At 38.4% G+C, this 288,358-nt stretch overlaps 6 protein-coding genes across 14 annotated transcripts in view; 5 read left to right on the top strand and 1 right to left on the bottom strand.

Moving 5' to 3' along the window:
- The window catches only part of LOC307136650 (procathepsin L-like), a 1,021,532-nt gene extending 968,163 nt beyond the window's left edge, over window positions 1–53,369 (bottom strand). The window contains exons 1-11 of one of the 5 annotated variants that reach the window (XM_079833867.1): window positions 52,895–53,156; window positions 51,946–52,273; window positions 41,073–41,492; window positions 30,515–30,615; window positions 29,551–29,693; window positions 29,273–29,470; window positions 27,889–28,080; window positions 27,634–27,799; window positions 27,417–27,522; window positions 27,203–27,305; window positions 26,802–27,040 (exon numbers count right to left, since the gene is read on the bottom strand). In XM_079833867.1, coding sequence (XP_079689993.1) covers window positions 27,206–27,305; window positions 27,417–27,522; window positions 27,634–27,799; window positions 27,889–28,080; window positions 29,273–29,470; window positions 29,551–29,693; window positions 30,515–30,615; window positions 41,073–41,134 — 1,068 coding nt within the window. In that variant the 5' untranslated portion in view covers window positions 41,135–41,492; window positions 51,946–52,273; window positions 52,895–53,156 and the 3' untranslated portion in view covers window positions 26,802–27,040; window positions 27,203–27,205. Of the gene's footprint in view, window positions 1–26,008; window positions 27,041–27,202; window positions 27,306–27,416; window positions 27,523–27,633; window positions 27,800–27,888; window positions 28,081–29,272; window positions 29,471–29,550; window positions 29,694–30,514; window positions 30,616–30,780; window positions 31,161–38,034; window positions 39,254–40,373; window positions 41,493–51,945; window positions 52,274–52,894 lie in introns of those variants that run through there. The other 4 variants (XM_079833868.1, XM_079833869.1, XM_079833870.1 and 1 more) reach the window with 4 other exon arrangements.
- Window positions 53,370–77,436: 24,067 nt separating this feature from the next.
- On the top strand, window positions 77,437–102,090 carry ythdf2 (YTH N6-methyladenosine RNA binding protein F2). Its single transcript, XM_079833784.1, has 6 exons — window positions 77,437–77,674; window positions 77,839–77,863; window positions 79,488–79,567; window positions 81,839–83,461; window positions 89,409–89,471; window positions 98,389–102,090. Exons 1-6 carry the CDS (start codon window positions 77,648–77,650, stop codon window positions 98,410–98,412), a joined length of 1,842 nt encoding a protein of 613 aa, XP_079689910.1. The 5' UTR covers window positions 77,437–77,647; the 3' UTR covers window positions 98,413–102,090.
- A 13,933-nt stretch (window positions 102,091–116,023) lies between these two features.
- On the top strand, window positions 116,024–196,278 carry msrab (methionine sulfoxide reductase Ab; the record flags this gene model as incomplete). 2 transcript variants are annotated; one of them, XR_013817807.1, is made up of 10 exons in its annotated part: window positions 116,066–116,246; window positions 125,358–125,426; window positions 125,874–125,993; window positions 129,112–129,216; window positions 141,605–141,711; window positions 153,959–154,057; window positions 167,108–167,237; window positions 176,111–176,247; window positions 176,855–176,891; window positions 194,716–196,278. XR_013817807.1 is itself a non-coding variant. In XM_079833786.1 (6 exons), 6 exons carry the CDS (start codon window positions 116,024–116,026, stop codon window positions 154,130–154,132), a joined length of 798 nt encoding a protein of 265 aa, XP_079689912.1. In that variant the 3' UTR covers window positions 154,133–154,654. The 2 variants fall into 2 exon arrangements, 1 of the variants encoding a protein (XP_079689912.1); XM_079833786.1 differs by lacking the exons at window positions 167,108–167,237; window positions 176,111–176,247; window positions 176,855–176,891; window positions 194,716–196,278 and having other exon boundaries at window positions 116,024–116,246; window positions 153,959–154,654.
- A 7,109-nt stretch (window positions 196,279–203,387) lies between these two features.
- Window positions 203,388–205,339, top strand: id3 (inhibitor of DNA binding 3). The gene is made up of 3 exons (XM_079833787.1): window positions 203,388–203,844; window positions 203,949–204,025; window positions 204,641–205,339. The coding sequence occupies exons 1-2, from the start codon at window positions 203,554–203,556 to the stop codon at window positions 204,000–204,002; spliced, it is 345 nt and encodes a 114-aa protein (XP_079689913.1). The 5' UTR covers window positions 203,388–203,553; the 3' UTR covers window positions 204,003–204,025; window positions 204,641–205,339.
- A 4,190-nt stretch (window positions 205,340–209,529) lies between these two features.
- e2f2 (E2F transcription factor 2) lies at window positions 209,530–232,037 on the top strand. Its single transcript, XM_079833785.1, has 7 exons — window positions 209,530–210,253; window positions 222,668–222,770; window positions 223,029–223,248; window positions 226,178–226,339; window positions 226,612–226,726; window positions 229,437–229,620; window positions 229,867–232,037. Exons 1-7 carry the CDS (start codon window positions 209,987–209,989, stop codon window positions 230,127–230,129), a joined length of 1,314 nt encoding a protein of 437 aa, XP_079689911.1. The 5' UTR covers window positions 209,530–209,986; the 3' UTR covers window positions 230,130–232,037.
- A 6,998-nt stretch (window positions 232,038–239,035) lies between these two features.
- On the top strand, window positions 239,036–287,897 carry asap3 (ArfGAP with SH3 domain, ankyrin repeat and PH domain 3). Of its 4 annotated transcripts, none has more exons than XM_079833495.1 (26): window positions 239,036–239,434; window positions 249,546–249,618; window positions 258,205–258,350; window positions 262,990–263,064; window positions 263,673–263,722; window positions 263,853–263,976; window positions 266,607–266,692; window positions 267,001–267,076; window positions 268,784–268,870; window positions 269,039–269,148; window positions 270,037–270,106; window positions 270,738–270,825; window positions 274,946–274,994; window positions 275,230–275,396; window positions 275,927–276,060; window positions 276,921–277,012; window positions 277,835–278,015; window positions 278,559–278,644; window positions 278,757–278,872; window positions 278,980–279,047; window positions 279,332–279,436; window positions 279,613–279,817; window positions 279,993–280,251; window positions 280,567–280,777; window positions 286,148–286,276; window positions 286,425–287,897. In XM_079833495.1, the coding sequence occupies exons 1-26, from the start codon at window positions 239,309–239,311 to the stop codon at window positions 286,497–286,499; spliced, it is 2,988 nt and encodes a 995-aa protein (XP_079689621.1). In that variant the 5' UTR covers window positions 239,036–239,308; the 3' UTR covers window positions 286,500–287,897. The 4 variants fall into 4 exon arrangements, with proteins under 4 accessions (XP_079689621.1, XP_079689622.1, XP_079689623.1 ...); XM_079833496.1 differs by having other exon boundaries at window positions 280,029–280,251; window positions 286,425–287,788; XM_079833497.1 differs by lacking the exons at window positions 239,036–239,434; window positions 249,546–249,618; window positions 258,205–258,350 and adding an exon at window positions 260,919–262,329.
- The last annotated feature ends 461 nt before the right edge of the window (window positions 287,898–288,358 follow it).

Raw genomic sequence — 288,358 nt, 5'->3', positions numbered from 1 at the left:
AACGTTTAAAAGTTTGGGGACAGTAAAATATACAGTGCTCTTCACTAATATTGGCATCATTGGTAAATATGAGCAAAGGCGGTTATGAAAATAAATCTGCATTGTTTATCCTTTTGAGCTTTCATTAAAAAAAATCACAAAATTCTAACCTTTTAATTGAAGTAAAACAATTGAAAGGGGGGAGGAAATCTCATTATGAAATAAAAATTTCCTCTAGTTCACGTTCAATTATGGCAACGTCTTTCCCCCAGATAACAGCTCTGAGTGTTCTTCTATAATGCCTGATGAGTTTGGAGAACACCTGTCAAGAGATCAGAGACAATTCCTCCATACAGAATCTCTCCAGATCCTTCAGATTCCCAGATCCATGCTGGCGCTTCTTCTCTTTAGTTTACTCATAGTGTTCAGGTCAGGGGACTGGGACGCAGAGGTGTAAAGTACTTGAGTAATTTTACTTCATTACAGTACTTAAGTATTATTTTTGGAGATTTTTACTTTACTTGAGTACAGTTAAAAATCAATACTTTTACATTTACTTAATTATATTTTTTTATATTAACAAAAAAAGTACTTTTTACTCCTTACAATTTTATTTACAGTCAAAAAGTACTTATTTTTTTCAACATCACTTCATTCTATTTTCCCTTGCTATTACCAAACCAATTGAATTGTGCTGATGCCCTGTTTAATTTAAATGTTATTTATTCTGCCAATGAGATTCGTTTTCACATTCCATGAAATTGGTCGGACATTGGTCCTTTGGAAGTGACGTCATGTCGCATCAATCACCTCAATGCACAATGCAATGCAGCCCCAAAAGAGGCTTGACACAAAGCGGAAACCTCCCCCAGTTTCTCTTGAAGCCAATACGGAAGTGACTTAAACTGCAATTCATCGACTGGCCGCTAGGGACAGGCTCCAAAAGGGAGCAGAATCTCATGTTAAAATGCCCAACTTTACAGCAGAAAAAAAACATGTTTACAGCCTGGTACAAATTGTGGTACAAACTCATTCGTTTACATTATATAAAGCCTTAAAGTTCTGCATAATTAAGGGCGTGGCCACTTTGAGTGACAGGTGGATAGCCGTTTGTCTGCTGTCTGTTAATCATCGCATCACTTCAGCTCCACCCACGTCCCGCCTTTTTGCCCATTTTCTATTATCCGGGAGTGACGCGCGATGACGCACTGCCAAGATGGCAACGGCCAGCTCGACCCTACTTTACGCTTCAAAACTGCTCTTCAGAATCCTATGGGTGACGTCATGGACACTACATCGGCAGTGGCTCAGTGGTTCATGTAGGTTGTCTACAAACCGGAAGGTTGGTGGTTCGATCCCCGGTTCCACCTGACCAAGTGCCGAGGTGTCCATGAGCAAGAAACCTAACCCCCGCTGCTCCCGACGAGCTGGATGGCGCCTTGCATGGCTGACACCGCCGTCGGTGTATGAATGGGTGAATGTGAGGCAAAAAATGTAAAGCGCTTTGGATGGCCGTAGGTCTGTTAAAAGCGCTATATAAATGCAGTCCATTTACGTCCATATTTTTTTACAGTCTATGCTTGACACTCACAATTTTGAAAATCAGCTTCTGCTTACGTTAAATCCGAGGTTTTACAACTTTGAGTAGCATGTTTCATACTGGCATTAGGTAGTAGTCTTATGGTTTGATAATTAAGTAAAATTAAATACAAACAGTTCTAAAGCAGGATAAAACCTTGTATGTGTTCATTCGCTTCATGTTATTAGAGATTAAAAGTTTAAACAAGAATATCTAGTTTTCATTCTTGCTGTTACTTTTACTTTTTCAATATTCAAGTACAATTTTAATGTGGTACTTTTTTCTACTTTTACTCAAGTATGATTCTGGCCAGATACTTTTACTTTTAAATGAGGAAAAGTTTCACTCAGTACTTGTACTTTCACTTGAGTAACATTTTTGAGTACTTTTTAAGCTTCTGGGACGGCCATGGCAGAAGTTTCATTTTGTTCTCAGTGGCACATTTTTGTGTTGATTTTGATGTCTGTTTTGGATCATTGTCCTGATGGAAGATCCAACCATGGCCCATTATAAGATTTCTAGCAGAAGCGGTCAGGTATTGTAACTGTTGGTATTTGCTAGAATCCCTGATACCATGTATCTGAACAAGATGTCCAGGACCTCCAGCAAAAAAAACAGGCCCACAACATTAAAGATCCAGTGGTATATTTAACATTGGACATGGGGTACTTTTATCCCTGTTTGCAACAAACCCATCTGGTGGCTTTCTGCCAAAAAGCTCTTTTTAGTTTCATCAGACCACAGAACCAGATCCATTTTGAAGTTCCAGTCGTGTCTGACAACTGAATATGCTGGAGTTTGTTTTTGGAAGATTTTTCTTGAAACTCAACAACTTGTGTAGGTGTGTGATGTAGGTGCTGTTTGATACATTCTTTTAGGCTTTGCGACCCCAAGACTCAACCAATCTCTGCAATTTTCCATCTGTGATTCTTGGAGAGTCTTTGGGTGCTTCTCAATTCTTATTTGTGCATCCTCGTTTCCTTTCCTAGCTTCCTTTCCTCGCGTCTTATCTCCACCCCTTCAGGATGCGAGGGAAGGACGCAATGAAAAGACACGAGGACGGAGGAATTGAACAAGATGGCTGAGCTCGGTCGGTTTCCGGGTCATAGGATGGAGGACGGAGGAGCGAGGAAACGAGGAGGGATATTGAGAAGCACCCTTTGTCCACTTAAACTCTCCTCCTCACCGTGCATTATGATGATATAGACACACGTCCTCTTCCAAGCAGATTTGTTACATCTTTAGTTGATTGGAATTTCTTAATTATTGCCCTGAAGTTGGAAATAGGGATTTTCAACAATCTTTTGCTGCACATCAGAACTATTTTCTTTGGTTTTACTCATTGTGATGAAATGATTAAGGGAATTTGGCCTTTGTGTTTCCTCATATTTATACTCCTGTAGAACAGGAAGTCATAGCTGGACAATTTCATGCTCCTAGTCACCTTGATGTGCTAAATATGAATGGGAATATACTTATGAGATATTTTACTCATAAGAATTTCTAGGGGTGCCAATAATTGTGGCCCACATTCAATTGTTTTACTCCAATGAAAGGTATTAGTGGAGGGCACTGTATGACATTGTTGCAAAAAAATTCACATAAATGCTTTCTATTCAAAAAATTTTTAACAAAACATTAAGCAGCAAAACACTTTTCAAGATTGATAATCTTACCAAATCAGCATATAGAATAGAATGATTTCTGATTCTGAAGGAGCATGTGACACTGAAGACTGAAGTAATGGCTGCTGGAAATTCAGCTTTTCCATCACAGGAATAAATAGCATTCTAAATTGTAACATTTCATAATATTACTGTAATTTTGATCAAATAAATGCTACCTTTTACTGAAAACATTTCAAAATTCTCTAACGTTTTCACACAAACACAACATGAGGACTTTGCCTGATCAGCCTACCAGTAACTCATTGTCATTCATCTGCTGTCGAGATAGTGTAAAAGCATTGTAACACATCCACCCCTCTACACTCCTGTCTGTTGACACATCAGTTTATGATCTCATTACACAGTCCATTAATTAGCAGTGAATTAGTAAGAGAGAGCAGCCAACAGTGAACACCTGTCCACACATACTCATGGGTCCTCTCCTCCTCTCTCTAGCGTTCTATGTTTGCTCAGCTCATGTTTTACCTGTAGCGCCATTCTTTTCATTTAAACGTCTGCCTGATGCCATGCATGTTGAGGGCCCCGTGCCACTCCATATGTGATGCTGAGCAGCTTTTTGCTCAGGCACCCAAGAGGCCACCCAATCATACAGGCAATACAGCACAGCCTATCACTTAACTACCATGTCATTCATCACCATGGCGGTTAATTGACAGGTTCTGCTGTAACTGGAAGAGCTGTGTCAGCGCAGATAAATGCATGGCGGGCAGACAAATGAAAGACGTTGTATCAGTTCAGATGTTTATCAATGCGAGGCACACTAGAGGTCTACTTTACCGTAAATGGCTTTAGATAGAAAATTGCAACTGTAAATATATATATATATAGAGTGTGAGAAGGCCATGAGTAAGATGCAATATGGAGATCCAATAGCCAAATATGATGCTGGCTGTCATTACCATTTGCTCTCCCTGCATGTCAAAGACCAACTAAAAATGCTCTCATCATTCATTCACCCTCATGTCTTTAACCTGTATGACCTACTTTCTGCTGTGAAATACAAAAGGAGATATTTAAAGCAGAATTTCTAAACTGTTTTTTTTTTTTTTTTCAATGAAAGTGAATAGTAACATGGCATTTTAAAGGAACTCGCCGACTTTTTGGGACTTTAGCTTATTCACCATATCCCCCAGAGTTAGATAAGTCCATACATACCATTCTCATCTCCGTGCGTCCCATAACTCTCTGACGCACCCACTGCCAGCCTAGCTTAGCACAAAGACTGGAGGTAAACAGCTCCAGCTAGCCTACTGCTCAATAAGTGACAAAATAACGCCAACACTATATATGGAATATACTGCAAAAACCATATAGATAACTTTAATAATCACTTTTATTGAAAAGTGTTATGATCCTACAAAACAGCTCCTTTTGTGTTCTACATTAGAGTAGGCTACTTATTACTTTACATTTACATTTATGCATTTAGCAGACGCTTTTATCCAAAGCGACTTACAACTTGGGGGTACAATAAGCGATTGGTCGTGAAGAGTCGAGTGAGCGCAACAAGTGCCTGAAATACTTGGTCCGTGTACATTTCTCAGTGTAGCACAGGCTAGAGTAGGGCGGACTTAATACACTTAAAGGGATAGTTCACCCAAAAATGAAAATTCTGTCATCATTTACTCACCCTCAAGTTGTTCCAAACCTGTATGAGTTTCTTTCTTCTGTTGAACACAAAAGAAGATATTTTGAAGAATATCAGTAACCAGTTGATGGTAGCCATTGACTTTTATAGTATTTTTCCCCCTACTATTGGAAATCAATGGGGCCCATCAACAGTTTGATTACCAACATTCTTTAAAACATCTTATTTTGTGTTCAACAGAAGAAAGAAACTCATTCAGGTTCGGAACAACTTGAAGGTGAGTAAATGATGACAGAATTTTCATTTTTTGGGGCGAGCTGTCCCTTTAAATGTAAACTGAATGTAATGTTTTTGGACATGTAACTGCCCGGTAGTATATTCGAATGATCGTGCCCCCCCCACACTCCCCCTACAACCTGACTACAACCAGTAGCTTGTTTTGCATGTTTTGAACCTACCCATAGGGGTGGGATCTTACTCCCAGGATGTAAGCACGGCCGCACGGACATTGATAACGGAGAGGTGCGGGGCAAAGCAAGTGTTTTCAATTAATTCCTATGAAAGTTAAGCTTCCAGAGGCATGAACTGAAAACGCGCCAGACTGGACTGAACTGGACTGAATGAACGACAATGTGGCCTTGAATGAATACCGGTCAGCTGTGCTCATTTTAGTTTTGGTTTAAAATTAGCTGCAATTCGGGGCGGGTTGCTTGAATTGTGGGTTCATGAAAACACAACAACAAAACGGTACAATGACAAACTCACTTAAATAGGCACATTTAGCTTTGAAACCAAATCTTCCGCGATCATCTGGTCTGTCAGCTCCTCACTCTCTGATGAATAAAATCTAACTCCTGCTGCGTTTGTGCGGCGACTCTCGTTCGGCTCATGCTGTATTAGTCAGACACGTCAGTTTTTAACTGTAGTGTCTGTTCTCTAACTGAACTAAATTATTTTATTACTATAAAAATCAAAACGACGGTAGGGCGAGTGGGCAGGTGATGTAACCAGTGGGAGTGGCCTTGTAGGGCAGCAAAGAAAGTGCATTCTGGGAGTTGTTGTCTTTCATCCATATGAGCCAAAAATACATTTTCTGTTTTTTCTCAGTCTAGAAGGCACCAACTTCTAAAATAATTTCACATTTCTACAACATAAATGACCCAATTTAAATACACATTCATCTTTCCAGCGCTGAAGTACCCCTTTAAGTATACTGTTGAAAAATAATAGCATAAATACTGCCCGGTTTCTCGCAGAAACTGATCGTTTTGCTAGATAAGACCCTTATTCATCGTCTGGTATCGTTTAAAGCCCTTTGAAGCTGCACTGAAACTGTCATTTGGACCTTGAACCGTTTGGGTCCCACTGAAGTCCAGTATATGGAGAAAAACCCTGGACTGTTTTCATCCAAAACCTTAATTTCTTTTCGACTGCAGAAAGAAAGACTTGGACATCTTGGATGACATGGGGGTGAGTAAATTATCAGCAAAAGTTTATTTAAAAGTGAACTAATCCTTTAAGCACACAATTCATTCTTTTTCTCAAGGGTCCCAAAACTGTTTTGTTTTTCCTCTGAAAAACCTTTAACCTCATTTAAAAAAAAATGATAATAATTTAAGAAGAACTGTGTTACTATAAACCAGGAGCTGAACTTGGCAGTGTGGTCAGGTTTTAAATTATTGCTTTCCAAAGGTCACTGAATCCAAGATGTGACTCAGATAGATTAGTCCCAATGTCAGATCGATAAGTGGTCAATAGCCGTACCTGCTGGAACAAACCTGGCAGGCTTGTCTGAGGATGAGACAGGCAGAGGTGACGCTGAGACATCAGACACAGTGCTGGGCCAAGACCCTTCATTAGCAGCCAAAGGCCACAAGGGCAAGTCCTGCCTGAGGGAGTTCTGTGACACAAGCCTGAAGAAACGAGGGGAGGATTTAGTGAATCTCTCTGTCTGTTTGAAGCACAAAGGTCTGAATAAGAACAGGCACCGAGGGAAAAGACGGAAAGAAAAAGAGACGGGTCAGAGCGGGTTCATGGAAGAGGGAAAGAACAGTGTAGTCTGATTGTCTGGGTGAATTAGAAACAGTAGATATCTGCCTGCTTCTCTCACGTTGTCAGACACACTGAGAATACCAATAACATGATTTCAAAACACTTACAAACAATTATGGCTCGTGACAACAGCTAACAGACCGGATCACATTCACACGGCTCTCCTTGGACACTCCAAATGAAAATCAAAATATTATCATCAGTTTCTCACCCCTCATGTCCAGAAAATGTGGAATGTGTTGATTGCATCGTTCTTTTTTTCTTTCTTTCGATTCTTTCGTTTTCCACACCGTTAATAGCTTTCTTGTCCAATTCTGTTACATATGAGGCACAAATCATTTACTTATAATAACCGATTTCACTTCAGCCAGACTATGTGTAGCCTTTTCATTTCTGTGCTGAAGACCTCTTCCTCTCTAACTAAAAGTCTTCTCTTTGTGCTTTCAGTAGTTAATTTCATTTAAGTGCTTTAATTAAGTGCTGTTTTGAAGAGACTGGCATGGAGAGACATGCACCGAAGAAGGATCAAAGCGTATTAAGGAATCTCCTCGCTTCTCAGGAGGTTAATATTTCATTTTCAGCCTAATTTGCACCAAATCAAAAAGACATCGGAAAGCCGGGCGACAGCATGCAGCGGCTGTGAGCTTGGACCAGGCACGTCTCATTCCCTCTTATGTAGTAGAGGAAATTATATTTACCATCTATTTGAGGGGAAAATGACCATTGTCTGGCCTTGGCTACGTGAGCGGTGCACATTTGCTAGGTGTATTTCAAACACCTAGACTCAAACACCTAGTATTGTTATACAATGGGGAGAACAAGTATTTGATACACTGCCGATTTTGCAGGTTTGCCCACTTACAAAGCATGTAGAAGTCTGTCATTTTTATCATAGGTACTCTTCAACTGTGAGTGACGGAATCTAAAACAAAAATCCAGAAAATCACATTGTATGATTTTTAAGTAATTAATTAGCATTTATTGCATGACATAAGTATTTGATACATCAGAAAAGCATAACTTAATATTTGGTACTGAAACCTTTGTTTGTAATAACAGAGATCATATGTTTCCTGTAGTTCTTGACCAGGTTTGCACACACTGCAGCTGGGATTTTGGCCCACTCCTCCATACAGACCTCCAGATCCTTCAGGTTTCGGAGCTGTCGCTGGGCAATACGGACTTTCAGCTCCCTCCAAAGATTTTCTTTTGGGTTCAGGTCTGGAGACTGCTAGGCCACTCCAGGACCTTGAGATGCTTTACGGAGCCATTCCTTAGTTGCCCAGGCTGTGTGTTTCGGGTCATTGTCATGCTGGAAGACCCAGCCACGACCCATCTTCAATGCTCTTACTGAGGGAAGGAGGTTGTTGGCCAAGATCTCGCGATACATGGCCCCATCCATCCTCCCCTCAATACGGTGAAATCGTCATGTCCCCTTTGCAGAAAAGCATCCCCAAAGAATGATGTTTCCACCTCCGTGCTTCACGGTTGGGATGGTGTTCTTGGGATTGTACTCATCCTTCTTCTTCCTCCAAATACGGCGAGTGGAGTTTAGACCAAAAAGCTCTATTTTGTCTCATCAGACCACATGACCTTCTCCCATTCCTCCTCTGGATCATCCAGATGGTCATTGGCAAACTTCAGACGGGCCTGGACATGCGCTGGCTTGAGCAGAGGGACCTTGCGTGCGCTGCAGGATTTTAATCCATGACGGCGTAGTGTGTTACTAATGGTTTTCTTTGAGACTGGTCCCAGCTCTCTTCAGGTCATTGACCAGGTCCTGCCGTGTAGTTCTGGGCTGATCCCTCACCTTCCTCATGATCATTGATGCCCCACGAGGTGAGATCTTGCATGGTGCCCCAGACCGAGGGAGCCATATGATTCGATTCATGGTTTCTGTGGACTTAGAGGATTTTGCTGACAAAGAGAAGTGGCGTTTAGGGTTTTCTGCCAACAAACTGGTATTTCTGAATGGGCTGACGCTGGTATTTAACGCATTTGAAATGAAAGCATTTGATAAACGTATACAAGGTGCGGAGAGCATCCGCTCAGTATCATTATCTCATTTTTGACGGAGGTGGCGTTTAGTGGCTTTTGCATCTGAACTCTTCATATGTTTTGAAAGTCTGAATGTCTGTAGCTATCTTCTCTCATTCCTGGATTGTTTCAGATTTAGGCCCTGTTTACACCTGATAAGATGCATTTTGGTCGATCGGATCACAAGTAGATGAGGGAGACACATTCCCATGTGTAAACAGGGCCTTACAGTACAAAAATGCTTTAACTCCAGTCCACTCACATACTTGCTTCCAGTCTGCATTACTTGCCAACACATTTGATTATTTGGATTCTTTTGGAACAATTTTTTTTTTTGGGCAAAAAAGAAGATACACTTACTAACTGGCCAGATTTGATTAAAAACATAAGTTACTTGATATTAACTTCTGTTCACAAAGCAATGACAATACATCCAACATCCCTCCACCACCACTCACATTTAACATTTATGCATTTGGCAATTTGGCAAATGCTTTACAGTGACTTGCATTGATTTCAGGGTATTCATGCATTCCCTGGAAATAAAAACCCACAGTATTGGCATTGCTTGCTCCATGCTCTACTGTTTGAGCTATAGGAAATGCCTTCTCTTTTTCTATTCATTTCTATTACGTATTAATATTTTAGTCTTCATGAATTCTGTAGTCCATGGGGGTATTTAGCCATAGACCTTCATCTCACACACAAGTATTAAATAAAAATGTGAACTCATGAATAAGAGAAAAACGGCACTCGAAAGAATCCGCAATACCAAAAGACCAAGACCAGCCATTGAATTTAGCCTTTTGAGGCAAGTCAGTTAATTTTATACTGATTTGCTATTTCTATTCATGCAGGTACAGTTCTTATCCACTTAAAAGTGAAATACCAAAATCTCCAGTCATTTTTTACATTTTAAATCATAACATCTAGCAACAATGGCATCATAAATTGTGCTTCACAATTTCTAAACTGTAAACCGATATTGCTCTACAGTATTTAACAGCTGCCATATTTAGGATTATGATTTATCACACACACACACGCGCGCATACATTATCCTCCTCTTAAACTCTTAAAGCATCTCTAATCTTATCACAATGTACAATCATCCAAAGCATCTGGTTTGTAGCACCCCCTAGAGGAGTGTGTGTGTTTGCATGTGTATTTGAAAGAGGCAGATGATAGTGTTCAGATTAAAACTCTTACTTTATGTTGTGTAATCTGGATTAAATCCTGTAGGGACAGCATTAAACAACACTGGCTGAGAATCTATATGTGTGTGTGGGGGAATGAGTATTAGTTTTGATTGGATTGAGTCTGAGGATTTGTGTATTTAAACTGAGATTACCAATGCGATCCAGCCTTTGGGAGCTCTCTACTCACTGACAGTGACACAGGGAAGAGAGAGGTCGCTGTCTCTGACCCTGTTTATAACCTTCTTTCTGAAACATGCTTGCTAGGATAATCTGCCCTGTGTTTTATATGTGTTCTGAAACATGGCAGTTAAGAAGAGTGGCATTTCAACAACCTGACAGCAGGGATGTGAATATGTGTGTGTGTGTGTGTTCATATGTGTGAATTTAAGTGTGTAAAATCGTCTGTCTGGTTTAAATGCCTGAAGTGATAGTGTTTTAACAGTGCCCTCTGCTGTCTGTTGATAACATACCAACACACAACTCTCATTCACTCAGTCCATTAACACAATTGAATAGAAAAAAATACAGTTGTTTCTCGCTGATTAGATAAAGCTTTAGAATAATGGTCCGTCATTAATAGGTAAATAGGACTAATGAGTAGTACTACATTAACACTTCAGCTACTATTAACTAATATAGAAACAAGCTTAACTAATCAGTAAGTAATATCGAATTTAGGAGATAGTACCTTGTTAAGTAATCAATACTAGCCTCATTAATAACTATTAACTAACGTACAAATTATAAAGAACATTATTATGGGTCTGAGACATAGGCCTAATCAATCATCTTTTTTACTCTGAATAAAGTCATAAAATGCATCACTAGTTACTCAAGGGTTACCTAACTATGCAGGAACTACTAGTGATCTGGACCATTATTTAAAAGTGAAAAATATGTTTTTTTCACTTTAAAATAATGGTCCAGATCACTATAGACCTTGAAGAGTGACTAAGTAATTACTGATACATTTTATAAATTTTTTCAGAGTAAAGAAGGACGATCTTTAAGAACTACTAGTGATCTGGGCCATTATTTTAAAGTGAAAAACAGTGATGCATTTTATGACCACATTGAGAGTAAAAAAAAAACTATTTCTCACATCTCAGACACGTTAATGTTTTGATTAGTAATTCTTTATAATTAGTCATAGTTACCTATTAGTTCTTAGTGATGCCAATCCTATTCAGTAATTATTGATTACCTAATAAGGAACTATTTTAGTCCTAAATTCGATATTACTTACTGATTAGTTAAGCTTTTATATTAGTTAATCCTCTGGGGCTCTTCAGTCATTTCTGACCCAAATTTTTTAAAATAAAAAATGTAAAAAATCGTAGCTTCATCGGAATGGTCCGAAACTTGATGACTTTATTGATACTTGGTATATGAACACCCAAAAAATTGGTGACAGGATTTGAAAAGTCTAAGTGGTCGTTGAAAAAAATAGTCACACTCAGGACCTTCGGGTCAAAAATGATCCCCATAGGAAATGAATTGGAAATTGGCAAAAATATGAAAATACAGAGTTTTTTTGTGCATACAATCTACAAATCAGCCAGGATGCAGAAAAAAGGACTCAACAGTGAAGGGGTGAATCTCTAAAACATCAAGAGTGCAAAACAGACAAAAAAACTCACACACACAAAAACACAATTAGCTTTTGGAATGGCACGCGTTAGTTTGTGTGTGCGTGTGTTTTTGTGTGTATAAGTGTGTGTATGTGTGTGAGTTTTTTGTCTGTTTTGCACTCTTGATGTTTTAGAGATTCACCCCTTCACTGTTGAGTCCTTTTTTTCTGCATCCTGGCTGATTTGTAGATTGTATGCACAAAAAATAATAATTTCCCATTCATTTCCAGTGGGGTCGTTTTTGACCCGAAGGTCCTGAGTGTGACTATTTTTTTTTATGACCACTTAGACTTTTCAAATCCTGTCCCCAATTTTTTTTGGGTGTTCATATACCAAGTACCAATAAAGTCACCAAGTCTCGGACCATTCCGATGAAGCTACGATTTTTTACATTTTTTTATAAAACGCAAGATCCACTATAGTGGTAAAAATGTGCTATTGCGTGATACAAATGCTCAATGTGTCCACCGGACAAATATTAATTATAAATCATAAAATTATCTCAAAACACCAATAAAAAAATATTATTGAACAAAAATATATTTCATTGATTTTACTCAAATCTTTTTTTATCTTAATCCCGCCCTCCAGGTCATTTTTGACCCGAAGGTCCTGAGTGTGACCCATAAATGAAGAACCCCAGAGGGTTAATAGTAGTAGCTGAAGTGTTAATGTAGTACTACTCATCATTAGTCCTGCATTACTTACTGTAGTTACCTATTAATGACGGACCATTATTCTACAGTGTTATCGATAAAGCAACTAAAAAAATTAGCTTCTCACGTCCTTGAGAAATGTTGTGGTGTAGACCAGTAACTCCAGCACTCTGGTGAGTTCAGTATGCAGGATCAGTCAAGTGTGTGTGGTTATACTCATTGATTATATGTCAGTGTGATGTCCACTGAAGGCCTATTACAGCAGATAAAGCCAGATGAATGCACAAACACACTACCACAAAAGAACCAGTTACATTGGTTTTAATTCATATTGTTCTGCTAGTTTTCTGTGATGGTTAGTGTAAGGGAATAAAATATCCGTTTGTGCAATATAAAAACTATTACGCCCAGAGAGTCCCTGTAAACCACATCTGTGTGTTTCAGAATACTTTACCAACTGACGTTATTTAGCATGCTAAGAATCCTATGGTGTCATGACATGCTAAGGTTTTGTCACTCTCTCAATGATACATTCCTATTAGTGTTGGGGGGGTAGCTAAATAAATTAGCAAAACCGGGCATAAGTTCCAAAGTATACTTCGTTTTTTATGCATATATCATCTCATTAGAGTGCACTGAAGTAGCTTTGCACTTTAGAGTAGGCTATATAGTGTTTTCAAAATACAACAAGCTAGTATGCTAAAATACAATGACATGCACAGAAGTGAATATTTAGCTAAATGTGTAGTTCCTTATAGTTCTATAAATGATTTATTCTTGTTTGTTTCATTGGCTTATTTTATTTTAATAGCTTTATTAAGTAGTTTTAACTACTTTTTATTAGTAGCTTGTATTATTATCGTTTACTATTTTTTCAGAAAACGGTCTTGACTGTATATCTGCTGCTTCACACACACACAAAGGGGGCATCTGCTGTTTGGGTAAAAATATAATGAGGCTGACAGTAAAAAAAAAGAGAGAGCGAGAGAAATAAGATGACAAAATTCTACATGACAGTTTGCCTGAAGAATTAAAAGAGCAGAGAGGATGCATTTTATTGGCTCTTGTTTTAATCCTTTTTGTTTAATCTTTCATAATAGATGATCAAAACGAATCGTAACGGAGCCTGTCATCAACAACTGAATTAAAAGGCCCAAAAATGTTGACTTTGTGTGTGATGTGCTCAAAAGACTTTCAAGTCTAGCTAACAGCTTGAAGGGAACTCTTTAATTTAGCATTACACAATATTTAGAAATTCTTTCAAGTTTTAATTAAATTTTTGTTGATGGCCTTCTGAGTTTAGTATACAACCAAAAAAAGGAAACTGGACACAAATTGGAAATCAAATTAGCATGAAAAAGGAGAATATTCTTGAGTGCTTCATGTCATTGTATCACACCTTAAATTTGGCATGTAATGAAATTAAGTAGCTATACACTATATTGCCAAAGGTTTTGGGACGCCTGCCTTTACATGCATATGGACTTTAATGACATCCCATTCTTAATCCGTAGGGTTTAATATGGAGTTGGCCCACCCTTTGCAGCTATAACAGCTTAAACCCTTCTGGGAAGGCTCTCCACAGGTTTAGGAGTGTGTTTATGGGAATTTTTGACCATTCTTCTAGAAGCGCATTTGTGAGGTCAGGTACTGATGTTGGACGAGAGGGCCTGGCTCACAGTCTCCACTCAAAACTGATCTATCGGGTTGAGGTCAGGACTCTGAGCAGGCCAGTCAATTTTATCCACACTAAACTCACTCATCCATGTCTTTGTGGACCTTGCTTTGTGCACTGGTGTGCAGTCATGTTGGAACAGGAATGTGCCACCCCCAAACTGTTCCCTCAAAGTTGGGAGCATGAAATTGTCCAAAATGTCTTGGTATGCTGAGGCATTAAGAGTTCCTTTCACTGGAACTAAGGGGCCAAACCCAATCCCTGAAAAACAACCACACACCATAATCCCCCATCCACCAAACTTTACACTTGGCACAATGCAGTCAGGCAAGTACTGTTCTCCTGGCAACCGCCAAACCCAGACTTGTCAATCGAATTGACAGACAGAGAAGCGTGATTGGTCACTCCAGAGAACACGTCTCCACTGCTCTAGAGTCCAGTGGCGTTACATCACTGAATCCGCTTTGCATTGCACTTGGTGATGTAAGGCTTGGATGCAGCTCCTCGGCCATGGAAACCTATTCCATGAAGCTCTCTACGCACTGTTCTTGAGCTAATCTGAAGGCCACACAAAGTTTGGAGTTCTGTGGCTATTGACTCTGCAGAAAGTTGGAGACTTCTGCGCACAGTGCGCCTCAGCATGCGCTGACCCCACTCTGTGATTTTACATGGCCTACCACTTCGTGGCTGAGTTGCTGTTGTTCCCAATTGCTTCCACTTTGTTATAATACCACTAACAGTTGACCGTGGAATATTTAGTAGTGGAACACCTGAATTCAATGATTTGGAGGTGTGTCCCTTTTGGCAATATAGTGTATTTTCTAAGTGCATGTTATTGATCGTATTGTGAACAATTTGTCCATGCAAGTTTAATTTTCTACCTTATAAAATTTCATAACTCGGCCGTTTTCAGCTGAAATGACAGACTTCTCTCTGGTGACTTATACAGGACTTCTCAAGTCATTTAGTCTGCTTAAACCTCCATCCAATCAACAACTGATGGATTGAACCAAGCGACTTTAAGATGTGTCACTTTTCCACCTGAACGGATGCTGTGTATAAATTTCTGTTCTGACTTACACTCTTTTTGTTTTTTCAACTCAAGAAACATGCTGTGATGCTTTTGTTCTGATTGTCACATGCTCCATTGAAGTTCTTTCACTTCAGCTCTATTAGAGAACAATGCAAAGTCTTTGCTAATGCAAATATAACTCAGTCTTTAAGACATGTGGGCAGAGCTTCGCTCATGTGCCCAGTAATTAACCATGTGGGTCGTCAGGCAACTCTGGCAGTCTGTGGGCACAGCAGGGATGGGTCCTTTTCTGACTAACAGCTGGAGGCAGCTGTGTGTGTGTGTGTGTGTGTGTGTGTGTGTGTGTGTGTGTGTGTGTGTGTGTGTGTGTGTGTGTGTGTGTGTGTGTGTGTGTGTGTGTGTGTGTGTGTGTGTGTGTGTGTGTGTGTGTGTGTGTGTGTGTGTGTGTGTGTGTGTGTGTGTGTGTGTGTGTGTGTGTGTGTGTGTGTGTGTGTGTGTGTGTGTGTGTGTGTGTGTGTGTGTGTGTGTGTGTGTGTGTGTGTGTGTGTGTGTGTGTGTGTGTGTGTGTGTGTGTGTGTGTGTGTGTGTGTGTGTGTGTGTGTGTGTGTGTGTGTGTGTGTGTGTGTGTGTGTGTGTGTGTGTGTGTCTGTCTGTTTGGAAAGAGGTATAATTGGGATTACAAGCTGTAATCAGGAGTCGTGCTGACTGCCCTAGTTTTTGCTGTTTATCTGATTCACTTACTGAGTGAAAAAGCCTCATGGTTTTGGTCTCAGCCAAGATCTTCACTGCATTTTCTTCATTTATTTACATTTGATTTTTTTCACTTTAAATTCCTTTGTTGCAGGGACATTAGCCAATAAGTCACATGTTCTGTTTACATTCACATTTGTTAAATGTGATAATATTTCATTCTTCTTTCTAAAGACTTTCAAAATCACACACAGCTCTCAGGAATACAACATTCTGATAGGTTAATAATGTCATTCACTGTTGTTGAGTGGAAAAGTCAGGTTCCAGAATTAAAATCCCATTCATTGTCTCCAGGGGTTTTGATTTTGTGTGATAACTTCTAAACCTTTACAGACAGACCTACTGTGAGTTACGAGGTTGTTAATCAACGATATATGTTTTTGTTGAAGCTGTTACTCTGGTTTACCTAGGCTTTTTTAAAATGTGTTCAACAGTGTAATTCTTGGTGAAAAACTACATTATCCATAATTGACCTATCGGTAAGCCCCGCCCCCCTTAGTTACTGTTGCTAACTCGGACAAACAAACAGAGTTGCTAACTGTCTTAAGACAGCTGTCAGTGTGAAACCCTTATCCCAAGAAGTTTTTGGACACAAAATGTAGCGTACCCCGTCCAATTGATGGCCAAACTTTACTGATGGTTTATGAAGTTTATTACATCATTTTTCACAGCATAAGAATTGCGCATTAACGTCACATTTACAAACTCTCTCTCTCAGTTGCATTATCATTTACATACACAGTAAATTATACAAAAACACTCACAGTAAACAAACATATACAGACCGTATGCCTTTTCGGGGGTGCTAATAAACTGTAAACTTTGTATCTGCAAAACAACTCAGATAAACTACTAACATTAGCTCTCCCTTTCACTACCTGTAGACTATAATACCCATCAAAATAGGAGTCCCTCCATAGTAAGACAGATAATGCAGACCTTAAACATATCTAAACTAACAGAAATATAAAAAAATATATACAAAAACAAATGAACAAATATACAAAACCTTCGTTTATGTGTTTTTGACCAACACTGTTAACGTTAACTGGCGTGAGAACAGTTTGTTATTTCGGTTTGTATGCTAGCAGGGACTCACTAACTTTAATCGTAACTTAATGAGAGTATGACAACCAGAAAATCCTCTCAGGACACCTGGGGCCCTGTTTTAACGATCTGAAACGCAAGTGTCAAAACGCGAAGCGCAAGTAACTTTGTGGGCGGGTCTCGGCGCTGTTGCTATTTTCCCGGCGGGATAAATGGCTCTTGCGCCCGGCGCAAATCTAAAATGGGTTGGTCTGAAGTAGCTTCATTATTCATAGGTGTGGTTTGGGCGTAACGTGAATAAACCAATCAGAGCGTCATCCAACATTCCCTTTAAAAGCAGGTGCGCAAGTTCCATTATGGATTGCTATTATTATGGCGTATTTACCAGGCGCACGCCAGGAGCGGTTCACAGCCGAGGAGACTGATGTGCTTGTAAGAGCAGTGAAAGACAGAGAAGTTGTGTTGTATGGGGATAGGAGAAACCCACCCAAAAGTCGGTTAAACAGGCGTGGGAGGAAATAGCCACAATTGTTTCATCAGCTGGCATCCCCAGGACGTCGCACCAGTGCCGCAAGCGCTACAATGACATCAGAAGACGGGGAAAGTCCAAGCTTGCCAGCATCAATCGGGCACGCCGTGTAACGGGAGGTGGATCTGCCTCTACTCAGGACCTGACGCCAGCAGAGGACATCGCTGCGTCCACCCTCACCGATTTTTTTTCCTGGTTCTTGACGGACAAACCAATTTGTTAGATATCCTTATATACATATATGTCTTGCCAGAAGTTGCCACTATTGGGCAAACAGGTCTCCTTAATTATTAGACTACAATTAGCCTGAATCATTTGTAAACTAGATTTATGCCTATTTTTTCACATCTTCGTGGCACACCACAATGATTTCCGTCATCTCATGTGTTAATATTTTTTAGTGTAACAATTTATGATTTGCAAAAATAACTGTTGCATCTGTGTAGATTACATGAGCAAAGTGTATGCGCGTTGTGCACGCTTTACATTATGGTCAAGCATGCGCCCTTAAAATAGCATAATGAACAACGCGCAACGCGCCACTGACTTTAGACTAGTTTTTTTCTAGTCAGTGGCGCAATTGTTTAATGGAACAGCAAAATAGCACCAGGGATTGTTTGCGCCGGAACACGCCTCCTTTTTTGCGCTGAACCGCCCAGGTAGCGCAAGTTCATTCACTAGTTTAGCGACGTGCTTCTGTGGAGGGAAAAGCGCGCTTTGCGCGGGTGCAAAATAGGAATGACACATGCGTCGGTGTACAAAGTCAATTGCGCTGGGTGCAAGATTGGGCCCCTGGAATCAGTGTTACAGTAGCCCAGACACATAGTTTTGCCATTTTTGTAGCATAAACACCATCAAATCGATGAGAGCTTCAGATTTTCCAATGTTTCTCTGTGGCGCTGAAACCTAAAGATGTCCGAGTTCCGGTCGCCGTGCAACTGATATTCAACTGCCATTGGCTCATCTGCGTTCGAGGGGAGAGGCTTACCGATAGGTCAATTCTTTAGAGTAATCTCAACCATTCAGAGAATTGTGGCTAGAGAACATTTTAGTTTGCCTATTCCAAGCACAACAAATAGCGTAGTAGTCCCCATGTAGTCAATAATTTTATCGCTTAAAAGTAATCTTAAAACTCTTCATCTAGTGTACGTGGTGCCTGAATATTGCAAATTGTTCCCCGCCTCCACTCACTCACAAGCTCGGACTACCAACCAGAAACAAATTCAGAAGGAGAAGAGAAAGAGCAAATTATACAGGTTTGTTTAAAATTCAATGTATCAGAATGGTAACGCGTAACAACGTCAGACATTTAACGGTAACTGATATGATTAGCCTTTGGCTTGTCTGTCTCTGTTATCAAACAGCTAAAAATGTGTTGTTAATGTTACACAAACCATGTTCACCACCTCAGAGTCAGACAGCTGCCTTCTGAAACTAATAAATGTGTCTCATAAACTCATCATTTGATTGGCATCAAAAAGTTTGAAAACTCCTAAACTATAAACAACTTTCATAGACTCATGTCTGGGTGTAGCTACAAGCACAGAAAATACTTCCTGCCCACCAACATTAGTTTGGGTAATTAATCTTTTCTTCTTTCACTTGCCACAGCTATCGCTCAGTATTTTTGGAAGATCAGAAAAAATCATTTTCATCACAACAACCACTGAAAATGAGAACTGAGAGTCTCATTAACCAACAGCTGTGTGGTGATGATGAGATTCACAGAGAGCAAAAGAGGAAGGAAGGAAAGAGAAAATGATTGAGGATGAATAGAGTAAATCAACGCTGTGTAACTATATCTGCACGTGTTCATGATGCAGATTCTTCATCATTCAGATTTATTTAGCATTACAAAATGCTCACAACACTCCTAAACAACATGCTGTGATTTCAATATGTAGTTCAATATATTTGTTACTAAATGCCCAATAATTCTGCGCATGATGCAAATAAACTGTGAAATGACCATCCTGAGTAAATATTTTTTCTGCGTGCTGGTTGTTTATTCCATCCTTGATTTTTGGCAGTGTCATTATCATTAGCTCAATATATAAAACAAAAGAAGTCAATGGTGAGGCCCCAACATGACAGAAAAACAAATGTGTGTGTGTTTTTGATTCAAGAGTGAGTCAGTGAGTGTTAATCCCACATTAATCTTGACTAGGATGCTGCAGCTTTTCATTCCCGCCCAAATATTAAGACCACCAGTATGGGACTGAATGACTGAACTAGTAAATCAAGGAGAGCTGAATTACAGAAAGTTGTTTATTCTCTTCTATGTTCAATCCATCGCCGCCTCCTATGGTTATCAACAGGAGAGGGAGGATCATTATCATTATTATTGCATGTGACACTCTAAAGAAACACCATCATCAATCGTGTAACTGCTTCTCAGTCTTCCAATGTTGTTTGTCAAATGGATTAAACCAGATAGTCATGGCTAAAGTCAATGCAAAACAGATGTTTTACCTGGACAGAAATCCATCATTTCTTCCACTTGCAGAAAATAATGCGAAGGGACTTGTTTTCAAATCCTAAAAATGAAAACATGAGACTATACAGAAGCAAAAGCTCACCATACCCCACACAGTAGCGTAGAAGCTTTTTAGCAACAGCACATTATAAAGCTCCTGCAAGTTTAGGACTTTCACGCTATCTAGTGGTTAAAAGCATGAACTGCATTTCAGATTTCTATTGGTTGGAGCAATTTTCTTTTCATCTGAATAACATGAGATAAAATAAACAAAACAAGAAATGCAACATGACCAAAGAGAACAATCTCTTTTTATTGTTTATGATTTTGGGCCTTGTGTCGAGTGTACACTGATAAACCAAAACATTATGCCTAATACGCTGTTGGTCCTCCGACCCGCCGAGGCATAGACTCTGCAAGACCCCCGAAGATGTCCTGTGGTGTCTCTATCTGGCACGAAGACGCTAGCAGATCTTTAAAGTCCTGTAGGTTGCAAGGTGGAGCCATCGTGGATCGAACTTGTTGGTCCAGCACGTCCCACAGATGCTCAATTGGATTAAAGGGTTAGTTCACCCAAAAATGAAAATTCTGTCATTAATTACTTACCCTCATGTCGTTCGACACCCGTAAGACCTCTGTTCATCTTTGGAACACAAATTAAGATATTTTAGTTGAAATCTGATGGCTCTGAAAGGCCATTGGCACAATGCACGGTTCACTCTCAAGACCCTTAAAAGGTACTAAGACGTCGTTACAAAGTCCATCTCACTACAGTGGTTCTAAAATAACTTTATGAATCGGCGAGAATAGTTTTTGTGCACAAAAAAACCCTAAATAACGACTTATATAGTGATGACGATTTCAAAACACAGCATCATGAAGCTTCGAAGCGCTATGAATCAGTGATTCGAATCATGATTCGGATCGCGTGTCAAACCGCCAAACTGCTGAAATTTGGCGATCCAAACTGCTGATTCGACTCACTGATTCATAACGCTTCGAAGCTTCATGATGCCGTGTTTTGAAATCGCCATCACTATACAGTATAAGTCGTTATCTAGGGGTTTTTTGCGCACAAAAACTATTCCCGCCGATTCATAAAGTTATTTTAGAACCACTGTATTGAGATGGACTTTGTAACGACGTCTTTAGTACCTTTTAAGGGTCTTGAGAGTGAACCGTGCCATTGTGCCAATGGCCTTTCAGAGCCATCAGATTTCAACTAAAATATCTTAATTTGTGTTCCGAAGATGAACGGAGGTCTTACGGGTGTCGAACAACATGAGGGTAAGTAATTAATGACAGAATTTTCATTTTTGGGTGAACTAACCCTTTAAGATCTGGGGAATTGGAGGCCAGGGCAACACCTTCATCATGTTCCTCAAACCAATCCTGAACAATGTGTGCAGTGGGGCAGGGTGCATTATCCTGCTGAAAGAGGCCACTTCAACCAAGAAACGCCACTGTCATGAAGGGGTATCCTGATCTGGTTTAGGTAGATGGCATATGTCAAATTTGTGTCCACGTGAATGGCCAGTCGCAGAGATTCCCAGCAGCACATTACCCAGATTGCTTGTTGCCGTCTCACGGCTGCAACCTGATCTCACAGAATTCCATGAAATGAACACGGGCCCCTTAACTCAAAATCCGTGGCAGTTTCACGGAATCGCCGAAAATTCCGGGTCCACGGAAGTGATGCCTGTGTAAGTCAATGAGAGTATACAGACGCGTTGGGCATGGTTATCATCATGAAACTATGATTTTGCCATTATGACATGGAGTGTGATTCTCGATTTAATCAGCCAGCATAATTTAATTTACAATTATTTTTTTTATATTTTTTTTTTTACAGTATTCAGGCACGTTTTCAACACGTTACCCAAACCCTCCCCTAAACCCATTTGTGTATTATACAAAACAGGATATAACAGGCAGATACGACTGCAGGCACAATTTATTCAAAAAGTACAAATATTCCAAGTTTTCAGAGGCCAAACGATTGATTTGTGTGAAGAAAATCCCCAAAAGCGTTCAGCAGCATCGAGTCCTTCCGCCAAAGATTATAAACACATTTCAAATTTTACCGCCGGAAGAAACGTTACGTCAGCTTTGACAGCATTGGCTGTCGTATGTCTCGTGACCAATTGCGTCATTACGTCGGCTTTGATTGTAAAATGTCATTGGCTCTCGTGTGTCTCGTGACAGATTGAGTCATGCTAAAGAGTCGTGTGTATTATTTGAATGAGATATGAATGAGTGTGTTCACGGAGCGGCGGGATCATAATTTCAGCTATTAAAACATTAAGATCAACTCTGTGTGACTTCAGAAGACTTGGAATGCAACATGAGTTAATACTTTTATACTGTTTTTGGTCAGTTTTTGCAATAAATACCTGTGACTGTACTTGTATTTGCCTGTTATGTGTTTTATATTGATGAGAGTGGGTAGGTTTAGGGTAGGAGTGGAGTTAGTTGCTCCAAAATATAAAATTAGCCTATAAATATTCATAAAATCATGTCTACTTTTTACTATCATTGACTTACATGGGAATCACTTCCGTGGACCCATCACGGAATTTTCGGCGATTCTGTGAAACTGCCACGGATTTTGAGTTAAGGGGCCCGTGTTCATTTCACGGAATTCTGTGAGACCAGGTTGCACAGTTCATCTTGTTGCCATCACTTCCCCAATGGCAAACACGTACATGGCCATTCCCTTAATGTAAAAGAAAACGGGACTCATCGGACCAGGCGTCCTTCTTTCACTGCTCCCAGGTCCAGTTCCAACGCTCACGTGCCCGTTGTAGTTACTTTCGAAGGTGAACGGGGGTTACTGATTGGCATAGGCAGTAGAGTGTGATGCAATGTGTTGTGACACATTTCTCCCAAAACCATCATTACATTTTTATGCCACAGTAGACCTTCTGTTGGTTCGGACCAGACGGGCTAGCCTTCGTTTCCCTTGTGCATCGATGAGCCCTAGGCGCCCAACACCCTGTTACCGATTCATGGTTTGTCCCTCCTCTGACCACTGTTGGTAAATTCTCACCACTGCTGATCGGGAGCGGCTCAGTCTTGTCATTTCAGAGATACTCTGACCCAGTCGCCTTGCCATAACAATTTGGCCCTTGTCAAAGTTGCTCAGAACTCAGAACAGAATGTGTGGACTGGAGTGCAGCGATGTGACCAAGACAGCACACACCACAGGTGGGTGTTCAGAGTTTGGACACTTGGGGGGTCGTGAGATATCGCACATATTACGAGTATGACTGACCTGCACGGCGAGCCGGCGACAATCACACTTCTGCGCTAAACACAGAGACCCGAGCTTTCAATGTTGCTGCTATAGCTTTGGATAGAAAAAATAAAGAGAAATCATTTGTGTGCAAATTATTTGTTGAAAAGCAGAGAACAGCAGCCATTCCTTTCAACAGTAATTGAAAAACCACAGAGAGAGAGAGAGAGAGAGAGAGAGAGAGAGAGAGAGAGAGTCAGTGTATGCCTATGTGCCTGTGTGGCAGTGTATGTGCCGGCTGTAGGTTTGCAGTTACTGAGCTATAGCCTAATAATATTCATCGATCTAGCCTGACGTGGTTGTGTATGATATGGCAATAGGGGGCAGCATACACTCTAAAAAAAAAGGTTCTATATGGCACAAAAATTGGAACCTTTTTAAGTGCTGTATAGCACCAATTTTGGTGCTTCAGTGGTTCTTCAGCGGTTCTTCAGTGGTTCCTTTGCTAAGGTGCTATATAGCACCACTACCATATACAGAACATGTTAAGATATGGTGCTATATAGCACCAAAAGTGGGTCCTCTGTGATTACGATGAAGAACCACTTTTAGTGCCATATAGAACTATTTTGTTTTTAGAGTGTATACGCTGATTTAAAATCGGGCCCCAACTTTTTAAAACATATTTGAAAATTATCATGAGGTGCTCGTAATGTACTAGGCTCATAATTCCTCTCACATACTGTGAGGCGCGACCATACGAGCATCAACGATTTCCACATGATTTCTATCGAGTGAAAAACCAATCCCCTGCGATCTCGTACGACAGCAAATATCGCAGTGTATGCCCAACAGATTCCATTCACAAACAACCAGAGCCCCGACTGTGAACACGAGAAATCTCACAAAATCTCTCGTGGACAAATGTGACTTACAAACATGGGAATGAATAAATGGCGATATTAGTGTTTGGACTGCTTTTTACAGATAATTGCCGGAAAAAGGTATGGATGAAGTTGTGTTATGCTTCCACCAGCTCACTTTCTTATTTGGTATTGTTCTGTTCCACGTGACAATCTACAGAGTGTGTGCACGTTTGTCCTCTGGGTTCTGATTGTAAATATCATATGTTGGATATTTACACCTTGAGATTGGTGCATCCCTGATGTTCTTCTAAACAGATTCAATCACTCTTGAACACAAATCACACCACAGGAAAATCTGATCAGAAAATCGATAGAACCATCAAGATAATCGGGACTTTATGATTGTCGTAAGTGAAGAATTGGGCCCAAAATCGGCTCAATTGTCTTGTATATCTTGTGTGCCCATCTTTACCATCTAATCTACCCAGATTTCAAAGTCTCCATGCACCAGAAATTGCAACAGACTTTACTTAAAGGGTTAGTTCACCCAAAAATGAAAATTCTGTCATTAATTACTCACCCTCATATCTTTCCAAACCTGTAATGGGCCTTTCACACAGAACGCGGCAACGGCACCGCTGCGCTAAGAAATCCATTAATAAATCCAAATTCATTAACAAAATCGGTCAATGGTAAGCCGGCGTTCTGGCGTAGCTCTGACGTAGGGCGGAAGCGCTGCACTGTATTTACTACGTCAACAGCGTAAGAGTCTGACACAGATGTGAAGAAATTGTTGAATAAAGTCGTTATTTTTGTTTGCTTTTTGTGCACAAAAAGTTTTCTTGACACTTCATAAAATCAAGGTTGAACCGCTGGAGTCACATGGACTATTTTAACAATGTTTTTTCTACCTTTCTGGGCCTTTAAAGTGTTAATAAACTGCTGTCTATGGAGGGGTCAGAGAGCTCTCGGATTTCATCAAAAATACCTTTATTTGTGCTCTGAAGATGAACGAAGGTCTTACGGGTTAGGAATGACATGAGGGTGAGTAACTTATGACAGAATTTTCATTTTTGGGTGAATTCATTTTAGCTTAATCTTATGGATGTTTATTACTCACATACCACATATTAAAGCTTGATAAGGTAAGTTAACACAGTTATGTGTACATTTCATGACTTAATTTCACCTCAAATTGAAATTTTTGAAAGAAATTCTTACAGATAATTAAAGGAACACTCCACTTTTTTTGAAAACTCAACTATTTAACTCTAGGGGACTTGTAAAATGAGCCTATTTTCAAAAAAAGTGGAGTGTTCCTTTAAGCCTTTAAACCTTTTAGTAGCTACCATCAGGATTTTTTGTGACAATAAATTAAAATGAAGTTCTCCACTCCCCCATAATTATTACTATTATTATAATACAAAGAAAATCTAATTCTCTGTACTGTCATGTGAATTAAATAATAATCTATTAATTTAATTATAAAGTACTTGAATATCATGGTAATATTCCTTAAACGTTTTTTTTACTGTAATGAAAATCTAATGAGATTAAAGCAAAGTTATTTTTAGGTAAAATGTGACCAGGAAATTGCAAGTCAGTTTGCACATACTGCTGATAGATGTACACCTATAGAGCTGTGGCAATGCTTGGAATGCAAGAACATGTGTCACGTCATTTTCTGTAAAGTCATTTTGACAATATGTATGGAATCAGGAAATCAAATGCAAAAATTTCAAAACCTATGTAATTATTTTAACAGAACACAATCCATTGTTAATGCCGTCAAAATGAACATTAAAGTCCTATCCACAAAATGAAATATCCACAAAAAAGTCTCTAAATATCCTCTAATAAGTTCTCTTGAAAATTAGATTTACAATGTAAATACACACTTCATGTTTGAGGTTGCACAAAAGCCACTAATAATAACAATCAACTTTCAGTTCAGTCAGGTCAACTAAAGTCAAAAACACCATAGACAAACTTTTAGTCAGCTTTTGTATTGGCATATTTTGCTAAATTTACATTTGGCGATATGGCTCTGTTGTTCTAAATTCCCCATACTTTTCATGAGCTCTATGAAAAGCCAAGACAGGGAACAGCAGCAGCTTCTGGGGACAACCTCCCATTTTTTTTAAACTGGGAGAGCAGCGTAAATCCCCCCATTGAGAACAGAGCATGCATCAATGACAACAGAATGACAGTGATTAAGTTAAACACAGTTTAAGGAGGAGCTGGGGAGGAGGTGGGTTGCAAAGCAGCGTGTGGTGGAAGCAGCCAAGCAGGCAGACTGAACTGAAGCTACGCTTAAGTAAGAGAGTTGCCAATTGAGTGCATAAGTATCGGATCAGCTGATATGGGCAGAGTTGGAATTTGTAGGCCTGCGTGAACGTGGCCTGCCTGAACGCAGAATGCCTGATTCTTCATCATATTTTCATGAATTCTTTCAGTCACTGACAGATGGGAAAGAACAGAGGTCCATGTGACATTCTCGAAAGTAGAAGCATATGTGACCCAATTATCTCAAGATTTAGGTACAAGCTTCCAGCGGATTCCCAAACATCTCACAATTGAGACTTGGTTTAATGATTTTATAGTGAAAAAAAGCTTATGATTTGGATTTCTGATGATTTTAAAGAACTGTTTAATAAAAAGAAAAGCCAAACACTTCTTTATCTCATTAACATGTAGTGCTTTTTAAGACAGTGTACTGAGTGTACATTGTGCTGACTGTGAATTATGAAGAGGAAATAAAGGAAACTGAACCACAAGGATGAGAGTTTGAGTGCTTGATAATAAAATATACCCCCACACAGATGTGTTAATTTTTTTTATTCCCTATTTCATGTTAACATAGTGTTTCCCTGAGGGTTTGAAAATAAAAACAATAGATACAATCATTTTATTAATGAATGGAATTTTCATTGAAATAAAAGTATAATTATGAGGTAATTTTGTAGAATCGGTTCACATTTCCTTTTCTCCCATCTGCTCCAGGTTTATGTTGCTCTTTCCTGCAGACCATAAGAAAAAACAAATTTTATTCCTACTGTAACTGCAAAGTAAATATGGAATTTATCTAAAAATGTTAACCTCATGTTTATATAAGACTTAAATGAACTTTCCCCAGTTCTGTGACCTGACTAAAGCCATAAAATCATATTAGTTGAACTCACCCATTAGACCAGAGGGTAACTGGCTGCAGTAGCAATGCCACATTGGTTGCTCTTGTTCCTGGACATCATGATGTAGCCTTTGGTACCCCAATCCAGACCCCAGCTAAAATCACATCAGTTTGAGTGTTAGTTGTTTTGTTTTTTTCTTTTCAGTTGTGTACCCTCTCATTTTCTAATGAATGTTTGTTTCATTGTCTTGTGCTTTTTTCTTCACCTGTTCTTAACAAGCCAATAGTCCTCTCCATTATCAGTTCCGTAACCAATAGCCAGAACACCATGATCTAATTCAGAGCTGCTGCAATCGGGCTCATCGTAGACACCTAGAAACATTCAACATTAGCTTGTCAATTCATTAGCCAGCGAGTTTGGAATTAAAAGATGGATAAATCATGAAAAGAAAAGTTTTCAAAGTGTTAAGGGATGACAGTTACCAGACTCATAGAGCTGAAAGCTGCTGTGTCCAGCATCGATGGCAACAGATACAGGGCCGATCGTAGCAACGGCCTCCTGCAGTGCACTTTCATCTCCACTGGTGACATCGACATATCCTGTGCAAGTGGCACCTACATTGCTCGGATTAAAACGGCACTGACCATCCTGTGTGGAGAATATTGATAAGCAAAAATAATTTAAAAAATCTTTACAGTCAAGTTTTTTTTTTGGTCACAAACATTGTTTGGACTTACCTCAGCCTCATACGGGTAGGACTCCTCTGTATCCAGACCTTTATTGGCTTTAATGTACTGGAAGGCCTGGTCCATTAGTCCCCCATTACAGCCCATGTTCCCATAAGCACCAGAACAGTCCACCAGCTGCTGCTCACTCAAGGACACCAGTTTTCCTGTCTTCTTGAATGTCTGACCCTCCAAAGAACCAGTCTGAGAGACAAAAGAGGTATGAACAAAAGAAGAGGCAGAAACTGGTATGACAAGCCATTTTAGCTTCAAATGTTCCCAGCATTACTCGTCATCGTTTTTACGAGTAATAACTTTGTGAGAATGAATTAAGTCACAATTACATTTTTATTAGTAGGAATTCCAATTAGAGAGCTTTTTAATTCGAATACAGAGCTCTGCAATTAAACATCTTTAATGTGTTTTTTTACTAGTAAAAAATAGAGAGCTCTGTAATTGCATTTTTGTTAGTAAGAATTGCAACACAATCTCATGAAAGTGCGTATCTATAGCACAAATTGTATTTAATGTGCAATTATATGCAAAAGATGTGCATATGATAAATTGCACTCGTGTTATAGATACGCACTTTCATGAGATCAGGCTGAAGAATTGAATTAGAGAGCTCTGTAATTGAAATTCTTGCTAGTAAAAATGTAATGAAAAAGTTATCTAATTGGTATTCATTTAAAGAGCTCTGTAATTGTAATTGTTACTTGTAAGAATTGATTTGTTGAGCTCTCTAATGGGAATTCATACTAGTAAAAATTTGACTGTAGAGCTCTGTATTCAAAAATGAATGGAAGTGAATGGAGACACACTGTAAAAAAAATTGTTGGTTTAACTTCAATAAGTAAGTAACCTGGTTGCCTTCAAATTTTGAGTTCATTTAAATTGAAAATTTGAGTTAATACAATGAAGGAAATTGGTTTAATAAATAGAAACTCAAAATATTTTTATATCTGAACCACATAAGTTAAAAAAAATGTTGTAATAAATCATGAAAATAGCACAATTTGGCATGTTTCACTGCATTATTACAAATAAAACACAATTACACAACATGCTTACAAAATCTTTTAATAATATTTGAATAAAGTAAAACAATTTTTAATTTCAATGAACTCAAAATTTTAAGGTAACCAGGTACTTCCTTTTAAAATATTTTTTTACAGTGTAGTAAAATTTGTAGAGCTCTCTTATTGTAAATGTTACTAGTAAGAATTGAATTAGAGAGTTCTCTAATCATAATTGTTAGTAGTAAAAATGCAACTACGACGTGTAACGCTGGGAACATTAAAAGCGAAAACAGCTTGCCACTGAACTGGACTACATGGACTGTTTAAGCATTTGCCATACAATATCTGTTTGTAAAGGAAAAAAATGTTGGTCTTACTGTACTGAAGGCCCAGCATGATCCACACTGCTTCTGGTCTTTAATATCTGTCACGTAGCCCTTGTCCCTCCAGTCAACGCTATCGGGCAGCACAACGCCATCTCTCAGCCGGAAGAATGTAGAACCACCACGGGCCTTAGTGTTATTCATGGAGCCCAGGCATCCATGGGAAACCAGCTGTCTGTATTCCTCATTGCTCTGCGAGAGGATAGAGGGAAGAAATATTACGAATTCTAAACTTTTGAGTAAAACTTGTTTAATATATTTTCATTTCTTACCATGTCAGCAAAGTATGTCATGCCAAGCCTGTAGGATTTGATACCCTGATCTGTCATCATGTTGTGGACCAAAACCAGTTTGCGATTGGACAACCAGGTCATTTTACGGTGAGACTCTTCCTCAATTGAACGGTAGCTTTTACCTGAGGCACATGAGAAAAAACTGCGTTAGCTTGTATTTTCTGCAAAGGTTTTGCTAGTTTCAATGTTTTAGACATTTGTTAGTAAAAACATATTCATTTAGAAATAAATTAAAAGTGTATAATGTGTAAAGTAAATCCAATTTAAAACCTTTTGCAAGTACGCAATTGATTTTTGACAGACAATTTAGTTTGGATTTAAATGAATTAATATAGTATATAATATAAATATAATATAGCTTTCATTATGAAATTTCATATCTATCTGTAAACTCATTTAACAAACCATTTTTTTACATCAATGTTGCATTTACAAGCATCTCCTGACTTTTGACACATTCACATTCCATAAGAAACCTGTTTAACTATAACCATAACTTACTCTTTACTCTTACTCTTTTTTTGGTTAAAGAATCTTTAACATCCATTAAAACCTTTTTATAACACACAACGTTCTTTATTGGAAAAAGGTCTTTCAGACTATGAAAATGTTCTTCACACTAAGAAAAAATAATGGTTCATTTAAGAACCGTTCACTGAACGTTTTTTGGGGCAACCAAAAGGTGGTTCTAGGGCATCACTGCAAAACCCCCTTTTGGAACCTTTATTTTTAAGAGTGCAGGTTAAGGCATGTATCATGCATGTTTATGAGACATTGCAAGAAATGAGAAAGGACACAATGAACAACTGCGTGAGATTCAAAAAATACTCGGCTTCGGCTTCGGTGTTTGTCTGTTTCGTCCAGTTTGGTCATTCAGTCAATGAGGAGAACCATATGAATCTCTTTCCCAATTTAATACAACTAAAGAAGGAGACTCTCTTACCAAATTTCATTTTCCATGCGTGGAACTCCATGTCCTCCAGAGAAAGACTGGCAGCACTGGCAACAGCCAGAAAGGCAGCGGCAACGACTAAAAACCTCATCCTGCAGAGAGAAAGAGAGTGTGAGGTCTGAAACTGATGTGCACAAGTTAAAACAGAACTGAGCGGCTAATGTCACTGTTTCCTTTCTTCTATAACACTCCCACACATTTTTTCAGTATAGTTCCATAGGACTGAAATGTGGTTAAACCTGAGTTTGTGTACTTACTTGTGATGGCAGGTATAGATTTCCTTGATGTCAGTCACCTGTGTGTCAGTCTTTGTGAGAGTGAAGGTTGCTTTTATATGCGTCTTTAGTGTCTTTGATCAGGTGCCTCTCATAAACCCATAAAGGAGACAGTTATGCTGAGCGTAGAGAAAATGAGAGGGGAAATTACGTAACTTGTTTGGCGAATATGGGTGTAATGCTGGGGAAAACGCTGTGTTGAAGGAAGTTTCCTGTAAACACCAATCAGTGATTCTTTTATTCTTTCTTTTCTTTTCTTTTCTTTTCTTTTTTTAATTAGTATTTGTCTCAATGCAGCAGTATGCGAGTTAAGTTGTTTCCTGCATATCAAAAAAACTGTCAGCTGTCGTAACAGTGACAACACCCCATAAGATAAATCATGCATAATTTGTTGAAGTTGCAACTTTTACCCTTCCAGTAACAAACAGCATGTGACACATTCTTTCAGAGCCCATGTGTGTGTGTGTGTGTGTGTGTGTGTGTGTGTGTGTGTGTGTGTGTGTGTGTGTGTGTGTGTGTGTGTGTGTGTGTGTGTGTGTGTGTGTGTGTGTGTGTGTGTGTGTGTGTGTGTGTGTGTGTGTGTGTGTGTGTGTGTGTGTGTGTGTGTGTGTGTGTGTGTGTGTGTGTGTGTGTGTGTGTGTGTGTGTGTGTGTGTGTGTGTGTGTGTGTGTGTGTGTGTGCGTGCGTGTGTGTGTACTTGTTTAACCTACATTTTAACCTACATTGTGAGGACCAAATATCCCCATAAGGATAGTAAAACCTGAGATCACCTACATTGTGAGGATCAGCCAGTGGTCCCCACAAGGGAAATGGATTAATACAAATATACTATACTAAATTATGCTTATTTGAAAATGTAAAAATGCAGAAAGCATTCTGTGATGGGTAGGTTTCGGGTTAGGGTTAGGGGATAGAAAATACAGTTCGTACAGTATAAAAATTATTATGTCTACAGAAAGTCCTCATAAAACATGAAAACAAAAAATCATGGAGGAACCTTTTGGGGTTCTTCACTTTGCCACACCGGCAGAACGTCTGTAAAACCCCTAGGCACCCGATCTCCCTGAGGAACTCTTATATGAGGCATTGTGTGAAACAGCGTTGAGTGTTTCCAGGGACCAAATTTGAAATTGTATTAATTTATTTACATTTTTATTTTGGTACTATGGTTACCATTAACTTCTATTATGATTAACAAACTGAAAATCTGAACCAAATACAAAATAAGAATTGTTTATTGCATATTATAGATACATTTTAATAAATTCACTCGAATGCACTTGGGGAAAAAGCTACTAATTAACAACACAGAAAAAAAGAATCGTATAATACAAAAGCAACATGAATAATCAACCATTCATATACAGAAGGCACAGGAAAAGTCATCTCATCTCATTAACATATTGACTAATTAAAAGTGCATCAAATATGTTTTGTATACTGTCTCAATCCAGTTAAGTCTGATGTCATTGTTTCCAGGTCCAAAAGCAAACAACAAATATATTTTATTTCCTGTTCAAACTTGTATTTCAGCATACCCAAGCAAGTACAAAATTTACAGTAAATTAATAAAAAATAAAATCCTTTCCTCATCCCATAGGTTTTTGTAATAAAAAACACAAACAATTTAAGTTACTGTATAAGTCATTCATAATCTTAGCCTCTAACAGAGATGTCTTATATTCAAATGAAAATGATTAAGATATAAGAAAAAAGGCATCGAGCATCACGGCTTCTTGAACAAGAAAAACTTGCGGGACTTGATTTTGTACATCAGAAAATGATTCGATTGTTGGATGATTGTGGTTTTCTGTTGCTGTGATCTCATGAATGGCAGATTGTCCTGCCCTCATTCCAGTGAAGAGAAGAGTTTCATGGCGACTTTAAGGTTAGAAAAATACATTTTGGTTAATCTGTAATTTTAAGAATTATAACACAAATCTCTTGTCTGGCTATCACCAGACCAAGCTCAATTTAAGATTGAACATTGGTCTGGGGAGTCTGCTATGTATTTTCTACTCCACAAGAGGTGTGATAAACGAGCATAAATTAAATGACTCTGTACGCAATTGGATAGTCCTTCAACCAATCAGACCACAAGAGGCGTGATCAACGGGCAACGACCCATCGCTCTCTATCCGTCATCATGTTAAACCCGCCAATAGCGCGCCAGGTGGATAAGTCGGTCTGTGATTGGTTCCTGCAAAAGTGTAACAGAAGCAGTAGAAATTAATGTACAGGTTTCCAGACTGAGTTGAAGGGGAAATCAAATCGCCGGCAGATCAGGCTGGGTTTATCCAGTCTAACAAATCTCTGGAATACTTGATTCAAATTGGTCCATTGCGTTATTCAACACTCTGATCTTAAAGGGATAGTTCACCCAAAAATTAATACAGACGAATACAATGAGATATATTGAAAAAAAATTCCTGGCTCTTCCAAGCTTTATAATGGCAGTGAATGGCAGCCCAAAAAAGTGTATCCATCCATTATAAAAGTAATCCACATGGCTCTGGGGTGTTAATAAAGGCCTTCTGAAGTGAGGTTTTGTAAGAAAAACAACCATATTTCACATGTTATAAAGTAAAATATCTATAGCTCCCAGCGGACTATCTTCCATATTCAACTTACGGAAAAAGCATAACTTGCACAAAGTTGTCGTCGGATGTAGCGTAAATGTTCCGAACTGCATGAGGTGTTATGTAAGTTGAATACTTTGCTTCAGAAGGCCTTTATTAACGCCCCGGAGCCGTGTGGATTACTTTTATAAGGCCCCGTTCACACCGCAAGTCTTAATGCTCAATTCTGATTTGTTGCTCAGATCCGATTTTTTTGTTTGACTGTTCACATTACCTTTTAAAATGTGGCCTATATCTGATTCCAGTGTGAACTGTTTGAGGTTTCAAACTAACCCGCATGCGCAAAAGAACAATAACAATGACATCAGACGCAGCACGCTGTTGCACTAAAGTTCGGGAGGTTATGGAGGAAGCAAGCATTTTCGCTTTTATTTCAAAATGTTTGTGTAATGGAAGCCGTAACATTAATGAGCAGGTGCTGATGAGGACAAGAACGAAGAGAAAGAGAGCAAAATTGGTTATTTTGGCCTTTTGCAGGTTTAACGGCTGACAGCTGGGTTTATCGCCCATAACACGGCTAATCTCGTTATAAAATGGGCAGGTGATGCGACCACGACCGCTTCGGTTGTTAGAATCATTTGCTTCTTTAAATTAACCTTTAAGACTCTTTACCTTCCTTTGGCACTGAAGCCACGTTCTTCTGTGTCCCCGTTCTTTCATTTCGTGTGCTATTTTTAAAAAAAACGGAGCGATTACGGTAGGATCCTTCTAGTTTAGCTTGAATTGAAGTATCTCCCCATATACTAATTAGGGCTAACACCTCACTCTCCCTCCAGTGACTCGCTCCATCGCTGTTCTCCATATCTAGTCAAGTTTTTAATGTTACTGTCTGTGTCTGTTGTGTCTAGGGCTAACTCGCCGGCGCATAATTGTGACAAATGTCGACGTAGATTGACAAGTCGCATCAAATCCGCCTTGGTTGTTCACACTGCGGCCGCATTGAAAAAAATCAGATCTGGGTCTGATTCAGGACCACATATGTATGTGGTCTGAATCTGATTTGAAAAAATCAGATCTGGGCAAGATTTGAGTGTTCACACTACCTCTGAAGAAGTCTGACCTGGTCACTTGACCCCAAAAAAATCAGATTTGGGCCACTTTTGCCTGCAGTGTGAACGGGGCCTAACAGATGGATGCACTTTTTTGGTCTTCAAATTTTGGGCTGCCATTCACTGCCCTTTTAAAGCTTGGGAAAGCCAGGACGCTTTTTTAATATAACTCCGATTGTATTCGCCTGAAAGAAGAATGCCTGGGGGTGAGTACATTTTGAGATTTTTTTTCTTTTTTGGGTGAACTATCCCTTTAATGTTCGCCAATGCCCAAAGCATCGCTCAGCTGGGTAACTGACAGTGGCACTACTTTAATGCCGCTCATATCAACCGTTCATTGAAATGTAATGGTGACATCTTGCATCTCATTGGTCGACTGTAGTGAAAAGGACCTCAGAGAACGCTTAGCAGAAGCTTTAACACAATGTGCAGGTAAGATTAGCATCATTTATACATTTTTATCACCACACAAACCCAGTCCAACCCAAATTCACACACTCATGTTTACTAAATGGAGCCATAGACTTTTGTTGTCACTGGACAAAATACAGTGAGCCCATCAATATCACAAAACAACCTGCTTTAGAGTGATACACATCCTCTTCGTGACCTTATCCTGCTTATAACATGGTTGTCCATGTGGCAATAGAAGTCTATGGCTCCGTTTAGTAAACGTGTGAGTGTGTGGATTTGGGTGAGTTGCGACTCATTTAGCTTTTTTTTTTTTTAAGCTTTGATATAAATGTATAAGTCACGAAAAAAGCACAGTGGATTATCACTTACATATTTGAGTCCGGAAGGGAATGAATAAAGAAAAGGTTGAATGGTTGTCATTACAGCACACTGTAAGAGTTAATGAGAGTTTTAATGTAAAAAGTACATACAGTACATACAATGTTCATGTTGATTCAGGAACACAAAGTGAAAGCTAGAGACAAAGATCACCAGCTTCTTTGTCAACACATTCACATGTACATTTTATTACACATACTGTCACGATTTCGGGTTTCTCATTCTCTCTTCTCTTGTGATTAATGTACCATTTGATTTCCTGTTAAATGAGTGGGAAGATGCAAACTATTTTGAAATAGCTAGTCTCGATTTCTTTGAAAAGTTTTACTAAACCCCAGACATCCTGTTTACCTCAGTCAAGGTTTTGCCCCACTAACATATCCTCCCTGCTTCTCGTCACCTTTTCTCTCTCTCATTGTATCATAATAATTTTTTGGCACTCTCTCAGATGATCATGAATTCTGTGGACTCAAGGCCATGCCACCGATCATTCATGTCTCTCTCAGCTGTTTTTTGCATTGTCATGACAGAGGTTAAAGATAAAGTGACATGACAGCAGAGTTCCCTGGATTTGAAGAACATGTCACATGTGGTTTAGAGTAACGTGTTGCAGTTCCCATTAACTGGACAATGAGCTGTTTTGTACGGAAGTGGACAAAAGTACAGACCTCATCTTGTTTTCTGCGCGTGTTTTGTGGCGGTTTGAAATGTATATATGTGGGCATCTGTGTGTGCTCATGTGCTAGTTCGTAGTATACATATTATGTATGTGTGTATCTGTGTGGGCTTGTTTGTGCATACACATCTTCTTGCTCATTATTGTCTATTATAAATGCATATGCTTCCATTGTTGTTGTAGTGTACATACATAGTTATGATGGGTCACAAAAGAATAAATTACACTTTTAAATATATTCAAACAGGAAGCTGTTATATTAAATGAATAATATTTCACAATATTATTGTGAATATTATTATTTTACTGTATTTTTGTCAATAAATGCAGCCTTGGTGAGCATAAGAGACTTTCAAAAACATAAAAAATTTAAATTATTCCAAACTTTTGACCGGTATACAATTCTACTGACCATATGTAGTATAATTGTGCATATTGTTGGGTCTATGCAGTGAATGATAATAATATATACATAATTGCTTAATTTTAAAGACTTGATATTCACTTGATCTTCAACATAAAATCTGGGTTCTGAAGCAAAACCAGCTGCAAATGACGGAGCAAAAATACATTAGAAGTCATGAGAGAAGCCACCAGATGACACAAAACCACTTGCTTGCATTATTTCTGATCACATGTTTGAAGCATACAATCTTTACGACTTCAGTCAAGTGACTGACTGTATGTGCGTTCTAAAAACCTGGACAGACAGATGACCATTATCTGCCGACAAAAATATTTCATTGTATCATCTTACACATGATTGTCATATAACAATAATATAACTTTCAATATAACTTTCCTTTAACAGCATAAACTTCAGTCTCAGCCAATTCTTTGCAGCTGACCTGCAAATCAAGAATTGTGTTTGTTAACTTGACCCTTGATGCATTATAACAACTTTGTTATTATTTTCATCATTTTTTGTATTCACACCATTAATTAACAATACATGACCAGCAGAGGTCGTTTTTGTCTCTGTAGTGTGTGTGTGTGTGTGTGTGTGTGTGTGTGTGTGTGTGTGTGTGTGTGTGTGTGTGTGTGTGTGTGTGTGTGTGTGTGTGTGTGTGTGTGTGTGTGTGTGTGTGTGTGTGTGTGTGTGTGTGTGTGTGTGTGTGTGTGTGTGTGTGTGTCCTAGCAAACCCTATATTATAGGGAAAAAATGTCCCCACAAATATGGCAATCTCCAAAATCCTTGTCCTTGTGGGGACATTTTTGGTCCCCATGAGGAAAACAGCTTATAAAGCGTACTGTGTGTGTGTGTGTGTGTGTTAGTGTGTGTGTTAGTGTGTGTGTGTGTGTGTGTGTGTGTGTGTGTGTGTGTGTGTGTGTGTGTGTGTGTGTGTGTGTGTGTGTGTGTGTGTGTGTGTGTGTGTGTGTGTGTGTGTGTGTGTGTGTGTGTGTGTGTGTGTGTGTGTGTGTGTGTGTGTGTGTGTGTGTGTGTGTGTGTGTGTGTGTGTGTGTGTGTGTGTGTGTGTGTGGGCATGTTTTTGTGAAATATCAGGACACAAATGTGACATAGGTATTACAAAAAGAGGGTGAAATATGAGGACGTTCCCCATGTCCTCACTTTTCAAAATGCTTATAAATCACACAGAACAAGGTTTTTTTCACAGAAAGTGAACTGCACAGTCTCCTGTGATGGGTAGGTTTAGGGGTAGCGGCAGTGTTGTAAGGGGATAGAAAATACGGTTTGTACGGTATAAAAACCATTACGCCTATGGAATGTCCTCACATTTCACAAAAACAAACGTGTGTGTGTGTGTGTGTGTGTGTGTGTGTGTGTGTGTGTGTGTGTGTGTGTGTGTGTGTGTGTGTGTGTGTGTGTGTGTGTGTGTGTGTGTGTGTGTGTGTGTGTGTGTGTGTGTGTGTGTGTGTGTGTGTGTGTGGTTAGTGTAGAGGGATAGAATATACAGTTTGTTCAGTATAAAAAAATCATTATGTCTATGGAAAGTCCCCATAAAAGATGGAAAAATGTTTCAGCTTCTGTTTTAGCTTAAAACATGAATATAAATAGTCCCGTACCAGCTGGCTGTCATGTTTTATAGTTTTGGCAGAGAAGGCTTTAGAACCAACTATTCAGGAACCCATTTATAATTTCATGATCAGACAAGAGTGAGTTTGTGCCCTACAACATCAGTTATAAGCCTAGGACATCTTTTCTTCCAGAGGAACATAAACGGTCCGAACATAAACGGTCCGAACAGGATCAAATCATAGGCTGCAGGAGCTCATCGTTACCTGACATACAATAGTGAATGAAGGCTTTCCGTTCCTGTGACTTACATGTAAGCTTTCTTTGGTTCACAATTTGGATGCCATGAAGACAAATCAGATTTTTAATGTCCAACTCAAATCGGAAATATATAACAAACAATTTCAATATTTCACAACCATAGAAGTCTTTTTGAAATGAGTAGGCCATGACAAGTAGGCTTAGAACATATTTTAAATGCATATTAAACAAGGAAATACAAACACCTTCTTGAATTTAACAAGCAAGTCAATTTTAAATTCTGTAAAGTAGACCGAGACATAAAAATACACCTTAAACGACTTTCCCCTTATAACAACATCAATGGAACATTTTCAGTTCTATACAGTGGTTCATTAACTTGGGAAATCATTTTATTTCACTCTTTTGGTATGGTTTATTAATTCTTTGAGATCTCTCAAAGAGATTTTTTAATTTAACTGTTTCACACCATGTTACGTTTCCTAAGAAAAAGAAAAAAAATTGGCACTGGCCTTGAGTGTATTTTAATTGAAACACATAAATACTGTACTATTGTTTATATAAATAAAAATACTGTACATGAGAAGAAAAAAAACAATGCGAAGAAACAATACAAACATCCTTATTCAATCAATATAAACCAGATTTTTTAGGAAATGTATCATTCTATATATACTGCACCATGCGATGTTTCTTACGTCTCAACGTCCAAACAGAACCGTAGAGGGCAAGCTGGATTTTTACACCACAATAAATTAATTTGAAAAAGATCAAAAAGAGAAAAAACGGATCAAAAACAGAAAGACCATGTTGTCTAGTGCCCCTGCCTCCCCTAGGCGTTCTCTCATCACCCTATGTTCATATCTCCATGGTGCACACAAATAGTCCTGGAGCGTGTTCAGAGCGTGTGCAGAGCTGGTGGAGAGCCAGTGTGCGTGGGGGCTAAAGAAACAACAGTTCGGCTACAATGGGCCAAACTGCAGGCTTTAATTGGATGGTCGATGAAGGGCTTCTCATTAAAACCAGTAGAGCTCCTTCCCTTTCTTGTGGTGCTGGAGACCTGCTGTGCAAAGCAGACAGGAACACAATGGCTGAAAACAAGGAGGACCCATACACACACACAATCTCCATGGTGGCTGCAAACTCTTTATATAATAAGCACCAACAACTGAGGCCAAACAATCAATTTCCTGCCATTAACCTGTAGGGCATGTGGCTAAGTTTGCTTTTAAAATAATTCATGCACCTTTATAAATGGAACATTCTGGAAATTTGATTGGTAATTGCTGGTAAACTCTCAGTTAAGCCATATTCGAACGGTATTTGTTTCTCACGTGGAAGTCCGTAAAAATTAATTTGCATGCCACCTCAGTGATAAAACTTGTGCATTCGGATGGCGATTTATGCCGCGTTCCAGGCAACCGGTAACCCGTGTTTTTCCAACCTTCTACCCGTGAAAGTGGACTGGAACGGCAGCCAAACCCGTGACTTCCCACCCGTGAACTCGTACTAGATCGATGTACTCCCAGTTATGAGTTTTGACGTCACATAGCCTGCGAAGCAGCAATGGCAGCCCCCTACGAATGCAGTGTTTATGAAACAAATATACAAATAACATAAAATAAAAGGTATAACAGCTTTTCTTGCCGTCTGCGCTGTTTTTCTCCTCCGTTTCCCTCAAATAAGCAAGGAGTAAGCACCTTTGGCGATAGAAATGATTGTAAATGAGCATACACCCCGTACGGTCCGCCATGCTTTGTTTACATCTAACTACCACACAATTCCTTGGGCTCAGGCAATTTGGCGTGACTTTGCCTGGAACACTACAAAGTCGTGAGTCGTGGTTTGAAGTTGTAATTTACGGGCTCAAAAACCTGCCTGGAACGCAGCATTATTCTCGGTGGAGGAGCGAGTTTTGTGATTCTGCGCATCTGGGAACGCGCTGCTCATGTGGTCAATAACACGATTGTCTGCTGTAAATAAAATGTCATATGCTTGGTATAATAAGAATAAATGGATATTTAATTTAATAATAGGAAAATAATATCCTAATTATTATTTAATTATTTAAATCTGTTTAAAAATAGGAAGATATACACTCTATTTAAATGTTTTACTTTATAGCACTAAAAGTTAGCCTGACAAGCCGGACCCACATCAAGATGTTGGGTCTGGAAACTCACCATTGGCAGGGCTCAATCCGAGGGGCGGGATAAACGGTTGTCTTTCAAATTCAATAAAAAAATTATTAGTGTAGGAATTATGTTGAAAGGAAAATAGTTAAAATGCTAAAGCTAAAAAGGTAGAAGGTATATGTTTGTCAGCAGTTTAATGTATTATATTTATGTCTTAAATTAGACACGTCTTTATCATTTTATTAGGGATCTTTCTACAGATTTATACAGATTTGTGTCCCTTTTACACCTGTAAGAAATACATTTGATAATAAATAGCTGATGCTGAGTTTTACTATTTGTTCATTTTTTACATTGTGTCCCTATTGGCATCAACCTTGTTACCATATTTTCCCCTTTTTAAAGTGATGAACTATTTTATAAATCAACATAAATCACAAACATAATACTAATTTCAAGAGGTGCACTTAGTAGGGGATGATCTTAAGATGTCAACCCATGTTGCAGCATGATATTTTTTAATAAATGAATTTTGACATTTGATAATAATCATTGGAAATTTGTAGAAATATCCTTTAATTTTTTGAACACTTTAAATAACACATTTTTCATCTGATAGAATGTCTAAAATGTTTCAAATGTATTTTAAATATCACCTTCAATATCAAAGGCACTCATTTAATAAAATGATGAATTACAATAACCTCATGCATTTACATTTTATTTGCCTACATTGGATCACCTTACCTGATTCCATGTTGAGAGCCAGACTCTGTGCCACTTCCCCAGGCGGAAGCAGCCCTGGCCATGTTGCAGTGGGTTCCAGCTTTCCCACTTCATAATGCCCAGGCAGCGTCGGGAGATGAGGCGGCCGGACGGCAGGCATCAGCAGAGGTCCATAGTGGGCATCCAGCCCAGGAGGGGAGTACAGTTCGTGAAGGGGCCGCGGGGCGGGATAGGGCTGGCTTTGAGAGTAGCTCCAGGAGTCTGATGGGTGTGGGTGAGCGTGTGAGTGAGGCAGACCGGGGTGCAAGGCCTGGGCGTACGGGTCCATAGCGTAGGTGGGAGCACCTGCGGGATCACAGTGGGGTCGGCTGGGCGGAGAGGGGTAGTTACTGTCCCAGAAAGATGGAGGGAAACTGCGTCGACTGTTTGAGGATGAAGCTTCTGATGGGGAGAGAAAAGAAAGAGAGAATGACAAAGAGAAACAGAGAGCAAAGGGCATAATATTATGTTTGTATGGAAAGAAAATGTACATTTTTGCTACACTGTAAAAAAATATCACATGCTATCTGCTTAAAAAAATTATGGTAACAATATTACACGTATTATATTTGAGTAGATTTTAAGGTTGTTTTTTTTTAGTGAAATTTACCCAAATAAATTAAGTAAAAATTCCTAAATTATTTAGTCTATGGCACATGATGAATTTAATATTATTAATGGAAAGTGCTTTTTTAATTTAAGTTGACTTTAAAAAATAGGTCATAAATGATATTAAATGGAAATGACCTGTTTATACATAGACTGTTTACTGCTAGCGCAAGCAGAAACATTGCTAACTCAGAACACTTGCTATTGCACTAGCATTAGAAAAGTTATTTCTCATTGAACAAAGAAACATGCTTAATAATAATAATAATATTTGCAGGTATTTACATCACAACCTTACCATAAGCTCTACTCTTCTGCACAATGGTAACGGTCAAAACTTCAACATAACAGAAACTCTTTCAAATGTCAAATATAACCAAACATTAAATATTTACAGATGTTTCCCTTCACTCAAAAACACATAAAATAACACTTAATTTCAATATTAACTCTCTATTTCCAGCCATATGCAAAGCATGTTGGGAACTAACAATGGTGTCTCTAAATAAAACTGCACAATTGAGCTAATTCTCTTAAAATAAATAGGTAACCTTATTTTCCTTAATTTTATCAGCTTAATTGGTTCTTCGATTGAAGCCTCAAAATTGCTTACATTTCCTTAAAAAAATTAGGAAAATGTATCTCTTGGCTTTAATGGGGAAATGTTCTCAATATTTTCTATACAACACTGAACCACAGTTTTCTTAAGAAAATATACAGACTATTTTTAATTATCACCTTAATTTTTTTTGGTGAAAATTACAAGACACATGATTCATTTTTTACAGTGTAATTATTTAATGATTTTTGGGAAAGATCAACATCAAAGACAAGGGTTTTCCCATTAAATGTGGGAAGCTGTTGAGATAGCCTATGTCTTGCACTACAACATTTTAGAGAACAGTCAACAAAACAAAACTGATATGTAAATGCAGTACAGTACAGTAAATTACAATAGTACTACTGTTCAGGGTCAGAAACTAATGGGGACTAGGGGCAAACATGCTATAAAAATCCAAATATAGGTGCACAAAATAACCCTTATGAGTTTTTGTTTATTTATATTTATAACATATGATATAGTTAAGCAAACATATGAGCAAGAGTGCTATTTCCCCAGATATTAGTACAATCGCAAATGTGATTTTGAAATGAAAAAATTTTAATTCTGTCAGCATTTACACACCCTCAAGTTTTGCTGAAAGATGATATTTTGAAGAATATTGGGAACCAAACAGTCGGTGGACCCCGTTGACTTCCGTAGGGACAAAAAAAATACTATGGAAGTCAATGGGGTCCATCAACCTTTTGGTTACCGACATTCTTCAAAATGTCTTCTTTTGTGTTCAGCAGAACAAAGAAATGTATACAGGTTTAGAACAACTAAGGGTGGATAAATGATGAAATTTTCATTTTGGGTGAACTATTCCTTTAAGTGACTTACATTTTATGCATTATATATTGTCTATTTTTGCTGTATTTTGTCAACAGAAATAGTTCCAAACAAAGCCAGAAACAGAACAGTTGTGCATCTCTTTCGTTCCTGAATGGATCTGAGTTTTTGCATAAGTGAATGAGAATGATTCATGAATGTATCCGGTTGAGGGAATGATTCAAATACACAACCCAATTGCTGGGTTAGTCCATTTTCAACCCAACTTGGGTTATTTTTAACCCAGCATTTTTTAGAGTGTAGTATACCCACTTTTAAAGTACTCATAAAAGAGTAGGTAAAAGTATCCGGATGACCTACTTCTTCTAGCGAGATTCTGAAGTGTGCATACGATGGAGATTTTACTATCCCATGAGGCCACGGGAGAGGATTTGTGAATTGCAGTGATGTGACGTAACTGACGCTGGTAGGTCATATGATAATAACAACATGGCGAATGTACTACAGATTACATTCATACTACATAGAACATATACTCTTTTAGCGGTCACAAAGTAAGTAGGCCTACTTATTCAAAATAAGTACCTACTATTGAGAGTATGCGATTTCAGACACAGACCGTGTTTTTTCCTGAATGAATCAGCAGTTTTGAATGAATAGTTTGAATGAATAATTCAATGACTTGCCACCTACTAGCGATTTTAGTTTTATAAAAGTAGGCTATAATTTTGAGCCTAGGACGTGAACAGCTCCTGGTAGAACGTCACAGGTTGCCATCTCGTGATTGCGGTTACGACATGACATGAACCCAGCATAATCTTGATTTTTTTTGGTTCAAGAGGGTTTACGGCACTCTGTGACTGTCTGTCTATAACTCTGCATAGCCTTATGAAACATGTTAATGACGTGTGATGTCTGCACAAGCTGTCACGCAGCCAGCATGGAATAGATGGACCAAAGACGAAGAATATCCAAACAAGATATATTTAATTCAGGAAGACTAAGGCCCTGTCCCAAATGGCACCCTAAACCCTCACGGTCATCCTCTGAGTCTGCACTTTCACGACGTGATGCCGCTTTGACTGCCGAGAAGAAGTCGGCAGAAGTGCGCATCTAGGGCGCATATCGACCTCAAAGGGGCGCTCGTTAGCACCCTTCTGAGACCTAAAATGACAAATGGGACACCCTGCGGTCTCGTGGGCCACAAGACCGAAAGTGCACATGAAGTGTGCCATTTGGGACAGGGCCAAAGAGTCCACACACACACTCTGGGGAACACATCCAATCACCGACAGCGCACTGAACAGAACAGGGAGACTTTATAAGGAAAGTAATGAGGGAGAACAGAAACAGGTGCAAATGGTTAACTGATTAAGACACACAATGGGGGCAAATTAACTGAACAAGACAAGACAAACTAAGGCCCGTCCACACGGAGACACGCTTAGCTGTATATACGTAAAAATTTTGTACTGTATCAATGTTTTGTCCACATGGATCTGGCGTTTTGGGTGCATGAAACCGATATTTTTTGAAACCGGGTCCCAGAGTGGATAAATCTGAAAACGACACGTCTTGTTTTCGTGTGTACAGCCAATCCGTATATTTTGTGAAATGGTGATGTCATCACACCACGTCCCGCACGGGAAAGACTAGTGCTGCGTTCCAGTTCATTTTTATTATGCCCTTCACTCGTAAGCTTCCTTCCGTCTTGTTCACTCGGATGTGTGTCATTGCTTACGTTGCATGAGTGCCCACTACTGGAGGAACCTTTGCAATGGACTGAACTGGAACATCCCAAGCCCTTGATCACTTCGAATCCACTATGGAGTTGATTTATTTATTCATTTTTTCCTTACGAAATTGTTTAATGCAGCATTCTATATGTATATATGTGTATTTGTTTGTTTTTGTATGTTTTTAAAAATAATAGAAATATCATAGTGTTGTTTGTGGTGTGGTAAATTAAACGCGATATGCGGTGACGTCACAATCGTGTTGCATTGTGGTATATGAAGCTGCCTGAAGTGTACATGGGAAGTAGACTCGCTCCCTCGGTCAAAATCGAGGGAGCAAGGGTCTGTCCATATAAACTTCCCTTGTCCACTTCACGAAGTGGAACGCACTTCAAAATCGCGGCGGGGATTCCCCAGAGGGGAAGTGCTTAGGGAAGTTTGCAAGTGCGTGTCTAAAACTGGAGTGGAACGCAGCACAAAAAGGGATACAACTATGGGCACTGGGCATGCGCACATCAATATTGCGTTATTTAATTTCTGTATTTGCATTATTGTAAGGGTAGGATTATGGTTGGGGTAGGCGTTAATAAAACACATCTGGTGAGTAGCAAATGTATTTATTGTTATTTCATTGTGAGATTTTGCCTCACTTTCTACCATTGCTGTACCCGTTCTAGCCACAACTCTTCTTCTCCGGTTTTAGTTTGTTTCTGTGGCAAAATTACAGCGCCACATACTGGCCTGGCATGTATACTACAACGTTTTGAGTCGGTTTCAGTGCTCTCGTGTGTACGCAGATATTTCTTGAAACGAGAAGGGAAAAAAATTGGATAGGGAAAGCTCTGGCTTCGTGTGGACGGGGCCTAAATGAAGATCATAACTGTTACACAAGCAGGGTGCACGGAGGTATGAAAATACATATGTTGACAGGCAGTTAGGACATTGTATCATTTAGACCTAGGGTGACCAGATTTCTCATGGTGGAATACAGGACGGGTGCTGTCTGAGCGAGCGCTTCTGTGTGTGTCATTCAGCACGATACCACATTGAGTTTTTTTCACAACTTACCATGCATAATAACTTGATAAACTCTTTTTGATGACCCTCTTTAAATGTACACACTCCTCCACACTCTCTAATATCACTACTGAAAGTTAATCGATAAAGAATTGTGATTGGATGGTAATTCCCCAGCAAATATTTGGATGTTTAATGACCGTTGAAAAGACGCCATTGTTGAAAAATAGTTCCAAAATGAAAGTTGAACGGACCTATCTGAATGCATTTTTAGGAAATGTTCTGTGTTGCATATTTTTACAGATTTATGCCGTCCTATCGCTATCAACCAATAAAACAAAAAAGTGTTTATAAAAAATGTTAATGAAAAATTTGTTTTTATCACTGCTACTGTTGCTATGGTGACCTTTAGGCGAATATGTCCTCTGTTCCCTAGCATCTCTTCAGTGTGCTCTGACTAACTGTAATCTTACATGGATGATTACTGAAATGTTGTCTGAACGCCATCCTTTGGAGTGTTTAAGCTTTAAAATTGGGGTTAGACCCCCCCATAATTTGCACGTCGGTGTCGGAGAGTTATCATATTATTATAGGTTCAGCTGTGATAACATTTCTCTGTGTCTCATTGGTCTACATATAAGGCCGTTGCACCTTGGACTCTCAGGTCAGGCTTGTCACATGATTTCACATGATTTCCAGCCCCACGCCCTCAGATGTCTTTCTGATTGAATCATATGGTGTTCCATTTGCTTCTAAAGAGCTTAGCACACATCACAGAAATACACACAGCCACATGAGAGAGATGAGAGACGGAAAGAGAGAGAGAGGGGGAAAGAGAGAGCTAGAAAGGAGTAAGAAAGGAGTAAGAACTCCCATTAAAGATATACAAAGGAAGAAGTCAAGATATTGACAAACAACAAAAAAGAAAATTCACATTTTTTTTATGTGAACATGCTTTAGACAGACATGTTTGACTGTTGCGCTCTCGTCTCACATCTTTCGCAGTGTTTCTCACATAACATGGCGTTCCAAAAGCGTGGCGCTCAAGTTAAAAGAAGTCAAACTTTTAAGAAGACGCGCCTCCACTGACCTGCATTCTGTGTGAACAGTCTGTCTGTCCTAAAGGTCTATATAAGGCAGGATTTTAAACTTTGAGAACCGCATGTGGTCTTCTTCTACTCTCATGTCAACTCCCCAACACCTCCACAGACCTGCAGACCCCTGTCTCTGCTCGTGCCCCCACCTGTTGTTTTTACTAACCCTCTCGCCCCCCGTAACCCCTCGTAGAATGTGGAGGGAGGGGTGGAGTATGTTTTTAGCCGTTACTTTTATATTTAGAATTCTTCTGAAAAAAGACACCGGTGATGTAGTCGTGATCAGAGGAGGGGTGGACGAGCTCCTCATAAATCTGACGCTTGGTATTGTGAGCTGTTTGAACGCGATACGAGCTCGAGCCAGTGCGCTTACCACCGCGTATAAACATAGTATCTGTTGGGAGGCAGGGAGCGTCTGAGAGGCTAGATGAAGATGTCACGGGGAGGGAGGGAGAGAGGGAGGGAATAAACCAAAGGTTCAATAAGGTAAACACACACAATAATCACCACCTTGCATAGGAGACACTTGTGTGAGCTGGTATTCAACAGGAATCTCACTTGGCAGCACAAAAACAGGCAGAAAGCAGTAGACGTTTGTGATTATTTGTGCGTGTTCAACATTGTCACTTCGCTCCTGCCCACTCAAAAATGAAAATTCGATCATTTATTTACCCTCATGACCTTGTGAGCTCATATGATTGTCTATCTTCTGCAGAACACAGCTGTTTTTTGTCTTTCATGCCGTCCTTTTTGTAGCTTGAAACGCATAGACCTTCTTGACTTTAACGGGGTCATGAATTGAGAAATCTTTACATTTTCTAAAATCTAATTCTCCTTGATCTTTGGACGTGTAAGAGGTCATTCTACTATCAAAACATCCTGTACGTTTCAGAACTCAACATCAACAACTCAAACATCTTTTATTAAAAATTAAGCTCCAGAAACAACTTGTTTCAGATTTTGTCACATTATGATGTCATAGTGCAACAAAAGACAGCCTTTGCAGAATCAAATCAATGCCTATTTCTAAGTCATCACGTCTTTGGTCCTGCCCACTGGCGCGTTAGTGAGATGAGAAGGAGAGAAGAGAGATAGGCCCTTTTCCAAATGGCACACTTCATATGCACTTTCGGTCTTGTGGACTTACAATGGCAGCCGTTGTCCATGTGACCATAGGGTGTCCCATTTGTCATTTTAGGTTTCAGAAAGGTGCTCACGAGCTCGCCCCTTTGTGCCCTAGATGCGCACTTTTGCCGAGAAGCGGTACTTCACGAAAGTGTGGACTCAGAGAAAGACCGTGAGTGTTCAGGGCATTTGGGACGGGCCATACACTCTAAAAAATGCTGTGTTAAAAATAACCCAAGTTGTGTTGAAAATTGACTAAAATGGACTAATCCAGCAATTGGGTTGTTTTAACCCAGCGATTGGGTTGTTTTAAGCAAACATTTAACCCACAAAACAACCCAATCGCTGGGTTAAAACAACCCAATTGCAGGGTTAGTCCATTTTCAACCCAACTTGAGTTATTTTTAACCCAGCATTTTTTAGAGTGTACAGAATCACTAAAAATAACATTACCTTCCAAAGGATCCTAATGCTAGGATAGTTATTTATTTTCAACTATGTCTCAGTAGATCATTATTTGTTGTTTGGTACATTTCACTGTGGATTCTTTGGTAATCAATGTATGTTTACATGACAATGATGTATTTCCTTTGCATTTTTCCCATGCAGGCGACAACATTGTCAAAACAATCACTGTTCACACGGATTCACAAAAAAATTACGCTGTATTATGCATTCCAGGCCATTAGTTGGCGATGTCACTTTGTGAAGAAACACTACATGCCTATAGATTGAACGCGTAATGCATGCGCATGATGTCACAGTTTTCACAAATTCACATTTTTGTAGTTTACACAGAGACGATAACAGTATAGTTTTCAAAAAGCTTACATTTTCTGTTGACATGTAGTTTTACATTTTTATGTAAAAATGTAAAAGTTTTATGTTTATGTGTAAACGGCCCCAAGTCGTGATTTCAGTAATGCCATTAATTCTAATGCCTAAGATGATTTCTGATATGATTCATGTACAGTCAGACGTTCTCAAAATCGTTTATTGCTGTTTATGTATCAAGCAAGTGGCTAAACGGTCAACTTCACTTAGTTTCTCTTAGTAGCATGAAAATAATCTATTTAAATTGTGATTAAATTATATACAGAAAGCGATCAAAGAAACCTCCTTTTATAATGTTGTCAATCAAAAGACATGTTTGTCATTGGCTACAATGCTTACTGCTGCAACCTTTCATCCTTTAATAAACACTTTTCACAATTAGTTAATCTCGACAGCTGTAATAGTAAAAACAGTAAACGTTTCTGAGAGTTCCACATGTAATACATATTTCAAGTACAAGATGTCAGCCAATCACAGCAGTGGGCGTTTACACTGTATCACAGCAGTTACGCCCCTTCAAACATAGTGTTCAAATCAGAGGCTAAAATCAGGGTATAAAATGGCCTTATATTTCTAAATGATGACCATTTTTGGTGTAAAAATCACACTAAAATGATAAGTGCACGTCAGGAAAGCTTATAAAAATAAATGCAGTTCATGACCCCTTTAATTGATTTTATGGACACAAACAGCTGAAACATTCTTCAAAATATCTTCTTCTGCGTTCCTTAAAAATAAGGGTTCCAAAGGGGGTTTTAGTAGTGATGCAATAGAAAATACATATTGGGTTCCACAAAGAACTTCCTGTGAACAGTTCTTTCAGAACACATTTTTTTGTGTGTGTGTGTGAAGAATATTTTAATAATCTGAAGAACTTCTTTCCACTAAAAAGAACCTTTGTAGAGTTTCTTAATGGAACCATCAATGTAAATAAAAACCTTAATTTTTAAGAGTGCAGAGGAAAGAAAACCGCACAGGTTTGGAACAACGGATGAGTAAATATTCTCTCTAACTTTGTTCTAACAAGCAGCTTCATTCAGTTCCATTAAAGGGGTCATGAACTGCTTTGTTTTATTGTTTTATGTTTCCTGGGGTGCACTTATAATGTTAGAAAGATTTTTTCATCAAAAATTGTCATCATTTATAAATAAAAGGCATTTTTCCTACCCTGATTTTAGACTCTGCTCTGAACGCTCTGTTTTAAAGGGTGTGTCTGCTGTGAGACTTCAGTGTAAACACCCACTGCTGTGATTGGCTAACGTCTTTTCCATTTGGGATAGTAGCCTATTACTCTCTCTTTTAGCGCGTTTTTACTATTACAGCTCTCATGGTTAACTAACCGTGAAAAGTGTTGCATTACATTTAGATCTAGATCTATGGCATTATATTTAGATCTATAGCATTATATTAAGATCTATCGCATTATATTAAGATCTATGGCATTATATTTTGATTTATGGCATTATATTTAGATCTATGGCATTATATTAAGATGTATGGCATTATATTAAGATCTATGGCATTATATTTAGATCTATGGCATTATATTTAGATCTATGGCATTATATTAAGATCTATATTAAGATCTATCGCATTATATTTAGATTGATGGCATTATATTAAGATCTATGGCATTATATTAAGATCTATGGCATTATATTAAAGGGTTAGTTCACCCAAAAATGAAAATTCTGTCATTAATTACTTACCCTCATGTCGTTCGACACCCGTAAGACCTCCGTTCATCTTCGGAACAGAAATGAAGATATTTTAGTTGAAATCTGATGGCTCTGAAAGGCCTCCATTGGCTCAATGGCACTTTACACTCTCAAGACCCTTAAAAGGTACTAAAGACGTCATTACAAAGTCCATCTCACTACAGTGGTTCTAAAATAACTTTATGAATCGGCGACAATAGTTTTTGTGCGCAAAAAAACCCCTAAATAACAACTTATATAGTGATGACGATTTCAAAACACGGCCTCATGAAGCTTCGAAGCGTTATGAATCAGTGAGCCGAATGATGATTCGGATCGCGTGTCAAACCGCCAAACTGCTGAAATTTGGCGATTCAAACCGCTGATTCGACTCGCTGATTCATAATGCTTCGAAGCTTCATGAGGCTGTGTTTTGAAATCGTCATCACTATGTAAGTCGTTATTTAGGGTTTTTTGCGCACAAAAACTATTGTCGCCGATTCATAAAGTTATTTTAGAACCATTGTAGTGAGATGGACTTTGTAACGACGTCTTTAGTACCTTTTAAGGGTCTTGAGAGTGTACCGTGCATTGTGCCAATGGAGGCCTTTCAGAGCCATCAGATTTCAACTAAAATATCTTCATTTCTGTTCCGAAGATGAACGGAGGTCTGACGGGTGTCGAACGACATGAGGGTAAGTAATTAATGACAGAATTTTCATTTTTGGGTGAACTAACCCTTTAAGATCGTGGCATGAAAGGTTGCAGTGATGATCATTGTAGCCGATCACACATGCTGAGCGCATGAAAGCAGCGATCTCATTGTTGCAACTGGACCAACCTCACATCCCTCGGTCTTGGTCCTCAACGGCACGTTTATTGCTTGGTAGCTCGATCTGGTTTAACACTAGGCCTATGTTACATGCGAGAATCGGTGGGTGGGGCTAAACAAGCAGTGATGAAGTAGGCGTTGATCTTCTTCTGCAGAGGCGGTGTTTCACCACACTCAGACGTCACAGCCTGGCACATTCTGAGATCCAGCATTTGCTGGGCCTGGCGTCAATAAAAGCTTTTCTTTGACTAGCAAGGAAGTTTTCATCTCCATAACTTACAGGATATTCTTATATCACGATGAACTTTTATATCAAAGGCTGAATGAAAAGTTGATTTCTCAATTCATGACCCCTTTAAATTCAAATTGATTTGATTCAGTACAGTTCATTAGAATGCAGATGAGCTGAGATCATTTGTGCACACAAATTATTGTAGTGATTTTAAATTCATTTTCTTGTGCTTATATCTTGCATCCGTCTCAGATGAAACTGATGGACACTTTTGCCACACTCTCACCTGTGCTGGGATCGCTGTGCCTCTTTTTGCCCTCGGCCTCCATGTAGGTGCTGAGAGCTCTGGAGAAGTGTTCGTCCACCACGCTGCTAATGTCCCCTTGGTAGTAGGTGAAGAGGATGCATCGTGAGCTCAGGTATTCTGCCTCCCTGACCTCTTTGTCCTTCGTAGCCTCCTCTACCTGTCCGGCCGAAGGGTATGGGGATGGGGACGGACCCCCCGAGCTGGAGCTTCCGGCAGAAACCGGGACGCCTTCTGAGCAGCACGGGACCCCCACGCTGTCCATCAGATCCCTGCAGCGAGACGAGGGGCTTCTGAGACCAAGGGGCGCCTAGAAAAATGAAGTAGTTGAGAACCATTGCGACACATTTTGTAGTGTGTGTGTCTGACTGTGTCAGTGTTTGTGTGTCTGACCGTGTGATTATTGATCAATACGTAAGAGCGTATGCAAATGCGATCATATATAAAAGATATAGGTAAGAGCAGGGCTAGTTGTCACTCAGGGAAGTTATTCTGAGTAAATATACAGATGTGTGTCAAAAATCCAGTTATGCCAATGCTTGTGTTCTCGGTGTCTCTTAAATTATGAGTTTTTCTCCTTTTCTCAAAATTAAAATTGCATAAAAAAATTATACACACTCATATAGTGTGACAACATGCCCCGAGCAAGAGGTTAATGTGTTCAGTGAGCTGCATATTTTAGCTGTATTTCTGTGCAATAACGGAAATGTTTGACTGATTTTAATAGCCAAGACTTGAAGGTGACCACTGAGAAATGGTCACTGGAGTGTGACAACTTGCCCCGGTCTTGCCGACCTCACACACACAGCAAACACATTCGTCATATAAACACTAAAAAGTGAGGTTTGCACAAAACAGTTGAATGATTAATTTAATAGTAAGTTAGCATGCATTTCACATAGGCCTATGCATTGCGCGGAAACGTGCTTACCGGTAAAGTGCTGATGAATGCTGAAGCTTTGTGCGCGTACGGTGCGTAATGACCATAAGCCGGGTACATAACATCCAGACAACTCATGATAACCCGCTCGCTCCTCTTGGCTTGCAGGCAACGGAACAGTCGCTCTCTGTTTCACGTGCAGAAGCAGAGAAGCGAATAAGAAAAGTCAGGTAGGACAGTGCAACATCTCGATGTCGGTAAGCAGAGCGCGCGGAGACTGATCAGTGGTCCACGGTGACGCACACCTGACAGCTGCGCTCGCGGGACTGTGGTTTGGTTTATACCACAGAATGAACCCAAGACAGAGCTTCACATGACGACCCCTCCCCTCCCACCCCACACCAAGACCCCCGACCACCCTCTAAAATGTAACTGCGTGATCCACACAATGCAGAGCACGTCCGTGAGTTTGGGCTACTGCAACATTCATACCATGATTGATGGTCAAAGCATCAAAAGCTTTCGTAATGATTTTGTGATTTTTGGGGGGATAAATAGGGGAGCGCGGGGCACAACCTAACGCGGGGTTAGTTGTCACGCGCATGTTTAACCATAGCAAAAGTTAATTTCTTACTTAAGTTTGGTTTTCATCTCTTTTTTTTTGTGTTTATTTTAAATAAGACAAATCCGATATTATTTTATTAATCTTATATCTGTTATGTAACAGTTGAGATCGTTCTTTAATGCTGATCTAACCAGTAGAAGCACGAGCCAAGATTTAAATCCCAGTTGCGCAGATGGTGTGTGTTGTAACACTGCGTTACAATGAGCCCCTATTAGAAATTTGCCATTATATTCTATACTTTTATGAATTCTTTTGAGAAACCATGAGAAAAGGGTGAATAATGACTGAGAGTTAATGTTCAGAAATGATTAATTATTATTATGTTTTGAACTATGCTGTATAGCTGTATTTAGCGATGTTTTTGTTGTCAAACTCAAAAATGAGTATATTTTTAATGGTTAAAAATGCCATTATTTCATTTTAAAAAGTTAATAATTGTATTTTGTTGACAAAATATTTTAGTTTGTCTTGTATTTTTTTTTTATTATACAGGTAACATTTTAAGCTGTTATTTGGTCATGTTACAATGTACCCCACCTATGGGGCATGTTGTCACATTTCACTTCCATTCTTTCGGGGTAAATCAAGAAAAAAGTATACATTGTATTAATGAAACAAAACCACATAATTGTACTAGACATATGTGCAATTAATGTGGGAAACAATAAATACTCTGAACCCCAAGTGGATTTACACAAACTGAGAAAGTCAAAAAGCGTTAGGTTGTGCCCCGCTCTCCCTATGTGCAACATAAATCCAATGCACAAATTTAACAAGTATAAGCCAACAGGCACATTTTGTCTCAAACCTTGATATTCCCATATTTTTGTTTAGAAATGTTCTAGCATAGGCTAAATGTATGAGTGTGTGTTTAGTTAGTTTGTGGTGTTACAAAGTACATCAGTTTAGATTTTTTCCAAATGTATTTTACTTGTATTTTTTTAATATTGTGTAATCATATTTTTCACAAATACTTGTAATCAAAGTATAATAGAATAAATGAATACATGTAAATATAAAATAAATGAATATTAATAATAAACTAAAACTATAAAATACATTTTACATTTAAAAAAGTAAAAATAAAGTAATTCTGCATATTTTTATGCTCTTAGAGCAGTTCCAAAATGCTAAAAGAAGAAAAAAAAAGAATACCAGCTGCTTAATAAAACATAATGTAGTAAACCACAGTTAACTTGCTGTGCTGAAGAACATTGGAGGTATTTGGCTGATTCTCAGGTTGGCACATCGGTGCGAGGTACAGACTGGACACCCAATCCATACCAGCACTTGAGCAAAGAGATTCCTCTCAAATCTAGCTCACATTATCACCTTCACTTAAACAAACACAAGGTCAGTCAAACACGCACCTAAATGTTGTCTCTGTACCACTAGTTTAGATGAATATTCCAAATCAAAGCTGTTAACGTTTTATTCAAGAAGGAACCTCCTCTAGATACTGTGTCAGATGTTCTCTCAGATATTAATATGTGAACATTGGATCTTGAGTGCCAGGAGTTTTCTGACAGACATTCTAGAACGTTAAGAGAATCGTGTGGAATATTTGCAGAATTTCATCCAGCAGTGTTAAACAGAGAGGAATGTCTCTGAAGTGTTTGCTCAGGGTCGACAGTGGAGATGTGTGCCAGAACGCTATGTCAGCCTCAATTGACCAATAAACTCTGTCTAATATAATCGGTTTCAGACCAACTGTTCCCATAGCTGTCGTTTTTCCTTCGTTATATTCCTTCAAATATACCAATCACCTAATAAAATTAAAATATCATATAAAAATATTATAATAATTATAAAACTTAATAGGACAGTTAAGGGTCCTATTCTCACTGTTGTTGCTTATTAGCATGCGTATTATTAGGATATTGACTGTTTATTAGCACATATGAATGCCTTATTCTGCATGACCATATTCTACATCCCTTATTCCATACCCTGTAGTTTAACAACTACCTTACTACTAATAATAATTATTATCATTAACATAATTTTAAAAGTAAACATACATTATACAACAAGATATTATTCATTGTTTAAGCCTTTCCCGTCACATACTGTCTGATCAGTACTAAAAACTAAAGAAATCACTTGCAGAACTTCATGCGAATGCATTGTAATGATTTGTACTAACACAACCGTTAAAATATACTCGCACAATTATGGAGTACATTTACGGGAATGAGAGACACGGACACTTGAGACAAAGTTGGATCAAGCTCCACACTGCTGTCATGAGCACATGCTTAACTATTCCCTACTGGAGGTCAGGAGGCCTGAGACCATTAACCTCTCATTTTACACCATTTAAAAGACTTGTTATCTGAATGCATTCTGGAGTCATGGACATGCTGTTGCCTAACTAATGTCTGTCTGGGCTGAAGCGCACTGTGAAACTTTACTCGCATTGGTGTGTTTTTTTTGGGATACAGAGGGAATGATGCAATGCCACAGGGAAAGGGGTTGAGAGCTTCAGCGTGACGGACAGCTGCTCCTGACGACACACAGCACGGAGTTTAAAACAGACTGTGCACTATGACCACACGTAGGAGGAACCATTTATATTAATGGCCATGACCGATTGCTCTCTCCCTCTCTCTCTCTCTCAAAGTCTTCCCAGCAACACGTATCACTCTCTCCTTCCTTTCTGGAACAGTAAGTCATTTGTCATTACTAAGAAAACAGGTTGTATGACTATATGCGTATGCGTGTGTTGTCTAGCCCAGTCTGTATCACAATCTCTGAGCCACAGCGAATGACCCCTGATGTAGAGATCTGAGTGACCAAACTAGGGAACAGAGGAGAAGGAAAGATGCCCCTCCCTCCCTTCTCTCTCTCTCTCCCCATTTCACTTTATTCCTGTTTCATTCACTGTCCAGTACCATCTTCCTAAGACTGTGTGTATGTGTGTGTGTGTGTGTGTGTGTGTGTGTGTGTGTGTGTGTGTGTGTGTGTGTGTGTGTGTGTGTGTGTGTGTGTGTGTGTGTGTGTGTGTGTGTGTGTGTGTGTGTGTGTGTGTGTGTGTGTGTGTGTGTGTGTGTGTGTGTGTGTGTGTGTGTGTGTGTGTGTGTGTATTTGTGAACGAGCAGAAAATAAACACTGGTTGCATCAATGTTTGGTTTAGACCCTTGATGCTAGACCAAATCTCTCAGTCATAAAACTAAACTGACAACTCAGTCAGGTGATCATAGGGATTAAAATACCATGTAAAACATATTGCAGGATTGTATTAATATGTGCAATAAAAATCACTTATAGTTTTTCATGTTCTGCACTACTTGACTGGCTAAGGACCTAAACACATTCAGATTCTCTTACAGCTTGTTTTAGTTGCTATGAAGTTGACATCTCCTGCATTGTGACATGCTGTAATAAAGGGTGAAATAAAGTTGAGTGCAGCATCCAATCGCAAGCAGTTAAAAGGTTTATTTACAATAAACTTAAGAACTAAGAACATGAACAGCTCGAGCAATGTAAACGTGATGAGAACTGACAACGAACAGAAGGAAACACAGAGCTTAAATACACTGAACAAACCATCCATCAAATGAACATCAGGTGCAAAGGGAGGGAACCAGGACATGCAGGGCCAGGGCAGAAAAGAAGGGGGGCGAAGGCAGAGGCAAGGAGCCAGGGTGGAGCCAGCAAAAGGACCAGGATGCAGGCCCATGGTGGAGTCGAGGAAGGGAGGAGCCATGGGGGAACCTTGGCAGGTGAGACCAGGAGAACGCCAGGACGAGACGAAGCTGGCTGGAGTGGAGACCCAAGTGGAGCCGAGGGACTGTAGGGAGAGGGCGGCAACGAAAGTCCTGGAGGGCATGGCGGAGCTGGAGCCATGAGCAGCCGAGGAGGAGCCAGGGCGCCGGAGGACTGAGGTGGAGCAACCGATGATGACCAAGATAGAGCTGGAGGGAGGGAGAAGGCCAACGGAGCAAAAGGGGTGGAAGGACGAGGTGCAGGTAAAGGACCGGACGTCTGTGGCACAGGCAGAGCGACGACTGACCAAGGCAGAGCTGGTGGGACAAGGAAACCCGGTGAAGCAGAGAGGACGATGGTCCCACGTGGAGCCGAGGGAGGGAGGAGCCAAGGTGGAGCCAACTGCTCAACAGGCCAAGGAGCAGTGGTAGACACGGAGGTCTTAGGTGGAGCTACTGGGTCGACCACCCTAATAGTCAGATCGAGGTGAATTGACATGAGCTAAAGGCAGGGCTGGTGGGGGTGAACAGACAGGCTTAACAGAATTAGATGAAACAGACATACAAATCAGGAACGGCTCTCTAGGCTGACATGGAACAGACTTGAAACAAGCAGAGAAAGTGTGAGCGATTCAATGATGGATGCAGGAAGAACAGAAGAACAGAAATGGGCAGGATGCATTCACTCTCCTAGTCAATATGCAGCCTGATGCGCACCTCTCCAAAAATGTGTGTGTGTGTGTGTGTGTGTGTGTGTGTGTGTGTGTGTGTGTGTGTGTGTGTGTGTGTGTGTGTGTGTGTGTGTGTGTGTGTGTGTGTGTGTGTGTGTGTGTGTGTGTGTGTGTGTGTGTGTGTGTGTGTGTGTGTGTGTGTGTCCAGAAATGGGATGATAGTTCCTTACGTCTGCTATAACACAATATTTTGTAGTCAAGCGATTCTTTATGGTAGTAAATAAATACATAGATCCGCTGAGTATAGTTTATTTATTTTCTCATTAAAACCAAAGATGTTAATCAGTGATTGCATATCAAGAAAAGGGACACATTAGGGTACATTTCGTGAACAGCAAAATTACAACAGCAATCGATTGCTCGAGCCACCGCTACTGAAAACAGCAGCCACGAGCTCTGCATGATTTCACAAACGCATTCCAGCGCCAGATCGCCTTATTTAACTTTACTAATCAACTAGAGATGCTTAATTTGTTTTAGATACAACAACTCAAGCTGCAAGAAAAGCCGCTCTCTCACTGCTGCTGATAATCCGACATCAATGTACACATTCTACACAACAAGCTGCTTCTTCTTCGGCTGTTGTCTTGATTACACCAACATGCCCGAGGACACTGCCTACTAGCATCTGCATGTGTAATTGCACATTGACGCGGACAACAGCGCAGAAGTATAAATGCTCACGACGGCGTCGGCTACGCGCGTAGCCTACGGCGTACACTCGACGCAGAAGTATAAATTGGCCTTTACTCAACCATCCATCCATTTTCCAAAGAGCTGGTCCAATGTGACAACAGCGTAATATCATGCAGGTTTAAATTCCTTTTTAATTGATTATCGAATTGTTTAATTAAGGTTTATACATAGTGTCTATGACAGAGTTATACATTTTTTCAAAATTTTTTCATACATTTTAACTTTAAAATCTTTAAAACCACACCCAGGTTCCTAACTGACGACGAGGACTTGACAGAGCAGCCATCAAGTGTTAGAGAGTATTCTAGGTTACTACTTGCGGAGGTTTTTTGTTCAATAATTAGAAATTCCGTTTTTTCAGGATTAAGTTTCAGGAAATTACTAGTCGTCCAATTTTTTATATCAGCTATGCATACCGTTAATCTGGTGAATTGGTCAATTTCGTCAGGGCGTGAAGAAATATAAAGCTGAGTATTGTCAGCATAACAATGAAAGCTAACGCCATGCTTCCTAATGATATCTCACAGTGGTAGCATGTACAGGGTGAAGAGCAACGGTCCTAGCACTGAGTCCTGCGGTACTCCACACTGAACTTTTGATCGGTGTGACATCTCTTAATTTACTGCTACAAACTGATAACAGATAAGTATGATTTAAACCCTGCAAAATGCAATTCCACCAATGGCAACATAATTTGAAAGTCTATTCAAAAGAATGTTGTGGTCGATAGTATCAAATGCAGCGCTAAGATCGAGAAACACTAATAGAGAGACAGTGTCTGAGAGTTGCCATAGCGAGTGATAAAAATGTGTTCCAGTGCTGGAAAATAGAAAAGTAATCAAATGTAATCAGTTACATTACTTTAATAAAGTACCATAAATAGTTGAAATAGTACACTACTTATTACATTTTAAATAGGGTAACTTGTAATCTGTAACCTATTACATTTCCAAAGTAACTTTCCCAACACTGCTGACAACCACCAGCGTTATTTTATAAATAGATACCTTTTTATTACTATGTTGAATTCGTTTTTTTTTTTTTTTTTTTGTTAGTTTTAACAATTTTGTTGTGTTTTGTCATTTTTATTAGGTTTTTTTTATGTCTATTTTAGTTTTATGTTATATATATATTTAGTAATCAATATAGGCTATATTACATATTTTATATATCGCCTAGAATGTGCGTAGAGAGCGCTCTTTATATTCCCTAACAAGACAGTTCATCCCAGTCTCACAAAGATGCGTTATAATCAAAGAAGCAATGAATCTCTTATTTACATAATGTCTGCACTTTGTTATAATGAGAGGATTTGCAAGCATGCAGCACTCAGCACTGGACAAAATTTGAGAGTTTTGAATGGTGAGTGGATACTTAAACACCTGGTTGGCTATTGTGTTCACAGAGTCAACAGATATGCTTGTGATTGGCCACATCCCTTAACGTTGCAAAAAACATTAGTAAATTGAAACATATTGTAAAAATATTATATATAATATTATATAGAAAAATATTGTATATAGTAACATTTGACGCTGCAGACACAGATATGCACTGGATCGTTTGCCAAATCTGTTTTGTCAATGCTTTTATGACAGCAAAAACACCAACAGTTTCTGTATGGGCTGATTTTCCCTCTAAAAGTAATCAGCAGGCGGTGGTTTGAGCAAGAAAATTCCACGCTATAGTCTCGAGTCCATGGCCAGGGGAAGGCTAAGCCTTGCCCAGCCCCACACACACTCTGCCTATGCTTGAATTTAATTTAATTCTTAAAAATAAATACAAAACCCTCCCATATTGCTTACACACTCAACCACTTATATAGGGAGTCAGATCTTGTGGGGGCCCTGAAACAACAGCCTGAATTTAGGACCTGATATGGCTCATCACAAAGAGGGTCAAGGCTGGTGGAGGTTAGTGTTGTTTGTCTTTTCAGCTATAGCTCCATGTGTGGCATACATTTGCTGCATAAGCACACACACACACACACACACACACAGTGTGTGCTGTTTGTTACCACAACAAAAGCCACAAGCAGTCTGATTCTGCACTATAATCAGAGCTCTAGAATGTTTGTTTAACTTTAGCTCCAAAATGCTTAACTGTGTTATATAGGAGAGGAGGGACCGAAGATGCTTGATTGTCATGTAAGATTATCTCAAGCTTAACAAATCTGGTTTCATACTGAAAAAGATCATCTCTGATTTTCCCTTGGCGCATCTCATCATAATTATAAACTATTACAATTATGAATTTGGTCTTTAGTATAACGAGATCGTTCCTTGCTTTTGAAATTCTAGCATTATTTGTATCATTATTTATACATACAGTATATATATATATATATATATATATATATATATATATATATATATATATATATATATATATATATATATATATATATATATATAAAACAGTGTTTAATTTTTTTTTATAAATACACTGCTTAAAAAAAAAAAAAAAAAATATATATATATATATATATATATATATATATATATATATATATATATTAGGGCTGCACAATATATAGAAATTATCGGAATATCGCAAATGTACATATCGCAATACGCATATCGCAAGGGCACGCAATATCTGAATGATTTTAATAGGCTACTTCAACATTGTGAAAAGTGTACGTTTTAGGTTGACGCATATAGCAGAGAATAGACTGGGCACAGGACTGTTACTTATGTGACTTGCTTGATGTTAAAAAGAGTTATTAAACGCAATAACTTGTGAAAAACAACTCCTTGCAGTCTCGCGCTGTCTGACACACACCGAAACGTGTGCACAAGCCGTTCTTTTTTCCGTGTCTTGTTACACACTCAAAGTGTCAAATACACACACAGCTATGTCAAAATGGCTGTCTTGATGAGTATTCATGTAAACACAGTCGGTTATGCTTTAAGTGAACAATATCAGTTGGGGAAAGAAATAGATTTTACACACTTAAAGCAATATCGTATCGCATATCAAATATCACATTATTTAATAAGGATATCGCATATAGCATTTTTCTTCAATATCGCACACCCCTTATAAAAAAAAATTTTTCTTTTTTTTTCTTATTTAAGCAGTGGATGTAACGGCTGGGTGTTCACAGGAGCAGGCTGAAGACTCAGAAGTTCCAAAAATAAACTTTAATAATAGCATTTTCAGGAACAAACAGAAAAGGCAGGGAACCATTTCCAACATAGCAGGTTAACATAACAGTGACTAGACAAAGGCTGAAGGTGAGAGTGTAACTTTGAACAGAAACAAGATGATCAACAAGCTGGGACCAATGAACTAATGAGGGTAACCATAGGGACAAAATAGTGGCAAAACTAAGGCCCCGTCCACACGGAGATGCGTTTAGCTGTGTATACGTAAAAATGTTGTACCGTATCAGCGTTTTGTCCACATGGATCCGGCGTTTTGGGAGCCTGAAACCGATATTTTTTGAAACCGGGTCCCAGAGTGGATAAATCTGAAAACGACACCCTTGCGTTTGTGTGCGTATATACAGCCAATCCGTATATTTTGTGAAACGGTGATGTCATCACACCACGTCCCGCACGGGAAAGACTAGAAGGGATACAACTATGGGCACTGGGCATGCGCACATCAATATTGTGTTATTTAATTACTGTATTTGCATTATTGTAAGGGTAGGTTTAGGGTTTGGGTAGGTGTAGGCGTTAATAAAACACATCTGGTAAGTAGCAAATTTATTTATTGTTATTTTATTGTGATACTTTGCCTCACTTTCTACCATTGCTGTACCCGTTCTAGCCACAACTCTTCTTCTCCATTTTTAGTTTATTTCTGTGGCAGAATAACAGCGCCACATACTGGCCTGGCATGTATACTACATCGTTTTGAGTTGTTTTCATTGCTCTCGTGTGTACGCAGATATTTCTTGAAACAAGGAAAAAAAATGATTGGATTGAGAAAGTTCTGTCTTCATGTAGACGGGGCCTTAGACAAAGGAACACGTGACAGGATAAAAACACAACTGAAAGATCAAACAAACAGACAGACATGTGACAGTGGAACAGATGAATTAGTACCTTTAACACTTTTGACTTTTTATAGGATATTTACATTTTTTATTTAATTTAATAATTCATTCATTTTTAAGATAAATTATCACCTTTAACACAGTTCACAATCATATTTCATTTTATTTGACTATTTTTTTTTCATTATATTTTATTTTAAAGTGGGGTAAAAGTGAATTATCACTTTTAACACAGCTCACAATAAACCATTTTTGACTTTTAACCCATAGGATCATATTTTACTTATTATTCATTCATTCAATCATTTATTTATTTAAAGATAGATTATCGCCTTTAACACAGCTTTTATTGCCTTTTTAAATTAAATTATAATATTATATTATTAACCCAAGGTTTTTATAACTTTAACGTAATTTACGTTTAATTGTGCCCAAAACAAATGAACTGTCCTCCCCTCTCAGTAGCTCCATCAAACACTTTCTCCTTGGGCCTGTTTATTAAAAGCTAACCCACTCAGTATGGATAGTACGTGAACAAGCAACATGGCTGAAGTAACTGACGGGTGCTACATTCCCCCTTTGGCAGCCTGGAGTGTCCCAGCGATGTAGACAAGCAGCTGATGTCATCCTCGGTGTGTGTGTGCATGTGTGTGTTTGTAAAGGGCTAGCAGGAGATTGTCACCCTGCTGTTGAACATTCCTGTCCCACAAGCACAGGAGGGCACTACTGCCCCCAGAGAAAAAAAGAAATAGCGAGAGAGAGAAACTGAACTGATTGAAGAGAAGATGTGGTTACAAAGCTGTTGTGTCACATGCTCCAACTGCGATAATTTACTCCGCTGCAGTCAGATGGTGTTGGTGCCTCAGAATGCCAGGAACGCAGATGAGTTCATTTTGCACGCTATAAGACGATCACACTGAAACTCGATGTTAAAGGGCAGTTCCACCAAATGTTTCAGGTTTCCCAAATGCTTCATTGTGATTTTGTGGGGTTATTTGCTTCCTAGCAGGCACGATATTCCCTAGATTTACTCAGAACACTTTCAGTTTGTTTTGTTTTTTTAATCTTTTATTTCAAAATACATGAACTTGGATTTTAAAAAAAAGCATGTTGTTTAGTCTAAGTAGGGAATTCCGTATTACAGGATCTGAATGTGCTGCTGTGCTGTTATGAATTATGGGAATATTTATCTACATTTCAGATTCAGAGTGATTTATTCAGTGATGACATCATAGAGTTCACAGCTATTTTTATTGGCCAATAAACTAGTAGATCTGCCCTCAGTTACAACAGTTAGCCAATCAGAAATGGTCTAGGAGAAAGAGAGAGAGAACAAAAAAAAACACTTTCAACCAGACAGCCAAATCTATGTACAATTATGTAAGAATATACAAATTACTTGTGATGTAAAAATGTCTGTATATATTTTATTTTTTTGTCTCTATAATAACAAGGTCATTTCCATGCCAACCCCACAACTCATACCAAATATTTTATCCAATCATTTTCCATCTCTAATTTCTCACAGGACCCTAGAACATACAGGACACTAACGTCACCGCTGTGCAATGACACTACTCAGATCAGTGCCATCCATTTTAAATATAAAATTCACCTGTCATCGACCTGTCATATGCATCAATGATAGGCATAGCTGTTATGGCATCACAACCATGTGAGAAATGTTGGGCATTTTATGCCTTGGATAAATGACAGAATTTGTAATCTTGTCTTTGAAATGAAATAAATCTGGAACAAAATGTGGGGTTGTGTTTATTGCGAGAGTTTAAAAGCAAGACCCTGAGGATATCTCAGCTATATTTACAAAAGTCAGTGACATGATGCAGTTGAATAAAAACTATATCAGAACATTGAGCCAGGAATCCACATTGTGTGTGTCACTGTGAAACTAACAACTTCCTTTTTCCTCTTTTCAGGGTCATCCAGTCACAGTTGAGACACATTTGTTTCTATTAGCAAGCTATAGAAATGTGAGTTTTTCCTTGTTTGCACAATATATGTGACCTATTGTCTCACAACAAAACATAAAACAGGCATTTCCCATTTTCTACTGTTCTGAAAATAAATGTTAAAAGGGTTCAAGTATAACTAATTTGGGAACAACCTCCAACCGCAAAATTCAAAGTATACACATCAAATGCTATATTAAACCAGAGAGCTAATTACTTACTAGAATTCACAAGACCACAAGCCCTTTTCCCATCAGAATAATTTTAGAAGATCTGACCAAATAACAGGCCAAAGCTGAAGCTTGAAAGGTTTTTAGAGTACAGGTCTCACATCTCTTAATAAATTACAAGGTGAGATAGAGCTACTAATGAGTTGTTTTGACAGGGGAGGCTCACAAATTGGATCAATACACATTCAGTAAATGGCGAAGACACCATCTTAATTGGTCGTTCATGTCCTTCATGTCCCTCTTTGCAGGTTTTAACAGGTTCATTTGTGTGCGTGTGTGTGTGTGTGTTTGTGTGTGTGTGCGTGCGCACTGGTAATCCCTACATTATGGGGACAAAATGTCCCCACAAAGATGGCAATATCCGAAATCCTCGTCCTTGTGGGGACATTTTTTGGTCCCGATGAGGAAAAAATCTTATAAATCAGACTCAGTGATGTTTTTTGAAAATGTAAAAATGCAGAATGTCTCCTGTGATGGGTAGGTTTAGGGGTAGGGGCAGTGTAGGGGGATAGAATATACAGTATGTACGGTATAAAAACCATTACGCCTATGGAAAGTCCCCATAAAACATGAAAACCCAACAAGTGTGTGTTTGTGTGTGTGTGTGTGTGTGCGTGTGTGTGTGTGTGTGTGTGTGTGTGTGTGTGTGTGTGTCTATCCCGGTGGGGACTTCAACATGAATGCACACTGTCTCATTGGGACACGTGTCCCCGTGAAGAAACAAGCTTATTAATCATACATATTGAGTTTTTTGAAAATGTTAAAATGCAGAAAATTTTCTGTGATGCAATATCTAAAATCCTTGTCCTTGTGAGGACATATTTTGATCCCCATGAGGAAAACAGCTAGCCTAGAAATCTAGACGCATCCCTGGCGGCAGCAAATCTAATCTGCCGCGAGTGTAGTCTAGCAACTCTCCGTTGGCTTGCGAGCTGGAAAAACCAAACTCTGGTCAGGCCAATCACATCGTGTATAGAGTCGGTGGGCGGGCTTAACATAATGACGGCAGAGTTGCGGAGGTTCCGCGTGCTACTTGTAAACAAAGAAGCTGGCGAACATCTGTCTTTCGAATCGGCTTTGGCTGCAACTCTGGAAGACTTGGAGTTAAGCTTTTCTCTGAGAAAAGAACAAAGAACGGCACTGAAGTCATTCTTAAGAAAGGAAGATGTGTTCGGAGTTTTGTCGACTGGATACGGCGAAAGTTTCATCTATCAACTAGCTCGCTTCAGTTTCTGAGAGGAGTGCTACAGAATAGAATACATGTTCTTTTAACAGAAAAGCTCTGATTGGGGGATTTTAATTATTTAAATCAGGCAAGCACGAATGCTCCTCTCCTTTTTTATTTTAGTCTCATCTTTATTCATCGACGATATTGCATGTTTATATAGTCACAGTTGTCGTTTAAGGACGTTTGTGTCATCTCGTCTTAGTCATGGAAAAAAGGTTTGTCAACGAACATGTTTCATTATATTTTCATTAACGAAATTAAAGCAAACTAACAACTTTAAATGAAATTGGTGCGGAGTCCTGTAATAGATGAACATCAACCATGCCTGTTGACAGTTCTGTTCTGTGGGAAGGGTATGAAAAGAGCTCACATCCCCTACACAGGGACATAACATTTATATCCATGATCTGCCATTTTCACTGTTGTCCTTGCTAGCTTCTACACATAGCATACCTGCAGAATTTCTGATGATTTGGTAGTGCAGGTCAACGTTAATACTGCCTGGCCTTGAACATGGGCTGGTATTTGCAAATTTTGGGGGTGTAAATATTAATGTTACCTCGCAGTCGGTGTTATGTTCGGATTTGCCCGTTTTCAGTGGTCTTCTGCACGCACAAGATTTACATATGAAGGAAGAAAACAATGGTGTTTGAGGCTCATGGTGTGTCAGTTCCATGTACAGAACTCTTATTATTCAACTATGCCAAGATAAATACAGTTTTCCATTCTATGGCACCTTTATGTGAAAAGTACTGATTGATGAATGTTTATTTTTACTTATATTATTTAATTTGATATTATATGTTTTATATAATCCTATTGCTCAAAATAATTGTGAATTGTCAAATCGCCAGCACTAGTCAGTGTGGAAGATTAGTGGATGCAGATACATAATATGTAATGTGTTGACAAACAATATAAAAACAGACGTCACATAGGGCTAAATGCATAACGTGCATGCGTTCATTTAATTTGTGTTAGAGCTGCACAATTCTGAATAAAATGAGAATCACAATTTTAGTTTTAAATAGAGACAATGATTCTCCCACAATTCTGAACAGATAACTAAACAAAATAACATGTTATTATTTACTAGAGGACAAAAAAATGTAATTGCTGCATTATTTAAAATAATAATAATAATTCAATTATTTGTTGAATTAAATGTTTTTGAATGAATGATTCAATGACTCACTCCTAACTACTTCACTTTTTTAATTACTGGATGAATCAGTTTTTGAACAAATCTTTGAATGCAATGTCAAATAGCCTACATTTTTAACACTCACTTATCTAAACCTAGTGGGGAAACAATGTAATCGATACAACCGTTATTTGAAGCGCCAAGTTAGTTTTAAAAGGTGATTTGCTCACTAACGTACATCATGTCAGTGTTTATATCCAAACTATGAACCTTTATCTCAATACTCCCGTGGTAACACGGAAATAACAATATGTAGTTCACTTGCCTTCTTCTGCTCAGACACAGGAAAATCGATGTCACCCTTGTATGGTGTTCGCCGGGTCTGTTGGATCCGTTTTCATTTTTTATCAAAAGAAAAATGATACGATTCATTATTTTTTAAAACTGAGACTCATTGGCCTTGGCTCATTTTCTGTGAGGAAAATATATCAGAACACATTTTCAATGACCACACACTGTTCACTGTGAACGAATCATTGAATCGGTGAGTCGTTTATTCGAGAACAGCTGCCTGTGAACAGGGTAGCATTCACACTGCACACGGATGCGATCCGGCAATGGGGTCCGTTCCAGGAGCAGTGCGTCTGCAGCAGTGACCGTCTATGGGTGCGTCCCAATCCGCTCCCTAGTTCAGTAGTAAGGGCACTGATGATAACGGAGTCGGCCACATTCATGTAGGCTACACGATATGGGTACTGATTTACGGCCAAACTGACTGAAACTGACTGAAACGCTCACACTTGTCTTGGTGGAAAAACAAGTTCTTTATGACCCGCAGGTTTTCTTATTTAAAAGCAAAAGCAAAAGAAAAGGCTTGTAAGTCGACTGTTTTTGTCAACTGTAGCCTATAAGTTTTCATTTAAAATGTTTGTTTAAGATAAGAAAAGTAGGCCTACATGTCTAAATGTCTTGCCACTTTCTTGAGCAACTTCATATAAAAATGTATAGCAGCTGAGTTACAGAAAAACTACTAAGCACTGGGTAAAATATTAAAAATAACCTTAAAAAATAACCCAGCATTTTTAGAGTGTATAAGGTATGTATTTGTAGGCTACTCTATAAGGTAGGCCCAATATGCACCTTTTCGAAGTTAAACAAAGGTGCAAATGTGTCCTTTTATGGGTAGGCTACTGCCCCAGTGACAAGCTGTGGTACTGGTACCCCATACACTTTTTCTGTGTGTTCTTAGTTTGCACTGCTTTCGCGATACAAGTTGTAAAAAAAATTCAAGCCTAGGCTACCTCTGAATTTAACTGAGAAAGAGAGAAAGGTTAGACATTGTTTTCTGGCTTTGTGTATGGTAGGTGTGTTATTTAAATGCAGTGCATTGCTATAGATCACACAAGTGTAGGACACAAAGGTAGTAGCCTAATAGCATAGCCTATATCTCCCATGTTAATAGTAAAAAACAATGTATTTTTCGCATTAAAGTGTAATGAAATACCTCACACTTAAAAAGAAAACAGTAGCATGTAGGCCTAGTAATGTAGTCGCCTATTTGGCCCACTTCTGCATTGAATTGGCCAATGTACTGAATCAAATGAACGTGCTGCATAATAATAGGGACATCTAGTGGCCTACAGGTGACGATGCAGATATTATTATTGTGGCTTTCATTCATAGTGCTTGTGACTTCATAGTTTATCACAGAACACAACACACAAATACAATGTAAACTTCTTATATCAACACAAACATTAGCAGATGTTATTTATCTTTTTTTGTTAATTCCCTTCAACCGCCAAAAACACATGCAATTAGTTATTTCATAATTGTAAATGTATAAACTTAATGTTAATTGTGATATTTTTTCTTTAAAATGTTCATGATAATAATTCAAGTTCTGTAATTTCAGGATGAATGTTTTAAACTGAGACGAACAAACCAATATCTTCGTTGTACTTCGCGTGTATAACATGGAAGCCAAAATAAAAACGGACACGGGCAGCTGATGCGCTCACGCCGCACAGCCAGTGTGTAGCCGGCCTTATGGTACATTTTACAGGCCAACATTATAATTGTATACATTTATAAGGTGAACTACATCTACTCTAGAGCCTCTGTGAATAGTGAATATTCATGGAAGCAGGGCTGATCTTTTAACTTTTGAATAGTTTCTGTCTGTTAGCGCCACACGCCTGTTGATTCTGGTTCAGTTCCTTTCCGTTCAGCCCAACATTCCCCCGCTGGCTCAACAGCACGCCCATAGTGGTAAACTTGAGGAACGCCCATCAACATACAAATGAGGGGAAGTGTTGCAACACCACGCTTCAGGCTGGTTTCACACTGCACGCGTTAGCAGAGCGTAAGCAGCGCATACTTTTTCCGGTGCCCATGTTAAAGGTGTGGTAAACCACGATTTCACTTTTCTAACTTTAGCTAGTTTGTAATGTTGCTGTTTGAGCATAAACAAAATCTGCAAAGTTACAACGTTCAAAGTTTAAAGCAAAGGGAGATATTTGCTTTTAAAGAAATCAATTTCTAAGGACCACAGCAAACGGCCGATAGGGACTACAGACATTCCTCCAGGGTCTCTGACATCACCAGCCCCAATATTTACATAAACCCCTCCTCCGAGAATATTAAATAAGGGGGGGGGGGGTGAGGCCATTTTGTTTTGCCGCGGTATAGTTGCGGTATAGTTAGGCTGGAGTGTTGTTGCTGCAATGCCGACGAAACACTGTTATTTTCATCCGGATTGCAGGACCACTTTGTTCAGCCTTCCTAGGGACAGGGGTGTGTTGCAGTGCGTTTAACATACAACATGTTATATGCATATGTGTATGAGACAGCAGGGAACAGGTCGCATTTACAGCAGATATATGCTGCCCATCATAAATCAAAGCATGAGACAGACAAGGGTCGGAGGAGAAGACCGGAAAATGTGACATAATGGACAATATTCGTCTGTATTTGCAATACACGAGTCGCGGTTCAGTTGCGCAAGACAAACACTGCCAGTGTGAATCATGCACGACGGGCCCGTGGCTCCCGCTGCACATTTCACGGAGGAAAGCTTCCACAATCTTCGTGAGTTCAATGCAGGATCCGCACAACGGCTTGTCCTGAAAGATGGATTTAAAAACAGAAGCTGTTTACGGGCCACAACCTGTAAGTATGATTTATTTTTTGTCGATGTGTTTTCCTGTAATAGTTCGTATTGTTAATTGTACGTTGTAGCAAGGAAGTAAACATATGACAACGCTGTTTGGCTCTGCAAACCAGTTTGTTAAATGCTCATTCATACTTAACGTTATCCGACAAACACCTAACGTTACAAACATTTTTTTTTAAATCTCAACAGCGAACTTGGCATTAGTGTAAATTATTCTTTGATTAGAGCTTTTATGTATTGTTTATCTACAGGCATGCTAAACATGGTTCTGTGTTTGATTTGGCTACTAGTAAAGCCAATGTTTAGTGTTCGTTTTGGGTTAATAGTTCTTGCAACAGATATTTGGCTATAATCGTTTTAAAAATACAAAAGTAACAGTGCCATTCATTAGCGATCACTATAGATCCGCAGTCTTTACTCTTGAGGACTGAACAGGTTCTGCTCGATCATCTTCACTAAAATTGTCTGGGTCTGATTCGGGCTCAAATTGGTATGGTTTTATTGACGCCATTGTCTCTAATACTACCAAAGCACAGTCTACCAGTAAGGTAAAGGTTTCCGACAAACGTGCACTAGGCGGTTAGCGAATCACAACACACTGGGCCAGCTAACCAATCTGAGCCCATTGCGTATTTTTGAGGGACTGGCTTCATAGAACCCGGAAACCATCAGAGCGTTTTTACAAGGAGGGACAGAGCAGTGTAGAATAAAGGTAAAATATATGAAAAATAATGCATTTTTTTAAAAACGAAGCATGAACACATGTTACAGTGCACCCCACAAACACAATCAAGCTTTCGAAAGAATCTATGCCTATATACAGCATGTTTTATGCATATGTGTATTGGACAGAGTGGAACAGGGTCGCATTTGCAACAGATATGCTGTCCATCATAAATCAAAGCACAAGACAGACAGGGGTCGGGAGAGAACATCTTTATGCAAATTAATCAGTTGATCGCGACACGACTATCCAATAGAAGTAGAGCACATGGAGACTGGGGTAAGTCTCTCGCGGGTATAAAACACAACATTCCCCGCTGGCTCAAAAGCACGCCCATTGCGGTAAACTTGAGGAACGCCCATCAACATACAAATGAGGGGAAGCGTCGCAACACCACGCTTCAGTCGTGCTGCAAAAGTGGACGTGTACCGTGAAAGCGCACTGCTCCTGATCTCCATACACCGGAGTAAGTCGTTGCATCAACATGATTTATCCTGGACTAAGATGGAATGACGATGATACAAAATCGTCATGATAGACGGCTGAAATGTGTGCTAATCTTAATGCTTTTTACAAAGACTCATACAAGTTTGCCAAAAGCCTTTTCGTAAAAGGTGAAGACCGGTACCCTAAAAGTACCAGTGAGAGATCTAGAGGAGCATTTGAAAAACTCTTTTAATCAGAGGCATGTGCCTGCTACCATCCTGACCGACATGCCACCAATCCAACCACCAGTGTACCAGATGGATACAAGGCCCACTACATGGAGCAAAGTTGAAAGAACGGTAAAGCGGGCAAGGTCAGCATCAGCCCCCGGACCCAATGCCATTCCATATAGAGTGTATAAAAATACTCCTGGCCTTCTGAAATACCTCTGGCACCAAATTAAGTTGGCATGGAAAAAGGTCATCATACCAAAGGTATGGCAAAGGGCAGGAGGGATCCTCATACCTAAGGAGAAGAACTCTGTAAACATCAACTAGTTCTGCCAGATCAGCCTGCTAAATTTTGAAGGGAAAATTTTCATCAGCATTGTGGCTCAAAGGCTTTCAGCTTTCTTGCTGAAAAACAACTTTAGCTGCGTTTCCACCAAGGGAACTTTCCCCAGGAACTAGGGACTTGGGGGTGGTACTCGGTGTGTTTCGACCGCAGGAACCGGGGTCTAAATAAAGTTCTGGGTAAAGATTTCCCCCTCAAAACGGCCCTGCTCGCGAGGTAATACTTTTTCAAAGTTCAGGAACTTTCGGGGGTGGGACTTGGGCGCAGAATATGAGCTCACGTGGCATTTTATTTCAACCTAAAAGTCTGTTGCGGTGCGTGCAGTAAGAGTTTTTTACTATTCGAATCAACAAAGGAGTTTAAAAAATACGACAGATGGACCGACGACGAGGTTCAGGCTTTATTAAGTTTATTTGTGGAGGACAAAATCCAGTGGGCTCTGGAAAATCGTGCGCAGTCCTACGTCACCGGACTAATCTTCACGGTACTTTAGACCGCTATGGAAACGCAGACAGCAGCAGGTCTGAGGGAAAAAGAGTTCTTGGGAAAAAAGTTCCTGGGACAAACTGTTCCGGGTAATTGGTGGAAACGGGGCTTAAGTTGACATCTCAGTGCAGAAGGAGGGGATAAGTGGCTTTTCAGGGTGCTTGGAGCATGCAAGCATTATTTGGCACCAGGTACAAACCGCCAAAAAGGAAAAGAAGGACCTGCATGTGGTTTTCCTTGACCTTGCCAACGCCTTCAGGTCAGTGCCACATGAGGTAATCTGGACAGCATTCAATTACTTCCAGGTCCTAGAGAGCTTAACAAACCTAGTTAAGGCATACTTCCAGGACCTCCAGTTCTGCGTCACTACACAGAACAGCACCTCAGCCTAAAACCTTGACAAAACCATGCACCAAACGCCAGCTGGATAAGCTCCAGGATAACATCAACTGGGCACGTTTGAAGATCAAGCCCAGCAAGTCCCGTAGCATCTCCATTGCTAAAGGACAGCTCGTCAATAAGAGGTTCTGCATCAATGGGGAGCCAATACCAACCATCCTTGAGAAACCCATCAAAAGCCTAGGTCGATGTAGGGCTGGGCGTTATGGCCTAAAAAAAATTATTTTTTTTACGATTTAAATCGTTTTTTCCCCTCCTACTTAAAATCAATCTGCAGATGACAAAGAAATTGTTCAAGACAAGATGTATTTGTGTTGTATAACAAAAATATTTGCGGCTTGGTAGCACATACCTGGGGTCGAAAACTTTCAGCATTTGAATAAAAAAGTCAAAGGTTTATGAATTGATATGCAGATAAAATTTACTTTTATTAACAACAGTAATGTGCAAAAAATTATAGGGAAAATTTAAATATTCTACTTTTATTAAATATATGTTACCATTGTTCATTTATAGTATCACACTGAACAGACTGTCAGCTTCAGTGACTATTAAAGGAGCTCTTTACTTTCTGGGTAATGTAGTCACAATTTGAAGAAAAGTTTTGTTTTTCATTAGACTTTTTTTTTTTTTTTGACAAATGTGCCAAAGTACGTTTGGAGTTGACACTCACTGAGTCCCAGGATCCCTTGGTACGTGGCGCTGCTCCCACTTTGGCAACTGGGAGGAAATGGAAGCCGGGCGCAGTAGTAGCAGACGCAAAGGCTGCCCTCAGACATCGGGATATAGTAGGGAATGTCCAGCAGGGTAGGGGAGGATTTGGGTTAGGAACAACAACACCCACATGGGAAAAGACTACTCCAGCCGAGCAGCGGCAAATGGTGGTGATGGAGGTGCGACGCCAGGAGGAAGAAGCAAGACATACCAAAGCGGTTGCCCAAGTCCAGCAAGGCCAGTGGGTAAGGTGGGATGGAATAGAGAATAGGAAAATCACCTGGAGTGAGCTGTGGAATATGGAATCCAACAGGATAAGTTTTATCATCAGAGCCACATATCGTTAGCCTCATAGCATAATTGCCTAAGTCATTTTTTGGCCCAATTGAGATATCTGCCTAACTTTACTGTCCTACCACTGCTGCATCATCCTGCCTTTCTGCCTATGTCCTTAGCCAATCACAACACTTATTAGAATCCAAAAACATTATCTGCCTAAGTCATCTCTTTGACTTAGGCAGTTTTGATACAAACAAAATGGCAGAAAACATGGGAAGACAGATGTCCAGAAGTGATGTATTAGCTCTTCTGTTTGATTCGTTTTCATCTGGTAAGAGTTCATATTTCTTAAATTTTCCAGACACTAAATGTAATTTCAGTCAATCAAAGGGATTATAAACTGTGTATTTAAACTTGACTTTTTTTGCTACAAGATATGATGAAGTAGCTAGCCAACACTAGCAAAATATAACCTCATTTCTGGTCAGAACAAATCTTTACAGTTAAGAAACATCACCATAAAAAGACATTTAGGCAATTTTAGGCAAGTGAAGTAATTTTTCAAGCATTTACTTTTTATTTTAAGGCGAGACACGGCAGGTGAAAACATCGTTTTTTCATGCAGTGGTCAATTTTGAGATTTTGGGCCAGTTTGCTCCCTTAACATGTAAGCTTTCATGTCAAAATAAAAAAAATGTCAACATTACACATTAAGGTGGTTATTTCATTATATTTTGTCACCGTGCGCCTTTAGATTTCTACCCGAAATCATCAAAAGTTATTACTCCATGCATAGCCTCATTGAGCGGCGCATCGTCAAAGATATTCACACTCCACGTGATTACATTGTCATCTTTGAGACTGCACGAATACATCCATCCCCATACAAGGTGACCCAGCTATACCACAATGACTTCATGAAGTTATCTGGGGCCTACGTCACCAATATTCGACCAGGTAAAAAAGTTGGTGACCCCACAGTCCTTGGCCTCCGGGCTTTCCAGTACTTGGCTGATGGTCGAATCCGGTACAAGTTGGATTTTGAGTCTGAATGGGAGGACCTGTCTCAGCGAATCAACATCCCCAAAGAACCATTCCACTGGGTCCCACTCTTTCCTGCCCAACTGCCAATTACTCTCAGGAAATTCAATGACTTGCAGGCAATGAAACCAGTACTACCAAGAGTAGCCCACCAGTCCTATGACAACCTCCCTCATCAATAGACAGTGTGAAAATGAGTGTGCACAACACCTGAGTGGAACTTGGTGGGAAAGAAAAACAGTGGTTAAGGTTAAACATTAAGAAACAACTTGGTTAGGGTTGACAAGTTACACATCTTGGTTATATTTAGGAGAATAAAAAAAACTTTGGTTATGTTATGTTTGCACAGCACCTAAGTGGAACTTCGATTAAGGGTGGAAAAGGAAAACAGTGGTTAAGGTTAGACATTAATAAGAAACAACTTGGTTAGGGTTCACAAGTTACACATCTTGGTTATATTTAGGAGAGTAAAACAACTTTTGTTATGTTATGTTTGCATTTTTTATGTAAGAGAAAAAATGCCTAAGTCATGGCATATTCTGCCTAAGTCACTTTTATTGGTTAGGCAATTGATGATGGATCTTTTTCTTTTTGCATACTTGTTCACACATCTGGTTGAATTTACTGTTATAATATCAATAAAAAATTACAATGTGATTTCTAAAAAATTAGTTTTTTCTTGTTTACCAAAAACATTGAAATATGACTTAGGCAATTATGCTATGAGGCTAACGATATGATATTCTGCCCTCCCCAACAAATCTACACCTTTAGTTTGGAGAGGACCCAGTGAGTCCTCAGTGTGCAGCCACAGCAACCCTCAAACACATCATGGTGGGTTGTAAGATCTCTTTGACCCAAGGAAGATACACCTGGCGCCACAACCAAGTGTTGAGATGCCTAGCCTCGGCAACTGAGCATAAGAGAGTAACAACCAATGCCATCCCTAATACCCAGAGTATCCTGCAGAAACCAATAGCCTTCATCCAAGAAGGGGAAGTGAGGCAGGCTAACCCCGCACCCTGGCAAATGCAAGCCGACTTAGACCAGAGACTCACTTTCCCACAAGCGATCGCTGTCATTAACCTGCGCCCAGACCTAGTGCTGTGGTCCATCTCCTGCCGTCGTGTTTTCATTGCTGAGCTTACAGTCCCATGGGAAGATGCCATCCATGAAGCATACGAAAAGAAAAAGCTGCGCTATGCTACCTTGGCAGCTGAAGCAGAGGAAAGGGGCTGGAGCGTGAAGGTGTGTCCAGTGGAGGTAGGCTGCAGGGGCTATATTTCTAATTCTACTGCTAGGCTGCTAAAGGAAATTGGCATTAGAGGGCAAGCCCAGAGAAAGACAATCAAAGAACTCACCACAGTTGCTGAAAGGAGTAGTCACTGGCTGTGGTTGAGAAGAAAGGAGATAGCGTGGGGAGTCAAATGACCACTTGGTCCCCTTATGACATACACCCAGGTCTGATCAGCCTGTGTTGGGCCTGCCTCGGCGGAGGGTGTCTTGTGGTAATTGGCCAAAACACCCAAAGAAGCCAAGGTGCACAACTGAAGATGTGTCGTGTAGGAGGAAACAGCAAGAAGTGGTCACCAATGAAACCCTCTAACTTAGATGATGCCTCAAAACCCACTCATGGCAAGTATTGCACTGAATCAGTTGGGATTGTAACATCTAGTCCCATTATGTAATTTGATAGCTTGGGCCTGTGCAGTAAATTAAGTTAAATGCTAAAAGTGATAATTCAGTTTAAACAATTATTTTCTACAGTCTTGCTCAAAAGTTTACACACTTGCAGAATCTGTGAAAATGTGAATAATTTTAACAAAATAAGAGGGATCATACAAAATGCATGTTTTTTTTTTAGTTCTGTCCTGAATAAGATATTTTACATAAAATATGTTTACATACAGTCCACAAGACAAAAAAAATAGCTGAATTTATTCTTAATTCTTATTCTTAATACTGTGTCGATGATCCAGAAATGGATACTTTTAATTAGCAAAGGTGCATCAAATTAACCAAAAGTGGCAGTGAAGATACACGGCTGTTTTTTTGTGATGGTTGTTCAGTTCAGGAGTCCCTTGTTTGTCCTGAGCAGTTAAACGGCCCAAATTCTTAAGTTTTCCAGCATCTTTTGCATATTTGAACCCTTTCCAGCAATGACTGTATGATTTTGGACAACTGAGGGACTCAAACAGGGGTTTGTTTAGCCTAAATATCAATTATTTTCATTTAGTACTGCCCATTGGAAGCAACAGAATACTTACATGTTTCCCGGAATACAGATTAAGTAGGCTAAAATTGACCTTTACCTTCAAATTTAAAAAGTTTTCACCCCCTGGCTCGATTTCCCCATCAAGCATATGCACACATAACCTCCTCCTCCCAGCCGACCAGCGGCGCTGTACTGCCGTGGATAAATGCGCGGTGGCCGCTCGGCCATGTTGAAGTGTGGAGGAACTGCAGCCCGCCATTGTGTGTCTGATCTGAAGCTGTAGCGAGAGAGCGAGAGCGAGAGAGAGAGAGAGAGAGAGAGAGTGCGAAAGAGAGAGACGGGCGCAAAGACTCTAAAAACACACGCATTTCCCGTTGACTTTAACCCGCAAACAAACGCGCAGTATAACACACAGGCTCCGAGGAGAGAGAAATGTCAGCCAGCAGCCTTCTGGAGCAGGTAAACAGAGGCACTTTGTGAACATTGAGCAGAAGTGGCGTCGAGGCGGGTTTTTTTCTCTCTCGCAGCGCGAGTTCAGGCCTGAGCTTCATATAAACCTTCATTTATTCTCCCTCTTTCCTCTCAAAACTCACTCCTTCATGAATCACCTGGACCCAATCCAGAGACCGAAAGGCCAAGCAAACAAAGGTAGGTGAAGTGCTGGCATTCCGTTTTTGCGCTGTAACAAGAGTCTCGTGTTGGTGCTGCTGTTAGCAGGCCGTGTGTTCACACCAATTTCGCTATTAAATCAAGCGGCTAAACCTGCTTTAAACAATCTCACGTGGGATTAGAAGAGAAGCGGGTCTTCTAGTAGAGGGTTGGGTTGGGTTTAGTCTCACAAAACTGACAAGAGCTTGGGTTTGGAGCCCATGCTAGTTAGCCGCTTAGCACAGGCGAATAGTGAGGCCGAGTCCAGCTGAACGCGTGACACACACACTCAAGCACCTGAACACCCACATACAGTCTGCTTCAACACTGTTTTTAGGTGTTTACTTCAAATGTGCTGGTGTAAGTGTCCCACATACCCCTAGATCAGCATCCCTAGCATTGGGCAAGTGGCGGGGGCTTAAAGATGCTGCCGGGAAGAAACTGTTAAGGGGATTTTCAGCACCACACGAAGTGTTTCAACCTTTCACAATCCAGTTACGTGTTGAATCAGAACACAGGACCACGTGTATATGATGTGAGAGCTTTTAATACTTTTATTTTAGTCAGTTTTCAATTCAAAAGTATTGACTGTTTTGCACACAGTATTAGTACAATTTAAAGACTCTTCCTGTAAACACACAGTGACTAAATACTAAAACATAGCCAGTATGATCTTAATAAAATACTTACTATATAGTGTAAGATAAATGCAATACACTTTCAGCAAGATGTAAATGAAGACTACACTGGTACGCAGAACATTAATAGTCTAGCATTTCAGATCGCTGTCTGGTTTCTGATGTTCAAATATACATTATGCTGTTGTAAATGAACACCTGCATTTGATCTCTTTCTCTGACATTTTAGTAAAATAATAAAGTTTTTCTGATATTTGCATAATGATGAGGCTCTGTCTTTACTTTGTGCCTCCAACTGTAAAGAGATATTGCCAGATTGTCATTTTCATTTAAAATGAGGGGATGCTTTGTTTTATTCTAGCTATTTCTTTTGAGTTTGACAGTCAGTGTGATGAATCTACATGTTGAGTTCAGCAGCAGGTGCGTTGATCTGATGGTGCGTTCAACTTTTATACTTTTGTGTGGTAATAATCAGAGTTCAGAGAACATGATAGACAATGGATGTAGCATCTATAGCTGATGGTAAGGAAGCTGTTGTAATGTAGGATTCTTGTTTTGTGCATTTAAAATAACTAGCTAAGTTGCCTATACAAAATACAAAAGTATTGTACAATTACATTAGTGTGTGTGTATCTGAGCAATTCCGTTTACAGCACGTTCAAAAATGTAATATAAACTAAAATGCAGAACCACACTTGATGTGAACTCTATATTTACGATTGTGTGTGTGTAAATGGTACTTTGTCATCTCGCTCTGACCTGATTTGAACGCACCTGATTTTGTAATTGACTTTCCAACTCGTAAATCCAAACTTCCCAGGAGGACTTGAACGTACCATGGGGTTTGTTCCTTGGGAAGCACACCATAAGTTCCCAGATAAAATATCCAGCTTTGGCTTATGTTTATCACATCCTTTTTTCATTAGGCTGCTGTAAAAAAAGACAAATTGTGGATGCTCTCTGACTTTGTTTCTTTTGTTTTCCAGTGCAAAACGGAGCTGTTTCCCAAAAGGATACTTTGAATGATGATGAGTTTGAGCCTTACCTGAACGCTCAGCCCAGACAGGTAGGTCTTGTTTCAGAGCTGAACAAAAGAAAGCACCCATAGAGACAAAGAGCAGGGCTATTGTTTTTGCTGCCTATTCTCTTGAGGCTTCGTTATGGCCTATAATTGCACCCTGGTCTATGGGCTTTGTTTTCTTATTGGGGTGTCATTATGGCACTCTACACTATGGCCAAAGACTGTTTGAGAGTTGGTTAGAGGTGTGCGGACTTAGGCAAGTCATCCATCATATTATTTACATAAGCAGATATTTAGTTGCGGTCTAAATGTTTGTGCACATTAAGTCTTAGGAAATTGTGCAAAATGCTGTACAGTTGTACCAGGAAGTGATGAAAGGTGATTTAAGGAATGAAATAATTATCAAGAATTACATTTGTTCCTGTCCTGAGACTCCAGACATTCTATAATAGAATTTCATTCAAATGGATAATTTCCCAATTGATCAATCCTTGCAGTAATAAATGCTCAAATGGCGGGTTTTCTGGCAATGGATGTCTTCTCAGAAAAAATGGGACACAAATGAATAAAGGGTCTAGTATTCACTCTGTCAATGGAATGCTGGGATCCTTTGTAGGGAATCTGTGCCACTGTTGCTTTCACAAAGCTGATTGCTGGTTTTGAAAATATGAGCAGGCTGTGTGCCTGAGGGGGTCCCGGTCCTTGACCAGTCCTAAATGATCTTCTCAAAGCTCAACATTTCGGTGGAGATGTTTTAGTGCAGATGTTAGTACAGTCTTAAGTTGTGGTTAGCAGGGCTCAACAATAAAGATTGCCTGCAGGCACGTTTTTTTTTTTTTTTCTACTACTTTTTTTATTTTTTATTGTACACTGATTTTTATAGCAAAGCTGAACTTATGTTTTTTTTATTTTATTTTTCATCAGCTAAGTAATTTATGTAGCTGTGTACCAGATGAGTTTTTGTTGATATTGCAGAAATTACATTTTGGTTGTATCATTTGCTTATACACTACTGTTCATCAGTTTAGAGATGTGTGTGAGAGAGAAAAAATGTTTTTGATAGGGGTGGGAATATCTTGGCACTTTTTGATTCCGATTCAGAGGGCTGCGATGATGAATCGATTATCGATGCATTTTTTTTTTTTTTTTTTCTCACTTGGTACTTTTAAAGCAAAGTATTTGTAATGACCCATAATGAATTTACTTCTAATATCTTTTAATAAAACAAATGGAAGTGATTTTACAAGTCAACATGACAGGAAGGTTACATTTCCCAGAATTTGTCCCAACATTGCAAAGAACCAAAAGAAAGTGTCTGTAGTAGCATGCTTGTAGTAAATTTTTACAGACTTCAGCATATTCTGAATAATTAGTAACATAGAGCTATGCTTATATATATATATATATATAATATGATTTTTTTTTTTTACACCAATAAATGATAGTCTAAGACTTAAAACTAAATGCTGAGCACAGACTAATTTTTTGCTGTATACCATAATCAAAAACAGCTTTTGTGAACTGAACATCTGAACACTAAATTAACATCTGCAGAGAACCGACGCAAATTCTTGACCATCAAATTTGCAATTTTTCTGGTCCTCTGGTTGGCAGCAACTTACCGGTACAACCAAGCGTTGGAAACGTGTAATATGGTTTGTCGTGTTTCAAAAATATTTTAGTTTAGTTTGACAACTTGCTTATAGTGTGGCTCTTGTCCAGGTCATTTTCCGTTTTAACTTCATAGAAGCCAAACTGCTTCCATACGCTAGCTTTTAATGCAGAGGGTGCAGGTCGGATTTCTCGCTCAGCCATAATGCGTCTCTGTTATGTGCACGCCACAGACGGTCCGGGCGCTGCACTTCCCGCGCTTCAGAGTTGCGCCTTTAGCGCTTCGTCATTATTATGTTATCAACATTTCGAAAATCTTTTTTTTACATTTGTGAATCGATTCAGAATCGTCCGCATCGCGATGCATCTAAGACTCAAACTTTCAAACAAGACTCAAGTTCTTGTGCTTGCTAAGTTGGCATTTGGTTAAATCTGTACTACTGGCCTGACTGTACAAGCAGAATACATTCTTATTTAAGCACTTGTTAACCTCACTTCCTGCATTTATTGGAGTAACCTTTTACTTTCTTTCAAACTAGCAGTAATGTTTAGGCTAAGGGGAGAATATTTGGATAACTGAATGACTTTTATGGACAGTACATATAATTAACTCTCCACTGCTTTTATTTCGTACTTGTTTGCATTTTCAACCTGTACAGCTGACGTTGATCAATATGAAGCTCATATATTGTTCTTGTTTTGCAGAGCAATGCCTATACGGCCATGTCCGACTCCTACATGCCCAGTTACTACAGCCCCTCGATAGGCTTCACCTATTCTCTGAATGAAGCAGCATGGTCTACAGGCGGTGATCCCCCGATGCCTTACCTGGCCTCTTATGGACAGCTTAGCAATGGGGAGCACCACTTTCTCCCGGATGCCATGTTCGGCCAGTCTGGGGCACTGGGGAACAACCCTTTCCTGGGACAGCATGGCTTCAACTTCTTCCCCAGTGGGATTGACTTCCCTGCCTGGGGGAACAGCAGCTCTCAGGGACAGTCCACACAGAGCTCAGGTTACAGCAGCAGTTACGCCTACGCTCCTAGTACGCTAGGAGGCGCAATGATCGATGGACAGTCTCCCTTTGCAGCGAACGAGCCGCTCAACAAGGCCGTCGGAATGAATAGCTTGGATCAGGGCATGGCGGGGCTTAAGATTGGGGCTGGGGACATGGCACCAAAAGTTGTTGGTTCTGGACTTCCCGGGGGGCCACTGAGTCAGGTGTCCGCAGCTCCCACCATGCCTCCCGCCTCCATGGCTCCTGCAAAAACTGCATCTTGGGCGGACATTGCCAGCAAGCCGGCCAAGCCACAGCCTAAGCTGAAAACCAAGCAGGGACTTGGTGGGACAAATCTGCCACCACCCCCGATCAAACATAACATGGATATTGGGACTTGGGACAACAAGGGGACTATGCCTAAACCAGCAGCGCCACAGCAGACTTCCCTGCCCACTAACGGACAGCCGCCCAATCAGACGTCTCCTCAACCAGGTGCTACTGCCGGCGGGGTGCCTCAGCTGCCCCTCAGCAATGGACAGCTAGGACCTCCTACTGGTCAGCTTGGTCAGCACCCTCTTCCTCCAGGTGGCCAGCCAGGGGCTGTCCCACTTTCAATATCCCAGGGCCCTCCCGCTCCCCAACCCTCCCAGCCAACCCGCTGGGTGCCTCCGCGCAACCGTGCCAACGGCTTTGGGGATGCAGCAGGTGGACCTGGCCAATCCCCTCCCAATTCAGGAATGGGTGGTGTTGCTGTGCCAGCAGAGCCCCACCCAGTTCTGGAGAAACTGCGCATGGTGAACAACTACAATCCCAAGGACTTTGACTGGAACCCTAAGCATGGTCGCGTCTTTATAATCAAGAGCTACTCTGAGGACGACATCCATCGCTCAATTAAGTACAATATCTGGTGCAGCACAGAACACGGCAATAAGCGCCTGGACGCTGCGTACCGTTCCCTGGCCAACAAAGGGCCCCTCTACCTGCTCTTCAGCGTGAACGGCAGCGGGCACTTCTGTGGTGTGGCTGAGATGCGATCGCCCGTGGACTACAACACTTGTGCAGGCGTGTGGTCGCAGGACAAGTGGAAGGGCCGTTTTGATGTGCGTTGGATCTTTGTGAAGGACGTTCCCAACAGTCAACTGAGGCACATTCGTCTGGAAAACAATGAGAATAAGCCGGTGACCAACTCCCGTGATACACAGGAGGTTCCGCTGGACAAGGCGCGTCAGGTGTTGAAGATCATCGCAAGTTACAAGCACACCACCTCCATTTTTGACGACTTCTCACACTACGAGAAACGTCAGGAAGAGGAGGAAAGTGTGAAAAAGGTAACCTGCCATGGCCTTGCACCATCAGGAATATAAAGCTGATCTATTATCCAGTTCTTCAAAGTTCTTTTGCTGATGTCAATTTCAAAATGTTAAATGTCAAAATTTGTCCGTTTGTTTTTTTGCATCTGAAATCATACCTTTTTATGCTCTTAGAAATTGAGTTTTTTATCCACTAGAGAGAATCACGATTGTTTCCTGTCACATACCCTTTTACTTAAGAGAAACCCTTTTGATGTCTTAAATGCAACCTCAAATGTTGCATATTGTTTCTACAGGTAATGGAATTGCAGATTTTTGGTTTGATTTACAAACAGCTAGATAAGTATACATAAAATTTGTTTCCCTCTCATCATTTGCAGAGTCAGTGGGTTGTTCACCTGAAAATGAAATTGTCATTTTCTCTCATGTAGTTCTAGAGATGCACCGGTCGACCGGCCATAATCGTTTTTGCGTTTTATCTTGGTCGTTCTCTATTCCGGACTTGCGCACAAACTGTTTTGCAATAATTTCCAAAAATGTAATTTGCATGGTAATGATGAAGTCTGTAAACGGGATGTTAACACAGGCCAGAGACTGGAAACTGTGAAGGATGCAAAAAGGAGAAGAGACGCGCTAACAGCAAATACTATAACTGTCTGCTGTTTTTGTCTTGTGCTGACCATTCTGTTTTTGCTTTGACTAATATTAACATTTAATCTTATTAAATCAAAAAGCAACTGCTTATGCTACAGTGTGTGTAGCATCTTTGTTTGAATCATTAAATTCAGGCGATGCCTCAAAAAAGATCTGTAGCCATTTAAAATTAAAGATTATTTTGGCCTGTTAAAGAGCAAATAAACAACTTAAATTTCAAATTTACTTAACGAAAAAAAAAAACATCAGCAATCATAATCGGCCCATTTGCTTGTGGATTAAAAAAAAAAATAGGTGCATCACTTTCATTCCAAACCGGGATGAATTTTTGCTGAATAGTTTAGTCCATGCAATCAAAGTTTGAGGTTCAGTCGTTGTATGGACAAAAATAATTGAAATATTCTTTGTTTTGCTGAAGATGGTCATACAGGTTCGAAATAAGTACATTTTAAGTTTTTATCTGTGGAGTTCATACAGTTTAACTTTAGAATTAAATATTTGAATCAATTTCCCTCTCAGCTGAGTTTTTTATAAGTAGGCCAGTGTTCACCAGCTTGAATCTCTATAACCCCTGTTTGACCAGAATGTATGTCAGATGACGGTTAAACCCACCTTGAAAAAAAAAACCCAACCACAGGTAGCACACCTCTTGCAGTTACTCTGCATCAATGCAAGAGAACATCAAGTTACTTGACAAACATTTTCCTTTTCATTGCCACAATCAAAACCTGTTTTAAATGGCACACAAAGACTAACATAATATATGGGTGTGATCATGTGATTACTTTTATTCTGCATTTTCTTGAATTGATTGAATTCTGTTTTACTTTGCTGTGTCTTTGTTTGGTATAGTATGTCTTTGGCTTGGTGTTAATTTATTGTGGTGACCAGCACTAAGAGTTACCTGACCCAGCATGTAATTGTTGAAACCAATGAAAGCCCCCCCCAGATATCCACTGCTCTTTCTTAGTGTTTACACCAATGCTTTTTCTGCTGTGTGTGTGGTGCTGCTGCAGGAGTAATTTTTAGAGAATTAACTTCTCTACCGTGGTTATGGATGACATGAATTATGGCTGTAAAGCTCCAGAGTAGTGTTCTTATTACAATTCTTGTTGTATTGCTGGGCAGACATTACCAGTTTAGCTCACTGAATGTTGGTAGGAGGGCAGTTCTGTTTGAATAAGATGCAATTGCTTTATTGTGAAGTATTGCTTACTGAAATAATACATTTATAAAGAAAACGCCTTCAAGTGAAATGTTCAAATTACATCTTTTATTTTTGCCTGTTTTACCCAAGAAATGCTAGCATTGTGGTTCCCTCTCACCTCCTTACAATAGATACAGACTTGTTTGACATTGGCTCTGCAAAGTTTTTTAGTGCAGAATGACTCAGAATAAAGCCCAAAGGATACTTCGTTTTTTTTTCTTCTGTGTGCGCTAGGTTGTGTACAGTCGACCGTGTAGCCTTTCTAAGTATACTAAATGTAATAGTGTGAGGTGGATCCTTGACCAGTGTCTATTAGGGATGCAACAATAGTTAGTCCACGGTTCAATACATACCTCGGTTTTTAACCACTGTTTTCTGTTCGGTTCTGATGGCTTGTCACATCAGTTTTTTGCTCTTCTATTCTTAAGCGACAGGAACAGCAAGAGGTTAAGGAGAAAAAAGACTTTTTATTGCAATATTTCATTATTTTACTTAAAAGACTTAAAAAACCTAACTTAAACTTAAAACTTTACCTTAAAAAAAAAAAAACTTGTACATGTTCCTAGTGTATTGTATAATATAAAATAAATATATATATAAAGATTTACACTGGCAGCTTGGAGCAGTACAGCAGCATTTAAGTATGAAATTGAATGAATAAATGTAAAAATAAACCACTACATAGACTTCACTATAAAATATACATTGATTCTTAGCTACTGTTTAGTTTTTCTGTCAAGAGCAGTGAGTGATTTTCTTTGTCTTCTGTTGTTGTATTAACATTAAAGGGATAGTTCACTCAAATGAAAATTGTCATCGAGAAATTAATACAGGTTTAGAAACATATTAGAGTGAGTAAATAATAACATCATTTTAGAGGACCGCGTGTTCACTAGGCTGCGCTGTAGGCTTGCTACGATAGTCGGACTCAACACCGGTTACATCACTTGCCCACCGTGGCACCCCCCACCGTCTTTGATTTTTTTTATAGTAATAAAATAATTTAGTTCAGTTAGAGAACAGACAATACAAATAAAAACTGAACGTATCTGCTTAATAAAGCAGGATCCGACCGCGAGTCTCGGCAGCGGCAGCAGTCATTCATAAGATTTAAGAGTGAGGAGCTGACTGAGATGATCGCGGAAGATTTGGTTTCAAAGAGAAACGTAAAAAGCGCCTATTTAAGGGAGTTTGTCATTTGTTTTGTTGTTGTTTTTCATTAAAAATAATAGGCTAATGAACCCACAATTCAAGCAACCAGCAGCCGAATTGGCGCTAATTCAAAACCGAAAGTAAAGTGTGCACGGCCGCACAGAGCGCGCATTGTTTACTTTCGCCTGGCTCCGCAGTGTGAGCCTCCGCGCTACACTGACTGCGCACATTTAATTTTTAAAATTTTTTCGTGCGGGCGTGTCGAGTATAAACAAGACTTTACGGACGAACTGTTATTCATTCATGGCGTGCATCTCAATCATAGACTGATCAATGCTTGATCAGCGCCCTGACTACTGAACTAGGGAACTGATTGAGACGCACCCATGGCTTCACACAGAGCACGCATTTACAGACGAGCTGTCATTCACGGTGTGTGTGCACTGGCGCGTTTTCAGTTCAGAGCGGTCGTGTGCATGTTACTTTCGATTAGATAGAATTAGTGATTTAAAAGCCTCCGCCGGTGATACCGGTATTACCGGCGTTGTCACACATCAATTAACCGGTGGGAAAATTTCCTCACCGTCACATCCCTACTGCGCTGCTGTCAATTTAAGACCTCCGTGCATCTAATATACAGACACATGCTGATTCTACTTTCACTTTAGACATAACCGACTGTGTTTAATGTTAACCTTTTGTGTATTAGCGCAGTGAGACTACTTAGTCCCGTAATCGCGTGTTTGACAGGCGTTTAGTGTGCGCGCTCGGAACAGCGCTTGTTAAAACCGTGCATAAGCACGCATTTTAAATGTTTCACCGGCAAGGCTTAAACGCATGCAAATAATGAACTTTCGTGATTGTGAATATCTATAGTGTTCCGTGAGTATAACTCTACCACTAACGTGTGATGTGAATGTATGTCGCATTGTTCAGTATTGGGATGGAGGCAAATAATAGAATTTGTAGAAAAATAAGTAATTAAATGCAAAACTGCAATTCACAAGCCCATATTGAACTGTGAATGCCGCAACGAACGGTTCAATATTATATTGAGAATTGTGGCATCCCTAGTGTCTATGCTAATTTTCTCCAGAAATGACCAATAAAAATTTATTTTTTATTCTTTTAAACTAAAGTTGTGGCCATCTCATAACCTCCTCACACAAGCACTCGTCAATGCAGGCGCCTATTGTGTGTGTACAGCATTTTATTGTTCTGTTGTCCACCTTTTGGAACAACTGATTTAATGCAAAACAAATTCAATGCGCATGTGCGAACTGCGCGTACAATATACTCTTTTCCGGACCCTTGCGTTCTCGTAAAAACTGAAGTATGCTTTGGGCTTAAAAGAGCACCATTTCAGTTTGTTCTCTTGCACTCATCACTGTCCCGTAGAGCTGCACGATTAATCGCTAAAAGATCACAATAGACCCTTTTCACATTTCCGGGTTTCTCAGAGCGGAAGTCGTCATAGTTGGGTTAAATATTATAGTTGTGAATGATAGAATACATTAAAAAAAAGTGCCCATTTGCTCAAATCGCAAAAGAAAAATGCCCCACTAGGGATTTCACAACTTTTAAAAAGAGGGAAAATATTGTGAGATTGATAACGGCAGTGAAAAGAGAGAAATTTTATTTTTTACCATCTCTCCCATAGACGCTATTACTAAACTCCCTCACAGCAGCAGTAACTTTTTTTTTTTAATTATTATTGCAATTTGATGACTTGGTGAAAATACAAAAAACGTTGCAGGATTTACGCTCTTGATGACCGTTAAAACGTGTCATCACAGTCTGTGAAAAGGGTCTATCTCGATTCAAACACCCATGTGATCTTAAATCACAATGATTCACTTTCTATTAACTTCAATCTCAGCGGAACATTAAAATTTGCGTTTGTGCTGCAGCCGCTGACCCAAAGAGAGCAGTTGCCATGTATAGACCTGAAACTGCCTCACAAACAGTCCTTTCAACCACACCGTATCGTTATTTCTGGTGCAAAATTCATATCACGGAAGTACTTCATCAAAAGGTCACGTCATTTTAATAGATGTTCTGACAAAATGTTTATTGTTGTTGTCTATTTAAAAGTTTAATTTGAGACATTTTTAATTGGTTTGAATGTATGATTCAATGACTCTTATAAATCCTATCATTACTGGATGAATCGTTTTTGATCGACTCTCTTGAATGAATCGATGACCAATGCATTTTTAACCATCACCACCTGTTGTGTAACGGTGTTATTGATACAATGGTATTTTAAGTACCAAGTTGATTTCAAAAGGTCATGTGCCCTATTTTGATATGCTGATATCAGTGTTTACATGTGAACTAAACAATTTTTTATTTAATTTTTTTATAAATGTCTCAGTGCTTCTGTGTTATTTAATATGAATATTTGTAACCCATAATAATACTGTGGTTGAAAAGACTGTGAAGCTGTTTCATCCCTATACAACTGCTTTCTCTGGATCAGTGGCAGCGCAAATGCAGATTTGAGTTTTTCTGGTTGTCAAAGGTTTAATAGACACGGGCGAATCTTTGTAATTTTAGGAACGAGATTGCTTGGGTGTTTGAATCGAGATCGCAATCTTTCAACGATTAATCTCTCAACTCTATTTTGAAAGTAACATGGGGCATCAAATAATTATTGCGTTGATTTTTATATTGTTACACCAGGTGGTGATAAGTCACTGTTAAAATAATAAAAAAATAAATATCTCTTAAATTATTAAATTTAGTAAATTCTTGTCCAGTGATGAGTAACTGGACATTTTAAATTGTTTGGTCCAAAATGGTTGATGTATTAAGGGATGACAATTGTCATATTGCAAATCAATATTAGGCCTAGTAAACAAATATTGTTGTTCTCTTTTCTTTTGCATTTGAATTATTGCTGTTTGGCATTCCAAAAGGATTTGACTAAACTATTTCTCTCTTGGACAGGTGGAGGTTCAGGGGAGTGACCCGTACACCAGTAATTCCAGTCGGAGCCACTACAGAATGCAGGTGATTTTTTTCAGATTCGTCCCTTGTTCATACTGTCCTCTATCTGTCAGCATGCTTGTAAATGAGTTTATGTGAGCTTGTAAATAATAGATGTCGCCTCTGTTAGTTTTGGCGGCATGCCCTGCCATTAGACATGTTTGTAAATTAGTAAAAATACGTGTCCTGTGCTGGCAAAATGAGTTGCAATGAGCAAATTTAAAAACATTACAAAAATTAAATGTATTAATTAAAATATATTACAAAAACCTTTAAAAAGGATTTGTTAGAATAGTCCATAATCAAAGTCAATTTTGAGAAATCGAGTTTGTTTTCTGAAGGTTCCAAAAACAAAATACCAAACCTTAATCTCTGGTAATAACACCAAATTTGGCACACACCATGTCAAAACCAAATATCTATAGGAAAAATATATATTAAACTTTTTTCTATATGGGGAGGCTGCAGACCTGGAGCAGGCAGATGTACGGCCCAGGCAGTTTTACACCCCTGTTGTTCCTGACACAGCCAGTAGGGGGATATACGGTGTAATGACAACATTAAATCAAGGTTATATTGTCCATAGACATTGACTAAATGCGTGGTTTTTGTGAATTTAAATATAGACTACAGTGGACCTAACATATGAAATAAAATATTTTTGGAAAAATGTATATTTAATAAAAATTATTTTATATATATATATATATATATATAAATAAATAATATAATCTTATTTTTTTATTTTTAATCCATTTGTTTATGCTCTAAACAATGTAATGACATGCAACAAATACAAAAAGTTGGGTGTCAGGAGGATATATAATTACATTGTCCATCTGATCCAACTATGTGTATTATTCATTTCACAAAAACAATAAATACATGCAATTCAATTGGCTCTCGTATGGCTATATAGACCAACAGTGAATTAGCCTATCTGCAGATATTTTAATCCGTAATGCTGGCCATGACACTGTCTATCTGATATATTAATGCAACGTCTATATTTAAATTCACAAAAACCACGCAATTAGTCAACATCTATGGACATTAACTTATTGTTCGCCATGTATTCCCCCTACTGGCCGTGTCAGGAACAACAGGGGCGTAAAACTGCCTGGACCGTAAATGTGCCTGCTCCAGGTCTGCAGCCTCCCTCTTCTCACTTTTTTCAATTCCACAATTGTTTGATTAACATTGAGACAGATAGCCCATAATAACACCTACCAGGGTTCGTACGGTCATGAAAAATCTGGAAAAGTCATTGAATTTTAAAGTAGCAATTTCCAGGCCTGGAAAAGTTTAGGAAAAATAAATAAACTAGAAAGTTTTGGAAAAGTCATGGAAATTTGTTTAAAGGTCCCGTTTTTTCGTGGGTTTTTTTTTAAGCTTTGATTGTGTTTACAGTGTGCAATATAACATGTGTTCATGTTTCACGTGTAAAAAAACCCCCAGTATTTTTCACACAATTTACTTATCTGTATACTGCTGATTTCACTGTCCTCAAAACGGCTTGAAAGATTTCCCTGTTCTATGAAGTCCCTCCTTCAGAAACACGTAACGAGTTCTGATTGTGTCAGCGGTTCCCGTGTTGTGACAGCAGCTTAGCGCGCACGTTGCCCGGAAAGGTCACGCCTCTTACCATAACAGGGATGCATGCGCTCATTGATCTCTAAGTACAGCGTCCCTGGGAAAGCCAAACAAAGGTGATTTGACTCCGGGATGAAAATAACAGTGTCTTGACGACATGGCGACAAACACTATACAAACGCAACACTTCCTCTTCTCCACGCGGGAGCAACAAGACCACGCCCCCTTTTTTGCGTATTCTTGTGGGCTGAGGTTAGTCATCAAACTGTTCTACTGACGTCATTAAAGCAGGATGTACAGGGATGTAGTCCAAACCGGCCGTTCGCTGTAGTTAAATATATTATTCGTTTATATTTTTTATTTTCAAAATGTAGGCTATTTAATTGAGATTGAGGTGTATATATACCTCAATTAAATAGCCTACATTTTGAAAATAAAAGGCTCAAACATGCGTGTTTATTTTAGTAGGCCTACTTCCGTCAGTGAAACAACATACTACAGCCTGTAAAACATTTAAATAAATATCTGTAAATAATCAAAATATAAATATTAGTTAAAGAAAAAAATTGTTTATATTTCCCCACAGACGTGCGTCTTATGCCTTATCCCTTGCGCTGAAAGGGATGACACGAGCAGGAAAGAAGCATCGTTTTCTAATATCTTCATGTTTTCTCCTGATGTTCTTAAACTGATCGGCTACTTGTAGTAAAATGTGAAGAACGAAATTATCTTCCGCAGGGTCGAGAACTTAAGCTTTGTTTGATTATGCGCTGTGAGAGAAAGCGAAACTAAAAATCTCCGGTGTGTATGAAATACGCTATAGGCTACACAAAAACCTGACCAAGTCTAAAAGCTAGCACAAACTGTGTTAAATAAATTAAAGTTTGAAGTAAACTGTATCTGTCCTACTCCGTTTTCTACTTTACCACAGTAAATGTGAATATAGCTACTCCTAAATAAATCAAACAAGGAAGAAACGTTTAATCCCCTGTGAGAGACGTAAATGAGGATTTGGGTAAATAAATAAGAGATTCCATGTCCAGTAGAATAAAATGGAGTAAACCTATTGTTAAATTCGTGGAAAATCGTGTGACTAGATCGCAAAACGCAAGCAAACTTAAATTTGGCTCACCACACAAAGCTTCCTCTCTCGTTCCTTATGCTTCCATGGCTGTGATGTAACATTTAATTGCGAACCTATTATTTATTTTGTAAATGAAGCTTTGTGTTTCACTTGTATGACATACAGTATGACATACTTGTGTCATACTATTCACGTAAAACAGCTTCACATACAAAACAAAAAGAAAGTGTTTTGTCCGCCCACCGCCAGTGCTCCTGCTTAGTGGACCTGCAACTTTACATTCTCCTATGCGCTGATTTACCAGCCCAAGAGCCGATGGCCCCGTTTGACGTTAGCTAAATATTTCATAATTTAAGCAGGATTTGATGGCCGCATTCCTACACTTATAAAACGCAATTCAATGTGGAAGTAATCCAAGTATTCAGAATACGTTACTCAGATTGGCGCATGTAATAAACCGTTTTCCCTTATTCATCGTGTCAGGCTGTGTTGCGATGTGTTCATATCGCGATGACGATGAAAATTCGATGTATCGTTCAGCCCTAGTGCGCGCGCACTCTGACTGAATTCTTACTGAAACTCGTGATTTCTCCTGCCATCATTAACAACAAAGTGCAGATGTAAGAGATTTATTTTGGAGTGTCGTCAGCTTCCGTGATTTTAACGGGAGCGTTTGTGAAAGCGCTTAAATTCGCGCTTGACCCAAGTTATGGACAGTTTCATGATCGGTCACGTTCTCTGCTCCCTTTCTGTATTATTTATTCCCGGTTAATATAATTTATTCATCATGCTGGTAAGATCACACAAAGTCTTCATTTTTCTAATGCATAAAAATTTGTAAAAGTTTGTAAGATTGTTTTATCTGTGTAGTCAGAATATGACGTGCAGTTTCCCCAAACACAAAAACATTTTATGTATCTATTAATCGACTAATCATTATTCGCCTACAATATCAAGAGCATATCAATAACTGCCAATGACTCTGTAAAGAGTTCCTGTTCATTTTATAATGTGATTAACATTAAACAGTCTGTGTAAATAAACATTTTAAGCTATTTCAGATGCAGCTTCTGTTCCACCTTTGCAGTGTAAAGATGGCTTTTGTTAATGATACAATTTTATTGGTAACAGTCTAGTATTCTGATTGATTTAAGTAATTGGTTAAATTGAAGTATTTTACAAACGACAACAAAGGTAATCATTAAAAATGTTACTTATAAATAAATAAAAAGCTCTTGGAAATCAATTGCAAGGAGCCCCTTAATGAAAGTGAATTTCTGAACCTGGCATGGGGGAACGTCTGGCATTTGCAGTTTGTATAGGTGTAAATTGCAGAAATAAAAAAATAAAAATTCAAATAGGGACGTTATCTTGTTAAACGGGTGATGAACGGAGAAATCAACTTTACCTTGGGCCTTTGATATATAAAAGTTCATCGTGATATAAGAATATCCTGTAAGTTTCAGAGCTGGAAACGTCCTTGTTAGTCAAAGAAAAGCTTTTATTGACACCAGGCCCAGAAAACGAGAGCTCTCAGAATATGTCGACCACTGATGTCATAGGATGCAGAAACACCGCCTCAACAGATAAATATACACGCCTGCTTCTGTAGCCCCGCCCACCGACTCGTGGAGCTAAACGGATCACGCTACCAAGCTTTAAACATACCGAAGAGAGTAATGCATTGCGCTGTGCCTGGTTGTGAAAGAACACAGACCCTGCATAAGCTTCCTTTGGATTATAATAATAGGAATGAGTGGTTAAACGTTATTTTTAATGACGTTCCAGCTTACGTGGGAAAGACATTGCACGTAGGTTCATTTCACCGGATTCGTTTAGAAATAAGAGACTGGATTTGCAGACAGGATGAGATTACATGAATGCCAGAAGCTAATCACTAATGTGAGAGAAAATGTTTTATGTGATTTTATTTGATCTGTAACAATGCAATACTGTTACATTGTGTACATGTCTAACTAAACTTAACTTAACCACTGTCACATGTCAGCCCACCGTCCCGGGGCTATGTGTTTTCAAGACGGGCTACCAATACATATCATCATAAATAGTGAAATAACATTCCTTTCTTGATGTGCGTTCACTCTCTTGACTTGATGTTTGAAGGAAAAATACAATCGCGGAAGTTTTGATCATGCGTTGGTGCGCACATATATCCACCGATGGGGCGGGCCAAGTAATATATAATAACATTCATATTAATTGCGGGTGGATGAGAGAGAAATCGTTGTTTGTTCCGGTTGCCATTTGTCACACACTTTCAAAATAATGCCTCACGCGTACTCATGTGGGAGCCGAAGCTCATTAAATATGCAAAGCTTATCCTATCCTACCCATGGGCGTTTACTTCCAAGTCTTCAGCGAGGCACGCCCATCAAAACCGACCGTGCCTTGAGAGAGCCTCAAATCCATGGCAGAAAATAGCCTATTACTTATTCATTATGATGTTTTTGAATGTAAAAACCACGCAAATGTCACAAGTAGACCTCGGACAACAGTATAAAATCATTTAAAAAAGCCAGTTCACGACACCTTTTTAATGATTGATGGTTTTCCAATTAGATGAATGGTAAATACTAGGAGGCAAAGCTGTTTTAAAATCATCTTCGTTACCCAATTTTGTATTCCAAAAGTTTGTCTCTGGCACTGCCACCTTGTAAAGTTACTGTCAGTGTCACTGGACACTTTTATTTACTTATTTATAAGATGGTGCCTCCCATTGATGTGTGTTAATTAGGGATGCTCCGATCGATCGGCCAGAGATTGGTATCGGCCGATAATTATATTTTATGACTCGATCGGTACTCACTAACTTGGCCGATCTCACGAACCGATCACAATTTGATGACGTCATCAAGTGAGGGGTAGTAGCAAATGTTCAAACGATCGCTTTGAAGGCAGAAGTGGAAAACGGTTCCATGTGAACAGCAGTTGAACACGGGTCAGTCGGTCCTAAGGGATGGGCGAATGCCGTTCAGAAGAATAGCAGAGTACGCAGAGTGAGCTGATGCAGGGAAAGTGCATGATACAATTTGTCCTAAACATGACACATGCTTTATATTAAGGGCTTTAAAATAACTGGTAAGATATTGTTAACGCGTAACTTATAGTTTAAAGCAGCTTGTCCTGTCACTGTCAGACACTCTGAGAGATACTTGTGCTGACAGACAGATAAATACCTGCGGTGTTTAATCCGTTGGAAATGTGGTGCTTTCCTCAGTGTCTCCGCTCAAGGTTCAGGCTTATTTGTGAATTTATGATGTCATCAGCGACTAGTGGACTCGACTTTCATCACATAAATCACTTAAATGTTCAACCCCTACTGTATATCAGGATCACGCGCTGTCTGATGCGTCTTTTTGCGCACGCTTTGGATCTCTCAGTCAGCATGAGTAAGATCTTTTTATGTTTTATTTTTTTACATCAGCATGAGTTTGAAAATCACATTTCATTGGTTCAGACTCATGCCATCGAGAATTTGCTATGAATATTCATAAAGTTAGAATGCTGCGCTTTAAAACGATACTTGTGCTTAAGGGAAGCGCCAGTCGTCAAGAAGCAAGCAGTGGAGTAAAACGGCATTTCTCATGAACAAGGGAAAGGTACTCCTCAGAAAACGTACAAATAAAGATACTTTTAGATGTTTAATTGCTATGTGGAGCATTGGGATTGCTAGACGAGGGATTAAGGCTAATTTATACTTCTGCGTCAAGTGTACGCCGTAGTGTATGTGCGTAGCCGGAGCCGTCGTGAGCATTTATACTTCTGCGCTGTTGTCCGCGTCAATGTGCAATTACACATGCAGACGCTAGTAGGCAGTGTCCTCGGGCATGTTGGTGTAATCAAGAAAACAGCCGAAGAAGCAGCTTGTTGTGTAGAATCTGTACATTCATGTCGGAATATCAGCAGCAGTGAGAGAGCGGCTTTTCTTGCAGCTTGAGTTGTTGTATCTAATACAAATTGAGCATCTCAAGTTGATTAGTAAAGTGAAATAAGGCGATCTGGCGCTGGAATGTGTTTGTGAAATCATGCAGAGCTCGTGGCCGCTGTTTTGAGCAGCGGTGGCTCGAACAATCGATGGCTGTTGCGGAGACTTAATTCACGAAATGTACCCTAATGTATCCCTGTTCTTGATATACAATTACTGATTAACATCTTTGGTTTTAATGAGAAAATAAATAAACTATACTCAGCGGATCTATGTATTTATTTACTACCATAAAGAATCGCTGGACTACAAAATATTGTTATAGCAGATGTAAGGAACTTTCATCCAATTTCTGGACACACACACACACTCCTATCGCAGATTTATTATTTATTTATTGACCTGAGGGAAGGGTTCTGGCAGACCAATCACAGCGCTTGCGATCCGCGTAGAATTGACGCGTTGTTACATTTTTGGAGAGGTGCGCATCAGGGTACGGCGTATCCAACCCGTCTGTGCGTAGGGTACGCCGTACCACGCAGAAGTATAAATTGGCCTTTAATGAGGTCAGTGTGAACCTCAAATTTGACCAAATTGACGTTTATCCCGTGCTCTTTCCGACTCCTTTTTCCAGCACAGGATTACATATGTTCTGATAACATGGTTGGATGGATGGATGATGATTTTCAGCAAAGATGCTTTAATTTTACATTTACGTTACAAAAGATTTATATTTTAGATAAATGCTGTTCTTTTAAACTTTCTATTCAAAGAGTCCTAAAAAAAAAAAATATTTGCTGATTTCACAAAAAAATCTTAAGTTTCCCAACTGTTTTCAACATTGATATGGATTGTTTGACTGAAGTACAAGCTGCAAAAAAAAAAGGAATTACATTTATTAAATGGGTTTTTACAGTATTTTTTATTTAAATAAATGCAGCATTGATTAGCATCAAACAATTTTTTTTGTAAACCTAAAAATATTACGGACCCAAACTTTAAGTGTACTTTAAATCATAGATTTTATTTGCAAATCAAATGTCTATTTTAAAGGTGCGGTGTGTAGTATTTATTAAGATCTATTGACAGAAATGCAATGTAATATACATAACTATGTTTTCAGTGGTGTATAAATTCCTTACATAATGAACTGTTATGTTTTTATTATCTTTAGAATGAGGCATTTCTATCTCCATACACCGCGGGTCCCTTACAGTGAAATCGCCATTTTTGCACCGTCATGTTTCTACAGTAGCCCTAAAAGGACAAACTTCTATACCGAGCACTAGTCGCGCCCTCCGACATTTTTTTTTTTTTGTGTGTGTCCTGTGTCGGCCCCTGTAGCTTCTCTAAATGCTTCAAGGGATGGGTGAGCGTTGGATGATTGCAATTTACAACCTCACCACTAGATGCCCCTAATTCACTCACCGCACCTTTAATTTATCTATTTTTAGACTTTTGTTTTTCTTCTAATAAGATGGTAATTATTTCTTGATTTTGAAGAACCGATATTGATTTCTTAAATCCCAAGAAACAATATTTTGTAGTGTACTTCCCTTCCGACAATCGCCATGTTTTGTGCTTTGTTACTTCTAGTATGAAAGTCTCCACTTTCAAATTCTGTCAACTTTATTACAAAACTTTAAAAAGAATTACGATTTTAGTGCTCTCTAATGGGGTGCGACAGAGCGCTTTAGCGCCTCAGTTCAAGCAAAGCGCACATCTCTGCCACATTACTACTAGTTACAGCATGAAATAAACATAAATGAACATCAGAAGGTGTGTTAAAAGATACAGTACAACTTACCGTGATCTGTATCCTGTCTTATGTCTCAAGCAACTTATAAACGGTGACGCAATGTTCCTCTTGCCTAAGAAAAGCCATTCAATGTCTGTAAACTCGTTAGTCAGCTTAAAACATTTTGATAAATATGCACCATATTGTATTTTTACTTAACCTGTTTTTCAGAATTAAATGTTGTTTGAATAAATCGGGCATGTTTTTATAAATGTTTATTAGAATTATATTAACTTTACTATTATAAAAATGCAAGTATTCACATTTAATATTATAGTAATATACCAACTGGGGATCCCTGTATAGAATTTATTTATTTTTTTGTCTGAGGAAATTTACACTGTACCTGATAGGCCCCAATTTAGTCAATATCGAATTGAATCGTAAGCTTGTGACTCAAAATCAAATGGTGAAATTTGTCAATGCCCAATCCTATAATATTGAATCTTTACAGTAATTGCTGTCATAATGACCTCTCTGCATCCATTGTTTACAGTTGTTTGTTTATTCTCTCTTCCAGGATCGTCAAGGACGTGTGAAGTAACAGACACCGCTTTGGGCAAAAGACTGACAGGCCCTATTTTCTCTCCCCAATCTTACAACCAGATATTTTCAGAAATTATTTTGGGGAAGATTTAACCAAGGATTCAAAAAGAGGAAAAAAAAAAGAAACTCAATGAAGACTCTGATTTCTGTTGACCTAAAAGACTTACTTCGAACTTGTAGTAAAAGAAAATGACACAATTATTCATAGGACTACAACTTAATTCTATAGGATTCTAATAGTGAACCCAGTACTTCCCACTTTTTGGTCCCATTTTTGTTCTGCTGCCTCTTTTCTCCTGAATAATTTTTTTTTTTTTTTTTTTTTTTTAGAAACATTGGTTTTTACAGTCCCAAGCACAAGGCTTTGCTTCTCTATTACTATCTTGAGGATTTTTTTTTTCTTTTAAACAAACATTGAGTTCTAGTGTGCCTGGATCCTGTATAGGCAGTCCCCCCCTCATTTCTCTGTTAACCCCTCCTTCTCTTGGAGCTGAAACCATCCAGTCAGGACGTGCAATGATCGTCGCCTTTTCAGTGGATGTTCCATTGTTGGTTAATTGGCCACTAGTCAGTACAAGTCTCATTAAAAAAAAAAAGTTTACCAAGATTATAAAGTGGAAAATTGTAATTAAAAAAAATCTAATGAATGTTCAGTTTTTTCTTTTTCTTTTTTTTTTTCTTTTTTTTGTGTTTGGCAGGGGATGGTAAATGGACAAGCCAATTTGTTGAGTTAAGGCTTTTGCTCATTGGATCAGTTTTATAGTGTACAAAAGGGGGCTGTGTTTGAGAGTTGTCAGCTTATTTTCCATTTACTCCTTTTTCTTCTGCAAGTTAAAGAAAAATTGTTGCAATGGGCTGCTCTCCTCCCGTCTTTTTTGTTTGTTTTTTGTTCTCGTCTTTCTCTTCAGTTTCTTAAGTCTGCATTGAGCTGGGCCTTGCACCCTCTCTTTCTCATAATCAGTTCATTAAAAATAAATGTGGTATACTCGGCAGAACTTGTGTGTTGCATTTTCCCCTTGTTTGACTAAATACTACGTCATGCACTAACCTACGTCCCAAAACAGCCTGGTCCGCCCTCCACCCAGCACCCACACTCCTCTCCTACACTAGCTGCCTGCGCACTTCACCCCTCCTCCTTTGTTCATGTCAGTGCATTAAACAACTGCAAAACTGCTGGCATTTAGCAGTGTCGGAATAAAGATGCTGCCCAAAACTTAAAGTGTGTTTGCTTTCTGAAGAAGTGGATTGATAGTACAATTGAAATTTGGTGTAATGGTATCTTTTCTCATTGGCACGCTTGAGGGTTTGCTTTACCTGTATCCATGGCCATCTGCTTAATTGTCATGTCACACACAATGTGTTTATTGTCAGGAAGCAGTGTCAAACGTTTGAGTGTTTGCCTCCTTATTGAATCAATAGTTGGGTTAAGTAATGTGAACAACCTTTTTTTTACTTAACATTTAAATTACCCCTTAACTTAGTGGTTGAGTCAGGACTCAAAGAAAATGCCGCCTTTGCTATTAAAAAGCTCTGGAGCTGAGATTTCCAGGGCTGAAATGTGGTTTTTGGTTCAGATTTTCTCGTGATTTCCCATGAAACCATTTTGTTATTTTAAACATTGTAATAAGAAATACGGTGCTGCTTTTTTATCTGTACTAATTTTCTCTATATGACGAGTATGATCATGATTGTATGATTTTTATCTGCGCTATTGCTTTACCTGTTCACTAGATGGAAGCACTTTCTTAATTGGCCTTTCGATGGCGCTGTTTCCACAGCCAATCTGAACGTATTTTTTGTTTTTTACCAGTGTGTACACAAAGCTTGTATGTTTTAGAAAATCGCTAAATTCTTAGATAATCTTTTTCTGGGAAATTGAGTAGGGTGAATTCAGGGTGATTGGGACACTTTTTCCAAGTCATCTCAATGGCAAAAAGTGCATGTCGGTGTAAAGGGATGCAGTGGGTATGGGATTTGTAGTGCACCCACTGCATCCCGTTACACCCATAGACACATAAAATACATTTTATGTTTTTGGTTACATCAGTATCCTACAATCACAGTGGGCTGCGTTCGCCAGGCAGACGGGTTAATCCTAAAATGGCGGCTCCATGTAGAATTGAACACGCTTGTCCAACAGGGGGCGGTAAAGCTTCGTTTTCCATGCTCCTGCCTAAACTGGTGTGAACGACCCGTATGATTGAAGGAAAATGTCGCACTTATGACATTGATTGATAATTTTATGTTGAAAAAATGTATTGTATTCCGTTAATCTGTAACTAGAGCTAGGCCTACATCTTTCAACAAAATATCTAGTTATAACCTAGATCACTAATATCTCTTTAAAAGCATAGGCCTAGGTCATCCAAAAATCCATACAAATCTGTCATTTTCTTTCATGTTCCAAACCTGTTTGGCTTCTCTTTTTGTTTTATTTTGTTCTTCTGTGGAATATAAAAAACTTAATGAATATCAGCTTTTTGTCCATACAATGATGAAAGTCACTGGTAACCAAAACTGTTTTTATTATTATTATTAAATAGAAGAAAACAGGTTTGAAACTATATGAAGGTGATACAATTATGACAGATTTTTTGGGTGAACTGTCCCTTTAAAAATCGAAGAGTTTCTTAATTCACATTTTCAGAAAAGATACATTTATGCATGTGAAGAAAGACGCAAAATGTTTGTTTCTGTATAAGCATTTATTTCTGTCTGAGTTGACCTCACAATCATAAGTCAAAGAATATCACATTGGCCTACACACTCACAAATGTGTCAAATACAGCCCATATTTTGAAGGTTTTGTGACCATTGTTTTGTATTGCATTTCAGTCTCCACGACATCACCTTTATGAGGTAAAATTACCAGACATTTCACCCTGAGTATCGGACCATTTAAAATGCAACTATCCCAACGGTTTTGAGCTTGGGTAATTTGTCAAAAGGTCGCAGTGTCAGTTTGGTCACAGCCATCAATCAATTAAACCTTTTAATTGATGACAGCACAGTAAATGTTTACAGGAAGCCTTATGTGTATGAATCAGTTTGGGTAGCTATAATGTATATGTTTGAGTATCTAGTGCAATTAAAAATATAAGCCTGTCTGTGGGTACTTTTGAGTGTGTACAGGTTTGGCTTCACTTGTGAGGGCCAAATATCCTCACTTGGGCTATATAGTGAAATATTATGACATTTTACTGCTCGTCATTAGTTAAAAAGGTTTATAAATCGGCCAAAATGTGTTTTATTTATTGTTTTGTATATGATTCTGTGATGGGTAAGTTTAGAGGTTGGTCTAGGGGTTGGGTTATGTGATAAAAATGATAGTAATTAACCAAAATAAGTCCAATGTCCTCACTATAGTGAAACAAACGTGTGTGTACACGGGTGATTTTGGGGGTGTTTTACGTATGAGGGGGGAATAAGATGCAGCACATGGCTCAACCTCCCGTCTGTCTATATCATGCCGCCCGAGGGGCCCTTTTCTGACCTCGGCCTCTTTCTCCCCAGGGACCCCAAAACCTCTTGGGATCCCCAGACAACATAAAGGTGGGGAGGGGGGGCGGCACGTGTCTCTGAGACCGTTGATGCGGTGTGTGTTTAAGACAGATGCAGTCTAGTCTGTCCCTGTGTCTAATGTTCTCTGAAAATAAAGTCTGCTTAGCTTCACAGCAAATCTGACGGAGGCCTATACGTGTCTGCTGTTGTGTACATTATGATTTTGTGTAATAAAAACTGGGAGGTGCCTTAGGTTTTGAAGAAATTCGTAAATTCAAATTTATCTTTGGATGAAAAAGGCTAATATATAGGGTTATCTTGCGTCGTTTTGGATCAAACGCTATACCAGTGCAGGCCATGGACAGTCTGCAGCGATTTTTAGGCTTTAGATCATATCCGTGTAGCCGCTGATAACAGGCTGCACCTGAATAACAAAGAGAAGCAGGCCTGAACACAATCAGTCTCGGTTTTAAGAGCAATAGATTATGTGAATTTCCGATTTCGGTTCTTCTTGTAGCCTATCCCAGACAATATTATCGCTTTTTCTCCCGCTGCCGTCCGGATTGTGTGCGGGGTGAGGGGCGAGGAGCTCGCGCTGCGTTTATCAGTGTGTTGACAGTCGAGCAGCCGCATGCGTTCAGCGCATTATCAAGAGCGCGCGCGTGTATTTTTGCCATTAGTAACGCCTGGCCATGTCTGCAAAAGATGCAATTTACATAATAAAATAATTTCTGTACTACACTGAGTGGGCGATTTATTTCAAACGAATATGTATATATTGAGGTCGAACGAAAATACGAAAGGGGCAATTTACATGTCCTTTCAATTGCATAAAATGTATTTAACGCAAGTTTAAAAAAAAAAAAAACAATCAGATAAATAACACGATATTCGTTTAAAAAAGAAAAACAATCTGAATTTAGGATAATTTATTATGCAAAGCCTTGCACATTGACTGTTTTTCTAGATTTAAATGATCAATGAGCTTATAAGCATCAGGCATTTTCATATTTATTTAAATGACAAAAAAATAATCCAAATGAATTAATTCAATATATTCATGAATTGTAATTTTCTCTTAATTTATCGAAATTACGTTAAAATAATCTTACGTATATAAGCCTATGTCATACTATCAATAATTCTGAAAGACTAGGCCTAAATAATATATAGGCTATAGCTATATATTGCCTGAAAATTAATTTGTTCATCTTGGATGATATCTTTGTGAATAGGCTATTAGACACAGCCTACTGAAATGTATCTGACATTTTTTCGAAACTTTTTCATTCAAATGCTTCTTATTTCAGAATAAGGCTAAAATATTCTTTACTCCAAAATTTTATTATTTTATATTTATATTAATTTAATATATATTAATTGTTCGTTGTGGTCGTTAGGCTATTGGTTTGTGGAACTCGAAAGTGTGACACGTAGCCTATCATCAACGTGATGAAAGTGCAAGTTCTCTCAACCTTCATAACTGCAATTTTAAAATACTTTTATGATTTTAAACAAGACAATTCTATACTAATTTGAAAAAAACGTCAATTGGTAGTGGTCGCGCAATTGTTCCTTATTTGAAGTCGTCAAGAGGACAACATGAAGTGTGGAAAAAGGTTTGTAAGTTAAAAAAAAAAACCCCTCTGTAAATGCGTTAAATGCAGCACCAGCACCGTCACGTGCGGTCTGAAGGACTGTCAGAGTGATTAATATTTGCTTTTATTGTCTTCACAGTTGTGTGTTCTTTCGACAGAAATCTAGCCTGAGGGGCAGAGCCTCATCCCAGACCCTGTTTGCCTTTCTTTTGTGAGTAAAATTCATCATTAGTCTTAAATAAATACGTAAACTTTGACCCCTCGAAACATCTGCGCCACGTGCCAAGAACATATAGGTGATTTATTACTGGCATTTTGAAGGGACACATGATTTGAATGGCAGAAGCTTGATGGTGGGCCTGATATGTTGGTGTTTGTGCTGTTTTCCTGTTTAATATCTGCGGCTGCAGGTTGCAACAAACCCTAACGATACCTTACTAAGGGGTTTCTTAACTTAAAGGGTTTTTTTTCAACGGGCCTCTGATTGTACTCCAAATTCACTGCGTCACAGATGTGGACAATGCTGTCAGAAATGACAAAATTGTGAAATATTCTAGTATTTACAACGACAAAAAATTGCACAAAATGTATGGGTGATATTTAAAGCCCTTAATCCCTTGCTCACTACACTGCATTTGCATATTGCACTTCAGTGCTTGTAATGATTGCTTGTGTTGTGAAATGTAGGTCATAACGCAACCTTTGCAGTTTTTGCCTCCGAGCCTTTTTCAGAACATTGTCACTAAATATAATCTCATGGTTTGGGAGAGATACAGCCATGCCTTTCGTAAATCATTATATGCGTATTAGGCCCTGTGTTCATGTGTTTTTTTTTTTTTCTTTTCAGTGTGACGAATATTCGTTGGTGTTTGCGATGTATAAGGGGAGCTGCTTCCATGATATTGCCGTGAATCAGGTAGGGGATGGTGCAGTGTATTATTTTATTGTGTACACATGATGTCTATTATGAAACCACAGTTGTAGTGACCGTACTGGACGTGACTCGGTCATGTCAATCGGTCGCTCAGGTGAGTGCTGCTGTTGGCTTCTCTCTTGGCATTCACCGCGTGCCTTAATTGTATTGAAATTAAATCAAGGTCCACTGTGAACACAAAGAGCAAAAACCCAAGTTTCCGAAACGTCGTCCACTTTGTCTTTTCGTGCAAACTCTCTCTGTTCCTCTTCATCCCTGCAGTCTGGTCTGTACTCAACGGCTAACGGTGCACTTCAGCATCTCTTCGCTGTCTGTATCTGGTCCCTATGCGGTCTGCACATCCTGTTCTTGTCCTTCAGTGCAATACCACGTTTCTGTACTAATCTAAAATCTATTTCTTCTCACCTGTCCTCCTCCTCCTCCTGCATTTGGTGTGGGCTTTGCTGGTGTTAGTGCAGTCCAAACCAGAAGTCCTAATCTCACACAATCACATACACACACTCACACACTCACACACATTTACAAACGCACCATTGCACATCTTTCAGAGGATTCTCTCTGTGTGTGCGGTTTTAAATCGCATAATTCCCGTCTTCAATCGGCCTAGATGTGTGGTAAGAACAAAACATACATGACAGTGCAACACAATGTTTCTCATGGTCATATTTTACACACAAAACATTCCATTCAAATACATTCAGACCTCCGCTAGCTGTGCACTATACCGAATGCATGACCTGGGAAATTACGAGAGAGAGAGAGAGAGAGAGGAAGAGAGAAGAGACAGTGGAAGAGATAGAGGGGAGATAAAGAGGATCTACCTTTTGTTGTACCCATTCTGCATGAAGCCCTGGCACCTGCTTTCTGTTTCATTCCAGCAGACCTTTTTCTTCTCTCGGCCAAACAAAGAGGACCAGCAAATCTGTGCATGAGGGATGTGCGAAGATGCAAAGCTATGCACTGCTCTCCCTCTCGTCCATTCAGCACGTCCACCGCCATGATGAGATGGCTGCCAGCATCGCAATGTAAAGCTAGCGCTTCCCTATGACAGTCTGTTCTCCCCCCCCCCCATCTCTCTCTCTCTCTCTCTCTCTCTCTCTCTCTGTCTTTTTATTTCTCTCACTCTCTCTCTCAGCATACGCACACCTATACGGCAAGTAAAAACAAGTACGGTTAAAATCACATCACATAAATGAGTTGAAGTTGACGATGACAGTTGAAATAAATGCATACATAAACATACAGATAATAGAAGATGTACATGTATTTAGGAAAATAACAATATTCCAACACAAGCATCAGATCACATACAAGAATTACCCAGAAGCACCGTCTATTTATGCAAAACTACTGACATTTTAGCAGCAAATTATCTTTAGATTCGTTCTTTTTCCTCGCATTCTCGCTCTGGCGGAGAAAACAGAAGCGTATATCCTGGTTTTTCCCCGTTCTCTTAGTTCCGTCAGTTCTCACTATTCTCCATCCAAGGGTGAACAGGGGGTCCTGCCGAATCGCTCTGCCCCAGCTGAGGCTCCTTTTTCTGGGGGACTGGAGAGCAGGGTAGCAAGGGGAGATGTTCTGGGGGTGGGGTGGAGGGGGTTAGGGAAGAGGTAGGCAGGTAGGAAGGTTTCACGCATGCAGGAAGGGAAAATCAAGTGCTGGGATGCCGCAGCTGTTTAAAAACCAAAACCAAAAAAAAAAAAAGAGGAATATTCTCCCCCGTGCCATCAGCCTGAGAAAATCCAGCAGTGCGTGCCACCAAAAAAAAAAAAAAACCTTAAAAAAGAAAAAGAAAAGAAAAGTTGCAAATGCGCATATACATATATAAACACATATATGTATACATATCCAGAGGAAGAGGGAAGGAGCAGGTATGCAAGGGATGAGCGGTTCACACACATGGACACACACACACTGCGCTGCGCACACGCTCGGGCTACAATTTATGCTCTCCGTTTGACACCACCCCCACCTCCCTGGGCACATACATACGCGCGCACACACACACGCACACACACGTGCGTGTAACGTCCCAGCTGATCGTGGTAGAGAGATTAGATTGTGGGGACAGCTGGCAGGGATTACACACGCAGGGGGTTGACTGAGCAAGGGAGGGGAGACCCTCTCTGACCAAGATATATACACACACACACACACAATAAATTGCACATAAGTGCAGGAAGAAAGTGTGCAGCATCATGTTTACCTAGAAATATACTGATATCACATAAATGGCTGCTATATTTGGAAATAGGTGAGCACACACACACACACACACACACATAAAATTAATGCAAGGTGCACAAATAGCACGCATCTAGACGTTGAGGGTTAATGTATGGTAATACATACTGACTGCTAGGGGGTGGCGGGGTGACACAGTTGACCTTTGACCCTGGACCACTCCATCTTTTCAGGGTGATCAGCTGATTGCAAAAGGGGGGAGGCAACCCAATATGTTCCCCTGACACGCGCACACACACACACGCGCAGACGATACATCATGCATGATATAACACACGAGCCACTACTCCGCTAATGCGCAATATCACTGCAAATCAGCAGGACGAGAGCTTCAAATGCAAAATAAATTTTCACTTTAAATCGTTTTTTTCTCAGTTCGTCCGCATCACACTTGGTGTTAAATCTGGAAGCGGTTTAAAGCGTGAAACCCCAGTGAACGAGCTGTATAGAGGAGATCAATACTGTTTAGTCTTGGATTTTGAGCAGCGTTTGAACTATATCTGACATTTAAATCAATTCTATGCTTCAGCATTTTCTGTTGTGGAAAGCTGCAAAAACATTCTGTTCTTTGATAAAACATCATCTTAAAATTTGATGCAAAATATGCACGGCAATTTAATTTATTATAATTTGATTTATTGTAATTGTATTATAATTCATGTAATCCAATATTTAATTTGAATATATACATATAAACCTATACATTTAAAAATATATATATAATTAAACATCGTCATACAATGATAGACAGAATGCCTTTTTTTAATGGAGCTAAAACATAAAAGGGAATACTGTGGGCACGTTAACATCCACAACCGTCATTAAAACTGAAAATGTGTCCTTGCTCTATTTATGTCTTTGTCAATGCATGTATATTCCTGCAATCAGATCATTATTTTATATTTTTGCATTTTATGTGTGTATGCCCCAGGCAAATTAAGCAGAAATGAAGTGTATGTAAATAGAAGAGATTAGGACCAGCGTGTGTGTGTGTCCTGGTAAACCCTACATTATGAAGACAAAATGTCCCCACAAGGATAACAATATCCAAAATCCTTGTCCTAGTGGGGACGTTTTTTGGTCCCCATGAGGAAAACATCTTATAAATCATATTAAGTGATGTTTTTTGAAAATGTAAAAATTCTGAAAGTTTTCTGTGATGGGTAGGTTTAGGGTTAGGGGATAGAATATACAGTTTGTACAGGATAAACATCATTATGTCTATGGAATGTCCCCAAAAAACATGAATGTGTGTGTGAGCTCTAGCCTAGCCTGCATTCCTCCTAGCAATAGCGTCCTCTGAGTGCACTTTAATCTGTAATCTGACAGATTAGCAAATAGGAGCGTTTGAGCTGGATTATCGCCTCATTACAAATAACGAGCATCCCAGGACCTGCTCCTTCTGTGTGTGTGTTGGCATATTCTGTATCTTTGTGTTTTGTGTCTGTGTGTGAGTGCGTTTGTGCAGTAGATCTTATTTTAAATACACTTCCATGATAGTGTCGGTGTTTCTTTTAAAAGTGACTCCACGTTCATTGCATTATGTTCAAATCTGAATATTAAATGGTTCAAAATGCAATGGTTATTCTGATTCTGTTTGTAATATTAATATTTTTCTCTTAATAATTTTTTTTTTTTACTTTAATCCCAGAGTTCATATCTTATATGTCAGCATCAGATTAAGATTTCTATCAACAAAAAAATAAATAAAACAAAAACAAAGCAACCAGATGTTCTGTTGAAGCGGTCGGTCTTTGCGCTGCATCATTTTAAAGAGGTCACATAACAGATGGGTCGCTAAAACGTCCTCACCGATGAGCCGAAACGGGACATTTACAAGATTACAAAGACTAAAGCTAAATGAGTTTAAAACCTAAACCTGCAGTATTTAAGGGTGAAAGATCATAATTTTAAACTAATGCGAGCTACAGCGTGCAAGTGGGAAAAGGAGAGCGGTGCACGTTGAGTTGTGTTGCTTCGTTTTTGTGTGCCCCTGCTTCAAAGGTATATGGTTATAATGCTGAGTTGGCCATTAGATGTGTCTCAGGAGTGTGTGTGCCTATGGGCTATGCACAGATGTGTATGTGAGCGAGCACTGATGCATGTGTGTCTGTGCAGAATGCTTGGTAGGACGTTTGGTAAATCCGGCAGCATGCGCTATTGTGTTCACCCCTGCACTAAAATGCATGCGCACATATAAAAAGAAAGCATGAAATGCACAAGTAAAAAAGTACAATTTCTTGTTAAATCAACACAATAAAGGGAATTTTTTTCACTCTCATGTTGTTCCGAACCTGTATGGACTTTAGCTCTTCTGCAGTTCACAAAATAAGATATTTTGAAGAATGTTGCGAAAGGCCGTTTTCAAAATCTATTTTTAGAACAACATGATGGTCACAGAATTTTCATTTTATGGTGAACTGCGCCTTTAAAACAATAGCTATATCCCAGTCAGATGATGCTCAGTTATTTCCTCTAACTATATCTATAAAATATTATCCCACTAGACGCAAATGTAATTTGTTTAAGATGCAGCTTTAATTTGTCATGTAGTACATGAATGTAGCTCTAAAGGAAAACCGTCGGCATACAGTACAGGATGTGATGCTAGTTATGGCGGTGCGCAGTGCGGTCTCCAGTGTACAGCTGAAAGCATGAGCTCTCGGTCATGAGCACTTCATTGTGGATGGATCGATGCCCTGCTCTCCCCCTGGGTCACTAGTGTCCTCCAGTGCCCTTAATATTAGTGGCAATTTCATTAGCTCTGACCATATCACTCTGATAGAGAGGACGGCTGATTAAGTAGAAGTGCTGAATTGTTTTTTTTTTTTACCATTGAAATGACATCCAGTGGTGCTACATTTTGCATTTCTTCCATACCTCAGATCATTATTAGTTCTCTTTGTAGTCGAAGCTCTGGAATACTGCATTTGGAATGGGATCTAGCGTCTTCGAATGCTTCTTGAAATAATGATGCTCCTAGACCCTACAACATGACTAATTCCACACACAAAAAAAAAAGAAAAAAGAAAGAAAGGATGGGAACTTCTCTTTCTGTCTCTCTCTCCCTCCCTCTTTTCTCAATACGCCCCAATAGTCAGCCCAGCAACAGCACACAGAAGCTCCCAAAAGCAACCCCCCTCTCACCGCCTCTGCATCCAGTGACCCAGTTTCCACCCCCTCTCTAAAACAAATCACTCCATGACCCACTTCTTAATTTCGCACCACTTTAGCGTGCGCGTGTGCTTCGCAAAATTATGCATCTGTCTTCGCTCTGAGGTTCAGAGGCATTTCATCTGTGCGTTTGGTTACAGAAAAATACTGCTGGCAGTATAAAATCCCCAACATTAATAATAAACGCACTGAAGACAGAGATTTCTCTGCCTTCTGCATGTAGCATCGATACGTCTGATCAAGGTCAGCATTGCCTCCTGTCCTGACCATCTCCAACCAGGATTTTTGCAATCACAATTATTTTAATCTGCCGCTTTTTGTGGTTCGTCGTTGGATAAGTGCGTGATTTGTAATTAAAGTTTCCCATCAACGGCTGAATTCTTTTCTGATTAATGTATGTGATAATGCTCGTGCTGCTGATAATAAGAACATGTCAGTGAGACTGTCAGAGGCAGCAACAGGAAGGCAAATCAATTTTGCGGCCTATTTAAGCAGAGAGACGAATGGTAATTTTTAATAATCAGCTACGCTCAGACGATGGGCCACACATACAAACAAACTCAGTTTATAAGGATTAATTGGTAAACATTTGTAATATTTAATCATAGTGTTTTTTTCTCTAAAGACAGCTGCATGCTGTCAGACTCTTGAGTAGAATTGATTCAGGTTTATTTTTAATGAGCAGTGGGCCACGGTCATCCTTGACTCTGACTCTCTGACTCAAAGGTGCATCATTTAGAAAAAACAAAAATGTGCATTATTAATTAATGCAGCTGCATAAGTGTGTGTGTGCGCTGCAGTAAATGAAAGCAAGTGGATCAGATTGGCCCTGACTGACTGGTGACAGGATCCACATAACAGTTTCCGTAGTTAACTTCCTCCACCCCTCTCTCTTTTTCTTCTGATTTCTTTGGTACTTCAGGAAAAAATGTATCTATTTACTGTACATCTGTATATTTTATACACACATTTTGGTAACACTTTAGTACACATATTCATTGACTTCGACTTTTGCCTCAATAAACTAATTTACTGCTTATGAATAGTTAGTAAGGTAGTTAGCCTTTAAGTTTAGGTATTGGGTATGGGTTAAAGGGATGTAGAATAAGGTCATGCAGAATAAAGCATTAACATGTGATTTATAAGTACTAATAAACAGTCAATATCCTAGTAATATGCATGCTAATAAGCAACTAGTTAACAGTGAGAATTGAACCATGAAATAAAGCGTTATCCAAATTTAATAATAAAATATCCTGTACTGTACATCTGGCAACTAGTAGAGATGCAGGCATGCCAATATCAGTATTTAAACCTTTTTGTTTTATTAGTTAAATACAAGCTGTTATATATTAGAAGTTTATTAAATACATTTTACCAAAATTATAAATGATCAAAATAATGATTTTTATGCCATCCCATCACAGATTTTGCACTGGATTCGGCCTTTCCTGCTTTTTAGCATGAGCTGAAGCGTAAATCTCCTTTGACACAATCACATTACAGCATAGATGAGGCGAAAATACTGCTTCTATTGTTTTGGCCTGGTTTATAATCTCTTTCTGAGCTCAATGCATTCACTCAGCATTCTGGGATTGAAGAAGGGTGGATTATTATTTTTTTTAAATGTTATCAGTAAACTTTACATTATACAATTTGTGTTTAATATTTGTATTATATTTGATAGATGCATAAAATATAAAATACAGATATTTTGGTAACACTTTAGTATGGGGAACACATATTCACTATTAACTATGACTTTTGCCTCAATAAACTCCTAATTTACTGCTTATTAGTTAGTAAGGTATAGGTAGTTTTTGTAGCGTTTTTAGTTTAGGTATTGGGTAGGATTAAGGGATGTAGAATAAGGCATTAATATGTGCTTTATATACTAATAAACAGACAATATCCTAGTAATATGCATGCTAATGCATGCTAATAAGCAACTAGTTAATAGCGAGCATTGAACCCTAAAATAAAGTGTTACCCAAATTTTATAATATAAAAAATGTATCACGGTTTCCACAAAAGTATTAAGCAACACAACTGTTTTCAACATTGATAGTAATGTTCGGTAATGTTTCACCAAATCAGTATATTATAATGATTTCTGAAGGATCATGTCTGAATCACGGCTGCTGAATATTCAGCTTTGCCATCGCAGGAATAAATTACATTTTAAAAGATAATCTTAAATTGTAATATTGTTTCACAGTATTGCGGTTTATACTGTATTTTTAATTATACAAATGCAGCCTTTGTAAGCATAAGATTTTTTCTTTCTTTCAAAAAACATTATATGTAATATACAATACATGTTGTGTTCAATGTAATAGAGTAGATAATGACATGCTAGTGGCTGTATTTTTATAAATATTATTTATGCATTTCATAGTTTCCCCATAGCGCTTCCCCTTTTTTCATTGTGAATTTCGCTTGGAGTGAAAGGCATAAGTATAAGAGATATTAAAATCATGCAGCCACAGATTTTTGCACAAGAGCAGGGTAGAGAAGGATGTGAGGGGGAGGGAGGGAGGGAGGCCAGTGGCACGTGTCCAGATTAAACGTAATCCCAGCACAGGATGCCAAGCAAGGATTCAGGTGAGAGAGGAGCTCCAACGGGACAAGAGAGGGGTGGGAGGAGAGACAGGTGGCCAGGAAGACAAGAGTAGAGGAAGAGAGAGGGAGCTGCGTGCGTGGATTTTGCCCTACAATATAATAATGCCTACTAGAATTGTTATTACATGTGACTGAGAGAGTGTATATGTAATATGTATTTGCATTTTATGTCATTTTAAAGTGTGCAATATGGGAAAGAATGGGCATGAAAAAAAAACAAATGAATAAAAGATGGGATGAAAAACAGAACAATAAAAGAGGGGAAACAGAAGCTGCGTTCCGAAGGTCCCTAAGCAGTGTTCACTACTGAGCTGCGGACATCTATAGAACTTAATTTTATCAAGCACTTGATATATTTGTGTAAAGAAAATATTATAATATTAGCATTAATTATGATATAGTGGTGGCGGGGTCGGTAAGATTTTTTTATATTTTAAAGAAGTTTCTCATGCTCACATTTATTTGATCAAAAATACAGTAAAAACTAAAATGTCGTGATTTATTAATATACAATGTGAATTTTAATATATTAATATAAATGTAATTTATTCTTGTGATGTCAAAGCTGAATTTTCAGCATCATTACTCCAGTCTTCTGTGTCGCATCATCCTTCAGGAATCTTTCTAATATGATGATTTGTTGCTCAAGAAACATTTAATAATATTGTAACAGTTGAAATGGTTGTATTTTTGGTGGAAATAATATGATTGATATGTTCATGATTTTCTTCAATCTTTAATGTATCCTTGCTGAATAAAAGTATATTATACATTTAATATCATTATAGTGACACTCCAGACCCCTAAATTCAATGATGACCGTTGTAATATATACATTTAAATATAACAGTAAAATGAGGTAGTAATTTCATGTGTCTTTTAAACTGCTCTTGATTATGGCATTGTTACGTCGCATCTCATGCTCTTCATATCCATCTTTTATATCACGTCTATTTTAGCTAAACTTTGTGCAGAACTGAAGTAGTGCACAATGACTTAGGTAAGCTTCCCTGTCCACTTCAATTAGTGCACACTTGTTTCCAATGCCGTTCTGAATATTCGCACCATGCAAATTGAAATATCGCTTGACATGGCAGAAAACCCTCTTTCTACATGGGACACTTTTGAGCGATGCAAACGTATCCAGAGAGAGAAACAGAGAGAGGAAGAGATGCAGAGACTAACACATGTAGTCTGTGCATGCAGGATTATGGGGAAGCTGTAATCTGACCATCCCAAGTGGGGTAAGAGTGTCTTACTCAAGACTGCTCCGGGGTAAAAACAGCAAGGGTGGTGGGGGAGGGGAGGACGGTATCTGCTAACCAGTTAACGAGTTCACCAGCTAATCCTGAAGTGGGATTGGGTGGATGCGGCCCTGGATTGGACACAGTGGTTGCAGTGTGACCTTCACGGACACACTGATGACACATTTTGAGTGAGTGAGTGAGGGGGCAAAGAAAAAAAGGATTTTTTTTAGTGGTGACGCAGAAGCGTGATTTATTATTTTAATTAAGCATCTCACTCGAGTGAGACCAGCAAAGCCACAATTATGCTAAAACACCCAACAGTCGACTGCCTCTTTTCTTTTTCATGTTAATCGGAAATAGATGTGTGTGTATGCCGTGAGCAGTCAAAGCTTAACAACACTCTCAACTGTGGCGTAAATGCCTTCGTGAAACAAATCAATGTTTAAAACTAACCCATCAAACCTGCTGCCAAAAACACTATAGGCCAATCCTTTCAGAAAGGGCCTTAATTCATCTCTGATTAACTCATCCCGTGAATCCATTTATCACTTGCTCTCTCCTTTTCTCTCTTTGAATGTCTATTTCACCTTTTCTCTCCGTTTTCAACCTGTTATCTATCATAAACAAAATCCATATATTCAGCCCTCCTGCATCATCAGACCGCTTGGATCTGAACCTCCAGCTGGTACGAGAAGCATCTAAGCCAAGAGCATAAATGTTAACTAACAGTCGTTAATGGCCCTCTAACGGTAAGGAGAAGGCGAATAACTGCAAATCTACCCCCCTCACTCCTTTTGAGAGACCTCTTTTTTCTTTCTTTTTTTGCTCAATCCACGAGCCATCCACCCAACAGTTTTGTTGCCATTTACAGGAACACCAGTTCAGCATCCCACCACCCACTCAGAATTCACAGACCTCAGGATAAGAATCGCAAATAAATACCAAACCACAGAAAGAGATTTCTCAAAAAAATAAGGTTGTGAAGTTTATTACTATCTATCTGACAATATTTTGCACCAAAACTCGAAAAAAAAAACACATTTGTGGCATATATATTTGCTGAGAAAAGCCTAAACATTATATATATGCCTACATTACATAAGAAAAGAGAGCGGTAGACTTCATTGAATCTGTGTGGCTAATCTGATTGGAAGTTTTCAACATGCAGTGCAGGAATCGCCTTCATTTCATATCTTTCTAGGTATTTAACTACCAGTATCCGTTTCACGGCTTCCATGAACCAGTGGTTTCCTCCTCAGGTTTTATTTTAGCACTGCTGCTTTCGCCTGCCTGCATTGTGTAATTATATCTAATTTGCAAGGCGATTTCAAAGCCTCTCTTTCTAACCTTAACACCTCTACAGGTGACATCAAACCTACTATTTTGCTCCAATATAAGAGGCTGCAATTTTAAAAGCGAAAATAATAAGCAAAAATGCCCACTTTTTGTCTTTGATTCATCTCTCGTTTGAGCATATATGATGTAATGTTACTTCCAAAAACCTGAATAATTCCACATCTTTTACAAATGTTCCTAATGCAGTGTTTACACAATCCATGCATGTATCTATCCATCCATAGTTAAAGGTTGAAACGAGCATGTCGAGGAGTATCTGTAACTCAAACACAGAAAAGAAAGTAGTCCACACTCACACACAGCTACAGTTGAACTTATGGGATTGTGTGGATCACTGGTGGTCTATGTTTTAACCTTGTTTAATATATTAATACAGGGAATATATTTGGAGTGAAGGTTAAGCACAGCATCAGTACATACATACAGTGAATTTGAAGGTTGGACGACGAGCTAAATTGACAATTTCGTGTCGTACTGCTTTTTCACGGCACTATCTTGAATCAAACGAGGAATTCGATGTTTAAGGAAGGCAAACCATCCTTTTCTTTGACAGGGTTTAGATGCAGTGCCTTTATTTTGACACTTGTCGTTGAATAAAGCCGCCACTGCGATGGAAGGGAATAATGCAAGTATTTACATGCACAGAAATAGCAATAATCATGATGAATGGATTCCAGATGCTAATTTTAATGTATGCAGCCGCGCTCCTCTATGGCAGTACACAGATGCTCAGTTTTGCTATGCCGGCAGACGTAGTGACGGGGGTGCAGGAAGCTCATTTGCATGCCGAACTGCTTTCTTAATGTGGATATTTATTTTAATTCAATTTCTTACCCGCACATACCGCACGGGAGGCTTTTGTGGCAAAGTCACATTAACCTCTGGCTAGTTAATATTCATCTGGCGAAGTCCCCCATCACTTGATGAATATTCATGAGGTGGGCGAGGCTGTCCCCTCACTCCTCCTCCAGCTCCATGGCGCCCGAGCGGGCATGTTTATTTCTGCAAGCGGGAGCGCACGCGGCCATCATCATCCTCATCGTCCTGCAGCTCGATCTGCGCGTGACAGTCGCTCAGCTCAATATGGCATACAAGAGCGTTTTGCCCACCAAAGAGCGCTCGCTGAAGGGCAGGGAGGAGAAAATGGTCGTGGCAGGTAAATTCCGTCTCGTGAAATTCTGCTGCTACGCAGCGGGTCATGTGAAGGCGGGACACTGATGTAAAAGCAGGTGGATGTGACCATAGATGGATGTGACACTGGTGCGTTTCTCATAGAGTTTATTCTATGAGAAATAGAATAATGGTCCTCTGGTATATCACATCCGGGACATCAGGCCAGTTGTATACAACTTCCGCATTCAAACAAAAACCATAGTAACCGAAATGCCGAAAAATGCTTCTATTAATGTTATGTCACAGTCACAATAAAATATAAAATCTCCTTCATACAGTGTAACTTAGCTAAGAATGATAAAATGTTCGGTCATTTTCTGTAATATCTTTTTTTTCTTACAGTGTCTTTTGGGTTTTGAAACTTTAATCTTTTTTTATACTTCTTCTCATTACTTTCAATGTCTCCTTTGATACTACATTTTTTAAATATAACTGTTATTTAGTATAATATGTCAGTATATCTTTAAAAAGCCATACCATAAACCTGTAGACAAAACACCAAATTAACAGTAGGATAATATATGGTATTTAAAGGCATAGTTCACCCAAAAATAAAAATTCTGTCATCATTTACTCACCCTCAAGTTGTTCCAAACCTGTATGAATGTCGTTGTTCTGCTGAACAGATTTCGGCAGCCATTGATTACCATAGTACCAGCAGAGCACAGAAATGTATACAGCTTTGGAACAGCTTGAGCGTGACTAAATTATGACAGAATTTTCATTTTTGGGTGAACTATCCCTTTAAAGTTATTAGAGTAATATTTAAACAAATCTCACTTCGTTATACATGACTCTCATCACAATAATGCCATTTTCTTATAAGATATTGTTTGGAAGTTATCCAAGTAAATTCTAGTACCGAAATCTGTATTTATTTATTTATTTATTTGCTTGCATTTAGATTGACATAGAAAGATGGACAGTGACTCAAAACTACTTCACTATTAGTATTAATATTGCAAATAACAATTTTTTAAAAATATTTAAATGGATTAAAAAAAATTGTAACAATAGCCGACCTGTAGGTCCAAACTATGGTTACCATAGTAATGGTTTGTAAGGCAAAAAACAAATATGTTTTTTTTTGTTTGTTAGCAATAGCATAGTGACTAAAAACTGAATAATGAGAAAATTTATTTTTTGGGGGGATATGTGATGTCCACGTTTCTCTCATTAGGCTAGGATGCTCTGATGAGAAGCATCATTAAAACTTTTCAGAACTAAACATTTAGTGTGCTAGTAAAGCTCACATCCACTTCTTTTACATGTCTGATACTGTGCTGTGGTTAGATGAAAAGGGTCATAAAAAATGCATCAGTTCTTGGCTTACATGGCAGGTCTGAGTTCTTGTTATTTTAGAGTATAACTTGGCACAGTTGACTACTAGGCACTCTCTGCCCTTGTTGTGGGGTTCCCTACTATAAATCAATAAAGAAACTATGTAATCACCAACAAACAATAAATCGGGTGACTGTGCCTTCAGATATAACCATGAGAGTTTTGCTCGCCTGGTGCATCCTGGGAGTTCTGGTGCCCTAGCAGTGTCCAGGGGCCCATCTGTGCATTATGCGCATGAAAGCTCCGCCCCCGTCACGCGTTCCCGGCCCTTCTGTCGAAGCAGCTCGCTGTCACGGCATGGCGGAAGCTTCCGGGCCTCTGCATCCATGGGGGGTGGAACAGGGTTTTGGGGAGGATGATCAAACCTTACCTGCTGTTGCCATGCTGGCACAGTTTCGGCCCAGAACAGCCTGAGAAAATGTACTGATGTCATCGCCACAGTCACGCCTCTCTATTTACATGTCTTTATTAGCAGTGTATTTAAATGTGACGTCAAAATATGTATTTCATTTGATGTTATCATCAAATGAAATGGGGGGGGGGGATTATTTTACTTGTGATTCACATAGGTGGGATTCAAATATTCTTTTATTGTGTGTATATCCTCTGAAATAATGCATATTCTACATCAGTTCCATTAAAGAGCAATATCATGCGACCTTGGCGACGAAATTTCTGTAAAGAGTGTCTGGGTTACTGCTATTGGTTTTATGCCATGTTTATCCCCCCACACAGAAGTATTTAGCAGATGCTTTTTATCCAAAGCAACATAGAATACACAAATAGAAGGCTAAGTCTGCCGTTAACGGGCTGTAGTTAAGAGCTTTGCTCAAGGGCACAGTGGTGAAAGGAGTAAAACTGCAATCAAAGTAGCTCTCCAGATCCTGAGCTTCCCCTTCCTGGGATCGAGACCGTAACCTTTGTGTTAGTGGCCGAGATTCCAAACCCCTAGATTACAATATACTGGCTTTTCAATATAAATCATGAGCTTTTGTCATTTCTGTCACATCAATATTATTTGGGTCTTCATGCTGAGTAAAGCCATGTTCATCAGTGCATCTATGAACGGGCATTGTATAAAAACCCAATACTTTGATTTAGCATCATCGAGTCATCCAGAAAGTTGACATTTGTTTGTTTAGGTTCTGAAAATAAATTTTTCTACAACTGTATATATGTTAGCTTATGTTTTGTCTCGGGCATCAGAATGCTGGAGGTGTTCCACAGATTAAGTGCACTATCTTGCAAACTGTAGCTATGAGGGGGGCCATCCTTCACCATAGCAACCGGAAATGGTTGCTTGGATACAGGTTTGAATAGAAAGTATGGTATGAATGCATCAGCAGTCGCCTCCAGGGAACATACAGGCACTTGAACTTGTCGGTGACTCCAGTGTCTCAGCTGATTGAAGTTGACCCAGCATGTGGTGGTATTGCTGAGTTCCAACAGAAATGGTTAACAATATGCCATGTTTAACAAGAATGCGAAGGCCAGTTGGTTAAGACACTTTTAGACTTAGATTGTTTTGATTTTTCCTTCAAATTCAGAGTCATAAACTCAGAGTCATAAACTCAGAGTCAGCAGGTAGGCCTACACACAATTTAGACCTTTTCTCCACGGTAGATTTGTTTATATTGTCATACTTGAAGCAGGAGACATGTTTTACCATCAAGAAAATATGCTTCGACATGGAATCAGGCGAATCAATATTTCACCTTAACAGTTGCGCTTATAATAGGATTTCAGTGGGGTTTCCAACTGCATGAAAATCTTCTATTGATTCTTTTGTGACTTGGAGTTTTCTGAATTTTGCAAATAAAATCTGATAAAGTTTGCATCATGTCTTTTGAGCGAATGCAAAGACTAAGGTGCCACAAAGTAAACATGGAGTCCAACACCAGTGAAATGCATCCAACCAATCACAATTCATCCATATGCCGATGTTACAGAGGACAAGTATTCCTTTTAAAAGCGGCTGCACCGTTGACAACAGAAACGTCCTGTAATAGTCCAGATTGACATCAGGTCCTTGGGTCATGAGAAAGTTGTTGTGTTGAGGGGTTGTGAAGGGTCATTCCAATGCCATGATGATGGACGGGCAGACTTTGCAGGACAAATATGCAATACCCTGAGAAATATGGCTGTCATTCCACACGATGTCGGATATTTGAGAAGGCTATTGCTATTTCTTCTGTTTGCCGGAACACAATTCACCCCAAATTAGGTCCATTCTAGTAAAAGTTTCGGAGAAGAAAAGTCCTTTTTCCAATCTCGCCTCTCCAATAAAAAAGTCCTCTTCTGGTTCTTTTGTCAGGCTCACCCGCCTTCTTTTGCCTCACTTTCTTTTTTTCCCTTTTGTCTTCGCTGTCCTTTTTTCGGCGGAGCGGTTGGTAAGGTGTTGTGGTGTTGGCGAAGGCATTTTTTGGCACAGTCACAGGGCACTGTTATAGCAGGCAGACTGGCACCTCCTGGAGCCATGCCAGAGCTCCTCGGGAGAAATACCCACTGCTGTGGTTGGTGTGTGAGTGTGTGAAAGAGAGATAGATAGAACAGGAAGAGAGAGAGAAAGGCATTATGGGAAGGTGAAGGGAGGTGGTTGGAGAGTGGTAGAGAGAGAAAACACAAGGTTTGCGGTGCCAGAGCTTTTGTGGATGTTGGTTATGTTGGCGTGTTCTTGGCTTGGTTCACTGTATTCCAGTTTGTTTGTTATGGGGTTTTTTTCTACTCTTCACTGGATTTAGTGGCTGGGTGTTCATCTGCTGCCAAAAGGCACGAAGGAATGAAAGACAAAAAAAACGTGTAGCTCCATATTTCCGCTGCTCTAATCTGTTGCGCATCCCTCGCTTTTATTCCTCTGCCCATTCCTGTCTTCATCACTCACTCTGAAATTCATTTGTCCTCCAATTCTCACCTTCTTTATTTGGAAAATGTGTTTTTTTTCCCTTTTCTTTTCAGGTCCTCCCTCGCAGAAATTAGAAATGGCATAATTGTACACTTGGCTGGCAGGTCAGTGCCAGGTGGTTTGTTCGAACATAGTGAGATTTGGCAAATATGACTGCAGAGGTGTGTGATGCACAAGTCCTCACCTTGACAAGAAGAAAAGAAAGCTTTGCTTGTCAAGGTGACAAAACAAGCTGCTCTTTTTATCTTGATTTGGTAGCATGGCTATTGCATGGTTGTCTTTGTTTCTCAGTTGTTAGCTTGTCATCTCATCTCTTTGTGTGTCCTTTTAAACACCCATAACAACTTAGAGGTATGTAGTTGGACTATTAAACAACTTAAATAATATATAGATGTGCCGTAGGCCTATAAAGGAATTACTTTATATCCTAATTAAAGGATGTAAAAAAGAAATATAGGTAACACCTTAATTCTTGTTGCTACAAAATACAAAACAATATACATGCGTAAATACTAATACTTTTACTCCAAACAAGAGAAATTAAAAGGACATAATGAAATACACATAGGCAAGGCAAGTTGAAAACCTTATAAATTTGTTAAAACCCAAAACACACATAAACAAGTAGTCACACCAAAAATTAATCAGTCACCTTAAACGTTATACACTGCAACCAGCACACTACTGTGAGGCTTTATGGAAATTATTGCATTAGTGCCCAATGTTATTATACTAAAAAAACTGTTACAGTAAACAAACAAACAAAAAGTACAATTGAAAACTACTCAAAAGAAAAAAATACAATAGAAGACAAAAATAAAATACGAAACACAAACTATCTTCCCCCGCGTCTCACAATGTTCCCGCTGGGCACTTAGTCTAAATGTCTCTGGCATGATGACTCAGATCTTCAATCAGATGGAACTGGACAAATATTCAGAATATTCAGATTTGATATGACTTCTGACTTGTAATGTTGCCTGAATCATAATCATACACTGTTTGTTCGTTGGCCAGAGAAGAACTGGCCCCCCGACTGAGCCTGGTTTCTCCCAAGGTTTTTTTCTCCATTCTGTCACCTGATGGAGTTTTGGTTCCTTGCCACCGTTGCCTCAGACGCCTTTGGCTTTTGGCTTGCTTAGTTGGGGACACTAAATCTTAAACTATATTACTGATCTGCCCGCATTGACACTTTATGATAATTGAACTGAGCTGTATGACATCACTGTTTTCTCCAAAGTGGCTGTACAGCTGAATCAAATTCTGTTGCATTATCTTCTTATTATCTCTGTAAAGCTGCTTTGAAACAATCTGTATTGTAAAAAGCGTTAAATAAATAAAGGTGACTTGACTTGACTTTTACCAAATTTACTTTTTCCAAATGAACCAAACATAAACACTGGATCATTGAATTAATAGGAAGGCAAAAGAAAACAGTGGCTGACTACTTCTCCTGAACCATGGCAAAATTGTTGGCAAAATTGTGTCCTCACGCCACTTTACTGCATTGGGTTGTAGACGAGACCAGCTCATTCACAGTCGAGTCGAGACCAAGTTCAGAGAGGGTTGAGTCCGAGTCGAGACCGAGTTCAGAGAGGGTTGAGTCCGAGTCGAGACCGAGACCAGAAAAAATCCACAAACAACATTAGAACTCAATTTAATTAACTTTTTAGTTACGTAGGGCATGCACAAGAGTGACTGCAGAAAAATGGCTGTCTTTTTAATGCAAAAGTGTGAATGTGCTGGAGGGAGAGAGGGCAGGCGGCCTTTTGTTAGACATTTTTGGGGGAAGATGTTCAGTGTTGAGACTGTCAGCAGTCATCGTATCTGTATTCATTTTATTATTTAATTAAACAAGATTTGGTTTTCTCTGTGACACTTTTGTCCAACTTACAAAATATATTAAAATAACACAGTTGAGAAATAATGTAGCGTACGACCATGCTTTTGACCATAGTTGGAACTGTCATCCTCTCTATGCCCCCCCCCCCCCCAATTCTACAGTTATTATTTATTTACATATCTTTATTATTGTGACTTCAATTATTCTATCATCTGCTACTAATTGTATCTAATGTAGTTGTTGTTTTATGTTTTATTTATTTATTTTATTTTATTTTCATATTATGTTAAATACCAAAACCAATAAAAAGACAATAGAAGAGAAATAATGTAGCAATGTGACTTTCTCACTACAGGTTGATGGCAAGTGGACACAGTGTAAAATAGAATCGAGAGCGGCCGGGTCACGGGTGTGGGAGAGAACCTGGCAGGAGTCTTTGCACTAACGTTTCAAGCCATGCACAGTTGCGCACAAGAAAATCACCAATCATTGGACGTGTCAATCAAAAGTCAATTTAAAGAAATATTAACGTACAGTAATAATCATGATATATTTTGACGAGTCAATACAGAGTCCAAATGCACACGAGTCCATGACAAGACCAAGGCTATTAAAATATGGTCTCGATACCGAGTTCAAGACAGAGACCGAGTCCGAGTACTACAACACTGATCGATTCATTTAGAATCAAGTAGCCTATCCCAGAAAACATGTCTCAAGTACCGATGGCTTCAAACAATAGTGCTTTGCATTTTCATTCCCGTTCGCTGTTGAAACGCAGTGCTAACTTGCTCAATTGGCTAGTCGCCTTCTAAATTACGTCACAATATATAGACGGCTGAATATAGATAGCTGAATTCCTTTTCCATTTACCACACTTGTATGTTAAACAGTGTTCTTTCTTGTCAAATATGCTCAGTGTGCAAAACAGGTTAAAGATCCTCAAAAGAAACCAAACTCACTTTGTGCTTTAATTCTGGCCTGCATGTTCTTCACAGTGCCTGTGGACAATAGAGTTCAGTGTGTCAACTTGTCATCTAGCATATTTTCCCCCCTAAAACCAGTTTCCTGCCCTGCCTGCATCCAATTGTATTGGTTAAAGGGATAGTTCACCCAAAATCTAAAATTCTGTCATAATTTACTCACTCAAGTTGTTTCAAATCTGTATGAATTTCTTTCTTCTGTTGAACACAAAAGAAGATATTCTAAAGAATGTTGGTAACCATTGACTGCCACAGTATTTTTTTTGGGAGTTATATGGATGGAAGTCAATGGCTACCTTCAACCGTTTGGTTACCAACATCCTTCAAAATATCATCTTTTGTGTTCAGCAGAAGAAATTTGTTTCAGGTGGTTTGGAACAACATGAAGGTGAGTAAATGATGAGAATTTTCCTTTATGAGTGAACTTTGCATTTAAGGTTAGGGGTTAGTATGTGCTAGCATTGTGTCAGCACTGTGATTGACATGACCAATTCAATTTTTAGAATCAGCTGCAGAGTTTGGGAACTAGTTTGGGGAAAAAATCACACGGTTTAATTAGCATGCTGTGCTTAAGCTGGTAGGCTGTTAAGCTGTTAGCTCAGGGAGTGTTTTGCTACTTTAAAGTCCCATTAAAGCACTGGCGTAACAAACAGCAATATGTCGTTGGCCATTGCGTCACATCTTACAACTTCTTCTTTCTTTTTTTTTTACTTGAGCATCTTGTCAAAAGTGCTTTTAAGACACTGTGGCCCTGTTCCCACCTGGTATTAAGATGTGTTTACAGTGATCCACTTTCGTGGGGCTACTATAGACGGAATAGTAGTCCCTCGTTACTTGGATTACATATTACATATAGTAGTCCAATGTTACGTGGATTACGTGACATCAGGAAAGGAAGCAAATAAAAATGAAAAGGAAGCTGCGATTTTAACTGTGTTTTAGTACAAAACAGTGAAGTTTGAATGGAAATGCATAATACCAGTCATAAACAGGGCCTGTGTTAAAATGAAAAACGTTGCTAGCTGGTTGCTTACTGCCCTAAATCAAAGGTTCCCATCCCTAAGTCTCTTATTATGTTCTGGTTTATGGCCTTCTTGAATGCAAGTCTATAAGGGTTTGTTTCACACGTTTATGTCTGTCAGGAAAAAAAGCTGAAGTCTTAGAAAAGTAATAGCACAACTCTCCTTACCAAGCCACAAAATTTGAGGGATCATTCATGTCCGGCAGCCAAAGTTTAATACTTAGAGTTAGGACTTTAGAGCAACGCTACGCTAAGCTAACTTTCATACTGAGCTTTTGCTATCAGTAATGGACAGATTTGAAGTATCCAGGTCATTATCATATATAGTCTAAACTTAAGGAAGATTGAAGGGGGAATGGGGTGCATGTTGCCCTAAATGCACTATTGTGTGTGTTTGTTTGTGGGGCCATGACACATTTCTTCATCCATATGCTAATATTAGTGTGCTGTGTGTAAACCACTATCCTTCGCTGCCTGGAGATTTAGGTGGTAAATCACTTCAGTCTTCTTAGCTCTAATCCTCCCCACATCTGTGCCCCTTTTCTCTTCCTCTTTACTGCTCTAATTCCAGCAGGGCACAGTTGGCCTCATCCACCCAACTCAGGAAACATTTTTGTTTGTCCACCCTCTTTTTTTTCTCCCTGTGGCCTAATCAACAGCAGGTTGTTCTGTAGGGCTTTCAGAGAGCTGATGTTGTCCCCTTCCGATGCGTTCGCGTCACTCATGGTTTGTGACCTTCTCTGGATGGTTTAGAGGTGTGTGTTGTGTGTGTGTGTGTTGGGTGGGGGAGGTTCAGCAGTGTAATCTGCTAAGTGTCTCCCACTGCAGAAACAGTAGCACTGATTCAGCTTAGCCTGAGCAGACCAGGCAAATCTGCAGTAATCCTCGCCACAGAACCCAGTCTGACAGTCCCACCATCTGGAACAGCGCCACCTCGTGCACCCGTACACCCCATTGATAACAGAACATTTATATTTCTGTTTCTCTCGCCTATGTTTCTGCAGTAAAGCACACCGCCAATGGGAACCCCACAGTGGAGCCATTTCCTGACGGCATGGAGATGATCATGTTTGGTGAGTTTAGAGAAGATGATATTCCAGACATCCTTGGGTGCAATTAATACATTGCTTCTTAAAGTACCACTTGTGTCAAGAGTGGTTTCTCATGGGAGACCTGGGTTTAAGTCCAGGCTGGGTCATGTTCCCATCTAATTTCTCCCCCTCTCTCCTCTTGATTTCCTGTTTTCCTGTGCCAATAAATATGTGATGTGGCTAAGAGTCTTAATTAACAGAATCAGTTGATACAGAACAGTACTTCTTCCAAGAGAAAGCTGCCTATATAGACAGCATCCTAAACCTATACACTACAATTTAAAAGGGGATTCCTAAGTTATTACAATTTAAAATACAGTGTCTTACGTCAAACAGCTGTAGCTAGGAAGGGCTTCGTAGTGAAACCAAAAAGACAATTTTGTCTCTATTGAAGTCATTCCTATAATTATTACTGTTTAATGTATGTAGGTATGGGCTGTTTTTGGGGAGCAGAGAGGCGCTTCTGGAGGATTTCTGGTGTGTTCTCTACACAAGTGGGCTATGCTGGGGGCTTCACACCTAACCCCAACTACCATGAGGTGTGTTCAGGTGAGTCTAACCTAGTGGTGTGCCGGTTTCAGAATTGGTGATGACGGTTATGATGTGAGTCAAATGTGACGGTTCGTAACATAACCGTCGTCGGGGGGGGGGGTGATGATGATGTTCGTCTGTTATAGGACAACTTACTTTGAATAAACGAGCAGACACTGATTAGCTACTTGCTATAAGTTTATTTATATCCACACAGTAAACAAATCCTTAACAAATAAAAAAAACCTTTGCAATGAACATGCTTTGTTTTAAATAAATCACACACAGTAAACTAATCATTTAAAACAAGTAGGCTCCTTAAATTCTATAAGAGCTGCATAAAAATGAATGAGTAGCCTAGGCCTAAATTACAAATGATAAAATCTACATACCTTTATCAAAGAAAAAAGTCGAACAACAACTGTTGTGATAATACCTTAATTAAACTAACTAAATACAGGAAACAAAAAATGTGCAATGACATTTTAAATTCCTAATCTTTTTCGACTTCAAAGTCCCGTGACAGGAACACCAACATGTTCACTTTACTCGGTTTTAGTGACGATCTGACAGGGGTAGCTATGTTACCCGCAGTGCTAAAAACTCACTCTGATGCTGTGCTTGTAGCACAAATACACATGTATTTACGTGCCAATTTTGCTAAGAGCGGATAGCGTGTTTCATTATCTCTCCACCATGCTAGTGGATAAGCGGTTGTTCTTGGAGATAGCGGGTTAACTCCGTGTCAGCGCGCGCTCTGATCGGTAAAGGAGCAGAGATTTCAGACCTCCGTTTATTAAGGAGATCTCCAAGATTTCTCTTCTTGGTAGGGGGTGGTGCACAGACCTCTCCCGAATCATCTCCAGCAGTAGCAGCCTCCGAAGCACCCCTAACTCCGCCTCCGTTTCCCTCGTCAGCTGAGGGAACCTATCTAAAAAATTAGAAAAAAAAAAAAAAATTATGTTTGTAAAAAATATTACGGTTTTGGCGGTTATAGAGTTCTAATGACGGTGTTTAACTATAACCGTCGGTGTCACGGTTATATACTAACCGTCACACCCCTAGTCTAACCCTTTGTTTGCCTCCCATATCAACAAAGTCTCTGATGACACTTTTCCCAACCGTAAGCCACAAGCACTAGGCCAGCAGCAGCTTTACTAGCCGCGTTTCCACTGTCACTTCCCAAGGCCTCCTAAGGGCCAACGGCCAGGGTTTTTTGGCCCGCTAAATACCATGGTTCTAAGCGGGCCAGCTTTGGCTTGAAGAGTGGTTACGAACCGAGGCAGAGTTTATCCGAGTCTGGTCTGATTTCATATACCAGCTAACATTAGCATTAAAGACTTTTAAAATAATTTAGACTTAAATAAGACTGTAAGAATGTTCAATGTTCAATTTATTTATAAAGCACATACTAATACAACAGAAGTTGACCACAGTGCTGTACAAGGGCCAAATACTACATAATTATACAATCACATTCAAATTCAATTTCATTACACCACCATTAAAATATTAAAAAAAAAAAAAATTATTTTTGCGCGCTAACATTACTAAACTTTTTTGGTAGCTTCCTCTGTTTCTTAAAGCTCCTCAGGTCGTATTTTTGGTGGAAAATGTGTTGAAATGATAATTCTTTCTAAATGTGATGTAAACATACTGTCCTGTGACTACAAATAAACAGAAACCGACCTGACTGAATAAGTACATCTGTCCTTTCTTTTGTGAAATAATGGTAAATACCATTTTATTTCTGTTGTTCCAGAGAGGCGTGTTACAGGCGGGTTTTAGTGAAGCAGAGCTTCTAGCTCAACGGTGGAAACGCAGCGTGGTTTTGGGCTCGGTACGAGGCTATCGGCCCAGCCCGGCCCATTGAAAGCCCTGGCTCGCACTGGCCCGACAGTGGAAAAGCGGCTACTGTACCCAAATGAATGCTTTGCTGCAGCCTTCACCAAAACATTCCCTTCATCTGCAGTGAACTACCCAGAGTGCACTGCTCTCAGATCCGCAGCCCTTCCCCCTTCCTCTGTATGACCTACTTGTAGCCAGACAGTTCAGAAGAGATGAAATGGAGGGAGGGATGCAGCTGTGATGTTGCAGTTTCTGAACTGGTCCCAGTGAGAAGGATCTGACTGCAGGGTTGGCTTCACACACACATTCTCTTTTAAGTGTGTAGTTTGGAGAAAACCTGCTGCTGTCAGAACTGTGTTGGGTGTTAATATGTAGACAGGCTTTGATATTTGTAAGAGTAGCAAACGCATATGCAGATGCAGTTTTGCACAGTACATGGTCTTTGAGTACCAGTCAAAAGTTTGGACACATTTGACAAAATGGTTCTCATGATCCACTTATGATGATAAATTACATTTTAAAGGTTAATGTCTGAATGCTTGAAAGTATTATTTTGTATTTTTTTATGAAATTTTGAAATGATCATTGTAGATGTTTTGTGTGCTGAAAATTGTTCTTGAATTTGATTTACAAAACCATTTTAAATGATTAAGCCTTTGTGAGATGCTGCTTCAGTACAGTTTAACTGCATCCCAGGATGCACCTCATGAAGTTGGATGAAAGAAGTTCATCATTATCATAACCACAAGAAATACTATAAACTACACTTACACTACAATACCAAGTCAGTTAATTTTTTTAAAGAAGTCTCTTATGTTCACCAAAAATACAGTAAAAATGGTAGTATTCAAATCTGGATTCTATGATGAAGTTAAAAAAAAAACTTTTTTTAATAGAAATCTTTTTAGAAATGACTGTCACTTTTGCTCAGTTTAATGCATCACTGCTGTTTAACATGTCTTTGTGAGATGACTGGTATTGTTTTTGTGTATATTTGTTCATGGGGTGTGTAATTTAGCTAAATATATTTTTCAATGTTTTTTAGTCTTTTAATGATATTTGATATGTCATTATTTATATACTTTTTTTTAATCTGGTGAACTAAATGAACACAAGGAAGAATGATATTTAATCATTTCATTTAACAAAGTTAATGGACATTAAAATATTAATTAAAATCCTTAACGTCCTTTTCTATAGCCTTGATTTAATACACTGCAAAATCACTCAACATTTGCGCAGCTCTATTTGTGTGTTATCTTATTTGTTTTTTCTGCCATTTCTCCAGGTTTAACAGGGCACACTGAAGTAGTGCGAGTGGTCTTCTCTCCTAAAGCTGTCAGCTCAGAGAAACTTCTCAAAGTCTTCTGGGAGAGCCATGACCCCACTCAAGGTAAACAAACACACCTATTCCCTCACATCTACAAGCATTCACTCGCACAGATGTCCATAGAAAGACCCCTGGGTGCGAGATGCAGTGGTCCAAAAGCAAACGGCCTCATGAGGTTAAAACATGGCTGCATCTGTCTGTTCACACTGCCCTGTGCATGTCTGTGTGCTGGATGGTCAGGATGATCTTGCGGGAATTGGAACAGCCTCAGACTGGCTATGTTAATGTGTCTGAGACCAATTCAGCCATGAGAGGAAAAGAGACATCGTGCATGTGTGCATTAGTGCAAGCGTCACCTATTCCTCCAATCCACTGGAAACAGACCCACACAGCTGATATTTGCCGTCTGTGTTGTCCTTCAGGTCCTCGTTTGAGAATAAATCAGCCTTGCTGTCAGCCTGCAATCCAGCGCTAAAGATGCGACCCCAAAACCCCTCGAATTACATAAAAATGAATTCACTTCATTCAGTTGATTGGCTGAGCAGAGAGACTTGGCCTATCTATCTATCTATCTATCTATCTATCTATCTATCTATCTATCTATCTATCTATCTATCTATCTATCTCCGTCCGTCCATCCGTCCGATGTAACAGTGTGGCTGCAGCATGAAGCTGTTGTTTGGCTCTGTGTTCAGTCACCCTGAAACAGAGAGGAAGAGACACTCCTCTGAAACATTCATAAAGCCTGACCCTGAGGACCTGCAGCGCACACACACAACTCTTCGGCTCCCCTTCCTCGCTGGACTGTGGGACTACAGTCTCTGCTTGAATAGTTTATATGACGTCTGTGGTTCTTCAGTCAGACCCTGTAATAACTTTCTTGTTTGTATATTTTCTTCCTGGAAGGTGCAAATTCCATTTGGAGATCAGTAATGCATGTCTTTATATCTGCCAGTTGAAGACTGAGGACCATAGAGTGGTTTTCTACTTTCATGTCAAATCTTCAGGTTGAGCTGACATGATTACCCTGTGCCCGGTTCTGTGCCAGCTCTCTAATTCACATGTTCTTAAGGTGTATGATCTTTAAAAAGTCACCCAGAACACGTCACCCTGTCAGCCAGAACGCCCCAGAAAGAAGAGCGTAGAAAATGACTCATAGATGCCAGGGTTAGTTGTAAGAAATTGCCTTGAAATGTGATTAAACATCTACCTTGTTCTGTTTTCAAAATCGACTAGTCTGTGGGTTGTCCGAACAACTAAATGACTAGCTGGTCCACCAAAAATTGTAATCTTTCATCTTCCAAACCTGTATGACTTACGTATACAGAACACAAAATCATATATTTATAAGAACCCCAAACGACATTGAATTCCATTGACTTTCATTATGTGGGGTGGGCAAAAAAAAAAAAATCTTCTGAGTTTCACAGAATAAAGAACATCATACAGTCATACATCATGGGAGTGACTAGATGATGACACACTTTTCATTTTTGGATGAACTATCCCTATAAGGATGTCTTTCATAATTAGACGGGCTTAGGAAGATGTCTACCCAACCCAATCTGATGTGTTTCTTTGGGGGTGTTTGCATAAGATCCATTCTTGCATTAGAAAACAGGTAGACTGTGCAAGAGGATACAACACAGAGAAGCGGTTTGTTTCTTTTTTTTTTTTTTTTTTTTTTTTACTTGACACTTCGTCTTAAAAAGGTGGTGTATACATAGACCAGCATTTAAAAAATAGTGTAGACCGAAAACAAGAACTTGCAGCCTTTTATTGTGATAAATTACAGATGCTCAAACAGTATAGAGTATAAATAACTGTAACCTTTTATTGCACAAAACTATCATAGTCCTCCCAAAAAGCCAATGAAATGTTGTATATTATTAAGTGAAACATTGCACAAAACTGACCATTTGAAGTATGACTAATTGTGTTGTTGCTTCAGTGGGTGAAACGGTGGATCAGTTTAGAGATGCACCTTCGCTGAGAGGGTTTTAGCATGCTAACGCATACAGCTTGTCATGCTAAAACCCTCTCGAGAAGTGGAGTCTCTAAATGTATCACTTTTAAGGCACTGCTGCTAAAAAAATATTACAACTAAAAATATAAGCAGAACATGTAGATCAGTGGTTCTCAACCCTCAGCCCCACAAGATATTTCTGGTACTTGTGCTGTAATGACAAAGCTATTCATTTTCCAACTTTATTTACAGACGCTAGGAGTGGCAACAATTAAAACAATTAAAAAAATATTCTAATTCCATCTTTACTGGTGTACCAATTAATATACATGACTTTTATAGTCATTTGTGATTTCTTTTGTGAATTTTTTTCTTCTTCTCTTGAATAGCAATTTCTACCCAATATAAACTTTAGAGCTTTACATACAGTCCAACCAAAATTGATTCAGACACCAGATATGATTTTTACTTGTGGGTGCCGGACACTATAGTTTATACCGAAAAACTTCATACTACCAGTAAAATTAATCAGACACTTTGACCTGACCATGTTTTGCTGTAGTGTTTTTGTCTTTATTTGCTAATGCGACCTTTTACACCACAGACTGAACAAAATTAAGCATTGCTTGGTAATAGGTTGAGCTAAATTGGTATTATTTAATTGTGTACTTAAATTTGACAGCTGATTGGTTGATTGTAATCCATTACATACCTTTCTATCAAAGGTATGTGACATTATCAAGATGAATTTGTTCTGATACAGTTTAACTCTGATTTTTTTGTCATATTTTATAAACATTTTCTAAACTATAGCGAATAAACTGTGATAATGTGAGAAAGGTGTCTGAATAAATTTTGGTTTAACTGTAACTACAAAAATGTATATTCATCATAAACTGCACCATGTCTTTTTAGGGTTTTATCAATTTTCATGATTTTTTCAGTTACACTTTTGAAATTCCCTCATATATCCCAAGTGATCCCTGGCCCCCCATTGGTAATGAACGTACATATTCGCAATCATGTGAAACTGGCTCACCTGTATTGACAATTAAATGTGCACTTGGTACATTTCTAGAAGTATTTCAGCAAAGCAAAACTTGTGTCCTCGTGTCCCGTTTGGCATTTTTAGGCCGTATTTCATGACCCTGCAGGAGTTTGGGTAGGGAAGCAGGATGAAGAACATGTGCGTGACAGAAGCGTCAGATTGTGTTTTTTGGCGCAGGCCATCGCACTGCGATTGGCTGCCGAGAATCGGGAACGTCTCTGTAGGCTGTTCATCCATGCATGCTTAAAGCACACTCCATTTGTCCGTACCCGAACACTCACACCGAATCAACTATGAATCTGTGCACGTGTGTGTGTTTGTCATTACTGAATCATGGGTAGACATGCATGTAAGCTGTCTATGCATGCAAGCATGTGAAGTTTTATAGGCTGCATACATGCACAATTGTTTCTGTCGTGCACAGAGACCTGTGTATTCAGCTGCTGTCTCACAGTTCAAAGGGTTCTGCTTTCAGCAGCATGATTTGGAATCGTCCAATCACGGCTGGGATAGCAACATCCACAGCCAATCAAACGCTCCCAGCACGCTCCTCTTCGTACCCCCGTCTCATACCCAGCAACACTTGCTCTGGCAGAGTCTTTAGGTCATGGTATTGCAAATGTGTGGTAGTTTCCCTATACCCTACGCTCATTTTCTAAAAAAATAGGCAGGATTTCATGCCGTCATGCTACATCTCTGGCTGTGCTGACAAAGATAGTACAGGAAGCCGAGGGTGGGGAGAGTCGGGTCGGGAAAATTGGGTTCCTGGATGGATTTGACGAACAGGAAATGACTGAAGCCAGTGTAACGATTGTATCGCCTGTGGCAAACCGTAGAATGGAGAAGTGCAGTGCGGACACACACACAGACACACGAGAGAAACGCGCACACGCACGCATGATCGCCTCAGCAGTTTGTTACTTCCTTGTTTAAGAAAGAACCCCCTCCCTCCCTCCCCATTCCCAGTGGACCCCAGGGCTCTCAGTCTGTCTACAGGATAACAACATCTTATCTTCTCTCTTCTCCTCTCCTCTCCTCCCCCATCCCCAGCTCCTTCTCTCCTCCATCTTTCGCTCCCCCTCACCATCATCCCATCAGCATTTCCACAGTGACTCCTCATTCTTACCCTCCGCTTTTATCTCTTAGTCACTTTCTTCGTTCCGCCATCCCGTGTTCCCTCGTTCCGTTAACAGTGAAAGGCAAGAGGGCGGGTTTCTCTCCTCCTTTGTCCTCGTTTTTCTGTCTTACCGCTTTCATCTTTTATCGTGTCATGTTTTTTTCTTGATTTGCAGTATTTATGTGGCTGCTGCGTCAGAGAGATGCATTAATGCACGCTTCAAGGGGTAGAGACAAGATGGCTGACGCAAGAGCTCGGCATGTCTCTCAAATGTAAAGGCTGATCTACAGTCTTCCAGGCCTGTTAACGTTAAATCCTGTTTTCCACCTGCCTTCACTGTGTAACCTGTGACTGACACGTTTGCTATGTATATTGAACCTTGGAGAGCGAAACATCAATGCACAAGCTAATTATGTGCAGAAACTGTTTGGATCTCCATAATCCCTCGGCAACACTCTTGATTTGTCGTTGAAAACAAAGGTTATTGGGTTCACGAACACCATTTTGTGCACAAGCCACCAAATGGCACAAAATTAAGACCCCCCTCTTCTTTTTGGGGTTCAGTCTGCAATGGGCACGTGCCTCTCGGGGGGTGACCTCGACCCCTGCCCCTCCCCGACGAGGGGGGCTCATTACAGTTTGTCAATCAGCAACAGGGGGAGGGGCTGACAGAGGTCATTAATGGAGAGTAGATGAAAAACGGTTGAAGAAATGCTACTTCTGTTTGATGAAAAAAGGCTAGAATTAGCTGTTTTCTTGAAATAAAGAAACTGAGCTTTGTAGGCATATTGGATTTGGATATTTTCTCTGGTTGCTTTATTGAAGGTGCATGCAGTAAAAAATGAGTTACAAATAAATTCTTTAAACTTTCTATGCATCAAATATTGTATTATTTAAAAAAGTGTCATGTTTCCAGCACAATGGTTATGCATTGATAATAATAAGAAATGTTTCTTGAGCACCAAATCTGCATATTGTGATTTTGGAAGGATCATGTGACACTGAAGACTGGAGCAATGGCTGCTGAAAATCATTTAAAATATATTATTGGAAACAGTTATTATTTAATTATTTTAATCAAATAAAGGCAGCCTTGGTGGACTTCTTTGAAATGCATTAAATACATTTTTCTGAAATGCGGATCACCTCATGGGGGCTGACATATGAGGACAAAAACTGCTAATTTTTCTCTGTAAGCCACCTGCTTTTGGCCCACTTTTACTCATGAAATAAGGAATTTCTATCAAATTATCACTTTTGCAAGTATTTAATTGTTCTACATGGCTAGTCTGAAGATGGCGGCCAGCACAACCAGGGTTCCCGTGGATCCTTTCAAATTTAAGGCCATAAAAAGTCTTCTTTTTACTTACATTATAGATGACACTTTGACTTAGACATATCTAAATCATTTACCAAATAAAAACTAAAATCTAATTAGTGTACTAAATCATTTTTTATTATTCTTTCATATTACGTACTCCTGCACGGTGCATGCAAAGGAATAGGGAAGCAAAAGAAAATTGGTAAAGTTCAATTGATTCATTCTTTATGTGGTTAGGGGTGTGTGATATGTATCGTCTGTGATGATATCGTAATTAATTGTTTTAACGATGTACGAGCTGACATCAAGTTTGTCACCCACGCTTTCACTGCATGATGTATGCAGTTATATGCCCAATTTAAGGTGGCAAACATTGCCCCTTAAAAATGTTAATTTCTCTTACTGCTGTGAACTGACCAATATGAATGTCTTTGTGAGTCAACTGTCCACAACAGGCTCAAACCAGCCATGGTACCAGCAGAAAAACACCCAGCAAAATATCATCTAATTATTGATATCAACAAACATTTGAAACAACTTTGAAAATATTGAGATATCACTTTTTTGTCAATATTGCACACCCCTAATGTACAGTATTAATTTTTGTTTCTTCAGGTCTTAAAAAGCGTTAAAGGGTTAGTTCACCCAAAAATGAAAATGCTGTCATTAGTTACTCACCCTCATGTCGTTCCCAACCCGTAAGACCTTTGTTCATCTTCTGAACATAAATTAAGATATTTTGATGAAATTCGAGAGCTCTCTGACCCCTCCATAGACAGCAATTTAATTAACACTTTCAAGGCCCAGAAAGGTAGTAAAGACATCAATAAAATAGTCCATGTGACTCCAGTGGTTTAGCCTTAATGTTATGAAGTGTCAAGAATACTTTTTGTGTTCAAAAAAGAAACAAAAATAACAACTTATTTCAATAGTTTCTTCTCGTCCGTGTCAGTCTCATACACAGTTTATGTTGGCCAGCTCCTGCATCAACATCACACGCATGTGTCGTGGTGCTCACGTGAACAGCATCGGCCAATGGTAAGCCGGCGTTCTGGCGTAGCTCTGACGCAGGGCGGAAGCGCTGCACTGTATTTACTACGTCAACAGCGTAAGAGTCTGACACAGACGTGGAGAAATTGTTGAATAAAGATGTTATTTTTGTTTGTTTTTTTGCACACAAAAAAGTATTCTCAACGCTTCATAAAATCAAGGTTGAACCGCTGGAGTCACATGGACTATTTAAAGATATCTTTTCTACCTTTCTGGGCCTTGAAAGTGGTAATTAAATTGCTGTCTATGGAGGGGTCAGAGAGCTCTCGGATTTCATCAAAAATACCTTCATTTGTGTTCCAAAGATGAATGAAGGTCTTACGGGGTTGGGAACGACATGAGGGTGAGTAATTCATGACAGAATTGTCATTTTTGGGTGAACTAACCCTTTAAATTTGACTTGTGAAAAATGTGCAACAACCCTGACAACATAACATAAAAAAATTACTAAGTGCACCTTTAAAACCGTAGTATTGCTATTTTATTGTATTTGCCTTTAAAATGATAACACAATGGAGAAAGGAAAGTGTAGGGAGGGAGGACAGGATTGAGATCAGAATATGACAGCCTGGATTCAAACCTGCATCCCTGCGAGCACAATGGCTCTCACTGTCATGAGCATGTGCACTACCCACTGTGCCATGGCTTCCACACTTAAATTTTTCCCCATTAGGCCTCATTAGTGTATGTTTGCCACAGAGTATTTTGTGGATTATGGATCTAATGTTTAATTTATAGATTATAGGAGAGGGAGAGAGCGTTATTAATGGTGTATAATTGATAAATAGTTTTTTGTCATCAGTCAAATTCTAGCAGCTGCATGTTAAAAATAACAAACACGCATGTATTTGAAAACCATATTTACTACACATTTTTAACATGCATTTTTATTCGTAAAGAGAATTTGTGTGTGTGTGTGTGCATGCGTGTTACATAAGAGGAGTAAAAATAGACCCCGCTCTGCACCATTCCTCTTAGTTGGCTGCTCTCGCACGCACACTGCCTCACCGTACCCACAGGGCACACACAACAGTGCTCTGAACAACCCCTCACACACATATATGCCTGCATCATACACACTCAGATGCACAAACATACACTTACCAAAACCCTGCTAAAGCATCACACGTGCACCTTCACACACACATATGGACATACTCCATCAGCTTAGTAAACAAATTCACTGTTTGTGTGTCGTCTTGTTGGATGACATTCGAGCCTCCTCAATGGTTAGAATAAGTCGTTTTATGCACAGAGGCACTTTGGTTATGGAAACACGAAAAGAGTAAAGCAATAACCCATCAGACTGAGTTTCGGAGCCATCAGTATGACACATGATTGACATTCTGTATGACCGTGAAAATGTAGCTTTTGAAAGACGTGAAGAGATCGGGCTTCACAGTGTGTGATGTTCACCATTTTAATTTAAAGAGCTAGCTCACCTAAAACTTTTAATTGTGTGATTATTTACTCACCTTCTTGTTGTGTCAAACCTTTTTTCCTCTTAACAAGATTCACCATAAAAGTGATCCTTATGATTCTTGTCCTGTTGATTACTAATAAATGGCCCATTTCAAAATTCTATACCACTTTGAAAAATTGAGTGACTTTAGACATCACATCATTATAATGCATAATATGAAAAGGTTTTTTTTTTAGATTTGCTAAATAATAAATTTAACTGTATTATTAAATTATGCTGTTTTATAAAGTAATATGATTCAATATCATCAACCAATACTGAAATAAAAAAGTCTTTAAAACATAAAATTACAAAAAATAGAGGCTGATAATGGATTTATTTAAGGATTATATTTTGAGTACTTATAAACTCAAATGAACTGTCATTTTATGCAAATAATCATATTTTAAAATAATATTTTACGACACAAGTTGATGGGAAAAATATAATTATTTTCTGTTTATTTTGATAAATAAAATAATTCATTTTTGTTCAATAAATATATTGCCATTCAAATATGTCATCAATATTATCATCATTTTCTCACCCTTCTTTGGAACACAAAAGAAAATCATTTTATATATATTTAATATATTTGGTAACTATTGACATCTATTGTATGGACAAAAAACAGACACATTTTGTGTGGCGCAAAAAAAAGAAAGTCAAACAGGTTTGGAACAACATGAAGGTGAAATATTATTATTATTATTAATTTTTTTATTTATTTTTTTCACTGTCCCTTTAAGTAACATCTGTGTTTCTTACTTGTTTCCTGAGAACTAAAGTCCTCAAGCCCTTTTCCTTTTTATCCACCCTTCCAAATCTTTTTTTCCTCTGCATCTCACCAGGAGAAGCCACATAAGGGCTGATTTTTGAAATGTCTGGATTGATCAAAACAGCCTTAAAGGATTGGTATCTGTCAGGATGATGCTGTGTGTGTGTGTGTGCGTGCGCGTGCTTTCACATGTGTGTACAGCTTATTCACTCACAAGTAAACATAGTAAATATTTCCTTTCTTCCGTCCTTCTAAAGCAAAGGGTGACTCTTCTTGACCTCTGCATTAACAGAAACAGTTTTCTTGCGGGAGATCCATGTTATGGGGAGTGAGAGACTGCGTGTGACATTTATAGAGTCAGCTTCTGCCCAGCTCTCCGCTCTCACCCTGTTTGTGCGCTGACAACACATCTATGGCGTTCTCCACTCACGGTTCATGTGCGGTGTGTGTGTGTTAAGAGGAGAGATTCTGTATATTATTCAGCTTGAACAGGGAGGATCATCAATAATAACTAAGCGCTGTGATGGAGGCTGTAAAAAGAAGTGCTCCACTGTCTCGGGTAGAGTACATTGAGTGCTCGCTATATTTCCTTTTTGATTTTAACTCCATTTTTACTCATATGAGAAGAGAGAGTTTTTTAAAAATGGTTTTTATATACAGTGTCCCTAAAAGTATTTGGGCACTTAAACCACTCTTCAAAATGCCATTAAATAACCAAATTTCCAGTTTCCACAAAAATAGTAAACAACACAGCTGTTTTCAACATTGATAATAATGTTTCTTGAGCACCAAATCAGCTTATTAGAATGATTTCTGAAGTATTGCGTGACACTGAAGACTGGAGAAATTATGCTAAAATTCAACTTTGATCACAGGAATAAATGTAATTTTTAATCTATTCACATAGAAAACAGCTATTTCAAATTGTAATAATATTTTACGATATTAGTAGGGCTGGGTAAAAAATTTCTATTTCTCGATTTTAATCGATTCTCACTTTTACAAAACAATATCGATTCTTAAATCCCGAGAATCGATTAGTCATCCTGTTTTCAGTTATGAATTAAATAAACATTGTAGCACGCCTCTCATCCAATAAATCGCAATAATCTTTGTGCTTTATTACTATTGATATGAAACAAAGTCTAAGATTTCGTTTTGGCGCTGTGGCGCGAGATCGCTCTGCCGCAGCCTCAGCTCAAGAGAATCGGCAGCGTGGAGCAAACATGAACAGATCTTCTCTTCCGCCTTGTAACAGCGTGAAATAAACATGAATGAGCTTCTTAAAGTGTGTTAAAAGATACAGGACAACTTACCGAAATCCATATCATGTCACATAGAATAACTCAATCAGTGTTTCAACCGCAGAAAGATGTAAGTAAAACGGCTTGTAAACAATGTCATGTAACGTCACATTTTCCTCAGAAAAACCATATCCAGTGTCCATAAACTCGTTAGTCAGCTAGAAAAATTAACTCTAGAGAGGAGCATTTTGCTAATTATATGCACCACATTACATAGGATATTCATTGTCAATATTTAATGCAGGTATGCATGAATAAATCTGGCAAGTTTTTATGCAGCCACCATTTAAATGTTTATATTTCAAAAACCTAATTGGAGTAGAATTATGATTATGTAATTGTAAAGTTAATATTAGAACTTTATTATTATATATATAAAAAAAACTATTTAGTGTAATTTAAGTGTTTGTATACAAATCTGTTAATTTGTACCTTCAATATTAGTAGGCTAATGTAGTATCAATTGACTCCCATAGTTTACAACATTAGTTCTGAAATGTGTTTTCTTTGAGAACATTTTCCATGTATTATACCTGATACATATCCAAAATAATCGATATTGAATTTAATCGAAAATAATCGAAAATCGAATCGAAAGCTTGTGAATCGAAATCAAATCGAATTGTGAAATTGGTGTCAATACCCAGCCCTAAATATTAGGGTACAATGGGGCTAAAGGCGCCGTGGGGGGAAAAGTGCCTTTGATTTGATATTCCTCTAAACCACTAGCCTGGTCCTACCAGACTCTTGTACATTTCATTTGTACAGAGAGTCTGGCCACTCTCCATTGACAAGCGTTAACTTCCTTGAAGGCGGGTACTCTGTTGAAGTACTCTGTTGAAAAGCGGGTACTCCGCACATGGAAATTTGTATGATCTTTGACGCGATCACAGGCAGCAGCGCAAAGTTGATTCAGTGCTCATTTGATCTAATATTTGATGTTTTTTTAAATGTTGTAGATTTAAGTACAAAATAAAATTTTATCAAATTAATGCTTATATTTTGAGACAAAGGTCTTAATGATTTTCAGTTTAGTTCTTTTTTCAAGCTAATTAAAGCAACAGTTTTTCAATAATGGAAAAATATGTAATAGTATAGTATTTGGTATAAGAAGCGCACCTGCTATTGGGGCAAAAGGCACAATAATTAACATCATAATAAACAGCTGGATGACTTTTCCATGTGTTGGCATGGTTAGATTCAGAAAATATCATATATTAAGTTGGGTGTCCACCTTAGAGATAATCACCATATTTATAGTAAAACCATCATATTTATATAAAAAAAACTATATGATATTAATCATATAATAAAATATGATTTAATGTTACTACTGTAAATCTATATTAAAATATTATGGCTATATTTTAGCTAAAGTATTTGAATAAATACTGTGTGCCTTTTGCCCCATGCCCCCCTCACCACCTCATAAGTCACCTTTTTATAAGATTTTTAAACAAAATTAACCACTTTTATGATTTATTTTCACACAAAATCGGTTGCTCCATCAATGTTCAATACAAATATACTTTTTTTCTGCAATTATACACTTTGGGAGTAGTGAAAAGTATATATTTTTTTTCTTAAGGTGTGCCTTTAGCCTCTTTGTACCCTATTACTTACATTATAGTTATGAAAAAAACTAAATGCTGCCTCTGAGGATAAGAGACTTTTTTCAAAAACATTAAAACATCTTACCAGACTTTTGAACGGGATGGAATGCTATTCAAAATGCAGACTAGATGTATGTGTTCTCTGGTTGTCAAACGTTACTGGGTCTTGTCCATATTACATTCTGTGTACACCTGAACTTTGTAGATCCACTCGATGTTTAAAGGTCATTGCAAACATTTTGTGTATTTTTTTGCAGATGCTAAATGTTTGATTTGATATTGTGGTCTTTGCTGTGGCATTCAGACATTTGTAAGTGTTAATTAAGTGTCCAAATACAGCATTTTCTATATTTTGGCTGTATGATGTGTTTGGTGGCTGTAATGACACACAGGCCTCAAGGTCACAAGGAAGGTCAGTGACTGCCGCTTTGGCTTTGTAGGAACAGCCAATCAGAACGCAGTGTTTTGGCCTTTGAAGAAAGAGAGAGAGCTACAGAAGGCACCACACGGTAGAGAGTGCACAGGCAAGATGGCCGACATCCAGTTCTGCTGAAAGACAGATGAGAGAGAGACAGTAAATTCACTTTGGAGGTTAAATGACTGGAATATACTGAAACACAAATAGGTTTCTATATATTAACAAGGGACATCAGAACAAAATCGGATGTTGCTTGCTAATGTTAGAAACGTCATTGGAAAGATTATCATATTCAGTGTGTCTGCCATGACTGCAAATTCTTGCGTTTCAAAAGGAGTCTAATGCAGGTATATGTGTGTGTATTTTTTTTCTAGGAATGGCACAGGGGAATGACCATGGCACACAGTATCGGTCTGCCATCTATACCTACAGCCCAGAACAGCAAGAGCTGGCCATGATGAGCAAGCATATGTACCAGGAGGTGCAGTATCTCGAAACACACACAAACTTTACATTTAATTGAGTTAATTATATTTTATAACCCCTTACAGTAGCCCCTTCAAACTCTTCATTAAGATTTCATTACTATTCATTACTATTTACACTAAAATGTGGATATATCATAGACTTGTATTGTTTTTATATAAAGTTGATTATAGTTGCTGTACAAAAAGCCCTACAAGAGAACTTTTTGCTTTTTTAGAAATTATTTTAATTTAAAAAATATATTGATGAATCATTTTTACCTTTGAGAATGTCTCCAAAGGGAGATTTTATCAGATTTTGCTAACTTCAGGGGACAGTTTTGTACATACAGTGCTTATTTATTAGAGATGTTCCGATACCCTTTTTCCCTTCCCGATTCCGAGACCTGGGCTCAGGGTATTGGCCGATACAGAGTACTGATCCGAGACCTAGGTGTGTATCTGTATATACAGCTGTATACTACTAGCCCTGTATGAATTGCTAGAATTATTCAATTCTTCAGTTTTTGCTTCAGATTTATCCCTTAATAAAACATGAACAAAACATACAGTGAACAACTGTATTTATTACAGTATTTTTATTATCTGACATGCATTTGACAGTAATAATATTTATTTTTCTTAAGCGAAAAAGAACTTCAAATGCAGCCAAAAATCTAACACCGCAAATTGAAAAATATATTTTAGTTTTACAATATAGCTGTATAAAAAACTGTGCAACAAATAAATGTAGGAATATAAAAAATATATTAATCAGAAAATAATCTCTTTACAACAAAACAAGTGAAAAATAAGCAACCATCTAGGCATAATTATTATTATTAATAGAGACGTATTATTATTACATAGAGACGTAGCTCAATCTACTGTAGGCTACAACAGTAGCTTAATATATTGTCAATTTAATCTCGATAAACCATACTTTTATTTTGACGGGTTACTGTGAAGACCTTTTAGTGTGTCATGATATGACAGTTTTCTCAAATGAAACGGTAAATTCTCATGAAGTGACGGTTTATGCGTTCGTGTCCTCATATAGTGACACTCCAGAGACTACAAAGACAGCGAGCGCCCGCGCATCTGCGCCCGTCATCCACAGAGATGTAGAATTTGGAGGAGTAATATTTAAATAGTATTTTGCAGTTTAATATTCACTGACACTATATTACAGTCTGGAGCCCTCCACTTAGATTAACACGGAAGCGACTGAACGCAGCTGCGGGTACCGAATATAGCCTTCTCGGGGGTCGGTAATTACTACTGGTAAAATTTCAGCACCGACTTGGTACTGAAGTGCCTGTACTTGTGACATCCCTAGTCTCCGTTTTACTGTCTGGTTGGTCCAGTCTGAAATACTGCTAACTCATTTTCATTTCACAAAGAAAAACCGCGCAGTGGTTAGGCAAAGCTCACGGTCATAACTAGGTCTTGTTTAAGAAAATGGAATGGGATCGGTACATGGGTTCACGTACTCGCCGATACCGATGCCAGAATTTGTTGTGGTATCGGTGATATTTCCGATACTAGTATCGGAATCGAAACAACTCAATTATTTATGGTTTATGTCATTTTTTAAATGATGTGTTAGAGGATTTTTGATCAAATAAATGCAGCCTTGGTGAGACTTCTTACAAAAGTATGAAAAAAAATTTACCAACCCCAAATGGTAATGTACATGAATACATTATATTTAATTCAGAAAATATAACCACAGATTTATCCAATGGTTTGCTTTTCTTCCCCATCACATCTCCATAAGCGCTTCTGTCTTATTTCCAACCTCTCTTTTCTATTCTTTGCCACTCTCAAACTGTCAAACACTGACCGCCCACACCTGTCAGAAAGATTAGTTTGTGGATGCTCATGAATGCTGCTCATCTGATTGTCTGGACTGTTAGCCCTGTCGAACTAGCTTGATGATGCTTTGTTTTGTGAGATACAGGAGCTTGGGTAAACCATCACTGCGGTACCCTTTGCTCCTCGTGTCATCTGTCTTGCTTCTAGGGCTCAGATGTGATTTGGGTGAGAGGGGAAGGAGGCCGTGGCAGGGAGGTTGGGTGACCCCTCTTGGCCTTGGCCTTGTGCGCATCAGGGGTGAAAGGTCAGGCTTGCGGGAGGCAGCTGTGGTTAAAGGGACGCAATCAGATCAGGGGACCGAAACGGACGTGCTGTTGATGGCCCCAGTGACCCCACAAGCTAAAGGGAACACACACACAGATGTAGTGAGGACGAAGTGGTTGCACCCCACAAACTGCATGTCAGCAGGGGTTAAACTGGACCAGAACGCTGCAAAGGCAGCCTTATATTTATATATATATGCAGGGCTCGACATTAAGTTGATTTTTTGAAGGGGTTAGTGAAAGAGAATTTTTTCAGATTCAGCATTCATTTAGTGTAAGTTGCGATCGATAGTGGATAATACAAATAATGTATAATAAACTGACGGTAACAATGTTGTGAAGTTGACGCTCGTGCAGCTTCTCGAGGAGAAATTACAACAAATGAGCACCTCTCACACAAAGAAACTCAGTTAAAGGTGTCATGAACTGGCCTTTTAATTTTTTTATACTGTTGTCTGAGGTCAACTTATGACGTTTGCATGGTTTTTACATTCAGAAACATCATAATGAATAAGTAATAGGTAGGGGTGGTACGGTTCCCAAAACCCACGGTTCGGTTCGTATCACGGTTTTAGGGTCGCGGTTTCCGGTTCTGTACGGTTCTTGTTGTTTTTTTTTAATCTTTAACACTCCAGAAATGTACTTCAGCATATGATATATAGCTTAATCATCCACAATTTAGGATACAGTATTAAAAAATGTTCATATCATGTAGAAGTTGTTTCCTAACTGGCTGTCTACTGAGTCCGACACATTGGCGTAACATTTTTCATGTTAATCATGTCAATTTTGATCAGAACAATGCACTGTGGCTTTAATTCAGCTGACCTGATTAACAAATTTCACCATGAAGTGTTCTGTGTGTTTCACAATCACCATATGACATCCAGCGCTGTGAAAAGAAAAAAAAAATACACGAAAACACAACACTGCCAGAAGTTTTTTCCCAAACTTCAAAGGCATGTTTAAATTATTAAAATTAGAAGCATATCTTAACTTTTAAATGTTACATTTATCATGTGAACTACTTATATACAACATGTTATATGCATGTGTGTATGAGACAGAGGGGAACACGGCCGCATTTGCAGCAGATATATGCTGCCCATCATAAATCAAAGCATGAGACAGACACAGAAAATGTGACAGAATGGACAATATTTGTCTGTATTTGCAATACACGAGCCGCGGTTCAGCTGCGCGAGACAAACACTGCCAGTGTGTGAATGCCATCGGGCATGTGCGGCTCCCGCTCTCCGCACTGCATCTGCCCTGCCTGCTATAAATCGCTGGCGCATCCTCCAACTCCGGGCAGCCTTCCTTATCTTTCCCACTTGCATTTCTACACGTGACGTGACCTGCAGCACTCCACTTTTACTTTATTTTACTGTATGTCCACACACACACACACACACACCTCTTATTTTGTGCGAAAAGGACATCCACTGTCTGAGGTAACATACGGGCACGAGGATACATTGCGCATGCGTCGAAACCGTGCGACGCACACGCTCCGAACCGAGACAAGCGAACCGAACCGTTCGTTTTTTTTTCATGTACCGTGCCACCCCTAGTAATAGGCTATTTTCTGCCTTGGTTTTGAGGCTCTCTGAAGTTTTGATGGGCGTGCCACACTGAAGACTTGGAAGTAAACGCCCACAGCTAGGATTGGATAAGATTTGCATATTTAATGAGCTGCAGCTCCCTAAGTACATGTGGGGATTGTTTTGAAAGCGTCTGGGGAAACGCTCACATGACTCGCGAAATGCCTTTATCAAAAACCGCGTTTCCACCTAAATTACCCGGAACAATTTGTACCAGGAACTTTTTTTACAGGAACTTTTTTCCCCCCAGATCTGCTACTGTCTGCGCTTCCACTGCGGTCTAAAGTACCGGGAAGATTAGGCAAATTAGTCCGGTGATGTAGGACTGCACACGGCTGCTCCTCCCTGTCACCGACGGACAGTAATCATTTTTGCGCGATACTGTCTGCAACAATAATGAGGAGATGCAAGCAGCGCTGCTTTTGGTAGTTATGTATTGGTTTAATAAAGAGGTAATTAACAAAACGGCGGTAAAGAGATGAGCACTGATACTAAAGCGTATTCTGAAAGCTCGTAAAGCTAGATCTAAAATAAGACAACGTATGTTATTATCAGCTATTACGGACATGACCGTGCGATTGCTGAGACGAACGCGCGCCATCGGACAGAAAGAGCAAGACTGATATTTACTGAACGCAGAACGAACGAACCTCGCAAAAGACTTTTAAAGCTGCCGGTTGAAATAAAATGCGGCCTGAGTTCAACCAATCAGCATGTTCAGCGCCCAAATCCCACCCCCGAAAGTTCCCGAACTTTGAAAAAGTACTACCCCGGGAGCAGGGCCGTTTGGAGGGGGAAATATTTACCCGGAACTTAATTTAGACCCTGGTTCCTGCGGTCGAAACACACCGAGTACCACCCCAAAGTTCCTAGTTCCTGGGGAAAGTTCCTGCGGTGGAAATGCGGCTAAACAAACACAATGATTCATCTCTCATCCACCCGCGATTGATTGGAATGTTATCGCCCGATCAGTGAATATAACCGCGAACCATACACACACACACGCGCGCGCATAGGTAGGAATGTTATTTCACTATTTAAGATAGCCCGTCGGCAGGCTGAAAAACACATAGCCCATACTCGTTACAAGTCCGAGTATGATCACGAATGAAGCAATAGCACTTCAAATAGAGGATTCTCCAGCCTGTGACAGCGTGCTAAGGTATGTAATCAATAGATTTCAAACGATCTGTAACAATGCAATACTAACACATATAAAAAACATATTTTACTCACATAAGTGTGTGTTGCACCGTTCCTGTCGGATCCAATATAGAAGGCACAGCATTGTGTTTTAATCTCAGTACGTGGTGAAATGAAGTGAACAAACACGCAATGTCTTACGCACGTGAGCTGGGGTAGCGCGACCCGTTAAGCTCCACAAGTCGATGGGCGGGCTTGAGGCGGTGCTTCTGCATCCTATTACGTCAATGGTTGACATATTCTGAGATCTCTATAAAAGCTTTTCCTTGACTAACAAGGACTTTTTCAGCTCTGAAACTTACAGGATATTCTTATATCACAATGAACTTTTATATACCAAAGGCTCAAAGGAAAGTTGATTTCACCCCTTTAACATACACTGTTAAAATGACAAATTGTAGCGTTTTATATTTATAACATATGATAGCCTACAGTTAAGCAACATCACAAAACCAAGAGTGCTGTTTTCCTGAATACCATCATGGTTGAAAATGAGACACTGATTTCATATGACAGTTCCATAAACAATTAATTAACATCAAGTCACTTACATTTTAGATGCAATATTGACTGTTTTTGTTCTATTTCAGCTGCAAAAATTGTTCCAAACAAAGATCACAGCAGAACCATAATGCATCTCATAGCAACAGTGTGTTACTGAATGATTCAGCGTTTGAATGAATCGTTTGAATCAAAGATTCAATTACGTACGGCTTTCCGCCGGAAGTTAGCTACTTTAGTCTATAAAGTTTTAAATATGGGTATTTTTCTTACACAAGCGCGCCACTTCGCTTCAGAAGGCCTTTATTAACCCCCCGGAGCCGTGTGGAGCAGTTACATGATGGATGGATGCACTTTTATGGACTTCATAAACGAGGCAACAATTCACTGCCATTATAAAGCTTGGATTAGCCAGAACTTTTTTTTAATATAACTCTGATTTTATGACAAGAATGTCATATACACCTTGGATGACTTGAGGGTATCATGGGCTAATTTTCATTTTTGGGTGAACTACCCTTTAAAACACTGTTTACAACAATACATTTTTGTGCATTTTGTCAGAGCGCAGGGCACAACCTAACGCAGGGTTAGATGTAACACGCATGGTTTAACACTTTCCAAACATGCCAGGATGACGAAACTTACTGTATTTACTAGTTGCCATATCAACATTATTTAAAGAAACAATTGCGCCAATATTAAAAAATCTCGGGAAGATATTACTGAACATTTATTTAACCATAGCAAAAGTAAATTTCTTACCCAAGTTAATTTTTCATCTCTATTTTTTGTGTTTATTTAAAATAAGACAAATCTGATATTATTTTAATCTTACATCTGTCATTTAAAGTTGAGATCGTTCTTTAATGCTGATCTAACAGCAGAAGACACGAGCAGCGGTTTAAATACCAGTTGTGCAGCTGGTGTGTGTTGTAACACTGCGTTACACTGAGCCCCTATTAGAACTACGCTATTATATTCTATACTTTTATGAATTATTTTGAGAAACCATGAAAAAAGGGTGAATAATGACTGAAAGTTAATATTCAGAAATTATTCATTATTATTATGTTTTTAAATATGCTATTTAGCTGTATTTAGCAATGTGTTTGTTGTCAAACTTAAAAAAGGCCTTTATTTTAAAAAGTTTATAATTGTATTTTATTGACAAAATATTTTAGTTTGTCTTGGATATTTTTTTGATGATATCAGGTAACATTTTAAGCTGTCATTTGGTCATGTTACAATGTTTTCACATTTCACTTCCATTCTTTCGGGGTAAATCAGAAAAAATAAAAACTCTCAACCCCAAGTGGATTTACACAAACTGAGAAAGTCAAAAAGCGTTAGGTTGTGCCCCGCTCTCCCCTTCACATCTGAACCAGTCTGACTGGCCAATAGAAAAAATTAAGCCCTAATATATTGAAGGGCACAGGTAAATGTGACAATTATTACAATGGGTTTATGTGAAGATTGTTTTAAATTCACTTAAATTTCAAGTTGTTATATATTCCAAAGCCTAATAAATGTTACAATTAATAGCTTTTAATTATACTGTAATGCTGAAAGGCTATCTAAAATTGAGAAAGAAAATCAATTTCATAGAGACATCAGTATCAGTATTGGTATCGGTGATACTGGCCTTTTTGCATTAAAAGATCTAATGTTTAAAATATAGGCTTTGTTGTTTAAACATTAATTTGGTGATTAAACATGAAATTATTATTCTAAATTATTATTAGCTGTGATTAATCACGATTAATTACATAAAAATGTGTGATTAATTAGTTAGTTAGTAGATTTCGATTGACAGCACAGCACTAATATACTGTATATATACTTTTTTTTCAGGAATCTGAATGAAATGTTCAAAAGAACAGCATTTATTTGAAATCACTGTTTTGACACTTTTTATAAATTTAATGCATCCTTAATCAAAAAAAAAATTATATATGAGAGCTAGTGTTGTTTGTGTAAATAAAATTCTATGGCATGTGAACGTTGTACAGTAGCTGGTCTGACCTGAAACCTAAAGGCCTTTTGTATGGAACGAATGGCTCCAGATTGCATGAAATCCATTTTAAATATGTTTATTAAAAGGGCGACACATCTCTTAGACTTTATAGCTTTTCTCTGCAGTTGATGCTTCTCTCCTGATCCTTCTCTCTCTGAGGGCAGAGCCAATCTGAAGTGGTTTCGAAGAGCAGCTTGGTTACATAAGCAGCAGTGATGAGATTAGACATGTTAGCCCAGAGTCTTGTTAAAATATTGAGGTGTGTGTTTGCCTCCGTCGTACTATGGAAAAGCACAACTGATTGTCTCGCAGTGGAGAGTGTGAGTTTGAAGAGGGACACTGAAATGAAAGACAGACGTGATGAGTGTGAAGAGATTGATGAGGCCTTTTTGAGGACTCTTCTATCAGGTCAAATCCAGGTGATGAATCAGACACCGACATCACATGCAGACGGGAAATGAATTATTAGCACCCGTTGAGAGTTGCACTCCATCAGAGTCTCCCAAAACTCTGCCATCAGTGAGGGCAGTCGGGGAGAAGGAAAAGCAGGAGTGAGAGAGGAAGAAAACACTCTTTTAAGCGCTGTGGCTGAGGAGGGGAGGGGTGCTGTAATAAAATGTAGGAATTTGCAGAACATCAAAGAGTTTTTATTCAGTAGTGAAAGAGAGCGAGACGCAGGAAGATAGACTGGAGGTACAATTCTGCTGCAGTGAAGCACTTTCTCTGAGGAGTTATTTGGGGGATTTGAATGGAAGTTTATGAATTTGCTTTGTTTATCTGCTTGTGTTATGCTGCAGACATCAACATTTTATTTGTATGTTATGTTATGTTCTTTTCATTGCCCAAATTAAAGGATCAATTCACTTTAAAATGACCCACATCTCATGCAAGATGTCAGTCGAAAAAGAAATTACGTTTTTGAGGAAAACATTCCAGGATTTTTTAATTGCAACCAATGTGTTGAAGGTCCAAATCAATGCAGTTTCAAAGGGCTTCAGAGGCTCTGCACGATCCCAGCTGAGGAATAGGGTCTTATCTAGCGAAACGATTGGTCATTTTCAAGAAAAAATAAACATTTATATACTTTTTAACCTAAATTGCTCATCTTGCGCTGCTCTGCGATGTGCCAGGGATTGCGCAATCATGTCAGAAAGGTCACGCTAGACGTAGCTGAAGTATCACTTCAAAATCGGCCGTCATCGTTGTTTAACCTTTTTTTGCTGAAGGATGTTTGCATTAGTCTTCGCACGAGCACTTTGTAAACATGGGAGCGGGACTTCTGCCTACGTCTAGTGTGGCGTTTTTCGACGTGATCGCGCAATCACTGGAACGCGCAAGATGAGCAATTTAGGTAAAAAAGAAATGACCAATGAATGTTAGAAAATGACCAATGGTTTCGCTAGATAAGACCCTATTCCTCGGCTGGGATCACGCAGAGCCTCTGAATCCCTTCGAAGCGCTTTGAAACTGCATTGATTTGGACCTTCAACCCGTTGGTTTCTGTTGAAGTCCATTATATGGAGAAAAATCCGGAAATGTTTTCCTCAAAAAACGCAATTTCTTTTCAACTGAAGAAAGAATTGGATGAGATGGGGGTGAGTTAAATATCAGGACATTTTCATTTTGAAGTGAACTAATCCTTTAAAGAATGTGGAGAAATTACTTTTTTTAAAGAAAAAGTCAATGCACAAACGGGATGAAAAATTATTTTAAAGTCAAAATGTACATTATGTTTTATAATATTTATATTTTTCGTCTTTTGTGCAAATCAATGCTATTGTTATTCCCACTTTTAGTTAGATTTTACCAGAAAAGCTTTTAGAATTTGTATCACGCGTTAATGTTTAAAATCTTGTATAATATAAATTGCTCTGTTTTTATTTTTATTGTATATATGTAACCTTTGTATTTTTGTAATCCAGTTTTTGCCATGAAGATATACAAATGCTGAAATGGCATTAAATTAGATTAGATTAGATTAGATTCAACTTTATTGTCATTACACAAGTACAAGTACAAGGCAACGAAATGCAGTAAATAAAACTATACTGATACTGTTATTTCCACTTAAAAATGTTATCATAATCTTTTATCAAAATTAAATTTTTAATTTTAAGATTTGAATGTAAAAAGCATTTTGTTTTTAAATGAACAGACCATATTGATGTAGCACCCACATTCGCCTAAAAGTTTTCACAATCCAATCAATATCCGTTTTGTTTTGTTTTTTAGGGTGGAATATCCTGTTTTATTGTGAAATACTTCCGTTTATAGAAACAAAATGCATTTTGAACGGTTTTTGGCTGACTTTAAGAATGTTTATCATTTCGACAATGTTAGCAAATTCTGATAATGAAAAGGTCCATGTAACAATCATAAATGTAGTAGTAATTGGCCTAAATAGACAGTTTTTTCTTCCAGAATGCAAATCGCTAACTCAGATTTCAAAAAGCGCTGCATCTAAAAACAAAATCTCTCTCTCCTCTGTTCCATGTCATGTATTCTCAAACACATAGACGCTCATGCTCTCACACTTTGATCTGTCTCCTCTCACAGGTCACATGACCCTCTGCTGTCTTATTCCCTCTCACAAAATGCAGGAACACCCAAGTATGACAAAATGGATTCCTGACTATCTCATGCACACAGACACACACACACACACACACACACACACACTCATGCTTACATGCAAACTAAACCTGCGTGGAGATGTGCATAAATGCACAAGAACATGCGAAGAACAGCCTTGGCCTTTACACTGTGTTTTTTTACATTATGCTGTCCGTGTGTATGTTTAGCCTAAAGGGAATCACATATGTATATACACCTACACATGCTTTTCTGTTTGTGCAGGAGAACTATACAGCTTCTGATATATGGAAGATGCTGTGGCTTTTAGCAGAGACTCTAAACAAGAAACGATAAGCTAGATAGCTAAGCTAAAACGCTGTCGCGATTTCTATATTCAGGTATTTTGCAGCATAGCTTTTTAGTTCATAGAAAGAGCTGCATTAATATTTATTATTTATGTTGTCATTTTAAAAGTAGGACACGCTGTTGCAGTTAAAACGTACACGGGGACTGTGTGTGTTAGCGTGCGCATGTGCAGGTTTGTGTGTGTGTGTGTGTGTGTAAATAATCTTATAAGGTGAGTTTGTGTCCGAGACCCGCAGAGAAACCCAAATTAAATTCAATCTGAGGGGAAAATTAGGGAATTTTGGTTATGAAACATTGGTTTATGAAGACAGTATATACACCAGAAAATAGTTTGACTAATAATAACATGAGCATGAGTGTGTTTGAGGATGCAGAAACACTTAGTGACATTAGTTGAGTCATCACAGTCACATGAAGCATATTCAAATATGCAAATGCTTATGTAATATATTTCTCTTTTCTTTCCTTCTCTCTCTCTCTCTCTCTCTCTTTGCTTGACTGTCCACAGAAATGTTCTCCTCCACCGGAGAGACACAGACCACCGAGCTTTGACAGTGCCAACTTTCTGACACCATATCCACACACACACACACACACACACACACACACACACACACACACACACACACACACACACACACACACACACACAAACACACAATGTCCTCAAATGTACACTTCCTCTGCTTTTAATGTACACTATATCTTTAACAATTTGAAGGTTCATAAACAGGGCCCAACAATAAAGACCTTTTTTCTATTGGCCCATTCAACCCAGTAGTTTAGATTTGTACTAAACCTGCCAATATGGGCCTAGCCCAAAAAAATTAAGAATTATTATTTATTTTTTTGTATTTTTAGAAAAATATTTTATTTGTGTCAGTTGTATTGATTAATTAATTAATGAAGAATATGGAGAACCGATGTGCTCTATAGAACCACCAAAATTTTATTTATCATTTTTATTTTTTGTTTTATTTTATTAAAACATTTCTGGTAATTAAAAGGGCAGTGTAATAATCATAAATGTATTAATAACTGGCCTACATTAACTGAATTTATTTTATTTTTTATTTGTATTATTATTACCAAACAGCATTTTATTTATGATTAATTGTAATGACAATTATTATAATTATAAATAACATTGTCAATAAATAATAATTAAATCATACTTTTCTCACACATTGTTATTAATTATTCTCATCAAGTCTTTGGTCCTCTCTTTATGCACACCTGGCAAAATATTTACAAGTTTAACCATCTAATAATCCAGTATGATCATTCTCACCTTTTTTGCCTTCTAAAAATATACATTTCACAGAGAGATATTTTTTAACACAAAGTATTTGGGGAGTGTTGGCTTTATCTTGTTGTACAGGTATCTTTGTTTTTGTTTATGTCCAGGCTGTTGTCAGGATAGCGGGATGTTATGGTGCACATGCAGCCTCTTTTGTTAGAAGCGGAGTAAATGCCGCAGACTTCTGTCACCACCTGGTGACTGAGATTTGAAACTACATACAATTCAAAAAGGACAGTTGTGACGGCCGGCACAATAATTATTTTTCTCTCGTTCTTTCTGTAATAGAGCTTTAGAAATACTGTGATTGATGTTCAAGGCTGTTTTGTTCTCTGTGTTTTCTCCAGTACTGCCTAAAGCAGTTTTCTGCTGTTGGAGTTGTGATGTGACCACTAGAGGGAGACAGAACTCCATTCATGTCCCTTTTTTAAAGCGTTTTGGACATTCTGCCTGACTTTAACATCACACACACAAGAAAGTGTTGTTTTAGTTCAGATCGAGTTGCTATAAGGAATATGTCATCATTTACCGTCTCTTTCTCTGCTCTTCTTCTGCTAGGCCCTGACGGGGAAAGGCCTGGGTGAGATCACCACAGAGATTCGGGAGCACACGGATTTTTACTATGCTGAAGACTCTCACCAGCAATATCTGCACAAGGTGCCTAAAGGATACTGTGGGTTAAAGGGCACCGGTGTCACCTGTTCTTTTGGAGGAAAAAAAGATGAACTCTGACTCGGGGCACACAGACATAATTGTCTGCTGTTTTAAAGGGATGGTTCACCCAAAATTAGCATTTTGTCATCATTTTACTCAGCCTCATGTAGTTCCAAACTGTATGACTTTCTTTCTGAGAAAGTTATATTTAATGTTTAATATTCTTCTCTATCGTTATCTAAAACTAAAACCATAACAAAACATTTTTATCACTTGAAATAAAATAAACTTTAACTGAATTTTAATAAAACAAAATTTTTTCAGCAAGTTGCCAAGCAGTATTTCTGATTTTGGTAAAGATTCTTTTAGTTAACTTGGGCCTGGTTTCACAGACAGGGCTTAGATTAAGCCAGTATTAGGCCTTAGTTGAATTATTTTTAAACAAAATATTTAAGGAGCTTTTATAAACATGCCTTGGAAGAAAACATTACTGGTGTGCATCTTGAGACAAAACAATGGCACTGACATATGCAAGTTGCTTTTAATTAAAACAGCTCAAACATGCATTTTAGTCTGGGACTAGGCTTAAACCTTAGAACTAAATAAATAAAAAAAATGCTAAAACTAAAAATGTAACCTTAAAGACCCCCTGTGGTGAAAATCCACTTTTTGATATAGTTTATATGTCTATGTGGTGTTTTTAATCTGCTTTAAAAAAAACCTTAAGACAAACGGTCCAAGGTGAGCACAAGAACGCCTTAAAAATCGCCTTCATATAGCAATATAGTGGGTGAATTATGTATATAATGTATTTTAAAATGTTATGATGAACTATATGCCTTTCTCCTCTGACTTTCTATGATTTTCAGAGCGTTTTTAAGGATGCAGATTTTTATAAGGCAGCTGTCTGAGTTCGAGTTGGCGAATGGAAACATTAGCATTTGTGTAACATTAGCAACACATTATTAGCTGTTTGATAATGTAGTCAAGCCAAAACTAATTATATCAGTCCGACGTTGTAGAGCGCGATACATACAACGCATTACCTTTCTGATACATCGACTTGTAGACGAGCCTGTATAATTCACTGCTCCTCCATTTCCTGCTGAATTAGTTTCTGGTTTAAAAATATATGGCTGAATTAAACCAGTATTTCCACTTGCTATTTGTAGAGTTTACTACAGTTAAGCATGTTGATAAGGTATTTTGTAGTGATGTGTCGTTCATGAACGATTCGTTAATTTTGAACCAATCTTTAACATGACTCGAGAACAACAGGTTGTCTCAGAGAGCGATTCGTTCCTTTTGTGTTGACTGTGCATGCGCAACATCCCATATGTTCTGTACAGGAAACAGAATTGAATAGTTCATCTCTCGAGTCTTCGGGTTTGAGTCATTCATTCATCAAGTCCCGGCCCCATTATTAGGCAAGGCTATGCAGTCACCGGAAACAGAAAAGATTCGTTCATCTCTCGAGTCTTCAAGTCCCCATAGGCTGAATGCAGAAACAGTTCATCTCTCGAGTCTCGTTCTTTTGTCACTTGACGTGACAGCCGTGTTGGATACAGAAATTAGTTAATTCCTTTTGTGGCGGTCTATGGTTAATTCACAACCTTCCTTACAAACAAGTGAGTACTTTTTTTTATGTTTGTTTAGTTCAGTTTTTTAGCTAGTATAATAAATTATTTTCATATGAAGCCTAAACACATTGGGTTGTTCAGAACGGAAAGGCATAACAAATGTTTTTTGCACATATCTTCTGATGATTTTATAATAATAAATATATTACAACATGCAGTCAATAATACGACCGTAATGTATATGTTGCGAGACACTGAACAGGGAAGCGGTCACATGATAAAAGAAAACGACTTGAACGAGAAGACTCAAGAGATGATCTTTTCTGTTTCCGGTGACTGCATAGCCTTGCCAATGGGGCTGGGACTTGATGAACGAATGACTCGAACCCGAAGACTCGAGAGATGAACTAATCAATTCTGTTTCCAGACGCATGTATTGCATATGCGGCCCAGATCAGACATGATGACCGATTTAACGGCTCATACCCGAAGACACGAGAGAGGTGAACTAAACTTTCCAGGGAGCAGACGTGATTAAATGTGAAGTGACAAAGGAAAGAACGATTTGGATCGGGAGGTGAGATGAACTAACAGACTGCATACATAGCCTGAAGACCCAGCTTAAGCAAATAATTAATCTTTTCTTTTCTCAACTGTGTTGTTACATTCAAGTTATTTTAAGGCATGAAGAAATAATTTTCACAGGATTTTGTTTTTATGTAATTTTGGTGATCAAAGATGAGTTTTAAGGGATTTTAAGGGGGACTATAAGAACTATATAGACATTTAAAAAGAACAAAAACTCATAAAAATGCCAAAACTACTAAAACTTTGAGATTAATATGAAATATGACTGAGGCACCAACAGACTTTTTTTGAAGAACTTCGAGAGGAGATTGGAGCTTTAACTTGAATTTCTACATTTCCATAGCTGTTTATTTCACAAAAAGTTCAGGGGTGTGCTTGATTATAGGTGGTAGCAGTCTATGGGCAGGAGTGTGGGCGGGATCTTGGTATCGCGGCTCCACTTCATGCTCACTCGGGACTCAAAATGTCAGCGGCATATTTGGACACTGGCGGCTTCACTTACTACAATGGACGAGACCATTTCATATTTAAATTTATATTTATAGTTCGAAAAGTTCACTCAAAAAAAACTTGATATTACAGTCAGCAATGTGTAATAAATACATGGATGCGCAATGCTAGAGCCTTTATGTTAACAGGTCACATGCTGCGTTTATCCAGTCAGTAACACTGACACTGTAAATATGCAAATAAGGACTTTAACCCAGGGTTTAGGAATGTGCAGTGTGAAACTGCAGTTTATGAACACCATATTTAGAAGAATGTTTGTAACCAAGCAGATAGAGCAACCAATGACTACCATAGTAGGGGAAAACATACTATGGTAGTCAATGGTTGCTCTATCTGCTTGGTTACAAACATTCTTCTAAATATCTTCTTTTGTGTTCAGCAGAACAAAGCAACACATACAGGTTTGGAACAACTTGAGGGTGAATAAATGATGACAGAATTTTCATTTTTGGGAACATATTACCCCATGATTTACTCACCCTCAAGCCATCCTAGGTGTATATGACTTTCTTCTTTCAGACAAATATAATCAGAGTTATATTATAACATGTCCTGGCTAATCCAAGCAGTGAATGGCAGCCCAAAATTTAAAGCCCAAAAAAGTGCATCCACCCATTATAAAAGCAATCCATTCGGCTCCAGGAGGTTAATAAAGGCCTTTTGAAGTGAATCGATGGGTTTGTGTAAGAAAAATATCCATATTTAAAACTTTATAAAGTAAAATATCTAGCTTCCTGCAAGACCACCTTCCGTATTCAACTAAGGGAAAAAGTGTTAACGCCTCACGCAGTTCAAAACGTTTACGCTACGTCCAACGTCCTTGTCGTGCCAGTTACACTTTTTCCATAAGTTGGCAGAAGCTAGATATTTTACTTTATAACTTTATAAATATGGATATTTTCCTAACACAAACGCATCGATTTGCTTCAGAAGGCCTTTATTAACCCCCCGGAGCCGTGTGGAGTACTTTTAAAATGGATGGATGCACTTTTTTGGGGCTTAAAATAAATCTTGGTTTAGCCAGGACATTTTTAATATAACTCTGATTGTGTTTGTCTGAAAAAAGAAAGTCATATAAAGGCTTCAGGGTGAGTAAATCATGGGCTAATTTTCATTTTTGGGTGAACTATCCCTTTAAATCTGCTTTAGAACAATTTTAGGGAGAATTTAGGGAGACAACCTGCATGAATCATCATATTACTATTATTCAGGGAATATTCAACAATATTGTTTCTTCTTTATTGAGCCGTCAAGTTGCACATGTACTGTCTGTGTACCACTAGGAGGCAGCACATATAAATATAAAAAGCATACCTCTGAATAAATCTTCTATAGGCAAGTTGTAAAATGTGTAATTTCTGTGCATCACAGAACAGAACAGCAGAAATTAAAGTCTTGTTAAGGTCAGTTAGGCCTTGGATGAATATATGGGTCATTTGAAGAGACATTTGAAAGCTGGGAAATATGTGGTTGCTAGGGTGTTGGTAGGCAGTTGGTTTCTGGATGGTTGGTACGTTTTTTTGGGTGGTGGTTGTGGGGGCATTTAGGTCATGTAGCCTTGAAACTTTAGGAGGAGCTGGAGAAGAAACTTTGGTCTTGTTGACATTTTTCAAAATGTATTTTTCTGTTTCACAACAGAAACAAAATCATACAGGTTTGGTACAAGCACAGGGTGAGTAGATGATGACAGCATTTTCATTTCAGTGTGAACCATACAAACCTGCTTTAAGTGGGTTATTGTAAATATGTTGGTTTCACACCTCGGCTGTGTAAAGTGTTACACATGAGTCAGCTGCTCATTTTAGAAAATGAAAAAGAGCTTGACAATAAGTTGAATCTGCTGACTGGCCTGACTAGAGTCGGATAATTATATGTGGATCTGTCCGACTTAAGCAGAGGTAACTGCCCTTGTTTACGTCTACATAAAGTTGAATGTAAAGCACTAACGGACTGGGCCTGACTTTGAGTTAAGTTTGAGCGATATCTCCGACATAGACTCGAGAGTACATGCCAAGTTCTTCGGTTCTAAAACGAAGACCGTGTGCTGTAAAACTGGGTCAAGGGGTTGTAGAACCGTCAGAACGGAGGATTCTGGAAGCCTCGTGTGGTGTGTTGTCGTCTGCTCCTCAGCTGATGATGTCACTGTTATCTGTCATCTTTGGCTGTCTCTCTGGGATGAGACGCACACATGATTCACACAGCACCTGTATGAGCAGACAGATTTCTGGGAAATGATACATTCATCTTCACACTCCCACATGTGTGCTATATGCGCCTACCTGTTTTCACCACCAGACAGGCATAGGGGTTACATAAACACATTTCTGCTATGTATGGCTTAAACACAAACATTGGCGAAGGTCGGAATACCAAGATGTTTTACACAACTGCTTTCTTAGTTTTTTCCTGTGTAAATTGATCTTCATACAGTTGTCACATTAAGTAATGTGTACACTTAAGTCGCACTTAACGGTGTCTGAATCATGGTAGACCTTTTCTCAGAAATAACTTATTGACACGTTCGTTTTTGTTGTTTTATACTATACATTTTGTATATTTTATATTAAACTTATTATATACTGTATGGATATATGTATTTTTATATGTCCCTCTTTCTTAAAAAAAGCAAAAATTGTAGTAATGTGAGGTAATTCCAATGAAAGTGGATGAGGCCAATCCATAAATGTTTAAAAAATGCACAAAAGGACAGCACCGGTCAAACGTTTTTGGACGGTAAGATCTTCTAATGTTTTTAAAAGAAGTATCTTCTGCTTACCAAGACTTCATTTATCCAAAATACAGAAATGCAATTTATTTCTGTGTTAGCAAAGCTGACTCCAGTCTTTAGAGTCACATGATCCTTCAGAATTCATTGTAATATGATGATTTGCTGCTCAAGAAACATGTAGTATTATTATTATTATTATCAATGTTCCTTTTTTTCAGGAATATTTGATGAATTGAAAGTTCAAAAGAACAGCATTTATCTGCATTATAAAGCTTTTGTAACATTATAAATGTCTTTACTGTCATTTTGATGAATTTAATGCATCCTTGCTGAATAAATGTATTAATTTCTATAAGTTCTTTCCCCAAAACAAAAAAAAACACTTACGACCCAAACCTTTTCAACGATAGTACGATGTTGCAAAAGCTTTTTATTTCAGATAAATACTGTTCTTTTGAACTTTCTATTCATCAAAGAATCCATAAAAAAATTGTTTTCAACATTGATAATAATCATAAATATTTCTTGAGCAGCAAATCATCATATCAGAATGATTTCTGAAGGATCATGTGACACTGAAGACTGGAGTAATGATGCTGAAAATTCAGCTTGACATCACAGGAATAAATTACATTTTAAAATATATTCAAATAGAAAATGTTTATTTTCCATGTTAATAATATTTCACAATATTACTGTTGTTTTGTTTTTTTGTATTTTTAATCAAATAAATGCAGCCATGGTGAGCATAAGAGACTTAAAAAAAAACATTAAAAATCTTACCGATCAAAAACGTTTGAACAGTAGTGTATATCCACAAAAAGTAATTTGTGTGTAATGATTTTGGTGTGAAAAAATCGCTTACTGACCATTTCTGTAAAGTAGTGTCCAACGTTACAACATGATGCCTATAGCCCTATAATGACCATAAAAAATTATGTGAACAACTTTACAGCTCAAGTTTAACAGAATAATTAATTTATACAATTCTAAATTTCCAAAAATTGGAACTCCTATTCACTTAAATTTTTTCAGAAATCAAAGGATTTTTTTTTATTTATTTTTTTTATAATTTAATAATCAATATCATGCCACAAGTGTTGTCAATGAGCTTATTCCTTTAGGTGTCCAGCCTTTTTTGGCGCCGCCGTATATTGTCTTTAGTTGAATTACCATGTCCAGTACAGCCACAAACCTACCAACATACACACACAGGTGTGGTGGCATGTTCATTGAACCAGACACACATATGTACACACACACCCTGACACACTGACAAATCTAGAAAAAGCTTTTTTGTTGACCGCAGTCTGATTTCCTCTGCTCTATTTTCTCTTTTCTTTTCTTTTTTCTCTTTGTGTCTCTCTTCCTGACACCTGTGTGTAGGTGTGGACCGTGCTGCAGGTGCTCTCTCTCTCTCTTTTGCTTTCTCTGGCTCTCTGTCACTCTGTGCGTGTGTGTGTGTGTGTGTGTGTGTGTCTTCTTCCCCTTCCCCCCCTTTATAAGGTTATTTTGGTATGATGGTGATATTTTTTGCATGTATGCACATGTTTCTATCTGGCTTGTATGTGCCACATCGCTATAAAAATCAGCTTGACTTTGGGTATGTCCCCTTGTGGTTACTTCTGGCTTCCTATCTGATTGATCAGCGGCTGATTCTTAAAACTGAAAACGTGTTGCTGGGAAAAAAAACGGCCTCGCTTGCATCTCAGTTTAGCTCTTTAAGTGGCTGATAGTGTACAGACATAGTACAAAATGAAGAAAATTGACAAAAATTGACATGACATTATCCGTAATGTCTGTTATGTGATGTGTTGTGACTTTATTTTACAGTGTCCTTATTACACGTTACATGTAGTTAGCAATAACTATAAATTATGAAACTATCCCAAAACCAACCCCTATATATCCCTAACCCTACAGGAAGTACATGTAGTTAATTATTATTACTACTCAGTACTTAAATGTATAATTACACTGTAACACGAACACCGTAAAACAAAGTGTAACCTGTGATAATGTGTGTTAGGATACATGTTGTGTAATGTTCTGTTTTGTGTTATTGTGTTATGTTTGGTTATACGCTGCGACGTGTTATGTTATACAGTATGTTATATGTTATGTTATATGCTGTTATATTATTTGGGGGTATGCTAGGTTATGTGTTGCTATTTGTTGTGTTCTGTTTTATGTTGTGTTGTGTTATATATTGTGAAAGCGCGAGTAATGCGTGAGGGGAAAACATTTTCAGTGACATTACTACACTAAACGACTATATATATAATGTTGAATATGATGTATAATAATGCAATGGGGGGAATATTTGTGGGTCCTGATAATAATACAATGATAATAACATAGTAAAAAATAAAATAAAACCTCTCTGCTTTTTTTTTTTATTAAAATATCGCAATATCGTATCGTGAGTTCAGTATCGTGATTTGTATCGAATTGTGACACGGGTGTATCGTTACACCCCTAATATATATCCTAAAAAACATTCTGTATGGCTAGTAGTCATTGGCAGGTGAGGCCAACAGTTAATTTTGGACCTTGCTTACAAAAGATCAGCTACATTTCTCTTCTCTGTGTCTGTATTATTCCTCTGTCTCTGATCATATTGGTGACTTTGTGCAACAGTATGAAGGCAGTGAGTGTGACAGAGCCAAACTGTCCAGGTGCAAGTGTCTGACTCCTCCCTCTCACTTACACACACACACACACACACACACTTCAGCACAGGATGAAGACACTCGGCAGTTATTTCTGTGTTTCCTGTCTTGGGTCTCTCTCACACACACACAGGTGCAGTGGAGAGTCACTCAGTGATGAGGCCACCAGCCAGTCACATGCACGTGTGTTTTGCGACCGGACACGATGACACACTTTGATATTCCCCTCCCACCCACAGTGTGTGTGTTTGTGTGTGTGTGTGTGTGTGTTTGTGTTTGTGAGAGAGATAGAGAGGGGTGGGTAGTGCTGTTACTACAGGGGCAGAGGTCAGAAATCCCTATAAGGAAAGATGTGTAGAACAGAAGAAAAAAATAAAGGCGGAGAGAATGTGAGAGAGGGAGAGACACCGGTGCTCCACACCGCCCACATCTCGCAGATGTGCTGCCCGGAGAACAGTGAAGCTTACTGGGCAGCACAGAGACAGCAGTGTGCCCTCCACACACACACACACACATGCGCGCTCTCGCGACCAGGCGTGATTGCTCCATTAGAAGGTTTCTCAGCTGTGGCCGTTTCTCACACACTCGCACACAGCTGCGAACACACAATTATAGCCTACTTTGACCCTCACGCACAGACGCTCGCTCGCTTACGCACAGACGCACCTTTGAGTCTATAGTTCACATCCCCATCAGACCCGTGGGTGTTTTGAGGGAGGGCACAGGCACGTAGAAAGCTTTTTGTAGCTCATTTGGTTCAGAACACTCCATCATCCACTGCTATCACCCATCAACTGATGAGTAAACAGGAAGAAGAAATGTGAGTGTGATGGATATCAGTGTGTTCTGGTTCATGTCGATAAACGTAATCTCATTAGAACATCAGCAACTCTTCAGATCTTAGATAAAACTTCATTCTGGACTTTTCAGCTGACAGAAGTAGCATTTTCAGCCTTTCTTGATTTAGTTGCAATAACGCTCTCTTTGCAGAACTGCTGCTTAGAGTAGACCTGTGATTATTAACCAGAGGGCATTGAGATGACTTTAAATAATTTAAAGTAAAGAGAAAAAAGCTAAAATAACTAAAAATCAAGATATTTCTTTTTTAATTCACCCCCTCAATGTTTTTTCTTTAAAGGGGTCATGAACTGCGTTGTTTTATTGTTTTATAATGTTTCCTGGGGTGCACTTTTAATGTTAGTAGGATTTGTCCATCAAAAATGGTCATAATTTAGAAATAAAAAGCATTTTTTCTACCCTGATTTTATCCACTGATTTGAGCCTGCGCCAAAATTGCGACTGATTTACCAAAAAATCCACAGTGAAATGTACCGAATACAAATAAATAATGCTCAGCTGAGACATTCACATTGTTAATAATAACTAACCACATTCCTAGCATTAGGATTCTTTGGAAGGTAATGTTAGATGTAGTCCATCCTGTATTGCTCTTCTCTCCTCGTCATCTCACTAACACGCCAGTGGGCGTGGCCAAAGTTACAATGATGAAGTAGCCGTTGATTTTCTTCAGCAGAAGTTATTTATGTGATGTGTCATAGGCAGGGCCTGAAATTAACACCCGACCATGCGCCAAATCCGGGTGAATTTTACAACTGGCGGGTAACACTGTCAATCTACCTGCCACATTTTGGCAGGTAGCCAATGAGAATTGAGTGATTCATTGGGCAGTTTGAAAGGATGCGACTGCTGTTTCGGAACGTTCATGCGATCGGAAAGAAGATGAGGCCCTTCTCTGACTACGTTTGGATGTGCGAGTATTAAAGGGTTAGTTCACCCAAAAATGAAAATTCTGTCATAAATTACTTACCCTCATGTCGTTCGACACCTGTAAGACCTCCGTTCATCTTCAGAACACAAATGAAGATATTTTAGTTGAAATCCGATGGCTCAGAAAGGCCTCCATTGGCACAATGCACTATAACAATAACTTTATGAAGCGACGAGAACAGTTTTTGTGCGCAAAAAAACCCCTAAATAACGACTTCTATATTGATGATCGATTTCAAAACAATGCATCATGAAGCTTTGAAGCGTTATGAATCAGTGAGTCGATTCAGCGGTTTGGATCGCCAAAGTCACGTGATTTCAGCAGTTTGACGGTTTGATACGCGATCCGAATCATGATTCGACTCGCTGATTCATAACAATTTGAAGCTTCTTGTGTTCACATACGAGCTGCTGTAGTGCTATATAGAGCCCTAGAGTCAGTATGACTGTCTGTGACACGGGAAATCAATTAATAAAAAGATTTTCAAAAATGTATATTATAAGAGTTATTATATCTTATATTGATTTCGTTAATAACTTGACAGCACTGAAATGTGTATTCTTACAAGTTAAAGAACAATGTTTGTGGGACTTGTGGATTTTTTGAAGGGGCAAGTGAAAGAGAATTTTACTAGACAGACTAAAAGCGTGTTTAGTGAAAGTGGCGATCGAGTAGATAATAATATATAGCCTAATGTAATGTATAATAAACTGACGGTAACAATGTTGCGCTGTTGACGCTCGCGCAGCCTCTCGAGGAGAAATCAGTTAATTAACATTAAGTCACTTACATTTTAGATGCACTATTGAGTGCTTTTGTTCGATTTCAGCAGCGAAAATCGTTCCAAACAAAGATCACAGTAGAACCATAACGCATCTCACAGCAACAGTGTTACTGAATGATTCAGCGTTTGAATGAATCGTTTGTATCAAAGATTCAATGATATATCCATAAACGACTGCCTCATTCTTAAATGAATCAGCCGTTTGAACGAATCAACTCAATGACTCACTCATTAAGACCTGCCGCCGCATACTGGCGGTTAAGTTTCATGTTTAAACATTCTTTCCAACATTTCTTATTTGTATATATTCAAAATATTTAATCTCATAAAAAATGTTAATGCAGTTGTAATTTTTCAGTGCAAATTATTTAACTTGATTGGTAACAGCCCTACAGTGTCTTATTATTCTAATTTAATTTATAGATCAAATTTAAGAATGTAAACTGAATGCTGAAGCATAGCCTATATTTAATAAGATTATGGAAAAAATATCAAAGATATGCAGATTTAAATATGTAAAAGCTGATTGAACACTGTTGAGAATATTGCTTCAGAATAAATAATATTTACAACACACACACACACAAAAAAAAAAATTCAGGACCAGCACGTGAACAGGCTTAATGTCGAGCCCTGTGAGGCAAAAAAGAAAAATGGCTGGTAAAAGTCACTGTGGCAGGTGGTCAAAAAAGTTAATTTCAGGCCCTGGTCATAGGCATATTCCACAATGAGTCAATCTGCGCTTGGTTACAATAGAAGCTGTTGTTGGACAAACAAGGAAGTTTTCAGTTCTGAAACTTACAGGATATTCTTATAGTATGATGACCTCTTATATGTCAAAAGCTCAAGGAAAATTGTATTTCTCAGTTTAAAGATTTTTACAAGTGTGAGTTATAGACCTGGAAAAAACATGTAAATGAATAAAATCGAAATAATGTATCTCGTCATGTAAATAAATAGACTCCATGAATGTACATTTTTAGTTATGGCAAGTTCTAAAATATTTTATCAAGTAGAAATCGTGAGTAAAAAAAAAAATTATTGTCCAGGAAATAATGAACTACTGGAAAAGTATTGGGACCTTTAATATTTTTGTGGACAGTGGGGGTCCTCGGAGTCAAAAAGGTTGAGATCCACTGAAAGTTTTATTGCTCCAAAAAGTGAAAACAAGAATGAATTCAACATGTTTATTCAGCGATAGTGTAATATCCTTTGGCATAAACCCCATCCTCTGTTTTGGTGACTGATTTATGTAGCCTACATGTTTAAACTGTCAGATCCTTCCAGAGAAAGATGTTCAGTCAGATGCTAAAACGCTCATTCAGTTTCAGTATGAACTTTGACTTAGATGTTTCTCCAAAAACATCCCTTTAGTAGAATTTCATAAAAAATAAAACACAGGAAAACAGGTCTCATTGCATCCACTTGTCAGAGAAGGTGTTATCTATGGACTTTTAAAGAGTTAGTTCACCCAAAAATGAAAATTCTGTCATTAATTACTTACCCTCATGTCGTTCGACACCCGTAAGACCTCCGTTCATCTTCGGAACACAAATGAAGATATTTTAGTTGAAATCTGATGGCTCTGAAAGGCCTCCATTGGCACAATGCACGGTTCACTCTCAAGACCCTTAAAAGGTACTAAAGACGTCGTTACAAAGTCCATCTCACTACAGTGGTTCTACAATAACTTTATGGAGTGACGAGAATAATTTTTGTGCGCAAAAAAAAAACTAAATAACGACTTCTATAGTGATGACGATTTCAAAACACGGCATCATGAAGCTTCGAAGCATTATGAATCAGTGAGTCGAATCATGATTCGGATCGCGCGTCAAACTGCCAAACTGCTGAAATTTGGCGATCCAAACTGCTGAATCAACTCACTCATTCATAACGCTTCGAAGCTTCATGATGCCGTGTTTTGAAATCGTCATCACTATATAAGTCGTTATTTAGGGTTTTTTTGCGCACAAAAACTATTCTCGTCACTCCATAAAGTTATTTTAGAGCCACTGTAGTGAGATGGACTTTGTAACGACGTCTTTAGTACCTTTTAAGGGTCTTGAGAGTGAACCGTGCATTGTGCCAATGGAGGCCTTTCAGAGCCATCAGATTTCAACTAAAATATCTTCATTTGTGTTCCGAAGATGAACGGAGGTCTTACGGGTGTCGAACGACATGAGGGTAAGTAATTAATGACAGAATTTTCATTTTTGGATGAACTAACCCTTTAAGGAAAATGTTTAGATATCAATCTGCATATGTAAATGGACATTTATGCTCATCTTTGCTTGCACCTTTGAAGGTATCCTGACTAAAATGGCTCTTTATTTAACAAAGCACATACAAAAGACCTGAACCAGAAGCGATGTGACCTCCTTTTCTTTTCTTTTTTACAGAATGCTACACATAACCCCCATTTGAATTCAATTGGCTACACCCTACAGGAAATTGAACCGACAGGAAGAGGAAGTTGATTTATCAAAGATGGTGAAAGCCCTATAAACCTTCAAACTTCAAAGCTCTTAAGTAAGCCAGTATTCAAGGTTTGTCTTGTCACAAAGTCATTCTTGTTCTGAATAGCACCGCCCTGAAAGAAACATCTGTTGTTCGATACATCTATAACCTTATTTTAAATCTTTTAACTTTTAATCTTAGTATATTGGCAAATCTGAATTAAGTTCTGAGTTCCATAAGAAACAAATATGAGATTACTGATGTCTTCTTATCAGGAGAAAAAAAAACAAATAAGTAATCTCTATTTGCTCTCCCCAATCTTATTATTACTAAAAACACGTGCGATATAAAATTGATCTCATTTGTGTTTTGTCTTTCCTGTGGGTGGGGCTTATATGAGACTGCGAATCTTCAGGTGTGTGACTGTGATCTGTATAGGTTTCGTTTTGTATTGTGCTTGAGCTGAAAAGAAGATTGTTTTTCAGCAGATCTCAAACCTGGGCATCCTGTTGTTGTGCGATCCGCTCTAGCCCAGCAAAAGGTATCAAGATGTTAATATCGGTACAAAGAAGAGATGTTGTTTTTACTGCGGTTAAACGGGGCTCTTTCACTGCACACACACTCACTGCAGCAGGCCGCAGAGCGCAGTATGCAATACTGCGTGGGCGAACCTCACTGTAGCTTTTAACTGCGTGGGACAGACAAATGTGTTTGTATCTGTACGTGTGTATGTATATGTATATGTGTGTGTGTGTGTGTGTGTGTGTGTGTGTGTGTGTGTGTGTGTGTGTGTGTGTGTGTGTGTGTGTGTGTGTGTGTGTGTGTGTGTGTGTGTGTGTGTGTGTGTGTGTGTGTGTGTGTGTGTGTGTGTGTGTGTGTGTGTGTGTGTGTGTGTGTGTGTGTGTGTGTGTGTTTCTGTGCGAAGGACAGGTTGAGGACGGGTGCAGAAAGTGTATTTCTCCAAAACAGCATCTTACTTTGCCCCACAGTGACTCATTTCCATTTGCTTTTGCTCTGCACCTTGCCGCCTTTATGCACACACACACACACACACACACACACACACACACACACACACACACACACACACACACATATAGCTAATGAGCACATACAATAGACTTCTATTGTTTTACATAAACCTAACTATAATTAGCTACTTTAGACTAACCTATCCCTAAATGCTAATCTTTATCCATGAATCAATGTTTTTCAAAATATTAGTCCCCAAATGCTTTTGTCATATTTCAATAAACCCACAATCATGCAAAGGTGTCACACACTGACTTTTAATCTTTATATCTAGTTCTTACACAAACTTACCAAAATAGCTATTTCATGTCTGACACAATCACACTGTTCAGTCATTGCTAACACTTTTTAAGGTTCAATTTGTTTACATTATGCCTTTATGTAACTAACGACAGACTACATTTTTAACAGTATAGTATAGGCTAATGTTAGTTTACCATAAGACTTATTCATGGTCTTCAACTATTGTTAATTTATACAACTCATATGCCTGGTGAAGGTCATGGGACCGAAACGTTGCGCATAAAGCAATTTTTAAGTAAGTAAGTAGATAGTGTGCATGAGTTTCTCTTGTTTTTTAATTTATACAACTTGAAACATTAACTTATAGAGGCTTATTGTAGAGTGTCTCCCATTCATTTTGTATGTGCTCATGTGGGGGGTATTTATTTGTATTTATTTAAATAAATAAATACATGCTAGAAATGTATTTATTTATTAAAATATGTTAAACATAGTTACCACTACTATACTCTTATACATTAGGTCAGAAGGCATGCTTAAAGTATTATCAAATTAGCTGGGGATGTGTAGAACTTTGTGAATGACGAGTATTTAGAAATGTGTGAGCTTGCTACTGAGGGACCTTCCTTACTGTGTCATCCAATGCTTGCAGGGAAAACCCAGCCATGACCTTTACCCTTACACAACCGTTGCAACTTCTATCAATTTACAAAAGGGGTCACCTAGGGTTTCAATGAACGATATAAATATCTCTGAACTGAAAATTATAATGTTAATTATATATCACATGAAATAATGTCAAGATCAGCTTGGGGAATGCTTTGAAAACTAATGCATTACAATATTGCGTTATTCCTTATAAATGTAACTAATTACTAATTTAGGTTACTAAGTTACTTTTTAAGAAAAGTAATGTGTTGCATTACTTTTCATACAGAATTGAGAGATATAAAGCCAGAATTGTGAGATATAAAGTCATAATTGTGAGATATAAAATCCAGAATTGTGAGATATAAAGTCAGAATTGAGAGATATAAAGTCAGAATTGAGAGATATAAAGTCGGAATTGTGAGATATAAAGTCGGAATTGAGAGATATAAAGTCAGAATTGAGAGATATTAAGTCAGAGTTGTGTGATATAAAGTCAGAATTGTGAAATATAAAGTCAGAATTGTGTGATATAAAGTCAGAATTGAGAGATATGAAGTCAGAATTGTGAAATATAAAGTCAGAATTCTGTGATATAAAGTCAGAATTGACAGATATAAAATCAGAATTGTGATATATAAAGTCAGAATGGTGATATATAAAGTCAGAATTGAGTGATATAAAGTCAGAATTGTGTGATATAAAGTCAGAATTGACAGATATAAAATCAGAATTGTGATATATAAAGTCAGAATTGTGATATATAAAGTCAGAATTGAGTGATATAAAGTCAGAATTGAGAGATATAAAATCAGAATTGAGTGATATAAAGTCAGAATTCTGTGATATAAAGTCAGAATTGACAGATATAAAATCAGAATTGTGATATATAAAGTCAGAATGGTGAAATATAAAGTCAGAATTGTGAGATATATAGTCAGAATTGTGAAATATAAAGTCAGAATTCTGTGATATAAAGTCAGAATTGACAGATATAAAATCAGAATTGTGATATATAAAGTCAGAATGGTGATATATAAAGTCAGAATTGAGTGATATAAAGTCAGAATTGTGTGATATAAAGTCAGAATTGACAGATATAAAATCAGAATTGTGATATATAAAGTCAGAATTGTGATATATAAAGTCAGAATTGAGTGATATAAAGTCAGAATTGAGAGATATAAAATCAGAATTGAGTGATATAAAGTCAGAATTCTGTGATATAAAGTCAGAATTGACAGATATAAAATCAGAATTGTGATATATAAAGTCAGAATGGTGAAATATAAAGTCAGAATTGAGTGATATAAAGTCAGAATTGTGTGATATAAAGTCAGAATTGAGTGATATAAAGTCGGAATTCTGAGATAAAGTCAGAATTGAGATATATAAAGTCAGAATTGAGAGATATAAAGTCAGAATTGAGAGATATAAAGTCAGAATTGTGTGATATAAAGTCAGATTTGAGAGATATAAAGTCAGAATTGAGTGATATAAAGTCAGAATTGTGAGATATAGAGTCAAAATTGAGTGATATAAAGTCAGAATTGAGAGATATAAAGTAAAAATTGTGAGATATAAAGTCAGAATTGAGAGATATAAAGTCAGAATTGTGAGACATAAGTCAGAATTGTGAGATATAAAGTCAGAATTTAGAGATATTTAAATTCCGAATTGAGAGATATAAAGTCAGAATTGTGTGATATAAAGTCAGAATTGAGAGATATAAAGTCAGAATTGAGTGATATAAAGTCAGAATTGTGAGATATAAAGTCAAAATTGAGTGATATAAAGTCAGAATTGAGAGATATTAAGTCAGAATTGTGAGATATAAAGTCAGAATTGAGAGATATAAAGTCGGAATTGTGTGATATAAAGTCCGAATTGAGAGATATAAAGTCAGATTTGTGAGATATAAAGTCAGAATTGTGAGATATAAAGTCAGAATTGAGAGATAGAAAGTCAGAATTGTGATATATAAAGTCAGAATTGAGTGATATAAAGTCAGAATTGAGAGATATATAAAGTCAGAATTGTGAAATATTAAGTCAGAATTGTGTGATATAAAGTCAGAATTGAGAGATATAAAGTCAGAATTGAGAGATATAAAGTCAGAATGGTGATATATAAAGTCAGAAATGAGAGATATAAAGTCAGAATTGTGAGATATAAAGTCAGAATTGAATGATATAATGTCAGAATTGTGAGATATAAAGTCAAAATTGAGTGATATAAAGTCAAAATTGTGAGATATAAAGTCAAAATTGTGAGATATAAAGTCAGAATTGAGAGATATAAAGTCAGAATTGTGAGATGTAAAGTCAGAATTGTGAGATATAAGTCAGAATTGTGAGATATAAAGTCAGAATTGAGAGATATAAAGTCGGAATTGTGTGATATAAAGTCAGAATTGAGAGAAATAAAGTCAGAATGGTGAGATATAAAGTCAAAATTGTTAGATATAAAGTCAAAATTGTGAGATATAAAGTCAGAATTGAGAGATATAAAGCCGGAATTGTGAGATATAAAGTCGGAATTGTGAGATATAAATTCAGAATTGAGAGATATAAAGTCAGAATTGTGAGATATAAAGTCAGAATTGAGTGATATAAAGTCAGAATTGAGAGAGAGATATATAAAGTCAGAATTGAGAGATATAAAGTCAGAATTGTGAGATATAAAGTCAGAATTGAGAGATATAAAGTCAGAATTGAGAGATATAAAGTCAGAATTGTGAGATATAAAGTCAGAATTGAGAGATATAAAGTCAGAATTGTGAGATATAAAGTCAGAATTGAGAGATATAAAGTCAGAATTGAGAGATATAAAGTCAGAATTGAGAGATATAAAGTCAGAATTGTGAGATATAAAGTCAGAATTGTGATATATAAAGTCAGAATTGAGAGATATAAAGTCAAAATTGTGAGATATAAAGTCAGAATTGAGTGATATAAAGTCAGAATTGAGAGAGATATATAAAGTCAGAATTGAGAGATATAAAGTCAGAATTGTGAGATATAAAGTCAGAATTGAGAGATATAAAGTCAGAATTGGGAGATATAAAGTCAGAATTGTGTGATATAAAGTCAGAATTGAGAGATATAAAGTCAGAATTGAGTGATATAAAGTCAGAATTGAGAGATATAAAGTCAGAATTGAGAGATATAAAGTCAGAATTGTGAGATATAAAGTCAGAATGGAGTGATATAAAGTCAGAATTGAGAGAGATATATAAAGTCAGAATTGAGAGAGATATTTAAAGTCAGAATTGTGAGATATAAAGTCAGAATTGAGAGATATAAAGTCAGAATTGGGAGATATAAAGTCAGAATTGTGTGATATAAAGTCAGAATTGAGAGATATAAAGTCAGAATTGAGAGATATAAAGTCAGAATTGTGAGATATAAAGTCAGAATTGAGAGATATAAAGTAAAAATTGTGAGATATAAAGTCAGAATTGAGAGATATAAAGTCAGAATTGTGAGACATAAGTCAGAATTGTGAGATATAAAGTCAGAATTTAGAGATATTTAAATTCCGAATTGAGAGATATAAAGTCAGAATTGTGTGATATAAAGTCAGAATTGAGAGATATAAAGTCAGAATTGAGTGATATAAAGTCAGAATTGTGAGATATAAAGTCAAAATTGAGTGATATAAAGTCAGAATTGAGAGATATTAAGTCCGAATTGTGAGATATAAAGTCAGAATTGAGAGATATAAAGTCGGAATTGTGTGATATAAAGTCCGAATTGAGAGATATAAAGTCAGATTTGTGAGATAGAAAGTCGGAATTGTGAGATATAAAGTCAGAATTGTGAGATATAAAGTCAGAATTGAGAGATAGAAAGTCAGAATTGTGATATATAAAGTCAGAATTGAGTGATATAAAGTCAGAATTGAGAGATATATAAAGTCAGAATTGTGAAATATTAAGTCAGAATTGTGTGATATAAAGTCAGAATTGAGAGATATAAAGTCAGAATTGAGAGATATAAAGTCAGAATGGTGATATATAAAGTCAGAAATGAGAGATATAAAGTCAGAATTGTGAGATATAAAGTCAAAATTGAGTGATATAAAGTCAAAATTGTGAGATATAAAGTCAAAATTGTGAGATATAAAGTCAGAATTGTGAGATATAAGTCAGAATTGTGAGATATAAAGTCAGAATTGTGAGATATAAGTCAGAATTGTGAGATATAAAGTCAGAATTGAGAGATATAAAGTCGGAATTGTGAGATATAAAGTCAGAATTGAGAGAAATAAAGTCAGAATGGTGAGATATAAAGTCAAAATTGTGAGATATAAAGTCAAAATTGTGAGATATAAAGTCAGAATTGAGAGATATAAAGCCGGAATTGTGAGATATAAAGTCGGAATTGTGAGATATAAATTCAGAATTGAGAGATATAAAGTCAGAATTGTGAGATATAAAGTCAGAATTGAGTGATATAAAGTCAGAATTGAGAGAGATATATAAAGTCAGAATTGAGAGATATAAAGTCAGAATTGTGAGATATAAAGTCAGAATTGAGAGATATAAAGTCAGAATTGAGAGATATAAAGTCAGAATTGTGAGATATAAAGTCAGAATTGAGAGATATAAAGTCAGAATTGTGAGATATAAAGTCAGAATTGAGAGATATAAAGTCAGAATTGAGAGATATAAAGTCAGAATTGAGAGATATAAAGTCAGAATTGTGAGATATAAAGTCAGAATTGTGAGATATAAAGTCAGAATTGAGAGATATAAAGTCAAAATTGTGAGATATAAAGTCAGAATTGAGTGATATAAAGTCAGAATTGAGAGAGATATATAAAGTCAGAATTGTGAATTAAAATCAGAATTGTGTGATATAAAGTCAGAATTGAGAGATATAAAGTCAGAATTGTGAGATATAAAGTCAGAATTGAGAGATATAAAGTCAGAATTGGGAGATATAAAGTCAGAATTGTGTGATATAAAGTCAGAATTGAGAGATATAAAGTCAGAATTGAGTGATATAAAGTCAGAATTGAGAGATATAAAGTCAGAATTGTGAGATATAAAGTCAGAATGGAGTGATATAAAGTCAGAATTGAGAGATATAAAGTCAGAATTGAGAGATATAAAGTCAGAATTGAGAGATATAAAGTCAGAATTGAGAGATATAAAGTCAGAATTGAGAGATATAAAGTCAGAATTGTGAGATATAAAGTCAGAATTGAGAGATATAAAGTCAGAATTGAGAGATATAAAGTCAGAATTGTTAGATATAAAGTCAGAATTGTGAGATATAAAGTCAGAATTGAGAGATATAAAGTCAAAATTGTGAGATATAATGTCAGAATTGAGTGATATAAAGTCAGAATTGAGAGATATAAAGTCAGAATTGTGAGATATAAAGTCAGAATTGAGAGATATAAAGTCAGAATTGAGAGATATTAAGTCAGAATTGTGAGATATAAAGTCGGAATAGAGTGACATAAAGTCAGAATTGTGTGATATAAAGTCAGAATTGAGAGATATAAAGTCAGAATTGTGAGATATAAAGTCAGAATTGAGAGATATAAAGTCAGAATTGTGAGATATAAGTCAGAATTGAGAGATATAAAGTCAGAATTGGGAGATATAAGTCAGAATTGAGAGATATAAAGTCAGAATTGAGAGATATAAAGTCGGAATAGAGTGATATAAAGTCAGAATTGTGTGATATAAAGTCAGAATTGAGAGATATAAAGTCGGAATAGAGTGATATAAAGTCAGAATTGTGTGATATAAAGTCAGAATTGAGAGATATAAAGTCAGAATTGAGTGATATAAAGTCAGAATTGAGAGATATAAAGTCAGAATTGAGAGATATAAAGTCAGAATTGTGAGATATAAAGTCGGAATAGAGTGATATAAAGTCAGAATTGTGTAATATAAAGTCAGAATTGAGAGATATAAAGTCAGAATTGTGAGATATAAAGTCAGAATTGAGAGATATAAATTCAGAATTGAGAGATATTAAGTCAGAATTGTGAGATATAAAGTCGGAATAGAGTGATATAATGTCAGAATTGTGTGATATAAAGTCAGAATTGAGAGATATTAAGTCAGAATTGTGAGATATTAAGTCAGAATTGTGAGATATAAAGTCAGAATTGTGTGATATAAAGTCAGAATTGAGAGATATAAAGTCAGAATTGAGAGATATAAAGTCAGAATTGTGAGATATAAAGTCGGAATAGAGTGATATAATGTCAGAATTGAGAGATATAAAGTCAGAATTGAGAGATATTAAGTCAGAATTGTGAGATATAAAGTCGGAATAGAGTGATATAATGTCAGAATTGAGAGATATAAAGTCAGAATTGAGAGATATTACATCAGAATTGTGAGATATTAAGTCAGAATTGTGAGATATAAAGTCAGAATTGTGTGATATAAAGTCAGAATTGAGAGATATAAAGTCAGAATTGAGAGATATAAAGTCAGAATTGTGAGATATAAAGTCAGAATTGAGAGATATAAAGTCAGAATTGAGTGATTTTCCCATTTTTGACTTTATAAGTCACAATTCTGACTTTATTTTAACAGGTGACAGAAAAGGAGAAAAAAACGTGGGGCGAAACCAGTTTTAGTCGGGGACCAGTTCTCTTCTGGCCAGATGAACTAACATGTTGTATAATTCCAGACTGCATCACAAGTCAGATTGTGCATGGACCATTCAGAATATTTCATCCAGTTCTTTCTACTTGAAGATCGGATACATCACTCCGGCATTTGGAGGGAGGAGTTGATGCTAGACATATAGGGTCTGTGCAGAGGATTTCTCTGGTTCTTGTGTTTTTTGCTGATATATAATATAATGTTATATATATATTGATGAAGAATTCTTCTTCTAAAACTCTCTCTCTCTCTCTCTCTCTCTCTCTCTCTCTCTCTCTCTCTCTCTCTCTGTTTCTTACTAGGAGCTCTCCTATGGAAGCTCAGCTGTGTTAATTTCTCAGACAGAGATCTCACTGATGAATGTTACCTTTTACTTTTACAGAATGATCACCTCTCTGTTTGACTGATAAGACACAGGGAGGATAGGTTCACTGGGAGGAAACCGCATTCGACATCTCTCCCATGCAGCTGCTCCCAGACACCCACTCTTCCTGCAGGAGTGCATGTGTTCAACAAAGAGTAAGTAAGTCTACATTTTTAAATTTAGACATTTAAGAAAAAGTCTAAATGTTGGTCCCTTAAAGCCCATTTCACAAAAAAAAAAAATTCATGTTATCAGGACAATTTTCTTGCAGTATAGAAATTTAAAGGTGCACTCAGTAAATATTTTCTTATTACAATTTTACAAAGAATAATAATAATATTGAGAAATTTATTTTACGAAATATGTTGTACGATTTCAAAACACGGCCTCATGAAGCTTCGAAGCGTTATGAATCAGTGAGCCGAATGATGATTCGGATCGCGTGTCAAACCGCCAAACTGCTGAAATTTGGCGATTCAAACCGCTGAATCGACTCGCTGATTCATAACGCTTCGAAGATTCATGATGCCTTGTTTTGAAATCGTCATCACTATGTAAGTCGTTATTTAGGGATTTTTTGCACACAAAAACTATTGTCGCCGATTCATAAAGTTATTGTAGAGCCATTGTAGTGAGATGGACTTTGTAACGACGTCTTTAGTACCTTTTAAGGGTCTTGAGAGTGAACCGTGCCAGTGTGTCAATGGAGGCTTTTGAGAGCCATCAGATTTCAACTAAAATATCTTCATTTCTGTTCCGAAGATGAACGGAGGTCTGACGGGTGTCGAACGACATGAAGGTAAGTAATTAATGACAGAATTTTCATTTTTGGGTGAACTAACCCTTTAATGAAAGCTGTTTTATTTTACATTGATTGTGTCATCTCATGAAGGCCACAATGTTGAGATCACATGACCAAAGACTCCTAGTTCATATTTAATTCAATTTGCTTGTTACTGGACACTTCTGCTCACCAAATAAATGAGTCATAGCTGACTTTAAATAGCATATTGCAATGGCGCTGTGTAAGGAGTTACACTGATCAGGCATAACATTATGACAGGTGAAGTGAATAACACTGATTATCTCTTCATCACGGCACCTGTTAGTGTGTGGGATATATTAGGCAGCAAGTGAACATTTTGTCCTCAAAGTTGATGTGTCATGCTGCCTTCACATGCTCTAGGAATTATCGTAAATACGAGTTTCCGAGGTAAAAATTGCACTTGAAGGCCCTCTGATGTTGTGTTTACCACTGGGAAGTTCGGAAATAATTTTGATACCCAAATTCCCGAGATGGGCGTGCTTTAAACATTGTGGCGGGGAGACTGCTGTGACAGGTATATGATTTATTAGTTTTTACCCCAAAATCAGAATCAGAAATCACAAAGAGCTTTATTGCCAAGTGTCCTTGCATGCACACACAAGGAATTTGTCTTGGTGCTGAAGCTTCCAGTGCACATATACAATACAAACACAACAAGTACATAGTCATACAAATTCTAAGAATAAAAATATGAATATAGCATGGGGGGGGGGTGTATTTTAACTGTTCAAGAGGGAAATGGCCTGTGGGAAGAAGCTGTTCCTGTGCCTGTGATGTTCTAGTGGCTAGATCGTTTAGTCTTGTCGTTAATGTAGTGCATATTTACATATACAAGTAATCATTTGAAGTGTAGGCTATTGTATGTTTTATACACAGCGAAAGTTGTCTGCATTTGACCGAAATTACAGAATCTGACATCGTAAATGTTTATGGCTGTCAGTGCATGTGATGCGACACTATAATTTTGGTTTTAATATGATTTTCACTATAAATATGCAAGAATAAGCATGGTGTCCTCCATTATTCCTGTTCATTCCGACAACAAAGTACTTGAATGGAACAAGCTCGTAATCACGACTTCTGAAGTGGGAAGTAGGACATTTCCGATAGCACGTGAAGGCAGCATCAAAAGCAGGAAATATGGGCAAGCGTAAGGATCTGAGCGAGTTTGACAAGGGCCAAATTGTGATGGATAGATGACTGGGTCAGAGCATCTCCAAAACTGCAGCTCTTGTGGGGTGTTCCCGGTCTGCAGTGGTCAGTATCTTTCAAAAGTGGTCTAAGGAAGTAACAATGGTGAAGCGGCGACAGGGTCATGGGCTCGTTGATGCAAGGCTGGCCCGTGTGTACCGATCAAACAGACGAGCTGTAGCGCAAATTCCTCAAGAAGTTAATGCTGGTTCTGATAGAAAGGTGTCAGAATACACTGTGCATCACAGTTTGTTGTGTATGGGGCTGCATAGCCGCAGACCAGTCAGAGTGCCCATGCTGACCCCTGCCCTGTCCACCACCGAAAGCGCCAAAAGTGAGCATGTGAGTATCAGAACTGGACCACGGAGCAATGGAAGAAGGTGGCCTGGTCTGATGAATCACGTTTTCTTTTACATCACGTGGATAGCCGGGTGCGTGGTCGTCACTTACCTAAGAAACACATGGCACCAGGATGCACTATGGGAAGAAGGCAAGCCGACGGAGTCAGTGTGATTCTTTGGGCAATGTTCTGCTGGGAAGCCTTGGGTCCTGCCATCCATGTGGATGTTCCTTTGACACGTACCACCTACCTAAGCATTGTTGCAGACCATACACCCTTTAATGGAAACAGAATTCCCTGGTGGCTGTGCCTCTTTCAGCAGGATAATGCGCCCTGCTATAAAGCAAACATGGTTCAGGAATTGTTTGAGGATCACGAGTTTGAGGTGTTGACTTGGCCTCCAAATTCCCCAAATCTCAATCCAAACAAGCATCTGTGGGATGTGAAGAACAAACAAGTCCAATCCATGGATGCCCCACCTCACAATTTACAGGAATAAAGGATCTGCTGCTAACATCTTGGTGCCAGATACCACAGCACACCTTCAGGGGTCTAGTGGAGTCCATGCCTCGACAGGTCAGGGCTGTTTTGGCAGCAAAAGGTGGACGAACACAATATTAGGAATATCATGATGTTATGCCTGATCGGTGTACATATACATCCATACCACTAGGTGTCACTAGAAACAGTAAGAGTAGTATGCTACTTCAGATTCAGCCTGGTGCTCCGGTCAACATGGCAGTCTTAAAACCCTGATTCTGAGTTCACCTTTAAGCATTATCTCATACATTTTAAATGAGATTAATAAACTATTCTTTAAATGTAGAAACTATATCAATCACAATACCAGATCATTATGAATGTAGCCTCTTAATACATTAATTTACTATATTCAAACCCTAAAGCTGACTAAAAACCACCGTTGCAAATAGCAGTACCCAGAAGGCCACACGACTCTGCTGGACTGGCTCCCCGGGTCTGCAGGTGTACAGCGAGATCTGATTAGAGGCAGAGAATCTATTTTTTTAACCCTGACCTTGAAAAACATCCGGTGACAAAATACTGGTCTGACATCTTGTGGATGGAAAACTTAGAGGTGAGTGTGTGACCGCGCTCAGTGCGAGGTTTTGAGAAGGCATCGTGCTGTTTACACACATTCACAGAGTGTCTCTGTTGTGGTGGGCCGCACTAAAGTTTCCATTCCGATGAAGCATCATATCCTGGGCAACGACTCTTCCGACCACGTGATCCATCACGTCCGATTGACTAAAGGGTTGATTTTCTGTGTTGAACACCTGTAACCTTTGCTTGAAAAGTTTTGAAGAGATATGATAACAGCATAGCCTACATCAGCAAAGTTTTTTGCTTGCAGTTCAGTTATGAACATCGAACCTTTCCTAAATGCGTATGTGTACAGTATGTGCTGGTGTGTGTTTGTGCATGCTTATGTTTGCCTTCTTAACTCCTACGTGATGACTGAGTAAGTACGAGCGGTACAGCGTCAATAGTGTGGTAAGCCACAGACAGAAATAGCTGATGTACTTTTTTGGTGTACTCTAGCCTGGGTCTCACCTGTGGGAGAGAAAACAGGAGATAGAGGGGCTTTTAAAGATCAAGGAGGGTGACACTTTACATCAAAAGTACCTATTTCACATCAGGGTTATTATAGTTAACTAAAACTAAAACCATTAATAAAAGAATATGGTCACACTTTAGATTAGGGTCCAATTCTCACTATTAGCTACACCTTTTGCCTCAGTAAACTCCTAATTGCTGCTTATTAATAGTTTGTAAGGTAGTTGTTAATTTAGGTATTGGGTAGGATTAAGGGATGTAGAATATGGTCATGCAGAATATGAATATGTGCTTTATAAGTACTAATAAACAGCCAATATCATAGTAATGGATGCATGCTAATAAGCAACTTAACAGTGAGAATTTGACCCTAAAGTGTTACCAAAAATATTTTAGCTAGTTGCCAAGGCAAAATTTCTCATTTTCATTTAGCTTAGCTTGATACATTACAAATTTAACTATAGAAAAATATATATAGACATTAAAAAACGACTCAAAATGATAAAAACACAAAATTACTGGAAATAATAAACACTAATTCAAAATAATAATTAAATGAATAGTATCTCAATTATATTAAAATAACACAGTTGCACTTACTTTATCACAAAATAACCCCATCATATTTAGAGAAAATTGTCCTATTGTGGTGAAAGTTGCAAACTTTAGCCATATGATATTAATAGGTAAAGGCCATTTTTTTGTAAGGATATAGACCCTGACATGTAACCAACTGTGATATATGTGGGTAAACTGACAAATTCGACATTGATTTGTTTAAATGTGTAGTTTATGTTCAAATCTGGCATGTGCAAGTGACAAAGGACAACGCACATGGGAAAGTTCCCGGTTAAACTGCTAAGAACTAATTTATTCACACAATATCCTCTCTAACAATTTTAATGTTGTAAATGTGAACATCATCATACATGTCTTTAGTATGTCAGGTAAAAGATGAGCTCATTCATCTAATCCAAATGCTCTGCCAGAAACTATTATGAGATTTAACACCCTAGAGAAATGAAAAGTTAAAAAAAAAAAACAACAACAACAGAGATGAAAAGTAAATATAGCTGAACATTAGGGCCACAACCAACATAGACGATCTGTGGTTGATCAATATGGGTTTTCCGGTGTCAGATCCTTCAATCTTCACCCCCACTTTTGTATTGCATTTTTACCCCCAAGTCGAAATGATATCTCTTGTGTTCAAGATGTTCATATCAGACTTCCCGCTGAAGGTCTCCAGACGCTGATACCCACAAGGGAACGCGAGTGAGTGCAGCACCCTCTCCTGCTGGCATAGTGGCATCATTCTAAAACTGGTATTAGGCATTTCCTGCTGGGTTCGTTGGCGGGTGGAAGTGTGTGAGTGTGTGTGTGTGTGAGTGTGTCAGAGTAGATAGCACCTGGCTTGCGCAGCTGTGGGTCTCCTACTAAGGGGGAGCAGGAGGAGGGGAATGAGGTCCTGCACTGTCACAAACTGTGTGTGTGTTTCATATGTGCATCTGCTCAATTCTATATCAGTTGCCAAGGTCTGAGTTAATCGTAAAATAAACCTGAAGAATCTATTTCAACATTTTGAACATGAAAAAATAGTTTTTTGTGTCCATAAAACTTGTTTTGTTGACCTTGGTAAACATAATAAAGCTGCAAACTTGTAATTTAGTTAGTTGTTTCTTCCAAGGGGTCAAAGTTTAGCTGGTTAGCATGATCCAGTTTGCCCCTGCTGGTAGATGCAGTAACTACACGCTCTACAAGCAAAAAGCATCTCTTTCGGTTGATGGCTATTCAAATACTGGCATGTATTTTGACACTTATTTTCTTTTTCTTAAACATATATTTATTGAAAAACATGGACCATAACAAGAAAATATCCACACACACAGAAAAAGAAGGGAAAAAAAACATTTTATATATATTTTAACTACCTTCCCACCCTCTCCCTACCCTCAACATCCAAAAAAATCAATTACACAGGTAAATAAGTTATTATACAAAGGCTAAGACAGACATGTCCACACACTTTCAAATACATAAGCACATCATATATACACATATCAGTCAGTGGAGTGAGAGGTATCTAATATTGCCTGTGTCGATATTTGGTTATTTTCCAGAAAATGTATAAAAAGATTTTATTAGTTTGCCCTTTATACAATGTGAAAGATCTTTTAACCAATGATCAATGGATGAACCTTGTATGTTCTTCCAGTAAAATGCTACCAAACGTCTTGCAAGAACTAGACCCTTCTCAAAGTGTGGTACGAGTACCATTAGTGGTAGTCAGGCTCCCTTAAGTGGTACGCAGAGGAATCACTAAATTAAATATAAATTAATGTTAAAACATAATACATTTTAATTAAAAACATTTTTTTTGACGTTTAAGTATAGTACAGTTTTTTATTTAACTTTTAGGTACAACACATTTTGATTTAATCATTATTTATTAAATTCATCATTTACCTGTATGTAAGCACAGTGCAGTGTTAATGTTCAATGTTAAAGTGGCTGACAGCAATAAATATTCGTATTAGGAATAAACTGCCTCGTTTTTGAACTGTGCAGAGCTGTAGCTGAATAGTTAGGCCTACTACGCTACTGTATTTTAATGTTGGTCATTATGGTAGTACTTGGAGAGCCAAATATTTTCTGAGGTGGTACTTGGTATAAAAAGTTTGAGAACCACTGAGACGAATGTCAATCATTTTAGTGTGATAACCTGATAATGATAAACTTTATCATTGAATTAAACCCAAAGCACATATTTCAGAGGACATTGGAATTGGTTTTGAAATAATTGAAGAAATTAGTGCCGTCACGTTTTGCCAGAATGTCTTGATCACCAGATACAATGGAAGAATGTTCCCTTATGTTTTTGGCATTTAAAACAGAACCTGTTTTACTTTTCAAGGGTGATGTACGTACGCATTACCCAGTTGTATTGGATCAGCTTAAAGGAACACACCGACTTTTTGGGACTTTAGCTTATTCACCGTATCCCCCAGAGTTAGATAAGTCCATACTTACCATTCTCATCTCCGTGCGTCCCATAACTCTCTGACGCACACCCACCGCTAGCCTAGCTTAGCACAAAGACTGGAAGTAAACAGCTCCAGCTAGCCTACTGCTCAATCAGTGACAAAACAACACCAACATTTTCCTATTTACATGTTGTGATGTCTATAGTTAGCCTACATCGTGTACTAAGACCGACGGAAAATGAAAAGTTGCGATTTTTTTAGGTGGATATGCCTAGGAACTATTCTCTCATTCCTGCGTAATAATCAAGGAACTTTGCTGCTGTACCATGAGTGCAGCGGCGCAAGGATATTACGCAGCGTTAACTTCCGTCGACATCACCAACGTGACAACCTGCTTGCAAAGAGAGCGTGCTGGGGACTATTTTCAGGCGCTGCGTAATATCATTGCGCCGCTGCACCCAAGTCGGCGTGTTAATTTGACAAATTCTGGGCTCTAACACATATCTGATTCTTTAGAACTGTTAACAAATTTGCAATAAAACAATGATATTTGGTTTGTATAAGATCCTCTTAAAACATAACCTTTACTAGTTCTGTTGGTAGAGGTCTAGGTAGTGAATAATTTCGCTTGACATTGATATAACTGCAAATTTGCAAGTGTTTAAAAGGTTTTTAAAAAGTATTTGTTTCATTGGGATTCCACATTTTAGATCTTTTAAGGGCCTTAATGTATCTCCTTCAAACAAATCCCCAATCTTACGAATACCCTTTAAAGGAACACTCCACTTTTTTTGAAAATAGGCTCATTTTACAAGTCCCCTAGAGTTAAATAGTTGAGTTTTGCCGTTTTTGAATCCATTCAGCCGATCTTTGTATCTGGCGGTAGCACTTTTAGCATAGCTTAGCATACATCATTGATTCTGATCAGTCCATTAGCAGCTCATTCAAAAAATGACCAAAGACACTTTCAATATTTTTCCTATTTAAAACTTCTACAGTAACATCGTGTGCTAAGACAAACTGAAAATGAAAAGTTGCGATGTTCTACACCTATATGGCTAGGAACTACTTTCTCATTCCTGCATAATAGTCGCGGATCTTCGCGGCCGTACCATGGCTGCAGCGGCGCAATGATTCGTTGGTATTCTGTGAAACATGGTGGTAGTATACACCTTCGACTTACTATCACAGCACTTTACAACACACAGAACCATGGCTAATCACACAGGTAAATCCACAACACAATTTGTCGGCTGCAAGCCTGAAACTTTCTCTGCAACTACACAAACTTAGTGCCGGTCATATTGAAAGTTACCTAGCTGGGGGCTACTTTCAGGCGCTGTAATATCATTGCACCGCTGCAGCCATGGTACGGCCGCGAAGATCTGCGACTATTACACAAGAATGAGAAAGTAGTTCCTAGCCATATAGGTATAGAAAATCACAACTTTTAATTTTCTGTTGGTCTTAGCACACGATGTAACTGTAGAAGAGTCAAGTATTAAATAGGAAAAATATTGAAAGTGTCTTTGGTCATTTTTTGAATGAGATGCTAATGGACTGATCAGAATCAATGATGTATGCTAAGCTATGCTAAAAGTGCTACCGCCAGATACAAAGATCGGCTGAATGGATTCAAAAATGGTAAAACTCAACTATTTAACTCTAGGGGACTTGTAAAATGAGCCTATTTTCAAAAAAAGTGGAGTGTTCCTTTAATGCCCACTGTTTAAAGCCAGAGTAATTTTCCCCTGGTCTGAAGTCCCCGAATAGGAGAAAAGTAAGAAAGAGTTGGGATTTCTCCCAATGCGTGCTGTACATCATTCCATACTATTAAAGTATTTTTAACAATTCTTATTTTCTATAATTAATTTTTGGAGGTTTTAAAATCATTAAATGGTCTCATTTTTTTTTTTCCTGTTGCTGCTTCATGTCACAGACTGTGCATCTATATTTAGATGGCTGGGAATGCTAACTGATAGCTTTCTCCAGGTGTTATACAGGTGGTTTCAAAGATAGACAAAACGAGATTATGATGGTATTATTTAGTGTTCCCTCAGTGTAGGCTACATCCCCCTTTGGTTCCTCTTTAGGACAGAAAAGACGTTATTTCATCACCAGAGAATTTGTTGAGCTGTGCACATCTCTACAGGCATTTCCCAAGTGTGCTAGGTGGGTATTTAAACAGTTTCTTGCGCATTGATCCATGTGGAGCTACAGACAGGGCGAGTGATTTGTTGTTGGCATGAAGTCACAAGAGAAGCTGTATTTGTTCCCTCTCTGTATGAGTCTGTAGGAGTGCAACAACCTTGACTGGGACGCTCAGCATCTGTTCAGTGTCCTTGACTCGGTGCCTTGAGCTTTTAAAGATAATCTGATTCTCTTTCACGTTTTTTTTTTAGGTTTGCTTTTTGTGGGTAATTATTATTTATGAACTGCCTTTAATCATGTATCGTCAAACATAATGTGTATGACATGTATGTGTTTCACTTGAGTTCTGAATATAGCCTGGGAAATGCCTGAAAGAATGTTCAAAAAACGCCCTGAAACTTTTGTTGGTACATCTGTTTACATGAATGATGTGCAATCTGTGTATGTTTGACAGCTTGACATCAGTGCATGTGTGGGACTGCAAATAAAATCCACTACTATCCTGTAGGGGGCACTTTGGATCTTGGAAAAGTGTTTTGGAATGCTGCGGAGAGCAGAGAACATGATTTCTTGTGTGGTATGTGAACCAATCAGTATTAAGATATTCGGGATTTGTTGGTTGGTTAGTTCGAAAACCAAAGGCTGGATGCTTTGTAGAAAGCGAGAACCCCATTTTATTAATATATCTTGCAAATGGACAATCAATTAAATAAGAAAACCCAAGTGATGACTAATTAGTCGAAAGTCGTTTGCAAACACACCAATCACAAGGAGTGTTTCCAAGTGGAAGTGACTTTTAGAGTTATAGCATATCAAATAGCTCTTACAGACCGCGCGCGGTGTCAGGATGGTGTTGTCCTGTCGCCTCTCTTCTGTTTAGTTTATATTTCACAGCTCAGAGGAGCAGCTACAAAATCCATCAGGAGCAGGTCACATGGCAGGTTAAAGGTGAGAGGTGGGATTTGACCAGTAAGGGTATAAAGGTCACGCATACATCACGACTGTGGCCTCAGGATATTCGGAAACCTGTGACGGACCTAGCATGTAAAATGAGCTTACACAAAAACAGAGCCACCAGTTAAAGATTAAGAGCACTGTGTAAACTATGGGGAACATTAGCTCGCAATGTCTCTCAAGTGGTAAACAGTGATTTAGCTAACCCGGGTTTTGTGCCTCTTTATCACTCTCTGCAATTGTATTCATTACATTGTTATTGAAATATATTTTAGGAATGCATTTTAGAATTGTGTAAAAGTCATTTTTTTATCTTTTCAACGACAAAAAAAGTTACCCAGGAAAAAGATTCAGTTCATTAAACACATTATCCAGTATTTGAAATAATGTTGTCATAATGGGAAGCTGCCATTATAGGCTATCTAAACAGTAAATGAATTATATAACAGCAAAACTATGTAAAATGTTGCATGGAAAGATAGCATTATATATAATTGCCTGAATTTAGGCGGTTTTATTACGTTCCGTTGATGGACTATGATCCAGCTAACAAAAAATGTGTTGTTTGTTATATGTTTTATGTAGAAAATGTTGTTTATCAATGTTTTCTGAATGTTCAAAAAAAAAAATTAAAAATGTTTTGTCTTGGTTATGCGAACATTAAAGAAAACATTAAAGGAGTCATGAATTGAGAAATCAAATTTTCCTTGATCTTTTGATGTGTAAGAGGTCATGAACTGTAAAAAACATAATAACTCAAAACGTTCCTATCGTTTTCATTATTTGCTTATAGGGGTAAAACGAAGTTTGAAATACGTGAGCAGCGATATACCGTTATTAAACATCCAACACCACCCACTCTGCTGAGAGTGACGGTTAGATGAATATGTAAATATGTGCTGCGCGCTTTCCTTTCAATAACAAAATAAACACACAACAAAACTGAGAAAACAGCAAGCATTTTTTAATAAAGCATAAGAAAAGCATCTGATCATAGCAACGTGGATATGTTTGCATGAGCTCTGCAATTCGGCACTCTAGTAAAGTCACTAGCGTAGCTACGGGTGGGCCTGTCAGATCCAGGGAAAAAAAAATTTTTTAATAATACTATTTTATAACGTTTAACAATTCTTCAATAATTATTTTAAATGTGATTTTATTTTGTCATGCATTAGAACTCTATTCTAATATTAATAAAAAATATGCTAATTCGTCTCTTCAGTAACGTCACGCCAGTAGTAATGTTATGTTCTTCTTCGCCGCAACATCCGGATTCGAATCCAACTAGCAGCGCCTTTTTTGTTATTAAAAAAATGGCTAAACTGTCAGTTATGACACATTTAAGAAAGAAACACGTCTTGACAAAGATGACAGGACACCATAACACTTTTGTCGTTTGAAAGTGAACTAACTGATAAGTGATATTATCAACATCTTCAATTCAAAACCCAGCCAACTCTGACTTGTTTAGAAAAGACATCAGCCGTACAAGGTAAGCTTTTTTACCTGAAATATATCCCGGCTTCAGCCACTGATAGCAGACTATTGCAGTTATTAGAGAGAGAGAGAGAGAGAGAGAGCGAGAGAGATTAAGCGAATGTGAATTACCAGAGTCTCTCAACTGTGTTCAGCAGCACTGTAAGTTTATCTGCTCCAAGAACAGTGTTTTTATTACCTTGCTAGTAAGAAATGTCATGTTTCTAAGTTGTTAAACTATTTTACTGATAATATCATAAGCAGCGCTGACAACACGTTTCTGTGCTAGTGTATCCGTACAGTGTTTGAGTGCGGAAAAAGACAGTATGTGCTGTCCGTACATTATAAAATGTCATTTTTCCGCAAAAAAAAAGTACATATGAAGTGTGCCATTTGGAACAGGGCCTTATAACGTTCATCAACCAATCAGATTTAAGCATTCAACAGCCCTGTAGTATAAACAAATATAATCCATATAGATATTAGCCTGGGACTATGTGTGAAATAATTCATTTATGTTGTCCAAAATATGTCAGTGGAGTGTTTTTATTTCTAGCCAGTGACTCGTGAGTTACTGACTACCAGATTTGTGAGCTTTACCTGCTGTTTGCTCTTTCAGTAGATTTACCAATTTTGTAGTCTAAAAAAAGTAGTGTAGCATGTCAGACAAACAAGATTAGGTCTCATCTTGACCTAATGAACGACCTGACGGGAGGAGAGACAGAGGGAGAGTTCCCGGACACAACGACTGTTTAAGATATATTGACATTTCACAAGAACATTATAGTTGAATTTCGAGCTTAGTTCACTTCAGGACAACTTCAGGACAAGGGATTTTGTTTGTTTTGTTTTGTTTTTTCAGAAGCTATTCACCACAGTCTGCACAGTCCTGAAGCCTATTATTTATCTATCGTTCTATCATTCTATCGTTTTATCTATTGTTCAATCATCTGACTGTCCAAACTTTTAAACTTAAAGGCGTTCTGCTCGTTTCTGCTGCAACATCCTCAAACATTCAGTGAAGACTTTCAAGAATTCAAGCCAACATTCAGAATTTGTCTCCACAAACTTTCGTTTGTTACATGTTAAAAGTGTTCCTTAAGTGATAGGGAAAAACTTAAATGGACTGTCTAAAAAATTATATGGTAAACGGTAAAAGACTGTGAAAATGCAATAGATAATAATAATAAATGAATAACTGTAATAGATCTAACCATATACATTTAATGAAATTGTACAGTAAAATATTAAATATACAGTTTTTAAAAGTGAAAAGGAACACGTCATTGTATAATTTACAGTGAAAAACTGTAAATGGATCCCCAAAATTCCTGTGACAGAATAATGTTTCTTTTTAGTTTCTTCTAATCCATTTTGTATCTAATATAGGGTAAATCAGGGTTGTTTCTAAGGTTGTTAAATGAATGTTTATTGCATTACTTTAGTGTGATTGTGTTAGCATGATGGTTTTAGTATTTGTGTGAATGACACTGAGCGCCTTTTATATGTTAGTATTTTCCTTCTCAGATTGTGGAAAAGCTGCTTGTGATGATCTTTGATTCGTCATGTGATTTTCTCAGCACCACCTGTTTTTGGCAGTTGTCAGTGTATTACAAAGGTACAAAATATATATTAATATAGGTTGATATAAAATTAATTAAATTTAAGTTAAATCTGTAAAACCTAAAATGTTGCTACTGCATTTTTTACTGTAAAATTTACTTGAGTTCGTTCTCATGGCTGGGTCCGGTTTCCCCTCCCACTGCTTCCTTATCAGTAAGAAACGCAGAAATCCAACACCTCACAGCTCACCAACTGCCGTTTGTGACTTACGTCCGATCATCCATGCCCAAGGGCCAATTTCACGGCAGGCGATCACAACTACTAAATGTCTCCAGTCATCATCTGATCTCTTCAGTGGGAGCAGATGAAGTGAGACATGGAGGAAGGAAGGACTGTGGGATTACAATAATGGCTGTGGTATTTAGAAGTTAGTGTATGCCTGACGCAACAAATTCTGACCTTTTGTTGAGTCATTGCCAAATGAACAATATACCGTATACATGTCTGTGTATATAGCTTATAGCATGTAAACTTAGCATCTCTTTTGACCTCCTAGTCTCACTTCTAGTTTCTAGTTTAGACCTCAAGTCTAAACATTGTCTTGTATAAAAAGCACACACATGTGCCCGCACATGTTTTGAGAAACAGATAGATAACAGTGGAAAAGGAGACATAGACAACTGGGGGCATAACTCTACTGTTACATCTGGATGTCCCATCAGGATCAGAGTGAGTCGTTCAGTCAAACAAACACTATGAGTCTCATTTTTCTCTCTCACTCCCACAGCTTGTGAAGTACTACAACAAATTCTGTTTATTTCACTGCTCTAGAGTCCAGTGGCGGCGCGCTTTACACCACTGCATCCGGCACTTTGCATTGCACTTGGTGATGTAAGGCTTGGGTGCAGCTGCTCGGCCATGGAAACCCTTTCTATGAAGCTCTCTACGCACTGTTCTTGAGCTCATCTGAAGGCCACACGAAGTTTGGAGGTCTGTAGCTATTGGCTCTGCAGAAAGTTGGCGACTTCTGCGAAATGTGCGCCTCAGCATGCGCTGACCCCGCTCTGTGATTTTACGTGGCCGACCACTTCACGTCTGAGTTGCTGTTGTTCCCAATTGCTTCCACTTTGTTATAATACCAAATTTCACAATTGAACACCTACATTGAATGATTTTGAGGGGGTTCCCCATATATATATGGACACCTCTAAAATATTGGGAAACGACAGACTCTGTGAAAACGACAGACTTCTCTCTGGTGACATATGCCTTCATTTTTGGGTGCAACACCCAAATCTCAAAATGTAATCAAAAACGAATGCATAGAAACAAGTCCCCGCCCTAAAAAAAAAATGTATCCGTTTCACTCAAATGTTTGTCACAATACGAAAGAAAAGTTCTGTCACTACTTCTGTTTTATTGCTACTTTAAAAAGAAGGGCATGCAATTTTTCAAATGCTTGTATTTTTCTTTTTACATATAAGCCTATATAGCCTATATATATTTCAAGATTGTTTTTATTTTTATTGTGTATTATACATATTATAGCTAAAAAGTGAAGTGAAAAAGTTAAATCCATTGACAAAACCATTTAATAAGTCACGTGTCGAATGGGCATTTCTTTGGTCTCAGCTTTACATTTTATGTACATTAGTTACACTTTATGAGTTGTTTCTGCTCTTTTTGTTCAGCTTGTTGCGCTCAACCCGAAGAAAAAGTGCAGGAAAATCTCAAAGAACTTAATACTAAGCCTGTATAGGAACATATATGCCTGCATGCGTGCAAGTGTGCGTGTGTGTGGTGTGACTTTTGGGTAATGCAGTCGCCTGTAAAGCAAAGATGGAAAATCTTAGAGAGACAGAACTTGCAGCTGAGGTTAAAAGAAGTGTGTGTGAGTGCGGATGAGTGTGTTATTAATGCCCTGGGTGCTGCAGTGTGAGCAGATACTGGTTAGCTGCTGTGGTTTGCGCTCTTGCAGTGGCAGGAAACAACCCAACCTGTGATCTTTGCAGACTCTAATGGAAAATTCACTCAAACAGAAAAAAAAAAAAAAGTGTGTACGTTTGTCGTGTGTGACGAAGAGTGAGAACATATGCTGCTGTCACCTAAAAATAAAGGTGCTATTTATTTGTTTGATTGTAATGACATGCTAAGCCATTCAAGCCTGCATTAACGCTAGCAGTTTCGCTTTTTTCTTGGGTCTTGTGATGTATATATCTGCGGCTCCTAGAATTACGCATTTCGTAATCATAGCAATTAACAGGCTGATAGAGATCATATATTAATGATAATGCATTTACTTACTACATCATCTGGAACTACGCAAAAATGATATGCGCACACCTGTATTGTGTGCTAGTCTTTTGTACTTATTTATTTAAGTGATCATGTTGGACTGTTTTTGAGTGTTGTCTTGCCAGGGAGAAGGGTGCGTGTGTGTGTATGTGTGTGAAGTGTTGACTTTAATATGACATCTCCAACAGCTGTGTATAATCTCCCAACACACTCACTCACACTCTTCCCATTCCATCTCCTGTACAATGGAACAAAAGAGCAGGAACTGCCACTCTCTCCCCACTGTCCAATCAAAGCCGTTATTATTTCTCGGCGGAACACTCCCTCAGGAAGTGCCATCTCCAAAACACGCCAGCTGTGCTTCTGTGCTTATTATGGGCCATTATGAGAGACAGAGACACAATAACACCACAACATACAAAATACCATATCTGGGCCATTGTGCGTACATGCCGCATTAAGGTCCCCGCTGTGCGGGAGCGCTGCTCTATGGTTCCATCGAGAGCGATGCACCCGACTCTGAGACAACATCTTGCACCGCTCATGACTTCGGCTCAAATTGCGGCACAAAGCCTGGGCCAGGTGACGGATAACCTCTTCCAGATGTTAGTTAGATGTCATTTAGAGGTTATGGTAATACAGAAGCTGCGGCGAGGCATAAGAATCACAAATCATATGGGGATGCTTTATGGGGTGAAAGTGGGTGTCTTATTCTCTGTCTTTAACCTAAAACAATCTTTCGTCTACCACCCACCTTTCCAAAGACCACAGCTGAGATTACGGCAACCCTCACCAAAAACTCCTGAGGCTGGGCAGGTGCTGCTGGGGTATGGAGTGTGCAGTCAAATGCCATTTATGCAGGTTCAAAACTCCATAAATGTCTGCAATAAACAACTGTTCTCATATGTAGTATTTTGAATAGCCCTTTGTTAGCTGTATTCAACTGTTCAGTCACGTCTCTACAACATCAACCATTTTGGGGTAATGTACCTGTGGGGACCTTTTTGCAAAATGATATTACTTTGCTTCTTGAATGTTTCTTGTCGGTGAAATGTCCCGTGAGTGGCACTAAAAGTAGGTTCCGTTGTATCATGGCAGTTCATAAATGTAATGTCTGATGAATAGCGCTATGCTCTATTGTGTTTGAAAAGAACGTACTAACACGAATCCCTATAAACCTAACCAGTTGTGTTATAAAGTCTGAGAGCAATGCATTTGCTGAAGCAGCAATTTTAGCTTGCTTCTACAAGTCGATGAACTCTCTTAAAAGTGTTCCAAGCGCTCCACTTTGCAAGTGCAATGATATACCAGGTGAGCTGCTGAGAAAGTTTACTATGTCAGAAAAGCCTATGGAGCTGGTAATGTGATGCCAAGGACAACATTTATTAGTTTATAAATCATGCACTATGGTTAAAGTGTTTTGAAGAACCATGCAAAAATAAGTATTAATCCATAATCTGAACCTATAATCATAATTTGTGTGGAAATGTGGGCCACTAATGGTCATTTTAGCTGGGAATTGTATGCCAAGGTAGTCTTGTAAAGATGTAGGTATAGGCACGTTTTTCCAATGAGCCTAGGACATTTATACACATTTAATGTATCTATCCTTTTATTTCGGGTCTGGTCACCACCTTTAAGATTTCAGAATGCTTACAGGCCCCTGAATTCAATTAAACATTCTGTTCCAAATATACTGTGCACCCTACAGAGGCAACATTTTAAGGCATCAGGTGTTTCACGAGATTACACTTACAATTAACCAGATAGAGTAAAAGAAGTATGCATATTTTTTATTGAGAAAGTGTGAGGTGAGATTACATAACAGAGAGCAAAACAAACAAAAAAATAAATCGAAAAACATCTATCAAAAGTGGTTCAAGGAAGGAACAGTGGTGAACCAGCGGCAGGGTCATGGGCAGCCAAGGCTCAATGATGCGCGTGGGGAGTGAAAGCTATTTTTTTTTTTTTTTTAAATCATCAAAATAATCATATTAATGATAATAATAATAATGTGATGTTAATATGCGCTTATAGATAGATAGATATATAGATATTAATCTATGCTACTTTCAGTAGATTCAATTAGAGAGTATAAAGAAGGCGGTAGAAAAAATAAATAAGTTGTTTAAATGTATATGTTCTATTAATAAAGTTCCATTACATGCTCTATTTATAAGAGTATGCGTATTTGGCTTGCTGTCCGAGAAGAAGGTTCTGAGGTCAATATTTTGCCCCAAACCCAGAGTACTCCCCACACATACCTGACTGTGATAGGAACCAGCCAAGAGTGAGGATTTGGTGTGGCAAAGGGATGCTAAAAACTGTTGAGGAACATACAGTAGGTCAGTCGTCTATATATATTTAGGCCTCTTCTTAATAAACATAATTTAAAGTCTCATGACACAAAGGCTGTTCATAACTATGCTGCCTAATATACCTTGTTATGACTAAAATGCAATCCCAGAATGGGGAGATACCAGCCATGCAGTGTAACGGTTAACATGGATTATGTGTGCCTTGACAACACTGCTGTCATAGTTGTAAGATATAGTTTGCAGATACCATAGAAATGAATGAGAAGTGCCATAAACTGAATCCTAACTGTCGCAAATTTCTGCATCACTTCTCTTATAAAACAGCTTTTTTTTGGTCTACACAGCGTTACAACTAGTGTTTTTGCACTAAAATTGGATGCTCACCTTAAAGCAAGACAAATATTAATAATGATCTTACAGATAAACATTAAGTACGGAAGAGTATATATCAAAATAGTCTGATACAGTGTGATTAAAATTAATCATTTTAACCAATATCTGTGCACTGTAAAAAATGTATGACAACTTATGTTTTTACATTGCTTTAACTCATCAAAATAAGTTAGGTAATTTTTTTAATAATTTTTTTTAATAAGTTGTACAACATTCAGCTTGTTTTTTAAGTCAGTTTAATGTAATTTAAGTTGAAATGTCTTAAACATCAAGTTGATTGTACTTAAAAATGTAAGGCAGCTACTTTTCTACAGTGTGTGTATTATATATTTATATTCTTATTATCTGTTCGCTTAGCAACATCAATTGAAATCAATTGTGCTAGTTTTTGTTGAGTTGAGTTGATGACAGATAGAATGCCTCACAACGCAGAAAGCAACAGAACTAATTCACAAATATTTCTAAAATAACAAAAATTCTGCATGATTCCAGTGTTTGCCTGCTTATCGCTCTCTGTCTCTCTCTCTCTCTCTCTCTCCACCGCTGATGATGGTCAGACCTTGGTAGACGTCTGAAAGCTGATAATTAACTCAATCCGTTGACACAGGTGAGCATCTCTGTGCTTATTTAACACCCATTACAGAACAAACAACACACACACAATCCTGCAATTAAACATGCCTCTTTATCACACAAACTAAATCCACATACCCAAACACATAATCGCATTTACATATTCTCACATCCCAAAACAGTCATAATCGGCCGATCTAAAACTCATAATGCAAATGATTGTTTATTTATTTGAAGGGTTTCACACTGAGACTTTGCGGGAGAGTTTGTTTACTGGAGTCGTTTCTCACTGTGAATCTTATCTTAATTGCTCTGTGCTTCTCTCTATATGGCCTCTTCGCGAGTCAAAGGTCATCAGCTCTCTATCTCAAGCACCCCCACTTCAGACAGGGAATGCTGAATCGACGCAAGCTTAGCTTTACCGCAACCCCCGTAATCTCGTTCATTCACCCTGACATTAGCTGGAACACAGCCCCACGTCAAGTGCTGATGACCTCTTGAGCTTTACTGTTGTTTCTGTGCTGGCTGCTCTATTGTCTTACAATTATTAACTAATTAATGCAATGACCTTGAATAATTATATCATTTATCTTCCGTTCTTTTATCTAAAGACGTTAATCATACTGCATCAGTGGTTTGAAGGTTAAAACTGACCTCATCAAAAGAAGATGTTGATAGCCAGGCATTTGATAGTAGCCATTCACTGGGAAAAATGACTCTGTGGGGTTGTAATTGTAACAACAACAAAAAAACGACATTTTCAACATATAAATCTATATTCGGTACTTACCTTAATATTGACTGAATTTCTGCTGTCAACCCTACGACACTAAAAAAGGTAAGAATGTCAATAAATATGAACCGTTTAATGGTTTAAGCTAATGGTTTGTATTGTTGATAAATACTTAAATTTGCCTTGAATTACATGGCTTGGCTAAAACGAAATTGTTGAATAAAGTCGTTATTTTTGTCTGTTTTTGCACATAAAGTGTGTTCTCATCGCTTCATAAAATTAATGTTGAACCACTGGAGTCACATGCACTATTTTAACAATGTCTTTCCTACGTTTAGGGCCTTGAAAGTGTTCATTAAACTGCTGTCTATGCTCTTGGATTTCATCTGAAATATCTCCATTTGTGTCTGAAGATGAACAAAGGTTTGGAATGACATGAGGGCAAGGAATTAATAGCCGAAATTTCATTTTTGGGTAAACTAACCTTTTAAATTCGTGTTCCCTTTTCTCAGCGATTCATTCTTATCAGCTGATGTAATAATTATTTGAATTTGATGTTTTAACATTGTTCAAAACGCATTTTTAACTAGATGAGTGAATTACTGTTCTCAGTGATCAATGGTCATTGAAAAAACTGTTATACGAGTATGAAAAAGTCAGCTTTATGTAAAGGTAAAAAAATAAAGTACTGTGTTTTGCACTGTTGCATTGTAATTTTAAATTGAAATAATGTTTTGTATTGAGATGCTGGTTTACTGTTTCATGGAAATTGTTTAAAATTCAGAAAATAATTTAATTTATAGAAAATACTTTTAAAAAAGAAAAATAGCTTGGAAAAAAAGTAACTTAAAGGAACACCTAAATTCTTTCCTACATTTAGATTATGTGGGCAAATGCATTTTTGTCTCAGTGCATGCATTGTTTTAGTTTGGCAGGGTCGCCGCTAGCTTAGCTTAGCATAATGAATGGAATCCTATGTTGCCAGCTAGCATGTCCCGAGTAAAAGTGTTCCAAAAAAAAAAAACACCTAATTACTTCTTGTGGCCTGCGTATTCATAACGAGTACAAATAGCGATGCAGATTAAGACTAGGCGATTTCCTAGGCAGAAATTGACTTGGGACTATATTATGGGGAAGCACAGGCGAAGCACTGCTACTTGGGCGCAGAGATATCACGCAACACATGAAATCCCACAACTTCCGTCAACATACCGGCGTGAATAGTAGCTGGCTATTTTTCATACAGTGCATGAATGGTGATGAACATGGCTGAGAGACGAAGAGGGTTACTTCTTAGACAGTCAAGATCCAGAACCATACCTCTATGAACCAGTTTTCAGAAGAGGAGCTACGCCTGCGTGCTTTGGAAATAGAACGACAGGAGGAGGTTGCGATCGCTCAACAGTCGGAGGACGTGAGGATGAGAGCCAACAGGAACTTCACGCCGGTATGTTGACGGAAGTTGTGGGATTTCATGTGTTGTGTGATATCTCTGCGCCCAAGTAGCAGTGCTTCGCCTGTGCTTCCCCATAATATAGTCCAAAGTCAATATCTGCCCAGGAAATCGCCTAGTCTTAATCTCCATCGCTATTTGTACTCGTTGTGAATACGCAGGCCACAAGAAGTAATTAGGTGGGGTTTTTTTTTTTTTGATCACTTTTACTCGGGACATGCTAGCTGGCAACATAGGATTCCATTCATTATGCTAAGCTAAGCTAGCGGCGACCCTGTCAAACTAAAACAATGCATGCTCTGAGACAAAAATGCATTTGCCCACATATCTAAATGTAGGAAAGAAGTTGAATAAGCCCTATTTCTAAAAACGGTGGAGTGTTCCTTTAAGGTGTGGCTTACAAGGAGACATTTGTAAACATTACTTAAAAGATTATGTTGGATAAACATAAAACTATAATTTTCTAAATTGATCAAATTGAGTTGCCATTACTTAAGAGACCAAGTTGAAAACATGCAAAGTCTAATAGGATAAACACGAATAAAATGAGTTTAAAATACTCGAAAAGCTGATGCAAATAGTTGCCTCGATTTTATTGAGTAAAATTGGCACAGTATTTTTTACAGTGTTGACTTCCAAGTTTTTTTTTTCCCTAGTATGAAAGTCAATGGCTACTGTCAACTGTATGGTTACTGACATTCTTCAAAATATCTTCTTTTGTGTTCAGCAGAAGAAAGAAACAGGTTTGGAACAACTTGAGGGTGAGTAAATGATGACAGAATTTTCCTTTTTGGGTGAACTAAGCCTTTAAGTCATTAATTAATACACTGTAAAAAAATTTTTAAAAATGTAAGTACTCCATTTTAAGTAATTTTTAAGTAAACTGACTTGAATAAGTAAAAATGAGTTTAATCTTGTATAATTTATTTAAAAAAACATATTTATATTCATACTATAACTTCTTTTGTGTTACAACAATGTAAAAACATATGTTGTCATGACTTATTGATCTTGTCATTTTTCAACTAAATATTCAAGTAAATGTTCAACTATATTACTGATCTGCCCGCATTGTCACTGTATGATAATTGAGATGAGCTGATGACATCACCGTTTTCTCCAGAGTGGCTATACAGTCGAATCAAATTCTGTTGTATTATTTTCCTGTCTAAGCTGCTTTGAAACAATCTGCATTGTAAAAAGTGCTACATAAATAAAGGTGACTTGACTTGACTTGACTAACTTCTAATAGTTTGGGGTTTATAATATGAAAAAATGTTTCTTGAGTACCAAATCAGCATGATTTCTGAAGGATCATGTGACGCTGAAGACTGGAGTAATGATGCTGAAAATTCAGCTTTGACATCAAAGCTGAATTTTGAATTGTAATAATATTCCACAATATTACTAGCCTGGATGCCAGCCGAACTTAGCCCCGCCCACAACATTTGAGGTCGGGAAGTTTGGTCTGGACTGGAGCAACTATGCTCGAACCAGAGCTGTTCGGACCAATCAAATTGTCAGGGCGGGCTTTATATGATGATGGACAGATGATCAACAGTAACGTAACCATCCACGTCACCAAGGAGCGCTTGGGTTGAATTCGTTTTAATCCTAAACTGAGAACTTGTTCGTATATGTATTCACCTTTACTATTTCTCTCAAAAATGATGATCGTGTTGTAGTACTCCGTGTATCCTTAAATTATTTTTACAGCACCAGTAAAGATCGTTTACACTCATCTTCTTCTTCTACTTCTTCCAGCGTGCGCACAGTTGAGTTCTTACTCCATTGCTCGGATTGGTTGTAGGTCTATCCAATTGAGTGCAGAGGCATTTTCTTTCCTGGTTCGGTTGAAACACGCCCCAATAATCACAGCCGAGCAATGAAGCAGTATCAGACTCATATTCTGACTAGAATCTGAGTATGACGACGTCAGGCTACAATATGACATAAATATAAATGAAAATAAATGCATCCTTGGTGAGCACAAGACTAAAAACATTTAAAAGTCACCCCCTCCGCTATATCTATTAAAGCAATACGGATTAGTGCATATTCATGTTGACATTCTGAAAAATAAATTAATTTACATTCCATTGAAAAAATAAAAGCATGAGTTTGGAATGACATGATGGTGAATCAGTTTATTGAGATGATCCTATTACTGTATGCACCTTTTTCACAAATCAAAGCCCCCTAGCAATGCTTTCTTGACATCTCCGAGGATGAGAGGTTATGTCTGATTAGTTGACTGTCTATCCATGATGGGTCTTGAAATCAGGTCAGTTATTGTGTGTGTGTGTGTGTGTGTGTGTGTGTGTGTGTGTGTGTGTGTGTGTGGCATCTTGAGGAAGGAGAGGCAGTGACCTGGATTGGAACAGCAAAAGGAGGGAGACCGTGTGTCAAGAAATCAGCTGTTGGTTTCTCAATGACTTTCACATCATCTGTTCACGGATCGCAAATGAACGTGTGAATGTGTACATATATGTGCGCGCATACACATATGAGGTCGATAGACCAAAAACCTCTCCATGATGTCAAAGCATCATTGACCCAGAAAGAAGTGTGTGCACATTGGATCTAATTTACATGCAGATACTCACGGCAAAAACTGTCTGCAAAGGACAAGAGGGCTTTTGGCCTCGGTTTATCTCCCAGAGTTCTGTCTCGCTGTCTTGCCCTCTTTTATCCTTCTTTCATCCCTTCTCTTTTTCCCTTGTTCCTGTCATCTACATCCAACTCCTGTCTCTATCTGTTTTTGTAGTCGGTGCATATGCTGTGTGATACTCATGCGTTTGACCCCAGGATAAGTGCCTACTGTGTAGCCCTACTTAACCTTGGAATTACAAACATAACTACTTGTGTATTTTTAAGCACTCTGGTAGGCCTACTCTTTCACTATGATGCCCTTCTTCCTCCCTTCAAGAGATGTTCAGATAGATAGATAGATAGATAGATAGATAGACAGACAGACAGACAGACAGACAGACAGACAGACAGACAGACAGACAGACAGACAGACAGACAGACAGACAGATAGATAGATAGATAGATAGATAGATAGATAGATAGATAGATAGATAGATAGATAGATAGATAGATAGATAGATAGATAGATAGATAGATATAGTTTATTATTTTAATTCGGCCTATTCATTAATGAGAGAATGCTGTGAAATTGCTCAAATAAAAACTATAAAAAAATTGAGCCGGTGAACTTTTCAGTCATACAGTCTTTTTTTTTCGTGTTGTCACTATAATGACTGAGTTCTATCTGTCATTCCTTCAGCAGTTTTATACACTTTTATATCACTCAAAAGAAGTCGCCACCACTTTTCTCTGTGGATTCTCGCGGTTTTCGTCTTCCCTGCGATCCCTTATTGCCATTGGACAAATAGAGAGGCTTTGTCGACGAAGAGGGAAAAAACGCCTTGAAAGATTTTCTTTGGGAGTGATGAGGGTGGGAGGGAGTGGAGGGCCGCGCTAATTATGCACGGCGATTGTTGATGGCTTGATTGTGTGCGTCCAGCTGCACAGAGGCGCGGGGGCGAGCAGAGGGCGGGGACGCGGAGCAGGGCAGACTCACTGACGCCAGTCGCCACATTCTCCCATGCGCTGAAAAACAGACCCGATTGTACCGGGCCTGATCCACAGACACCGCGGTCACACATAACTAAACAGAATGAGAATGAAATACGTCCTCACGTGTCCTGTTGAACCATTCAGTTCAAGTACTTAATGTAGTTTTCATTTTGATCAAAACGCTGCTGTGATAAGTGAGCAGACAGTGGACGAGGTATGTGGTGCGTCACGTGATTAGGGCATAATAAGAGGCATATTCATTCCAGTTTAATGTGCTTTATTGGCATGACATAACTGCATATATTTGTATTGCCAAAGCTGTGCAAATAAGTCAAATGGAACAAAAAAGGAGTAAAAATTAGGCCTGTTATCAACAAATAAGATAAAATGGTGTGAAATGAAATAAAATGTATATTTACTTTGTACATTATTTATTTTGGTTCATATTAGGAGGAGCCAATGGAAATGGTTCCAAAAGAAGCCAAAGTATGCAGAAAAAACTGTGTATGTGAGTGAAGCAGAGACATAAAGTAACAGTAATAAAAAAGTTATTATATTAGTTATAGCACAATATTAGACTATAATAAGCACAAGGAGGACAGATATGGGCCACCCAGGGCAGTTCACTCAGTTTGTCCTTCATATTGTGATAGGCAGGGACACTGTACATATTATCGCACTAGTCATAATGTTCAAGACAAAACAGTGGCTTCTCCCAATCAAACATTTAGGGAGTTGCTCGGTATCAGCAGAGATGATATATGTTTTCAGACATGTTTCATTTTTTTATGGTCATTCCTCCACTTGCTCTCACACCCACGTCTCTTTTTTTCTCATTCTTTATTTGTCGAACCCAAATGGGTACCTGTAGGCCTTCTTGCGCTGTCAGACTGCTAGAAAGGAAAGGGCTGAATTTGTTACGGCCGTGCAACAAGGCCAACATCAAATATAAGGGCCGTTTCTGTGCACCAGCTCAACCTGCAAAGAAGCGCATCCATCCGGTCGCACGGCTACATACAATAAAAGGTGTGAATAGGCCAGTCACCAAAACATTTGATAGATCGGTTTGACACTATTGTCTATTTTGTTAGCTTTGCGGTCAATCATTCAAGTGGTGCAACCTAATAGTGGACCTTACTTACAGTACAACCTGACTGACCGAAGTTCCTCAAAGCCTTGTTTTCATTTATGAAAACATAAATATGGTGTCTCACTTGACTAAGATCTATAAACTGGTTTGAACATGACAAAATATGTACCCTACCATTCAAGCAAAACAATGTTTTATTTAAAAACTTTTATACCATTTCAGTCAGAGAAAACAGAGCTGTTCTTTGTATTAGTTTAACTAATCTAGCTTTACACAAGGAAAAACTCTTCACTGAATGTAAGTCCAGGTGTGCGCAAATAAATTGTGCAGGCAAGTCTGAATGTCTTGTGCGAGCGGTTGGGGCGGGGTTTTGTAGCTTGATTGACAGCTGGACTGACCAATGAGAGCGGCTCCACGGCCAAGACTAGTCTTTTGCAGATGGGGTGCGCGCTGGTGCGCGTGAATGGATGACGTCGGGAGCCCGGCGCCAGGCTGTCTGGGACTCGCGCGTTAGATCAACACAGCTGGAGCGGCACAGGACACACAGCTGGCCCGCCAGCGCATTCCTTCACAAAAACAGCACTGTGAGAAAAGAGGGGACACATCTTGATGTAAACTAAAAATGTGCTGGGTTAAAACTGGAACGAGAGTCAGGCTATAGTTTGATTGTAGCTTGCGAAGCTTCCTTTTCACATAAAAAAGAGAGTAATGGGAGACAGCTATAGTTATGATCTATTTATAGATAACGAGCAACGCTTTTAGAATGCACGAAAACCGCGTGCGCGTTGGTTTGTTTCAGAGTTTCCTGAGTTGGTTATTAATATTCTATGATCGTGAGAATATTAAGAGATGTTGAGCAAGATCTAGGCTATATTTACCACTCCTGGCATGATAATAGTGAGGGGTATCAAAGTTTTAAACTCGATTCATTACTTGGAAAGACAGTGCAATGAACTCTTTTCTGCATGTTTTGACTTTGGCACCACTTTGACTTTACTTAGGCTATATTTAAAGTTTTTATGAAGATTTCAATTGTAGAGGGCTGTTTTTTTGTGTGTGCGTGGGCCTTGAAATGTGTCTTGTATCGATATTTAATCTCATTGCATGTCTCCTATGGGAATTAATTCCCGACGCCAGTTTGTCTGCAGGTCACGGGAGTAGCAGATTTATGGGTTTTCTCCATATCACGTCTGAGCTGAGACAGAATGGTCATAACCAGATGATATTTTGTCCTCCCATTTCTACTCTATGTTAAAGATGAAGTGAAGAGTGTCCACTATAGCTGATAGATATTCACATGCTTATAGACTACTTTGCATAATATAACGAATTTTAATTCTGAATGTAATTTCAATGTACTATGATTGTTTGCATAACCTACAAAGAATCAGTGCATAAGCATAATAGCCTAATAATAATAAAGTAGGCCTATAGGTTATGGTAAAAAAAAAATATATATGTGAACTTTAAGCTAAGTTTGTATTTAATCTACTGTACAAGATGTCCCAGCTCCGTTTAGGTTCACTGACCTGAAATCTTAACTCAAATCCATCTCTGAAAAAAAAAATATATATATATATATATATATATATCTCGCTGATATTCTGACAGCTCTTCCTCATTCCACCATTTTGTCTGACTGACACGTCAACGCTCCAATTAGGAGCTAGCTATTTAAATAGGGCGGAGTCTGTACGCTCATACGCCTTTCCTATTGGCTGAGCGGCACATGAGGGTTTGTTTATTTCTGGAGGGGGCGGTGCTATAAGAAGCAGCGCTTAAAAAGCGACCGCCTGCCTGCTCGTGCTGCCATCGTTCAATGAGCGCGAGACGCGAAAAGAGTCAAACATTTGGATATCTATCTAGCCAGCCGGAGAGCCAATTCATCTCACTGTCGAGACGAAGGACTTCACACATCTCTACAGTTGGATTCTACTAGCAAGTCAGACTTCAGATCCAGAATGAAGGCGATCAGTCCCGTTCGCTCTGTCAGAAGCTGTTATGAAGCGGTTTGCTGTATCTCGGAGCAGAGTCTCGCCATCGGCCGCTGCAAGAGTCCCTCGGAGGAACTGTCCGACATGAATGACTGTTACTCGAAACTCAAAGAGCTGGTGCCCAGCATCCCTCAGAACAAGTCCGTGAGCCAAGTGGAGATTCTTCAGCATGTAATAGATTACATCTTCGACTTACAGATAGCACTGGAAAACGAGACGGACACACAAAACACGCCTGACATGTTCATGTCAATGAAGGTGCGCGCAACATCTTTTATTGTTGTCTCTCTATTATTATTATACCTTATGTTAACAAGTGCATTTGAATAAATGTAACCTTTGCTTGTCTTTCCCCCCTGTAGAACTCAGAGATGACCCGTAATTTCTCCAAAGAGGATGGAGCTATGTGCCATTAGGACAGAGGAATGACCAGTCAATGGTGAGCTTCTGCTTCTTTATTCTAAACCGTTTTACTTCATAAATGAGTCAGATGTTGTTCGGTTGAAATCCACACTCCAAAAAATAGGCCTACAATAAAAATTCTTGATCTGAAGAAGCTAGAATGAAACCTTTTGACAACAAAATGATTTTTTGGAGATTGAACAAGATGTTTCATTATAGGTTCTTCAGACCAGCGTTGTAGTTCTGAGTTCTTCAAAGCTCCAGTTCATTGATGGTTTTTACAAAAAAAAAAAAAAAACAAGAATAAAAAGTTATTTGTGGAACCTAAACAGCATCTCCTATGGTATTGGACTGGTTTTAAATGGAACCTTTAAGTAAATCGTTAAAGTCTGTTAATTGATTAGTCGTTACGCATGAGTTAAATGTTATGTATTTTGTCAGACAGCTATCAGTGTCCAGTGTCCTAATATCTTTTGGCCATCGTGCCAATCAGCAAACAAGCTTGGATTCCCCCTATCAGCTCTAGCAAACGAAAGTTTTCCCTTTGGCGCCAGACTGTCTGCAGTCCGCCTGAATCCACAGTGTGTGTATGTGTGTGTGCGCGTGTGTGTGTGCTCTGAGTTAACTTTTCTCCCTCTCATCTATGCTGCAGGTGCGGGATAGAAACTTTCCTCCTCCACTTATGGAAGAAAAGAGAGTGAAGGGGTGAGCCGGGTGAAGGAGTGAGCCTCTATTCAGAGTGTGGGAAAGCAATCTGCGCCCCTCTCAAGCTGTCTATTCTTTGGTCACTGGACACTTGAACAAACCAAAGCCGAGGAGTTTTTAAGATCACAAAAAAAGAAAAGCCCTCCAATTTTTTTCCTTAATCATTCCTGTTTTTTTTTTTGTGGCAACAATCAAGCATTGTATATTTTGTACTGGCTACATTCCTGACTATTTGGACTAACTAATATCTCTTCACACACCCTTCCTTCCCAGCCATTCTTGGGCCATTCTTGGATGCACCCAGACCCCCCCCCCCCCCCCCCCCCCTTTTTTTTTTTGAAAACATTTCAGCATGGTCGCAGCTTGGCCTCAAAGAGCTTCTCGATCACTGGGATGATGTACATATTATGCTTGACGGGAGTTTTTGTTCTATAGGGTGGGAAGGGCCCGGGGTGGTGGGAATACTGACGTGGATTAGAATTTGAACTCTATAATATAGAGTGGATTGTATATGTTTGTGGGGATTGTCTATTTCTACAGACTGTCAGATCAACGAGTTTCATAAACTCATTTAAAAGTTGTTGTTTTTTTGCTTTGTACTCACTCTTTTTACACAATAAAAATAAATCATATATGAAAGTGAGCAAATATGTTGTTCTGTATCTTTTCTTAAATAACTCTGCATCACCTTATATAGATATGTACTGAAGATGTATGTTTTCTCTTAAAAAACAAGAGTTAAAGTGATTCCCTCCTCTCCATCTCCCCTTATAGCTTAATATATTATTGATATGGAACATCATGACCGTCGCTTCCAAGACATTTGATTAAAAAAAAGCTAAAGAGAAGGTGTTTATAAATCTGTACATACAGGTAAACGCAAGACAGAGTGAATAATAGTGGTTAAAGAAAGTAAAAGTACAGTCCATCTGCCAAAAATCTTTCCAGATAGAGTCATCGTGGACTTTTTTTGTGTTTAGCATATGATCTGTTACAGGCCAACACAACAATGTCTAAATGTGAGTCACTTGTATTTAAATATAGCACAGATGTCCTCTGACTGTCTGTTGTCTCTTTCAAAAAGACCTTTGCCCACAGATCTAGAGTTCAGTACAAAAAGTGGCCTGTAGTCAAACTTTGGTAAACACTAGCATTCATTTCAATCAACTCGTCTGGACTCCAAAAGAGGCATTATGGTCCTAAGAGGCTGACCGTCTCCACACTTAAAGGGAAAGTTCACCCAAATATGAAAATTCTGTCATTGTCCCAAACCTGCATACATTTCTTTGTTCTGCTGAACGCAAAGGGAGGTATTTTGAAGAACCATTGACTACCCTAGTAGGCCTAAAAAACAATAATGTGGTAGTCAATGTGGCCTGAGATCTGCTTGGTTACAAACATTCTTCCAAATATCTTCCTTTGTGTACAGCAGAACAAAGACGTTTGGTTTGGAACAATTTGAGAGTAAATGGTGACAGAATTGTTATTCTTTTGGGTGAACTATCTCTTTAAGGTTTGAGCTTTGGGTGTTGAGTAATGTGAGGTGTTCTGTAAGGCGCTTTCAACCATAATAGGTCATATAGCGACACCCAGTGTTCAAAGTAATCATCACATATCCGTTTGCACTGCAAACAATGAACTGGCGCCATCGTTTGGCTTGTATGTAAAGTTCTGCTAGTGAATTAAATATTTTTTTGGGGAGATAGTTGTTGCATTTTTTATTTTATACAATAAGATACTACATTTCACCCAATCACAGAGGATTTTCACACTATTTGGGGTAAACTGCAACATTAAATCGAAATTTTACTGTCATTAATTTACCCTTCTGTGGATGTATGTTTCAGTGTTCACTTGTACCTAACATATATAGTAGAAATAGGATAAAAGTTTAAACTTTGAACAGTAAAAACTATACAAAGCCCTGATAAACATAGGCTATGTGTGGCTTTTAACTGCAAACAAGTTACTGAGATATGGGTAGGGTAGGCTATATATATATATATATATATATATATATATATATATATATATATATATATATATATATATATATATATATATATATATATATATATATATATATATATATATATATATATATATATATATATATATATATTATAACTTCTCTGTGTGTACGGTATGTATATATTTAGTCAAATGGAGTATTCAGTGACGTTTTCCTTCATTCCTGTCAGGAAAGCTGCTGGCCTGCTAATGAAGGCATAAATGAAACATTACAAAGCTAAACCATTCTTACTGTATTTCTGTAATGCTGTGTTCTCTCATTCAATTGTATGTTTTCCTTTGTTCAAATAAGTAGGCTATAATCTGACTGTAATCCTCTCTTTTCAGAAGGTTAAGGTTCTGATTATTTGGTGGAGTGCTGCGGTGATGAAGTATTTTTGTAGGCCAACAGGGAAGTTAGCATGATAATATTCACAAATGAACACAACATATTCACTAATGAATTGTTTTAATGAAACATGGAGGTAATAAACGAAGGACCACCATTACGCTATGTTTAATATACCCCTTGTAGACCCATTTAGCAATTTGTTAGCGATCGACTTTTTCAAGACAAGTAATGGGTTATGGGTTATTACAGATATATTGACTGATATCTAAAAATATCTTGAGCTTGTGTTGACCACATACCTTATTTCAGGCATTTAACAACTAAAACAGAAAAAAAAATGCCATGCATGGCATGCCCATGTGTCTCCAGAAGAGGGGGCACTAGAGCAAAGGTCATGAACCTTCTCAGCATTTTTGTGATCATTGATTGCTGTAGTAGGCCTCTATGCTCAATGCGAACATATACACGGATATATAAATAATCCTTTACTTCGACTGACAAGAACTCACATTATATACTTATCTTACAGTTTATCAGTTTGAAACATTAGTTCTGTAAATAATCCACTCATCTGATAACCTTTTTTACTTGGCTTGTATATAAAGAATATGTGCACTCCCTTTTAAGTTAGTTTGGTAATATAGCATCCGCATAAAAATAAAAAAAATTGCCCCTTGAATTTGATTATGTGATTATAAATTTGATTTTAAAGCATGTTCTTCTGAATCACAAAATAATTTGACCCATGAAATTAATTTATGTCAAATAATACAAATGAATGAATTAACTTAAATAAATTCTCAGTCTGAACAATTCTGACTGTTACCTATAAAACCAGTTACAAAGGTAGCAATAAATAGGCTAATGCAGAGATATTATACCACAATAAATGCTCTGCGAAAAAAAAAAAACTCTGCTCCATCTGTTAGATTAAGATCAAAACTGCCTTTTTTGAATTGATTACATTTTAATGCAGTGCTCAGAGATTTTATTTATTTATTAATTCATTTAAAGCCTGTGAGATCTGGACCTTTCTGACATTTCTAAATGTTTTCCTTCACAAGTTAAAAAAAATCTAAATAATAATGAGTCAATACAGGCAAAAAAACTTCAATTTTGAAACTTTAAAGTATTTCATATATGTTGGTTGGTATAGGCGATTACTGACCTTTTAATGTGTGATATAGAACTCTTTCATCGTAAACATTTTTCAAATAACATTTTAAATTTCTTATGTGAATATTAAGCTGCTTAAATGTACTGGTGCATTTTTGCTAAAACGTATGTGTCGAATCAAGAGGTGGCGTTGAGGCGCTCTTAGGGACCCCCTCCAGCTGGTGGCGCCCTAAGCAACCGTCTTATGCTTGAAACCCTGTCTGAGATATCTGACAAATATACAGGTTGCCAACACTGTAGAGGCACTAAACCCATAGCTATAGAAATTACTATAATACAGTACATCAAAATAGAGTAATTCACGAGAAGGGCATTTTTCTGCCTCCGCATTTTAAATATGTGGAGCATTTTGCCCCATCCCTGGTTAATTTTAAACAACTGCATTTCTAGAGCCCATTTGTGGTAAGAGCAACTGGAGAATTATAGTGATTTTACTGTGTGATAAGATGTTTCTAATCAAACCGTTGGCGTAGCATATACAATCTCAATCTGCATTTATCTCTTGTGTGTTTTATGCAGGTTCAGTCATATTTATTTGTACTTGTTTTAAAAGCTGGGAATGATTGTTCCACTGCCGTAGTACATGGAAGGAAGAACTATGCCTCTCCTAAACACTATAAGGCCTTCATTGGGCAAATGGGTGGGAGAGTCTCAACAATCATCTGAGGGGGTTACCCTGTGTCCTTTCAAGTGTAAAGGTTCTTTTCTGTGGCGTTGTTTAGGGCTTTAAAGCTCCTGTTTTCCCCTTAAGTCTCCTTTCACAGAGTCAGGCCACGCCAGAGTCAACTATATTCCATTTTGCTGTTGTAAAACATTGACATTTAAGATTAATCAATGACAAAGATTAATTTAGAAAACATGGAAACACAATGGGCATGCATGCATCTTTCAACTTTATGATGCTTGTATGGTGATTGTTTATGTGCTATTTTGATAGAACAAATGTGTATTTCAAGTGCTATGAGTTAGTGTGTGAGTAAACCGTCAGTTTGATGTATATTATGAAATATATTTGCATGAAATATATCTATATGCTAAATCTAAATATGACTAGGATACGTTTGATGACGCTGTTGTTGTAATGTCCCCTTGTTTCCCTTGTTCACAAAAGAGATTAAAAAGGCGCTGTCTCTTTAAGGGGGAGACCGTCAGGCACCAACTGTTACATGTAAATATATTCAGAATCCGAACGAGCGAGGCGTGCCAGCAGCCAATCGCTGAGCGTCTCCAACCGCGGGAGATCCAAATTTCGCGGGACGTAATTTGGCGCTAAAATAGCACTCCTCCGTTGAGCTGATGTCAAAGCAAAGCTTCTCTGCCGGAGAGGGATTACAGACACACAGGAGCGTTTCCCACCATCGCCGGCTTTACGCGAGAACTACGAAAGGAACATCTTTAAAGCTGTGTTTACCTTTTAAAGGCAGATTTATAAAGCTGAACGACCCTGGTACGTTTAATATAAGTTATTTGCAGTATATTAAGACATAATAGCTCTCGTGCCACCACAACAAAGGACCCTGTGGAGTTTTGGAGTGTATGTCGGATGTTTTATTTATTTTTTCCTTTTTTACGTTTTTCACGCATCATTTATCTGAAACTTTAACCGGAGTTATTATACTAAATTTCATATCGTCTGTAGCATTAAGATATACTCATTCGTTTTGACGTTTGAAACCTTCTGCGGTAAACTATAGGCGTGATTTGCGTAATAAAAGAGTTTATTTTGCGTCACTTTCGCGGGTTTTCGTGCGCAAAATGATGCGGATACCCAGAGGGATTTCTCCTGCTTCTGGGAGAGGTGCAGTGTCTGGACTCTCGTGCCCACAGAAGAAAATGTTCTCCGCGGTGAGGACGGATTTTTTCAACACGGGACTTGCAAGCCCACCGATGAATTTGGTACCGGCTGGATACTTCACTCAGATCGGGAACACAACAGCTGCTGAGCAGAGACCCAACTGTTTGTACGCGACCCCCCACGGGCCCGAACCCAAGCCGGCGAGGACCTCTTCCGGGCGGCTGCCGGTAAGCCTCTTTTCCACCGCCACTCCAATTCTTGCTATTACGTTATGAATGCGCATGCTTCCTGTTTCATGTCTTAATACAATGTCATTCACTAAAACACTGCTATAGTCGCAATATGAAATCCACGAGCCGTTTCTGGCTTCGTTTTATCTGTGCCATCATCTCTGGTGTACTGAAAATCTGTCAGTTCCTCATGAATGAATGAATGAATAAAACAGGCCAGTAATTGGAGAGCGTGACCACAACACCGCATGTATATTTCAGTCATGACATTAGGATGGGACCTTTAGAGAAGAGAGAATGGCAAGCAATTTCCTTCTTAGAACAAACTACTCCTTCTAGTTTACATTAAAATACAGTACTCGTTGTTTTTAGTCTCAATATTAACCTTAGTTAGCGAAATATTTAGTCTTTGAAAGGAATGAAAACAAGGAATTGAAGTAGTTACAGCGAGTTGTTATTGTACTGTTAGTAGTTAACAGCATGCCAGTTGTTTAGCTGACATTTTCACACAAAAAGTGAGTAACGTTAGAGTTTTGAAAATGCCATATGATATAGGACTTTTATACAGTGAATGTCATTGTAAAGACAAACTTTTCACAACCCCATTTTCAAATGTGTAGCCTATAATTCAATATGACGTCCACCCTGACTTAAGGCTAATTCCATGGTTACTGTTAAAATGTATGCTAATTTATGTAATTAAATTCGGTAGGGATATGTGGTTCAGATATCAACATTATGAATACACTACTGTTTAATAAATCGGTAGTGGTTCAGATATCAACATTATGAATACACTACTGTTTAATAAATCGGTAGTGGTTCAAATATCAACATTATGAATACACTACTGTTTAATAAATCGGTAGTGGTTCAAATATCAACATTATGAATACACTACTGTTTAATAAATCGGTAGTGGTTCAAATATCAACATTATGAATACACTACTGTTTAATAAATCGGTAGTGGTTCAAATATCAACATTATGAATACACTACTGTTTAATAAATCGGTAGTGGTTCAAATATCAACATTATGAATACACTACTGTTTAATAAATCGGTAGTGGTTCAAATATCAACATTATGAATACTCTACTGTTTAATAAATCGGTAGTGGTTCAAATATCAACATTATGAATACACTACTGTTTAATAAATCGGTAGTGGTTCAAATATCAACATTATGAATACACTACTGTTTAATAAATCGGTAGTGGTTCAAATATCAACATTATGAATACTCTACTGTTTAATAAATCGGTAGTGGTTCAAATATCAACATTATGAATACACTACTGTTTAATAAATCGGTAGTGGTTCAAATATCAACATTATGAATACTCTACTGTTTAATAAATCGGTAGTGGTTCAAATATCAACATTATGAATACTCTACTGTTTAATAAATCGGTAGTGGTTCAAATATCAACATTATGAATACACTACTGTTTAATAAATCGGTAGTGGTTCAAATATCAACATTATGAATACACTACTGTTTAATAAATCGGTAGTGGTTCAAATATCAACATTATGAATACACTACTGTTTAATAAATCGGTAGTGGTTCAAATATCAACATTATGAATACTCTACTGTTTAATAAATCGGTAGTGGTTCAAATATCAACATTATGAATACACTACTGTTTAATAAATCGGTAGTGGTTCAAATATCAACACTATGAATACACTACTGTTTAATAAATCGGTAGTGGTTCAAATATCAACATTATGAATACACTACTGTTTAATAAATCGGTAGTGTCTGTACATTGTGTACAATTCAACTATGAACTGGAACAAATGCTAGGATAGCTAGCAACTAAGGAATCAGCACTTGTACCTAATTCATCTGTAGTGAAACTGAGATATAAACCTACAACAAGCAGAATATATACGTTTATATCTGAAACACTGATCACCAATGACAACAATGTGCAATTTGTCGGCAGTGGGATTTGCAGTTACCTTGACATTACTGGAAAAATGGCTAGTAGTAGGAAAATGCTATTACCAGCATCTAATGAATAACTACTAGTAAAATTGAGGGGGAAAACGTCCCTATTGCATTACTTACTAGTAAAAAAAAGTACTAGTAACATCAAAATAGACAGTTTAACTAATTAGTTTTAAGGAGTGAATATTGAGTTGGCTTGCCATAAGAGGGTTATTTCAGGGGGGAAGGTGACAGAAGCTGATAGATGGGGGAAGGGTGCTTTACAGCTTCTGAACTGGACATTATATTATATGGTTCATGCCTAATAGTAAAGCGGGGGGGTAGGGTCTTCAAAGGTAAACTCCTCACTACAGAACCGTTTATGTTTAGCAAACTATAGAACATAATGAATAAACTTGAATGCTCCCATAAAGCCACACGTTCCAGTGACCCAGGTTCACTAGACTGATCCTCAAACTGGTTATTCCCGTATTTGTATGTTTAAACTCTTGATTTCTACTGCTTTTAGATTATGTAACTGCTTTTGTAATTATCGCTCCCTTTTTTTTTCCCTGTGCCGTTGTACACCTGTCTCACCATTCGTCCTCACAGAAGCTCAACCTGTTGAAAAGGTCAAAGGGGTCAGAGTATTTGCTCCAGGAACTGCATGTGTCGAACTTCTCTCTGTGTGGCTAGCTGCTTCCAGCTGATAAACAAAAGGAATGATCACAGACTCATGCTGCAAAAATATGGGGCAGCTCTGATAACAGACTGGGCGTCTGCATTGGAGGACTGATGCACATGCCTCATAAACTCTGACGTAGATTATAATAGGCCTGTTTCAAGCCCTGTTCACACCGGGACGAATATCGACGAATCGTCCCGGTGTGAACAGGCCTTCAGACTGCTTATTTGTCTGTCAACTTAAAATGGTTTATCAGCCATAACATCATCTTATGTTAACAAATCAGGCCTTGTCCTAGCGCTTTCCCTGACTGCGTACCCTGATTTTTTTTAATCATTCCGACCTTTTTAATGTCTTTTCTGGAAACAAAAAGTGTCTAGTGAAGCTCCACATGGCATCGTTAACAACTTCCAGTTTCTCTTGTTCAGTTTTTCACACTAATGTGCTACAGTTATATCTCCTGCTGTAAAGAGCTTCACTCTTGTTTTCTGTCCCTTTTTCAGTTTGACACGAATGACACACCTGAAGCTCACATTTACCCTTAGACCTTTTGAACCTTAACTCTAAAAACTCAAATGTTAAAGGCTGCACTTTGTGCAAATAGTGATGGAGTCTATTTACACCATGTAAATAGCGACCAGATTATATTCACACTAAGTGAATAAGCATATTTTCTTAGTGATAGATGCTATTTACACCAAGTGCAAGTAGCAGTAGATTCTATTTACACTAAGAGAAAATAGCAGCATTTTTAAGCGATCTGCTATTTACACTAGTTAAATATTTATACTTATAAATAGTGGCAGATGCTGTTTGCACCTTAATGTTGTTGTACATTAAACAGTATGCAATAATAACAGAGTGTAAATGATTATATTTGTGAAAATTATTAAATGAATGCTGCCTTAATGAGACAATAAAGCCCTCCAAACCTACCCCTAACCGATAGACACTTTATTTCCAATATTTTTAACATTTTTATTAAAAAATAAATACCTTTCCGATCTGATATGTAATGTGAAAAGGGATTAGAGCAAATTTGGCAAATGGGCGGATTCAAACCTTGGGTGGGTTTGCATCAACTTCCTGCCACACATTTTACCCTTATACTACTGCTGATGTACACAAACTAGTGTCTTGCGTTCATTTGTCCTAACCAGACGTCAGTGGGCGGAGTTAGTGCAAATAGCATTTGCCAACAAGGCGGGCTATTTGCACTTAGTGTAAATAGACACTCCGGATGTTAAATTACATTTAATGAATTCTGCAGAAACTTGTTGTACCCCTGAGCCTCATTTCTTTAAAATGACTCTAAATTATAATTGACCTATCCAAATATAATTGACCTATCCTCTCCAAATACACATTTCTGGTCTTATTGTAAATGATTTATCAATGTTGCATTAAGTTCCAAAGAACAACAAAAATTAGTTTGTCTTCATAATCATTTATAATGAGGACGTTTCTTTTCTGCTGATGTTGTTCAACTTTATCCACCTTATTTTTTTAATGTGGAAGTAAGCCAGTTCCTTTGTAAAACACGATTCATTGGCCACTATAGACATTTGTCAGGTTAGACGCCGTATTGAATTTAACGCAGATGAAAACGAGGCTGTGAGGAATACAATGGCATGCACTGTTTAAAGATCCTAGATCACATAATTTTCACAGTTTTTATGTCTACTGAACATACTTTTATATTCAGTAGTGGTTGAACGGATCACTAAACTCATGGTTCGGATCATATTACTGTTTGAGTCATGGATGGGATCATTTTTTGGATCAGCAAAACTGGAAAACGTTTGCGTGACAAACCAATGTGTTTAAGATTGTGTTTGAGACTGAGATTAAGATCTGCCCCAGTTGAATATCCTTGAATATCTTACCTAAATGGTTTGCAAATGGGTTAGTAAAATTCTAAAGCCTCCAGCTAATAATTACAGTTAGTCAGTTATTGTGTGGTCAGTAACTTGGCTGGTCAAATGATCTTAAACAAGTTATGATCTTGGTTTATGATGAATCATTTGCGAATAAATCAGTCGACAAAGCTAGATTTTGCCCATTACCCCCGTTTCACTCGGCATGTAACCCTGGCAAGAAAAGGCGTTCTATTAGCTTATATTTAATGTGACCGGACAGTGTCCTTACTGCAGATTTAAGGGCATCCAACCAGAGTGAATGTTTTTGCATTTTGGAATACTCGGGGGGGTTTCACAATTCACATAATATATAGAATACATAGATGCTCACGTTTTGATGTCATCATCAGGAAATAACCTGAATTTTTTTCTGTGAAGTCTTGTACAAGCAATTATCTGTTTCCCCCACACTATCGCATTGCCAGATCATTGGTTTGCATGTAAAGAGGTAAAACAGGATATTTCAGTGATTATCAGCATATGTTTGCTTGTAAACATCAGTAATGACTGACAGTTCAGGATATTTAATAGATTTACGTTTTCCCATATCATATTTTGTTATCATAGGTTAGGTAAATGTGTTTATCAGGTCGACATTTATTTATCGACTGCACAAGCACAACAATAGTTGCAGACTACATGCTGCAGTTAATAATATCAGGGTTATTTCGGCAAGCTCCAGAGAAGGACATTAAAGACTTGAGAACTATACAATAGAGCCCAACTTCGAGGATTGAAAAGGTCATGGAGGTCGCTAGGTCTCTGGTTCATTCCAAATCTCACGTGTCCTAGATCAAGTGATCAACCACTGGTCTGGGATCACCATGCAGAAGAACACATGATTTGGTTTTGTTTCCTGACATCCTATTGACGCCCTACCAACCCCCCACCCCGTCCCCGAGTCCCTCGGGTCATTTTACCTCATTTCATTCTCTTAATTTACCTATCCCCCCTCCTGCTGGTCCTCGAGTAACCAGGTGTTGCATCAACAAGGTGGGTGATGGGCCTCAAGCTGTTTAACGTGAGTAATTCAGATCACACTGCATAGACCCATCTGGTCAAGTTTTGCATTTCAAAGTGTCATCCCCTTATGCCCTTTTCATCTGGACTTCCCCTTTAGCCTTTACCTGTGTTTCCCTTTCGTTTTGACACCTCAAAATGGGTCACAGATGCAGAATGACTTTTCTCACTCTTACACTTTGTTCGGGAGTGGCACACACGGTGTGCAGGTCATTCTCCACTCACGTGTGTCTGTAGGCGTACAGAAACCTGTTCTTTACAGACAAGATTGTGTTTGTTAAAAAGCCCTCAGATTAGTTGGAAAGTTACTCAATAACACTGTTCAGGATTTTTCATTCCCCACCTCCAGCCACAATTAGGCCATTTAGCGCAGGAGAGGGGGGGGTGTGACATGATGTGCAGTAGGCTTCAGAGAAAGAGCTTGTAAATGTCTCACAAGAAATGAAGCGGATATTAGAAATGCCAAAACAGTTTGGTAGCACTTTATTTTACAGTGTCATTGTTACATATGTAGGGCTGGGTATCGAGTTCAATACTTTTTAGGTACCGACCGAATTGCCTTGATACTATCGATTATCGTAAAAGGTTACCAAGAGAGTATTTTTTTGTGGTGCCCCCCTGAGCACTTGGTGCCCTACGCGCAGCATGTGATGCGCATAATGGGAGTGCCGGCACTGCACGGAATAAACTAAAGAGCAGAAAGTTCCTCCATATTCAACTGCAAGAAGAACTGCAGCGCGTCACATAAATGAAGCAAAACTCTGCATATATTAAGGCCTATAGAAAGCTTGAAATATCTGTTTAAAAAAACCAATTCAAAACATCGAAAACAAATACTTTGATTATGTAATCCAATTAATTGGATTACATAAATGTATTAATAAACAATTAAAATTAATGTCTCCTTGCTATTTTTACATTTATAAACATTAGGCTACTTTAGCCAGTGCTTTGCGCCAAGCTTAATGTGTGCGCTTTAGCGCAAGGCATATTCCACCCCCCCAGTACCCTATATATGACTCTTTGAGTCTGTAAAAAAAAAAAGTCAACAAACTGAAAAAAATAAAACCTAAGGTTTTTTTTAGTTAATGTAATCTTGTTACAACAGAAAAATGTATTTGGTATCGACTTCAATACAGTTCCTGAACGATACTTTTTTCAAGGTATCGGTATCGATATTGAAAGTTTTTGAACGATACCCAGCCCTATACATTTATTACATGTAGATACTGTAGTAATAGCTATAAATTATTCATAATTACATGCAACTAAGCCTCAACCAAACCCTAATCCTACCCTAACTCTATAGTAAGGACATTTATTTACTTAATATTACTCAGTACTTACTCAGGACTACTCAGTACACCTTAAAATAAAGTGTAACCAACATTTTAATAGAGCGTAAATTTGGTTACACTTTATTTTCTAACACTTTATTTTACAGTGTCATTGTTACATATGTTACATGTTAACACATGTTATAGTTTTTACCATTTTTACCATTGTAATAACAGTAAATGTATAATTACACGCAACTAACCCTAAACCAACCCTAACCATAAAGGAAGTACATGTAGTTAATTCATATTACTCAGTACTTAAATATATAATTACACTGTAACAATGACACCTTAAAATAAAGTGTATCCCTTTATTTTAAGGTGTCTTTGGTACACTGTAATTATACATTTAAGTACTGAGTAAGTACTATTATTAAACATTAAGTAACTACATGTACTTACTTAATATAGGTTTGGTTTGATTTAGGATTAGTTGCTTGTAATTATGCATAATTTATAGTTGTTAATTTAGTAACTATATGTCACACATGTAACAATGACATTGCAAAATAAAGTATTATCATGAATTGTCAAACACTATGAGACACTTGTTGCTCATTGCAGATTGCTAGATCAATATTATTCATGGTAAAACATACTCGCGGTAAATCATGAAAACGAGATTTAAACAATAAGACTAACTGTGTTGAGCTATATAACAATAATTTGTTTTCTGTAGATGAATGTATCCAAACAGTTACTCACCTGTCTAATAAAACACAATATATTAAAGCGTCTTTGGTGTTTTCAAGGTTTCTACAAAATCAAGCCTATATTTGGGATAATGTAAGTACACAAGTCAACAAAATATATAACATTGTTCTAGTGGGTTTTGGATATTCTAATTTAAAAAATTGTACATATTGTGCCTTTAAAGGCCTGTTCACACCGGGACGATTTCCGGCCGATGTTTATCGCCTCGTGACTAAACAAAGGGCGCCAATGTGAGTGTACACATTGACGCTCAAAACGGCAGACGTAAAAGCGTTATTTAACAAAAAAAAATGCCTCCGGTTTGTTTTTTTATTTTGACGCGGCACGTTAAAAACTGGCCGACCAATGAGATCAGCGCTTTTGTTCACGTGCCTGGAGCTGCTGAAGTGACAGTAAAACACGGCTTGGTGGCGCTCAAGCACAAAACGGTCTTGCCGAGCACACATTGATACGACAAAGAAGTAGTAAGTAGACAAAGAAGAAGATGAGCTGCTAATGCTGCTTGCCAGTTAGCAAAAAGTGTGTGAATGGTTTTGGCCATAGACATAATATGTCTATGCTTTGGTAAGCACGTAAATACTGTCTCTCTTCTTCTTCTGTGTGACAAGCGAGTGCCGCAGCACCACCTTGTGTACCGGGAGCGCTATCTACTGAATTGTGCACGTTCACTCGGCGCATCGCCAGTGAAAATTGCTTGGGTGTGAACACTCGCCGAAAAACGCTGGCGATAAGCACGCACGATATTCGTCCCGGTGTGTACAGGCCTTAAGAGTATTAGAATATTTTTGAAGGATCATGTGACTGAAGACTGGAGTAATGGCTGCTGAAAATTCAGCTTTGCCATCACAGGAATAAATTACATTGTATAATATATATTATAACATAAAACAGTTATTATTATAAATAATATTTCACTATTACTGTTTTTAATGTATTTTCTATCAAATAAATATAGCCTTGGAGAGCATAAGAGACCCCAAACCTTTGAACAGTCATTTTAATATGTTGTCTATAAATAAAGGACAATAAGTGGGGTTTTTTTTAAATTAATGATGAAACACCCTCTAAAAAATATTGGAAAGGATCAGGTTTTGTGTAACTTTTGTTGAAATAGCTCTTAGTAAAACATTGCAGACTATACAGGCATTGTGCCATAGCAATGTTGAGTATTTCGTTGGGTTTCATCATGATCTCTGTGAATATCTCTTTTTATTCTAGAGTGAGAAGAGAAATGGTGCAGATATGTCTTAAGTTATTTAAGTCTGTTTGCAATAATGATTATGGAATAAGAGAGATCAACCAATATTGTTTTTATGACTTGATACCGATAACTGATAATATTTTTAGATTTAAGTGTCTGATAGCAATAGCTGATATAATGAACAATGTTTGTGTTTGGATTTTTTAAAATGATGATAGCTAAATATAAGTATTATTAATATTTTAATTATATTAATAAAAGTTATTTATCTGAACCCATTCAGTTGCAAAGATCACATGCAGACCACAATTGTTGCTGTTTACAGCCACTGCATGCTGTTGTCATTTAAATTCTTATTTTATTTTGACATGCACTATATTTCCATTGTGCATTTGCCAGATACTTGTATCCAAAGCATTCAAGCAGGACATGCAGGAATATATTGATTATATTGATTATTCAATTCATGCCATACACATACGCAGTCATTTGTGCAATCCTGTTCATCCAATGCTGTGTGTGATGTTTGCTTACTCGGTGGATTTGCATATCTTTAGGAAACTCCTGAGCCTGGAGCGGTCCCACCAGTTTCTGATATAAATCTGTTATTAGTTAGTAGTGGTTAATGTTTGGAGTTCAGTAGGTACATTAAGGCTGCTCCCAGATCAGTGCTTTAGACTTGAATGATTTGGCTTCCACCCCATCCGCTCTGAGCCAGCATTTCTCACTTCTCATTTCCCACTGACACAGGAAATAGGCAGAACTAACCACAAACTCTTACGAACATGAGATGCTGCTGTTTTCGAGAAACAGAACCGCACAAAGGTCCCCCTTTCACACCCAGGTGGGGTGTGTTCATCATGAGCCAGTCTGCTGTGCTAAAGCATGGTAACAGCTGACGTTAACACAGATTTGATGAAGACGTGCTCCTGAAAGTCTTACCCAAATGCCTCTACCTTAAACTTCTAGTGGTGACTCCAGAACAACTCTTAGTTGAGACATGTAATGGTTTTTGAAACCTTGTTGCCAGGGACCCACAAATGATGATTTGAACATTCTTAAAATATAAATGCAGCTACATATGTTCAAAGATTCACCTATACTAAATAAAAATAGTAATAAAAAAATTGTGAATTTAAGTTGTTGATTTTTATATTTTCATTGCACTGATTAGGGCTGTCAAAATGGCTGAAAAACCAAATTAGAATTTTATATATTACTAATATTGAAATTTAAAAGGCTCAATTTCAGTTAAGTTTTCTCCTGAGGCTACAAGAGGGCGCAATGAGCAAAATGTAATATTTTGATTATTACATTTTCATTAAATGATTATAAATCAAATATGATTTAGTAAATTGCATAAATACATGATGCTGTTCAATAAATGCATAGTTTATGCATGGTTTAAAGCTGAAGCGCAGATCAGGACTTTTTTGCGTTTAAAAACATGAGATGCAATGGAACGGGGAAAAAACCCCACAAAGTCTAGAGACAATAGTCAAATATATCCGTCTAGAGCTTGTGTAAAGAGAAAATAATGGAAAAGTAGAACTGAAAATGCATTCTGTGTTTATTTTAAATTCAATGAATATTTGAATGTTAATTTGTCAGCCCTAGCACTAACGTGTGTGTGTGTGTGTGTGTGTGTGTGTGTGTGTGTGTGTGTGTGTGTGTGTGTGTGTGTGTGTGTGTGTGTGTGTGTGTGTGTGTGTGTGTGTGTGTGTGTGTGTGTGTGTGTGTGTGTGTGTGTGTGTGTGTGTGTGTGTGTGTGTGTGTGTGTGTGTGTGTGTGTGTGTGTGTGTGTGTGTGTGTGTGTGTGTGTGTGTGTGTGTGTGTGTGTGTGTGTGTGTGTGTGGGGAGCCATTAGAAAAAGGAAAAAAGCAAAAAGAAAGGAAGGGGAAACCAAAGAAAACGGAAAGATTGCACTCCTCCTCTCCCCCTACCACCTGCTCAGCAGCTCCAGATGTCAGTGACAGGTGTAGATGTTTAGGTCAGGGCAGTGCAAACATTTTTACAGACGCTCACGCACACAGGATAAGTGTACTGTTCTCCGCACATGCTCAGTGTCAATAGACCCTTTTCACAGACTGTGATGACGCGTTTTAACGGTTATCAATATAGCAAATCCTGCTAAAATTTTTGTATTTTCGTAAAAATAAACAAAAAAATACATTTATAACACTAATACTTTGCATTTTATTACTTTTGCATCAAATTACAAAAAACAAGTTACCGCTGCTGTGAGGGTGTTTCTAATACAGCGTCTATGGGAGTGATGGTAAAAATTAACATATTTCTCTCTTTTGACTGCCGTCATTAATCTCACTCTATTTTTTTCCCTCCTTTTGAAAGTTGTGAAATCACTACTGTGTCGTTTTTCTTTTGCTATTTGAGCAAATGGGCACACAAAAAAATATTTAATGTATTCTCTCATTCACAGCTATAATATTTAACCTATGACGACTTCTGCTCTGAGAAACCCGGAAATGTGAAAAGGGTCTTTTACAGAAGTATTTTGTCTCGAGTGAACTGCAGTCCTGAATGGCATTGGAAATCAAACAGGAATGTGTTGGTGTAGGTTTCCATGTCCGTTGGCTTCTTTAAATGAGTTCTTTGTGAAGCTGGGTTCCTGAAACAAACCCATCTGCCCGGTGTGGAATGCTAAAGATTTCAGAAATGTGTTAACGTTCAGGTCATGCCCTTCTTAAAGGTTTTAATGGTAAAAGATTTGAATTAATACAGATGATCAGGCTCAAAGATCATTCAAAACCCATCTCACAATATCAGGTTCTCAGTAAAGGTAGTTCTGTTTGTTAGATAAATACAGGTGCTAAATGCAGGTGATAGTGAAAGACACTTTGCAACCTGATCAATGAAGCCACGTTCAAATAGTGGTTCCTATTTTTAGTGTAAACACTAATGCATTCTGACCAGTTTCAGACAAAGGGCTTCCTACTCGCCTGTCAATCGTCCATTATGGTAAAGTAAGTGTATGCCACGTTATGAAAAAAAAAAAAAAAAGAATAAACGCAGGCATGGATGAATCATTCATGTTTTTTTGACCTTATCAAAATGTCAAACTTGATCTTCTGGTGAAACGACAGACTTCTCTTGCTGAAGTATGACTCTCATTCCTCAAGTCCTCACCCTACATAAATCAGTTTTACTCGGATCTACGGCACAATACGGGAGAAAAGATCTGTCTCTACTTACATTACATTGAAACTTTGCCAGTTGCATGTGTTTTGATATGTTCAAAAACATACTTTGTGTAAATCGCATTAGTGGTCAGTCAGGTGACCCTCTCAAGGAAGAGCGGACAAGAACTTGGTTTTTTTTAGGATGGGGTCAGATGTAAGGTGGCAGTGTATATTTGGGCACTTGAGAAAAGAGATGAAATTGTTCTTGAGTTCTTTTCAACCCTCCTTGAAAACTGAACAATGTTTAGTTTAGAAAATGTAATGCCACCTCCACTGAAAGCAAGGACACAATGCTAAACTAGGAGCTATGTTCATTCAGATGATTTGGTGAATCGGCATCTTCTAAAGGCAGATATAATGAGCATTCTTTTGTTGTCTGTCTTTCCCAGGCCAAGAGGAGACTAGATCTGGAAGAGCCACTTTATCTCCCAGAATTCCGCACACCAAAAGGGAAGGGAAACTCTGCATGTGCGAGGGCACCAAGCCCTAAAAGTGAGTGCAACAGAATGATCTGCAACTAATGTAAACACAATCACTGTTGGGACAAATAGACCTTTGTTGATTCCAAGACTACAGTTTCCATATTTTGACTGAGGTGCCGGAAGTTTCTACCTGTTTTAGGGCCTCAAATCATAATGGTTTGAAAAGTAAACACACCTGTTTAAGCCTCTCTTGCTCTTCTTGTAGGAACTGCAGCTGGTAATACTCAAACTATAATTGAAAGAATGGCTCTTTTGTATCTCTGTCTAGCTCCCAAGTCTCCAGGGGAACGCACCCGTTATGACACTTCCCTCGGCCTGCTGACTAAGAAATTTGTGGGCTTGCTGAGCGAATCGGCTGACGGGGTTCTGGATCTGAACTGGGCCACAGAGGTTCTGGAGGTTCAGAAGAGACGCATTTACGACATTACCAATGTTCTGGAGGGAGTGCAGCTCATCCGGAAGAAATCCAAAAACAACATCCAGTGGCTGTGAGTGTGTTCGATTGTCAACCAGAGTGATAAATGCTCATATTTGATTTGACTGATTAGATGCATGACATGAACTCTTAAGATGGTCCCCTTTTCCTGTTTGACAACTTCCTGTAGGTCTTAACAAATGTTTTTTCAGGCAGGATCACGATCCATGATCTTATCACAATTCTTTTTCATGTTGATTTTTAAGACTATATTGCATGTCATTGAGCAATACAGCCAAACTAGTTTCCCTATTTTAAAGGAGCACTCTAGTTTATTTCACAAAATAGGCTAATTTTCCAACTCCCCTAGAGTTAAACAGTCAGACTGATCTGAAATAGCGTGTGTATGACACACCAATTCGCTATGCCTTTTTGGCATGTTATCGAGACGCATAATCGCTTTTTACTGTGTTTATCAACGCCGTTTCATTCTATCCCCCTACACTGCTCCTACCCCTAAACCTACCCATCACACACACACGCACACATATACACACACACGCACACATATACACACACACACACACACACACACTGCCACTGCCCCTGCCCCTAAACCTACCCATCACACACACACGCACACATACACACACACTGCCCCTGCCCCTAAACCTACCCATCACAAGAAACATTCTGCATTTTTACATTTTCAAAAAAGCATCATTTAGTATGTTTATAAATCCATTCACGCGGAATCACACGGCGTACACATACACGCGGAATCACACGCCATACACATACACGCGGAATCACATGGCGTAGACATACACGCGGAATCACACGCCGTACACATACACGCGGAATCACATGGCGTAGACATACACGTGGAATCACATGGCGTAGACATACACGCGGAATCACACGCCGTACACATACACGCGGAATCACATGGCGTACACATACACGCGGAATCACACGCCGTACACATACACGCGGAATCACACGCCGTACACATACACGCGGAATCACACGCCGTACACATACACGCGGAATCACATGGCGTAGACATACACGTGGAATCACACGGCGTACACATACACGTGGAATCACACGGCGTAGACATACACGTGGAATCACACGGCGTACACATACACGCGGAAGCACACGGCGTACACATACACGCGGAATCACACGGCGTACACATACACGCGGAATCACATGGCGTAGACATACACGTGGAATCACATGGCGTACACATACACGCGGAATCACATGGCGTAGACATACACGTGGAATCACACGGCGTACACATACACGCGGAATCACATGGCGTAGACATACACGCGGAATCACATGGCGTACACATACACGCGGAATCACATGGCGTAGACATACACGTGGAATCACATGGCGTACACATACACGCGGAATCACATGGCGTAGACATACACGTGGAATCACACGGCGTACACATACACGCGGAATCACATGGCGTAGACATACACGTGGAATCACACGGCGTACACATACACGCGGAATCACACGCCGTACACATACACGCGGAATCACATGGCGTACACATACACGCGGAATCACACGCCGTACACATACACGCGGAATCACATGGCGTAGACATACACGTGGAATCACACGGCGTAGACATACACGCGGAATCACACGGCGTACACATACACGCGGAATCACATGGCGCAGACATACACGTGGAATCACACGGCGTAGACATACACGCGGAATCACATGGCGCAGACATACACGTGGAATCACACGGCGTAGACATACACACGGAATCACACGGTGTACACATACACGCGGAATCACATGGCGTAGACATACACGCGGAATCACACGGCGTAGACATACACGTGGAATCACACGGCGTAGACATACACGTGGAATCACACGGCGTAGACATACACGTGGAATCACACGGCGTAGACATACACGCGGAATCACACGGCGTACACATACACGCGGAATCACATGGCGTACACATACACGCGGAATCACATGGCATACACATACACGCGGAATCACATGGCGTAGACATACACGCGGAATCACATGGCGTAGACATACACAAGGAATCACATGGCGTAGACATACACGCGGAATCACATGGCGTAGACATACACGCGGAGATGATGGTTCGTTTCGGCGAACACATACACGCGGAATCACACAGCGTAGACATACACGCGGAGATGATGGTTCGTTTCGGCGAACACATACACGCGGAATCACACAGCGTAGACATACACGCGGAGATGATGGTTCGTTTCGGCGAACACATACACGCGGAATCACACGGCGTAGACATACACGCGGAGATGATGTTAGTTTCGGCGTAACCATACACGCGGAATCACACTGCGTAGGCATACACGCGGATAGCTCAAAATGCGTACAGATAACACGCCATTTGGCTTTAGAAAGTGGTGTGTATGTTTACGCAAAGTCATGATGTCATGTTGAAACAGTTGAGTTTTACCATTTTCGAATCCATTCAGCCGATCTCTGGGTCTGGCGGTAGCACATTTACCATAGCTTAGCATAGATCATTGAATCTGATTAGACCGATAGCATCTCGCTCAAAAAAATGACCAAAGATTTTCGATATTTTTCCTATTTAAAACTTGACTCTTCTGTAGTTACATTGTGTACTAAGACTAAAATAACGCCAACATTTTCCTATTTACATGTTGTGATGTGTATAGTTAGCCTACATCGTGTACTAAGACCGACAGAAAATAAAAAGTTGCGATTTTCTAGACCGATATGGCTAGGAACTATACTCTCATTCCTGCGTAATAATCAAGTAACTTTGCTGCCGTACCATGGGTGCAGAGGCGCAACTTTAGGCACCAACTTTAATTTCTAGAGGATCGAGTGACGCTGAACATACAATCCATGCGTATGTTATTAATTATCATGGTTTCATCATAGTTTCAAACAGTATGTTCTCTCTATGTTGTGTGCTTTAGGGTCAGTGGTGTGTATGAGGGGTCATCCTGCAATTCAGAGAAGACCAGCGCTCTCAAGAAAGAGCTTTCTGAGCTGGACAGGCAGGAGAAAGCTCTGGACGACCTCATTCAGTCCAGCTCAACACGTCTACGAGAACTGACAGAGAACAAGGACAACCAAAGATATCCTTTCATTGTGTGTGGAGTGTTTGTACTCTGAAGAACTGAGGACTGGTTTGTCTCCTTCACGTCTGTGTGCTTGCTCATACATGCTGTTCAAACAGCATGCATCTCTGCAGCCAAACACTTACGTGGCTTAGATACCCATGATCAATATTTTTGCATTTCTCTTAATTGTGAGTCTTTATAGTTCAGTTCATTTGAAATGCAATGACGTTTTCATGACTGAACTGTCAGTCATTTTTAAAAGCTGTTTGTCCTTAACTCAAGCTCACATTAGGATATGTGACCTATCAGGACATTCGTACCATAACCAGCTTGAAAGATCAAACTGTGATAGCTGTGAAAGCACCAACTGAAACCAAACTGGAAGTTCCAGAAGCATCCGAGGTCAGTATTCATCTTGTTAGAGTACTCTTCCCAAAGGGCGCGTAAGCATTTGAAATTAAAGCAGCCTTCTGTCAGTGAGTTTCATATTTTTATTAATATATATAATCCTGCTGCATTCCAAACAACACAAATAATGGCGAGACCACACACTGCAAGTATAACATCAAGCAAAGTGCGTGTTTCTCACAGCGCATCATGTGCAATGAAGCCTGTAAATGTCCCTGTAATTCGCTTCAACCTTTCCAAACATTTTGAAAGATTATTTTGTGGAAGGTTCGAGTGGTGTGTGTGTGTGTGCGAGGAATTGGAAGCCAGCAGAATAATTTCTAAAGAACATTGCACATATGCAGTTAAAAACTAAGCTCTCGGTCTAGGATCGTTGGAGAGAGAATCACGATGCATCGTTTTTTGTTTTGTTTTTTTCCATCCTCCCACCCCTAATATACAGCATGTTATATGCATATGTGTGTGTGGGTCAGTAGAAGGGAAACACTGTCACATCAACGGAGTACGATGCCCATCATAAATCAAAGCACGTGACAGTGGTCGGAGGAGATCCTGAAAAACATGACAGAATGGACGATGCTCGTCTGTAATTGCGGTACACAAGCGGCGGTTCAGTGTGAAAGCACAATGGGTCCATGCTGCCCTTGCTCTGCATACCCACAGCTTCTGCGCTGCCTCTGCTGTGCTTGAGCATCAGTGTGAAACTGCCGTTAATCCAAACCTAACGTAGTTTCAAAGGCCAGCTTGAGTTCCTGCCCTGAGCTTGTTTATACTGGTTGCTGTTGGTCAAACTAGTTAAGAATCCTGAATTTTTTATTCTACCAACTTTGTAACACATGCAATGTACCATTACAGCTGTCGATATGAACGAGTTACGAGTAAGTGTTGATTATAGCATTATTTTTAGATATTTTCCTATCATATGAAAAGCGTCAGTGACGCGCATTGAGTACACAGCGCAAACAAAGACACAACAGCAGTAATCGAATGTAATCCAGTTTATTGTGGGGCTAGGCTGGCTAGCCCGGATATGCTCACGCTTACCCCCCTTCTGCTTAATCTCGCACCGCGTATGGCGCCTCCGCTGTGGGCCAGATGCAGTACTGGGGGTCGGGGATGTTGAAGGCCGACCGGCCAGTGCAGCCCTAGCTTCGGCGTGTGTGAGGTTTATCTCTAAAGAGATGTGAGTCTGCCGATGTTGAGCAGAAACTCACGACTATATGCACATTTTAGAACAGATAGACGCGATGAGGACGTACAAAAACACTGACACAAACAAACAAATATGGCGCTTGCATGGGCGTGCCAAATTCTCTGGGCGGAGGAAAGGGAGGTAACCATTCCTGTTATGACCTCTCATCGCTGCTTGAAGCTTTAATTTGGTGTATTTTTCATTTATCTGCCTGTGATTTTTAGTTGTTACCCAAACGGAATAATTTAATATTGTATTAAAGTCTTGCAGTTAGATTTAAAATGTTTTGTTTTGATCAGGGCTTAAAAATGGGAAAAAATATCAATCGGTTCACTCCGAGCAGAATCGATATTATAGCGTTTCCGTTTTTTCGTTCCTCAATAAACATTACTGTTCCGAAAACGGTTTGATTTGAAAAAATACCGGTTAATAACGTTATTTTAATTTAGCTTATACTTTAAACAAATATGTATAAATAGTCTTATTTTTCACTCAATAATTGGTATAACGCATGGTAATTAAACTTAAATGGTAATTAAAACCACAACAGAAATACATGCATTAATTACAAAGCATAAACAGCGGACCTGTTTTAATGGAGCGTTAGACAATCGAAAGTGGCCTCTTATGTCTAATTCTTTTCAGAAGAGTGATAACATTCTTTGTTCATAACTTTTTTTCAACACGACTTGTTTTAAAAATTGCATGAATAAAGGATAAATAAACTGGATAACCATTGCTCTTTTAATGCACCGTCAACTGCTAATTTCAAAGCAAACACTGCGCAACACGTCCTTGCATCACATAATCAAATTCAGTCAGCTAATAAAGCTTGATCATTTAATGCAATATAACATACCATTTAATACGAAGCATCAACCGTTTATATAGAAAACATTGACCTGTCCTGTATTGGCAATCTGAAAGACTATAGGAAAAATGTTTGATAGATGCTAGTAGCCTACTTGGATAGGCTTAAACGGAATCCAAAAAACTAGCCTAAATCAGTCTATTTGAGCTTAAAGTCCATACTGCTTATTTAAACGTTCGAAAAGAATGTCCTCCAATACCTGCACATTCATTGTAGACCTCAGCGGGGAAAGAAATGTACTTGAGGCATGAAAATGCCCGCTCTACACTGACTTGCGTACCGGTAGATTCATAGTTGACTGGTGCGCGGGCATTTCACTCACGCTTGATCCGTCAACGTCACATGCTGTACTACTCTATTCATTATTGGTCACTGCCAAATTAAAATATTAAAAGAACGATAAAATGACGTTATTAACCGGTTAATGGTCATTTCAAATTAACGTTTCTGTTCAGAACGATTCAAATTGATTTTGATTTCGTTTTCGTTCCTCTTAAAATTTCGTTAGTTTCCGGTTTTCGTTTTCGTTCCTTGAACCGGTTCAGAGCTCTGGTTTTGATATTACATTATGATAAATGATGTTGATTTTGATGATAATTATGATGATAATTGTTAATGCTGCCTACTTTTCCTTCACTTAGGGCTCGCTGCAGATTTACCTAAAGAGCAAGAACGGCCCAATTGAAGTGTACTTGTGTCCTGAAGAATGTTTGGAGGATGCTAGTCCCGTCAAGAACGCCACACCCAGAAAAGATTACCCACAATCCCCCAGTGCCACCACACCCTCTGCTGTCTTCCCACCTGCCAAACCCCAGCCAGTCGAAGGTGAGACAATTACCAGGAACTTGCTAAGCTAATAGTGTTGAAAAGTATTTTGGAGCCAGTAACAAAAGTTTACATTTTAAATGTTTCAGTTGAATAAGTTCTAGTGGGGACTTTCTATGAATAAAGAGCCGTGTATCGCAATCCATCTACAAAACTTTGCTACAAGCTTTATCTTAGTGAATAGGTTGTTTTTGATAATCCTAGCTATCGAATTGCTTGCTGAATGGAGTCTATTTCTTCGTACAGGTTTGCCGTCAAAGCCTCAGCCATCAATGACAGACACTAGCGGTAATACCTCCCTGCTCGACGTGGAGGGGATTCTGGATCTTCCTCCCAGCCTTCTGCAAATCACCGAAGACCAGCTGCCAGGGATGGCCTTCACATCCGACACCTCTGGGCCTTTTGTTAACTTCTCTCCTCAACTCGACTACCTCTGGGGTCTGGAGGACGGAGAAGGCGTATCTGACTTCTTTGACACTTATGATCTGGGAGATCTCCTCAAAACATGAGGCATCCAGCGTAACGAAACGCATTCAGTTGTAGTTAGTTTAATTCAAACACAGATCCTATGAAGTTTTGAAACACTCCTTCACATTATGACATTCGTATAAAATGCACTACTGAATTGGCTTAATTGTTTCCGTTTCTGAGACGGTAAATTTGGGATGAGGCTGTGTCTTAATATTTTAACTTCTTTAGTAATTAGAATCAGACAATATTGTCAACAAGCACCCTCTAGAGGAGATTCGTGTTAGGTTTAGTACACTATGAAGCCATATTTTTATTTCTGTCAGCCATATTACCTACAGTTATGGTATTTATGCTTGTATAGTTTAGTTTTTGAGAAAACAACTATTGATTTGTCATGTGATTAATTATTTCAATTTTATTTTAAGTTAAATGTTCGCCTATTAGCATTGTTTTTGGTCATTATTACTTAAGGATTGACCAAAAAAAATCAGGCCTATGTATTTGCCTTGTCTAGGTATGAGCTTGAACTGTTTATTAGTAATTCTTGAATGAGATGTGTGGAACTCAGGTCATTTTAAAGCTTTTCTAGAGCTTGAATTATTGTAGTAATGTCAAACATTGCCAGTAGAGGGCTGTGTGACCATATTTTTCAGTTGTCGGTGCTTCTGCAGATATGTAGGCTAGTGATTTGAGTTGTTATAGACTGAAGATTTGAGAGCATGTATGGAGGGCATCTGCTTCATATTCAGATCCTTTCAGTCAAGAAACAGTGCTCAGATATTAAGAAATGGGTGCTTGTCTGTTCATTCTACCTCCATCTTTTAGTTTTAGACATCTTGTCACAGTGGGATTTCCTACAGCACTGAAGAATAATTATGTAGTACTACATAATGCCTCGAGAAACAAGGTTGTACCGCTGACACGTCTGTTTATTAAAACCTCAGGGAATGTGCAGATTTGGCAGCTGATTTTTTTTACATTTCCAAATGATTAACTGGTGCTTTTTCTAGTCTGTTTGATGCCTGTAGAATCAGTTTTTCCTGAAATTATGGTAATGGCGTTCTCAGGGTTCACTTCTCCACTCTCTGAGTAGGTTAGGGACCTTTAATGGGATCTGGCAGAGACCTTTGATACTGTTTGAACACTGAACTGCTGGGAATACAAAGTGAACTTTGTTTCCAGGGTTTTTTTTCTCTCCCCCTTTTAGAGTTGGGATTCTTGCCACACCTGAATGGTAGGTTTTATAGCTGCAGAGACGAAGCAGAACTTAACCGTTTCAATCTGGTGTGTGTAGAAATACACTTATTGAAAACACCCATCTTAAATGCAGAGCACATTTGATTTGGGAAAACGTTACAACTAGATAACCACACCCAGTTCTGCAGTGAAATAATTCTTCTGCAGCAAACATTTCTCAGTGAGACTGAACAAATATGAACACAAATTCTAGAAAACTGATTGGTTGAGTCAGCATTTGTCAAGGGGTTGGGGTGGGTTTAAGAGCAGTTGTTAATCAGATTTGATATTTGATTAACTTGAACATGCCTTTTGAAATGTGTACAAAAGTTTTATCTGCTTCATGCAACGGTCCCAAATGCGGACAACTGTCCTGTCCTAACAAACTTGAAAAGTGTGTGTCTGTATATGCATGAGCGTGTTGAAGTGTGTACTAAAAGTTGGCAGTTTTGTGCATTTGTTTGTAGTTTGTAGTTTTGAGGGGGAGGGGGGGTTCTCATTGTTTGGGATGTTTTTAAATAAGCATTATGTTTTTAAATTGTACAGTATAATAATTTTGTATTTATAGGTTTTGTATTTGAAGGAAAATGGTAATTGTCTCAGGATGTGTCATTTTTATAAAGACCGTCTGTTTAACAGGCAGCACTTAATATTTGATATTGTGGTGTTTAAATGAATAAAGCCCTGGTGTAAAACTCAAAGTAGTATTTTACGTACAAGCATTTTCTTTCAAAGTTACAGTTGCTCTTGTGTTATGTGCAAACACACTTCCACGTGGATGTATGCAGGTGCAGTAACAATATTTTAGTTGAACTGCATTTTTCACAAGTCGATGACCTGCAGGGTTCACCTGCACAGACAGGAAATACCAAAAAAGATAAGTTGGTGAAAAGGACACAGACATCAAGACTGACACAAATCAGACAGATAAATCTGATGGATAAATGGCTGCAATTCCAAGTTGTCTGACAATGTTACAGTTACACAATTTTACATGCTTAGTCACTGGCAACTAATGCCATCAGAAAAACATGGTTATTTTTTTAAATCATTGGTTCTGGTAGTAAATTTTAAAAAATGTTTTTTTTTAGAATATATATACTACTGTTCAAAAATTTAGGGTCAGTTAATTTAAAAAAAAACTATGCAGCAAAAAGAGATTTTTCAAAAGATATTTGTTTGAACTTTATATACAGTATGTTAAAGAATCCTGAATAATCTGCATATTAGAATTATTACTGAAGGATCATATGACAATGAAGTCTAAATAATTAAGCTTTACCATCACAGGAATATATTGCATTTTTAAAATTTGAATTGTAATAATATTTAATATTTAACCCAAAATGAAAATTAGCCCATGATTTACTCACCCTCAAGCCATCCTAGGTGTATATGACTTTCTTCTTTCAGGCGAATACAATCAGAGTTATATTAAATGTCCTGGCTCTTCCATTATAATGGCAGCCCAAAAAAGTGCATCCATCCATTATAAAAGTACTCCACACGGCTCCAATGGGGTTAATAAAGGCCTTCTGGAGTGAATCGATGGGTTTTGTAGGAAAAATATCCATATTTAACACGTTATAAAGTAAAATATCTAACTTCTGGCAGACTGCCTTCCGTATTCAACTAACGAAGAAAGCGTAACTGGTGCGAAAACGACGTTGAACGTAGCGTAAGCGTTTTGAACTGCGTGAGGCGCTACACTTTCCATTTTCTGCGCAAGTTCAATATAGAACTCCGATTGATATATAACTGATTGTATTCGTCTGAAAGAAGAATGTCATACACACCTAGGATGACTTGAGGGAGAGTAAATCATTGGATCATTTTAATTTTTGGGTGATATTTTATTTGATCAAATAATGCAGCCTTGGTGAGCATAAGAGACTTCTTACATCTTAGTGACTTCAAACTTTTGAATGTTAGAGTACATGTAAATAAAATCATTTTACTGTCACATTTGGAAGTAGGCTATTCATGTGTCACAGCCTGTCGCTTTTAGCACAGATTAGTTAAAGCCATGTAATGTTGTGACGAGATGACAATCAAATCTCTTGTCTGTTTCCGTCAGGCACGTTATGACCTGCTTTTCTAATTCACTTTAACTGCATCATGGGAGACCACACACAGAGCTTTTTTTTATGTTAACACAATTGATTTTGGTGCTCACTTTTTTACTTGGATGTTGACCTCTTTTCATTTGGCCTAAAAAAAACAAAGTGTAATCTCTTAATATTTTAGCTTGTCCAAAATAAGTGACCATCTAATCGCAATTGATTATATCACTGAAATCAAATCGAATTTACAGTTAGGCCTACAATATTACCAGAATACCTCATCTCATAGATATTGTAATACTGTGGTTCAAGACATGAGTAAGGAAATTTCCTTTAATTATTCAGTGAAAGCTTTTTCAAAACAATCTGTGAGGTGAATATTTGTTTATAGGGCAGACCCATGTATAATTATAATAATAAAATGCATGTGAAGTCTGTACACCCTTAATTCAAATGGAAACATCACACAGGAAGGTTTCCAGAGGAGGATTTTGAATTTCCCCAGACAGACTGTCACACCCTCGCAGAAAACACATTTATAACCTTGAAGTAAAACAGTAACTGTTTACACCAGTCTGTCATTAAATACAAGAGTTGCTACTAAACTGGTTCATAAACACACTGTGATGAAATAAGACTTTAAGGGAGGATCCTATGACTAGTTTGGGTGGTAATTCTGCGTAGGGAGTGTTATAGTTGTTTTCATGTCTTCATCCCAATTCAACTGGTTCTATTCCTCCTATCTTCCCTCTAAGATATATTTGCTATCTTCTCTCTCTTGTAGTGTTTTACTGTAAACGTGGCCTCCCTGGGCTGACAAGACAGGATAAATGATCCTTCTCCAGTTCTCCTGTTCTAGAGTCAACAGATCTTGGCCGTGTGGATGGGAGGGGCTGCCCTCTGCTGGGAATCCTTCTGGTCTGAGCTGTAACCTTTCCTGGAACACGCCTCAGTTTTCGTTCTGCAGCCACAGATTCCGCCCCATTCTTGATCCAGCCCTCAGACGCATGTGAACAATGGTGGACAGACAAAGGCCAGTAAACATGCAGCACATTGTGGCCACGGCAATTTTTAAATATTGTTGTGAGGTGGAGAAGATGAGGGAAAAAGGGGATAGATAAAAAGGGTGGTCCAGAGGACAGACTAGACCTCGCCTGATGAACCTATTGTGAACGTTTTCAAAAAATGGCTTTGTCAAACTCATACTTCCTTTCTCTCTTTCACCCACTTTCCTTCTTCTCCCCCAGAGTGACGTCCACCCAGTTAAACGCAACATCTCTTGCTCAGACACTTTCACAAAGCAGCCACACAAAAAGGGGCCATGGCCAGGGGGAGAAAGAGAGTATTGTTTGGCCACAAAACCACCATTACATCAACAATAACTCATGAAGCTACACAGAATATAAAGAAAACACTGTGTGAGTGAGGGAACGCATTGCGTTTGGGAGGATGGGGTGTACTTTTTTAAATTAAGGTCACTAAACCAACTTAATTTATTTGGGTTTAATCTTTTGAATGATTAATGTTATGTTTATTTTCTTGCATGCCTGAACGAAGTTTGACCTGAGGTCATTTTACCTGATCCTCACAGGATAAACAATTCTGCATTGCACTGTAAACCTGAATAAGTTGGCAAACCTCAGAAATGTTGAGGTAATCAGTTACATCCAAATTTTTAAGTTAAGAAATTCAAAGATTAAGGACAGAACTACTCATACATTTTAAATATTTAAGTGCTAATGCATACATTTATCCTAAAATTTAAATGCACTTTAAATATTTTTAGTAGTGGAAACTTGGCTAGCTTTAACTAGCTAATTCAGTAAATACTAATTTGCTAATTGGTAACAAGATACTTTGATAGCATTAGCATAGCATAGCAATTGCAGAACGAGTACAGCAATAAAAAAACATTTAACATACAATGCATTTGGAAAGTATTCACAGCGCTTCACTTTTCCACATTTTGCTATGTTACAGCCTTATTCCAAAATGGATTAAATTCATTATTTTGCTCCAAATTCTACAAACAATACCCATAATGACAACGTGAAAGAAGTTTGTTTGAAATCTTTGCAAATTTAATACAAATAAAACATTTTTAAAAATCACATGTACATAAGTATTCACAGCCGTTGCCATGGCATTCGAAATTGAGCTCAGGTGCATCCTGTTTCCACTGATCATCCTTGAGATGGTTCTACAACTTAATTGGAGGCCACCTGTGGTAAATTCAGTTGATTGGACATGATTTGGAAAGGCACACACATGTCTATATAAGGCCCCACAGTTAACAGTGCATGTCAGAGCACAAACCAAGCCATGAAGTCCAAGGAATTGTCTGTAGACTTCCGAGACAGGATTGTATTGAGGCACAGATCTGGGAAAGGGTACAGAAAAATGTCTGCAGCATTGAAGGTCCCAATGAGCACAGTGGCCTCCATCATCCGTAAATGGAAGAAGTTTGGAACCACCAGGACTCTTCCTAGAGCTGGCCGCCCGGCCAAACTGAGCGATCGGGGGAGAAGGGCCTTAGTCAAGGAGGTGACCAAGAACCCGATGGTCACTCTGACAGAGCTCCAGCGTTTCTCTGTGGAAAGAGGAGAACCTTCCAGAAGAACAACCATCTCTGCAGCACTCCACCAATCAGGCCTGTGTGGTAGAGTGGCCAGACGGAAGACACTCCTCAGTAAAAGCCACATGAGAGCCCACCTGGAGTTTGCCAAAAGGCACCTGAAGGACTCTCAGACCATGAGAAACAAAATTCTCTGGTCTGAGGAAACACAGATTGAACTCTTTGGCCTGAATGGTAAGTGTCATGTCTGGAGGAAACCAGGCACCGCTCATCACCTGGCCAAAACCATTCCTACAGTGAAGCATGGTGGTGGCAGCATCATGCTGTGGGGATGTTTTTCAGCGTCAGGAACTGGAGACTTGTCAGGATCGAGGGAAAGATGAATGCAGCAATGTACAGAGACATCCTTGATGAAAACCTGCTCCAGAACGTTCTGGACCTTTATTTTTAATACATTTGCCAAGATTTCAAACAGCCGTTTTTCACGTTGTCATTATGGGGTATTGTTTGTAGAATTTTGAGGAAAATAATTAATTTAATCCATTTTGGAATAAGGCTGTAACATAAGAAAATGTGGAAAAAGTGCTGTGAATACTTTTACGGCTGCACTGTATATCTGTTCTCAAACCAGGCTCATGCCCCCACTCGTCGCCTGATGGTAACCCCCAGAAAAACAACATAGCAGAAACTCTTCTAACTTAGCATAACTAAACATTAAACACAAATATATATAAAATATATACATTATATAACACTTTATGTTAGCATTTACTCACCCTTTCAAGTGTCATGGCAAAGCATGCTGGGAAATGGAAATCCCAGCCCAGTTTCAGTTAAAATTATGTCTAGATAAAAGAAACAATTAAACAATTCAGATTACTTAAAATGTGTCAGTTTTGTGAACTCAAAAGACAAAGAAAGTTTTAAATAGTCATAAAAGTTCATTTGATTAACTATCATTTGTATAAGTTTATCATACTCAAACCAATGAATTATTTTGAGCATTAGGGTTTACATTGTGCATAAATCACTTCATTTTAGATAGATAGCGACATGAATTTAATCAGTTTTTCTTTAAATTCAATCCTTAAAAAATAAGACAGAAAACAGGAAACAAACACAGTTCAGGAATGCTGTTTTCATGCAGACAGAGCCTTATGACTCTGTAAACGGTCTTTTCATGCTTTGATTTGCAATGATGAACAAAATGCTGTCCAGAAGAGTCTAACTTATTTCTTCAAGCTAATAATAAAATTATACACTATGAAATTCTTGTACATATAGGGGGATAAAGTAAGAGCTGATACCTGTGCAGCACATTACATAAAAAGTAATAGTATACTGTATTGTTAGAGGCTGGTGAGGTGCAGCTTTTCAAAGGCTAAAGGAAGAACCAGCATGCCTGAAGTAAAGGTGGATGAAACAATTCTTAATATGTGTCTTATAAAAAAGCTTATTCAGGACACCATGGAACATAAGTACAAAGCACTGCTGCCCTGAAGCATAGAAGCACTATTCAATATGTCTTTTCAAATATTAAGGCTGCAAATGATTGGAAAGGATGCCAATTGTGTTAGTGAAGCAATCTTTTGATTTCTTTTCTCAGGGGTGGGTTTCGTTTAAACTTTAGACTGAAACAGACGAAGCGTGTTCATTCAGGCACACGTAGTGTGTATAAGGAAATGGCTTATCTGCATTGTCACCTGAATAAGAGGGAAAGTGCACAACCCTTTTCAATGGCGCCACACCATTTAAGGTCTGCTGGATGAAGTACACAATGCACTAAACAACTGTCTATACAACCAAATTACAAAAAGAAACAAAAGACAAAAACCTACAGGAAAGCAATTTAAAAACATGTTCAGTTTTATGTCATTTACAAAAAAACCTGTCACCTGAAAATTAGGACTTTTATTAGTGCACTTATAAAAGTAGCCTACATAAAAAAAACTAGCAAAAAATAAAATAATAAGTACACTAACCATATTTCAAAGGTAATATAAGTCATTATTACATATAAATATACTTATTTACCTCCTTAAGTGGGTCAATCATTTTTCAGATATTCAGAGATGGACAGTAGGCCTACTTAAGTATTTTTACTTTCCAAGTAATTTTATTTTTCAAGTAGATGTACTTTATCAGTGTTCTTCTTTGGAAAACTTTTACTTCACAACCTTCCAAAACAAAATATTTTACTTTTTACTGCACTATGTTTCATATTGAATATCATTTAATACGTAATTACATTAAAAATGTTGTATTGTATACTTTTACTCAAGTAAAAGTAATTAAAATTTTACTTGAGTACAAGTAAGAAAGTACTATATTTTTAATTTAATTAAGTAGGCTATTCAAGGTATAAAAAAAACCTACAACTTTTATTTATGAAATTTAGTGCAGTAAAAGGTATGACATTATAAATTATGCTTTGGAATGTAATGAATTAAAAGTTTTCCAAAGAAAAACACTGATAAAATATATAGCCTACTTTAAAAATGTACTGGAGTAAAAAGTAAAAATACTTAAGTACTGTCCGCCTCTGCAGATATTTTACTTTATAACGTGTTATGGATATTTTTTCTTACACAAATCCATCTATTCACTTCAGAAGAAGGCCTTTGTTAACCTCCTGAAGCCTTATGGATTACGTTTATAATGGGTGGGTGCACTTTTTTGGGCTTCAAATTTTGCCATTCGCTGCCCTTATAATGCTTGGATTAACTAGGAAATGTTTTATAACTCATATTTTATTCGTCTGAAAGAAGAATGTCATATACACCTTGGATGGCGTGTGAGGGTGAGTAAATCATGGGGTTCATTTTTGGGTGAAATATCCCTTAAAGTTCAAGTAATTGCATTTAATATAAGTTTAAACTATGATTCATTTTCATTTAATTAATTAACATACAATTAAGTTACATTCATGGGTTAACGTTTCATTCCAACATCCACAAAATGAATATAAAACCCATTCTTTCTCCGCGCGCTTTATTCATTTCGTCAGTGAATACAAACATTCCCACGTGATGATGGAATGACTCCCTCCCCTCTCTCTCCCTCACAGCCTGGACGCGGCACGCGCTATTGAACGCTGGCGCGGCACAAGAGAAAGAAAGTTGACCGAGGGCGCAGTGAAACTTTACCGACTCTCTCGCAAGGCGGAACACAGAGAAGACCGACGTTTTCACACTTGGTTGCAGATATGAAACAACGTTTATTTCCCCTGCTTTGGCAATCACGCGTGGTTGTGGATTTAAAGAACTTTATGGAGATGCACTTTGCTTGATCTTGAGGTGTACTGCGTTTGCTGGGATTTTAAGCGATTGGTACAGTTAAAAACATGCCGGAGAAGATAAGTATATCGGATTTCGTTTCTTTGGCTAAAGAGGACATATCGTCCCCGGGAACTTCTGGATTTCAGTCTAAAATGAGCGACTGTCGGAGCACCGTGGCCGCGCTCGAAGAGGTAAGGGTGTTTACCTGTGTGCAGGTGGACAACACCTGAGCGAATCCCTGTCTTTCAATCTATGTGTGTCTAAACATGTTACGTGCACAGATTTCAAAATCTTCTAACATGAGACACATAGTATTATTTTGAGTTTTGCCGAACTAAATAACATTTTGGTTACATAGTTGTCTGGAGTTAGCCTACTTCGTAGGGCAATACAATGGACGATCTTTTAATTATTAAATTGTTTTCAGTCAGTGCGACCTTTGAATCTATAACAGTAATTTATCTGGGACTGAGGATAATCTGTGGAAAGAAATGTATTTATGCACTTTCTGGTTGCTAAGGTTAGTGGTCCACGTCCAGAAGCCTAGGTAATGTGACCTACTTGTTGTTACTATTCTAGGACACCTGTGTGAACAACAGAACTACCTTTTTCCTTTTAGTAACCTGTTGCTACTGAATCTTTTTTAAAACACTAGTGGTTTGAATGCATCATTGCACATGTTATGGGCTCGTGTTGTGGTTAGGAGTCAGGTAAGGCACAGGACAGACTGTTTTTAAGTGTCCAACTTGCTCAGGGATTTTTATAATGAGGAGTTGCAGTGAGATTGAAATGACAGGGGTACAAACACAGAGTAACCACACAGTTCTTCACAGCTGCATCATATTTCATTGAGGAATAGAGTTAATGTAGATAATTAAAGAGAAGTAAAACTGATAACAGACTCAGTACAGGACTTATAAACCTAACTTTAGCTGCCAGCTCCTCTATAGGCATTTGTGTGGATATTAATGGAGAATAGAGAAACTCTGCCAGCAAGTGAAAACGCTGGGCATGTCGGGACAGTGGAAGCCTTTCATTTATTTTCGGCTTTTTCATGGGAAATGGTTTCAGCAGTTCTTTAGAGTAGTGGTTCCGGCCGCAGAAAACTTCCAGTGGTCCACATGATGACAACTAACTAACTAACTAACTAACTAACTAACTAACTAACTAACTAACTAACTAACTATTAATTCATTCAGGGATAATACACATTAATAATACACAACAATATTGTAAAAATGTAAAATGCGCCAGATTTAGCCAACACTGTAGGCTAATTTTCATCCGTAGTCTCTTGGCAGGTTGATGTTAAAGTTCACCCCAAAATGAAAATTTCCTGATAATTTACGTTTTTAAAAAGGTTTTCTTCAAAATACTTAATTTCTTTTCGACTGAAGAAAGAAAGACATGAACATCTTGGATGAGATTGGGGTGAGTAAATTATCAGGAAATTTTCATTTTGGCGTTAACTAATGCTTTAAGGACAGGAAGGAAGGGGAAAAAAAACATATTTTAAAACCCAAAAATACAAACTACCATAGCAGAATGTCTATAAATGTTCACAATATTGATTTATTTAAATTAGTTCATTATTTAAATTAACTATTTAAATTAATACATTATTTTAATATATTAAAATAATCTAACTCTAATCTAAATTAAAATGCTAAGAAATCACACAATCCCCACCCTCAACTTTTATTGATTTATATTTTATTTTATTTGTCGAGAGAGATCACTTTGGCCTTGTTCAAACTGTCAGTCCAAATCCGATTTTTGTGCTTGTCCGATTGATATTCAATCAGATTTAGCAAGTGTGAATGGCAAAAAAATCACATGAAATATGTGGTATGAAATCCATTTTTGGAAATCCGTTTCAGTCTGACTGCCCTTGTTTAAATCTTGTATGGCTTTCTTTATATGAACCACAAAAGGAGATATTTAGCAGTTGCTTTTTTCATTCAGTGAAAGTAGATGGAGACCAGGGACAATCATGATCACCATGGAGAAAAAAGCAGCTTGGACATCCTTTTAGAGGAAACCAATTGTGTCAAACAAGTTTGGTATGACAGGATGATGAGTAAACTATAGTTTGGTAAATGATGAGCATTTGGAGTGAACTATGCCTTTAAGCAGAACTTAAGCAACTCAAGTGGTTATGAAACTAGTTAGGTGTTATAAGAGAAGACTGGAAGTAACTATCTTTCCTTGAATGAGTCAACTACTGCATGTGTGGTAGTATTTTTTCCCCCCAGGATTATAAATTCAGTCCTCTCAGTTCCTGATGGAACAGATATGCAGTGTGTGTCCAGATTACTTGTGCAAATATATCAAGTCGTGAGTGTGTGTTACAGTCTTTTCTACAGCTTCAAAGTGGTGTTTAATGCAACATGTGTGTGTAACGGAGTGTGTTTTCATGAAGGTCAGCGTTTGAAGGCTTGTTTGGGTTTGAGAGACAAAGTATGTTTATGTTTCCATTTGCTGAAACTCTGGCTAAGGCTGGCAATATGTTGGTTGATCTGGAGGAGGCCACAGATGGACAGAAACGACTGGATCACACAAGGACAGAGGAGTTTGCAGCACACACTTCTGATTACAATTTTCTTGGCCTAATTCCGTTTTTTTTATGTAAGAATAATACATAAAATATCAATTCTTCTGATATCAATTTTTGCAGATTTCAATTTTCTTTTTAAGAACTATAATTGACAACATAAAGAAACTAAATAAAATTTTCTTAAAAAACACAAGTAAAAAGTATTAAAATAAGAACAAATAAACAAATTGCAAACAACAGCGCTAATAAATGCAATAGAATAAAGTGATATGAAATAAACACGGCGTTACGTATTTCAGGTGGGTCTAACAGATTCAGGTAAGAAATACTACAGAAATTAAAGTAATAAAATAATAATATTATTATAAAAATAAATAATATTATAGTTATAAAATGGCACTGAATAGTTTTCATTGTAAAAATTAAATACAGATTAATGCTTGCAATCAAAGTTGCTAAAGTTATTCAGTAAAGAGCAGAGAACGAGTTGGACGTATGACACAGTATTTCTGTGCCGAATACACTCCTTCAGGATTCAAATAAGTTTCGGAAAGATAATTTTCGAGTGTGGCCCTGTATGACGTGATAAAGGGCGGAATTGCTTGTATGGGCACTTCTCCCAGATGAGTGTGTGCGCACATCAACCAGAGCGAGAGCAAGAGCCCGCCAATCAACAAGCATCGTTCGTTCGGATTATGGAAGCCGTCGACAGCGCTGTCATTTTGTTTTTAGACCAAGAAATCAACAATGTCACTAAAGAAGTGTGTTTTTGGTTGTGAGGGAAAGATAACCTTGTTCAACTTCCCAAATAACCCAGTGTTAAGGAAACATGGATGCAGTTTGTTTTTCCGGAGCAGCAACAGAGTTCTGCAAGTGTGTTTGTTTGTTCCCGGTCATGAGACGAAACCGCAGTGAGTGAAACTGCATCAAATGTCTGTGTTTTGTGGGCAATCGGCAATCAATTACATATAATGTAAACAACACGAACGTATAGTGAATCGAAAGTTATGCCATGATGTATTGTGTGTGTGTGTGTGCTCGTGACTCTTTAGCTCCGTCCACTGCTAGGGCCCTATAATTTCCGCGATCATGGAATCGCGGACGGAATCGCGGAATTGGCATATTAACGTGGAATTTCCCAGAATTTTAAGTATTTGGAATACATTTTTTTGAGAGAGTTTTGTGTGGGAGAAGAACGTATGTCTGGGGAAAATGCAGACCGGGGAAAGCAAATCTGGGCAACACAACCCCTCCCGTCATTTCAGCTCCCCCTCAAAACAATAAAAGTATTGCGAAGCGGCTCTCCACGGCTTTGCTTTCATCGGCGAAAAAGTTAAGAAACACAACGCTAAGCCCTCAGTACCGAGCCGAGCAGTTCCCGCGGGACTTTTATGTGTCAGGTGAACTTTTGTTTTGTTCTGTTATATGATGACAAAGTCAACTTTAATTTCATAACTCAGGGAGTACTTGCTGTATTTTGCCCTGTTTTTAATTAAAACATATTTTTTGGTCCTATTTTCTTTACTTGAAAGAAAAAGCTAATGGAGCACTTCCATTTAAACTAATATAATTTATTTTACTGGACAGTTTAAAGCTCATAACCATTAATATTTTGTTGTGACTTGAAGTACTTAAAAAGTGCAGTGTTATGTTATCATGCAAAGTACTGAGTAAATGTGATGTTTGTTACCTCAATAAATTTAATGTCATTTCTATTTTATGTTTTTCTATTATATTAACATTAAAAGCACACTCTTTTTACGACTAAAATAACAGTAAAGGGTAAAAAAAACTACTGAATTTCCAAAAATTAAAATGGAAAAAAAGGAATTTGCACAAATTAAAACTGAAAAAACGGAATTTTGGGAAAAATAAAACGGAATTTAGGAAAAAATTAAACAGATTTTATAGGGCCCTACACTGCACGCCTACATGAGCTCAGCTGTTTTCGTAAATAATCGGTACAGCATATGTCTTTTATAAATACGATAACTAAAGACTCTTCGGAGATATGAAGGATGCAATACTATTCTATAGGTACTCAAGATTAACATGAGATAAACGTGTGTTATGTAGGGCTGTAATCTCCCAGTCGATTAGTCGATTATTGGTCAATACGTTCTGGCTCGACCAAAATTTTGATTGGTCGATTTTTTGCAGCGTTCATTTAATTAGTTTTTGCCGCGTTCATTTAATCAGTTTTGCTGCGCCGCGTTCATTTATTCAGGTGAAAAGCACTAATTGCTAATGGGGGTGTTTTTAGAGCACCCCTGTTTCACAGGTATCAGTCTGCCTTCAGAACACCCCCATTGTTTTCACTTCTTTTGGATTAGCCCAACCAACTGGCGAAGAGAAGTCTCTCGCCGGTCCTTTGTTTTTCATTCCCCGCTGGCTGAAACGCACACCCATAGCGGTAAACTTGAGGAACGCCCATCAACATACACATGAGGGGAAGCGTCACAACACCACGCTTCAGTCGTGCCGCAAAAGTGGATCTGTACTGTCCGTTTTGCCGCGTTCATTTCATCAGTTTTGCCGCGCCGCGTTCATTTCATCAGGTGGAAAGCACTAATTGCTAATGGGGGTGTTTTCAGAGCACCCCTGTTTCACAGGTAACAGTATGTCTTCAGAACACCCCCATTGTTTTCACTTTTGGATTAGCCCAACCCACTGGAGAAGACAGACAGATTGAAGAAGGCTAGTTTTCTGTAACTTATATTATTTATTTAATTGTGAGAGCGTTTTTTCTGCTCTTGATCTGGCTTGTTTAATAAATATTCATTTTTTATTAAAGTGGACGTGCCTTTTGTGTTTAAGAGTAAAAGCTTTAAGTTAATAGTCTATTCGTGTCTCCGCCGCGAAGCTGAGCTCAGCTCCTGTTTGAGCTGCACAGAGCGGCTGAAATGATAGTGTCTGTCAGTTATTATAATACATATGACAAAAACAATTGTCTAAATTATGTTGCATATTCCTCAAAAGTTCTTGTGATGATATCTAGTTGACATTAGTACTATATTTTGGGAAATCATAGGCTATGATATTGCGCAGGTGCACGTGATGCAACGCTGTCAGAGCCGACAGACTCGTGTGTCAGACTCATTTCAGTGCAAAATAATCAGCTCAAAAACTATTTAATATACTGCAAATAGCCTACTAGTTTTTTATGTTTATTTATAATTCATTTATGCAGACAACAAGGCTACAAGTACTGCGCACAGTGCGCAGCTTATTAATTTAATGTTTTTTTTCCTAACGTCATTTTTAGTCGATTTTTAGTCGAAAATTTCAGGACTTCAGTCGACCAAGATTTTCTTTGGTTGATTACAGCCCTAGTGTTATGTACCCTTTAAGAGTTTATGCACGGGGTCCAATATACTATTAAACCGCATGCGTTATCTTTCTCAATTATTTACGTTCCAAAACTGACTACTTAACTGCATACTTGCCAAGACGTGCAGTTTGACATCATTTTGTGTCTATTTGACTGTTTAAGCGCAGTAAGCCACTCATTGTGGTACTTTTGCGACTCACAAGCTGTTTGAGAGGCGGCTTTATGTGTGCGCCCCTTACACAGATCAGTGGTGTGAGCGCGAAACCTGCGGGAATTAGTAAAATTCTGTGCAATAGAAGCACTATTTAACCGGAGCTAATGAGACGAGTGAGTGAGAGGACGCGAGTGTGTGTCACTTCACCGTCGGAAAGAAGAGAGTGAGAAGGTGCAGCTGACGTTATTGCCTGTGCCGCTGGCAAACAGACCGGCTCTGCATCGGTAAGATGTGAGACTGAACAGCCGGTCACCGGGCAGAGTATGTGGAAAATTGACTGGCCGGCCGATTGGTGCATCTCTAAGAATAATTATTGAGTTAAAAAATGAAGCTTTGTTTGTCTTTGTTTATGTTTGTCTTTATGTGTGTGTGCATGTGTGTTTGTTTGGCACCATACAGTGCAAGTTACACTTTACATCAGTTGTAAGCACACACCCACCAGTCAGCAGATATGATGTGACTAATACGTTTATTTATGGCCGACCTCACTCCCTTTGAGCGTAGTATAGATGACTCCCTCATTTGCTGACAGGATCACATATCTAGTGTCACCAGTTCAATGAGACTAAAGTGACTGGTGCTTGAGAGGTTTGGCTAGGGCAGGGGTGTCCAATCCTGCTCCTGTCATGCAGAGTTCAGCTCCAACCTCAGTTAAACACACCTGAACCAGCTAATCAAGGTCTTACTAGGCATACTAGAAGCTTCCAGGTAGGTGTGTCAAGGCAAGTTGGAGCTAAACTCTGCAGGACAGTGGCCCTCCATGGCCGAGTTTGGACACCCCTGGGCTAGGGCATTGTTTTTACGGGGCACTGAACTGTAAAAAGTGCCCAAATGTTGCCAATCTACTACCCCTGTGGAGCTCATAATGGCTTCTGATGATGATGGCAGTATTTATTGTTCCATTGATGCAGACATATGGAATATTTTTGTATTGATGTTCATAATGCCATAATTCATAAGAATTAGTGTTGAGATAAATTAGGATCCAGCTTCTCTTTTGAAAACTTTTTTAATGCATTACAATCAGATTATTTAATTTATTGTTATATAGCAGTATCGATCTGGCATAAAATAGTTGGGAGCATGATTGGAGTTACAGCATTAAACTGAACACAAATGTATACTAAATAAATAACTCAAAACATGCTAAATTGTCAAAAGTCATAAATTGAATTTCACTAAATATGTAACTGCAAAAAAAGTCAAATGCTTCACCAGGCCTTAAAGAAACCAGTGAATCGGTTAGTTCAGACGCTAAATCAAAGATAATTATTTTCGTTTCATGAGCTGTTGAAACAATGTGTAAAAACAAGTCCTCTACTGTTCGTTTGACATCCATTGTGTGGCGTTTAGATCCTCCCCAAACCCACACATAACTTTTGAAGTCTTAGATGTAATGGTAATGAAACCTTTTGAGAAAACCGTTATCCTGAGTTGACCACAAACACACTCAATAGGGCACATTCAAATGTGTTTACTACGAACTCGAAATGTATACCTACCTTCTTTTTGGATAGCATTAGGTGTGTGCACATGGGAACTGTCTTTTGATAAAGTGTTTTATCAGTGTTGTTTAAAAGACCACTTGATTAAATAGTTTTGCTAAAAAAAAGAAAAACCCCAAAGGTGAAGCACTGCTCAGGTTTTTCCTCATACCAGGATTCACAAGGAAACGGGCAGAACGCACAAGGAAGTAAAAGTGCATATAGCAGGACATATGTTTCTTTGGGAGAACCTGCATGCCCAGACATCTTTGGACATGCACAAACAAGCTTTTTCCTTTTTTTAAAAAAGAAGAAAAGAAACCAAAAGATTGTAGATTGAGGAAATATTCTGATACTGATGTAAACAAGAAGTCATGTGTGCGCCATCAGTCTGCCCGTGTCTAAAACATGAACCTATCTGTTGTGTAGTGTGTGAGATTCTGCGTCACACAGCACTGCCTCCCATAAATCCATGTCTCTGGGATGTTGCCCAAAAAACTACAGACAGAAATAAAACACAACAGAACCAGAGAATGTTTTTGTCTTGACACTGATTAATTAAGCATTGATCAGACAAAACAATCTCTTACAGACAGCAGCAGACGCCAGTATAAGGTCATAAACTCTAGATGGTTTAAAACTCCTTCATTGTGAGGTTACACCTGGTCATGGGATTACACCTTCATGCATTTTCTCTGATCGTATTGATATCAGATTGTGAAATGACCAGGTGTAAATCACTCAAACCACTTGTAGGTTGTTTGAGACTCGTTCCAAATGAAGTGTAAATGCATCTGGTTGTTGAAACCTCCCAAAATAGATATGTGAGAAAGAAGATAAATGTGTGAAAGCGTGTTATAGGCTATATGACCTGTTATAGAATCATCATACAATCATCTTTAAAAGTAGTGAGACTAAATTCACTTACAGTGCTGCTGCCACTCTGTCCTATTGTGGTCTTTGATCTTGAAATTAGCTGATGATTAATAAACTGCAGCATATACACTATATTGGCAAAAGTTTTGGGATGTCTGCCTTTACATGCACATGGACTTCAATGACATCCCATTCTTAATCCGTAGGGTTTAATATGGAGTTGGCCCACCCTTTGCAGCTATAACAGCTTAAACCCTTCTGGGAAGGCTTTCCACAGGTTTAGGAGTGTGTTTATGGGAATTTTTGACCATTCTTCTAGAAGCGCTTTTGTGAGGTCAGGTACTGATGTTGGACAAGAAGGCATGTCTCGCAGTCTCCACTCTAATTCATCCCAAAAGGTGTTCTATCCGGTTGAGATCAGGACTGGCTCTTATGGACCTTGCTTTGTGCACTGGTGCGCAGTCATGTTGGAACAGGACAGGGCCATCCCCAAACACAAAGTTGGGAGCATGAAATTTTCCAAAATGTCTTGGTATGCTGAAGCATTAAGAGTTCCTTTCACTGGAACTAAGGGGCCAAGCCCAATCCCTGAAAAACAACCCCACACCATAATCCCCCCTCCACCAAACTGTAAACTTGGCACAATGCAGTCAGGCAAGTACCGTTCTCCTGGAAAACACCAAACAATCTTGAAACAATCTGCATTGTAAAAAGCGCAATATAAATAAAGTTGACTTGACTTGACCAAATCCAGACTTGTCCATCAGATTGCCAGACAGAGAAGCGTGATTCGTCACTCCAGAGAACACTGCTCTAGAGTCCAGTGGCGGCGAGCTTTACACCACTGCATGCGCTGACCCCACTCTGTGATTTTACGTGGCCTACCACTTCATGGCTGAGTTGCTGTTGTTCACAATTGCTTCCACTTTGTTATAATACCACTAACAGTTGACCGTGGAATATTTAGTAGTGAGGAAATTTCACAAATGGACTTATTGCACAGGTGGCAACCTATCATAGTACCAGCTTGAATTCACTGAGCTCCTGAGAGACACATTCTTTCACAAATGTTTGTAGAAGCGTCTGTATGCCTAGGTGCTAGATTTTATACACCTGTGGCCATGGAAGTGATTGAAACGCCTGAATTCAATGATTTGGAGGGGTGTCCCAATACTTTTGGCAATATAGTGTATGTTGCTTTCATTGATGCATATAGCATATATTCATTTGCATATAGCGCGGACAATAAAGATTGGATTATCCGTTTTGTGGAGACGCATTTATGTGTAAATGGAACCATTTAAACAAATCAGATAGCTATACCGTCAGTAAAAACACATGAAGTGACCAGGTGTAAACAAGGCTAATGATATACACATTCAAGTTTTATGTTTACATTCTGAGCAGACACTTTGTGACCAGAGAGGTAAAACAACTGATGTGATCTTAATAGACCAAATCTCAACAATCCACTGATATTTGAACTCTTGTCTAAATTCCCACGGAGGGGTGTCGCTTTCTGTCTCTTGCACTAATTCTTTACTGTAAATAGTGTCTGTTCTGAGTCATTAAGAGATGTTGTCGTCTTTCGTAAGGCTTGATTCACCTGTGCCTTACAGCTCGCCTGTTCTGACATCATCACAGCAGTCTGACATGCGATAGAAAGACAGCTTGACAACTATTCGTCAATGTTTGTCTTGTAAGATCAGTCAAGTGTTGCCCCGCAACAAGATAAACGTGTTTTTGTCAATGATTAATTTAAAGAGTGTAGTTTGTGTTGATGCCATTGATGAATTTCTATTCTAATGTCTTTTCTCATCTCTTTGTTGTCTTGCACCAGTCTCTAGAGCAGGACCAGATGTCCCTACAGAGGATGAAGAAAATTGTGAAGGCCATCCACAACTCTGGACTCAGTGAGTGCGGTCTTCTATTCTTGGCATTCCTTTTGTTTGTTTGTTTAATTGTTTTGTCTAGTACAGTGATTCTTTTCCCTTTTGACTCCAAGGCCCCTATTGTCCACAACAATAAGTGAAGGCCCAAAACTCCTAGGCTGTTTCCGAAATCGCCCCCTATACCCTCATTCACTATTCCCTACATTAGTCCACTGATATAGTCCACTTCGAAAACGAGTGAGTGATTTCGGACACTAAGTGCGCCGGAAAGGCTGCCGTTTTTGCAGTTTGTGCTTGCTGTTTGGCAGCTCCAGTAATAATGAAAAGATTTATCCTGAACTTTGCTACGGAAACTAGCATGTAACCTTAATCAAACAATATAATAATCATCTTAAAAAGGATCATTTATACCTGTATGCATGATATTGGGCTGGACCAGTGCGGTTCGGAAGATGGATGGATGATTGATTCAGCTGTGGGCACTATTTGAGGGAACAGCCATTTAGTGGTGTCCGAAACCATAGTGGACGTTATTAAGTGCACTCATACAATCCCACAATGCACCACAATAACGAGTTTGCAACCGATGTATGCTCGACGGCTAGAGAATACCCATAATGCACTGCGAGAGTCGCGCCGTGCATTGAATGAATTCCCGCGTTTCGCCAGGAGATGGCATCGACTCACACACTTTTTAAGACCAATGATATTGGGCGCACTCACTTGTATCGTCTCTAATTGAGCACGTCTGTTTACATACCCTGATAAACACTGATTAAACGCGTTAGTAGCTTTATTTTCACTTTTCTAATATTTTCTTCATATTCATAGAAAATAAATTCCTTTCCGATCTGATATATGATGGAAAAAAGGATCAGTGCGAGTTTGGTAAAAGGCGGATTCGAACCTCTGATCAATTTGCGTCAAATCTTAATGCCATGCGTCTTACCCCTACACTATTGCTGCTGATGAAGATTGTGTATTCCGTAGATGTGTCTTCGTCAACCAGACGTTTAAACAAGCCGATATATTTAAGTATATTTTTTGTAAATTGCATCTACTCCAGTAAAATGTTTCTGTTAAAGGACCCACCGACATTTTTTTTTGCTTCTGACGCCCATAATATAAATAGTAGCCTACTATAAAGTATGAAATATATAGGCCTACTACGGTATATACAAATATTATTGTTATTTTTTTAATTAAATGCTTATTAGTTACTTTATTATTCCCCTTTCCAAGTAAGTTCAGTGCCACACAAGTAAAGAGTTATAGGGTTAACTTTAAGCTTGTTGGCTCGTTTTTGGAGTAGTGGAGTAATGGAGAATGAGGGTACATAGGGCGAATCGGACAGCGGTAAGTTCATTCATTCAGGGCGCGACTCTCAGTGCGTTGAGAGTACACTGTCTGGTTGAGTGAGAGAACGTTTCAAAAGCATAAGGAGTTGTTTCTCGTTTGCTCTCGAAATGCTCTCGCGGGACTTTGCTGTCATACGCCGATCGGGCATCGAACAAGCATATTCTCCAGCGCGTACATCTAATGTACACTCGTTATTGCGGTGCATGGTGGGATTGAATGAGTGCACTCAAAAACGTCCACTATTGTTTCGGACACCCCTAAAAATGGATATTCACTCAAATAGTGCCCTATTTAAGGGTATAGGGGGCGATTTCGAACACAGCCCTAGTTTTTTGTCAATTGAATTGAGGATTTCAAAAGTTTTAAGAGCTGAATGTTCTTCAGTGACCTCACTCTATTTTAGCCAATTAATTTATTCAAGATTTTTTTTCCAGTTGTTCATAATTTTTACTGAATAAAGATTAAGGATAATGATCTTTAAGAATATTTTTTTACACACAATTTTTACCTGATTTTTCATTTGAAATTTACAGGACTTTTCCAGGTCTAGAAATCATACTTAAACATTTTTAAATGCTTGTTTTGTCTTAAATCATCTTGAGGATCCCTTGGAAGTCGGCTGAGGCTACATAGTGGGCCCTATCCCCTCATTTAAAAACCACTGATACATGAGCAAAAATATGCATTTTTTAGAGATCTTCAAGAAGTCTGGTTCACTATCACTCAGTATTTAAAGGGATAGTTCACCCAAAAACGAATTAATTACTCACCCTCATGTCGTTCCAAACACGTAAGACTTTCAATCAAAACAAATTAAGATCTTTTTGATGAAAGCTTTCTGTCCCTCCATTGACAGTCTATGCAACTACCACTTTAATGCTTCAAAAAGCTCATAAAGAGATCATAAAAGTCATCCTTGTGAATTGACTTCACTTTATATGATAAACACATTGAAGTTAGGCTTTTATTCACATATAATCATTCATCAACTCACATATCAGTTAGAGGTAAACATTAGCCCAAGCTTGACGTGTGAGAACCAATGAGGTTCATTCTTGTGTTACGCAGCACGTTTGAGCTTCAACAAGAGCCAATGAGGTTCATTCTCAAGTTACGCAGCACGTATGAGCTTCAGTAAGAGGTTTGTTCTCGCCTGATGTTTAAATGTGAATAAAAGCCTAAATTCCATCTGTTCATTGCGATCAGGTCTGTTCAGACAATTTGGACTAAACTGTTCAATTCATATGGATTAGTTTTACGATATCTTTATGAACTTTTTGAAGCATCAAAGTGGTACTTGCGTAGCTGTCAACAGAGGGACAGAGAGCTCTCAGATTTCATCAACAAGATTGTGTTCTGTGTTCTGAAGATGACGAAAGTCTTATGGGTTTGGTACAACATGAGGGTGAGTAATTAATGACAGAATTTTCATTTTTGGGTGAAGCCTCTCAGACTGTTACATCAACGTCAGCTCATGATGGCATAAACATGCTTAATTAATTTACATTCGATATTGACGTATGTTTAAAAGCTAGCAACATTTTTGAAAAAAAGTCAAACGCATTTATCTAATAAATGCAGTTGAGGTAATTCTTAGTCTCTCTCTCTCTCTCTCTCTCTCTCTCTCTCTCTCTCTCTCTCTCTCTCTCTCTCTCTCTCTCTCTCTCTCTCTCTCTCTCTCTCTCTCTCTCTCTCTCTCTCTCTCTCTCTCTCTCTCTCTCTCTCTCTCACTCTCTCTCTCTCTCTCACTCTCTCTGTCACACAAATGAAAGATGGCAGAAATTGGGGCCCAAACTTGCATGGACTTCACAAGCACTAATTTCTTTTTTTTTAAAAGAGCAGATTGTGCATTTCCTGTTTTTTTCAGTCACTCAGTCAGAGTGTAGAAATTAACATCCATTGAAACTTGCTTCAAGTTTTATTTAACCTCAGACTCCTCCTATGGTCCCCTAATGACCCTAGAGTAGACTGTGTTAAACACTTTCAGTTTCGGTGCCTTATTCTGTCCATCCTGCAGTTTGGCTGCATGTACACTGAAACTATATCACATGATTTGACCATTGTCTTTACCATACACTGAAATAACACACGGGAATATCAGTGTGTTTAGATCTGCTCTTCCTCTCTTAAATGAGAAATTGCTCCACAAACCTGGCCAGTAAGCAATTTATAGTGTTTTATGGTGCTTGCAAATGTCCTGACTGGAATAGTCATGGTTTCTGGGAAGCATGTCTCAGATCTGCCTCCTTATTTCTGAGGGCACATGCCCCATTTCTCAATTCTGTGAGTCACAGTTCAGTTAAGCGCAAAGGAGACCCCACATGCTCTATCATCCCCCCCCCATCGTGTCTCTCTCTCTCTCTCTCTCTCTCTCTCTCTCTCTCTCTCTCTCTCTCTCTCTCTCTCTCTCTCTCTCTTTCTCTTAACTGAAGTCAGATGTCTCATTCCGGTAACATTACCATTGAGGGGCCTCAATTTCCTGCCCCTGTGTGTTTGTGGTGGAGCTAAACTTACTAGTTTTGGAGTGAGCCCTAACCTGAACCTGATGATTCACCCCATCCCTCTCGTTGTGTCAAGATATCGTTTTTTTGTGTGAGAAGTTGTGAATGCTGTTTTCATATCAATGATTCAGAGTTAGTGCATTTTTTGGTTCTGTGCAGCATCAAGCAGGTTTTACCATTTACTCATCCTGGTTAGAAACCAGTGTTTGAGTCCTGAATATGAATATATATATATATATATATATATATAAAATGAAATGTTCCTATTTTGTTTTTAATTAGTATTTTTGATTTAGTTACCTTTTCAGCAGTTTTCAATCTATCATTGTATCAATTTAGTTTGATATTTTTTAGTTTAAGGAACGGCTAGTATTTTAGAGATACACTAACCAGTATCATTTAAAAATGTGTAATGGCATACGTTTTCAGCATTGTAAGTTAATTGCTATTGTGTGAAGTTTTCATGTTTAATTCAGGTTTTTATAATATACCTTGTATCCAAAACGAAATGTAATTTGTAGCCATTTGTATTTTATTTTAGTTAATCTTGCAGTCGTGAAAAATGAATCTTAATTTAGTTTGCTTTTCTAAGTTATGTATTTTCACCTGAAGCAGGCCAGAAATCCACAAACGGAGTGGTTTTTATGATTGAATTCACTGCAGGAATGACAGGAGTCTCTCTGCAGGTTATTTAGAGAGCTGTATATTTAGTCTATATGTGTGTCTGTCTGTAACCGAACAGTGTCACAGTTTAAAACAGAGCCATTGGACATGGACTAAATGTTGCTGAAAACATGCTCACACTAACACAGATGTGGCAAGCGCTGATCTAGGGGTCAATTTCCTAAAAACCCTGGAACAGGATCTGCTTCTAGGTTAATTTGGGCTTCACCTACCGTTTCTGGAACAGATCAGGGTCTTATAAATGTCAAGAAATTAATTAACAATACAAATTAAAATTGTGTGTCTGAAAGTGCTCACAGATGCCTGTTTGGAGAGAATGAAACTGTTTCCAGATCAGGAGTAGGAGTGTTGGTGGCTGCGAGTAAAGTGCAGTATTGTTTGAGCTGGACTGACTCGCTGGAAAAACACTGTTGATTGCAGTCCACAGAAGAGGAAGTCTCAGCTAGATGTTCGATTAACTAACTACAGAAAAATCCCCCCTTGATTTTTGTCCTTTTTCTGAAAGTGCTGCTAAATTCATCTGCTTCTTTTTCTCCTGTCTAGTCTTGAAAAACTAAATGTTTATTAAATCGCAAAACCAGATCATGCAAGTCTATTTACAATGGAAATATTACATTCCCAGATTATTCATCGAGTCTGATTTCCTGATGTAGAAATCAATATGCTGGCAAGCCGATCCTGTCTGTTTTTTTGTGGTGTCCTTTTTACAGTAGAAAGGAAGTTATATGGATGAAATGGGATCAGGATACAATGCAGGCCTGACTGAACCTGCATCAAACCATTGTATCTGGAGCATGTGCACTAACTGCAAAGCCATGGCTCAAACCTCTCTTATAGGGTTTAAAGGCACAGTATGTAAGTTTCGCCGCTAGAGGTCGCTTATTCAAAACAAAGGCATAGCTTGATGATGCCATGAATGAGTGTGGAATCATGGGAGTTGTAGTCTTGACTCTTCACCTCCATAGCCGATGGAAAGGAATCCGACGGACTCGGGCAGAAACTATGTTCATGAATGAGCAACGTTTTATTAACATACGGAGGTATGAAGCAGGATGTGAGAATGGGACGAATGCTAATGAGAGAGACCTTTTATAACGCTTATGCTGGAGTCGGCCGTTTCCGCTCTTTTTGTTGTTTATGTGGGGTATCGCAGTGCTGTTTTACATGGTTAAAACAATCATACTAAATACATTTGAGTGTGTTGAAAGTTATAAAGGAACTCTGTGCGTTCGCTCGAGGCTGCTATGACTTTGCAGTAATTTAGATCGATATTAGAATATCATATAAAAACAGGATAAAAAATGACTGTTGCTAAATGACATGCAATGCATTTTTAAATATATTATATGATGGAGAAAGCTCTCTCTGATTTGCTATGTTAGCCACTTGACAAAATAAGTGTTCTCTCAGAGGCATGGTAAAGACATTACTCGAGGCGAATCAAGAAAATAAGTGATTCACTCTAATAAGACTAACTGTTTTCCGCTGTATAACAATGATTCGTTTTCTGTTGATAAATGTATATCCAAACATTTGCTCGCCCGTCTAATAAAATGCATACTATATTAAAGCGTCTTTGGTGTTTCATGGTTTCTATGGAAATCAAGGGTAGTGCGGATATGACATCGTTGACAGGCGAAGCAAGGACACGGTCCGTAACACTGGTTAAAATGGCTGATTTCTCTGGATTTAAACATTGTTGGAAATGTTTGGGATAATGCAAGTACATAGGTCAACAAAATAACATTGTTCTAGTGGGTTTTGGGTATTTTTTAATCAAAAAAATCTTACATATCGTGCAAATTTTAGGGATGTTCCCTTGGAAAGCCCAGCATGTGTTCCCACAAATACTTGTGATTATCATAAGTGAAGATGGTTTGGCTTTGCTTTGACTCTTATATCTAAGTGTACCTGTTTATTTTATAGCAGTAGAGCTGAGAGCTCCTTGATCTGTAGAGCCTGTGGTGTTTTTAGTATTCTTGCCAGGAGCTCACTGTGCTTCAGCTGGTATCATTTTCACTGCTCTGTATCTCAAAATCCTATTTTCCTCTATTCATTTGATCATGCGGTGAGGTTTGTGAGGTCACACGGCTTCAGAACATGGATATTGTATATGCAGGGCTCCAGACTAACTTTTTTCACTTGGAGCACAGTGGCCCCCAACTGAAAATTTTAGGGGCACACCATAAATCAACATGCTAACCAAATCCACTAATGTCCACTGTATTACTAATAGGGATCGGTATCGTTAAGGTTTTAATGGTATTACTACTCTTACCGATACTGCTTATCGATCCGGTACTTTAACAGTATTCTTACCGAGTTCTTTTTATTATACTTTTTTTTTTTATATAAAAAAAAAACATAATTAAGAACATAATTGACATGGCTTTATAATCTGAAAAGTAAAATATATATAGCAAAAGAAACCGCAAAGTTTGAACAAAAATATAAAACATATTTGTAAATGGACCAGTGTGCAGGTATTCGGAAGGTCTGCTAACATTAATATTACAGTAAAGAACAAACCTACAAAGAAATCTAATAAAGTAATGAAATGTAAAATAACACTACATAGTTTTCACTGTATAAATTGATAGATTAATGCTTATAAAAGCTAAAGTTATTAATTCAAGAGATGTGAATATTTTCTATTTGCCTTTTGTTCGATTCGAATTAATGGCTCAATCGTCAGCAGGTTTATTAGACGCTGCCCCTTTAAGACCGATCGAATGTAGAACTAATAATATCATATTCTCCTATTTCTCCAAACTATTTACGCCCATTTAAGATATAAACTGTTAAAATAACTACTCTCCAATCCGGTCAATTTGACACCGGCTATTTGTTGTTTATTTGATGGTTTAGACGCGCACACGAAGCCTAAAATATTAACTGCAAGTCGGTCCATTTCGCAGCACACACACATAAGCCGCCTTGAAGTTGGAAACGGCGTCTCCTGCGCGGATTATTGTGCATTTAATAGCTCTTTATTATCACACACATCCCGCAGTTTAGCAACAGTAGAGACTGCAGTTTACAACAATCACTGAATCTGACGTTTAGTTTAGGTTTAGGGAGAAATGACAGCGCAGCTGTGAAGGGAAGGATGAGCTCGACGAACACGGCTAGGAATAGTTTTACCTCATATCATCTTTTTATAATTCTTGGAAGCCATAATCGAAAATAAAATTAGATTAATATCACAGCACATCCCTAAAGTTTAAGTAGACTAAACTTCTGTGTAGTTCTCTTGGCCATCGTCACTCATTAAGCTGACTGTGGTGTTGTGTTGCTGTAGCTCGCTTTCTCTCTCTCTCTCTCTCTCTCTCTCTCTCTCTCTCTCTCTCTCTCTCTCTCTCTCTCTCTCTCTCTCTCTCTCTCTCTCTCTCTCTTCTGGATTGCGAATGGCAAAAATGCATCACGGACAAATGATTTAATATTATCTCATATAGAAACGGCTGGCAAAGATAGAATTTGCCAGACATAACGTCTATCAATTATAATTAGTAAGTGTATTTTCTTAATTTATCCAGTACCGACAGCAGGCAAATTTACTGGTCGCACATGTGCGACTGAATGTAAAATTCAGTCGCACACTCTCAAATTTTAGTCGCAAAATGCGACCATTTAGTCGCACTCTGGAGCCCTGATATGGATATGGTTGTAGCATCAAATTTAGTGTTTGTGCTTGCATTAAATTGATCAAAAGTGACTAACAAAAATGTCATACTTTTAAAGTATAATATTTCAAAATGTTACCGTTTTACCGTATTTTTGATAAAATAAATGCAGCCTTGCTGAGCATTAGAAACTTTCAAGAACAATAAAAAAAATCTTACCAACCTTAAACTTTTGAATGGTAGTGTTCGCACTTCATTAATGGTTAAGATGCAGTACATATTCTGACAGTACATGATGTTGTACAAAGCTATGGAGACTTCTCCAATCCAGAAAAGTTGGCTGCAAACTTGGTTTCGTATTGACTAATGTATCCTTTTATCTATCGAAAGATCAGTGACAGGATTGTCTTGATGCTGATTGTGTGATATTGTGTTCCCAGATCATGTGGAGAATAAGGAGCAATACATAGAGGTTCTGGAGAATCTGGGGAACAGTCACCTGACGCAGGATAATAACGAGATCTCCACAGGCTTCCTGAACCTGGCTGTGTTCACGCGAGAGATCACTGCACTCTTCAAGAACCTGGTGAGCAGGATGCCATCTTGAGCTAAAACTACAAAAACACAATAAAAGACAAAATGCTGAAATTTATTTGATTTTTCAATTTTCAAATGAAGACATAAAGGGCTGTTCTGTACATCAGAGAGAACAGATATACTCAGTGGTGTGACTTTGTTTTGAAAAGTGTCTGGGACAGGACAGGAGTGGGTGTTTGTGTGGGTGGGAGCGGGTGGTGTGGAGATTGCATAATAATAAAAAAAATTTATTACACAAAATGTCATTCTTACATCTAATATATTATACAATATATTGTTAGTCTCGAGAGTATTTACGTGAGTGAGTACATATAAATACATAGATCTGCTTTTAAAATATTGTTTGTCCGATGGTGTAGGGGTAGAATTTTTGTTTTTATATATATAGGCATATATTTATTTATTTAATTGTATTTCTTTATTTTTAACCAACTAGTGATAGACTGATTTATTTGGCTATTTTGAAATCATCAATCGATTACCACATCTGCTTGACCAAAAACGATTTTAGTTCCTATTGTGTCAGTCCAAAATCCAATCCAACAGCTTTTCGGTTAATGCATGGGCGTCGGAACCATTGTATGTGAGTGGGACAAGACCCACCCACTTTTTACGATCAATGATATTGGACCCACTCACTTTTATTGTCTCTAATCCAGCACATGTCTGTTTACCTACCCCTAACCAATAAACACTTATTATTAAACACGTTAGACACTTTATTTCCACTTTTCTAATATTGTCTTCATTTTTATTGAAAATAAATGCCTTTCCGATCTGATATGTGATTGGAAAAGGGAGTAGAGTTAGTTCAGCAAAAGGCGGATTCAACTTGATGTCATGTGTCTTACCCCTACACTATAGCCGCTATTAAAGACATGGTGATTTCCGTAAACTTGTCTTGTCCAACCAGATGTTTAGCAAACAAGGCGGTATATTTGTACTTAATGTAAATGGCATCTACTCCAGTAATACAATTCTGAGAGAGGACCCACCCACATTTATTTTGCTTCCGACGCCCATGGGTTAATGTAATTAATATAATAAATAATATAATGTTATATAATGTAATAGGGGTGGGAAAAATTATCTGATGCTTCATGATTCTCTCTTCAATAGCCACGTTTACATGCGCACTTTTTTTTTCATTCCGATTGAAAGATTCGGTGGATTGTTTACATGAGACGTTATATAAACCGATTTGGTGTTTACATGTGCTGATGCTTTCAATCTGAATCATTTTGTGACATGTGCAGTTTGTCTGCCGCATCAGATTTGTAACGTTGCCAGTTATATTAACTGCGATGTTCATGGATCAATAGTTCGGTGTTGGTAATTTTTATATTTATTTATTTTTCTGTGGGCGGACATGCAGTAGTTTAAACCTAATTTATGTCCTATACAATGGCTATTTCAAAAGCTGTGATGAATATGGAATCAAAATGAATTCAATTCATTTATTTTGAAAAACACAAAATTAACAATAAAATGCTCCCAAATTATTAATAAAAACAGGATATACGGTGAAACATGAATGAAAGCATTCAAGATGTGCTCCGCATTACTAGTAACGTTAGATACATAGCCTACTAAACGCATAGATATTTCAGATGATTAAGGAAAGATACCATAATCACAGAGGTATAAATATTAACGAAAGTAATTCAAGTAGACTGTGGGTAATGTTACTTAACAATTTGAAGCAGTTGTTGAACTTTTTTAAATATATATAACTTTCGAGAAACAGAGAGAAATGTTGACACGTCCTCTCCAGCAGCTTGAATGTTCTCCGTTGCCGTGGCAACTCTCAATGGCCACCAGGACTTGTACAGTTTTATAAAAGCTATTTATTGTTTGTTGTAAAGTGTAAGAATCACCTCAGAAAAAGAAATTCTTCTGTCAGGCGCAGTTGAAGCCTAGGACAAACACTGTCAAGATGAGATGGTGTAGCCAGGCAATGTCTGTGTCATTATTCCAACATTATATGTTCATAACTCGTTACGAAATAAAAAGTTTAATACAGAAAAATGTACTTTCCTCTCTTGTCAACATTAGCCTGGTGTGAGCACGGCGCGCACTCTTCAGTTGTGGAGGTGCGCACGCTGTATATCACATCACAGAAAGACGTACACTCAAAGTAATCGGATCATGTCGTTTACATGGTGGAATTTTTCATTTGATCGGTTCATGAAAAGGTTTATCCCACCCCTCTTAATGGATTAGTTCACTTTTAAATAAATTTTGCTGATAATTTACTCACCCCCATGTCATCCAAGATGTCCATGTCTTTCTTTCTGCAGTCGAAAAGAAATTAAGGTTTTGGATGAAAACAGTCCAGGGTTTTTCTCCATATAATGGACTTCAATGGGCTCCAAACGGTTCAAGGTCCAAATGACAGTTTCAGTGCAGCTTCAAAGGGCTTTAAACGATACCAGACGATGAATAAGGGTCTTATCTAGCGAAACGATCAGTTTCTGCGAGAAACCTGGCAGTATTTATGCTATTATTTTACCTCTTAACAGACGAACACAATCGTCTTTGAGCTCCGCCATAACTTCCGGCAAGTGAGGTCAAATTGGATCGTGGTCATAGATATATCGATAGTAGATGCCTCATTCTACTGATCCGTGCAGTCGCTAATGAGGCGTTCCTCTGATAAGAGGTAAAATAATAGCATAAATACTGCTCGGTTTCCCTTATTCATCGTCTGGTATCGTTTAAAGCCCTTTGAAGCTGCACTGAAACTGTCATTTGGACCTTGAACCGTTTGGAGCCCATTGAAGTCCATTATATGGAGAAAAACCCTGGACCGTTTTCATCCAAAACCTTAATTTCTTTTAGACTGCAGAAAGAAAGACATGGACATCTTGGATGACATGGGGGTGAGTAAATTATCAGCAAAAGTTTATTTAAAAGTGAACTAATCCTTTAAAAGGATTACAATTCCATTCGGTTTGGGCATTTTTATTCCGATTGAGGTGTTTATATGGAGAATTTTCATTCGGATTGGACTTTTAAACCGATTACTGTGTACTGTAAACGCACCTAATGATTCTGAAAACGACATTCTCGTGAATGCAGCTTATGGTCACTTTCAGACACTTAAAACACTCTCAGGTACTGAAAGCACTTTTAGTTTATTGCTTGTAATGTTTATTTGTTCCCCTTTATTACTTTTTGTTGCATCAATTTCCTATTATCACTGGAATGTTGCTTTCAAACAATCTGTATTGTCAAAAGCACTATGTAAATGAAGATGACTTGACTTTTTATTTGCTTTTATGTTTTGCAGCAATATTTACTGTAGGTAGTTAATAATTCTTAACATGCATTTTTTTGTTATTTGTAATTATTTAAAAAAAGTACTTCATTATAAAAGTAATTTAATAAATATGCACAAATACATTTTATATTTAAAGCCGAAAAAATGTAGATCAAGAATTGTTTTATAACTGACTGAGATTCTCAGAAACGGAAACAGATCGGATTGTGAGGTGCCTAAACATTCCCACTCCTAAACATCACCCATCCTGCTCTCTAAATATCAATATTGGTCATAGAAAAACCCATACTGAATGACCACAAATTTAGTTAAGAAGCATCTTCCAGGTGCAGCATAAAGTTCAGTGACGCGTAGATGTTAATTACCTGTATAATTCAATGCCAATGAAGAATTTCCACCTTATTTGAGAGGAAAATATTCAAGTACTGTCTGACTTTGCCAGTATTATTATTATTCACAAAGCACCTTGTGTGTGTCTGTGCGGCCTGTCATCTCGATATATTTCTGAATAAGAAACAGCAGACTTCCAGCTGTACAAAGTACACAAGGGACTGGGAGAGGTAGTTTTGTGTGTGTGTGTGTTTGTGCGCGTGTGTGTGTGTCAGCAGGGGTTCAACAGCTGCAGGCAAGGGCCCCTCAAACCACAGAGCCCGGAACCCTCCCACTGATAGTTTCCATGGTGATGGTAATTTATACCAGACCTGAGAGCATGAGTGGACAGCGTCTGACCACTGAGCTGTCAATCAAACGATCACCAGAGACAGGAACCTCAGCTTAAAAAATACAACAGAAAATCTGCTAAGAAAATAAACTCCATTTGATTTAGCGCCCTTGTGTGGGGGCCATAATTTTCCCTCAGAGTCAAGCCCATTTTTCATATTTAAGAAGATTTATATTATATAACATCCATTTTGCAAGGTTATAAATCCATATCCAGCACCATTGAGATGACTGGCGTGATTACTTTTAATTTACATTCATATATGTAGCATAATAATCTTTGAGTGTAAAAGTGTTTGGCGGATATAATGCACAATACTTGCTCAGCACTTTAATGTGCTTGGCCAAGGAGAAATCCCAAACAGTTTTAACTTTAGCATTTTTTTGGTTTTGCGAGCATTTGTACCTCGGGAATGGACTTTTCAAGGGTGGATTATGTCTTGCCAGGTAAAAATGTGAGCACTCGCTTTGAAAAGGGAGTCAGAGTTTACATTTACATTTGAACTATGCTCTGATCGACTTTCAAAAGTTTTTCTAAGTTTCTTTTTGGTTTGTGTCTCTGTTCCATTACTTCTGAAAGTGTGTGACTGCCTGATTTAAAGTGTGTTTTCTGTTGGTTCTCTAGGTGCAAAACCTGAACAACATAATTTCTTTCCCTCTGGAGAACTTGTTGAAGACAGAGCTTAGAGACAGCAGGCTGGTGAGTGAAACCAACACCTGCGTCACACAGCGTCGTCATACTGGACTAAATGTATCAGAAACATCACCTTACACCCTAATTTAGTATAATCGAAATCAATTAAAGGTCAGGAAGATGGATTCATCCCTTTGAAGAGTCCACAATAATGTGTCATGTTGTTTTGTTAATTGGATGAAGTGCAGTAACTATCTTTGGCATGTAGCTTGTTTGGGGTATTGTGTTTTCTAATGTCAGATACGCAATAGCTGCACCACACCTTTCTTTATGCGTTTAACCTGTAAGATGAGTGGAGACGTACCGCAGGGCTCTGAGATCAAGTTTTGATACACACCCTCATATTATTGCTTTCACAATATTATTTTTCCCAAATGAGGTGTCCTTTTCTATTGCATGAATTTAGGGTGACACAAAGTAAACGTTTTCATGTGATTACATATCCCAAGCTCTGGGTGTTTGTGTGTGGTAGGTGTATGAGGGTTAACGTAGATGTATTTAGGGGTATACTTAAGTTTTTCCCCTCATTTTTTATAATTTATGTATTCTTAATAAATCAATTCTTAATATGTATATTAACATTGCCTTCCACTTTATCTTTTTTTCTCTTTCAGGAGCTGAAAAAACAGATGGAGAAAAGCTGGAAGGATTATGATGCTAAAATGTGAGTTTCAGAGTCCGATTTTTCTCCTGGTTCCTATAACATTTAGTACAAGACCACCTCTTGGTTTGTCTGAAAGACAAGTCCACCTGCTGTTCTTTTCCGTTTTTCCTTATTCGTTTTGGCTTTTCAGAGGGAAGCTGGAGAGGGAAAGGAGGGAGAAACAGAAACAGCATGGGCTGATCCGGTTGGAATCAACAGACACCACGGAGGACATGGAAAGAGAAAGAAGGAACTTCCAGCTGCAGATGTGTGAGGTATATGAGGCTGTTCGAGGGCGGCCGGTTAACAGACTATGAAACGTGCGCAAAATGAACCTGACCAAGACAAAATTGTGTGAGCGTCTCAGGGAGAATGGGTGCGGTTAGGACAGCTGCATGTGTGTGCCTTAGCAGGTCATTCCTGGGTTACCTCAGCTTGTTAACCTCTCTGTTGTGTTAAACACACTCTTTGTAAATTTAGTAAGTGTGTGGCGGTGTCTGAAGTCACCTAAAACCAAGAAGCTTTGGGGGGTTTTTTGAGAGGCAGTACTGTTTGAGACCACATTGTGTTTAATGTGTGTGTGTGTGTATGTGGTTATTGATGACTTCACTCCACATGTCTCGGTGGCGACTTGTCCTAGTTCCATAAACTGTGTGCGTGGCAGTTAGCGGGACTGGGAAAATTTGGGCTGCGCCGTTTGAACCCAGCTGTGGTAATAGAAAGAAGAAGGAAAGGAGTGAAGTGGAGGAATAATGAAAGAGAGGGGGATTTTCAGTGTCCTGCAGCGCTCCCTTTCCCAGCCGCAGAGCTCCAGATGTCTCCACTTTGTTCTCTTTTTATAGTGGAGACATGCGTTATTTCTTCCAAAACTGACTGACCATGTGACCGTCATTAACTCTATATGTAAATTTTGAGAAAATTTTCACTAGGGGTGTAACGATATTGTTGTATCGAGATATCGCAATATAAAAATGTGACGATATGTATAGGCCTTTCGCGATAGTCAATAAATTAAAGTTACAAAATTTGACGTGCACATCGCCAAGCGAAATGGGGTCTTGCACACTCAACGCGCACTACTGCCCGCTCCACGTTGACGCCATTTTTGCCTCGCGCTCGTGGAGACGCGTCGAGTTTAAACAAGGCTTAAAGCTACACTGAAGTTGGCAGTTTGATAACTGCAAGTTAATTCTTCAGCTTAATCTTTGTGTGCTTCAAGTTCAATCTTTGTGTGCTAAAAAGGCACAAAAGTTCATTTAGAGATAGCAATACATATTCTCCTTTTTTTGCCAAATAAATGAAAAGCATGTCATCAATGTCTTCTCTCTTGCTGTATCAAAATCTCACCTAGCTTTCCTCAGAGATGGTCCCAATAATGTGCTTAAAGTCCAGTCAAATTCAGTTTGTGCATAATTACATATAAAAAAAATTTTTTAATACTGTATCCTAAATTGTGAATAATTAAGCTAAATATCATATACTGAAGTACATTTCTGGAGTGTTAACGATTAAAAGAAAAAACAACAACAAGAACCGTACAGAACCGAAAACCGTGAGCCTAAAACCTTGGGTTTTGTGAACCGTGCCACCCCTAATATGCACCTAAAACACAATCATCCGTTGCAGTTTTCATCCATTTCATTTATTGTTTTTGGTATTTATTCAAGTTCATTTGTTTGTGAACAGACTGAGAGTCCATTGCTTTTATTGTTTTTGGTTGTTTTGTTCATTTATTGTGGATATTTAAAATGTTTTCCATTTTCAGTGTTGAATAGTCTTTAGAAATAAAAGTTTATTGATCTTTGAAAAGTTGTACCTGCATTATTATGCCATTATCATTATTTTAGATGAAAATGGTCTCAGAGCGACAATATTATCGGTTTTCGGAATAATTTCTTGGCCAATTTATCGTCTAGCAAAATTTGTTATCGTGACAGGCCTAGATATGCATCGTTGATGTAAACGATATTATTCGCAACTTAAGATCCTAAAAATAAATGTCGTAAAATAAAAATAAAGGAATTGTAAAAGTAACCAATCGTGTCATCTAATCCAAATTCAAGTCTTCTGAGAGACACGATGGCTTTATATGATGAACAGATTTACAACAACGAGCATGGTAGCCTAAACACGGACTTTCAAATGTGTGTGTGACGCACAAAAACAACATGAGAGTAAATGCAGAATTTATAGCTAAACATTTACAGTTTGGCAATAGTCATTTTGACACACTTTCTTGCGATTAAAACTGTGATTTGAAAGTGCAAACATAATTTAAATCACCATATCACATTTAGTTTTAGTAGTATGATTATTCAAGTCTGTGTGTACGCGGCTTGTCTGTGTAAGATCCAACGAATGCCTGCATTGAAAGCGCGAGTGACTACACTAAACGACTATATATAATGTTGAATATAAAGTATAATAATTAAATGGGGGAATATAAGTGGGTCCTGATGATAATAATACAATAATAATAATATTTTATTTTCTCTTATTTCTTCAAAACTCTTATTTTGTCTTAAAATATTGCGATACATAATGTATCGTGAGTTCAGTGTGATGTTACACCACTAATTTCAACAGATTGCTTAGGCACAGAAAACACAGAAGTTTTTTCCACCCGTTCTAAAATCGGCTCAAAATATCAAACATGTTTCATCATATAAAGTCACCTTAAGTCTGCAGACTGGCTATGACTTTTGGCAAATAGCGTTGACTCCTCCAGGAATGTAAATTGATGTAAAAAAGTATTGTATTGTATTCCAGCCTTTAGTTAATGTTTGCGCTGTATTCATCTACTTTTGCTTTGTGTTGAGTCACAACGTTGGGACACAAGAGTGGGACTGACCTTTGACCGCTGACAAATTACTGCCTTTTTTTTCCTTCTCTTTCTGTTTGACAGTATTTACTGAAGATTCAGGAGCTGAAAGTTCGTCAGGGTCCAGATCTGCTGCAGAGCCTGATCAAGTACTTTCAAGCCCAACTTAAGTACGTCTGAAGCTAATACACATCCTCCAGAAGCATCAGCTTCCTTTTCAGATGCAAATTTAACCTAAATTGGCTTTAGTACAAAACTAGGCTTTTTACACTACTTCTAACCATGTCTTAAGGCCCCCTATAACACTGGGTTCAGTATATGAACCACAGATTAATATGAATAACTGTACTGTGAAGATACAATCCTTCTCCTCACTCAACAGTACTCAGCAAAGATTGAATTGCTGTGGCTTTGTGGGTGTGTGTATTGATGTCATTTGCATTTGAGACGGCTAAACACTGCTATTGTGTGTTCTCAGTTTTTTCCAGGATGGACTGAAGGCTGCAGAGAATCTTGGTCCATTTGTGGAGAAGTTAGCAGCCTCCGTACATACGGTAATAAACTTGTCAAACCCAGTATTTGACAGATTCAGAATCCCACACCTAAAAATGTACAACGCGTGTTTCAGGAAGATATCAAAATGTATTTTAAAATGTTAGTAAATTTCATACATTTTGACTTGGATCATGAAGGGCAGCGCTAACTCTGCTGTTTGATTTGTTGTCCTCTAGATTTAGAGAGGTGATGAGTAGTAGATATAATGGCTTCTCGTTTTTTTCCGATGATGCAGAAAGCCATTCACACCTTCCATGTTATGAAACTATGAATCTCACTTCTCATGTTAGTCATGACCCAGTATAGTCATAGCATGAAATAAGAATCTTTAAATTCCTTTCAAGGAAGATGATCACTTTACCATTGATTTTGCATGGCTAGTCTGGCACACGCAATCAGATTGAAAGTTGCTTTGTTACATTTGATAAATTATTTCAACTGAATGTCAGGTAACTTTCTTTTGTTAGCTTTGTTAAAAAATCTATTGAGCTGCATTTTAATACATCATAGACTGTTTCAAAAAGTAAGTTGAAAAAATGTTTTCTTTAAAAACTGTCATTGCATGTATCTTTTGCAGAGAAAGCAATCCCAAAATGCATTTCGACGAGTACTGAAAAATCTGTGTCCTAGGTATTTTTTATGCAAATTAGACTATAACACTAGTTAGCAAGCTATGCTGCTTCCATGAGTCACAGAGGTATGATACAGAGATATGCAAAAATCAGTTACTGAAAAGAGCGGTTTCATAACGGTTAGGATACTCCCTTGGAAACCAGCTGCCCATGCAGGCAGTAGACGGCAAGGAAAGTCGAGCTATTATATTAATTGCATCCAGAATCTTAGAATTGTCTCATTTTAGTCTCCCTAAAGAATATACCAAAATCTGTTTTTTCAAAACAAACATTATATTAACATGATGGACTAACATGTTAAAACCCAGTGCCATACTGTATGTATTGTATGTAATGTTGTTGTTCTAAATAAAAAGTATAAGTTAAAAACAAAACATTATATTCAATATTTATCAGTTGATGTTTTCCAGCTGCATCATGGACCCTGTACTGCAAGTCTGGTCATGGTTGTAGAGATATGATCTGATCTAGAGTTAATGTCACGCAACAGTAACGGTGTTCATTAAATGATCTTTCATGTATTAAAGTTTGTCGTTTTGTTGTTACACTGAGGAGAAGGCAGGATGGGGCATGTGGAATTGATGTTGATGTTGAGATGACCGTGTTTTAACACGGATCTGGTTTGGGTAACTTTCCTGATGTGACATTTCTCCCGTTTCAACATGTCCTCCTTTGATCATAACAAATCAGCATTAAGCACATGAAAGGAAGTGAAATTAAAAAATGAAACAACTACAAGCCAGCTTTCCGAGAAGAATTATTTCCTTTTTTTAAAAAAAAAAAAAATATTTAATGGAAATTGGTAGAAGAAATTGCTGGAATTTTGTTCTGGAGGCCAAAGCCATAATTTCATCAGGCTTTGGGCAATGCAGGATTTCTGGCTGTGTCGGGTTTGTCCTGGACTTCATTACAAAATGGAGGGATGTATTCCAGTGTGAGCCTGTAGTCTGTCATCTATAACAGCTGTTTTTGTTTATGTGTAGGCCTATGGCTTATGTGAACCAATCCCAAGACTGGTTACATTGTGTTACACAAAAGCAAGCCCCATGTCACTTTTCTGTGATTGGTTCCCAGGTTCGTCATGAGCAGGACGAAGAAGTAAAGCAGCTCTCTCAATTGCGCGACTCACTTAGAACGCAACTACAGGTGGATGGCAAAGAGGTAACTTCCAAAATAAATACAACTCCCAGAATTCACCACTTCATGTTTTCTACACAAATCAAGTGGAAAATGGCTCATCTGTGGCTATAATTAGTTTTAAAGACTAGAGTTTAGAGATGATGATGTAGATGACAATTATGATAAATATGTTGTTCTGTGTCATTACAGGATTTTCTAAATAGGAAAAACTCTGGCCATGGATATAGCATCCACCAGCCTCAAGGCAATAAGAAATATGGCACAGAGAAATCTGGATTCCTTCTTAAGAAGAGCGACGGGTGAGTTAAACATTACTGTCTACTTCCCCAAGTTGAGAAGGTCACAAACCCTCCCCAAAAAACAACAACAGCCGAACTATTTATTTTTATTACCTGAACTTATTTAAGTTTTTCCAGACATGATGCAGTATTCGGCTCCTGTTTGTGTTTAGTCGCATGGGGTTGAGTGCATGTTCCTCAGGAAACAGTCTCCACACAGCTTTCAGTGTGTGTAATGATATATATGCTCCTTTTTTTTAAGCTGAGAGCAAAATAAATGAAGGAATGAGTTATAATATCCTAAGAGAGCCATGGAGCACAGATAGTTAGCAGAATAAAGCATTAGTCTGAGATTTTTGACTTCAGGCCCACAGCTGTGTGTGTGTGTGTGTCGCAGTGTTCCTCTCACACAGATGTTGTCTATTAAATGTGGTTTAGTTTTCTTGCTGCTCTACAGTCACTTACACTCTTTTAAAACTACAGCTCACAACACACACATGCCCACAACCACCCAGACTACTTTTTTGATCAGTGTGAGAATAAACATCACCATTTTTGTTTTTGTTTTATTTCAGTCAATAGAATCAATTTACTGCGTTATTTCTGTTTTCTGTTGCATGATTTATATGGTAAAGCAATCTACCCTATGCATTTAAAAAAAAGTCATTTCCATGAACCCCCCAAATGAGATTTTGTCTGTGTGAGGAAAACATAGTCAAAAGTAATTTGCTTTTATATTGGTATAAAATATTGAAAATGCACATTAATACATTTTCTGTGGACCCCTATCACAGCCCCAGCACCCACAGGGGTAAAGCACGTTGTTGTCTAATAAACCTTTGGTATGGAGGAATTAAGATAATTTTGATGAATGTGGATTGTTAGAAGTTTTCGTGATCTTTGTTTCAGGATCAGAAAGGTTTGGCAGAAGAGGAAGTGTGGGGTTAAATATGGCTGCCTCACCATTTCTCACAGCACGGTGAGATTTAAAAGAGACAAACACAGCTCAACACCTTCCAGTTACACATGCTTTATTATATTACATTACAGTCTTTGAATTTGATTGGCTGAGGGGCATTACAAAGTACTCAATATTAACTTTTTGTTTACAAAACTTCTGTAAAAAAAATCCTATGGCTGAATCGTTCTATGTGGTAACCACATAGATTATAGTTTAATTAGCACAAATAGTACACCGACATTAGTGATAATACACTCTCTGTTCCGAGAATCTCTTGAGCGATTATTTGAGATTAAGGACATGCAATCAAATTTTCCCATGCTGTATGAAAGAGAGAGAGAGTCATCGTCGCTCATGTATTAGTGATTTCCTTTCAGAACCACAAACTACAGGCCAAAACACATTAAAAGAGTTTCATCTGGAATCATCCACATTGTCAAAAACCAAAACTTTTACTAGTTTTGCTTATGTCTGTGTGTGTGCTTCTATCTTCAGTGATTTAGCAACCATAGACTTTGTAAGCTTTTATTCACATCTCTACCGTTAATCCTGCACACATCATAATTGCAAGTGAGATTTGTTTGCATTTGATTTAGTGAGTGACCACATATGCACTTTTGAGCATATATAACGCTTCTTTCTTTCTCAGATCAATAGACCACCCGCAAAGCTCAACCTCCTGACATGTCAGGTGCGACCCAACCCTGAGGAAAGAAGAACGTTTGATTTGGTTACACGTAAGTTTATTTCTGACCTTTGACCCTTTTCCTCTCAGCTATGGCAAGGACAGTTTGGAATGGAAAACTGGCTTACTAATTAATAAATAGTGTGCAGTATACAGTGTATACACTAAAAATATTTATTAGTAAAACAGTTGGCGTTGTTCCATGATACATTTTATGCAGTAGTATATACAGTGCATCCGGAAAATATTCACAGAACTTCACTTTTTCCACATTTTGTTGTTAAAACCTTATTCCAAAATGGATTAAAATCATATTTTTTTTCCCTCAATTCTACAAACAATACCCTATAATGACAGCGTGAAAGAAATTTGTCTTAGCAAATTTATAAAAAAAAAAAAAAAAATCACATGTACATAAGTATTCACAGCCTTTGTCATGACCCTCAAAATTGAGCTCAGGTGCATTCTGTTTCCACTGATCATCCTTGAGATGTTTCTACAACTTAATTAGAGGCCACCTGTGGTAAATTCAGTTGATTGGACATGATTTGGAAAGGCACACACATGTCTATATAAGGTCCCACAGTTAACAGTGCATGTCAGAGCACAAACCAAGCCATGAAGTCCAAGGAATTGTCTCTAGACCTCCGAGACAGGATTGCATCGAGGCACAGATCTGGGGAATGTTACAGAAAAATTTCTGCAGCATAGAAGGTCCCAATGAGCACAGTGGCCTCCATCATCCGTAAATGGAAGAAGTTTAGAACCACCAGGACTCTTCCTAGAGCTGGCCGCCCGGCCAAACTGAGCGATCGGAGTCAGGGAGGTGTCAAAGTACCCCATGGTCACTCTGGCAGAGCTCAAGCGTTTCTCTGTGGAAAGAGGAGAACCTTCCAGAAGAACAACCATCTCTGCAGCACTCCACCAATCAGGCCTGTATGGTGGAGTGGCCAGACGGAAGACACTCCTCGGTAAAAGGCTGCCTAGAGTTTGCCAAAAGGCACCTGAAGTAGTCTTCGACCACGAAAAACGAAATTCTCTGGTCTGATGAAACAAAGATTTAACTCTTTGGCCTGAATGGCAAGCGTCATGTCTGGAGGAAACCAGGCACCGCTCATCACCTGGCCAATACCATCTCTACAGTAGAGGATGGATACCCGACCCGAGCCCGACGGGAACCGCCGGTAACCGACGGGCCGGGCCGGGTTCGGACAGATATTTATAAATAATGTTCGGGTTCGGGTCGGGCTCGGTCACAGCGCAATAAGGCATTGAACATCTGAAATTTAAAACAGCTTAAGTAGGTAGCCAATGGGCCTTTTTAACTTGATGTTTTTGTGATTAAAATAAATTTAAAATATTACCTTAACATTCGTCTTCCTGTGCGCGGAAATTTGTTTATGTAGCTGTGACAATGCGCAATCAGCGCGCAACACGTGTGTGAATATTATTAGGCTACATGTGGCTGGCAGCGCAACTTCAGCGCTGCTGGCAGGACCATCGAGCAGAGGACAGCCTTGAAGCCATCCGCAGTTGATGCAATCCTTTTTCTGCATAATAACCTGGATTAGCCTAAACTTTGATGGATGGATTATGTAAATAAATCCCATGTTGCAGTTTAGTAGCCATACAGTTTTCGAGAAAAATGGTAAGAGTGATTTTCACTTCAATAAGCTGCATTTGTGTTACGTTGATGTTTTGATCTGTTAGCTGGGCCATTATGGTAGACCTTTGTTCATTTAATTTTGGTTTCACAATTGGCTATTTGATTTGGCCCCGTGTTAACGTGTGTATTTGTTTCCCCGTGTGCGCGCTGATGCGCTCATCTGTAATAATTTCAGAATGCCTTCCTACAGTTGCTTAATAAGCGGGCTTTCCACACGAACAAACGTACATGTGTCATTAGTATGAGCAAAACAAATAGTGTAATGTCTGAAGAATGACAGACAAGGGAGGTTTCCGAACTTTTTATCAGAACGAAGATGAACACACTCTCACTCAAGCGCACCCGTCTTCAGGATTTGTTTCCGCCCCTCTGAACTCCCTTTGTTAACCCTATCCCTGCCGGTGCAAAACAAAACAGCAATTTCACAACTATGAAGAGTCTGTGCGCTACATTCGGGCTCGGACATAAATATCTTAATGCCTGTCGGGCTCTGGTCGGATTCGGTTACTACTCTGTCGGACGCGGGCCGGGCTCGGACAGAAAAATGTGGCCCGATCCGCACTCTACTCTACAGTGAAGCATGGTGGTGGCAGCATCATGCTGTGGGGATGTTTTTCAGCGCCAGGAACTGGAAGACTAGTGAGGATCGAGGTAAACATGAAGGCAGCAATGTACAGAGATATCCTTGATGAAAACCTGGCTGCTCCAGAGCGTTCCGGACCTCAGACTGGGGCAAAGAATCATCTTCCAACAGGACAACAACCCTAAGCACACAGCCAAGATAACTAAAGAGTGGCTAACGGACAACTCTGTGAATGTCCTTGAGTGGCCCAGCCGGAGCCCAGACTTGAACCCGATTGAACATCTCTGGAGAGATCTGAAAATGGCTGTGCACTGACACTCCCCATCCAACCTGATGGAGCTTGAGGGGTACTGCAAAGAAGAACGGGAGAAACTGCCCAAAAATAGGTGTGCCAAGCTTGTAGCATCATACTCAAAAACACTTTAGGCTGTAATTGGTGCTTAAGGTGCTTCAACAAAGTATGAGCAAAGGCTGTGAATACTTATGTACATGTGATTTTTGTTTTGTAGTTTTGTTTGTTTTTGCGTTTATTTTAAATAAATGTGCAAAGATTTCAAAGAAATTTCTTTCACGTTGTCATTATAGGGTATAAAAATAGAGGATTTATTAGGATTTAGAGGATCTAAATCTAAAAATTTAATCAATTTTGGAATAAGGCTGTAACATAGCAAAATGTGGAAAAAGTGAAGCGCTGTGAATACTTCCCGATGCACTATACTGTACTAGTAAATCAATTCATTATAACATTTTTAAAGTTGATTTGTCTTAAATAAAATGTTTGTGTCTATTTACACTAATTGCCAGTGTTGGGGGTTACACATTACACAAGTAATGCAGGTTACAAGTAACTAGTAAAGTAACGATTTACTTTTAGATTTACAACAAAATATCTGAGTTTTTTTTCAAACAAGTAACACAAGTTACTTTCTTATTTATTGACTGTCACCTCTACTGTCCCAATGTTGAGAGATTGGGAGTTGAGGCGTTGTGTGTGCTGTGTGAACATGATCGTGAGTTTACGAATGTTTACTCATCTCACTTGCACTATATCAGATTCAGTATTCCTCAAAAATGAATACAAACTTTATTAACCAATGTCTTTCACCTTCGATGATCCAATTCAACCATACTTATAAGCAAAAATGGCTTTAAATAAACATCAAAATTTGTGTTTAATTAACAAGTAACCCCAGTCCAGGTGAGAAGTAACATGTTACTTTCTATAAAAATAACTATCGCAGTTAGTTTTTAAAAGAAACCCAACACTGCTAAGTGCAAATAGCCCGCCTTGTTGGCAAAGGGTAAATAAGCTTATCGAACAACTATTTACACTGCAAATAAAATAATGCTATTTTAATTTAGTGTAAATGGCATTTAAAGCAGATACAATACTCTGCCTTAATTGCAGATACAATTACTGCTTTATTCACCTCACTGGAAAGCACATTGCATTGTGGGATATGCAGTGTACTGGGTTTTATACTGCACATTTTGATAAATGTTGCATCATCTGGGTCTTCTATGCAAACATTTGCTTAATTTCTACAGTATTTATACTATATACTGACGGAATAATAAGAATAGTATGCTGTTCTGAAGATATCCAAGGCCTAGCCAGGGATGAATTCAACATGCATGGCTGGAAATAATTCAGTGCTGTTGGCTTAACTGCCCTGGATGTGATGCATTCACGGCAATCTGTTGTGAAATATAGCACGTTAAACCAGATGAGGCGTTTCATGTAGGTGTTCAGAAGTATGTAAATAAAGTTTTGAGAAATAGGTGTGTAGGTGTGTGTAGCTTGTCATAACCATTTTATTTCCTGTAGATAAGGATGTTTTTCCACGTTTTTCTTTCTGTGTAGAGGCTCACCTAATGCACACACTCTATTTCTTTCTTTTCTCTCTCTCGTTTTTCTAACAGACAATCGCACATACCATTTCCAGGCTGAGGACGAGCAAGAATGCATGATGTAAGTGCAGGCGCACATAACCCGTGAACAGAGAAATATCTATCACACTGCAGAGCAGCATGTACAGACATGCAGGATAAAAAACCTGCTCCTCAAGACGACAGATAGAATAAAAAAGGAAAGAGAAAGATTAAGACAATGAAATGTTACAGACGCAGCGGATGTATCTGAAAGGTCACTCTTTGTTAGGCAGCGATATGAATGTATTTTTGAAACCTCTCTGCCTGTCTTGCAGATGGGTGTCTGTGCTGCAGAACAGCAAGGAGGAGGCCTTGAACACGGCTCTAGGTGGAGATCAGCTCCAGTTTCAGGACAGCGGTCTGCAGGAGCTCGTCCGAGCTGTCATCTCAGGCCTGAGGAACCTGCCCGGCAATGAGGCCTGCTGCGACTGCGGAGCTCGAGGTCTCGACATCCTAATGCATTTACGTACTGTTTGTGGCCATTCACACTGAACACGTTTTTTGCATTCCATTGCGCAGCATTTCCATAGTTTTTCTGTGTAAACATGCTAGATGGACATGTTTGATCGTTGCACTCACGCCTTTTGTAGCGTCTTGCGCATGACACAGCATTTGAAAAAAACTTGCCCTCAAGTTAAAATATGTTCAAATCTATACCTTGAGTTTTTTTAGTCCACTGCCCTGTGCCTCTGAGATGTTTTGAGATGTATGGCCACTTACAGTGTTACAGAAATCCTGTTTTATGTTCTAAATCAAATCAAAATGATAGAGAGAGCTGTTTAAGCCTTATTTAGGTTTACATATGCATTTCTTGTTTTATTTATTAGATTAATGAAATATTTAAGCAATTCATAACTTTTTTCTTTTCCTCAAAATTACTGAATCATTATGAAGAGCTCTTGAAAAAAAAAATATTACTCTGCAAAAGGTTGACAAAGAAGTGTTTTGAATGAAGTGTGATGTGCTTTTTAGATCCCACCTGGCTCTCCACTAACCTGGGCATCCTCACCTGTATCGAGTGTTCAGGAATCCATCGTGAGCTCGGAGTACATCACTCACGAATTCAGTCTCTCACTCTCGATGTGCTGAGCACCTCTGAGCTCCTGGTAAATACACACACACACACACACACACTTGGGGTGTGAATCGTTACAGGTCTCACGATTCAACTCGATATCGATTATCATGTCAACATTTCGATTTGATGATATGATGTGTTGCATCTCAGTTTTCAATATAACCGCACATGACTACTTTGTCAATTACTGCACGCAGTCAGATATATGAACTCCCTTTTTATTTTCTGCTACAAGAAAGTACACTTCCTGAATGTAGCAAACATCAAACACATCTTAAGTCTCAACACAGCAGACGACAAGACCATTTAGAACTAACAAACACTAGTAAATACTAAAAGTGCATGAAACTGTTAAGTAGAGTACTTAAGTTACAATAGCACGAGAAGCATGTATGTGACAAATGATGTCAGAGAAATGTCAGTAGGCTATAATCGATTATGGTCTGTTACTGCATCGATGCAGAATCGTCCATGTCCGCATCATGATGCAACGATTCATTCCAACACCCCTAACACACATACACACGTATAGATAGAAGATCTATACTCCGAGTCCATTATTGACTTACTAGCTGCACTTTTACTGTTGTTGTTTTTTGTGTATGCTAAAAATCTATTTTTTAATGAGTCAGCAGTTGCTCACAAGTGACTCGTTCTCATCTGTACATGTTTGTATGAACTTCTAACCTCTGACAGTAAAGCAAAAAAATCTTTTTTTTTTGCAAGTGCTTCTTCACACACACAAGTGTTATTTATTAGGTACTTACTTAGATTACAGATAAAGCAAACTACCAAAAGTTGGATGCATGAATGCAGTTCAAATGTCTGTTTGTTAGTTTTGTATGTTTGCTGTGAACATCTGTTTATTAGTTGTGTTTTGGTTTACAGTTGGCAGTGAGCATTGGAAATGCCAAGTTTAATGACATCATGGAAGTCAACCAACCCAGTGATGCAATCAAGCCCCTCCCAAAAAGTGACATGTGAGTCTTAGTGTGCAGTTCAGGCTTCATATGTGACCCGTGATGGCAAAGAGTCGGAATGAGCAAGGGATACTTTCGAGCCGCAGGCAAAACAAGTGAAAAATGTCGATATTGAGGTTTTCACAAAAATGAGTTGATTAAGCCCTCACCTAGCTTAATGCTCCAAATAGCAATTAAAAATCGAAAATATAACATTTGTACATTTTCTGGAAGGATTACCTTTCCTTTGTCCATGAAAAACAGCGTGCGATCCCAATATACACACATACACAGAATTACAGTATTTCAAAATATCTGTCTTGGCAAATATTCACGCAAACATTATCTGTTATGTCGAAAGTGAACGTTTGGTTAACTGTTGGGAAAAACATGTGTAACATTAGATCCGTGCTGTACAGTAGGTCTTAATAAATAGGCTGTCTGTTTCATTAATGTTAATCAAACAATTGTGGTATCATGGCAAAAAAGTTGAATATGTATTTTTCCTATAGGTATTTGGTCTTGTTTTGATCTTTGGGTCTTGGTGTGGGCAAAATGTGGTGTTATGACCAGGGATTTTAAGGTATGGTTATTAGGTGATTTTGTTTTGGAACCTTTCTCCCTTTTGGAATTGTGCTCAAAATTGACTTTTCCGACTCTATCGACTTGAAACTTAGCTCAGTCATTTTTTAAAATAACCCATTTTTGAAAATTTGCTCATTGCGACTCATTTTGCCAGCATGGTTCACATATTATTCTTAAATAATAAAACAATCTTTTTTGTCACTTTACCATTAGTTCAACCTTGACTTAACACATTTTGCTTTTGTTTGTGCATCTTAGGACAGCGAGGAAGGAGTACATTGTAGCGAAGTACGCAGAACGCCGCTACGTCCTCCCAAAAGAACACTCTGAAGTGTACCACGTGTATGACACTGTGAGGAGCAAAGACCTCACGTCACTGCTTCAGCTCTATGCAGAGGGAGAGGACCTGTCTAAACCAGTGGCCACACCTGATGGACAGGTGAGACCACTCAATCCCACATCCACAGTGATGACAAAATCCTCTCTAGGTTTAGAAACGTGCTCTTGAGATGTTTTCATCTGTCACATGAGACTCCCTGTGATTTAGTTAAATAGGTGTTCATATCTTCTTAATCAGTTTGAACTGTATAAACAGAAACATCTGTGTGGTTAGATGTCATTAATCGCACATCATTCACTCTCGCTCTCTGTAATCTGGATTTCCTCTCTTTTTTCCATCTCTAATCAGATTTCACTTCTTTTCAGCCCACTCAGGAAGTGAACACAAGCTGTGTAATGCCTGCTGTACTTATGCTTGTGTATGTGTGTGTTATTTAACTTGAATGATTCAGTGACTGAATCACCATGTTTTAATTTAGCACACACATGCACTCACAAATAGAGAATTATAGTACACAAACTCACCGTCTAATTCATTAATCTTCTCCATCGCTCCTCATCCAACAGCACATTTGTTTCACAGAGATGGTGGCGAGTTGACAGCAGCCAGTAACTTTATCTTGTTCTCTTCTGTGCCTCACAGGACTTGAAGGAGACCGGTCTTCACTTAGCTGTGCGCATGTCTGAGAAGACTTCTCTGGCTCTGGTGGATTTTCTTGCTCAGAACTGGTGAGAGAAATCTGCTAGTGTCTCAGATCTGTCAGCACCCAGTAGGATGTCCATCAGCTGACCACCCTGTGCGTGTGTGTGTGTGTGTGTGTGTGTGTGTGTGTTTTCTCAGTGGCTGCCTGGAAAAGAAGACTGCAGAAGGAAACACAGCACTGCATTACTGTACAATATACAACAAAACTGAGTGTTTGAAACTTCTGCTCAAAGCAAAGGCTGCTTTGCCCACAGGTATACAATACATGCACTATCAAGTTGTGGATAGATGGGTGGGGAGGTGGATGAATAGATAAACAGACATTTGATTCGACCCTTCCATTGTTCTGATTGTCCTGTAGTGAACTCAGCGGGTGAGACGGCTCTTGACATTGCCAAGAGACTGCAGCACATGCAGTGTATCGAACTGGTGAGCATCACATATTGCACACAAAAAAAACAGCTGATGGAGAGCTTTTATTGGCTTTGTGTGTATATGAGCATGTGTTTGTACAGATATTATGTCTAGGTTGATTTCCTGGTTAATATCCTGAAGTCTCATATGACAATGTTTTCCTAAGGAACTTCTCCTCGCCTTCCCTGCATTTAATAGTATCATCACATAAAGCAAATACAATGTCGGCAAATAAAGTATAACACTTGTCAAAAGTGAGTCACAGAGTTTACAGTTTCTTTTTGTGTGTGTATGTTTAGCTGGAATTGGCCCACAATGGGAAGTTTAACTCTCAGATCCATGTCGAATACCCATGGGAGACGCCACAGGACATGTATGACAGTGAAGATGATCTGGACGAAAGGGTCTGTATCAACAGTAATTACATATTACAGTGAAAAATGCAGATTGTAAGAAATACAGTGATATCTAAGCCACAATATTTCTTTGTTTTGATGAACATAATGTACAACAAAATGATAAAACAGTGCTCAGGTTCAGAAATATGAAAAGTAGATGTTAATTAAATAACTTTGTTTAGGTGAGTGCCCATTCTAAGGGCTCACGGTCTCCGCTGCCCCCTACTGGCAGCAATGGTCACTGCTCATCGGCATGGAATTTAAATAAAAGCACTCCAGCCCGGACCTATGAGAACATTGACTTCCTATATGAAAATCCACCCAACAACAGCGCCCCCACTGGTGGCTCCATGCCACCTCCCTTGCCAGCTAAAGCAATACAGAGAGGTGAGACATAGCGTTTGCTAGCTTTTAATTGGCTTTTGAAGCCTGAAGTATGGAATTTTAGATGTTCTCTCGAGAAGCTGAATTGTGCTCCTTGGCATATGAGAAATGTGCGGAAACCCTGCAGGTTCATCCAGACAAACCACAGCAAGGTCAAAGATAATTTGTGTCCCCACAGGTCGTTCAGATCCTCAGATCTCGGTTTCCATTCCAGAGACTCACACCCCCTACCGCCAGAGTTCCCACCCCGTTGGCTGCTTTCAGAGAATCGGCACCACGTCCTCTTTGAATGAGTCGTCTGGATTGACATCTGCACGCTCTAACACCATGGGACCGTCAAAAGGACAGAGACAGACGGTGTTCTGGGAGGGACCTTTCTCGGGGGCAGAGGGCAAAAATAACTCCACCTCACCACAGATTCAGAGAGGACCTGTCAGGTTAGTCGCTCGCTGGGTCTGAAATCACTTACTGTCTTTTTAGATCATTATTTTATTACATGTTTGGTGGTATGCAATTACATATAAAAACTTAACCACTAGTTAGTAGTTGCTGGAAATGTATAATAAATGTCATCTCATATGTTCATGATAAATGAGCTATCAGTTCAGTATTGTTAATGGTAGTGAGACTTCACATGATTTACATGAAAACATCTACTAAATTCAGTTTAGCATTTATTCAAATGTGGATTCGTTTGAGTATATGTGTGTAGTATTCTGATTTGTCAGTTCAAATATAATGTGTATCTTCAGTTCAGAGAAGACGACCTCATATCGCCGCACAAGCAGCGGGAGTCAAGGGAGGAGTTCGGCCCCGTCTCCAGGGTGTGCAGGCAGTCAGGAGGAACTCTACTGCAGTCCAGTGGGCGGGGCCCCCAACTCTACATCTCCGCCAGCTAATGCTAACAACAGTGCCACGGTGCCAATCATACTGCCGCCACCTCGCTCGCGCAAAAATGCCATGGTAACATCATGCAATGTTCTTAATTTTAAGAAATTATTTTTCTTCCTAATGTTTACATATTATTAGGGCCCGAGCACAGATAGTGTGAAGACCTTATTGGAATTGTTCTGTCTATAATGCTGCTTCTCTGAAATGAATCGCATTTTTAAGGGTCTAAACATGCTCAAACTCATGACACTTTGCACGCGCATCAGAAGTGGTAAAAAGCGCTATATAAATAAAGGTAATTTGACAATTTACATCTGATATGGGTAGGGTTGGGAATCGTGAGAAATTTTCCGGTTCCGGTTCCGGTTCCGCCTAACGATTCCGGTTCCGATTCCGGTTCCATTAAAATTATTAAACAAATAGTGGTAAAGGAAAAAGGCACAATACGCAACTCAAACAATCCATTTTGTGTTTATTACTTGCTCTAAAATTCATTTACAGGTTGGCAATGTCAAAAAAGTCCTGTACTGTAGGCCTACATATATTACAGTATTAATTAAGCCATTCTTGCAACACATTTTTTTCATATGAACACCTCTGAAATTGTCTTATTACATTTTATCTCTCTGTCTCTGAATAAAACCAAGTAATAAATTATATTTATTAGTTATATTTATTAATTAGTTGTATATTAATTTAATAGTAATTCAGTTATTCAGTGAACTTGTAAATAATACATTGCAATTCAGCATTACAAAGGTAATTGTGCCTAAACGCTTACCTAAACCATGGTGACTCAACGGTTGACAAATATATATATATATATATATATATATATATATATATATATATATATATATATATATATATATATATATATATATATATATATATTAGGGGTGTAACGATTCATCTACTACATCGATGTATCGATTTATTTTCCTACGATCTAACTACATCGATCTGTGCTCGGCAAGTTGGCCTTCCGGACGACATATATCGATCTAACATCGTTTTAAAAGGTAATCAATCGATTGTATCGATCATAGGAAATATCGCATTGGATTTAAGCACGGCAGACTTTAAATGGATGTTTTTTCTTAGCACTTTTAATGATAAAGGCGTTAAACGTTACTCGATTCAGTCTGCCTATCTGTGACATCATCGCAACGCACGCACCAGCAGCAGCGCTAAGAAAACAAAACAGCATGGCGTATGGCAGAGGAGAAGCCAACCAGCGAGAAATTATCAAGTCACCAGGAGAAAGAGCTAAGTTAGTAACGTGTTACCTGTACTTTCAACCCTTGCTAAATGTTACCTGTGCATTCCTGGCACCAGTGTGCCAGCAGAGCGAGTTTTTAGTACTGCTGGCGACATAGTGAACGCACAGAGAAGTGTTCTGCGGTCAGATCATGTTGATATTTTTGAAAAAGAAATATGTAGAGTCATTGAAGAGTAGTTGGTTACATTTTATCTTTTGTTAAATATTGTTTGTTTATTAAACTGAGAGTAGTAGCAGGTTCAGCCAGTTTATTCAACCTGAAGAAATGTTGGTTGCACTTTATTTTTGATATTAATATTGTATTTGTATTATTTTAATGTTGAAAAACAACAGCAAAAGTAACAGGTACACCTACTATTAATTAAACCTGAAGAGAAGTTAGTTGCACTTTATTTTTGATATTAATATTGTAATATTATTATGTTGGATAACAAAAGCAGAAGTAGCAGGTTAACCTACTGTTGAAATGTTGGTTGCACTTACTGTGCTTTTATTGAAAATGTATTGAATATTGAAAATGAGAGCAGAAAAGGTTAACTTCCTGTTAATTCAACCTAAACTGTTGGTTGCACTTTATTCAAATAAAATTTGAATGCATTTGCCATTAATTGTTGTTTACTTGTTTGTTTATATCCATAATTAATTGATACCTGATTCCCTTACAAGAAACAACAGGAATCTAGGAAACTTCACCTGCACTGACCAGTATCCAGATATTTATTTCAGTCACACAATTTTTGGCTAAAAAGTTACTGAATCGATTTCAGGTCACTGAATCGTTTCGGATCGTATCGTTCTAAATGAACCAAAATCGTCCTTGAATCGTATCGACAACCTCAAATCGTGATACGAATCGAATCGTTGTTAAAACGAATCGTTACACCCCTAATATATATATATATATATAGGCCTTTCACTATAAATCTGGTAAGCCCTGAGGCACTCTGTGCTGTAGCAAATGTTTTGTCAAATTGCTAGTGCAGCCTCCTTTGCATGTTATTAACTTTTCACATGTGTTACATTTTGCTTCATTATCATTCATTCTTTGGAAATGAATCCATACTTGTGACTTTCTCTTCGCCATGCTGGTGGTTAACGAGAAAATATCTGACGCAAAACCGTAAATGTGTAGCGCGAGGGCTTTCAGGCTTAACTGCGTTACACTCCTGGAAGCGGCAGGCAACGTAATTAATATTCATGATGAGGTGAGCCAGGGTTGCCAGGTTTTTACAAAAAAAAACACACAATTGCACAATCGCTTCAACTCGCGGACATGAAACACAGCCCGCGGCAACAGTGGAAAACGGGAAAACCACGGACTTGGCAACACTGGCTGTCACTCGCTATTAAAGGATACGCTTCCAGCGCTTCGCGCACACACATTGCACCAGAACCGTTTTCGGAACCGAAACTTAGGAATTTCGCGCGGTTCTGGTATTTTTCAAAAATCAGTTTCGGTTCTGCATAAGAACCGGTTCTCGGTTCCCAACCCTAGATATGGGTTTCAGAATTAGCCGTGGCAAAATGGCTCGAGAACGCCACCTACAAAACTTCAATTAAGAGCCGGTCACGCTACAATTCACATAAGAGTATGAAATTCGGTAGACGCATGTAACCTAAAAATTTTTTATAAAAAAATAATCCCTCTGAGCAAAATTTAAAAACCCAACAGCAAGTCAGATATTTTGAATTTTCTCAGCAAAATGTTTGCCATTTCCAGATGTTGTACTTTGACCAAATATGATGTTTATCTGATAAAATCATCTTTGTTAGTCTAATCCGAAGGCCTTTGCGACGTTAAATTTAGAAGATCTTGAGTTTTCGCTGAAGGGCGTGTCCGTGGCAGCCTGACTAAATTTGATGTTTTGCTATGAAACAGGAAGTTGTTGTAACTTGTAATCTGCCCCAAACTTCACGTTTTATTAGAGTCCTGACTAGGGATCGACCGATATGGATCTTTTTAAGTGCCGATACCGATTTTTTTTTCATCAGCCTTAGCCGATGACCGATACGGACCGCCGATTTTCTTGAGCCGGTACTGCTTTTGCTTCCTCAATTTACAACATAAAAATGACACAATGATCATGATGATAACAATTTAAAATTTTCAATTTAAAAAAGGAACATTTGCTGAACTAAAAAAACAATATATAACAAATAGTAAAAAACAGGTCAGGTAGAACAAGAAAAAAAAGCGTTCAGTGGTGAAAATAAATATTTAAGCATAAATAAAATAATTACACTATTGCACACAGTATCAACAAGCAAGCAGCATAATAAAGTGCACACTGACTGTACTATACTTAATTTTAAAACTATTTACAACCTAGTCATTTAATGGTTACACTCTAAAAAATGCTGGGTTAAAAATAACCCAAGTTGGGTTGAATATGGACTAACCCAGCAATTGGGTTGTTTTGACCCAGCAGTTGGGTTAAATATTTGCTTAAAACAACCTAATTACTGGGTTAAAACAACCCAATTGATGGGTTAGTCCATTTCCACCCCAACTTGGGTTATTTTTAACCCAGCATTTTTTAGAGTGTAGGTGCACTTAACTTAATCTCTTGTAGAGCAACACCAGCAGTAATTCAGGAAAAAATCTCCTAATGCTCCACGTGAAACTTCAGTCTTTCGACCTTTTACCATCGTGTCAATTCTCAATTGATTTTGATTAATATGCGCGAGGGAGGGAGAGCAAGACAGTTTGAAGACGGTGAGAGCTGCCTGTGGACCGCTGTCTGTAAATAATGCAGGGAAAAAAATATCGGCAAACGCATCAGCCTTGTTTCGGCCGATACACGTAAAAATCGCAAATATCGGCCCGATATATCGGCCTGCCTATATATCGGTCTAACACTAGTCCTGACCTGAAAACATCGAAACAGAGATTTAACCAGAAAAACATCGTATTTTAAGGCCTTGGTGATGTTAAATTGTGAAGATTGAGTTTTCGTTGTACACGCCGTTCAAGGTCCGTAGCGGCCTAAAAAAAAGTCTGATGTTTCGCCATGAAATGGGAAGTTGTTGTAATGCAAAAATTATTCATTATGCCACACTTCCTGCTACTAGCTGGTGGCACTTACAAAGACTGACGTAGTCCTACTATTTTTATATACTTAAATGCATCTTGCCCACGTGCTGGTTTCCTAAAGCTATCGGGTGGCAGTGTCACAGGTACGAGGGCCCTTTAATCGCTGCTTGTAGCTTTAATATTTACTACTTTTTGTTTCAGTAATTCCTTAATTTGTGAAAACAAATTGATGTAAAAGCTGGAAACCCCACACAACTTTTACTTTACGATGTTTATATAGTAATATGTTTTAGACGGTTGTAACAATGCATATTTTATCTCATCTGAACTTGAATGAGCAGCTGCAACTGCTGAGGCGCAAACATTTCAAAATAAGAGTCCCGGTGTATTTCGAGCTTGTTTATCATTAAAAGTCATGCATTATATATTCGTATTTGGTTACACAATAAACTGTATTTAATTTAATTTCATTCCCATTTAATTTATAGTCAGGAGGAAAGACTAGTATTTGACACATTTTCAATAAAGTATCAGGGTTATAATAGTTAACTAAAACCATTTAAAAAAAACCTCATTACTTGAAATTAAATAAATGTTAAATAAACAAACTTATTTGAAGCTTTAGCTTAACCTGATATGGCCTACTGACTAAAACAGAAATACAAAGTTATAAAAACTATATAGCTGTTTTTAAAAAACAGACAAAAAAGTGAATTGAGCTCTCTTTCGTGTATTTTTTAAGTCAAAAACAAAATGATGTCAAAATGTCAGTTCAAGTGACAGTCGGTTATGTAATGTTTAAATGCTTAATGTATTACAATTTAACTTAACTCGTTAGATTTTAGGAGACTAAATCTACTGTAGATTTAGTCGACTAAAACTAGACTAAAATTAATAACAATTCAGGTGACTAAAATATGACAAACTCAATGGCGTTTTAGTCAAAACTATGACTAAAGCTAAATCAAAATTTGCTGTCAAAATTAACACTGGTGTTCAGAAAGTCAGGTAATATATGATGGTCACCATTTTTTGAAGTCAGCAAGTGACGTGCATGATGTGCCTAGTGCTTTGTTCAAGCCGTATTCCAGCTTTATCTTGCTCATATTTATTTTCTCTGTGTTAGACCTCATTAAAGGAGAGACCCAAGAAGGTCAGAGCGTTAGTTGACTGCAGATCAGTGAGTGCCAATCAGCTGGCTTTCTTCAAGAACGAGGTCATCATAGTGACAGCAACTGATGACCCACACTGGTGGGTAAGTATACATGCTCCCTCACACTGACACACACATCTTGTGTTTACCTGGCATGCTTTTAACAGCCTTTGCAGTAAGTGTGAACACATTTTCCATAAATGGTTCAAACTGATGTCGACCTCAACATCTTGCACTCTTTTCCTCCCAGGTGGGCCATATCGAGGGAGAACCTTCTAGAAGTGGCTCCTTTCCAGTCAACTATGTACATAAATTAGGAGAATGAGATGAACCTCCATGAACACTCACATTACACCATGTGGAACTAGTCTAGACTTGCTTTTATCTTCAGAAGTGCTAGACCTAGAAAGTGTGGAGGCCTGAAATGCACTTAGAAGATGAAAGACTGGAGAACAGACTCTTACACGGCATTAGTGTGGAGTGCTGTAAGGTGATCCACTGATCCATTTCAGTGCTGCTCATAACGTATCTGAGCTGAAGGTTTGGCAGGTGCGGCGTGACTCGCGAATGACGACTTTGGAACAGGCAGAAAAGGGATGAAACTCTTCCTGGCTTAGTTGTTTCAAATAACGACAGCACTTGTTCTTATTAATATCGAGGCATTGAACGTGTACCTGGGGTTTGAGGTCTCGAGGAGATTGTCGCCCAGACTCGAAGGCACTGACTGGACTCATTTGCTGAAGCTCATCCTGTGGTTGTCACGCCAGACACCAAGTTAAAGGATGATGTATTCGGTTTCATCCGTCTCCTATTGCTGCTGATTCCCGGACATCCAGCCCTGCACTGAGAGATAAAGCAATAACATCAGTGAAATGCTCGAACCTTTCCAATCCTGAGATGAGTGTTAAATGACAAAAAATGTTCAGTAAGTTTGACTGCAGAAAGTTTACGATTCGGTATTGCAAGCCCGTAGATTGAGAGAAACAAAAAAACATCAACTTATACATTTCCATTGTCTTCGCTTCTGAAGTGGCACAATCCCAGCACGCATAAAATCTGGATTGTATTTCATCCTTGTTTATTTTACTTTTCCAGTTTCCATATTTTATGCTAATGTTTAAAAAAATCCGGCTCTTAGTTTTGTCTATGCAATTTTTTTTTGCTGTATTTGTCATCCACATTTAATGTCTTTTCTGTTTGTATTGTTAGCGGAGAGCATTATTATTATTATTTTTTGTAATGGGATCTCCCTCCAGACCGAGGTGGTTTATGGCAGATTCGGGAAGTGTCTCGATCCGGCAGACTCTGTATAAATGTTTGATAAGCTGAGAGCACACAGCAGATGTTTTGCAATCTGCCATCTCATTGACTTCTGTGAAGCATTTTTCAGGCCGAGATGAACGTACGCATGTTGGAGATCCAAACCGGTTCAGCTCACTTTGTGTTTTAAGAAAGCAAAAGGTAACGCGGTGTAAATTACACTTGTTTAACTCGACCATTTTGTAACTGTATATTATTGAGAAATGTCACGTCCAGTGAGTGTTTATTCTCTGAGATGTTGTTTAGCGTCTGTTTCTAAGAACTGAAAATGACAATTAAATGTTTGCAAACTGTAAAGACGTGTTTTCCCTGGGTTAAACATACAATAGATAGCAAAACCTTTGATATGAGAATGAAGATAAGAATGAAATGCTTTTTTACAGAACAATACAGTACATTTTCTGAAGAGAGATGGCATAACTATCTTTTTCTAGAAAATATAAGCCCTCGACAATCGTCAAACACATGCATGACTCCTCTGCATTTTTTTTTTGTTAAATCCTGGATTAAGAATTTTTGCAAAAGGATTATGCACACGCATTAAATAAGTGTGTGTGTGTGTGTGTGTCCACATTAGTACCTTTTACTTTTTCAACAGTCAGCCGTCCATCCTGGATGGGCCTAATGGATGGTTGCCAGCACTCAACTTCTTTACAGATTGAAAACCGTTATCTGACTGAACTGTTGCATAATTGACAGGTGTTGCATCAGTGGTCAGGGGGTCAGAAAGTTTCAGGTCAGTCAGAAGCAGACGTTCACTGCAATGGCATGTAAACAAAACAAAAAAAAACACTTGGTTGAATATTAGGTGTTATCTTTAATTTGTTCTACTGCCTCCAGTAATATGAGGTTTTTACTTAAAGT

The sequence above is a fragment of the Gobio gobio genome (genome assembly GCF_949357685.1).
Source record: "Gobio gobio genome assembly, chromosome: 13".
NCBI lineage: Eukaryota > Metazoa > Chordata > Actinopteri > Cypriniformes > Gobionidae > Gobio > Gobio gobio.
This window is presented reverse-complemented; position numbering and strand designations above follow the sequence as displayed.

Coding starts and splice junctions, on each gene's coding strand:
- ythdf2 (XM_079833784.1), top strand. CDS start 77,648: ATGTCAGCCAGCAGCCTTCTGGAGCAG. Junction 77,864..79,487: donor GAAAGGCCAAGCAAACAAAG/GTAGGTGAAGTG, acceptor TTTGTTTTCCAG/TGCAAAACGGAGCTGTTTCC. Junction 79,568..81,838: donor TGAACGCTCAGCCCAGACAG/GTAGGTCTTGTT, acceptor CTTGTTTTGCAG/AGCAATGCCTATACGGCCAT.
- id3 (XM_079833787.1), top strand. CDS start 203,554: ATGAAGGCGATCAGTCCCGTTCGCTCTGTCAGAAGCTGTTATGAAGCG. Junction 203,845..203,948: donor ACATGTTCATGTCAATGAAG/GTGCGCGCAACA, acceptor TCCCCCCTGTAG/AACTCAGAGATGACCCGTAA.
- e2f2 (XM_079833785.1), top strand. CDS start 209,987: ATGATGCGGATACCCAGAGGGATTTCTCCTGCTTCTGGGAGAGGTGCA. Junction 223,249..226,177: donor AAAAACAACATCCAGTGGCT/GTGAGTGTGTTC, acceptor TGTGTGCTTTAG/GGTCAGTGGTGTGTATGAGG. Junction 226,727..229,436: donor AAGTTCCAGAAGCATCCGAG/GTCAGTATTCAT, acceptor TCCTTCACTTAG/GGCTCGCTGCAGATTTACCT.
- asap3 (XM_079833495.1), top strand. CDS start 239,309: ATGCCGGAGAAGATAAGTATATCGGATTTCGTTTCTTTGGCTAAAGAG. Junction 279,437..279,612: donor AAGATGATCTGGACGAAAGG/GTCTGTATCAAC, acceptor AACTTTGTTTAG/GTGAGTGCCCATTCTAAGGG. Junction 280,778..286,147: donor GCTCGCGCAAAAATGCCATG/GTAACATCATGC, acceptor TCTCTGTGTTAG/ACCTCATTAAAGGAGAGACC.